This window comes from Ornithodoros turicata, chromosome 4 (assembly GCF_037126465.1).
Source record: "Ornithodoros turicata isolate Travis chromosome 4, ASM3712646v1, whole genome shotgun sequence".
Taxonomy (NCBI): Eukaryota; Metazoa; Arthropoda; class Arachnida; order Ixodida; family Argasidae; genus Ornithodoros; species Ornithodoros turicata.
The window spans coordinates 78,759,601-79,042,059 of record NC_088204.1 but is presented as its reverse complement, the minus strand read 5'-3'; the positions used below and the strand labels follow the sequence as shown (position 1 = coordinate 79,042,059).

Sequence of the window (282,459 nt, the reverse complement as noted above, 5' to 3'; positions counted from 1 at the left end):
AGAAAACGTGATAAAAAAAAAACAAAAAAGAAGAATAAATAAAAAAACAGATGTTCGGGCATACGAAGCTATATCTTTCGTACCCTGAGAGAGTCCATGATCAGACGGTTCCACCATGTAGAACGTGTGTCCACAGCAGCGACTTGGCTCTTCGACCAAAAGCTTGCTGTGATACGAGAAGTGTTTGAATAATCAACGTGTTTGAAACAGCAGCCAGCCCAACCAACGTGAGTGTATGTAGCCCACGCTAACTGTAGAAATAATCTCTAACACGAAGCGCTGTAAAAAGAAAAAAAGAAAGATAGCACTCCTATAAATCCTGTGTTACAAACAGGTTGATCCTACAATCCAACCACCTGTTTTTAACACAAATGACATAAGAGAACTGTCGGCTCTTCTATTTTCGGTATTCTATTTATACCGCACGTAAACCGAGTCCCTCGTATTTCGAGTAATTTCTGCTTAGCAATGTTAGAGTTAACGACGTAACACAAAGGGGTCGAAAGATCCAAGCCTGGCGAACCCTCAGACGAGTCAAGAGATCTAACGGGGTCAAGAGATCCAACGGGTCAAGGGATCCTCCGAGTCAAGAGATCCATCTGTGGATCTCTTGACTCGATGGATCTCTTGACCCGTTGGATCTCTTGACGTGGAATCGTGCCAAACTAGCCCAGTAACGGGGTGAAGCATAGAGTCACTAAGGTCGAGGATACATAGAACACAGGGGACAAGTTTGTGTAGTATCCTCCTTTTGGGCCATTCACACGTCCAGCGACTCCGAAGAAGGCTACCACTTCTGACCTTTTCTTTTTTTTTTAGTTCTGAACCAGTATGAAGTCGAAGACTAGGGCGTTGGAAAAAATCGGAGTTTATCCGATAAATCCGATGGTTTGCAAGAAGAAGAAGAAAGAAAAAGAGACAAAAAAAAAAGACCCGTCGGAGGGAGTTTATCGGAGTCTATCGGATAAATCCGAAAAGTCGGAAGCCTAGGGATAGCGTACCCTTCTACCGGTTCGTTGGATTCCTACCCATCTAGGGATAGCATTGGTTGTTGTGTGAACGCGCAAAACATAAGGAGAGCTTCGCGCAGAGCGCAGAACCACCAACACTATCCCTTACGTACGCTAAAACGAATGCGCAAAAACTCACCCTTACCGAACTTCAGAGGAAGTAGGGGGAAGTTAGCACAGGGGTGGCATCCAATGTATTGCTTCGTAGACGAAAGCGTGCTTGGCGAACGCAATGCATCCTGGACAGGTCCTGGTCGCACGTCACAGCAAACGTCAAGGCACACGTGACCTTAAAGATGGCGGCGCCCGTGATCGGTGGCCAAACCGTTTGTAAACAATGCGGTTGTTGTTTCTGGACGACGTTTTGGATGTTTTTCGATCACGGTAATTATTTTTACCCGATAATCTCGCAATAAAACGCGCAGTTTTACACATAAAGCCTCGTATTGTTGACAACTTCCAAAGATGTGATGACGACCGCGCGTTAAGACTTACCGAGCCAATGCGATGTACTTAAACTAAGCTGAAACGGGCTACCATGTTGCGGAAGAAGCACCGCATAGTTTACGCTGGCAAAATACGGTCATCTTTTGGTGTTATGACGGCGAAAATATGTCGGTAAGCGGCAAAACGACATGTAAACAAAGTCACATGACCTCAAAATGACGTTTTCTATGACGTACGACCAGGACAAGATGGCAGTTTTGCCAAAAGCACCCGCTTGAGGGTAGTTACAACAATGGCGGGTTTGTGTCACCCCTGTGGAAGTTAGGACAGGGATAGGGGTACAGCGTATCGCATTCCTTTTCCGCGCCGCGGAGCCGCCGTTCGGTGTCCTTGATTGGGCCGACCGTGTCACGTGGCTTCTCCTTCCAAGAACGCGCCGTCCATGTTGAGTCCCCTCCATCCAAAACCAGTTTCCTCGGTTGCGAGCTGGCTCGGCTGTGCGCAGTTTTCGGGCGGAGAAGGTGGGGTTGCAGTACCATTTCTAGGCGACGCAGCCGCGAAGGACCGAAGATGGCGGTCTCGCTCGCCGGCGTGGCTCAGTGTCGCTGCTCTGCTCCGTATTTAGTGACTCTAGATGTATCTTGCGCGTGGGGCCCAGGTGATCCGTGAATCGCCGTTATATGCATCTCATTTTCAAACGGAACTACGCAATACTACGGGAAACTTTTCCTGTCTATGCAGCGTAGCCCCTATGCCGTTTGCCACTGTTCATGAAGCAAACACATTTGAGAGCAAAACTATTTGCACTGGAAACCTCTTTACGTTGTCGAACTCAACAATACAGCCATCTGCAGCGCTTTGTATACGTACAAAAGAGATATGCCTTCAGAGATAAGCTTGGAATCACAAGTGAAGCCTCTCGTGGGGTGGCATGTGTGGGAACCTGTTTTTCCGCTCTTTTTTTGTTTGTTCTATTGTTTTAGTTGTACGTACCGCATGTGCATATCGAGTTATTGATTTTACGTGCCGCATAAGAATTTCTTGAGTTGCCCCCGAATAGCGTTTTACCGTGTCTGTATAGTTCTTCAGTCCTCGTTTCTGCGCGCTGTTATCTCGCCTTTTTCTTCTTTGCGTTCCTTGTCTTCCATATCATCAAAAATAGTGGCAACCATAGCCCCTCGTATCCCGCCTTCCAAGCTCACGATCACCATCGTCTGATAAGGCGTCAGTTCGGGCCCTGCAGTACAAATTCACGTGAAAGTCGACATGACGTATCGGTGAGCTCGGTCATGCCGCATATTAGTGCACTTGGAGCCCACCACCGGCCGACTTTTCTGGGACCGACCCGGGACCGGACCTTGATATTTTTATGCGGCCCGGCGTCTAAGCGAATAGAGCCCGTCCGGACCTGTGTCTCGACCAGTAGATCCCGGCCTAGTATTTCTCGCCGTGACGTACGCGTTTCTGGCGCGTATCGAGCACATTTATAAGTAAACTTCAAGGAAGAAGAAGACAAGGCCACAAACATACAAGTGCTGGGGGTTTAACACTGTAACAGCACGAGACCAAATTAAATCCGGAACGCACGTTGGCATGGGCGTTATCGTTACACTGTCAAGTTTTTGCGGAGGTAGAGGTAGCTGTCGACGAACTTTATCTCCCAGTCCCTATCCCTCTCACCAAGCTTGCCGACGTGATTGTGAAATACGTGAGGAGTGAGGAGCAATGTGAAGTGGCTTTGAGAAGGTTCTAGAGGTTTCGAATCGTACACATAATGCAGTGTCCTTTGCTTGTCTTTGCATATATATGCACAGGGATGACGCAAGCACGTGATGATATGAACCAGTATAGTCCTTCATTGTGTAAAATTAGCTGCGTGATCCAGCCGAACCTGACTCTCGGAAACGTGCTTGTCAGCCCGGGCCCGCGGTGGTGGCATATTTTGACAGCCCCGGGCTCGGCCCAGCCCGGAGCCCACAGCAAGCGCGGCCCGGCCCACGGGCCGGGTCGGGGGCCCTTGCGTGTGCAGGTCTTTTAAGCGCACTCACCGGAGAACATCACACTTGTAAACAGAGCAGGCGTGATGTTATCTGGTGGGTGCGCCAACATCCGGTACGGTCAAACTCACCGAGACGCCATATCGACTTTCACGTGAGTGCGTACCGCCAGGCCCGAACTCACGCCTTATCAGATGATTGTGATCATTGCCGGAAACGCTGAGCTATGCGGCGGCAGCCAGGGTCTGCAGCCGGAACCGTACCAACAACCGACCGCTCGGAACAGAGTTCTATTTTTTTTTTTTTTTTTTTTTTTCGGGAACCGTAACTGATGCATAACCGGAAATTCTTATAACCCATTACCCGAAACCGTAATCGGAATCGAAAAATAAAATTCCGTCTGCCGGTTCGTAACACACGATTCACGTGTAGTATTGGCAAGCGAAAGTAATACGCCTGCAACTTCAACGTTAGGAGCACGCACGCCGACATCCGCAGACATCATTTGGTTTTCGTAAAAACCATTCCGCAAAGACAGCTCTGCTTTCCCCAAAGGAACTAATCATCGGTAACCTGGAAGACAAACTATACACACTAGGAATATATATAGACTTTACAAAGGCCTTTGACATTGTGCAGTGAGTGATTCTCGGCGTCGAACGTCTCCCCCTTCCCTTTCCCCCGTCTTCCTTTATGCTTTATCCTGCTTGGTTGTTTGTTTGTTTGTTTGTCCTATTTTTCGTAGCTGACCTTTTTCTTTCTTTTTGTTTCTTTGTTTCTTTTGTTTACCAACAAACGCGTTTTGGAGTAGCCAGTTCTGACTGGGTCGGGACTAACCTCTCCATATTTTTCTTTCTTTTTCCAATCCAATCCAATCCAAGGCCTTTGACCTCCTTGATCGCTCAATATTGCTTCACAAGCTACAATACTGTGGTATTCGCGGAGTACCTTTCTCACTCTTGGAATCTTACCTATATGTAATAGGTACTAATATGTATGGAATAATAATTTCCGAACAGGTCTACTTCCCACTATTTCCGGTGTACCCCAAGGGAGCATCTTAGGTCCATTACTTTTCAACATTTACATAAAAGACATTGTAAACACAACTCTAGCTAAATTTTTCATCTACGGTGGTGATACTAGTGTATTTGTTTCTGGTAGCAAGATTAGTGACACTGTAACGCCTGCAAACATGGCTCTTTCTGCGATCGGGAGATGGTCAGAGCATAATAGAATATCTATTAACATAAACAAAACTAAGACAGTGCTATATAGGACACGTAATAAACCTGTATTCATTCCCTCTAATGTCGCATGTTAGGTAACCAGTCCATTGAAATTGTAAGATCGATTATAATCCTAGGGGTACTATTTTCAGATAATGTGGCTTGGGATTGTCACTTGACGTATCTTCAAAACAAAATTGCGAAAGCCATTGGCATCCTGTCTATACTTACAGTTACGCACTCCCGAACTTCGTAAAGGTTATTCTTTACATTACATTAATATGGTCTTGATTGATTGATTTTAAAAGAAAAAAATGGAGATGGTAGTCTCGAGCCACTCGGGACTGGCTACTCCAGGACGCGTTATTAATAAAAGAAAGGGAAACTACACTAACCTCGACGCTTTGAAACGCTTTGAAAGAATAAATGAGAACATCATCACCGAGCTTGTCACCAAATATGGTCTTACCTATTGTCACCTCGTATGGGGTAAGACATATAAGACTAACATTACTAAACTTTATCTATTACAAAAAAGGGCAGTAAGATTGATGGTAGGCGTTCCTTTCGATCACCACACAGCAAATCTTTTTGATGGCCTAAAAATTGTGAAGGTACAAAATATTTACGATTTCCTCCTGCTAAAAACATAATAATACGTTAATCTTGTCAATATGCAATCTATACAACGCATGGGCGCCGCTAGGATTTTCTGCAGGGGGGGGGGGGGAGGGGCAAACCAATGCCGGCCGGCCGAGGTGGCTGGGGGGGGGGGTCGTATGGGTGCCGCGAGTGCAGGGCGGGAGCGGAGCTGTTCGGGCTGCTGCTCAAGGTACGGGATATTCATCTAGCTCTGGGTGTCGAATGCACCCGCAACTATACTGTTTTGGATCAGTTTTGGCTCCCTGTGCTTCGGAATTTTTACGTTTTGCCGTTTCTCGGCAACGCAATCCCTTGTCCGTGCCAAGGCTCGCTCCTGATTTTTTTTGTTTCATACTACGTTTGCTGCGCCGCGACCAGCCGCGACAAAAATACGTAAACCGAAACCAATTAATTACTGCAACAAATGATCCGCTTCGGTGGCAGATTTTTCTCTAAAAGGTGTCCATTGAAGGTCTCAAAAGGGGTAGTACCCATTTTAATGCCGACAGCGCCCTGCTTCAAAAGTTACGCTTTGTTACGAAACTCATTTGCATTTTTATTTTAATAATGAGCGCCTCCCACTCATTCACACGGTGTGCAGCTTGTAGGTGGTATCGGACAGATACTTGTAAAAAAGAAAGTTCGTGGATTGGTGCACCCGTTCGCGAATTATTTAGCCCGGGGATTTAACTGAAACACCCGGTATGATAGAAGATACATATCCTTAGTCAGCATAATATACAGCAGGCCATGCCACTCAGCTGTAACTGCTCACATGAAAAGCCAGCCATTTAATTAACGAGGAACAGAAGGTTCGTTACGCACTGCACCAAGCTAAAGACGTAAAAAAAAGAAAGAAATAAAACGTGATTGTGTTCAAACGACCATGTTAGATGGGCCAGGGAGCCTGGAGCCAGGGCGGGGGGGGGGAACAACCGCCCCCTTGCCCCCCCCCCCTTGATGGCGCCCCTGCTACAACATCGAATAGCTAGCAAAACACGTCAGGATCTATATTGGAAGGTCCCAAGGACGCGAACAATATGCGGAGATCAGTCGCTACCCCATAACATCGCAAAGCTGTTGAATTCTTCTTTAAAGGGGGCATTAATCTTGAATCCAGCTGTTGCACTACGGGCCATGTTTATGTTCTAGTGGTTAATGATGTCTCTTATTTTGTCTATGATGATGTCTAATTTTCTGTGATGTATATTTATTCCGTTTCCTTGCTTCACTGTAGTATTTTTCACGATTAAGATTGATGTTCGCAATTAGTATATATATTGCTTGCGGTTGCTGCACTAAATCAGGGGGATTGCGCCCTCGTCAAACAGCATGATGCTGTTGTTTGGCCACCCCTATGTAACTCTGACTTGCATTGCAATAAAGTTGAATTGAATTGAAATTGAAAATTGAAAATTGAATCCGTGTTGGTGATACTGGAACAGTGTATAAAATCGTTGGTTGCACTGGGACGAGCGTGGGCCTTCGCCCATTAAGTGCGTGTCGGCTCAGAAAACCGCAACGATAACTTCGCAGAAGACTGTTGTAATCTCTGTTTTCTTGTACCTTATCGCGCGTGTGTCCAACATCTATACGTACCTCAGCAGTTGCTCCGATCAAAGTCCCCGCCCGTCTCCGACCAAAGTACATTATCGCTTATAGATAATTTATACCTTTTAGGGTATAAATCGCCCGTGCAATAACTCGTACCTTTTAGGGTATAAATTTATACCCTCCGGAAAGGTATATATAGTTCATACCCTAGTGGAGGTATAGAATTTATACCTTTTCTTCACATAAACTGTACCTCTGCAGACGTATATTCTAATCCAGTTTGCGACAAAATTTTGGGAGAGGGAGTTGAAATAAAGAATTAAATCTAAAATTTCTGAAATCTAAAGGACAACAAATACTGACATACGGCTGGCGACTTGGCAAACTGTGGAGCACCCTTTGCCTGGCGGACAACCATACGGGTGAGAACGGAAAGATTTAATTATTTCAGGTACACATATACAGCAGTCATAAGCTCAACCTATAGATTGTAGATGCAACTCTCACGAAGTCTGTGTTTCTTAAACAAGTTAGTGCTTATCCTAAATTACACCGCTTTAACAATAGAAAATTATGTGATTCAACACGTGGTGCAAGTAAGGGTATAAAAACGATGAAGGTGTAAAACAGCCTGCAGTTATACCTTAGGAGGTATAGCCTCGGTTGTATGTTATGCACGAGGTATATAAACACGTGATAATGAGGTATAAATGTGTTTCGTTATCCCTGCTTCATACCTCTTTTATACCCTTGTGCATGGTGGGAGGTATAAATCGGCACTTTGTACCTTTTTTATACCCTCCAAAGGTATATATCTGCAACAGAAGGTATAAAAAAGGTACAATAGCCCATTATTATACCTTCTTTATACCTTTTTTTCTAACAGTGATAGGCAATAAAGAAATGTTGCAACATGGAAGTGATGGAATTACGACCTCTGTAATCAAAGACTTCGATATGCGATGAGACTTCGGTGACAAATACTGGACCTCAATCATGGACATCATAGTGTTAACCATTATCAGCTTTCGCTGTATCGCCGTTCCAGCAGCTTCGTCATCCAAAGACTTCCAGAAGACAGTTCTACAAGAAGTCAATAAGATGATCGGGAACCGCGTTCCTCACAGGTGCTCCACCCTTTACGACCTTCGAAAGCCGACGTGTTCTTGCGACCCGTCTTGCAATCTTATGGCGACTGTTGCATCGATGTGGCTAAACAGTTTCTGAAAACAATGTATCACTAAATCGCTATAAGACGTATGTACGTCATCGTGACGTCGCCTCGCTTCTCTTCTGTTTTGCTGAACTTTTGCTACGATTTATCACGAGGCAAATGTGGAAGCACCCTATAACGTTCAAAGTAATGTGCATATATACAGGGTGTCCCAGAAAACGTGTCATTGAATTATAATAAAAAAAAACTACACCGCCTAGAGTCATGCGGTCAATGGCATTTGTTCTTACTGGGCTTTTGCCACCTCCTCATGTGAATCTCGTGTAACGTAAGTTTAATTATGTAAATTTTTGCGAGCTTAAGTCGGAAATTTGCCTAGTTAAGGTCACTTTTTTACCCCACCAATGTGAAGAGCGTGTTTAATTTAGTCAAATTAATGATAATTGACAGAGATATTCAGGAGCTATCCCATCGGAAAAAATAGCCAAACATCATGCTCTACGGCGGTCGCACAGAATAGCGCGCGATGAATTTTTCAGCGCAATCTTTGTCAGTCCGACGAAAGGAGGTTAGAAACCCGGTAGCACCCCGATTCGTCCAATGTTTATTTCGTCCAAGCATTCACAACGTCCAAGTACTCAGCACGTCCGAAAAAAATTGGACATAGTGCATGGGCATTGGACGAACTGAACCAAAGGGGGGAAAACCTGACCAACCCGTCCAAATAACCGTACCGTCCAAACGCTTGTTTCGTCCGAAAAGGGAGGGGGATCTCCGAATGCGAGTGAACAATTGCTTCGTTTACGATTGAAGATAGGATTTAAACATTCACACCGAAAGATGCCGTGCCATACACCAAGTAAAACGAAAAACAAATGCTCAGCCTGCTCTGTTTATTTATTTTTCTTTCTTTCTTTTTTTTCATTCCAACAACTGACTTATTAGTTGAAGGTAAGATTTAAACATTCCCACTGAAAGATGTTATACACCGAGTAAAACGAGAAACAAATGCTCAGCCAGCTCCGTTTAGTGTTTTTTTTTTTTTTTTCCTTTGAACAACTAACTTATTAGTTAGCATGGCCCAGCAAGTGGGACATGCGCTGCAGGTATGCCTTGATGATATGAGCAAACTGCTCTGTTACGTCTGTGAAGGGTGCTTCGTTTCCCAGCATCATTTCCCCTGAGCTGTATTTTCCGTACGCCCATGAGAAGGAAGAGCGAGCCTCTTGTATCGTCTCCTGCTTGGCGAAGCCCCGCAACAGCAGCCGAATGCGTACCTGCAAATGGCGGTAAGAAGCATGAATACAAAGAGAGCAAGCGAGGAAGCATATATGCTATATTCTATTAATTATCATGATGATGTTCCCTGATTATGCGAATTTGTTGCTTACCTGGTTGTGCTTACATTGTGTATGGTTGACTCAAATTCGACGAGGAACTTCGAAAACGTCATGTGGGGTTGGCTCTTGAATTTCATGCGCAGCGAATTATGCCACACTTCGACGTGATTGTTTGTGCGGAGATCGTCCTCATCCGCAAACTAATTCCAGAGATGAACGTTGGTAAGCCACTGCCGCTCGAAGTATAGTCTACGTAAAGGCAAAGGACCGCAAGTTTCCTTTCAGATCCTTAGATGTTTCCAAGAAAGATCACTGACATTGGGAAACGCGATACTTAGCGAGAACACAGTTATAGAAAACAACACATCGTTAACTGGACGGTCACTGTAGGTCAGCGGTCCTGTGAACGGGTTTGTGTTTTCTGTGATTCCCAGTTTGATCGATAATCCATTTGCTTTCATGAATACAGTCACCTGCCGTTCACCCAGTGTCAAAATGGCCTGTGCTTTCATGAATGCAGCCAGGCAGTCGTCTGCCGAAAGGAGCAGAGCCTTTGGGAATTCCCCCATTTGGACGAAATGGGCTATTGGACGGTACGGGTATTGGACACGCTGGGCGAGTTTCTCCTCGCCTGTTCATTTCGTCAAGTGTTCAGTACGTCCGATTTTTTTTCGGACGAATTAAATATTTGGACGTTGTGAGTACTTGGACGAAATAAACGTTTGGACGATGTTGACCGCATGATTCTAGGTGGCGTAGTTTTTTTATTATAATTCTATGACACGTTTTCTGGGACACCCTGTAGACGCCCTGAAGGTAAAAGGTTTGTTGAAGATGAGGTTTGCTATATATGCCCTTCTGCACCTTCTTGTTGCCAAAACGACATTCCAGTTTCGCAGCAAATACGCTCTGCGCCAACCGCTACGGCGCCTGATACTGTTATCGCTTCTGATTTGAGGAGAGAGATGACCGTATACGCTTTCGTACGGCAATTCAAATTACCACAAAGAGGCGTATACGCCTCCCATTTTCAACAAATCAGGAAAGTGAAAGCTATCATTCTGCATGGTTCCGAGTAGAGCCCTGCACCATCCGCGGATGGAAGCGGATATCCGCAAATATCCGCAAGATACTTGCGGATTCGGATGAAAATTTAGCACTTTCTGCGGTGTGCGGATCGGATGCGGATGGCGCGAGGTCGGATGCGGATCGGATGCGGTACGAAGGCAGCGGATCGGTAGCGGATCGGATGCGGATATACCGCGTGCTGTCATTTTTCCACCAGCAATTTATTTGTATTGCGCGCCGACAGCCGACAGCGAGCGCATGCTCGGGTTCACCTTTGACCATGCACGGCGGCAAGGCGGGAGAGGAGGCATTCTGGCGTGTCGAACCGAGCGAGCACCGACGAGATAGCGTTCCACGCGTTCTAGAAGTCTCTCCATATCGCGTTTGTTGAAAGGTTTACCTTTTCTTGTCGTCATGACTGAGTCCTTCCGTGACAGCATGGAGGCATCCGAAATTAGACCAACATGCTTCCGGCGGTCTTTAGGCGTCTTTCGAAACGTGCGGATTTTGCGGATCGGATGCGGATGGTGCGTTTTGCTCAGCGGATCGGATGCGGATGTAAACTGTTGTGTATGGTGCGGGTGCGGATCGGATGCGGATAACGTGTGCGCGGATGCGGGTCGGATGCGGATGCCAAAAATCTCATCCGCGCAGGGCTCTAAGTTCCGAGCGCTCTTGGTCGCGGAGGGACCGGAAGTACGTCTTCGTGGCACCGAAAGTTGTGATGCGGCCTTGTTTATGTTTACACGAGAATGTCATGTATAAGCTTCCAAGCCTCCGCGCAGATCGCTACAACACCAGAACATGCGGGGATCACGTGATCACGGACAGCTAGATGGGCATGGTATTACCAGGAGCGACCGCTGGAGGAGTCCGACGGCCCTCTTTCGTCTTTGGAGCAATACACCAGGTGCCGCCCCTGTGGGCCGCTAAACCAATAGCTGTACAAGTGCGTCACTACGCGTGGGAGGAGGCAGCGAGACGGAAGAGGGAGGGCGCCGCCGGTAGCCAATGAGGCTTTCCAAGTGGTGTTACAGGGAGAGGAGATACGCGCAGAACGCTCGCTTACTTCTGGGGCGTTATCGCTGTTACAGAATAGCCTCCCTGAGAAACTTCGCAGTCCTTCTTGGCCCTCGTTTGCGACCACACGCGCTTTCATTCGATCTAAGCCATTCATTTTCCAACCTGAAGTTTGATCGGTTTATTTCGACGTACATCCTACCTCAGTGTGCACAAGTTGTCACTCATGATCCCAGCATTGTTCATCCTCGCACTGTGTTTCGCTGTTCCATCCGGCAGTGATCTTCAAGCAGAGGTTCTCGAAGAGGTCTCCAATGTGCTCGGTGAGTCTTCCTTCTACACTTGCAAGCAACCTCAAGATACCTTTCGTGAACCGATTTGCTCTTGTGACCCATCTTGCAATCGATACGGGGACTGTTGCATCGACAATGCTGAGGACGTATCACGTGAACATTGTATGTGTACACGGCTAGGACGTCATGGACGTCACGTCCGGGTGAAAGCGTCATGTGGAGGAAGACCTGTTCCACCGTGGATGAAAGTGAGATGCGAAGGACAATTTACGGGCAATTTTCCTTTTTCGTCATTCCAGTTCCTCAGCGACAATCCTTCCTTCCACAAGCCATCAGGAACCTTGTATCGGAATCCCTACTGTGTAGACTGCAACGGAGGACATCAAAGCGAGACGTACGACTGGGGCAGTAAGATTGAATGGGTCGGAGAGTCGCCAGGGAAACTGAGTGCACCTAGCCAACTGCAGAAGATGCAGTATGACGCCAAACGAGGCGTTTATTGGATGATGCACGCGGGTATTATGTACGACGCTACGGTTCAAAGTCCTGTGTTTGACTGGAATAATTTTACGCGTGCGTTCAACACGATGGAGTGCTCTCCCGCTGTGGATGAATGTCCCGAAGGAAGTGACCCTGTGCTCGCTCAGAAGTGTGGGCTGTACGCTGCCTATTATACACCGAGCGATGCGGCACAAGTGACTTACAAGAACTACCATTGCGCCCTCTGTAATGGAGTGTCCCTCGCAACGGTTGAGGAAGACGGCGAGCGAGCCAAATTTATTCAATCATTGATTACTCCTTCGCTTGACAAACCTGCTTCAGACATCTCCTCGTCCGAGCTCGACCAGCGAACACATCACACTGAATGTGGTGAAGGTCAAATAAGTCTGCCAGGACTGAACTCTTGTCGAGTTTTCGGCTGCAGAGGGGGCACAGTGAAAGGCATCGGCGGTTGTCAACGAAGTGACGGTACCCACAGCTGCGCCTGGATCTTGCTTGAAGAACACGAAGCCACCATCCTCCCGAACCGCATGCTGTATATAAACTTCAGCGACGAAACCGTGAATCCCGATGACTACGAAATAGACAGCTGGACTGGGCATAAACTCGTATGCCTCCAACCTAATGTAACGGTCGTGCCTGATTCAACACAAACGAGCATTCCATTAGCCATTATAGTTCCCGTGGCTGTCCTCGGTTTTCTATTTCTGATTCTGGTTCCGCTCGCTTTCTACTGGCGCTCTTGTTTTACATACATTGCTGCCGGTACATACATTGCTGGTCGATGGAGAAGGCAAACTGAAATGAAAAATAATATTAACGGTGCCCCGGCTACGGAAATGAGAACGTACGAATTTCAGCAAAATATGGGAGGTACGTCTTCTGTTTTCACTGTTGACAGAGGCACCCATCTTGCGGCTACCTGACCTGACGAAGGAGTTTGTGCTGAGGAGAGACGCCTCAGAGAAAAGCATCGGCGCTACACTTCTCCAAGAGCACGAGGGTGTGTTGCACCCTTTTTCATATGGAAGTAGAAAGTTGCTGGCTAGCCCTATGTGCAACGAGTGTGGTGTACGTTGAGCACATACTCCTCCGCTGCCGGACCTACATCAACGAGAGGCGTACACTGCAGTCACAGCTTGCCACCCTTGGCTGCCGCCCCTTCAACTTGTCGACCATCCTCGGTCCTTGTGACACCGCGGCCGACTCCAGGGCGGCCTTACGTCACGTGGTTGACTTCTTTGAGGCGACAGGCCTAAAGGACTCATTATGACCCCAGCAGCGCCCTCGGACATTCCCACCATCACGATCACGTTCAGCATCGCCATCGCCACTTCGATCATTCCCGTGAACTCTCATCGTCATTACTCATCATTGTCATCACTCATATTAGACCCCCTAGCTATGGGGTAGCGTTCCACTCCTAGAGTGGAAAACCTCCCCACTTCATCATCACAATATATATGTTGTTGTTGTTGCTGGCAAGAAAGGCTGCGTACGCTACCACTGAGCGAGAGGGTCTTGCCCTTGTCTGGGGAATACATCGATACCACACCTACACTCTTAAAAATGATGGTGGTGGTGGTGGTGGTGGTGGTGATAGGGCTTGCCGGGCTTAAAAATGAACTTCACCGCATAGCACGCTCCTAGCCAACCATAATCTCGAATGATATCGTTATCTGTCCTGATTTGTTGAAAACGGGAGGCGTACGCCTTTTTTGTAACACTTATGCTATTCGTAATATCGTCACAAAAAAGGCGTACGCCTACCGTTTTCAACAAATCAGGGCAGATAACGATATCACTCGAGATTATGGAATCAGCAAGTTAGTGCAAGTACTGCAAGTGAGGTTGAATTGAGTCAACAAGTGTTGTGTGTGATGAACTGTGACGACTTCAAGGGAAATCGCCGAGGACTCCTTCCGGACGAGGACTGTGACTGGCCACCTCCGAGGACTTCCCGCCGCTGCGAGCTAAGATTCTATTGTTTGAAGGATTTTATTGTTTTGCATTAAGGGTCGTGTTGTGACAGTAGCCCGTGACAGAGTTCAGAGAATATTGTTTTCTTTTTTTTTTTCTCTCTCTCTCTATGGTCGCCGTGCTATATGTTTCGGATATGTTTTAGGTATTGAGAGAAAAGTGTTGCCGCTTGTGATACGTGTAGTTCGTATTGTGCATTCTTTCGCATTGTGTTCTTCTATTGTGCAAAATTCTTGGCTTGCTCGCATATACATGAAAAATCTTTTCTACACATTGTACATAGCGTATTCTTAAGAAAAATCCCTCACTTTAAAATGTATGTCTATAGTGAGATAATGTTATTTCTTAACCTCCAACCACTCTCAACGCGAAGCCGTTTTCATGATATTATGCTGTGTTATAAGATCTTGCACAGTTTTCTCGATACACCATCTTTATTACATCAGCTTCATATCGCCGTACCTGTCAATGTAACCCGACACACGAATATATTATACTTATCCCACCATATGCCTGCGAATCCAATCGTACGTATTCAACAAATGACAAACGCAATTCATCCCCCTGTTGAAATCTTTAACTCCCATTCAAACGTTTTTAAAACTCTGCTCTTGCGCTCACTCAGTAACACGTGAAGTTTTTTTTTTCTTTTTTTTTCCTTTTAGTGGTATGGCCTGTATATCTCGAGGTCTGTACTGTATGTATCAGTGTGAATATCTTCCTGAATATGTTATGTTATGTTTCGCCTAATCTGTATATGTATATATATATATACGTACGTACATCCCCGTTTTTTTCTTTATTCACATCACATCACGTACGTATATATAATACGCAGACAATGCAGTATTTACAAATATACACATACACTCTTAAAAATGAACTTCACCACATAGCACGCTCCTAGCCAACCATCATCCCGAATGACAACGTTCTCGCCCCTGATTTGTTGAAAACGGGAGGAGGAGCCTATTTTGTGTCATTATGCACGGCACAAAATAGGCTCCTCCTCCCGTTTTCAACAAATCAGGGGCGAGAACGTTGTCATTCGGGATGGTGGTTGGCTAGGAGCGTGCTATGTGGTGAAGTTCATTTTTAAGAGTGTACGTGCTGTCAGTGTATCATAAGTGTATTTGCACTCCTTCGGTTTGTGTGTATGTTGCATGTACATGTATAATATCCTGATGACGACTCTGATGCTGTACACTCTAAATCTTTTCACACCTTTAAAGGTGTAATAACGTGCATGGCGCACGCCTTTTTAGGTGTAATTTTGGTAACATCATAATGGAGTGCGGTTTCGCACTAATTTTCTTTACTCGAGTGTTGTCTGTCCTCCAAAAATTCAGTCTTGCAACATCTCAACATTGTTCAACAGTATTGTAGGCACTTGCGCGTGCTCGATTATCGATATATGCATATATGCATTAGCTCGTACCTACGATATCCAAGACCTAATGAAAGCAAGATTTGCACTGACACTTGACCTTTAGTAATGCTTTCCAAATTTTGTAAGATATCATCCTGGAGATGCAATGTTACGCAACCAGGTTGAATGTGCATAGCGCACACCTTTAAAGGTGTGAAAAAGTTTACAGTGTAGGGGACCAGTGACCCAATCAAGCCACAAACAGTGGCTCTATTTTTTTTTCATTGGTCCCTATTACTATGCGTGTAAATAAATGAATAAATAATAATAATAATTTGATTTGTTTTATATATATATATATATATATATATAAATATAGCAAGCTTCTTAGAGTTGACAGTTAAAAGCTGTGATTATGGCAAGTAGATAATGAAGTGAATTATGAAAGACACCCACGTGGGGTGTGAATGGGCGCGACTTTGAGGCAACCCGAGGCAAGAGAGTTGCCAATCCTCCTCTGTCGCATGTGAGACTTCGGGGCTGCCTCGGGTGAGGGCATCACCCAACTCCCTACCTAAGGGATTCCGGGGGGTGTCCTTGGCGAGGGAGTCGCCAATCCTTCATTATCACACACCGACTTTATCCAACTTTAGGTGAGGACGGTGGATGAGGTGACCGTGTCACCTCATCCACCGTGCCAGGTCATCCACCATGCCAACTCATCCACTGGTGGATGAGATGGCACGTTGGATGAAACAACTCGGTGGATGAGATGGCACGGCATGGATGTTCCAGCTCTGTGGATGTCTCAGCCCGATGGATGACCCAGCTCGGTGGATGAGATGGCACGGCATGGATGAGGATACTATCGCGACCCACTTTAGCTCCCGAACTGACCCAGTAAGCGACGATTCCGTGTCACCTCATCCACCGTGCCAGGTCATCCACCATGCCAACTCATCCACTGGTGGATGAGATGGCACGTTGGATGAAACAACTCTGTGGATGAGATGGCACGGCATGGATGTTCCAGCTCCGTGGATGTCTCAGCCTGATGGATGACCCAGCTCGGTGGATGAGATGGCACAGTGGATGAGGATACTATCGCGACCCACTTTAGCTCCCGAACTGGTAGGCGATCGCTCCCAAGGCATTCTGTCGAGTATGATGCACGCACGTCTCCCCACTTTCCACAGTTCGGAGCCAGAACCGGGGCTCCGTTATCGGTGGCCGTTATCGATAGAGCCCGATAAGTAGAGATTTGAAATGTTTTTTTTTTAATTTACAATATATTCCTGTGTCTCGACCACATCACTGTCTCGTCTGTGAAAGGAACTTGATTTACATATGTTTTCGTGTGGGATGGTGTGGGACAAAGCACTAAAAGCATATAACCACCGCGCTTATCTACAACGCGTTCTAGCTCCCCAAGAACAGAGGGCTGTGACACGAACTACGAGACTTTCGTTAAGTATACTCAAATGCGCATGTGTTGTGAGTTTGTGTTGTCCGTGCCTGTTCAACACTACACTGAATTTGTCCAACCAGGCTCTTTTTACAATTGTGTCAGGGAGCTTTTTTTACCAGAGCGAAAATATGTGGCAAATTTTCTTAACTAACAGAACAAACTCAACACTGGAATTGTGATGTTTGCGATAGAAATTGTTAGGCGCGCAACCTGTTGCTGGTGTGTCGGCGACTTCTGTTCTGAAGTGCGCCCTATTCGCCGACATGGGAACCCTGCACCTAGAGACATTATGGGATTAAGGTACCCTTTTGGTCACCGCCGTCGATACATAACATAGGTGCCTCCAAGGACATTGGGAGGGTTATAATCGTGCTAGCGGCAGAGTGACGACGGACCAGGGTGGACAACAGGTATCCAAGGTTAACCCTGCGGGGCCCGTCGCTTTGAAACGTTGCGACGAAAGTCGCCGCTTGTTAGGCGGCACAACTGTAAGTGAACTGATGCAGTGCTCGTGTGGAGGGGTTTCACTTTCACCACACATTTTGTATATTTATACTGACGTCAGTTTCGTGTGTGCTGATTGGTAGAAGAGAGGTAGCCTTTCCTTTAAGAAGGCACCCGCGCATGTTAGCGTGGTTGACTGCTGTTGGTCTCGCTGCCACTTAGGCTAGCAGTTGTAACTAGAAGTTCCCTGTAATAAATGTATATTATTGGTGTTCTACGTCAAGTCCCCGTGGACTCCTCCTTTCGTAACGTGTCGACGTATAGCGTCGGGCCCGCGAACCGTTCCTACGACTCTGCGGACCCACTGCAAGAACTCTACGAACTTATCTGAAATGTTTCAACATGTGGCCGCTGATTGAACAATTGAACATAAAAGCTGCTCTGCCGCGGTATAGGGTCAGGTAAATTTGAACGGAAGACAGCAAAAATTGTATTGTAGCTGAAATGGGTAAATTTAAATTGGGTGAAAAGTAAAATTGTCATCAGTGTTTGGATAGCTTGGACATAATTTTTTTTTTGTTCAGTTCCTGTTCGGTTCAACATGAGAAAAAATATTTTGCTTCAGTTCAGTTCCGGTTCAGCGAAAAATATCGGTTTTTAGGGGTTTTCGGTTCGGGTTCTGCTTCGGCTCCGATCCCTGTTTGAGACCGTGCATATCCAGGAACGAAATATGCAAAAGATGCATATCCGCGATCTGGTCATCGCCTTTTGGAAATACAAAGGAAGAGGCACACGTCCCCCAAGCAGTAACATACACAGAAATTCGGCGTCTCTTGTTGACAACAAAAACCATTTATTGCTCAGTGGAACGCGAAAATCATGAGCTGACACATATGTGCATGAATACGCAAACAGCGAACCAATTTAGGATGAAGGCAGGGCTCCGACCATTTGAACCCTATCGATATCATTTGTGATGTCTCGAAAATTAACAACATTGCACGTATAATGGGCCCTTAACAGCTCCATTTTACGTCCGAGCTCAAAGTTCCGTCGTACCACCTGCTGGTTGGAAGGTCTTGCAACAGCCATGGGGTCGCGTTGGAGTGAGGTTCTATGAGTACCCCGAGCTGTGGATGCCTGTTGGGGAGTTGGTCCCGAAGTTCATTATGCCATCCTTAAAGGAGTACAGAGGGCCATCCAAAAAAATTTCAGATTAAGACATCTGATGAAAGTGTGTGTGTCATTATACCGAATAGCGCGAAAGGTTTTGATGTGTGCAATTTGTTTCCCAGAAAAAAGCTCACATAAACGTAGCTCCGCGCCTTCACCCTTAACTCGCCACTCCAGCTATAACGAGGATGAGGAGGTATGATGGCACGTCACCGATGACGGCATAAGGAGACTCGTTCTGGTTTGCCGATCAGTGGGGGTCAGCGCATTGTTCCTTTGCCGCCGTAAACCGGTTTTGCCAGTTTTCCCGGAGAATTGGGGATACAAGGAGCGCCCGAAGCTTTACCGAGCAAGGAGAAAGGCTTTATCAGAACCCCGAACAGCCGAGTAGCAGACGACAGCGGAGTAGCGGACAACATTTTTCTAGGCCAATCAGCGAGCGAGTCCTTATAGCGTCAGCGCGAGGTTCCAGGCAGATCACAGGCTGGTACTGCTCTTCACCACCGTTGCGCACGGTCGCTTTTTGCGGCATATTTTAAATTCAGTTTCCGCGATAATTATGACTCTGTGGTGTAAATTACTTCGCATGGTGCATCTTACTGGCAAACTTAACAGTTTTATAAGAAGAAAACTGGGTGTTAAAAATGACTCCTGTGCTACTTTAAGCGACATTTGTCATTGGAGGACCAACTTCCACGAACTGACTCCACAATCCATTGATGCTCTCATTAGCTCTACAGAAGTTCTGGAAGTATGCAGAGAAGCATTGGAGCTGACCATCAGCCACGGCCTTCCAGTTCTGTGATGTGCACTGATTAGGTCACGAGCGTAGTGCGGCTTGAATTCATCTGGCACGAACAAAAGGTTCCGTACCCGTGAGAACCACAACAATCATGTCTCCTCTATGCGGTGGTTATTAGATAAAATTTCAGATGGATTAAAAAAATGATGAAGCGCCGTGTTCAATTTCGATGTGGTGCTAAGCGCTATGCTGTTTGTAATGCAAAGTGCTTGTTTATTAAATAAGACGATTTATTGCTCTTTTTTTCCTTACAAACAAACAAACGATATATATTGCCTATACATGTCTTATATCCTCTCACTACAGCGCAAGCCCGGATATTTAAAATTTCGGATGGATTAAAAAATGATGAAGACAGCACAGTGAATAAACACCGGTTTGTGGATGATGGTGAATGACCAAGCCGGATGGATGACACGGCACGGTGGATGATGCATCCCGTTGGATGACATGGCACGATGGATGACCTTGCACGGTGGATGAGGTGGCACGGTGGATGACCTGGCATGTCGTCTAATCAGCTCAGAATGGATGTGGCAGCTCGATGGACAAAACGACACGATGGATGATATGGCACGGTGGATGAGGTGGCACGAAATTGGATGAGGCGGCACGGTGGATGAGATGGCACGTTGGATGAGGTGGGAGAGGACAGTGGACTCAAAAATACACTACACGTGCGGAACACTGTGGCAATTGTCCTCGGGTAAGTAATTGTTGCGGGAAAAGTCCTAAAGATAAGACAGCTGCCTTGCACCGAACTTGCAGAGGGCAGTTGGTTTTGTCTTCTCGCGGCGGTGAATCATCCCATATATGTGTGTGTGCGTCGTCCCGAACAATGTGGATTCTTTAGTTTCCAAGTAATCGATTACTTGGTAATTGATTACTGAAAATTGTAATTAAATTACTCAAAAAATTACTGGGCCCCAAAAGTAATCGATTACGTTACAAATTACTCAAAAAAGTAATTGATTACTAGTAACGCAATTACCCGTTACGTACAAGTCTGGTTAAAAGGCGCAAGAAAGTAGGACACAGATAGTGATAAAGGTGAGGATAAACATGTTCCAACAACCATGCAACAACAAATGCAAGATTTTACTCATGGCTATGTACCAACTACCCCAAATTTCTACCTTGGTGAGCTGTTAAGACCACCAATGTATCATACGGTTCAGTTGTGAAGTGAAAAATTGTGTAGTAGTGCACGAGTGTTAATTCGTGCACTAATTTTAGAAGAAGAAACGAGAATAGGAAAGTCATGCATGCATCATTTCATGAATTGTAATGTATCACTGTTTCATATTCACACGTTTCCATTAAGCGAATGAACTAATGCAACTAAATTCATCTCATAGTTATGCATTGTGTTTACCTGGAAGTCACATTTTTAAGGCTTGTCATTGCTTTGCTTCTTGCAGGTCTACTCATTCCAGAAGCAAGAATTGTACCATTGTAAAGCGAATGGAAATAAACTGACATCGACTGAGATATAGGTGCTCCTTCTTGGAGTGACCGTAGGATGACTCCAAAAACGTCACAACAAAACCGATGTTTATCTAGCTCTCCACAAGTAGCTAACTCCACACAGTAGCCTGCTGCTTCACAGCAACATCAACACTATCTTTGGGGTGTACACATTACACAATATGCTGTATTATGCTGTGGTATGATAACATACTGATTGTCTCACAATATGTTTAGGTATGTGATAAGGGCCCTAAGGGCACACTGCATGTATATCCATACCTGGCTGCAACATTCCATGTCAATGCATGTTACAATACACATTTTGACTTTTGGACGTTATGAGACATCTTCGGCCGTATTGAGACTTTGGCCGTAATGAGACACTTGGGGATGAAAGCATTATCGGCCGTAATGAGACATCGTCCGTAATGAGATACAATCGATTAGCTCATAAACAGAGAGCCGACAGCAGACGACGCTTCACTCTGCCGGCTTCGACGCTTCACTTTGTTTACAAGCAGCAGTTGATGGTCTTGGGCTCACCTTGACATCTTCGGGACGCACTAGTTGACAATACAGTGAACCCTCGTTAATATGACCTCCGATAATCTGACATACACGCTTTATGACCATACTTCTGGGGAACAATGCAGTGAAACCTCTGCAACAACAACAACAACAACATAGATGAATGGATGATGATGATGTGGTATGTTTCCCTGCGTTGAGTGCAGGACCCTACCCCATTCCAAAAAGGTTCACATGAAAGGATGACGAGGGAAGGAAATCCCTACAGTTCGTGAAGGAGGCCGGTGGCCCTCAGAAAGGAAAGAAGAGCGCCAAGTGCACGGCACTGGTGTCCAGGGTTACTCCATGGGCCGAGAACTTTGCAGATGTTGAATGGCCTCTGATCCAGCATTTCAAGTTGCAAATCCCCCCGTTAATATGACAATTCCGCATTATGACCAAAATTTTCGGGAACTACCATGGTCATAATAACGAGGGTTCACTGTACATGGATTATCGCACAATGATCATACACGCTTCCCTATCGCACAGGGAGCATTTTATTAGCCGTCTTTGACCCTCAAATGGGGATGGTACCGGTGTGGTACGTGCGGGAACAAGATGGCGTTCCTGTTCTCCCTTGGAGACATCAGTGTCGATACTCTGAAGCGAAGCTTGTTCAGTGGCTCTAGGCCCGCCATTGCCCACCGGCGCAAAAAGGAAGCCACCTCCACCCCTCCGAGCGCTCCGATTGGCTGAATGAAAAAGAGTTTTTGCGGAACAGCGCTGCGGAGATGCAGGAGGGAGCGGTTCTCGAAAACCGGCGTCTGCTAAGTGCGCAGTACGTCACTCCCGATATTCGTCAGCGTGTGAATGCTCGACATAACACGGGACGGAACTCGGTCTCTGTGAGCAGTGTTTTTGCTTTTTCTTCCACTGGAATCTTCCGTGAGGCGGACGTCGCTCTTGTGAATACCCAGTTTACGGAACACGCGCCCGCGCGTGCCTTCGTCAGAGTGACAACGCTAGCAGCTAATGGGGCCGTATACAGTGAACCCTCGTTAATATGACCCCCGATAATCTGACATACGCGCTTTACGACCATACTCCTGGGGAACAATGCAGTGAAACCTCTGCAAATCCCCCCCGTTAATATGACAATTCCGCATTATGACCAAAATTTTCGGGAACGACCATGGTCATAATAACGGGGGTTCACTGTACGGGCTTACAGACACGTGCCTAGGAAAACTGGGTCCGTACGGTATCATTCGCTGTCGGCTGTCACTCAGACCAAAGTTCGCGGCGGTGAGTGCTCCGTAAACATTCTCCATCATTATACAGTTATCGCTTGTCGCACTTCACAGACATGTAAGTGGGAAGCAACGCTATCTCCGCCATCAGCGTGCTGGCCATGCCACGTCGAGACTGGGAGGTAACCGGGTTCGAATCCCGGTGCCGGCTGTGCTGTCTGGGGTTCTCCCTGGTGTGTTTTCCTCAGACGCTTTCAGACATATGTCGGCACAGTTCCCTTAGAAGCCGGCCCAAGGCGCACATTCCCCCAGGGAATCAGTTGTGACGTTGCCACCTCTGTGAGGCCGACAACGGCAAGCCATTTCACCATCAACCACCACCACTATCTCAGACATCTCAAAATCGCGCAATGCTTTTTTTTTTTTAATCCTGGGGTTCATCGAACCACATTCCGAAGCACATGGCTCAGGTAATGTAGGCACCTGCTGTACAACGTCTGCGCACGGCGCATGAACGTCGTAACATCACAATGTCTCCACGACGTCGACGACGATGAAAGGAGGAAAGCCAGAAGCCGAAAGACACGGTTGCTACTCCTGCCACTGCACGTCCACCACTTTCAGCTTGCCATTTAGCTATTCGCCGCCGGTGTGCAGCCCGTGCCTAAGCATTTAGATCTCAGGCCGTCGCCTACAATAGTCACGTGCAGTCCATCGACCCATCGGTTACCTTTTTCATTGCGTGTCGCTGCAGTCATCAGGAGGAATTATTGCCGCACCGCCTCCGTCTCAACGTTGCCCGCACCCCATTGCTTCTGTACAAAATGGGCCAATCCAGCTCCCCTTTGTGCCCCAGCTGTGGCGAGGTTGCCGACATTCCTCATTGTCTTCTGCACTGCCAGCAGCACATTCCCCAACAGCAAGCCCTCCATCGCCGTTTAATACAGCTGGGCTGCAACACATTGTCCATAGCCGCCCTCCTCGGTCCCGTCCCCAGGGTTGCCACCAGGCCGGTATTATACCGGCACGGCCGGTTATTTGCTCGCTCTGCCGGTTGCCGGTAGGAAGATGATACCGGCAGCCTTTTGCCGGTATTTGTGACTCAACGCCTTTCATAGGGGCTTTTACAGGGTTTTCCTTTCAACATTCCACTACAGCTTGAATAAATCTGGAGCGCAGACCCAACTCCGTAGTCAACAGTCGGTTTCTTAGTTATTCATTATTATCATTGTTGTCTTGAGCGAGTACGCTGGTTCCTTCTTTCTCTCTCTCTGTATACTCTCCACCCCTCACCCACTTTCCCATTCCCGCGAACATGTCCTCCTTTCCCTCTATTCCACCTCCTCTCCCTCAGCCGGTATTTTTCACTACGAAAGGTGGCAACCCTACCCGTCCCTCGGCCTACTAAGTGGGCCATCACCACAGCCGGGCCTTGCGTCTGCCCTCTGACGGACATTCTTGGAACTTTCCTTCGTGCCTGTACTGCACTGCACTGCGTGCCTTTTTTTTTTTTTGTTTCACCTTTTCCTTTCCTTTATTTCTTTTGTTTATTCTCAGTTCCTTTCTTTTTCTTTCCTTTGGCTTATTTTTCAGTTTCTTTTCCGGAACAGCAAGCTGGCAATAGCATGGCTGACATTTCCGTTTTCGCTTTTTCTTTTTTTTTTTTTCACACTATTAAACATATGCCCCCCCCCCTCCTTCGATGATGTCATTTCGTCGTTCGCCTCGAGTTCCACGTGCGTTTCGTCATTGTGCGTTATTAAATCCACATCCGCCGCACTATATTAGCAGAGGCAGATCATGTCATAGAAATGAATCGCGACCTTAAGGCCTGTTCCGACATATAGCGATTCGCTATATAGCGCTCGAAAATAGCGCGATATTTTTCTCCTCGCAGTGCTCCAAACCGCTAAAAATTAGAGCGGGGCGGAGTTGAGCTCTTGTCAACTTTTTCAGCGCTAATATTAGCACTACATTCGTGCGGCCAATGAGAAGGCTCTTCAGAGGTGACGTCGCGGAAGCCGTGGGGTTGTTTTGCTTCCGCATTTCATGGCACGGCGACGGCATTGGAACCGGTGAGTTTGTCATCCAAAATGTATGGCAATTTTCAGTTTTGTCAAGTGATGGAACTTGTTCGTCCGCATGCCGTTGAATACCTGAAGCGTCATGATGGGAGAGACAGGAAACAACCACCCAACTTCCGCTAAATTATAGTGCTACCGCCGGTTTGCAAGTGAGAACCATCCGATCACACCGAGCGCTGTTTTTGTGCGCTGCTTTGTAGCGCTATATTAATGCGCTGCTATATGTCGGGACGGGCCTTGATTCGCCTCGATGTTTGAATACCGCCTTCTTCCCAATATGAGTTGTCAAGCACCTGATATCACTTCGCATTAGGTGCCCCCCCTTACCTTCGTTTTTCCTTGCTCTCGGAAACATCTGATGCCCATGCAACCCACTGGTTTTCGCACTTCTGCTTTATTACCCAAGCAGCACAATGTACTGAAAGTCGAGTGCAATAGGGGTGGACGGATAGGTGTCTTATCAGTGTACTTTAGCTGCCCGAGCCTCTTCAAGGCCTTTCACCTACCCGTCCGCCCCTACTGCCATAGACTTTCAGTACATTGTGCTGCTTGGGTACCAGCTATGACCTCCGTGCCATGCAGGAGAACACGGCATAACGAAACTCTCTCAAAATAGATATTTCATAAAGTTCCCAAGTTCAATTTTTCTTTCCGCCCGTACGCTAGAGAGGGTCAGTATGACAAAAGCAATAGAAAAAAGCAATAGCAACAAGAAAATGGGAAAGCGCTACACTCTAAAAAAAAAAAGAAAGAAAGAAGTAAAACGGGGAGTAGTTGCAGCTTCTACTCCCCTAGTTTGCAATTACTCCCCATTTTAGTCCCCTAATCCGACATTTAGTCCTGACATTTACTCCCCAGGACAGCGAATTGTCACTAAACTTCAGGAATGGTCTCCTGAATGCAAAAGTCTACGTAAATATGTGTCCATGGTCGATTTGAGCGACACAAGGCTGAATAACGCAGACAACGTAGCAATTTTCCTCCCACATAGAGTAAGAAACAGTTAGCAGTTATAAAAGATTTTATATCACTCGATATACCACGGTTGACGGTTTGCTTCAAAGTATTTTCATGCATGCACACCAATTATGTACCTGGGACTCTTACAACAGCGCGTGAAATGCAGTCTCCGCTCTGTGACATTCATTTACTCCTGCAAGGGACTTTTGGCAATGCATTTAGTCCCCATAAGGAATAAAAGTAATCCTTTTTTTTTTCTTAGAGTGTACGGGCCCTCCTCGGACGGAACTGTATTGTTATGGTCGATAAAAGAGATAGGGCGCAGACTAACTGGTGCATGATGATGAAGGAACGAATAACCGAGAGACACGGGACACGAACTCTTGTGCTTGTCTTCGTGTCCCGTGTCTCTCGGTTATTCGTTCCTTCATCATGTATTGTTATGGCCGTGAAGTTGTCCATCTTGGAATGGTGACACATCAGCGCATTCGTCGGCGCCTTCCTGTACGAACACCGCTTTGGCGAGATCTGCTCTTCAAGTTGTTTGCATTGTCCACGTGAAACTAGAGAACTGCTCGCGTGTAAAGAGCTTCCAATTGCGCAGAACGCTCGCACGGGAACGGTGACTGTGTCTGTGTTACTCCAAGATAGATAACCTCATTGGCAATAACTATACGGTTGCGAGTCCGTCGCGCTCTCTTATATTCTTGTTATTTTGATTTCGTCATACTGAACTTTCTCAGCCAATCAAAATCGTCCGTACGCACGGAAAGCAAAATTGGAATCAATACAAAAGCTTAGTAGGTCACCGCTTCTTTCAAGTTCAGCCGCCATTCAGTTGGCAAAAGTGCTTCATGCCGCGATAGCTCATACGCAAAGAGCCGACAGATAATGTTACCGACAAAACGATAGATTAGCTCATAAAGACAGAGCCGACAGCAATGTGCTCTTCAAGTTGTTTGCATTGACCACGTGAAACAAGAGCTGGAATTTTCTGAAATCGTCTACTGACCACGTGTAAGAGCTTCCAACTGCGCAGAATGGTGACTGTGTGCCTGTGTTATTCCAAGATAGATAACCTCATTGGCAATAACTATACCGTTGGGGGTCCGTCGCGCTCTCTTATATTCTTGTTATTTTGGTGGTGATGGTGGTGGTGTGGGGGGGGGGGTGATGGTGAAAGGGCTTTTGATTTCGTCATACTGAACTTTCTCAGCCAATCAAAATCGTCCGTACGCACGGAAAGCAAAATTGGATTCGGGGCTTAAAAACGCGACGTTTATATCTTGACGGCTTCACTCCAAGACACAAAGCGATATCCTCTTTATTTCTGCACAAGACGAAACATGGGGCTTACAGCAAAACAGGGCTGCTGCCAAGAACGAAGGTAGATGACGAAGTGTTCACGCAATGCACCCGCAACAGACGATTTTAAAGAGATGCGCGCGCCACCAAGCGCGCGGAGCAAAGCAGTATGGGAACTTTGAGGGACACTGCTTCGTCGTCTGCTTCGGTTATGGTTTACCTCGGCAGGCGCTGCTGCTGCGCACACCGGGAATGTTGTTGTTCTTCTTCTACCTCCCCCTCTGGCCGTCTTGCAATGCTGCAAGGCGCTCTAGGTTCCCATAATCCCTTGCGTGCCCCAGGTGGCGCTTGTCCCATCCTACAGTTGGCAATACGACTGCTGTGTATGCTGTGTGGTTGATGGTTGTCGTTGTTGGAGGCATTATCATTTTGGCGATACAAGGTCCACTGACCCCACACGCTTGTCCCATCCTACAGTTGGGGATACAAGGTCCACTGACCAGCTCGGCGAAGCGCCAACAAAACAAACACCACAGTTTATTGAGTTACTCCGCACCGTGAACGTTCACCAGCCCTAACTGCCATCCTTTCAATCCTTTTCCTTTCATGTTTTGTTTTCTTCTTTTTTGTATATTTTGTATACGTCTTCGCCTTGATAGCTATAGTTATCTTCTGCCGTAGTGCTTGCAACCAGATTTCGGATTGCAGGCGAACATGCCGAATTCATAGACCGGACAAAATTTATAAACCAAGAAGTGGTGAGACTATGCACGTCCTACATCCTCACCCGCAAAAGGCACACGACATTCTTGTACATTTTTGTGACTCGAGGTGTAAAAAAAAAGAAAAAGATGCGCTACGCGACAACTCTACACTTTGCACTGTTGCCTCGGCTGCTTCGTTTCATTCAGGGTCGCAGTGTGAAGGCGACATTTTCGAGCCCTTTTCAGTACACAGTAAGGGACGATGTGATGTGAACCGCATGGCTGTTTGTATACCCATATGGAGTATGCACTCTAAGAAAAAAAGGAGTACTTCTACTCCTTTTGGGGACTAAATGCAATGCCACAAAAAATAGTCCCTTTCGGGAGTAAATGAATGTCACAGAGTGGAGACTGCATTTCACGCGCTGTTCTAAGAGTCTCAGGTATATAATTCGTGTGCATGTATGAAAATATTTAAGGTGGACAGCCGAAGTGTTCGAGGTGTCACGAACGAGGAATGCCGATCCACCCGTAGTGTACGTGAAAGATTCGTCGGGAAAAGAAATACTGGGATCATTCTACGAGCAGGAGCTGCAGCCCGTCCACCATCTTTCATCGTACAATAAGCGTCTCATATCCACAGTGATTAGAAAGAAGAAAATTAACGTAGTATTGCACTACTTGGTTCGTTGGTTCGGATATGCCAAAGACAGTGTTGTGCGTAGCGGCGCTACTTGTAGCGGCACTACTGTAATCGGGTACTTTTTTCAGTAGCGGAGGTGTAACTCCGCTACATTTGTTATTTGTAGCGGGAAAGTAATTTCCGCTACAATTTTGAGTAGCGGAACCGCCTCCGCTACCGCTACTTTTGATGGAGAAAATAAAATAAATTAGACGCTAGAGTACGTCCACTGAACTCGCTCTCAGATCCCTTACAAAAATGTGAAATGATTTTCTAAAGAAACTCTATTGTATTGACTCTATAGACACGTTAAATACTCTATAGTTTTCACGTGCGTATATCTATTCATGGGATCGCAAAGAAATAGCGTAATCGACAAGTATGGAGTCAGACTAGTCAGACTATGTATAAGCGACGGAACGCATGACCTTTGCATTTCAATTGGAAGTCAATAGATAATCTTTTGATATTCCTCATTAGAAATACAATTAGGAAAATCATATGAAATTCTTTTGACTCTCTATGGAGGAAACTCATTAGGACCTGATTTTCTATTGAGTTTCTATAGACTCAATAAAAATACATTTGGCTCTCTATAGGTACTCATTTGGCATTTTTGTAAGGGTAAGCCCGACTCAAAGAAGTTGAGCGGCGGCCGTCGCTCAGTCCTGAATCTGGCTGGCGTATATATGGCACATATTCATAGGCTATCGGCGAAAAAGTAAGGGAAGGGTAATTGCGCGACATTTTTTTGGTAGCGGTAGCGGTACCGCGCTACATTCGTAAATTTATAGCGCCGCTAGTATCGCGCTACTTTTAAATAGGGTAGCGGGTAGCGGTATTTCGCTACCTAAACTGAGTAGCGGGCACAACACTGGCCAAAGATCACGATTATTGGGCGCCCGCCAGCGATGTCAGAAAAAGAATCTTACGCGTATCTGCTCTCGAACGCCAGCATAAACCTGTACCCATCCAACACGCTGAATGACTTCACTATCGCGTTAGATAAGCCACTACACCTGGATGATTCTTACGTCGTCGGTCTAGTGGAATTTTCCATTCCCAAAAAGCTTCCTGAACGTGAACCAAGCGCCGGATAACCTGATAACGCTATCAACGGAGAAGTGACGACAAACCTGTCACCGATCAGGCGTGGAAACGTTCGTCTGCAACTCAAGTTCCGACGCGCCTTCGCCGAACCGACGACCGTATTGATACTGTCCGAGAGTGTGCGAATCATGTCCATCGATAAGAACAGGAACCGAGGAACGTCACACTAGATTAGCGGTGTTAGAGCAAGATATCGAGATGCTTTTAAAGTACAACGATTGGACTTGGGCACTCTTCCGTGGTGTACGCTCGAGACGATCGTCTGCCCGCGCTGGATGGACCGGGAATAATCCTGGTCAACAGAGATCGGCGACAGCAAGCCGGGAAGCATTAGATTCTCTACACGAAAGTGAAGGATAAACTGATCTACTTTGATTCCTTCGGATTGCCGCCCATCGAACCCTAGCTGAAACGTCTCATCGTAGACGAATATAATGACGTCTGTATTCAAAGCCTGTATTCTCCAATGTCTGGTGTGTATTGCTGGCTAAAGGCGACGTTGTTGGCTAAAGGGAAATCACTGAAGAGTATTCTATCCTTGTTTTCTAATAATCTCGCCGCTAGTGACCTAATAAAACAACAACAACAATTTCATTTCAGGATGATAGGTGGGGAGATTCATCGCCAGGGGGCGATACTCTACACCATTGCTGGAGGTGAAGCGGGGAGTGAAGGAATGGGTCCCGCTACAATGAGGATGACCTAAAATCAATAAAGATGCTATAGAAATGTTGTTTATTGCTTAAAAAGAGTGGTGTCCTTTATTCTCTCTAGTTCCCCACAAACTATACTTGCTTAGTCGATGAATACGCGTTATAACCCTTCTATATAGCCAGGGGTTGAAACCGGAACCGAACCTTAACCGAAAAACACACACACAAAAAAAAACATTTTTTTGCCGAACCGAAGCCGAACTGAACCGTACACATGTTTTCTCTCCCCTTGAACGAACCGGAACTGACCCAAAACACTATGATGCGGTCCCATAGATAGTAAAAACGCCAATACCTTCCCACTCGACTGCAGCGCACCAGCTCCCTATGTCGCTCGCCGAATTCATAGAGCGGACAAATTTTTAAACCAAGGACTGATGAGCCCATGCACCTCCTACAGCCTCACCTCCAAACGATCCACGACATCCCTGTACATTTTGTGACTAGGGGTATAAAAAAAAACGAAAAGAGAAACGGAAAAAAATGTGCTACACGACAGATACATTTTGCATTGCTGCCTGGGCCACTTGTATTCGCTCAGCGTCGCAGTGTGAAAGCGACGTAAGTTTTAATAGATCACAGAGTAATGTCCGCAAACAATTAACGCATAACTCTAGTGACTCCGAGAAAGAGGTTCCCGTGCGGTTCAGAACCAGACCATGGATGAAGGAAACACAGGAGCGTTTCAACGGGGAGCACCGTGACGGCCTGTGTATGGGACTTTTGGACGGGGTGTCGGAGCGAACCAAAAACTGAAAATAACCGCTATTTTGGTGCGAACCGGAACCGAATCGAAACCGTATACGTTTTTGTCGCTCTGGACTAAAACCGATAAAATAATTTAACGGTTTTCGGTTAAAAAAAAAATCGCGGCGAAAAAAAAAAAAAAAAAAAAAAGGCGAATGAGACTGACGTCATCTCGTGTTCTGAAGTCATATCACGGATACTTTACGAGGGATACGGTTATGGTGGAATGTATGTCGATATACGAATGGACATCGTCCTTCCACGTCGTCCTTCCAATGGATGTTCCTCGTCGAGAAAGCCTATTTCAACACACAGATGGGTAGAAATCCAGCGAACCGGTAGAGACGTAGGAAGGAAGTTGCCTCAGGACAGAAGCCGCCGATATTTCGAACAGAGACTGTTCTTCTTCTGGGCACCGTCCTCATCATTGGCATGGTATTTAAAGGGTTAGGTGTGACGTGTTTAAAGGTTCATGCGAATTGTGGGTCAACAGCCCGGAGGGAAGAAAGGATCCCTGCGGGCTTCTACGGCCGGAGTGAATGGCTGCTTTGTTAGGGTGTGGAGGGGATTATGTGAACGTAGTGATCTAGGCTACAGACCGGTTACAGAAAATGGAAGGTTCACGAACACGTGGACGAAACGGAGAACAGGCAAGAATTGGCAAGCATAGCGAAAGATAAGGAGGTTATCTTATCTTTCGCTATGGCTTGCCAATTCTTGCCTGTTGTCCCGGAAACACGCCGTGTTCGATTAGACAGATGCCTAAGAACATGAGTAAGAGGCAGCTTAATCATGATGTAGAACGGCGAATTTACTGGGTACGGTACCATGGTACGATGTACAATACCACGTTTCGAGCTGCCGAGTCTAGGTGGAACAACTTCACGCAGGCTTTCAACACAACACAGTGTTCTCTTGCTCTGGAAACGTGCCCTAAAGGCAGACATGTACAAGATACTCAAAAATGTGTTTAAGATAAGATAATAAATACTGACGTTAGAATGTAATTAAGATAGAGTATAAATACATGAAAATTAAAGTAATTAAGATAGAGTACAAAATACTTCAAAAAGTATTTGAAATACAATTAAGATACTATTTATCCTTGAACGCAAAATGTCACCAGTCACTGGTCAATGCGGCATGTCGCCGCTATGTGACAGGAATCACCTAACCCCCGTGTACTATACTCAAGTCGTCCCTGTGTGATAGGACTCATCTAAACACAAGTCCCCAAAAGATGACAAAGAGACACCACATAACTCCACTAGGTATATGTGACCCAGAACAAAGCAAACTTTAGCAGGTCCCCACAGGGCACACATAATAGAACCCTCACTTACAAAGGATTAGTACACACGTGCCAAGATCTCTAAATGGAGACTTCCAAGAAGGGCCAATGTCCGGGTCCAGTCCGAGGGACACAGGAAATTTCCATTTAACAAGCAAGATAATGAAAAGACGAGACACAGAAAGTTTGAGAGGGAGATCCAAAATATGTAATTAGAGTATTGAGTAGAAAATACCATAAAATGTATCTTAAATAGAGTACAAATACACAAAACAAAAAGTATTGAGTAGAGTACCAAAATACCATAAAATGTATCTTAAATAGAGTACAAATACACAAAACAAAAAGTATTGAGTAGAGTACCAAAATACCGCAAATTGTATTTAAAATACAGTATTTTAAATACAATACTCCAAATACGTACAAGTCTGCCTAGAGGAAGTGATCCTGTGCCTGTTTGAAAATATGAGCTGTACGCTGCTTATTATACGCCGAACGATAGGGCAGACGTGACTTGCATGAATTATCACGCGCGCTCTGCAACGGAGTGCTTGGCACGCAAATGAGAACGACTAACATTCCATTGATAACGACCACTCTTGGAAAAGTCGGGTCCGAAGTACAGGATAAGACTCTTTCTTCCATATAAGGCCTCCAGCGCTGGCGTACCCATTGCATAACTTGACATTCGCACATTCCCCCAGGGCGTGAGTCGTGACGTTGCCCACATACGTGAGGCCGACAACGGCAAGCCCTATCACCACCACCACCAACACCTCCGACCTTCACCAGCGATTTCTTCCGCAAAATAAGAAGACAGAGCAGGAGACGTCTGGCCCGATATCTGGAATGTAACTTAGAAAATGAGCATCGAACTCTACCGAACTACAAAACTGCTTCGACGACGATTTTTCGGAGGCCCCAGAAACATATCGGGCCATGACGACAGAAAAGGTAACCAGAGTGCTGGGAATTACTTGGGACAGAACGGGCCACATGCTCAGCACCCCTTTGAAACAGACTTTGAAAGGAGGTAAACAATTATCTCCTTTCGGGGAGGCTGAAAACAATGCAGATGGCCAAAGAACCATTGTTGAGTTGACGCTCCCTTTTCAAGGAACCCCACTGTGAGTGTCTTTATTCCTTTCATGCTTGCCCGCTTTTTCCCGGTTTCTCCGTAAATAAAGTTAGTTGATAAATCGTTTCTGTACAAGCCAAGCCTGTTCTGCCAAGTACAATATCGATAAGAAAACAAACAGTGCTCTCGTACAGTTACCGCTTATCGGTACTTCAGCAACGATGTCTCTGATGCCCCCGAATCGCACAATTATCGTTTTTTTTTTTCTCTCTCTTCAGGTTGAAGCGAGCACATTTCCGTGGACTCCATGGCGCACGCTGAAGTGCACACGTACGTACGTTGAGCAACAGCCCAAGGGCTGTTCCTCAACGTACATCGCAACAACGCAGCCCCAGCTACATTTCTTTTTTAATCTTTTTGTGATTTTCTGTCTTAGCTTCCTTTGCGTACTGAAATTTCAGTGTTGTTGTTGTTGGTTGTTTAAATGACAAGGGGAGCTTGCAACCCCCCCGAAAGAAAAGAAACGGTACGATCGCACCCGCAACAGTTCACCGCGGCGAGCGTCACGACTGCGACCACGCAGGACGGAGCGCGCCGTTCACCTCAAGGATCATAGTAATGTCCACGCACCGTCTAGTATAGGGTTTCTAGTCCAGATTTCACAATGAAATTGACAAGAGCATTGAAGGCCGCGTCCCTGTGCTTAGCGTCCCATACGCCTAAGACTTTCTCTATGAACGTGAAGAAAAACAATGTGCAAGTTTCCGGCGATGCAGAATCAAAAATAACAAAGACGGTTAAGAGCATCAGCTGTTTACTATATACATTAAAAACAAGACTTTCGTGCAGTAGGCTGCACCTGAAAGTGCAGCCTACTGCCTAGTGCACCTAACCTGAAGAAGTGCAGCCTACTGCACGAAAGTCTTGTTTTTAATGTATATAGTAAACAGCTGATGCTCTTAACCGTCTTTGTTACTTTCTCTATGCTAAGGTCCCTGTTGTCGAGATGGCCAAGGGTCGGCCGCCTCAAGATGCCTCTTTGTGCGGCATGTTTTGGAAAATACACGATGATATGTTCAGTGTTTTCCACTGCCCCGCACAGTAAACAGTTGGGCGAGTCCACCTTGCCGACTTTATGAAAAAAAACTGGCGACCATAGGGCACATTCAGGCGTAGACGATGCAGGAGAGTTTCTATGTGCCTGGGCGTTCTTGAAGGTACGGTAAAATTCAGCTCCGGGTCTAGCGTGCGCAGCAGTGACGGACCATCTGTCGGCTTGGTGCCATTTTGTCCTGCGGGTGTCATCAGTCATAGATTTTAGGAGAGATATTTGATGTCCTGCTTAGAAAACGTGACTAGATGTTCTGTCGATGACAGGTGTGCGATATTCGCCATTTCGTCCGCCTTCTTATTACCACTTATGCCAATATGGCCAGGTATCCACTGAAGAATGACGTCGTGACCGATGTCTGTGCACTTGCGATACACTAACAGGATGTCTCGTACTGTTGACACCGCACGGCCTTTTTTCAAGAACGATGCGATAAGGCCGGCTTTGGAGTCGCACTGAAATATCCATTGCCTGCGCAAGGGAAATTTCAGTGTTTTTCCTACCACATCAACCCAAATTGTAGACTGAGGCGCCTCAATAGTGTGGTGCTCCAGATAACCCGCACGTAAAAAAGAAATAAAAACGAAGTCATAATTGTACTCTACATCACGCTTCGGCAGGTAAATTGCTGTTGGTGTTATGCGGAAGACATACGGGGTTTCCCAGAAAACGTGTAATTGAATTGTAATTTTAAAAAATTACACCACCTAGAATCATGCGATCAACGGCATTTGTTCTAACTAGGTTTTTGTCACCTCCTGATGTGAATGTTGTGTAACGTAAGTTTCATTATGTAAGTTTTTGCGAAGTGAATTCGGAAATTTGCCGAATAAAGGTCACTTTTTTACACCACAAGTATGAGGTGCGTGTGTAATTTTCTCAGATTCATGATAATTGACAGGGATATTCAGGAGCTATCCCATCAGAAAAAATAGCCGTACATCATGCTCTACTGAGCTCAGAGTGGATAGCGCGCTACGAATTTTTCAGGGCAACCGTTCGCAGTCCGACGAAAGGAGGTTGGAAACCCAGCTCAAACGCACATCGCAGAAAGAGATAAAACAGGCATGGCTTATCGCCGTCCGGCTTCCGCTGGGATCATACTTTCCCTCTCCCAATTTCAGGAACTATCACTTTTTGTACTATCACTCTGTGGGCTGGGTTTGGAACCTTCTTTCGTCGGACTGAGAGTGAGATTGCGTTTTTGTTTGTTTGTTTTTTTACTTTCGTGTTAGCGTCGCGAAGCAACTGTGGCTATGAGCGGCGCATAGATGAGGACAGATGGAGAGAGGACAGAGCAGGAAGGAGTGAGGGACAGGGGGGTTATTATGCGTCCCGGGCCGACTTCAGGGGGAACTGTGCCGACATATCGTCTGGAAAGTCTTCGGAAAACCCAGGGAAAACCTCAAACCTAGAAAAACCTGAGACAGCACAGCCGGTGGAAGGATTCGAACCCGCCACCTTCCAGTCAGCATGACACCCACAGAGCGAGACGCCGTGATTGCGTTCAAAAAGTCGTCGCGCGTCATGGTCCGGTGCTCCGGAAAGCATGATATTCGGCTATTTTTTCCGATGGGATAACTCGTGAATATCGATGTAAATTATCATCAGTTTGAGTGAATTTGACACGCCCTTCATATTGGTGGAGTAAAAAAAGCGACCTTTACTTGGCAAATTTCAGAGTTCAATTCGCAAATATTTACATAATTAAACTTACGATACATGACATTCACATCAGGAGGTGGCAAAAACCTAGTAAGAACAAATGCCATTGACCGCATGATTCTAGGTGACGTAGTTTTTTTTTATTATAATCCAATGACACGTTTTCTGGGACACCCTGTATACTTCTGGAGCTGCTTGTTATCGAATCAGCCAACACTCCGGCTGTAAAAAAACATCACTTTATGCTCTTTTTTTTCTTCCCCTTTTGCTGCTTAACCTTTTCGCTATCATTCATTCAATCGCCAATGTTAAGAGTAACCTATTTACCGGAGTTTCAAACAGCGAGCTTTAGTGCAAAGTACGCTATCGCCTTTGCGTACGTAAGTGATAGCATGACCGTTCTGTGCACCGTGCGAAGCTCTGTTTATGAAGCGTTCATGGAGTAGTTGGTACATACTTATTCGATACATAAGATACGCAGCCAGAGACAAAGTTTGGCAGACTTCACGCAACAGTTGCTAGCCAACAACTGATAGAATTAAATGCGACAGAAAATAAGGAAAACACAAGGAGAAGTGACAGGAAAAACTGGCTTGTTAGTCATTATCTTACTGTTCGGTGGTCAATTGACTTATCGCCACAAGAGATTAGCTACCTGTGCGACTCGCGCTGTTAGACCACCGAACAGGAATATATTGACTAACAAGTCAGTTTTTTTTTGCTGTCACTTCCCCTTGTTTTCTGTTGCATTAGATTAATTGAGATAGCAGTATTTGCGTGTCTGTCGTCCCTTGTCTCCGACTGCGTATCTTCTGTAGCTCTCTTTATGTTTTATGCACTACTTGCACTTATGCACTAAAACTCTCTAGTAGTGAGCTTTAGTGCACTGCATACGTTGCGTACGTAAAAGACCTTTTACGAACGCAAAGGAGATAGCGTACGATGGACTAAAGCGTCGTTGGTTCATGGGCTCTGCGCGCGCGCAAAAACATAGAGCTTCGCGCATTGCGCAGGACCACCACGCTATCCCTTACGTACGCAAAGGCGATAGCATATACGATGCCACTCCAACTCTGCATTATCGTGTCTTTTAGTACATCGGAAGAATTCTACGAAAACGATACGATAAAGGAAGTTATCAAATCCAAGCTTAGCAATGTAAAGTCACCCGTTTCAAAGGAGCAGTGCGATCGGCTTATCATGTAATATGTATCTCTGAAGTTCCGGCCGCTCTTCGTTAACATAAACGTTCACAATGCTATTATCACGATGCTGATGCACAGACCGCAGGGGTTGTACAGCAGGTGCTCATATAGATTACATTGTGAGACTCGTGTGCTTCAGCTGTGGTTAGATAAATGTGAAGATAAAAAAAAAAAGAAGATATGTGATTTGGAAGTGTCAGAAGAAGCGTTGCTTTCCTCTTCCGTGTCTCTGGAGTAGCGATAATGTGACTGATAACTGTACGAGGGCGTTATATGTTTTCTCATTGATATTTTACTGGTGAACTAAAGATGACATATCTTTCACATCCATCACAACATGTTGTATACGCACTCCGAGCTTCTTGATCACACACAGCAGGGTGCTGTAAAAGCGCCTGATGTCACTTTTATGCAAATAAATGTTTCAATGAAAATTGCTTGAAACGTGCGCTGCACTAAACTGACCGTATACTCAACAAATGGAGTTGTGCTTGACTTGGACAGCTGGTCTTCCGCTTCTACCAATTGCGCACATACTATGTCTGCAAAAAGCTTTCCTTCTTTCTTTCTTTTTTGTGCAGCAGCATGATGTCAGGCTTGTAGGGATGAGACGGGAGGATGGACAATGGATGACAAATTATACATAAATAAATGTTGGGTAATACCTGTTACCAACCAAACAGAGGAAAAAACGATCCGAAACGCGCGCGTATCAGAGTACACGTATAGCCCAACAAAAGTCATCCACACGCAATGATGGCTGTTTGAAGAGAGATGGCATAAAGAAGATTAAAGGAGCTAGGCGAGGATGATTCTGTACGTTCGGGACTTTGGAAACAGATGTTCGTTGCTGGGATATGTTACCAATACCCTTTGAATATCAACATCTCCTCACCAGATTTTCGTTGTCCTTTTTACAGCCTATTCAGGACTTCGAGTTATAGGAGGAGGTGGACCAGTTCCATATTTCCAATTCATGCAAGGTAGGTATAGATGTTGCCTGCTTTACGAGGCGAAAGGAGTCAACTGAGTGCTCTGATATCGGCCTCTGTGCTAGTTTACCATCGCTTATATAACGATATTCCTTGCCTGGCACGCCACTGGCCTCAGATCCCCTCACAAGCTTCGTGCATCGAAGCAAGAGTCTCGTGACAGCAGTGTTGTACCCGCTACCCGAAAAAGGTAGCGTAATACCGATACGCGCTACCTGAGCAAAAAGTAACGAAATCCCGATATCGTTACACGTTCCTAAAAGTAGCGGAATACCGCTACCGTTACCCGTAAAAAGTAACGCGATACTTCATGCGCTACTTTTTAGGAAAGAACCGAACAGCATCGTTGATGACGTAGTTCAAACGTCTCAAAATCAAAATAATATAATAAAATCATATCTCAAAATAATAAATAAAACAATAAAATAATATCTCAAGATAAGAAATAAAACAATAAAATCATATCTCAAGATAAGAAATAAAACAATAAAATCATATCTCAAAATAATAAATAAAACAATAAAATCATATCTCAAAATAATAAATAAAACAATAAAATCATATCTCAAAATAATAAATAAAACAATAAAATAATATCTCAAGATAAGAAATCACGTAGGTCGCATGAAGGCTATAATTTGCAAAACCGTTCTTACAGATTTACTAAAGCCGGTTTGGTAGATATCCCGCATACCTTTTTCTGTTCCCCTCAAGCAAATAAGGCACAGAGCAAGCCAACTGCTAAAAGGCTCTACAGGTTTGTTACAAAAAGAACTGAGCTTGCCCGGAACGAGAAGTTAGTAAACATACCCTGGTGTGCCTTTTCAAATTGGACTTTGACTTCCTTGACGCACAGATAAGCTTTCCCACCGAGGCGCATAAATGACATCTGAACACCACCGCTACCGTTTCCTTTTTCCTCATTATAGACCACTTTCTGTTTACAAACACGTGGCGTCCCGAGAAGACCGGTTCGAGGTTATATTTTGCTCTGGTTGGCAAGAAGCGGGAAAAACGCGTCTGCTGATAGGCCGAAAAGGCTGATAAGGTTGATAGGTGCCCACCAGCATATGCTTTGCGCGGCGGCGAAACGTAATCGATGACGTAGGAGTGCAAGTGGTCTATACTCAAAGATGCTTGCTGTAGCAGGCCATGGTCCCTCCATTGCAGCGGACAGGAAATGGCAACACTCAAGTACCTATGCGTACGTGGTGCAATGTCATGTGGACGCAACCCTGTGTTAAAAGTAGCAGCTCCATGACTCATAGTTAGCCGGGACGGCTCCACAATGCAGTAGGAGTGACCTCAGTTTGCGGACAACTCCAGCCGTACACGTAATCACTAATCCCAAATAGGGAACACGTTGAGGACACGGCCTCTTTGTAAGATAACGAAGGGCTGGCAGAGTGGAGGCTTGATGATAGGTCGAAGTGGAGCTGTCGCGAACCGGAGATCGGGAAGTAGCGGTAGCGGTAGCGCTCAAAGATTGCGCTACCGCAAATTTGTAACGGGAATACTTCTTACGCTACCTATTTAAAAAAGTAGCGCGATCCCTACTCCGCTACCGAAAAAAGTAACGGATACGGTAGCGCCGCTACTAGTAACGGCGCTATACGTACAACACTGCGTGACAGCGAGGGATTTGTTTTATTTTTGCGTGTGCAACAAATTCTGCGAACTTCGTATCTGTCTTGTAGGGTGTTTGAGACGCCGTACAGAGCATTCAACTCACGCGTTTCTTGCAAAATGCGTGGTGTATTTGCGTTAACTCACCCGGTTGAGCCTCTCCTATGATGGCTAACCTTCCCTTTTAACCCTTATCAAACAAACAAACAACAAAGCTTCAGTGTATCTCGTGAAGCCTCCTTTACAAGTCGGAAATTTTGAACCAAAATGGAACCTCGAAGAACCCAATATTCGTCAATGAAACTTGCACTAAATGTTTCGCTATGACACAGGCAACGTCCCACTAGAGAACGAATGCAAAGCGGCAACAACGAATCGTGCTGCACGCGATTTTCTATTCCTAATGTACATGGCTTCTATGGTAGCAGTATCAGGTGAAGCTTGCTTTACGTTTTGTCCCGAATTGCTGGGCATGCGTATTGTCTGGGCTAGCATACGGGGTTACCTACAAGACAAGTATTCGACCAATATTTCTTTTGCAAAAGAAGGTCTTGCGTATCATGATGGGACTCCCCCCCCATATGAGCCTGTTACATTTTGTTTCTCCTTACTGGGCATTAGAAACATCTATTCCTTAGTAAAATACAAATGTCTGTTACTTTTGTTTAAAATTTTGCACAACATGGTCAATTCATCATTCATTTCAGTTAATTATGCTGCAAGTCAGTATTGCTTCAGATATAGTGAATTTTGTGTAACGCTTCCCCAGCCCCGCACAAATTATGGTGTACAGTTATTCTGTTACTTTGCGGGAAAGCATTGGAATAGTCTTCCGTCACCGGTACGAGAAGTATCTAGTTTCGAGATGTTCAAGCGGCTGTTGTTGAATGTGTTGCGATTAACTTTCTTGTTGTCTTCTTCTATTTATTCTTCCTTTGTAACGTTTATTGCTGTTAACGTTTATGTATCCACGCTGAAACTGTCTCGGCAAAGTTATTTCTGATCATATTTTTTCATATGTTTCCATTGTTTTGCAATATGTGTTGTGTTTTTCTAGGCGTATCAGATTATTAGTCATCACTCTAATTTTTACGGGGACCGCATTACAGGCTTGCCTAGCGGTCCCGCCTTATAATTTGTACACTCTTAAAAATGAACTTCACCGCATAGCACGCTCCTAGCCAACCATGAACTTGCCTGCTCCTGCAACGTTCATCGAAATTGGCCCTGTTCGCCAGTACGGTGGACAATGTCTTATGGTGGTATTATCACCGACATTGTAACCGGAGAGGTGTTAGAAGTCAAACCAAGACTTTTGATTTTCCAAAACAACAGAACATTCTTTTTTTTTAATTCCGCGTCAACGCCTCGAAGCAACTGTGGCTATGAGCTGCGTACAGACGTGGACAGATGAAGAGAGGACAGCAGGAAGGAGTGGGGGGCAGAGGGGTTAGTGCGAGTCTTGGGCCGACTTCAGGGTGAAGTGTACCGACATTCGTCTGGAAAGACTTCGGGAAGACCCAGGAAAAACCTCGGAGAGCACAGCCAGTGACAGGATTCGAACCCGCGTCACCTCCCAGTCTCGGCGTGGAAAGCAATCGTCCTAACCACTACGCCGCGGGAGCTGGTTTCTCCACGGCAAGTCTTGTGCACACAGCCTGTGAATAAAATATAAAAATTTTTGTTTCCATTGGTTGGAATTAAACTAGATTAGAATTCTGAAAGCTTACCGTAGGTAGATTTCAATTTCCGTGGAGAAATGGTTGTCGTGCCCTTTTCTTTGGACCTCGTGTGCATAGCCTCGAAGCAGGGAACACCGTTCTTTTTTGTTGTTGCCTGTGTTGGAGAAAGAAGAACACCGTTTCTTTTTCTTCTCCCGTTATTCTAACGTGCCCGGTACACTTTCCTAACATTGCTTCTTTGTCTACGTATATATTCTTACGGGCTGTTTGTCACGGGGGAGTTGCGCCCATTAACGAAACTGTCCCATTTCTGTGCCTCACCCACACACGGTGTCGGGCTACCACACCTATTGGTGTGCTCAGCCCCTTCCCCTTTTCCCTGAACTTGAAAGTCAGTTGCAATAAAGAAGATACTCTGCGCGGACATTTGTGTGCGTCTGTCCATCTCCTAACGGCATATCCGTGGAAGTCATCTTCTTCCCACCGCTTCCCAGTGCATTTAGCCCTTTAGAGCTACATTTTTCTGCTGCCAAAACCCGGGAAAGGAGGCCCTTTATCGACGAGATATCACCGTAGAGTAATCAACGATGGACAGACTCAAGTGAACGTTCCATCATCCGTGCAGCGGTGACGAAGATCGTGAACGAAATCGCGCAACTCGCTCCACAGACAATCTCGAGGCAAGTTAAAGGCGAGCCGCAACAGGAATTTGTTCTTCTTGCATTGAAAGAGAGCGCCTTCATCGAACTGAACATATCCGTAGAGGAGTTGACAACAGAAGATGAGGACCTCAACGAGCAGTTGATGGGCTCACAGGAATATGAAGACAAAAATTTGTCTCGCAAAATCTGTCGCGAAGCAAGTCCTAAGCAATCCTCACACCTATGCACCTCACTCCAGTGATCCGCGAAATCGAAATTCTACTAATGTGGAGATCTGAGGCGGAGATCTGAGAAATTGGAAATGCTTTTGGGACCGGTTCGACTCTACCATTCACCCTAACGAATCGCTCTCCAAGGCGGACAAGTTCAAATATCTGAAAGGCTACCTGACAGGAAAAGCAATGACGGTTATCAATGGACTTTCGCTCTCCGAGGAAAACTACAGTATCGCCGTTCATCTTCTTAAAGACCAATTCAGAAAGAACACCACATGTCAAGATTGCTAAATTTACCAAAAGTATCAGGTTCTAGTCAAGTGCGAACTGGCATCAGATGCTTGGAGTCCTTAGGCGTGGCCCACAGATCACACGAAGCACCGCTCTTATTGGTCTTAATGCAAACCTGTACCTGCGGATATCGATCTGGAGTACGAGCAAAAGCACAGTGACAAGTGACTCGTACGTGACATCCTCAAACCTTCGGCAGTTACTTTGGCAGTGTGCACGGAATCACAGCGTGGATGATACGTTTCACTGACAACGGCTGACACAACGAGGCAAGAGCTACAGGTCCCCTCATGGCAATCGGGCTACAGAACTCACTGAAATACTGGATCCAGGAAGCACAGAACAAATGCTTTCCAAGAGAACTGGACTTTCATCTAGCAAGGAGACCGTCGGTGGAACAGCTTCACCACGGAACCTTTCCTCGATGGGGATAGCCTATTGAGCCTGCGAGTAGGGATTCAGCAGTGCAACGCCGACATCCTCGCCGGCATTCCTTTTACCTGCACCTCCTGAACTAGTGCACTGCACCTCAGCGTGCCCATTCTTTTTGGGGAAGTGCTGGCCTAGTTGTTCTGCACTAGTTTTTGATTTTTCTTGCACGGTCGTGCAACGGAAGGGTGTAGAAAAGCAGACGACAAGGTGGCGGAGATCGCTCCATTTGTGGCCCGCTGTGGTCGGATAATGGCCAGCGTATAATTCAAGGTGGGGTGGGGGTGAGGGGTATTTACTTGCGACATCGAGCGAGATTTATGTGTGCTTCCTTTTAACTACCTGTCATACTTCCTTTTAATGAAGTAAACTATAAATACATTCCCTCATTTCCATCTGTGTCGCAAAACTGGTGTCGTCTCCAAAAGCTAGAATGACTCAGTCTGGATGAGAAACCTAGGTGCACATAACGGAAACGCGATCACTATACTGCACTAGTAATTCATCAGCTGTCCGTTCAAAGCCAAATCGGACATTATTGTGGGCTGTAGTTTAGTAATGATCCCGGAGCTGACGGATGGATGTAGATTTAGGAGGAGTATGGTAACGTCATTTTTATCGGACGATAAGTGTGAATACAGACGTCAATACACGTCACGAAATGAATATCTGATTTTGAAAGGCGGAACAGCGTTATTAGGAGGCTAGGGCCACCTGTGATGTAAAATGGAAAACTGCGTGACAAGCAAGAACTTTAGCATCAGAAACAGGCGTGTTTTGAGTGTAGGTGCCTGAAGTACAGCATTTAATATTGAAATGCACTGGAATAGTGGAGATTCTTAGCTGAGGGACGAATGACTCACAGGGAAAAGTGGTGTTTTAGATGAGGAGTATTAACGACAAAGGTCATCGGTCATGATTGAAGTTGTAGGTTAGGTCAGGCGAATTTATATTCCACGTGTTGACATGGCCCACGTAAACTGCTGATCTGTCAAGACTGAGGTTAGGTCAGCCGAACACGTATTCCATGTGTCGAGAGGGCTCATGTAGACAGTTCATCCGTCGAGACTGAGGTTAGGTCAGGTTGGGGTAGGTTGTTGTGGAAGTGAAACAAACTAGTGTGGTACTGATAGGCTTTATTGACAGCAACCGTTTCGCCCTAATTGGGGCTCATCAGTACGGTGCAGGGCAGAATACCCAACCGCATACGGTCACCCAAAAGGGGCCTGTCAAATATGTACAAGTATTTACAATATATACAGCGTCATTTCAGGTTTAGTTCTCGTGTCCGGGAGTGTAAAGGCGTTCGATGTCGCTGAGGAGCCCTTCAAAAGGGTTTTCATTTTTGTTTGCACAATCCATTCGCCAAAGGTACTCGGAGAGGTGGTGGGCCGTGGCAACCCTCTGGCAAGTCTGTGGCGAAGTGGCCTCCACTATGACTCAGTATGGTTGGTGGTCACACCGGTGTCAGGGTCAACAAACCGATACTGGTGATTTACAGTCATATGTTGGAAGCCCTCCGCTGACAGTCCGCTGTATGGCCCTTCCAACAATCGGCGTATATGGTTGTGCCCTTATGCACGTTGGCACCTACGAGAGACAGGAGAGTCCCTTTGTCCCTCTTGTTATCTGGGCAGATAGCGAGACGTAGTTCTTTCGTGGTTACATCGATCAGCCCAAGAATCCACGTCCCTTCCACAATGCGACCGCGTTACTTGCGGCGCCCTCTCTTGCATTCGTCGATTTCGACTGTGTTGCCGGTTCCGCCAATTTTTGAAGCTCGGATTGTCGCAAGAGAGTCTGTGCAAACCTCTCTGCAGTAGCTGAACCAGTCTGCAACAGTAGCTCTGGATATAGTGGTGTCCATAGAGTATTGGGCACCAAACCCTGTGAGTGTATCCAAGATACCCTCGTTTGGTTGTCCGTCAGGATGCTGCCCAACTTGAACAAGTTCATGTTCGTGGTTTTCGAATCCAACACTTGCGAAGAGTCGTCTGCTACGCGTGTTTGGGGTGTTTGGCGACATCGATGTTATATCGCAGTTTCTTCCCTATTTTATGCGTTATTTCTAATAAATTTACGTTGTAATTACATAAAAAAACGTTGAAAGTGAAAGAATTCAGTTTCATTGTTTTGAGGTTGTCTCAGAATTTGACCGTTCTGGCTTCGTTGGGATGGTGGCGCTGGAGTAGTGGGATGGGGGTAGGTGATAGGTGACGGTATTTATTCGTTGTGGAAAGAGGTAATTTCGTATCAAAATTCACAAATTTTGCAAATCGGTACCAATTTTTGGTCCGTAAAATAGTAAAATTGCAGTGGAGACTGGATGCATATCGGTTTTCCGTGATTTTGTCTTCGTAGAAGCCGCGGTATCGTTACTAAACTATATTCGTTAGTATGAACAAAGCGCGAAGAAACGGAACAAAACAGAGTACGTCACCGCCATGCAACCACACACAAGAAAACACTCTGTAGCAGACGACAAGGTGTGCACTTCCTCATTCTTTTTAGGAGCTGCCAGTGCAACTGGTTCAAAACTGTTGTCAACACCTCCCGTGCACTTAAAAACAGGTGCTGCGTGAGTGGAGCACTTTTCTTTCGAAAAGAATATACCTCCCGTAATTCTACCCGAGATCATGGCTTCCCGACAAAGCTCATCATGCGAGAACGTCTGCGACTTTTCCACGCTGGAGTGCGAGGTAGTTTGTTGCAGCTTCGCAAACCGTACTGGATTCTTGGCGGAAGACAACCTGTGAAACGAACTCTCCATCAACATCCGATTTGCAGGAAATGGAAGGCTAAGCCCGCTGACGAGCCCATGGTGCCTCTGTCGTGCGACCGAGTGATGAAAGCCGAGCCCTTCATAGACTTCGCCGTGCAGCTGTACTACAAATGGTAGACAGGAAGCGGCAAAGCCTACAATGTCTCGCTTACCTGCGCTGGAACTCTCGTGCTGTGCGTCTGCAACTGGCGACCGATTTGGCACCTGCGACATTTCTATTGGCGTTTCGCGAATTCATTTCGAGAAGAGGAATATCCCGCGCTTCTATACAGGATAATGATCCCACGTTCAAGCGTGCTTCCAGGGACCTCAAACGATTCTGGAGGGACCAACATCCGAAGCGACGGGGTGGCCAACTATTTCTCCGAAAACCCCATATTCGCATTCGAAATTCATCGCTGCAAGAGCTGCGTGGTGGAGTGGGTTCTGGGAGGGAATGGTGAGATCCATTAAAATTAGGGATGTGCCGAATCCAGGGATTCGAGATTCTGGAATCCGGATCCCAGTGCCCGAAACGGCGAATCGAATCTTTCGAATCCACCAACCACGTTTGTTTGTTTGTTTCTTTTTTTAAAATTGGCACCTCCAGAGTCCATCGGAAGCCTCATTGACCGACGACCGACGGGTGTTTTCTTGTTTGTTTGTTTACATTGCTCTGGACTGAAATAGTTCAGGCAGGAACTGTTACATTACGAGTTCAAAAGTAATACGATTTTGCCTTTGATTGTTGCTTTAGCTGTATGGAAATAATTCGGGCTCGAGAATTTATGTATTTCTTGTTGTCCATGAACAACGTGTCAAATAAATCAACTATCTGGGGGAATATTTTCTTCCGAAACTGAACTATTATGTTTGTTTGTTTTTCATTAAACGAATGTATCGTATTCTGCTTCAAAACACCTTTAAGTAGAATTTCTTTTTTTCTTAGCTTTTCAAACCATTTTTAAAGAAGGGATTCGAAAAATTTGTGGACGGGGTGTCTACTAAACTGTAGCCTTCAAATTCCCGGACTTTTCCGGGTCTTCACTGACTATTTCAAGCTAATTCCCTGACCAAAACAACCTCAACTTAGTGCCTGCTGCTACGTTTTGATACAGATCCTTATTAAAACGGATAATTTCAGAAATTAGAAAGACTGCCCTAGTTTTCTGCCTCTGAGCTTGTCGTATTGGCGAACTGCTTCTTGCCAGCAACATCACCACTCATCACCACTCGCAACTCACTGCACATCGTGGCGGCACTTGTCTGTGATTTTCCCTGACTTCAGCTGCCTTCTCGGTAAATTCCCTGACAATCCCCTTGTTGCAGCATTCAGAGTGTTCGCCATCACTGTGCACTTTGGCGGAGCGGACAAGGGGGCATGTCGTGGAACTGTTCCGGGAAGTGTTTCGGTCTGGGGGGGTTTGGTATACGTGCCCCGAGGGCAGGCACAGTGGGACACCCGCGTGTGGGGGACCCCGAAGGCGAGAGATGAGCTCCCTGTCTTTCCGGAAGTTGAAGACTTCCCTCTCTCTTTCACTGTATATGTTACCGTATTTTCACGCGTATTAGCCGCGGCTTATGCGCGATTTTTTTCTTCTCACGGGCGCCCCGCGGCTTATCCACCGGTGCGGCTTATCTGATGACTATTTTTTCCTGGCATTTTCCCCATACGCCGATTTTAACGAAAGGGACGACAGTGTCTCTGGAACAGCACTACCCTGCCGATGCACGAACAGTGCGTAACAGGGACGGGTCCACATTCGAGTAGATTGATCTTCCTGGTGCATTCCCCCAAGCAGCTTTAAGGAAAGTGGTGACAGTGATTCACGTCTTCTGGAAGATCACTGACCCATCAGTCCACAAAAAACACCCGACAAGGGCACAATCCGATCTTGGTAGAACCCCAGAACTGACCTCCTCTGTTGTACACTGTGCCGATCCCGGAGTATGGACCACAGGGTTTATGGCCTTCTCTATGGTCTCCTTTGTCGCACAAATCAGTCGTCTCGTATTGTCCGCGGCTTATCTGCGGGTGCGGCTTATCTGCCAGAAAATTTTCAAAACGTCCCAAAAAACGCGTCCTGCGGCTTATCTGCGGTGCGGCTTATACGCGTGAAATTACGGTAGTTTTCACTTGTTTTTAGAATAAAGTTGTGTGTGTATATGTCCACTGTGGACAGCGGGTGTGTATCTGTTTCCTCCGCATGAGAAACGCGGTGGCGATTACAGAGCAGCGTAGCTTCAGTCAGATATTTTCTCTACAGAGCGGATATTTTATGAGTTTCCGCAACACCCTGACTTTTCCCACTTGCTTAAAAATTCCCCGATAATTCCCTCTTTTCCAGGTTTTCCAGGTTGGAAGACACCCTGGTGGCTTCGCGGAACCTTCCTCGGATTCAGATTCGTCCCATCTCTAATTAAAATGGCACCATGCAAGGTCCTTGGAAAGGACAGCCTAACCAGCTAACAACACTGCTAACAGAGGTGGAGGCCATGGCAAATGCAACACCCGTCTCTTTAACCTGCCTGGATTCCAACGAACCCTAACCATTGCCGCCATCACACTTCCTGGTCGGCAAACGGATAACCAGACTGCCTGACCAGCCCACAGTCACCCCCGAGCTCGGACAACCACTCTTTGCCAGAATACTATGTTACCGAGAAGCGTTGCTGAGACATATCCGGATGCGGTGGGTCCACGAATATCTCTTCGGGCTGCGGACAGCACGTCACCGACACCCTGTTGCCTCCACCCATAGAAATCATAAGTAGGAAGGCTAGAGAAAGAGTGATGGGGGAGAGCACAGGAGTTGTACGAGGGCAAGACCCTCTCCCAATGTCCAAGTCTGGGAGGCGCCATGATCGGTATGGACTGTAGTGGAGAACGTCCTACAAGAGGGACCCACAAAAACATTTTCTCTGTGAAGTGGTCAGAATGCCAAACTAATGGCAACCGCCTCTTACGACCTGTTAGAAGGGGGCTAAAAGCCCAGCCGTTTGGTAGTACATGACAAAAATATACCTTGAATGCATTGCAGCAGGTCTGAAAGCCACAGGCTTCGGAGCAAGCCGAATAAGGAGACCGTGCAAGGATTCAAGTGCCGAGGCCTGCCTCTCTTGTACGAGCTGCTCCATGTCTCTCCACCAGGCATTTTACGGAAACAATGGCTTTCAGCTTGTCCTGTGCTGGAGATCCTAGAAAGCAGAATTCAGGCATGGGCAGTATTTAAATACATTGTATTTAAAATACAAATAGGTGTACTTAAAACACGTATTTAAATACAGACAAGAAAAATTTATTAAAAAATATATTTAAATACTGTTTTAGGTATATTTATATTTAGAGCCTGAAGTTTTAGGGTTTTACCCGATTCTTCCCCGAATTTGCACCCCGAATTGAAGGTTCACCCTTTAGAGGGTGAAACCCGACTTTTAGCCGGTGAATTCCCCTCACCGGAATGTCTGTAGGATTGCATTAACTTGCTTTTTTTGGTAGCAAATGAAGTTACATCACCATTTGTACCAAACCACTACTAGTAACTGAGTACATGAGTAACTCAGCCCGATTTCTCCCAGAATTTAGCATACCGGCAGTTTTTTTCACCCGAATTCGCGTGAATTTAGTACGGACGTTTATTTACCCGATTTTTACTCCCCGAATTTAGAAAAACATATTTCCCGAAAACTTCAGGCTCTATTTATATTTAAAATACGCACATCCCATATTTGTGGGCTTCTCTCGAGTTCCACACCGTTAGCCTTCTGCAAGGAAGGGTATCTTGGTTAGAGGCTGCAGGTCGCTCATCCCGCATGTTCGGGGATTTCCGTTCTTCTAGAAAACACCACAATGTGCGTGTTCGTCTTCAGTGGGCTTTTGGGTGGCAGACTCAGCATGTCACTCAAGCACTGTCTTTTGCTTTTTTTTTTTCTTTTCACATACCAAGTAATACACAATGTTCACTGCTATCGTAGTGATAACTGATTCCCGTTTCTGCTACCCAATAGCCCAATGATTATGCTTTGTGACGCTTTGTCATGGTGTGACATTTCCTCATGCTTGTTGTGTTTGTCTGGAGATATCGGGTTAAACCCAGGTCCCCGTACACTTGCAGATACGGTGAACGGCAAAAGGCAATACTGCAATCGAGTTCCTCAGATCGAAATTGGAGTTAGATGGTAATGGCATCAAACGTGGCCATAGATTGGGTACCAGCGTCACTCATTGTGCAGGACCGGTGCTACTGAGACTTGTCGACTTCAGAGACACACTTCAAATCATGAAAAGCTGCCATAAGCTCAAGGGGCGGAATGTATACGTGCATGAAGATTTTTCCTCCCGTCTGCGCAATGTCCCTAAAAAGCTGCGGGAAAGCGCCCGGGAAAACAGGAATAACGGTGACAGAGATGTCCTGAAGTTCAATCGCGTGCACGTAAACGATGAAATGTGCATTTGGGACGATGGTGAAAATAAGGCAAGGAAGGTCGCCAAATCTGTTTCAGAGTTAAGTCGACGTTAACTGGAACAACATGGTAGTTTATCGCTTCTCAACATCAATGTTAAACGTCTCAAATGTTCTGTCTCAAAGTAAAATTGAATTCCACAGCTTTCTCTGCTCATATAACCCTCATGATATGGTAGTTTCCGAAACGTGGCTACAGAAAGCTATATCGCTATAAGCTATATTGTCACGCACTGCAAGCATTTATATTATAAGGGGGACCTTACTATGCATTACATATACCTTTGTGTTCTGATACGTTCAGCCAGTATCACCTACCTGCCGGTAGGGTTGCCATCTTTCGTAGTGAAAAACACCGGCTGAGGGAGAGGAGGTGGGATAGAGAGAGAGGAGGAGATGTTTGCGGGAAAGGAAAAGTGGGTGAGGGGTGGAGAGTATACAGAGAGAGAAAGAAGGAAACAGTGTACCGGCAAAAGGCTGCTGGTATCATCTTCCTACCGGCAACCGGCAGAGCGAGCAAATAACCACCCGTGCCGGTATAATACCGGCCTGGTGGCAACCCTACCTGCCGGAGCAAACGAAGTACAGTTGCGGGGCTACATTCCAGCAAAGAAAATGGTGGCACACAGGAACAGGTTGCCCAGTGACTTGCCCTAAACTGTTGGCTGGGAGGTCCCATGTTTCTGAGTGGCCCTTGCCGCAGAGTGTCTGAGTGACGAGTTACGTGCCGAGAACCTTTGTTGCAGTGGTCTTGAACTTTCTGTGACACTTCCTGACAAGCCCTTGGAAGGGAGAATAGGCATATTTCTTCTCGTATGCCAGGTCTTCACAGGCTGCCAGGTAGGGAGCACTGCGTAAAATGAACCCAAGAGGAGATTAGAATCTGGTAAACGAGATGGAAGAGCAACTCCACAGATGTGAAGAATTTGACAATGGAGCAGGAAGCGATTACAAATACACCATGCGTACTTCTCAAATGATTCATTGAAAGATGAGTAATATCTGCTTTTGCTTGCATCCAGTGCATTGGAATCTCTGGCGTCTGACAGTGGAATTCTAGGTCTAACGGGTGATGGCAATGACAACACTGATGTGTATGCAGTTTGATAACTATATATAACCGTATCAGTTTGATAACTGCATACGGCTACGACCTACTGGATTATAACGACCACGTGATAATCAGAAACCCCTATGAGGAGCCCGTCCGCACGATCTGCTAGGGGCGCTACTCATCGGCACGCGAGATCTGCACCACGATTGGACGATGGAAATTTTAATTCTGAATGTGCGGAAGCGTATGCACGACTACCGCAGCAGACGACAGCGACAGCTCCTATGAAAACGCGTAGAATGATGATGATAATCAACCTCAGAATGAAACATCCGTGGAATATCCACCGCCTGTACAGAAATACTGAGGTAAGCTGAAGTACAAAGTATTGTAGAAGTTGAGGAAGCAATAACTGGGACGATGAGTAGCGCCACCGCTAGCTTCCAAAAATGCGGCGCCGGGGAGGGGTGCCTACGACATGGTCGTTATAATCTACAGGTTTTCCCGGCGATTTTAATCCAAGTGCCAGCTAAATTAATCCGTGCCCCATAAAGTTTGCATGGCACGTGGATTAATTTAGCTGGCACTCGGATTAAAATCGCCGGGAAAACCTGCAGTAGGTCGTGCATGCAGCAGGATCAGGAGTGCTGCACCTTTCAAGCACTTCAGGGCACTCCTGCACGTTCTGGAGCTTGGACACCACTGATGTCTCCACGTTGCGGTTGCCTTTAAGGGTTACTGTATTCCTTGTGGCTGTTTGGGGAGCTGCAGGGCCTTCGGAAGGTGCTGTTGTGATGCTCAACGTCAGATACCCCATGCCATGTGTCCGCACGCCCCTGTCCTCTCGGGTGCCATGGTTTACCTGCATGCCTGTGGAAAACGAGAAATATTACTAGCGGCAACTTGGTGGAAGTGTTCTCAGACATGCCCTCTTCCGCGAGGGACACGTAAACGTGATGTGACATGTGTCGAGCTTCCGGCACACGTCAAAGAGCCCTCGGGTGGGGAAAATTAATCCTAGGACCCGACTACGTGCTGTGGCGTCGATTACAGTTGTGTCGCGTTGTAAAGCCCCAAATTATTAAATATTAGGGATGTGCCAACGGAGTCCGCGAATCCACGAATCCTAGGCAGGGATTCGAGATTCGAGAATCCGAATCCGAGTGCCCAAAACGGCGAATCGGATCTTTCGAGTCCACCAACCAAGTTTGTTTCTTTTCCAAATTGACGCCTCCGCAGTTCACCGAAAGCCTCATTGGCCGGACAGGTGATTTCTTCTTTGTTTGTTTATATTGCTCTGGAATTGTTATTCTGAAATTGTTCGGACAGGAACTGTCACATTACAAGTTTAAAAGTAACCTGGGTTTCCTTTTGATTGTTGCTTGGTTTTATAGAAATAATATAGACTCAAGAATTTTTCTATTTCTTGTAGTACATGAACGACATGTTAAATAAATTACGATTAAGAAGAACTACATGGGTATATTTTCTCCTGAAATTAGTTTGTTATTATTAGTTATTTTGTTAGTTATTATTAGTTAGTTTATTATTTAGTATTATCAGTTATTTATTTATTATTATTAGTTTGTTTTTCATTAAACAAAGGCATCACCAATGCTTCAAAATACTTTTCACTAGAAGTGTTTTCTTGTGTGTGTGTTTTTTTTCGTGGGTTTTTAAACTCTTCAGATTCCGATTCGAAAAATTACAGAAGAAAATTCCACTTTGCTTCTCACAAGGGTGTAATACGGACAAAGAAGTGAATGCATATCCCCGAATCCCTTAGAGGTGTGTGAAATAAACCCCAGAGGTCTCGTTCCAGCAGAGCAGGGATGGGCATAAATACATTTTTTTTAGTATTTAAATATAAATACAAAATACTTTGTTGAAAGGGGTATTTAAATACCCTTCATATATACCTTTAAACATGAGTATTTAAATGTAAATACAGTATTTAAATACCGTAACAACTACCTTAAATACATTGAGGAGAATGTGGAATTACAGGAATAACAATGATCATAACAAATCTTCGTACGACAAGGTATAGTTGCAAGGTCGCGACTGCTGTCCGCAACAACAGTGAAAAACTTGCCATCTAAAATGGTTTTTCGCATGCGCATATGCTAGTGCACCCTTTCTGAGTACGGCGTTCACTGTTTTAGGCGGCCGTAGTTACAGACTGCGAATACTGCATTGCAATCGCAGGACGACGTGAGCTTCGATGCAAAATCTCGTCACATCATGTCGTCAGCTCAGCAACTCGTTGGGCCTTCCAGAACGATCATTCCGTACGACCTCTGTTCAATGCTTATCTCAGTGCTTGGATCATGCGTAGGAGAAGGAAATGGGAAACAGACAGGGGCACGTACCTGGAACTCTGTATGAGATGTGAAGTCCTCGTCACTGTTCTGTTCTCCGAAGTGATTCCTACCTGCAAGCAGAGAACAATGTGTACGTGAGACACACATTTGTTTGGAAACATCAGCGTACGAAGGTTAGTGGTTTGTGCTAGTCTTTAATAGTTTGTGCTAGCCTTTATGTAATGTTGCGTGACGCTTTCAGTGTCATTTGGATACTCTCACTTGAGGAAAAGTTTGGCCGATGGACGTCTGGGTTTGTTCAAGTGTCCTTAGCAGTTGGCACCCATCAAGTACATTGCTGGTGTGAATGCCATCGCGCAACTGTGATAAGTAATTACTGTAGGATATGTCACATGCGATGCGCGCAACCATATATACTGTACGCAGCTCTAGTTTCCTGTACCAAGCACTTTTGTCCAATTCGTGTACGGACGGTACCGGTAGAGCGAACGAACTTCTGGAAAACGCAATGTACCGGCGGCGGTTAATCGTGTGAACGATGTGCATGCGGTTGCAACTAGCGTGCAATTATCTACACAAGTAACTAAAAATCACGTCAGTTATCTTTGGAATATGTTCGCCACTTGGAATTCAACCTCATCTAACGACGTTCACAATGATTACCTCGTGTAGAATCAGGGCCGTGATCGTGCGCTTGCATAGGCCCCGCGCACGAAACCTTCAATCAGGGATTTTTTTTAAACATCAAGTATGCACTTAATCGTCGTGTGACACAAGCCCCGCGGCTTTGCCTCAGGCCCCGCACACCCCTAGCACCGGCCCCGTGTAGAATTTACTAATTGTCATACTCATCCTGGCAATCTCCTTCCAAGGAGTCTAATTGATGCTCCTTTTTCTTTTCCGACGCGATGTACTGCATCATTTCGGCAATGTTGATGGCATCTGACAAGATTAGTCACTAAATAAGGCAAGATCACCGGCTGTTGTTACTAGTTCGTAGCGATTCAGTGTTACGCCTTCCCCAGATGGTTTCGCGATAAAACTGTATCCCACATATTTGTCTTTGAAGCCGGACAACCACGGCAACGCAACGATCAAGCAGCGTTCCGTTATACATACATTTTCTACAGTTGTTCTGCTCCTACAGTTCCTACCACCTTTCTTCTCTGTGCCACATTCCTTATTCACAAAGGCATTCTTAACTGAGTCTGTATTTTTTTCTCAACTCAGACACCTTTTGTTCATAGAAACGTAAATTTCCGATGATGCATTCTTCACTTTCTGTAATTGGGTGACACGAGTTCGTTTAGATATTAGTTCCTCGACAAATGGAAAATAGCTGATCTCAGCGGGCTCCCCCATTGTTCGTGGCGCAGCCGGCTAGTGTAAGCGCGCTGCACCAGGCGGCGCCAAATCCCCCCGATCCTCCATCCATCCATCCTCGGACCTCGGTACGGATGTGGGGAGAGGGAGAGAGGGGAGAGAGCCGGGAGCCGGTTCGCGAAATCGAAATCGAAATCCCACTGCAATTGCTGCTGCCAAGCTGACCGAACTACCGGAGCCCCTAACTACCGCGCTAATCGGAGCTACTGTGAACGCGGACTCGAAGTTGATCAACTGTGGCTGACAACTCTACAAAGAAGAAGAAGAAAGGTGTTGGTTTGAGTTGGTTTGAGTTGCTTCGAGCTGCAGGGAAAAGTTGCCCCGCGTGGACGCCGGCTGAAAAACGACATTGGCCTTGTGGCGAAGGTAAGGGGGTTTTGTTTTGCACCCTTTGGGTCAGCCATGGGCGGTGACTACGAGATTATATGGCGAAAAATAGAAGGCGGCCGTGTCGGAACAGCAAAATGATCCACCTAGGGAACATGCAAGTTAGCTTGACGAAATGATGCAAGAGAAAAGGTTAGAATTAAGAGTCCTTAAAGTTGCAGATCGAGCTAGAAAAGCTCGAACTAGCGCAGGTAAGGCAAGCTGAGAACGATGTAACGTCGAGAACACGAGGGCAGCGTGATGAGTGCTGCGTGGGAGTGCTGATTGGGGTCAGAACGTCAGGACTGGGATTCAAGACGTTACGCCGCACCTGTATATGTGGAACGGCTCATAAAACAGTGTTGCGTGCGTCACAATGACGGAGTCGAAAGTCTAGCCTTTTTATATATCACGACAATCACTGTCCCGCTGAAGAAATTTGCATACTTGAGTTCCTGCTGCTAACGCACAAAATACGTTCACAGACGTTGCTGTGTTAGTGTGCTTCAATGGAGTGACTGAATGCTGTTTTGATGTCATATGCTTCACTGAAACATGGTTGTGGCCAGGTATACCCAGTTCCTCTTTTTTTTTTTTCTTCGTCTTATACTGTGCATAGGTCCGATCGTTTCCGAACTCAAAATGAGAGGGGGGTTCACTTATTGCTGTTCGGTCTCATTTCAGCGTATCTCGTCGCTCTGATCTGGAACTTGTACCGAAATGTGTTTGGGTTGAATAGAGAGTTTTAGTACATTGTACGCTATCGCCTTTGCGTACGTAAGGGATAGCGTGCGGTACACTAAAACTCTCTAATGTTGCTTGCGTGATAACGGCAGTATCTTAGTAGGTGTGCATTATTTTCCTCCAGGTTCTAACGTAGCTGTTATTGAAAACTATTTGCTTGCAATAGGGCAGGAGCTTATGGATGTTAGTTCCAAAGTTTTAATTCTTGGTAGCGTTAATACTCCTGGTACTGACTTTATAAATGACAGAGTATCGCGTAATTGTTCTGCGTTTCATCTGGGCAATGTTCTTCTTGATTCCGCCCGCTTTCACCATGTCTCTGGTTGATGGTATTCTGATGCAATGCGCGATCCGCCTATCGTGGCGAATAGCTTTGCGTCGCACTTTTCGTCTGTGTTTGATGACTCGGCCAGCACATATTCTGTCTTTTCTTTTTTTTTTTTTTTTATTTGGTCATACGTTAAAGACCCAAAGGGTACAACATAACGGAGGAGGGAACGGCACCACAGGTGCACAAATAAAGAAAAGGAGCAAGCAGAACGTGACATGAATAGTAATTCGTTCTGTTGCTCTGCGTATGCTTGGTTTGCTCACCTTAGAGCTGTTAAATGTTTTCTTCATTCTTCTCACACGGCATTGCTTACTCTCTATAAAGCTCGCGTCCTTCCCCGACTCGAATATGCGTCAGTGGTATGGAATGCTTTATATGCCACCGATATCAAACGTCTTGAAGCTGTGCAAAAGAGGGCCGTCTCTTGCGGAATGTGCCAGCATTTTTTATCTTGCGACTATGACAAGCTTTCAAATTACCCGCACTTGCTTCCTCTTGTTAAAGGAGATACATTTTTAGATACATTGTGATACGTTGCCGACGGTCAACGTTTTCAAAAAAAATATTGTCGCAAAAAAGTAAATAATGGCTCCAAACAGACAGAATATTCGCTGCACTCTTTCGCCCTCGTGCCCCGCCCTGCGATGCCCTGGCGACAATAGCGGCACAACCTGAACCTGAACCTAAACGTCACACGGAGAAGAACCTGGATCGCGAGAAAGGCCGAAGCTAAAAGCCGGTGGGACGTGACGACTACAGTGACCACTTAGCAATGAATATAGTCATATTCTATGCTCTAACATGAATGCAGTTCTTATTGAAGGGCAAAAAAAAAAAAAAAAAAAAACGCGCTCGGCTGAATTAATAAAAAGTGTAAACCTGTTAAAGAAGCGAAGCTACAATGAAGCTTGTTTGTATGTACGTTTTTTTTATTTGTAGGACAGTATTTTATATTTTATGTTCTTTGTGGTAGTGTCCAATACAGCGTACATTGTAGAAAACTAATGCTGTGACCCACGAAAGGGAGGACAGAAGCGAAAGAAATTAGATGAGGACCGCGAGATAGCAGGGAAAAAAAAAAAGACGTTTATTAGCGTTAACCACAGAAGAGGGGACGACGTCTAAGCAGTCAGCGCTGCCAAAATGTTGCTGTTTGTTGCCCGCTGCAGTCTTTAATCTTGTATATGGGTCCTGTTTATGTGCGGGTGTATGTGTGTAGCGCGCAGTAAATTCCGTCGTCTTGGTTTGTCATTGGGCTGAAGTATGTTAGTGAATAGCCATTGTACGACGAAGATGTATCTGCCAGTGATGGCCACTAACTACTTCTACAGTAGTTTAACTATAACTACTAACTACTTCGCGATGGGGTAGTTTAACTAGTAGTTCAACTACTTTTCAGGGGAGGGAGTTAAAACTACTTCTTTAACTACTGCACTGTATTTTAACTACATTTATAACTACTTAACGTTGCCCATCAACACCAATCCCATTCTATAGTGTTCTTGGACACCTAAATATGAATCACGAGCAGCGATAAAAGTGAAGATTTAGTACGCATGCACGGCACAATTGCTCTGCACCTCCGTTCTCGTCAAACAAGTAGCTCGAGGTAAAAGTCGGAAGCATAATTGTGCCGTTAAGCTTGCGGCAAAATCGGAAGTAGTTGGCGCCTGCAGTAACCTAACTACTGTAGTTAACTACTCAAAATAGTAGTTTAACTAGTAGTTGCCACTACATTTCTGCAAATAGTTGATAACTACTTTTTAACTACAATCAGGTAGTTTAACTACATGTAGTTAACTACTGGCCATCACTGGTATCTGCATGTATATCTATATTTGTTACGACAGCACCGCGTCTGAAATCGCTATCCTCTGTTCACGATCTCCCGCGTGCTGTTCCGAACTAAGAACCCTCACCCCGTAAACTGGAACCAAAAAGAGAATACAGTATATAGAGGACTCCCAGAAAAAGAATTCTTCACTGCACATCTCATTCATGATTACAAGTGAAAGGGATAAAAAAGAAAATAAAAGCAGAATTCGTGTCAGGGTGAAGGCTGCGTGTTTACTTTGTCATAACCCTTTCATGAAAGTATGATGCGGTCGTTCCTGCAAACAATCACTCGTGCATGCGCTGCGCTGCAGCCTTTTTTCCATTGCATCTTCACGAGAGGTTAGCATACCTATAGGGAGCCTCCATGTGCGTCCCCTTTCCAGGGAGGCGACAACTCCGTCGTCTGCTACGCAGGGATCGGAACCGGTATTTTTTTCGGTCCGGTTCGGGTTCGGGTTCAGGCATATTGGTTCGGTTCGGGTTTAAGCTCCGCTGAACCGAAATTATCAGCTTGAACCGGTTCAGGTATATCGGTTCGGTTCGGGTTCGGCTCAGGGAGAACCCCCCACCCCCACCCCACCCCCGCACATACACAGACAAAAAAAAAAATCTGTCAACGGTCGGGGCATTTACAGGGATTGGAACAGTTACTTTTTTCGGCCTCGGTTTAAACGGTCCACGGGCAGTAATTTTGCTACATGCAAGCAAGCTTACGCTCACCGTACACGATTGTAAGAGAAAGGCGTGAGATAACCGTACAGGAGAGCAAAAAAAAAGGTCGGTCAGTAGTACAATTAATTCACCTCTGAACCGATTCCCGAACCGGTAACCGTATCAATTTTTTTCGGTTCAGTTCCGGTTCGGCTCAGGACAAGCAAAAAAAATCGTTCGGGTTCGGTTCGGTTCGGGTTGGTCAGAAAATAACGGTTTTTTCCGGTTTTCGGTTCGGGTTCAGTTTCGGTTCCGATCCCTGCTGCTACGAGCGCCGGCATCCTGACTCCCACATCGCATTGGGCGTCAGCGGCGGGGTTGCGTTTGTCTCGATTTTTCGCGGCAGGAAGGGGGTAAAAGCAGAATGAAGGATACTAGCGTAGCAAAACTGTCGTATATGCTAGTAGAGCTGGTCATTGGTTGTTGTTGGATGTTGTTAATGCTTTGTAACGTTTGCCTAAACTCGTCACTGCACCTGGACACGCGGTCGCGTCTCGACGAGCGAATTACAATAGTAAACATGGGAATGTGTATAGACAACAGAAATATGTTAACTGCACGCAGATTTTATTATAACATCTTATTCAAGTGCAACGCCAGCTGCCGTTGTGCATCACAAACAACATAATGGAGCACGGTTTCGCACAAATTTTCTTTACTCGAGTGTTGTCTGTCCTCCAAAAATTCAGTCCTGCCACAAATCAACATTGTTCAACAGTATTGTAGACACTCGCGCTTGCTCGATTATCGATAGCGATGCATATATGCATTAGCTCGTACCTACGATATCCAAGACATAATGAAAGCAAGATTTGCACTGACACTTGATCTCTAGTAATGCTTTCCAAATTTTGTAAAATATCATCCTGGAGATGCAATGTTACGCAACCAGGTTTAATGCTCATAGCGCACACCTTTAAAGGTGTGAAAAAGTTTACAGTGTACATGCTCCCAGTCACGACGGTAACGACGCGAGTACTTGCCCATTTTACGCGTTGTTTAAGCGCAGGAAAGAAGCTGACGGTGAGTCTGTGACCAAATTCCAGGTTGCCAATAACCACTTTCGAGCAGAAGACATCGATCGAACGCGTTCCAATATATCGGCGCAGGAGAAGCCGTCTGAGTGAACAGCTACGTAGACCAGTCTTGGGTAAGTTACTTCTAAAAAGTAACTGATCTTACAGTTTATCTGCCAAAAACGGTAACTAAGTTACAGTTGTAGTTACTTTCTTGGTCGAGTAACTACAGCTTTTTCCGCCGTTATTAATCCTCTTGTACATTTTAATCCTTTTACCACCCAAAATAATCTTTATATCACAGTTTTTAATCCTTTTTCTCACAATTTAATCTTCATTCCATCTGATTTAATCCTCGTTTTATGGAAGTTAATCCTTTTGCTACGGTTTGTAATCCTTTTTCCACTCAGTTTAATCTTTCTGTTATGCAATTTAATCCATTTTCATCCAATTTATCTCACCATAAGACTGACAATTAGGGACACCCTTTGCAGTAAAGAAGGGCATGACAATATGCGAGAATCATGAGATTTCATGACATTTTTGTATTTCTGACTATCAATGGTCTGGCTCGGACTACTCGAACTATTTGCAATAGAACATGATACTACATAACTATATGCGAGATTCATGACATATGACAATTTTTATTTTTCTGACTATCATTGGTCTGTTTGGGACTACTCCAAGTATTTGCAATGTGACATGATACTGCATGACAGTATGCGAGGTTCATGACATTTCATGACAATTTTTAATATTTCTGACTATCAATGGTCTGTTTGTGACTACTCGAACTATTTACAGTATGACATGATACTGCATGACAGGATGCGAGATTCATGACATTTCATGACAATTTTTAATATTTCTGACTATCAATGGTCTGTTTGTGACTACTCGAACTATTTCCAATATGACATGATACTGCATGATCATATGCGAGATTCATGACATTTCATGACAATTTTTAATATTTCTGACTATCAATGGTCTGTCTGAGACTACTCGAACTATTTCCAATATGACATGATACTGCATGACCATATGCGAGATTCATGACATTTCATGACAATTTTTATTTTTCTGACTATCATTGGTCTGTTTGGGACTACTCGAACTATTTCCAATATGAAATGATACTGCATGATCATATGCGAGATTCATGACATTTCATGACAATTTTTAATATCTCTGACTATCAATGGTCTGTTTGTGACTACTCGAACTATTTCCAATATGACATGATACTGCATGATCATATGCGAGATTCATGACATTTCATGACAATTTTTAATATTTCTGACTATCAATGGTCTGTCTGAGACTACTCGAACTATTTCCAATATGACATGATACTGCATGACCATATGCGAGATTCATGACATTTCATGACAATTTTTATTTTTCTGACTATCATTGGTCTGTTTGGGACTACTCGAACTATTTCCAATATGAAATGATACTGCATGATCATATGCGAGATTCATGACATTTCATGACAATTTTTAATATCTCTGACTATCAATGGTCTGTTTGTGACTACTCGAACTATTTCCAATATGACATGATACTGCATGATCATATGCGAGATTCATGACATTTCATGACAATTTTTAATATTTCTGACTATCAATGGTCTGTTTGTGACTACTCGAACTATTTGCAATATGACATGATACTGCATGACCATATGCGAGGTTCATGACATTTCATGACAATTTTTAATATTTCTGACTATCAATGGTCTGTCTGAGACTACTCGAACTATTTGCAATATGACATGATACTGCATGATCATATGCGAGATTCATGACATTTCATGACAATTTTTATTTTTCTGGCTATCATTGGTCTGTTTGTGACTACTCGAACTATTTGCAATGTGACATGATACTGCATGACAGTATGCGAGGTTCATGACATTTCATGACAATTTTTGTGTCCCTGACTATCAGTTGTCCGTCTGCGACTACCCGAATTATTTGCGGTATGACAGCATATTACATGATTATACGCCATCACATTTTATGTCAATTTTTGATGTTCTGACTCACAGCGAATACCAGAATTATTTAAGGAGTAAACGCATGGAGCAGTTTTCCGACGTTTTCGGGACGAGCGCGTGCTCGGCGTACGTGTAACCTCGGAAAAAACAGTTTTTCAACGAGCGCGGATGGTGTACGCCGGAATCTGTCGACTACAGATATTCGGGCTCGTCTCGACACGTTTTTCCGAGAAGTAGACAGAACGATGGCCGCCGTGCGGGAGACAAGGTTGCGTGTCAGCAGCTTGCATACATTTTTTTAACGTTATCTACCACACTAAATTTATTTGTTCATTTTAATGATATCTGGAATGAATGAACGCAGAAACCACAGGAAATAAGAGAATCGGCACGTCCTAACATACATTTGTGGTCGACGAATATAGCAACAGTGCAACTTTTTATAGCAACTTCACTCGCTCCATACGCGTCCCATACGTTTCGGGTGATCGCCTCGCGGGGGCTCATTTGCCGCGTCGGCAAGCCCAAGCCGTGCGCACGACGTTTTGACGCTAGGAAAACGTCCCATGCGTTTCGCGCTTTGCAGTTTGGCGTAATAGCGCTGACTATATGCGAGAATAACTATATAGATAATATTTCCCCAAATGCAGTTAGCTGCGCGTTCTTGTAACGGGAGACAGCGGTAACATGACAATCATGAAGAAATTTTCGCAACAATGCTGCACGGTAGCCTACGGAGACGACGCAGCATCATGCTATATGTAACCATTGACGTAACCAGCTATGCTTGGAAGCGCTTAGACCTACGGTCGCTCATACTGCGTAGCGTGTCAGCTGTGGAACAGGAAAAATTTCGAGACTGTATGCACACATAGGCTACCTGTCAAATAAGTCGTGAAAACATTCGGCTACTCTGGAAAGCTGGAATCCTTAATGAAAATACTAATGCGTGCACGACGACGCGATTTATAAAAAAGCTTGGGCTAGTAAAAACACCATCGCACTGATTGATTTCAGAGAAAGCAACGAAGCGACAGGATGTGAATGGCTGTTGATGATGATGCAGAGCGTTTCCGAATAGTAGTTGCCACACAAGTGCGCGGACAATTGCACATTCCGTTTGCACAAAATGTTTATTGCCGTAAATGCATGAAACATCACTGCACTCAAAACACACACAAATACACGTCACGACACATGTCACATGCGCCAGTGTCATATGTTAAATAGAAACCGCGAAGTATATTGCCGTTTACAATGGGTATGACAGAATCGTTCTAATGCATGTCACATATCAAGTCCATTTAGCGCGTCCTGAACATACTTGAAATGGTTTCTGTCATATGCAGCGCAATCCGAGCGCGTTATCTTGATCATGCCCGCATCCGCAACAGCGAGCAAAACCGAGCGCCTATGCTCTTTCAGGGCCATGCCTTGCGGGCGTTGTAATATTTCCGCGAGCCTCTCGCTGAGCAGCGCTTTAACGCCGAACTTAAACTTAGAGAAGAATTCTTCAATGGGATTTAGAAAGGGACTATGTGGCGGCAGGTACCTGATGGAATGCCGATCACATATTGCTGCTTCGTTAACGCCACGCTTTTGAGCATCTTCCCTATCTGTTTTCGCAATAGAGCGCGCTGTCTTGATATTGACGTCAAGCGTTTTGGCAAGCTGGACCAAGTTTCCGCCGCGTCTTCCACAGTCGATAATTCTCGACCTGTCTTGCGGAGATATAACTTTATTCCTCCTCTTCGGAGCGTCCTGTTGTTTCCGGCGAGGCGCACGAGCTTGAGACGTTCCGTCTTCCATGCTACACATTTACAAGCGCCCTTTTTTGACGAGCTCCTCAGTGCAGAACTGTGTCGTATGTTCAGATTATTGTCGTCTTCTTTTCAATGTGGTTTGCGGTGTCGTCTGCTCGATAGCCTCCTACCGTGGGCCTCTGTGACTCACGGACATGTAACCTCCTTAACAGAAACTCGTGTGAGGCTAGCTTTTTGTGCCTCCTGTCGTAGAGTAGAGCTAGTTAACAAGGCTGCTCACTGCATCGGTTGGTTGCCATCAGTACAACGCAACGAACCGAAAATTTCTCCTGCCTGTCGACGAACATGAAAAAGCTAGAAACAGTTGGCATTTCTTTGAATGAATCTCTAAAGATCCTACAACGTGTCCACCCTGCGCTCCAAAACCTGGAAGAGAAAGGCTCCAGAGCCACCACGAAGATGGAGGCACTCATTCAAAAGAATCGGATCCTTTCCACACTGCTGAAGATTGGAGAGATCCTAAAGATGTCATGTTTCAAGTTTGCACCTGTGACGTCATGTGACGTGGAAAGAAGCTTCTAGGCCCTATTTAGAGCAAACAGATCAGGTTTAAAGTTTGCAAACTTGAGAACGACTTTCATTGTGCCATGCTACGAGAATAGTGAAGAAATGAGGCAATAGAATCTTACAATGTTATTGTGCCTATATTTGCCTATTTCGCTGTTTTTAGGGCCTAAATGCCTGCCTATCTCGCACTTTTTTAGTGCCTAAAAATCCTGGCCCTACACTGTAAACTGGAAAACACCCTTATGGGTGTAAATGGCTTGTCCTATAACTGACACCTCTTTTTACACCGTACGTGGTCTGGAACACCCTTTTTAGAGGGTGTATTCCGTGTAAAACACCCCTGGAAAGGGCGCTTTTCTTTGAAAATGCCCTTTTTTGCACCCTTTAAACACCCTTTTAGGAGGATGTAAGCTCGTTAAACACCCTTCTGGAAAGGTGTAAAAGACGGCATTTTCAAGGAAAAGCGCCCTTTCAAAGGGCGTTTTACACGGGATTCACCCTCTAAAAAGGGTGTCCCAGACCACGTACGGTGTAAAAAGAGGTGTCAGTTATAGGACAAGCCATTTACACCCATAAGGGTGTTTTCCAGTTTACAGTGTACTCATAAGTCATAGTCATAGTCATAGTCTCATAACCGCCTATAGCGCGCTCCTATAGCCAACCACCATCTCGAATGATGTCGTTAGCTGCCCTGATTTCTTGAAAACGGGAGGCGTACGCCTTTTTTTTGTGACACTTATGCTGTTCATAATTGTTACAAGAAAAGGCGTAAGCTTCCATTATGAACAAACCAGTGCGGAGAACGGTATCATTCGAGATTATGGCTGGTTAGGTGCGTGCTAGGCGAAATGTAACGCAAGCTTTTCTTTTTACATTTTTTACCCTTCCCTTCCGCTCTAAAAATGTATCTGCAACAACAATCTCAACGAAAAGAACACAATAAGGTGTTTCTTCTAACCACCCTTCAATGACATGGACAAGGAAGTCGACGTTGGACGAGCATCATTTAGTGCACCGTATAATTACTATATGCGCTTAAGAGAAACAGTCTGAAAAAAAAAAAAAAAAGCAGGCTCTTGAATTGACATTCAACGCCCTCAATGAAGCAAACATTGAGCACCAGAATTCCGAAACGCATACGTTTGTTGTCTATGCTGCTCTTTAAGAGTTGTGATATGGCAAGTTCTGCCCATGAGCAAAAGAGAACAATCAGTCATTTCTCTCCAAATAACCAAAAAGGGACATTCGTCGTTCCTCAATACATTCGAAAGGAACAAGAGAGCAATATGTGTTCAACGCTGGACATGTTTAGAAACTTTTGTTTCAATGCGTTCCTACTTTGCGATTGAGTAGTTTAACTAGTAGTTCAACTACTTTCAACGACTAGGGGGGTAGTTAACACTACTACTTAAACTACTGCAATGTAGTTCAACTACATCTATAACTACTTAACGTTGTCCATCAACACCAATCCCCTGTAGTGTTCCTGGACACCTAAATATGGATCACAAGCAATGATAAACTTTGGCTGAAGCCGTTGCTACGATCGTCAAATACAAAGCTTGCGGCGAAATTCTTTCTGTGCTTACGCGATAAACTAAGTTGCAGAATATTTTTCACAGGAAATGAGGTCTCGCTAGACAAGCATTAAAAGTGAAGATTTAGTACACATGCACGACACAATTGCTCTGCACCTCCGTTCTCGTCAAACAGGTACTATAGACGTATTTTTATTCCCGGTGTATTAATTTTCGCGCCCTGTTATTCGCGCCGATTCGCGTTATTCGCGCCGAACAGGGCGCTCTGTTCGGCCTGATGTCCCCGTCGTTTGGTCATGCCATGCGCGTCTGCAAGGAGCGCCTGTCCCGTCTTGTCTATTCGCGCTTTATTTTTTCCTCATGTCTAGTCACCAACGTGCCCAACAGCGAGTCCTCTTGTACAGGCTTTCGGCCACCCACTAGCCCAATCCTCAACCCTTCTCGATAGTCGAGCTCTTGCTCCTGCGAGCTTCGTTTTTAAGTACTGTAGTAACTTTCGCGAGCACCTATTTTTCGCGACATTCGCGAACCCCCCCCCCCCCGTTTTTTTTTCGCGCATTTGAAGTCCCGCGAAATATTCGAAGCAATATTTGTGTAGCGGACGCTAAAATTCTGTTCTCATTCCCCTCTTCCACTGTATACTATTCCTTCAAATTCTTGGTGCAAGTGAGTAGAAATAAAAAGAAAATAAAAATTTCGCGTAGCTCACACTCTTAAAAATGCATTTGAATAAACGTGTTCCAGCCTAAGAACATCAGTTCTCTCTTGTAACAAAAAACGGTGCCCCCTTCCCAAACAATACTCCCATCTCCTTAAATAGCTACCCGTTGTGTAATCTCTCATTCCGTTACCGATGATGTCCGTCGCATGACGGACGAAACGTCTTAGTAATCCTTGTTATTTTGTTATGTTTCGGAGTCGCAGTTTCTCTGCTTTTTTTTTCGTCCAGTTATGTCGTCTCCCGGCTTTTGAAATATTCATCATATAAGTCATGGACGGCGAGTTCTTGGAAGGAGAAACCACGTGATGCAATCGGCCCAATCGCAGACACCGGACGGCGCGGAAAAGGAATACAATACCAATAACAACTCTATAACCTACCTAACTCTATAACACTGCAAATGTCAACTATCTATTTAACATCGTCCGTTTAACAGAGGGGACGACGCACACCACAGACGCCCAAAGCCGCAACAAACAGCCGAAATCTACGAACAGAAGAGAGCTCACAAAAATGCGAAGAGAATGAGGTACCACAATCACCATCTCACACCTTCCCCCGTCACGGTTTCCTCCACCTCCAGTCTGGAACGGGGCTATGGGACGCACACCGTGGAACTACTTTCCAACGCGGAAGATGTTCAACAAGTACCAACCCAGGTTCCCGAAACGAATTCGGGACCAAACTTTTTTCGGAGAAGAGAATTTCGGGCCAAGTTCGGCCCGACCTCACCAGGCCAGATTTCTCCTCCGAAATGGGGAGTGACGCCAACCGAAAAAGTAGAAGCATCCAATGGCTATCCAGCCGGAAGGAGAACCATAGCAACGATGACGTATAAAATGGGGTTGACTGTTGCCGTCCGTGTATGCGACCTCTGCCCCTATGAATACAGGGATTATCGCATTGACCTGGATGGTTGAAAGGCGATGTTCCCCAAGGCCAGAAGTCTTGGGCCGAAATTCGGGGTGCATTTCGGTACAGAACGAAGTTCGGTCTCGATTTCGGTTCGGCCAGTTTTTCGTGCCATGCTGTTCACCCTTTACTCCCAATCATGACCTTATCCGCCGGCCGCGATCAATGTGACAACAAACTGGAATAAAGACAAACAAGTATGGGAACAGGGGAAACAGAAGAGAACGAGAACAAGAAACCAGCTACACCACAAGAGCATTCACCAGGGGTGAAATGAAGCTGAAATGGAAAGAACTCCAAACAAATGCGGACGAAGATGACAGATATACGAAACACACGTCAGAAATCCAGAAACGCCGCGCCTCCAAGATAAATGGCAATGTATAGGTACACAAACAGAAAGACAGGCGAGCAAAAAAAAAAAAAAAAAGGCGGAGGGATTGGAGAAACGTACAATGAAGAAAATGGGGAGCTCTAGCAGATCCGATACGAGTGCAGAGAACACCTCTGGGCCGAAATAAAAATAGGTAGGCACACATTCCACCTGTGCGTGGTACACTTGGCAACAAACTGGACAAACTGGAGGACACAAACTGGAACCAGACAATCTATGACTGCATAAACAGCGACCTTGCGAATCAAGACACAAGATGTCCCATGATCATTGCAGGAGATCTCAACCGACAGAGCTCGATGGGAGAGAAAATGGAGTAAACTTCATAAAAAAAAAAAAAAAAAAGCTATGCACCAAAAATAGCCTACATACATGGTGTTCAAAATTAAGCTTTCACTAGCACTTTATAAGTATGCGAACAAAAGGAAAACTGTTGCTATTTTTCTGTTCCTTGAGTTAGAAACGGGTGCTACATAATTAGCAGCACCTGTTTCTTTCACAAGTAGCGTAAAGTTATCATCCGGTTTCCTAACATCGCTGTGTTAGCGTAGCGCTCGTGAAAGCTTAATTTTGAACACCCTGTATAGTAAACCTAATGCATAACACATGAAGTGGTGGGAGGGGGGCATCGAGGGGCGATTACGGGATTTAACACCTACATATCAACGAGTCAAAAGAATACAGCTGCACAAGCGACCGTAAGAGAGCCACACGCTTTGTAATTGAATGCTAAGCTTTTACCGGCTCATGAAATATTCATCAGTTCTCTTATGGAGTGCGAGTTCTTGGAATGCGAGTTCTTGAATGCGTTTTCTTGCCGCCCCGGCAAGGAAAAGGAGTACAGCACTACAGTGGCGCGATGGATGTGTGTGGGGGATGTGAGTTACTATATTATCTCTACTACTATATTATCTACTACTATCTCTACTATATTATCTCTATGGATGTGAGTGAATGAAAAGATGAGATCGGATTCCGCGACGAGTGACTTCGGGGGCGAAGACTGTTTTTGAGAGAGTGACGTGCGTGGAAACAGTTCTGTGCCCGGTGAGTCTCTCTCTCCCTGTGTTATTATCAGGGATGGGCATAAATACACTTTTTGGGTATTTAAATATAAATACAAAATACTACATGTTTTCATGTATTTAAATACTGCCTATAAATACTTTACGATGAAAGTAATTAAATACAAAATATAAATACATTAAGACAGTATTTAAATACTGTAACTACTTCCGTAAATACTTTGAGGCGTCTAGGCACATTATTCTTTTAAATTAGTGTAACATCTAACCAAGATACCTTTCATTGCTGGAGTCTAACAATGTGGAACTCGAGAGAAGCACACAAATACGGGAGGATGAGATATGTGTATTTAAGTGTATTTTAAATATAAATACGCCTAAAACGGTATTTAAATATAAATATAAGTACATTTTTCTTGCCTATATTTAAATACATATTTTAAATACATGTATTTATATTTTAAATATTATTTTTAATACAATGTATTTAAATACTGCCCATCCCTGGTTATTATTTCCTACAAATAGCCGTCGACACGCAGAGTCTTTTTACCATTTCTTATTTTAAAAAGAAAAGATACGACGTGCAGCAGATGATTAGAGAGTTTTAGTACGTCGTACGCTATCGCCTTTGCGTACGTAAGTGATAGCGTTGATGGTTCTGCGCATAACAGAAAGAGAGCTTCGCGCAGTGCGCAGCACCACCAACGCTATCTGTTACGTACGCTATCGCCTTTGCGTACGATCTACTAAAACTATCTAATATCTTTGCGATTAATCAGCGCCCGTCCTGTCTGTTTCACCGTACTTTGTCCGATCGTCCCGGCTACCCTTTTGTGACAGTTGACGGGGTGTTTTGCATCTTGGCTATTTGGCAGGGATGGGCATAAATACATTTTTTTGAGTATTTAAATATAAATACAAAATACTTTGTTGAAAGGGGTATTTAAATGCTCTCCATAAATACTTTTCAACGTGAGTATTTAAACACAAAATATAAATACAGTATTTCAATACCGTAACTACTACCATAAATACTGTGAGGAAAATGCCATCTGGAATAACAGAAATAACGATGATCACAACAAATCAGCAACGAACACTAGCATTTATTTGTTAGATTATTGTGTCGATTTTGATATTACAAATTTCTCGAAGACTGCAAGTTTTAGGCATCTTCTGTTCGGCCATACAATCAGATTCGCAAACGAGAATAGGTTCTCCACAGGTGCCGATGAACAAATGCTTGTATTAAATTTGACGAGGACGCTTCGTACAACAAGGTAATTGGGTGGTCGCGACCGTTGCCCGCAACAACAGTGAGAAGCCTGCCTCTAAAATGGTTTGTCGCATGCGCATGCTAGCGCAAACACGGCATAACTGCGCCCCAAACTCACCCTTCTTCCCGAAAGGTCAAATGCGAGGCAACTTTAAGATACGAGTCAGTATACAACTGTATTTAGGAGTATTTATGAAGTATTTAAAAGAATAAATACCCGAAAATTTGTATTTCAATATAATTATAAATACATTTTTCGAGTCTGTATTTAAATATAAATACAGGTATTTATATTTTAAATAGTATTTTAATTCAGTGTATTTAAATACTGCCCCATCCCTGCTATTTGGCTACTTTTGGGCTATTCCAGCGTTTCACGCCACATGCGCTCGGACGACAGCACGCTCGTTTCTGCATTCGTGTCCCGGCACGTCATAGTGCGTTGCCGTCTGTCGAGAGTGAATAACGTATTATGATCGTTCGCGCTCCCAGGTCCGGGACGTGTTAGTGGGCAGATTGGTAGACACATATGTCGGAATCCTTTTTCGGAATTCGGTAATCCTGTGGCGGACACAGGCGGTGATACTGAAACGCAGTTCTTGTTCGTGTACAATCCGAATTTCCAAGTTCACAGGAATCAATTCCCGTGCGACTTTATTCTTCTTTCGAACATGCCGAGCTTGAATAAGTTTCGCGAACTGGAGAGAGTACGTAGTGCCTTGGCCTCGCTCGTGTTCCATTATTAAAAGCCCCAAAACTAATGCTGTTGGAATAAGACTAACTCAGAGAACAAGGAGCAGTCAAAAACAGGGACAACGACACAAGAAGACACACAAACAGAGGCTCCACTATCAACAAGTTTTTACTGAACTACACAAGCATATGCAACTAGGTTCCACCACCACCAGAGGCGGTCTGTAGATGACGTCAGAACTCTAGAGCTGACCTCCTTTGCTGTACACTATACCGACCCTGTAGTATGGACCACAAGGTTTATGGCCTTCTCTATGGTCTCCTTTGTCTCACAAATCAGTCGTCTCGTATTGCCCGCGGCTTATCTGCGAGTGCGGCTTATCTGCGGTACGGCTTATACACGTGAAATTACGGTATATGTTACCTCTCACCCCGGTGCCAGACGAGACAAGACAAAAATACAAAACATACAATACCACAAATATAGGTTTAGCCAGCCACAACATGCCCGGAATCCCCAAATTTATTGCTGCCACAGTTTGTCTCAGACGTCTGGGAAAAACAACCCGAGTCGAGTAACCCGACCCCTCGGACGCGTCTGTGTATGTCTTCCAGGTCGCCTTCGACCACCATGGGTGTGATTCTCCGGTCGTTTTCCCCATCCACGGTTACTCAGTTTATTTGTTTCTTTGCTTTGGCCGCGGGGTCTGGGAAAAAAAAAAAAAAATCTTCGCACCTCAGACATTTGCAGAAACCAAGTAAATTATCGCCCTTTACGTAAAGCGACTGGCCGTGTTTTGTGATACTTCCCAAGCAAGCAAGCAAGCAAGCAAGCAAGCAAAGCATACAAGGCGACCGGCGGCCGCCCGCACACCGACACAGGCCCGGCAGAGAAACAGAGCCGCTCCGTTAGCGTCTACCTCCTCACTCTCCACTAATCAGCAGCGCCCTTTTCGTCTCTGCGCTTCCTGGTACGCTTCCAGTTTGATGTTTCATGTTTCATCGTCGGGCTACCTTTGCGATTGCTGATGTTCTGGGTGTGTGCGTGTGTGTTAATATCGTTACTGTTATGGTTTTCCACTTGGCTTATTCCAATTTCCGCCACCGTTCCCGCTGACGTATGTTCTGTTTGTTGCCGTGTTTGCGATTTTCCATCTCGTAGTATTTGTTGCTATTTCCTGTAGTATGTTCGTGAGGGAATCTTCGAGGTCACCTTTCGCGTGTAACTCGGTGCCGTCCTCGGTGCGGGTCTTGTACGTCGGTTCTGTGTTCTCTTGACCAGTAATCCCGCGTATGAATCTCCAAAGTTTTGCCCCAGCTTTTTTTGCCCACTTCAAGTACCTCTGCTTCAACCTTCATGTGAAATGATCGAATTTTTTTGCGCTATCAACTCTTTTACTTTCTGTCTCTGTCCTTGGTACGGGGCCTCCTCTTCTGTAGGATATTCCTTCGTTTTCATCGCCGTTCGTCGTTCTCTGTTGAGCTTTTGCCTCTCCTGGATTGCGATTTTTACCTCCGTATCGAACCATGGTTTATCCAGTCTTATTTTGTGTCTGCCGGTAATTTTCGGTACTGCCTCGGCCGCCCTGGTTTCCAGTAGTGACACGAAAGCCTCATATGTGATGTCTGACGTCTTCTTCTAAGACATCCGAAAATTTTTCCAAGGCCTGTTCGTCGCGTGTTTTCTCGTCGTTCCACTGTGTTTCGTTAGCGGTTGCCATGTGTACTACGGCTACTGAGAAAGCGTTTCCCGTTGTTACCGCTTGTCTGCGGTCTGCGGTACATAAATCCCACTCCTCCTCCTCCTTTCTTTTCTCCTTGTTTTCTGTTGTCACCAGAGGCGGTCTGTAGATGGCGCTAGTGGCGTCACGATGACGACACCGCCATCCTTTTCTTCACTCTCTCCTCGAGATTTTTATTTCTTCTCTTTCTCTCTTCGGAAGCATTATTGAGAACGTGTCCGTTTTTTTTCTGTTCCGTGTCTCCGGTTCGCTCCGGCACAATGGAGGAAAGCATAATAAAAGTAACAGTGCTTTAACGTGTTCATCGTGCGAGAGCACGGTGCACTCGGTGGATCATGTTGCTAAATGTGTGTTAACTGTAATTGTGAAATGAGATATACAGGAACGAGACCAAGTTTTGACCACTGCGGTTGTGACGTCACGTGACACCGTCACGTATTATGTCGCACCCCCCCCCCCCCCTCCCCAGAAGAAAATCCTGGGAAAATCACTGCTTGTGAGGTTCCGAAAACGTAACCATATTTTACAAATGAGGCAACTTTGCGATTTTTTATCTCCTCAAAGGCAAACCATAGGATCTTGAGAATTTGGGATGCAATGCTACCCAACCCAGACAATGCGTGAAAAAAAAAAAAAAGCTGAATATGTTGTTGCGAGGGTCCTCCGTGGTAGCGTGGTTTGGACCCGAAGGGATAATCGGCGAGCCGGAACAGGGTTAAAACAAAACGTATAACTATTTAAAGGGGCGGACTCGTACAGATCGAGCGATTCCGAAACTTAGCTGAAAATTTATTCAAGAGTGCTACAGAAACACAGTCGCGAAGTTTCAACCAGGACAACGAAGTGGTTTTCGAGAAATTTGAAGCAATATGCGACGGAAATTACAGCTGGATTCAACTCCCTCTCATGCATGATTTATGGTGGCAGGTCGCCGGCGACCGAAGCACATCGCACAGTAGGTGCACAAGGTACGGAGGTGTATGAGCTTTTCGCTTTTCGCGAAGTTGTCACGCATGACGACGTAATATCTGATAGCAAATTTAGCGACAGTGTCGGGTCCCTGTCACTAAGCGGTGAAGATGAGCTCATCGGCGCCGACCGATTGAATAACGGGCACGTCGATGAATCTTGAGCTGCTGACCCTTTGCCTGATCGTGACACCATTCTAAATTGTACAAACATTGCAGGTGTGTGTGTATAGCCACTGCTCGCCAATACCAGGATGTGTTGTGCGCACAATCCGGAACCTGTTTCAATCCGTCACGTACACATGGTGTTGTATTCTCCTGAAAGGTGTTCTTTGTTTGCATATAAAAATGTGTGTTTTATGGTACGTTACGCAAAATTTCAGGCTTGGGCATTTTCTCACGTATCACAACTTGGATAGTCTTCTGAAGGAAGTTGTTCTCTCTATCCATTCCCGCAAGCGGCAGGAGGTTGTCAACGTGATAAGAGAAGGCTTTCCGGTAGCAGATCATATCCTCCAAACGCCCATTTCCACCAACGTCCCAATTCAACCAAAAGCTCATTTCCCCCAATAAAATATTCGGAGGTTCTGGGCTTTCGGTTGATCTGGGCATGCGGGTGGCAGTGACCCATATCCCCCAAATGATCTTTTCATCCAAGCGCCCAGAACCACCGAAAGTGGGACTCTACTTGAAAGGACACGCGCCCACCGTTTAACAGGGAGAGGAGGAAGGGTGAGCGGTTCCCAACTATGCGTGAATCCGATGTACATCTCGAGGCAGAGTTAACTGGAACGCCACTTCGACTGGCGGAGCTAAACTCGGGGAGAGAGCAACCCTAGCGGCTCTTACGGGAAATAAAGGCAAATAGTGTTCCGACTGTCCCACTGTGACTGTGTTGCTGTGGAGGTGTAAGCCTTGCCATGAGCTATTGACTCGGCATTACCCTTAGCTGTGGTTATCGTCGCGATGTTTATTTATGTTTGCGGCGATTATGTGAAGGTGTATGCCGGCTGATATCGCACGGATACGATGCCTTTATCTCATTGATACACGCGAAAGTGGTCGCGTTCGCTCAGTGGGGCATTTTCAGATTTGTGATAAAACAAATGAGGATGCACGCCCAAGCAGCACAATGTACCGAAAGTCGAGTGCAATAGGGGTGGACGGTATGTGTCTTATCAATGTTCTTTAGTTTCACCAGTTCGTTCAAGGTCTTCCACCTACCCGTCCACCCCTATTGCACTCGACTTTCAGTACATTGTGCTGCTTGGGCGGGGTCTAGTGGAATTTATTGGAGTTGCTGTCCACCTTTGCGCGTATCAATGAGATAACAGCATCGTACCCGCGTGATATCGGCCAGCATACACCTTTACATAATCGTCTCAAACCCAAACAAACATCGCGATGATAACCACCGTTGAGAGTAATGCCGAGTCAGCAACTCATGCCGAGGCGGACACCCTCGCAGCATCATGGCGAGTGGTGATCATTTGGTGGCAACTTTTCCTTTTTCCTTTCTTTTTTTTTTCTTTCTTTTTTTGCCAGATCCCGAGCAGTGAAGCAATCTTGCATGTTCGCGTGGCACTTTCCGTGCGCCCGGAATTTCCCAGCTATTACTTTCTTCGTCCGGTCTCGAAACGATGGAGCAGCGGGTTGCCCAACTATATCCGGTGTCGTCAAATCCGCACTGCAACGGAGGCGAGTGCTCTCATTGGACCGCACGTCGAAGTTCACGTGATTTAGCGGACGACGGAACCCTGACGGAACCCGAAGACGGGCGACCGCGATGGCCCTAGCGTGATCCAAGTGTACGAACTCTGCCCTGATTCAAAAGGGACGAGGCGAGCCTGATCCTGGTCCTAAAACCGCCAGATCCCTGGCACTCATGTTCGGGTGGACACTGTCACATGATCCAGCTCCGGAGCCGACCTAGCAATTTCCGAGCGCCAGGCAGTGTTGTAATTAAATGACCACCACAATTCGCCATAAGTAGGACAGTGGAAACATTATTTCTCTTTATTTCTCCTAAGCGCCGCTAGGGTGATTCTCTTCCTGATTCAGCGGTCGAAGTGGCGTTCCAGTTAACTCTGCTTAGAGCTGTACTTCCTTCAACTAGCAAGAGAGGGTCACGTGGGTTCCTGGCTGCTGCTCATCTGGTGCTCGAAATGTTCTGTAGCATGAGGTATGCGGTCCGTCGATTTGCACAGCTTCCTTTGTTCCCCTGCTTACTAATAATTCTCCTTAGAGATGTAACATATGTGACTAATATAAATATAAAGCTTTTCCTAGGGGTTGTTTAAGCTGGTTAATAGCGTGTTTTCTGAACGTCTGAACTGTATTAACAGAACGCATAAAAGAAAAGTAAAGGAGGAGGTCCTTTTTGTAACCTTCTTCGAGACCTGTGAAGTGGGCGTTTGTTACTATATTTGCTTTCCACTATGATGACCTACACTGTGCTTGGAGCTCTGTCACTCACATGGAAAATATGTCTCTGTTCGGATCGGATGATTTCTTGTACGCGATCGACATCAATAATACCTTTCCTTTGCAAACTTCACTTCTGACTCAGTTGCAGGATTGGATTCCCGCACACCCAAAAACCGCTCAACCTTCCTCCTCTCCCTGACAAACAGAGGAATCGTTTCCTTTCAAGTATCCCGCTTTCGGTGGTTCTGGGCGCTCGGATGAAAAGAGCTTTTGGGGGATATGGGTTCACTGCCACCCGCGTGCCCAGATCAACCGAAAGCCCAGAACCTCCGAACATTTTTTCGGATGAAATGAGCTTTTGGTTGATTTGGGACGTCGGTGGAAATGGGCATTTGGAGGATATGAGGCCTAACCAGGCTTTCCATTCACGTCATTACCTATGAATGGCATATAAAAAAAAAAAGCCCTTTTCGGGACTATCCCACATATCTGCATCAGAGACCATGCTTCTGCCTCGAATAAGCCCTTATCATCATTGATGATTATACTATTTCATATCAAAAATACCTAGACGTGCATTACGAATGTGCAAGATGGAACAGCCTTATTTTTGCTAATGTTATGGCGGTGTGTTCATGAGCCCATGCATACTGGCTCAGATTTTGATTGTGTCAGGGGTTGCACACTCGAAAGCCCAGCTCGAAAAATATGAAAAAATACCTAGACGTGCACGACAAATTTGTAAGATGGAACAATGGTTTGCAACTTGTTGACATGTCGTCAGTCTTATTTTTGCTCATGTTAAACCGGTGTGTTCATGAGCCTATGCTGACTCAAATTTTGATTCGCTGTCAGCAGTTGATATTGCAGCACGAACTGCATGCGATCGATCATCGCCCCTTTACCATAGGCAAGGTGCTGGGCCCATGGTCCAGTTCAGCTCATACACGCCAAGGTCTGCGTCACCTCTGGGACTTCTTGTCATCAACAGGCCTCTCCACCCTGCTTTGATTACCGGACCCCTTATCATATTCATCATCATCTCTCATCACGTACAAGTGGCACTGGGGCAGCGCCCAGCCTGCTGGCCGGCATCAGCCCCATCTCATCATCGTATCTCTATTTGTGTGTGTGTGTCAAGCGAGGACGCGCACGAGGTTTCTCGCGTCCGGTTTTATCTACTAAAGTGGCTTATTTAACTCGCTTTTGGGGATACTATGACGACTCAGACGTTGATGTTAGTGGAACATCTCGACGAATCTGTGCGTATGACCTATGCTAGTGCCTGTCATATATAAGGTCACACCGTTCACATCCGTGTGCACGGCATTATGGTGCATCATGTATGGGCATCCTTCCGTGAAGCACGGACGTGTCGGTAAGTTCTTTGGGGTTTGTTTTCTTTTCGGAACGACGAATGGGCAATGAAGTCATGTGAATACAGGGAGGCTGGAAGATAAATTGGAGGACAGTGCCGCATTGTGTCCTCTGCCCCTCTGTCTTACGCGAGCACACTTTCGGAAGCCACCTTGCTTTCCCTAAAGCATTAGGAAATACTTGACTTTATGCATGTGAAATTGTTACCAAGCAGACAATCACATCCGCTCGTGTACACCACGGGCACGACGCGTATTTGCGTAATGGTCGTCCTTCACCAGTGCATCTGTGCGCCATAATTCTTTGACATCCGAAATCGCAAGTTACAACGATGGAGAGAAATTCAAAGGTTTTTGAGTAGCTCCAGAGATTGGAGGCTTTGCGGCCTGTTTTTCTTCATACTTCATTGCTCCGTTTCTTCCGATTACGTTCTGCATTTCGTTTGTCTTCACTTATCTTTTTTTAATGTGTCGTGATCTAAACAGACCACTTATGTTTAGGACCTGCAGAACCCCTATTAGGAAATTTCAGAATAGCGTGTAAGTTGCCAACGCAAGCGGAAATGAAGCCCTTTCGCTAATTATTCAGTTACCATGCTTCCCTTCAGGACGCCCCTGTATTTCGAGATGCAGTTCGAGGTAGCAGCTCCTATCCTCCAAACGCCCATTTCCACCGACGTCCCAAATCAACCAAAAGCTCATTTCCTCCGAATAAATATTCGGAGTAAACAAGGAGATTTGGCCGAGGCAGACCAACAATTAGGGACGACACAGACAAGTAAGCCTCAAACGCCCAGAAATTAACGAAATGCAAACAACTCAGGGAAAAGAGGTGCTGACGCCAGGAATCGAACCTGGGTCTTCTGATTTCCGGTCAGATATGCTAACCGCTACACCACACCAGCACGCCGTTTCCCTTCGAGCACCTCTCAAGAGTGAGAAAGATGTAAGAGAGAATGGGAATAGCGTGGTTGGTTGTCCGTCCCCCCCCGTACTTGAGAGGCGCTCGAAGGGAAACGGCGTGCTGGTGTGGTGTAGCGGTTAGCATATCTGACCGGAAATCAGAAGACCCAGGTTCGATTCCTGGCGTCAGCACCTCTTTTCCCTGAGTTGTTTGCATTTCGTAAATATTCGGAGCTTCTGGGCTTTCGGTTGATCTGGGCACGCGGGTGGCAGTGACCCATATCCCCCAAATGCTCTTTTCATCCGAACACCCAGAACCACCGAAAGCGTGATACTTGAAAGGACACGCTTCCCCCGTTTGAACAGGGAAAGGAGGAAAGGCGAGCGGATCCTAAGTGTGGGGTATCCGATGTACAGCCCGAAGCAGAGTTAACTGGAACGCCACTTCGACTGGCGGAGGTAATGTCGGGGAGAGAGCAACCCTAGCGGCTCATACGAGAAATAAAGGCAAACAGTGTTTCGACTGTCCCACTGTTGCTGCTGCAGCGTCCGCCTTGCCATGAGCTGATGACTCAGCATTACCCTCAGCTGCGGTTATCATCGCGATGTTTGTTTGTGTTTGCGGCGATTATGTGAAGTTGTATGTTGGCTGATATCGCACGGATGCGCTGACTTTCTCATTTACATACACGAAGGTGGTCGCGTTCGCTCAGTTGAGCATTTTCAGATTTGTGATGAGACAAATGAGGATGCACGGAATCTAGTGGCAAATTCAATGCGGGAACGAGGGAATTTGAATTTGGTGTCCACCTTTGTGTTAATGAGATAACAGCGTCGCATCCGTGTGATATCGGTCAGCATGCACCTTTACATAATCGCCTCAAACCGAAACAAACGTCGCGATGATAACCACAGTTGAGGGTAATCACACCTCATGCCAAGCCGGACACCCTCGGAGCATAATGGCGAATTCGGGTGATCATTTCATGGCAACTTTTTTTCCAGATCCCGAACAGTCGTGTTCGTTTGGTCGAAGCAAAGCAATCTCGCTTGTTCGCGTGGCGCTTTCCGAGCGCCGAGAATTTGCCAGCTAGCACGTTTTTCGCACGATCTCGAAACTGTCGAGCAGTGGGTTGCCCAACTATTTCCAGTGTCGTCGAATCCGCACTGCAACGGTGACGAGTGCCCTCATTGGCCCGCAAGTCGAAGTTCACGTAATTTAGCAGACGACGGAACCCGAAGACGGCGACCGCGATGCCCCTAACTTGATCCAAGTGTACGAACTCTGCCCTGCTTCAAAAGGGATGACGCGAGCCTGATCCTGATCCTAAAACCGCTAGATCCCTCGCACTCATGTTCGGGTGGCAACTGTCACGTGATCCAGCTCGAGAGCCGACCTAGCAATTTCCGAGTGCTAGGCCATGTTGCCATAAAATGACCACCCGAATTTGCCAAAGTAGGACAGTCGAAACATTATTTCCCTGTATTTCTCCTAAGCGCCGCTAGGGTGGCGGTCTTCCCGATTCGGCAGTCCAAGTCGCGTTCCAGTTAAGTCTGCCTCGAGCTGTGCTTTCTGCAGCTCACCAGAGAGGGTGACGTGACTCTAGCCATCACGTGGGTCCCTGGGTGCTGCTCATCCGGTGCCTGAAGTGTTCTGTAACGTGATGTACGCGGTCCGCTGACTTCTACAGCTTCTTTTGTTTCTGTGCTTTATAATTATACTTAGAGGTCTAGCATCTAGATCTCCGCGAGATGTAATAAATATGACTGATATAAAAATGAGAGCTGATGCACGGAATCTGTATCAAAGAAGCCTGAGCTTAGGTGGGTAGAAATAACACGACACTCGTTGTGTACAAATGAGATCGCGTTCAAGAAGTGATCTGAACGGAGAGATATTTCGAAAATGAATTTTATTCGTATGCACGTTGCTCACGGGAGAATCTCTATCTTCGGAAGCTCATGGAGGTCCGCGTCATGAGGCACGGAAAAATAACACGATGGGAATGGTATGTCCTGGGGCTGGAACATATAGCGGGACGGCGGAAAACACACAAACCTCAAGCGCCTTCTGAGGAGATTTACAGTACAGACGATATGTTGGTTTCATTCATTCGTACTGCTTGCAAGCTTTTTCTTGGGATTGTTTCAGCCGGTTAATAGAGTGTTTTCTGAACGTCTGAACTGTATTAACAGAAAGCATTAAATAAAACTAAAGGAGGAGGTCCTTTTTGTATCCTTTTTCGGGACCTGTGCCGTGGGCGCTTTGTTACTATTTGTTTTCCACTATCGTGACCTACACAGTGCCTGGACTCCAGTCACTCATATGGAAAGTACGTCTGTTGGGATCGGATCACTGCTTGAACGCGATCGACATCGATAATACCTTTCCTTGGCAAACTTCACTTCTGAGTCAGTTGCAAGAAGTACATTGGATTCTCGCACACCCAAGAACCGCTCACCCTTCCTCCTCTCCCTGACAAACGGTGGAAGGTGTTATTTCAAGTATACCGCTTTCGGTGGTTCTGGGCGCTCGGATGAAAGGAGCATTTGGGGGATATGGGTCACTGCCACCCCTGTGCCCAGATCAACCGAGAGCCCGGAACCTCCAAACATTTCTTCGGATGAAATGAGCTTTTGGTTGATTTGGGACGTCGGTGGAAATGGGCATTTGGAGGATATGAGGCCTAACCGCAGTTCGAGCGCTTGGATGAAAAGATCATTTGGGGGATATGGGTCACTGCCACCCGCATGCCCAGATTAACCGAAAGCCCAGAACCTCCGAATATTTTATTGGAGGAAATGAGCTTTTGGTTGAATTGGGACGTCGGTGGAAATGGGCGTTTGGAGGATATGATCTGCTACCTTCCCCAACGACGATGAACAATGTCCATCTGGGGTCAGCTCGTATTGGGCGCAGCACACTTTTACACGACTGTTTCACCGTATGTTCTCGTTTTTGCGAAATCAACAGAAATGAGATAATCGCTGACGGAAAGGGCAGCAGGAGTGGCGACGGCAAACGTAGTATGAAACAGAAAATCAGGAGCGAGCCTTTGCACGGACAAGGGATTGCGTTGCCAAGAAACGGCAAAACGTAAAAATTCCGAAGCATAGGGTTACTGAGCCAAAACAATATAGTTGCGGGCATAGGCGCCGACTGCGGGGGGCGCGGGGGCCCTTGCCCCCCCCCCCCCCGGAACATGAACTAGGGGGGGCGCCGCCTCCCCCGGGAAGTCCCGCTAAGAGACTGACACCAACCTTTGGGGCTCGGCGCGCCCGGGTCAAAAGAGCGAAGAGGCACCAACCCAAAAAATGCATCTTGCAATTTGTAAAATATGTATTCGCCCACCATACTCATTATCACAGTAGAAGATGAGGCGAAGAAACACAGAGGATGACACAGCACATAGCCTGAATTTCGCCCAAAGCAATCAGATCAATGAAACGAAGCAGTCGAAAACGTACCAGCAGCTGCCAGTGAGGTGTAACGGTAGGATCTTCAGAACGCATATTCGTTGGGAGCGGGTTCAACTTCCGCCCTGCTCCATTTCATTTACTATATTCATTATACTGCGCGCATGTCGGGTCAAACACCGAGGATTCAATACATTTTGTTCTTTTTGCCCTCAGTTTTCAAAGGCGTAATGCCTTCAGTTGTGCACATGTTCACTGTTTACGTTTGTCACACGCACGGCAGGGTCTGAGGAGCTCGTGCAACTCACTGGATGGAATCACGTTCCTCACTGAGACCGTACCAAGCGCGCAAAAAGAAGATTGAGGTTTGGACGGTCGACTGGGATGTTCCTGGACAACGGACGGCGATAGGAACTGGAGGCCGGACACATCGTTCAACTTTTTCAATAACAAGTTTACCAGTTTATAACAAACATAACAATTATTGCACAACAATGATCACAATTGACAGAGCTTACATATATATGGTTTCAAGTTACAAGCCGAACGAGGTAGATGTTACAAATCAAATCAACGACTGTCGCGAAAGCTATGGCCAGTTCGATAGAGAAGGGGTGAAAATTCCTTAGCTCTGATGGTGTGGCGTCCCCGAGTCCGATGAAAGGGGTCCGGAGTTGAGCCGGCGCCGAAGTTGGTGCACGTTGTCGGGGATCTCTCGCGTAGCGGTGACCACTCACGCAACACACGGCACACCTCTTGGCGGCTGTCCTCGATCCACGCACACAACCGACCACAAGTCCTGCTGATGTCCGACTGCCCCGCGTTTTGCGTCGTTTTCCCGCGCTTCCCTTTTTTCCCTCCTTGTTATTTTGCTTTATACACTTGTTCAAACGCTTCCGAAGTATTTGACACTGTAGTTTGAGACAAAAGGAGGGCCACTCTCCGAGAACAAGGGGAGCCGCCCGACGGGGTCGAAATGAGTTTTTACATCTGTGAGTAGGAACTTCAAAGGCGAGCGTCGCCTAACCCCGCTTCTGAGACGGAGCAGGGTCGCTGCCGAAGGTATAGGTATTGCGAACAACTGGAGGCATGGACAGACATGAAATGGAATCGTAAATATTCAAGAAAGAATTCCGCGTAAATGCTACTGATTACATTTCACATATGTGCTACAGTAAACGAGCTACGAACTTCCAAAAGCGAGAGACCGAACTTATAAATTTTTTGCAGCTTTCGTAAGGTTTTTAAAAACTTCTGCAAAAAAAAATTGCAAATGTGTCCAATGCGAATTGTTTGAAATTCGAAAATCTATCGAACAAGGCCATTTTGGTCCAAATCGGTTCAGTATTAGCTGCAAAAGATCGCATTGTTTCGCCCATTGAGAATACATGGGGCCGCCGGAGATCGTATCCCCTCTTAAAGTGTTCTCGGAAACACGTGTCTCCAACGTTCGCTCTGTTTTTTCTTTTCTGCCTTTTTTTACTTCCCCCTTTCACTTTTTTGTTTGGAATAACAAGCCGACGTCCGTCAGAGTGGGCGTGAAGGGCGTCATGCGACGTCACGCTCCCTCTCCGTGCTCTATCGTTGTCCCGTCGTCAACCGGCTTCAACGAGCGACTTGAGTTAGTGCTCCGCAAGGATCTCTCCGGAACGGTTGTGGATGTGGTGCTGTCCTCGCGACGGATACGGCGACGCGCAACTTCAGGTGCGAACACTGTTTTTTGATTGAGTGATGTGTGTCTGTGCCGGTGAGTCTCTCTCCCTTTGTTGTTATTACTTCCTACAAGTAGCGGTTAACACGTCGAGAGCGAGTCCTTTTTACCATTTCTTATTTAAAAAGCTACGGCGTGCAGCAGATGATTACTATCTTTGAGATCTCGCACGTCCTGTCCTGTTTCTGCGAAGTGTGGAATATAATCCCTGTAGTAATTAAACAAACCGAACATCCTGCGTAGCTCTGATTTAGTCTTTGGTGGCTTTAAAGCAAGCATCGTCTGAATTCTCGTCGTCCTGTGCATGACTACCCGATCCAACGATGTGTCCTAGGTATTTCACCTTATTGTGCGCAAACTCACATTTCTTTAAAAATTTCCTTCAAGCCCACCTGCCGAATTGTTTCGAGAATCTTTTGTAAGTGACTTAAATGGCTATATCATGTATGTATGCCGCGGCCAGAAGTGAGGAGTAATGCATTACAAAGTAATGCATTACCGGTAATGCATTACTTTTGAGTAATGAGTAATGGTAATGAATTACATTTTGCCAGCAAGTAATGAGTAATGGTAATGCATTACATTTCGACTGAGTAATGCAGGGTGGCATTACTCATTACTTTTGTCGAATGTTCATTGCGCCACGTGAAGATTGGGAACATCCAGGTTTTTTTCAACCCACCTTTAACAATGAGCGCAGGGCAACAAGGAAAGAGAAAGGCGCAGCCTGGGGAATTCTGCAAGAGTTTGCAGCAGTCTGCAACAGTCGGCGGTGTGTGTCACAAATGTCTACATGATGATATCACCGATTTTGGAGTAAAGGATAATCAATGAAAGAGAAACATAGCCTCTATGAGGGTAACACGTAACAATTGCTGTGGTGATTCGCTGTTTGGTATGGTACCGTGTTAGTTTCTCTTGTGCTGTCAGAGGTAGTTTTCCTGCCAGGACAGAACTGTACACTGGGCTTCATCCGCCGGCTCCATAATGCTAGAAAAGGCATCATCTGCAATAAATGTTATCTATAGTTTTTGCCTATCGGACTCGCTTCTGCGGGGATTTAGTGGCACGGATTTGGGGATACTCGGGTGGCTATTGCCTATAGCAAAAAAAGCAAGGAAAAAATTTATGCATAGCATCTTTGAGGCTTATGCCCTGAAACGTAAATGTAATGCCAAAGTAATGACATTACTTCGTTAAAGTAATGGCATTACTAATGCATTACTAACATCCAAAAAGTAATGAGTAATGTAATGCATTAGTTTTTTATACAAGTAATGAGTAATGGTAAAGCATTACAAAATAAAAGTAATTTCCCCACCTCTGGCCCGCGGCATACCCTTTGTGTTCTCGCTGAACTTCGTTGATGAGATAACTGCCGGTAACCGGCGCCCTCTATGTCACATGCTTTTGTATCGCTCTGACGAGCCTTCGTTTGCTCTCTTCGATGTCGCACGCCGAGCCGATCGGGTGTGCATCTCATGTGTTGCAGTATATGTTACCCAAATAAAGCCGTCTTCCTAACGTTCCTACCTCGGCCCGTCCCTAACCCCCGCGGGCGCGCTGAAATGTGGCGGCTGCATTGCGTAACCCAAACGGCATGCGGGGTAGAGGACGGATGTCCTCCCATTCGAAGTACTTGGCAAACACTGATTCTCCAGGGGGATAAAAAAAGACGTCGGCAATGCGAGCTATGCATGGTCACTGTCGATGGCCCGAGATCGCGAGGATGCGGCTGCATCATATGTTCTATATGCACGCGACGATGCCCGCACATAGCGAATAACTATTGTGCATTTGTCAAACGAGGAGATTAGAGGAATGTCCTCAAAAAATTTGGTCAAAACTGCGAGGGTGTTCACAAGACAAGAACTAGCAATCGCTCCAACGGCCGTTATACACTTGCTCAAATTTTGTTCGCGCCACTCGGTTTGTTCAAAATTGCAGCGAAATTTCACGTGCGAGCGCCACCATACTGTCAGCAGCTTCGTAATGCAATGCGCTCACCGTACACATATTTTCTTCTCTTTAGCTCTTACAAGTCCGAGAAAATTGTCTCGTCGCAATTAAGTTGCATATTGCTTAACTCTTACGCATTCCCACAAATCTTTCCTTCGCATTGTGCTCTTCCGTTTCCGGAATGCAAGGGCGGTCTCGTGAGGCGGTAGCCCAGTGCAACGACGCAACTGCATGCTCTCACCTTTGCCAAGATAATGGGCAATTGGAATACAAGCTCAGATCGAAAAATTGCACTCGGTGTGCTGTGTGACTTCCTCAAAGAAACGCAAATCGTGCAGAAATATTAGGACAGGTCCACTGAAGAAGAAACTCCGCATGTTGACAATCAGCAGATAGATCCAAAGTGCAAAGGATGATCCTCCTGCGATCTATAAATGTAATAATCAACAAGCTACCTAATCCAGCTAACCCCCTCACACCAGCCGACATACAAGCGAAGCAGAGGAACATACTCCTCAACTAAAAGAAATGGAGCAGCAGACCCCAAACTCGGGCGTCACCAAGCTCCAAAACGCAGCTACTTCTACTTCTACTTCAACGCAGCTACTTCTACTCTACTCTACTCTAACTGCATGCTTAATTGCTTTAGCATTGGTTGCGTGCGCGTGAGGTATCTTCACGCCTTCTTCGCTCGGCGACCAATGATAGCTTGTAAACGAAGTAATGCACGCGTTACTTCAGCAAGACAGGAGCTATTCTCGATTAAACTAATGCGTGCATTACTTGCACGTAATTGCAAGCAAAGCTTGGCAGGTTGCTTTGGCTATAGCTTTCAAAGGCATCGCTTCCGCCCATCGTGTGCACAAATCTACGAGACATAGCGCGTAGCGGTGTCCCCTCGCTGACGGAGGATCAAAAGGGCCTATACAGTCTGAAACGGGAACTCTGGTCGAGTCAGAGGGGTAATAGGAACACGATCCGTGGTACGAGATCGCGCGAACGTTTGACATTGACTACAACTCTGGCAATACTTTTTAACACCGGTAACCAATGTGGGCCAATAGAAAGAACTCTTTATCCTCGTCTTAGTCTTCTTCCCTGACAAATGCCCTCCAGTGGGTCGGTCGTGCGCCAACTGTAATACCTCGTCTCTGCGTGACTGAGGCAGCACCAACTGTCTCTGCTGTTTCCCGTATTAACTACCCGTATTTACGCGATTCTAAGGACCCCTTTTTTTTTTTTTTTTTCAAAATGTGGCAGCTCAAAGTAGGGGAGGGTCCTTACATTCGAGTACAATGACTTCGGGACGTACAAATGCCTTTAAAAAAGCGAAAAATCCTGGCCTTTATTGCGCTAAGACGTGTCGTCACCAGGGATTTCCCTACACCCCCCTCAGGGGGGGTGTACACCCTCCCTGCATTTTGGCAACACCCTCCCTGAAATTTCTCAGGTAACCCCACCCAGCTCGGCCACCAACACGTTCTGGTAGTGAGTCCGGCGCAGCGAATTACATCCTGTACGGCCAAACATGGGCTGTAGGACCACAGTCATGCAGATGATCGTACCATGCATTTCTCCAAGATCATTTGAAAGTGACTGTTCAATGCGTATATTCCGCGCATATACGAGCAAAAATGCGTGCGGGCACGCAAACTCAACGTGGATCATCAAGAACCATTTGCGCCCAACTCAATCAAGCGAAGTATTCTGCCTTTTTTGTCTAAGGTTTTCATCGGTTGGTTGCTAGGTGTTCATTGAGCTTCGTGAGACAATGTGCTAGGCTTTTTTCTTTGCCGGTCGTGTGATTATGCATCTTAATGTTGAAATGCCGTTCGTAATGAATCTGTATTCTACTGTACTGTGTTTTAATGTAATAACACGTACAAATAAAACGGGAAAGCTGCGCAGATATGTCACCATTGTGCCACGATGCTTTCCGTGTCTATGAAAAATTCCGTAAGTGGAACCTTCACCAAGCACACCACCACCCCCCCTTGAAAGCTCGGCACCCCCCCAGCAGTGAATTTCTGGGGAAATCACTGGTCGTCACCGCCGTCGGTTGAAACAACGGAATCAGAGTCGGAGTTCCCGGCGAGGTTATTCTCCCACAAAATGTCATCTTCCGTGCCGTCCAAGGCGTTGCTTATCGAGCACTTTTTGAAGGACTTTTCGACAATCTCTGGGCGAATGCGTTTCCACGCATCGGAAACCCACTGCGCGATGGTTGCCGGAGACGCGCTCCGTATCTTGCCAGCTGGCGTCCGCACCATCCCGAATCCACGCTTCGTATTCCGCGCGGACATTCGCCTTAAACGGCTTGTTTATGGAGACGTCGAGGGGTTGTAGAACGGATGTCAGCCCGCCAGGTATAACAACGAGGTCGCTGTCGTGTTTCCGACACTGCTCCTTCACTTCCTCCGTAATGCGGCCCCGGAAAGAATCGAGCTCCAACATTGACGGGAGATGAAAAAGTGTTTCCGGACTCCTCAGGCCACACGGTCTTCAACCAGTCCACCATAAGTTCGGATGTCATCCAACCCTGCGCTTGGCAGCGGACAACAACGTCCTTTGGGAATGACTCCTGTTTCGGTAGGGTCACCGAAAATCCGTTTCTTCTCTGACGCACTCAGCAACTTCAGCTTCGAGCTCCGGTTGCTGCCCGCGTTGGGGGCCCGTGAACTTCTTCCTCGTGGGGGCACAGCCGAAAATCTTGTCCCGCTGCCGCTGCCATCGTATCACGCATGCCCTGCCAACACCGTATTCTTCTGCAGCGTAGTGGTTACTGCTCGATTGGGCGCACAAGATAACTTTCCGCTTAAACTGTGCGGAGTACTATTCACGCCTTGAAGTCATCGCTATGGCAAGACAAGCGAGCGTCCAGCGAAGCCGTGCAACCAAAACCTCTGTGGAGTGCAGGGTCGCACGTGGCTGGCGGACTCCGCATGGTCAGCGAGGAGAAACGAAGCGAGGGCGAAGGATGACTCGATGTCACGGGAGGCATTGGCGTGAAGTTATGGCGGAGGGCCCAACGCGAATGCACTTGCCACGCGGGGCTCTGCGCAAGGGTCCTTACATTCGCGTGCAAACTGTTTTCTAAAATTGCAGGGGCCAAACTTAGGGGGGGGGGGGGGGTCCTTAGATTCCTTACTTCTTCGTGGAATAACGAGCTATGTTCGATAATCATCCCGTGTGTGTGATTTTCCCCTTGCCTCCAGGCGTCTAAAAGTGATAAGTCATCTCGCTGCTCTCTAGCAAAACTGAGCTCCGTCGTTCGAACTGAGGCATCCGATTCATCAGTGCCTTCTGCCGGATCCTTCTCTAGCCGGACTTGCTGTACCAATACCTGAGCCCCAACACTTGTGTCAACCTGTCTTTCAATAGCCAGGACCTCATCGGCTTCCTGCCTAGCCTCCGTTGCTATTCGTCTTGTGGCGTAATCAACGCTCCCCCATCATACGCTAACTCCTCCGTGATAGCGCATAATGAACGTCCCGGCTGGCTGGTCTCTCCGCGATTCCCCGTAAGACCAATCCCCACATAGCCCAACTCAGCTTCAATGGGCGCCCCGAAAGCTCCAGTTAACTGCACCTTCTCACCTTTTTCCAGCAAACACTCCGACGGGATATCCTCAGGACGAAGCACTGTGACGTCAGCTCCTGAATCGACCCTAGCAGCTATTACTTTGCCCCTTACCACAATGTCTACCCAGCTGGCTACCCTTAAACATAGTTTATTTAATGTGTTGTTCATCGGGCTGCAAGAAAAGCGTAAATTATCGAGTCGGAATTATTTCCATAAAGCTAAACAACAATCACAAGCAAAACCAGGTAACTGTTACATTGCAAGTTTTCAACTCGTAATGTAGCTGCTCCTGCCTGACGTATTTCAATCCAGAGCAATACAAACAGACAAACAAGAAAACACCCGTCGGCCAATGAGGCTTTTGGCGGACTCCGGGGGCGCCAATTTCAAAAAGAACCAGTAAACAAACGTGGTTGGTGGATTCGAAAGATTCGATTCGCCAATCTCGAATCTGTGTCTGGGATTCGAGGATTCGCTTGACACGTCCCTAGTTTAGAGCTACAGCGTGTAGTAGCGCATGCTAAAATTCTGTTCTCATTTCCCTCTTCCACTGTATGGTATTCCTTCAAATTCTTTTTGTGCGAGTGAATAGAAGTAAAAAGAAAGAATCAAAATATCGTGTAGCCCATCTGTATTATCGTGTTGATGTTGCATATAAGCATGGCACCGTTTCTTTCTCCTTTTTTTTTTTTTTTTTCCTGTACGCACAGCCATAGCCAACGCGCATTCCCGGCCTGTCTCTACTCTTTTTATATTGAATTCCTTTTTTTCTCTCTCTCTCTCTCGTTCGCGTCGACGGGGTTGCCAGATTGGCTTCTTTTTGTGACAGTTGGCGGGGTGTTTTGGGCTATTCCAGCGTTTCACGCAATGCGCTCGGATGACAGTACGCGACCAGACGACGGAGTGTCACCCCTCGTTTCTGCATTTGTGGTCTGTCGTCGAATATAACTATCCTTTGCGCTCCCAGGTCGGGGACGTGTTAGTGGGCAGATACGAAGACAGATATGTCGGAATCCTTTTTCGGAATTCGGTAATCCTGTGGCGGACACAGGTGGTGATACTGCAAAGCAGCTTTTGTTCGTCTACAATCACAATTTCCAAGTTCACAGCAACCGATTTCCGTGCGACTTTATTCTCCTTTCGAACTTGCCCAGTTTGAATAAGTTGCGCGAACCGGAGAGATTACGCAGTGCCTTGGGCTCGTCTCGTGTTCCATTATTAAAAGCCCCAAAACTAATGCTGTTGGAATAAGACTAACCTTGTACAGGTCTGTACACTACGGCGCGCATATAAATTAACGGCTGCTGCCGCGGCAACCCCAGCGTCGAGGTCACGTTCCCGCCTCCCCGCCCAGCAACTCACAATGTGGCGAGCAAGCATGAGATCACCTTTGTGCAAAGCTGCTTGATATCGTGCTGCCTTCGGCTTGGAGTTGTTGAAGGTGACATTTATTTTTAGGTAAGCAATAAAGTTATATGTGGTGCAATCGTATCTGATTCAACACATCCTGTGGTTCTTATAGATGGGTTGCACCGGCCCTAATGGAAGAGGGAAAAGAAGCACGCGTATAGGCGGAGTGCGCCGGCCCTAAAGAAAGAGGGAAAAAGCACTGGGAAAGCTATGGTGTGACGTCACGTGCAAGCCATGTATACACGCCGTTTGTTCCACTTTAGAACGCCGGAAGTAAACATTTACGAGCGACTTACCGCAACATATAATATCAACATATAATATCCACATTTAATATGAGAAGTTTGCAGTGTGCAACGGGGAGTGTAATGGAAGCGCGCGTTGTATATTTTTGGTCGGAGCTGTAATGCAACCGCGCGCGTCCTTGGCCAGCGACTTCAGATTTGTGATTGTGGGTGGGGTTGTCCTGCGACCTTTAACTTGTCTCTTAGGGCTAACACAGTTGTTCTAAACCACTGTGCTTGCCACTTCTTAGAATGTGCGTTCTTCTAATGGGTTCTTCATTACCGAGAGGCGAAATAACAAAAAGAAAAAAATGCGTCTGAACAGCACAAACTGAAATATTTGTTGATAATGTCATTACGTCCAGTAAAACAAATTTATAGAATAGGTAGTATTAGTACATCGGAAGCTGTTTACGGGGGCGATTTCATCTCAGTTCATGCAAGGCTGGCACCTAGGGCTCCCCGATATGCGTCATTATTTTTTATATGAAAGCACACGTATGTGACGAACAAGTTCAACGGTCCCTGAGCCCGAGGAGCAGTTGTCGTGAAAGGAAAGGAAAGAAAAGAAAAGAAGAAAGAAAACGTCCCTGGGTGAACAACAGCGCCTGCCTAAACTGCGCTCTGCTTGCAATTTGAGGCCACCTCAGTCGCCTCGCAAAGAAGCCACACAGTCACTTTTTTCTCTCACATATTCTACGCACAACAGACTGTTATCGCATGCAAAAACGAATAAAAACTTTTGCGTACTTTGTTTTACAAATTACAGTATCGCCAAAAAGCTACCTAGTGCGATAAATAAGGTATACATCTCGAACGTAAAAATTTTGTATCAAAAGGATTGCTTTATTTTTTTTTTCTTGTTCTTTCGGGCGATTGATTTTATTTACTTATTAACCCTACTGGAAAGGTGGAATATGCGTTAGTATAGACCATGCTTCAGCAAGATGCACTGTATTCGCGAACCTGTTCTTCAGAAACACCACATCGGACATTGACTAAAAAGTATCGGGCATGCAGTAACATGCCACCTTTGTAGTGGTATATCACTCTTATGCAGGAAACGATTGCAGAACCGCACATACAAAATGAAAAAAAAAAAAAAAAAAAACGGAAAAGAAGAGTGCGAGAACGGCGGGTAAATCCGTTCGTGATATGCAATGTCACAGAAGAAAAGCGCACCTGTGTTCGCTGAACGACGGCTACGTGAACGTAGCATAAGCGTATACACGCCATTAAACACATGAAACTATATATGAAGCGCATGCGCACAGGGAAACAAGTACAGACACGAGTGGACAAGTGAGGGACATTCAGGTGCAGTTCGGGTGCCCATGGGGAGGAAGTGCCTAAGAAAGTGTTTCGTATTCAGTGTGGTACATGCAAGCGGGACGAACACACTTCAATGTGACGTAGCAATGTCCACAGCAGTTTTTGCCATCAGAACTGTGGGGCCGGCGATAGGGGCAGGCGAGTAGAGCGACCGCCTTAGGCCCCGCGCACGAAGCCCTTATTGTGGGCTTCTCTCGAGTTCCACATTGTTAGCCTCCAGCGATGAAGGGTATCTTGGTTAGAGGCTACAGGTCACTCATCTCGTGTGTTCGGAGATTTCCGTAATTTTAGAAAACAGCACAATGTGCGAATCGCCGTTGCAGTGGACTGGACAGGACAGACAGACAGACAGACAGGACAAGAACCGACAACGACGACTCAAAACCAGCAAATGACCACTTTATTCAACATAGAGAAAGTGGAAGAAGCGATAACGAGTTCATTAGCTGACTTTGAGTCGTCGTCAGTTCTTGTTCCGTTACCGTCCTGTCTAATACCCCCTCGCTGCTCCTGAGACTCAAGGAGACGTTCCGTTCAATGAAAAGTCAGTCCACGCAAGATGTTGAAATCATCACACTGCATCACGGAAAAATAAGGAGATATGTGGGCACTGTGTGCAGCAGAGATGCATCCACAGGTGGCTCTATTTGTTATATAAGTTAAAAGAATAATGTGCCTGAACGGCTCAAAGTATTTACAGAAGTAGTTACAGTATTTAAATACTGTCGTAATGTATTTATATTTTGGATTTAATTACTTTCATCATAAAGTATTTATGGGCAGTATTTAAATACATGAAAACGTGTAGTATTTGGTATTTATATTTAAATACCCGAAAAGTGTATTTATGCCCATCCCTGGCTCTACCTCGGATACCCACAAAAATCCTTCCGCAAGGCGAGCTTCAGCGCATCCATGCAAACAATCGCACGCGGTCGAGTGCCAGGGCCGCGGCCAAGGGCGCCCATAGCATAAGATGACATCACGGAGGCCGTGACATCTATAAATAGAGGACGACAAGGGGGGTGCAAGCCACCGCGCGCACAATTCCACTACAGATTCCGTAGTACCAGTGAACCCGCCTTTGAGACCTGCCCAAATGGCCCCTCACTCGGCAGCCAGCCGCTGAAGTCACTAGGGCACTGTACTAGGGGGGTTGCCTATTTGCCGGGAGTTAGCGTCGAGAGAGGGTCACGTGAGCCTCTCCCCTTCCTCCGTGGTCTCGCCTCTCTCTCTCTCTCTTGGCGCTCTCTCCGGCTTCCTCGTGCTGTACTGTCAAGGGGATAAAACTCGCGAGTTCACTTGCGGACTAAAGTGAGGCGCTGCGAGCTTTTCGCGTCATCAAACGTCATGAAACGTCAGAATTTTTACGTCGAAGCGCGAGTTCTCAACCGTCACGAGCCCATTGGCTCCTGAGGCCGCTCCCCCGGTATGCGAGCGCTCATTGGTTGGTTTGAAATTATGAACTTTCCTTGGCGCGCTCAAGCCGGCGACCGTGCCGGCGGTGCCGGAGCAACTCCAGCAACTCGCCGCAAAGTTTCGAAATGTGTTGGGTGCAGCAGGGACGCAAGCAAAGCATCTACGCCAGTACCGCTTTGGATGGTTTTTAGTGTCCTTCCCTAACATGTTGTCGATACCGACTCTGAAAAACTCGGTGCCTCATGGATACTTGTGCAAGTCAATTGAGTGGTAGATAAGTGGAAGGCAGGTGTGCTTCGCTTGCTTGGTGCGACAACGATTCAAGGAGGACGAATACTGTGTTTTTCCGCTACTCATTCGATGACAGGTAAGTCAGTTCCTATTCTATTTTGCCGCTTAGCATAACATAGCGCCGCACCTGTGGCAGGTAGAATTTTTGGTTTTCACACTTCTGATCCCTATCTTTCTTGTTCAGGTATAAGCACTCAACTCATATCTGCTTCAGAATAGCATCTGCATGGATACAGTAGAATGGATATGACACGATGACACTCAGAGTGGTTGGATCATCATCTTTCGGCATAGCAGCTTCACAATTTCCTTTGTGACGGATCAACCAGGCGCCTACACAAGCAGCAATATGGACACGTTCTCTGTCATGCCGGACCTCTGAATGTGTGTGCCTGTGCAGCCAATATACTGTTCTACTGTGAAATCTTCCACGTGAGACATCAGCTATCAGTAAATGCAAAGTTGCTTCGGCATTTCATTCGAACTTCAGAAACAATGTTCATATCATGTTCGTGTTGTGCACAGCTACAGCAGACTTCATATTTGTGCTTTGGAAATACCTATCCCGGAAAATAAAGCACTTTGTGTAACAGAGACAGCCAACGCTTCCACATTTTGTTATTTATTTCACTCGACGCGAACGGAGATCCACAACCACCCAGAACTGCCCCGAACCGCCAAAGCGGGGGAGAGGGAGAGAAAGAATGGGAAAGGGAAAGCCTCGAGACAAAAAAAAAAAAAAAAGCAAAGCAAAAAGCTACTCAACCGACGTCCAACGATTGGCCCAACGCTTGAGGTCACGTGAGTTTTTCCCAACAATAGAATTATACTACACGTTCATTCCCCTGGTACTGTACAGTGCACCTGCATGCCGCACGCACCGACGGCACCGTGCATACGGAGTTCGCACTAAGAAAGACTCTGAATGTTGGCCCCTCAATACAAAGGAATAGAGAGGCGGCACAGCTTCGAAGTACGTAGTAAGCTAAGAGAGGCCGTTGCTTGTGGCTTTGTGGCTGTTTGCTGGCTGCTTGATGATTTAGTGTACAATTATACATAAATGCTTATGTCATGTACATAGAAATGCTCACGTTTTGCAGTTAAACACTAAATTCCTTACATATATGTACTGTCTTTTGTGTATTCATTTCATCATTTCATTTTATTATCCTCAATCGCAATCGCATTACAGAGGGGAGTGAGGCAAAAGAATACACAAAGCTAAAAATAGTATGAAAATAACAATACAATAACAAAGAACAATGCTTTAACAACAGGAGCTGAGAGACTGCTTTGTGGAATGAATCTGGGTTAGTTATCTCAACTATGTTACGTGGAAGGTGGTTCCACTCAGTTGCTGCACGCGGGAAAAAAGAATGAAAGTAAGAATTAGTGATCAGTGCAGGACGAGGGGTAAACGGGGCGAGTGATAAATTGTGTACTCAATTCGGTGTGCGGATAAATTTTATGAAAGAGACAAAGCAGAGATATTTTCCTGCGTATCTGAAATGGCGGCAAACCCAGAGCTTCTTTCATTGATGTGATGCTGCTACTGCGATGGTTGTTTGATAGTATAAAACGCGTAGAATGGTTTTGTATCATTTCAATGGCAGTAGTTAGTGTGGAAGAACTAGGATCTCAAATGGCAGATGCGTATTCCAGTTTCGGACGAATTAAAGTCTTGTACATTGTTAGCTTGATGTTGGCAGGGGCCTTTGAAGAATTATGCCGCAAGTAACCTAATGAACGGTAAGAATTATTAGTGACGTAGTCCACATGGCTCTTCCAACTGAGGTCACAGGTTATATGCACACCAAGGTACTTCTAAGATTGAACAGTTGATAAGGTTGCGTTGTTCAGTATATAATTAGGCGAAGTTGAATTAGTACGTGAGATTCGCATGACTTTGTATTTATTAGTGTTCAGAACCATTAGCCATTTGCTGCACCAATCGGCAACGCTGTTATAAGGTCGGACTGTAAGTCCGGCCGGTATTGTGGGGGACATCAAAATTTTCAAAATTGGGATTGACAGTCAGTTTTACCATGCTCTCCTGTGCCGTTCGACGAAAACACGATGGACACCTTTGCATTTGGTGTATAATTCTCATTTTCCGGACTTTCTTTTTCTATGAGAATAACTGATTAATAACTGAATAACTGAGTCTCTGCACCTGCAAGACACAAAAATGAACAAGAAAGAAAAAAAAATACTTCGAGGTCCATAATATACGATATTCAACACCGCTTTGAAGAACCACGAAGCTTGCGAGTTGTTTTAGCGGTTGCACTATTTGCCCGTACACTTACGCTCGACGCACGAGAACCGGGTGGGCCAGAGATGTAGAGAGAGCGCGGACGACGAGAGAGAGGAAGGGAAGAATCCCTCGTGACCCTCCGCCGATGCTAACTCCCGGCAGATAGGCAGCCCCGTGAGCGAGTGGTTGCTGTTTACGACGTGTTCATATATCGATTTGTAGTGCTGTAATGTGCAAATTAGCGGACTTTATAGCGGCTCTCTATTTTCCGTCGTTGTCTTTCAAGCAGCGCCTGTTGTTCCGGTAAAAATCGAGTTGAATGAATCCCCACAACCCCAATGTATATCGCGCAGTGTTGACCAAGACCAAGTCCAGCAGGAATTCTGGTGAGTAATGCTTTCGAAGATTGTCTGGATTAGTAGTGTGCTGTCCACACATAGTTGGATTCTCATACGAGTAATTTAAATGAATCAAAACAGCCGAAGTGCCTGTAATAGATGTAACTCGGTATCTGTTCGTAGGTTTGCGTTGTTTCTAGTTGGTTGCGCGTTTAGGAACAACAAATTTATTCGAAGACGATAAGATACCGACAATGCATCACCGTACAGCAGCATTTACTCGTATCGTTGTGAGCCATATTTAATTTGTTAAAATTTGTCGTCGTATTTCTCCAAAAATAAAAGCGCAAGTCGGCGTACTTGAATTGATCTCCTTGAACTGCTTACGTCGAACGTCTGCAAATATTGTACTTATGTGCCTTCGCGCACCATACCAGGCACAAAAGCGTATCTGATTAGAATAAATACTTCAAGAGGAAGTCATTCAAATACATTGTTATTTATAGCTGGTTTTCCATTCCAGGCATGGTATGTGGCTGCACGGAGGATTCCAAAAAAGAAAAACAACAACATGGCTAATAGGATGTTGCTGCCCAGGGAGTCCTGGCCGAAGAGGTGAGCTGTTAAGATCATCATAAGGTTCTGTTGTGAAGTGAGAAATTTTGTAGTAGTGCACGAATGTTAATTAGTGCACTACCTTTATAAAAAAGAAACCAGAAATGGAAAGTTATGCATGCATCATTTCATGAATTGTAATGTATCACTATTTGATATTCACATGTTTCCATTAAAGGAATGAACTACTGAACCTATATTCATATCATGGTCATGCTCTGTGTTTACCTGTCACATTTTTAAGGCTTGTCGTTCTTTTGTCTAGGTGAAGATTTATGTTAACCTTGTATGAAATAACAGACACGTATCAACACATGTGCAGCTTGTGCACATTAAAACCAGCCATGTAGAGACAAATGCTTGTGTTTTTTTTTTTTTTTTATATTCTAGCCTATTCATGGTTGCTCTTCCCTTCTTGCAGGTTTACTCATTCCAGAAGCAAGAATTGTACAATTGTAAGGCGAATGGAAATAAACTGACATCGACTGAGATAGGTGTTCCGTCTTGGCCAGTGACTGTAGGATGGCTCCAAAAGCGTCACAACAAAGCCAATATTCATCTAGCTCTCTACAAGTAGCTAACTCCACATAGTAGCCTGCTTCACAGCAACATCAACACTACCTTGTGGGAGTATGTGTACACAATATGTTGCATTGTGCTGTGGTATGATAACATACTGTTTGTCTCGCAATATGTGTATATAAATATGATAAGGGCCCTAAGGGCACAGTGCATGCCTTATACCCTGCTGAATATATATCCATACCTGGCTGCGACATTGCATATCAATGCAGGTTACAATACACATTTTCACATTTGGCCGTTATGAGACATCTTCGGCCGTATTGAGACTTTGGCCGTAATGAGACACTTGGGGATTAAAGGATTATTGGCCGTATTGAGACTTTCGGCCGTATTGAGACATCGGCCGTAATGAGACTTCGGCCGTAATGAGATACAATCGTCCAGTTCCTCCCGCTGCAACGGGGGCGGCGATGCCCTCATTCGCGCATTGTGGTGTTTTCTAGAAGGACGGAAATCCCTGAACACACGGGATGAGTGACCTGTAGCCTCTAACCAAGCTATCCTTCATCGCTGGAGGCTAACGATGTGGAACTCGAGAGAAGCCCACAAATACAGGAGGATGAGATATGTGTATTTAAGTGTATTTTAAATATAAATACGCCGAAAACGGTATTTAAATATAAATACATTTTTCTTGCCTGTATTTAAATATGTATTTTAAATACATGTATTTATATTTTAAATACAATGTATTTAAATACTGCCCATCGCTGTCACATGTTCAACTCCAGCCCAAATGATCGTATTCGGACATTCCAACCTGATACTTTTTCTGCGCGAAGATACAAAAGGGAAAGAAAACATGTATACGATGTGTATGTGTGTGCTTTTTTTTTTCTTATTCAGTACCGAGCGAGAATAAATACACAAGTCATACTCTTGTGTAAAATTTGTACACAAAAGGAGGTGTTCAGTCAAAAGTGGCGTTCAGTCAAACGTCTTGAACAAAACCGCATTCAACTGAGCAGCATTCGGTCAAATTGGCGGACCACGTGCTAGCCACTAGGTGCCGATTTCCGGAATTGTCGCAAAAATGAAGTTGCTGAAGGTGCACCTTCATGGGGTAGACGGTTGGACACTCTTAGAAATGAACTTCACCACATAGCACGCTCCTAGCCAACCATCATCCCGAATGACAACGTTCTCGCCCCTGATTTGCTGAAAATGGGAGGAGGAGCCTATTTTGTGCCATTATGCACGGCACAAAATAGGCTCCTCCTCCCGTTTTCAACAAATCTAAGGCGAGAACGTTGTCATTCGGGGTGATGGTTGGCTAGGAGCGTGCTATGTGGTGAAGTTCATTTTTAAGAGTGTACCATCACATGCGAAATTCACAAGTTAGTATTTTTTGTTTAATTGGTGAGGGTATTACAAACGAACATTGCATAGCATAAGTACAGCCCCACTGATGCCAACACAAAATAAATTATTTCGCCATCGTGAACCGTTTTCTACTCTTCCAGCCGGGAGATTTTGGTGAAGCAGCAAAACGATACACAAGTCGAACAGAGTGCAAACCAAGGAAGCAGCCGACAGACACATGAATAGATGCGTTTGTTCCTCAAAGCTGCGTTCTCCTCAAGAACCCCTCCTTTCTTAGGAGATTAACCGCGCATCCCGAGCGAAGTCGGGGCGAACAAAAACAACAGGGTCACGCATGCTGTGGGGACTACATGCCACCGCGCTGTATCGCGCGCTTCTTGAACAACGGCGCTGGTTACAGCACTCGGCGGCCCTAGCGCCACCTCGTGGCTGGGTAGATCCCGCCCTGATTCCAAAGGGTTTAGGCAACCTGAACCTGAACCTGAACCCGGCGCCATCTCGTGCCCAGAAACGACGAAATGCCGCGGGTGATATCCCCTCTTAACTCAGGCTGACTTCGGCCGACCGTGGGATTGTTTAAGGGAAAAGCACGTTGTGCCTGTGTGTATCGTATCTTCCCGAGGTGTGTAACGGGAAACGTATCTTCGCGCACTATGTCTTCCTCCCCCGAGGAACGTAATAATAGGCCTGTAGACGCTAAGGCGCCACACATAGAACAAGTGTCAAAAACGAAGAGGGAGAAAGAAAAGAAAAAAAAAAACATCTGGGAGCGTAGGGGGGATTAAAGGGGTTGAGAAACCACACGGATAGACCTTTGTCTCTGGCAGAGTCTTTTCGCCTTACTCCACGCACTCCGTACTCAAAGTCCCACATCCCACCTCTTACTATTTTTTATGCTACAGGGTTTTAAAAATCTCCCATTTTTGAGGCCCCCGCCGACCGTGGCGCCAAACGGTGCCGGGCAGCTCCATGAAGTCGGCGGGAAGTGACGCCTTGACCGGTTGCTCTATGGCTCTACGTCATAGCCCTTCCGCTCATTTCCCTTCGCCACGTCGCGTCCCAGCGCTCGCCGCGGCCCTGTTTACAGGCGTCGTCATGAGAACGGGAACTCCGCACTTCCGTGGCGCGCTCGGTATACATCATACCGAGATCGGGCGATGAGGAGGCGAGCCAAGAATGAAGCGATCTCCTCATATTCAAAGCGCCATTACTCCGTGGCGCGGAAGCGCAGCGTGAAAGGGTTTCGACGGAGATGTTTGGCACCAATAGATCTACATTTCAAACATCATTTTGTGTAATATTTTGATTTTGATTCACAACCCCTTTAACGAAAATAGCAAGAAGGACGAACCTTATACGTAGGATTTTGCATTATATAATTGAATTTTATTTATGCATACATCTTTGCTCCTTTTTGATTCAACGTACTCACATTACGTGATATAAAACTTCATACCGGCTGTCGCCTGCTACGAAGATGCGGTTGTAACGCCATCCTGGCCAATCACTTCTGCCAGCAATCATTTCTGCAATTCTGAGCCTTCCCAACATGATACCAGGAGAATAGCAAGAACGACGACACTTACACGTAGGATTTTGCATTATATAATCGCATTTTACTGCAGCTGGGCACACCCAGCGGTAGGGAGCAAGTACAGTCACTATCACACCGTCACTATATATAGGCCACGCGCCAAGGCCGTTCTCTGACTGTAGGGTCTTCCTATGTTATTTTTATAAACAGCGCCTTAAAATGTGTCCAATCATCACTGTCTGCATCCACTTCCTCTGTGCCGGAATCGATGATTGATTCGGCGCCCACGCCGCTCCTTTTCTTTCGCATAATCGTTTTTAATCAGGGGAGGATAACGGACGTATTTTGATTGCCGTTTCTATTTTCGTTACTGCTATATTATCGTTTCCGTTATCTGTTTCTGATACCGGCCCTTAAATATCGTTTCCGTTACGTGTTTCCGGTAATGGAACGGTTGTTACGGAGTTGCGAAAGGACAGCCCTTCCGGCTCTGTCAGCACCCTGTTGTGCCCAAGTGCCTTCGGTGAAACGCCCACTACACAAGTAATTTTTCGTCGTTGGGATGCGCACATTTTGCAACATTTAAAAGAAAAATGTAGGAACATGTCTTCAGTCACTCGGAGTCCAGATGGAAGTGTAACCTTCATTCAATGTCGCATTCATAAGCAGACGCTTTAAGTAGTAAATAATACTGTCATGGCCACGGTGAAATTTAAAAAAAAAAGAACAAAGTACAGAATAAGTAACTCAATAGTAGGCTGTCATCCTCGTGCTATGGTGGAGTATAGTCATGTGTTGATGCCATGGAGAGGACTGGGACGAGGTAAGCGACTGACGCACCCTCGAGATCAGATACTGCACTTTCCTTACATGCTTTCGTGTAGTATTTAGAGCATTACAGAAAATGTAGTCATAAAAAAAAAAAAAAAAGAACAAAGTACAGAATAAGTAACTCAATAGTAGGCTGTCATCCTCGTGCTATGGTGGAGTATAGTCATGTGTTGATGTCATGGAGAGGACTGGGACGAGGTAAGCGACTGACGCACCCTCGAGATCAGATACTGCACTTTCCTTACATGCTTTCATGTAGTATTTAGAGCATTACAAAAAATGTAGTCATAAAAAAAAAAAAAAAAAAGAACAAAGTACAGAATAAGTAACTCAATAGTAGGCTGTCATCCTCGTGCTATGGTGGAGTATAGTCATGTGTTGATGTCATGAAGAGGACTGGGACGAGGTAAACGACTGATGCACCCTCGGGATCAGATACTGCACTTTCCTTACATGCTTTCGTGTAGTATTTAGAGCATTACAGAAAATGTAGTCATAAAAAAAAAAGAACAAAGTACAGAATAAGTAACTCAATAGTAGGCTGTCATCCTCGTGCTATGGTGGAGTATAGTCATGTGTTGATGTCGTGGAGAGGACTGGGACGAGGTAAGCGACTGATGCACCCTCGAGATCAGATACTGCACTTTCCTTACATGCTTTCGTGTAGTATTTAGAGCATTACAGAAAATGTAGTCATAAAAAAAAAAAAAAAAAAGAACAAAGTACAGAATAAGTAACTCAATAGTAGGCTGTCATCCTCGTGCTATGGTGGAGTATAGTCATGTGTTGATGTCATGGAGAGGACTGGGACGAGGTAAGCGACTGACGCACCCTCGAGGTCAGATACTGCACTTTCCTTACATGCTTTCGTGTAGTATTTAGAGCATTACAGAAAATGTAGTCATAAAAAAAAAGAACAAAGTACAGAATAAGTAACTCAATAGTAGGCTGTCATCCTCGTGCTATGCTGGAGTATAGTCATGTGTTGATGTCATGGAGAGGACTGGGACGAGGTAAGCGATGGACGCACCCTCGAGATCAGATACTGCACTTTCCTTACATGCTTTCGTGTAGTATTTAGAGCATTACAGAAAATGTAGTCATAAAAAAAAAAAAAAAAAGAACAAAGTACAGAATAAGTAACTCAATAGTAGGCTGTCATCCTCGTGCTATGGTGGAGTATAGTCATGTGTTGATGTCATGGAGAGGACTGGGACGAGGTAAGCGACTGATGCACCCTCGAGATCAGATACTGCACTTTCCTTACATGCTTTCGTGTAGTATTTAGAGCATTACAGAAAATGTAGTCATAAAAAAAAAAAAGAAGAAAAAAGTACAGAATAAGTAACTCAATAGTAGGCTGTCATCCTCGTGCTATGGTGGAGTATAGTCATGTGTTGATGTCATGGAGAGGACTGGGACGAGGTAAGCGACTGATGCACCCTCGAGATCAGATACTGCACTTTCCTTACATGCTTTCGTGTAGTATTTAGAGCATTACAGAAAATGTAGTCATAAAAAAGAAAAAAAAGAACAAAGTACAGAATAAGTAACTCAATAGTAGGCTGTCATCCTCGTGCTATGGTGGAGTATAGTCATGTGTTGATGTCGTGGAGAGGACTGGGACGAGGTAAGCGACTGATGCACCCTCGAGATCAGATACTGCACTTTCCTTACATGCTTTCGTGTAGTATTTAGAGCATTACAGAAAATGTAGTCATAAAAAAAAAAGAAAAAAAGAACAAAGTACAGAATAAGTAACTCAATAGTAGGCTGTCATCCTCGTGCTATGGTGGAGTATAGTCATGTGTTGATGTCATGGAGAGGACTGGGACGAGGTAAGCGACTGACGCACCCTCGAGGTCAGATACTGCACTTTCCTTACATGCTTTCGTGTAGTATTTAGAGCATTACAGAACATGTAGTCATAAAGAAAAAAAAAAAAAAAACAAGGTACAGAATAAGTAACTCAATAGTAGGCTGTCATCCTCGTGCTATGGTGGAGTATAGTCATGTGTTGATGTCATGGAGAGGACTGGGACGAGGTAAGCGATGGACGCACCCTCGAGATCAGATACTGCACTTTCCTTACATGCTTTCGTGTAGTATTTAGAGCATTACAGAAAATGTAGTCATAAAAAAAAAAAAAAAGAACAAAGTACAGAATAAGTAACTCAATAGTAGGCTGTCATCCTCGTGCTATGGTGGAGTATAGTCATGTGTTGATGTCATGGAGAGGACTGGGACGAGGTAAGCGACTGATGCACCCTCGAGATCAGATACTGCACTTTCCTTACATGCTTTCGTGTACTATTTAGAGCATTACAGAAAATGTAGTCATAAAAAAAAAAAAAAGAACAAAGTACAGAATAAGTAACTCAATAGTAGGCTGTCATCCTCGTGCTATGGTGGAGTATAGTCATGTGTTGATGTCATGGAGAGGACTGGGACGAGGTAAGCGACTGATGCACCCTCGAGATCAGATACTGCACTTTCCTTACATGCTTTCGTGTAGTATTTAGAGCATTACAGAAAATGTAGTCATAAAAAAAAAAAGAAGAAAAAAGTACAGAATAAGTAACTCAATAGTAGGCTGTCATCCTCGTGCTATGGTGGAGTATAGTCATGTGTTGATGTCATGGAGAGGACTGGGACGAGGTAAGCGACTGATGCACCCTCGAGATCAGATACTGCACTTTCCTTACATGCTTTCGTGTAGTATTTAGAGCATTACAGAAAATGTAGTCATAAAAAAAAAAAAAGAAAAAGTACAGAATAAGTAACTCAATAGTAGGCTGTCATCCTCGTGCTATGGTGGAGTATAGTCATGTGTTGATGTCATGGAGAGGACTGGGACGAGGTAAGCGACTGATGCACCCTCGGGATCAGATACTGCACTTTCCTTACATGCTTTCGTGTAGTATTTAGAGCATTACAGAAAATGTAGTCATAAAAAAAAAGAACAAAGTACAGAATAAGTAACTCAATAGTAGGCTGTCATCCTCGTGCTATGGTGGAGTATAGTCATGTGTTGATGTCGTGGAGAGGACTGGGACGAGGTAAGCGACTGATGCACCCTCGAGATCAGATACTGCACTTTCCTTACATGCTTTCGTGTAGTATTTAGAGCATTACAGAAAATGTAGTCATAAAAAAAAAGAACAAAGTACAGAATAAGTAACTCAATAGTAGGCTGTCATCCTCGTGCTATGGTGGAGTATAGTCATGTGTTGATGTCGTGGAGAGGACTGGGACGAGGTAAGCGACTGATGCACCCTCGAGATCAGATACTGCACTTTCCTTACATGCTTTCGTGTAGTATTTAGAGCATTACAGAAAATGTAGTCATAAAAAAAAAAAAAAAAAAGAACAAAGTACAGAATAAGTAACTCAATAGTAGGCTGTCATCCTCGTGCTATGGTGGAGTATAGTCATGTGTTGATGTCATGGAGAGGACTGGGACGAGGTAAGCGACTGACGCACCCTCGAGGTCAGATACTGCACTTTCCTTACATGCTTTCGTGTAGTATTTAGAGCATTACAGAACATGTAGTCATTAAAAAAAAAAAAAAAAACAAGGTACAGAATAAGTAACTCAATAGTAGGCTGTCATCCTCGTGCTATGGTGGAGTATAGTCATGTGTTGATGTCATGGAGAGGACTGGGACGAGGTAAGCGATGGACGCACCCTCGAGATCAGATACTGCACTTTCCTTACATGCTTTCGTGTAGTATTTAGAGCATTACAAAAAATGTAGTCATAAAAAAAAAAAAAAAAAAAGAACAAAGTACAGAATAAGTAACTCAATAGTAGGCTGTCATCCTCGTGCTATGGTGGAGTATAGTCATGTGTTGATGTCATGGAGAGGACTGGGACGAGGTAAGCGACTGATGCACCCTCGAGATCAGATACTGCACTTTCCTTACATGCTTTCGTGTAGTATTTAGAGCATTACAGAAAATGTAGTCATAAAAAAAAAAAAGAAGAAAAAAGTACAGAATAAGTAACTCAATAGTAGGCTGTCATCCTCGTGCTATGGTGGAGTATAGTCATGTGTTGATGTCATGGAGAGGACTGGGACGAGGTAAGCGACTGATGCACCCTCGAGATCAGATACTGCACTTTCCTTACATGCTTTCGTGTAGTATTTAGAGCATTACAGAAAATGTAGTCATAAAAAAAAAAGAACAAAGTACAGAATAAGTAACTCAATAGTAGGCTGTCATCCTCGTGCTATGGTGGAGTATAGTCATGTGTTGATGTCATGGAGAGGACTGGGACGAGGTAAGCGACTGATGCACCCTCGAGATCAGATACTGCACTTTCCTTACATGCTTTCGTGTAGTATTTAGAGCATTACAGAAAATGTAGTCATAAAAAAAAAGAACAAAGTACAGAATAAGTAACTCAATAGTAGGCTGTCATCCTCGTGCTATGGTGGAGTATAGTCATGTGTTGATGTCATGGAGAGGACTGGGACGAGGTAAGCGACTGATGCACCCTCGAGATCAGATACTGCACTTTCCTTACATGCTTTCGTGTAGTATTTAGAGCATTACAGAAAATGTAGTCATAAAAAAAAAAAAAAAGAACAAAGTACAGAATAAGTAACTCAATAGTAGGCTGTCATCCTCGTGCTATGGTGGAGTATAGTCATGTGTTGATGTCATGGAGAGGACTGGGACGAGGTAAGCGACTGATGCACCCTCGAGATCAGATACTGCACTTTCCTTACATGCTTTCGTGTAGTATTTAGAGCATTACAGAAAATGTAGTCATAAAAAAAAAAAAGAACAAAGTACAGAATAAGTAACTCAATAGTAGGCTGTCATCCTCGTGCTATGGTGGAGTATAGTCATGTGTTGATGTCATGGAGAGGACTGGGACGAGGTAAGCGACTGATGCACCCTCGAGATCAGATACTGCACTTTCCTTACATGCTTTCGTGTACTATTTAGAGCATTACAGAAAATGTAGTCATAAAAAAAAAAAAGAACAAAGTACAGAATAAGTAACTCAATAGTAGGCTGTCATCCTCGTGCTATGGTGGAGTATAGTCATGTGTTGATGTCATGGAGAGGACTGGGACGAGGTAAGCGACTGATGCACCCTCGAGATCAGATACTGCACTTTCCTTACATGCTTTCGTGTAGTATTTAGAGCATTACAGAAAATGTAGTCATAAAAAAAAAAAGAAGAAAAAAGTACAGAATAAGTAACTCAATAGTAGGCTGTCATCCTCGTGCTATGGTGGAGTATAGTCATGTGTTGATGTCATGGAGAGGACTGGGACGAGGTAAGCGACTGATGCACCCTCGAGATCAGATACTGCACTTTCCTTACATGCTTTCGTGTAGTATTTAGAGCATTACAGAAAATGTAGTCATAAAAAAAAAAAAAGAAAAAAGTACAGAATAAGTAACTCAATAGTAGGCTGTCATCCTCGTGCTATGGTGGAGTATAGTCATGTGTTGATGTCATGGAGAGGACTGGGACGAGGTAAGCGACTGATGCACCCTCGGGATCAGATACTGCACTTTCCTTACATGCTTTCGTGTAGTATTTAGAGCATTACAGAAAATGTAGTCATAAAAAAAAAAGAACAAAGTACAGAATAAGTAACTCAATAGTAGGCTGTCATCCTCGTGCTATGGTGGAGTATAGTCATGTGTTGATGTCGTGGAGAGGACTGGGACGAGGTAAGCGACTGATGCACCCTCGAGATCAGATACTGCACTTTCCTTACATGCTTTCGTGTAGTATTTAGAGCATTACAGAAAATGTAGTCATAAAAAAAAAAGAACAAAGTACAGAATAAGTAACTCAATAGTAGGCTGTCATCCTCGTGCTATGGTGGAGTATAGTCATGTGTTGATGTCGTGGAGAGGACTGGGACGAGGTAAGCGACTGATGCACCCTCGGGATCAGATACTGCACTTTCCTTACATGCTTTCGTGTAGTATTTAGAGCATTACAGAAAATGTAGTCATAAAAAAAAAAGAACAAAGTACAGAATAAGTAACTCAATAGTAGGCTGTCATCCTCGTGCTATGGTGGAGTATAGTCATGTGTTGATGTCATGGAGAGGACTGGGACGAGGTAAGCGACTGACGCACCCTCGAGGTCAGATACTGCACTTTCCTTACATGCTTTCGTGTAGTATTTAGAGCATTACAGAACATGTAGTCATAAAAAAAAAAAAAAAACAAGGTACAGAATAAGTAACTCAATAGTAGGCTGTCATCCTCGTGCTATGGTGGAGTATAGTCATGTGTTGATGTCATGGAGAGGACTGGGACGAGGTAAGCGATGGACGCACCCTCGAGATCAGATACTGCACTTTCCTTACATGCTTTCGTGTAGTATTTAGAGCATTACAGAAAATGTAGTCATAAAAAAAAAAAAAAAAAAAAAGAACAAAGTACAGAATAAGTAACTCAATAGTAGGCTGTCATCCTCGTGCTATGGTGGAGTATAGTCATGTGTTGATGTCATGGAGAGGACTGGGACGAGGTAAGCGACTGATGCACCCTCGAGATCAGATACTGCACTTTCCTTACATGCTTTCGTGTAGTATTTAGAGCATTACAGAAAATGTAGTCATAAAAAAAAAAAAGAAGAAAAAAGTACAGAATAAGTAACTCAATAGTAGGCTGTCATCCTCGTGCTATGGTGGAGTATAGTCATGTGTTGATGTCATGGAGAGGACTGGGACGAGGTAAGCGACTGATGCACCCTCGAGATCAGATACTGCACTTTCCTTACATGCTTTCGTGTAGTATTTAGAGCATTACAGAAAATGTAGTCATAAAAAAAAAAAAGAACAAAGTACAGAATAAGTAACTCAATAGTAGGCTGTCATCCTCGTGCTATGGTGGAGTATAGTCATGTGTTGATGTCATGGAGAGGACTGGGACGAGGTAAGCGACTGATGCACCCTCGAGATCAGATACTGCACTTTCCTTACATGCTTTCGTGTAGTATTTAGAGCATTACAGAAAATGTAGTCATAAAAAAAAAGAACAAAGTACAGAATAAGTAACTCAATAGTAGGCTGTCATCCTCGTGCTATGGTGGAGTATAGTCATGTGTTGATGTCATGGAGAGGACTGGGACGAGGTAAGCGACTGATGCACCCTCGAGATCAGATACTGCACTTTCCTTACATGCTTTCGTGTAGTATTTAGAGCATTACAGAAAATGTAGTCATAAAAAAAAAAGAAGAAAAAAGTACAGAATAAGTAACTCAATAGTAGGCTGTCATCCTCGTGCTATGGTGGAGTATAGTCATGTGTTGATGTCATGGAGAGGACTGGGACGAGGTAAGCGACTGATGCACCCTCGAGATCAGATACTGCACTTTCCTTACATGCTTTCGTGTAGTATTTAGAGCATTACAGAAAATGTAGTCATAAAAAAAAAAAAAGAACAAAGTACAGAATAAGTAACTCAATAGTAGGCTGTCATCCTCGTGCTATGGTGGAGTATAGTCATGTGTTGATGTCGTGGAGAGGACTGGGACGAGGTAAGCGACTGATGCACCCTCGAGATCAGATACTGCACTTTCCTTACATGCTTTCGTGTAGTATTTAGAGCATTACAGAAAATGTAGTCATAAAAAAAAAAAAAAAGAACAAAGTACAGAATAAGTAACTCAATAGTAGGCTGTCATCCTCGTGCTATGGTGGAGTATAGTCATGTGTTGATGTCATGGAGAGGACTGGGACGAGGTAAGCGACTGACGCACCCTCGAGATCAGATACTGCACTTTCCTTACATGCTTTCGTGTAGTATTTAGAGCATTACAGAAAATGTAGTCATAAAAAAAAAAAAAAAAACAAGGTACAGAATAAGTAACTCAATAGTAGGCTGTCATCCTCGTGCTATGGTGGAGTATAGTCATGTGTTGATGTCATGGAGAGGACTGGGACGAGGTAAGCGATGGACGCACCCTCGAGATCAGATACTGCACTTTCCTTACATGCTTTCGTGTAGTATTTAGAGCATTACAGAAAATGTAGTCATAAAAAAAAAAAAAAAAAAGAACAAAGTACAGAATAAGTAACTCAAGAGTAGGCTGTCATCCTCGTGCTATGGTGGAGTATAGTCATGTGTTGATGTCATGGAGAGGACTGGGACGAGGTAAGCGACTGATGCACCCTCGAGATCAGATACTGCACTTTCCTTACATGCTTTCGTGTAGTATTTAGAGCATTACAGAAAATGTAGTCATTAAAAAAAAAAAAAAGAAGAAAAAAGTACAGAATAAGTAACTCAATAGTAGGCTGTCATCCTCGTGCTATGGTGGAGTATAGTCATGTGTTGATGTCATGGAGAGGACTGGGACGAGGTAAGCGACTGATGCACCCTCGAGATCAGATACTGCACTTTCCTTACATGCTTTCGTGTAGTATTTAGAGCATTACAGAAAATGTAGTCATAAAAAAAAAAAAAAAGAACAAAGTACAGAATAAGTAACTCAATAGTAGGCTGTCATCCTCGTGCTATGGTGGAGTATAGTCATGTGTTGATGTCATGGAGAGGACTGGGACGAGGTAAGCGACTGATGCACCCTCGAGATCAGATACTGCACTTTCCTTACATGCTTTCGTGTAGTATTTAGAGCATTACAGAAAATGTAGTCATAAAAAAAAAAAAAAAGAACAAAGTACAGAATAAGTAACTCAATAGTAGGCTGTCATCCTCGTGCTATGGTGGAGTATAGTCATGTGTTGATGTCATGGAGAGGACTGGGACGAGGTAAGCGACTGACGCACCCTCGAGATCAGATACTGCACTTTCCTTACATGCTTTCGTGTAGTATTTAGAGCATTACAGAAAATGTAGTCATAAAAAAAAAAAAAAAAAGAACAAAGTACAGAATAAGTAACTCAATAGTAGGCTGTCATCCTCGTGCTATGGTGGAGTATAGTCATGTGTTGATGTCATGGAGAGGACTGGGACGAGGTAAGCGACTGATGCACCCTCGAGATCAGATACTGCACTTTCCTTACATGCTTTCGTGTAGTATTTAGAGCATTACAGAAAATGTAGTCATAAAAAAAAACAAGAAAAAAAAAGTCCCTCAAATGTCATCGCACAACAGGAATAGCCATTACCCGAATTCAATACCGGACGATAAATTCGTTTCCGTTATCGTTACCATCTCCAATTTCGGTAATATACCGTTTCTGTTTCCGTTACCATTACCGTTACCCTTCCCTGGTTTTTATACGTTTTGCAAGTCCGTCGCGCAGAGATTTCCATTTGTTTTTCACTTCACTGAGTGTATGTGACATAAAGAAAAATCAACATTGTTAATTGAACGTCATTGGTTAGCAGCTCTCCACGCCTCACTATAGGTGCACTAACAGAGTTTAGAAGTAAATTACCGTTCCAGTTGAGTGCTTCTGCCACTTGTATCCACGGGAGGTGTTTCGTTTTCGCGTCTTTGTACTGAGGGCACCGCATGTCCCATAAAGGCCTCCGCTTGTGCGCCTCGGAAATCACTTTTTCAGCTAAAAGCGCTCTGGACATTGCTGGTGCTGACATATCAGTTCCTGGAGAACGAATGGACGAACGGATGACGTAGGCACCAGGGTTACTAGACGCCAAACCTGTAGCCCGCCAAGTGAGGGCAAGAAAGCAGCCAAAAAAATAGCCAAGTCAGATAATTTGAATATAGCCAAAATAGCCAAGCACCTTATGGTCAATTTATTGGTGTATTTATATTAGGTGCGGTCGCAGGTCAGTCTTGCATGCCTTGCAGAAAGCAGAGCTCGATGTTGTTAAGGCGGCAAGCCACCCTGCAGGAATATCGAGAGGGACACCCAGCAATTTCCCTTTAAAGTCTGCATCTTCCCTTTCTGTATTGCCGTGGGTACTTTCCGCACTTCCCACAAATTGGCCACTTGTGCCAATGTCCGAAACGTGAGTGCCAAGAAAAAAAGAGGGCAGCTGCGGTATAAGGGAAAAACATTATCAGTCACAAGCGCTATCACTTTTGATACCAGATAAGCAATTTCCATGCATTTCTGTTGTGTATAAAGCTATATGATACATGTACTTGCGTTATTCAAGTCAGGTATAACTGGGTGATTTCACGCTGAATCAGACCGAGTGGTGCGGTCGACCTCCATCTTTCATCGTGGACCTCAATGTTTTTTTTCTTGCAAACCTATATTAAACCCTCGTCCCCAGGAGGCATATTGGTGCTGAGAGAAGTTGAAAATAACTGGTGGTTATCTTTTAATGAATTATCACTCAGATGTGGGCATTTTGACCATTGCACTTCCTACGAAATTTGGCGCCACGTAATACCGGGGAATCAGATCCCGGTCCGATACGCTGGGACATTAATAATATACAGATTAAATAGTTAGATTATGGTATCTATGATATCAATTTTATATCAAGAATCGTTATGAACCAAAGTGTCATCTTGAAGTCTGATGTCATGGGATGGATCATCCCATTTCAAACCTCATTTCATGTTACCTGTTAGAGCATAATGTAAAAACCCCGAGACTAGGGAACACGAAGTCTCAAAGTCTCGTTGCGAAGAAGTTTCAAATCAACACCGTTTTCAAGAACAACTTCCGTCTTGACCGCCTCACGCCTTTCGCCAAACCTGAGGTTTTTTGCAAGAATCACCGGAATAAATTTGTCCCCTGTTCCTCAAACGTTGTTTACCAGATCCCATTAGCTTGTGGTTTGTTATATTGACCAGACAAAACGTTGCTTAAATGATCGTTTGAGAGAGCATTCAGTAAAACTAAAAAATAAAGCTTCAAACTCTGAAATTGCAAAACATTTGGAAGAATGCTCAGATTGCTTCCCTCTATGGGATGAAACAATTGTAAAGGCATCCGAAGTGGACCCTCACCGAAGGCTTTTGAGAGAGACCCTTTTCATAACTTCTTGTGAGAACTGTGTCAGCAAACCTTCAGTAATTCTCGGTCCGGCCTTGAACAGACTGCTCGTTCCCCCGAAATGACCTCCTATTTTGTTCTCAGCTGGTGTTTCCTTACCTTCTGTTTGTATATATTTCTTGTTTGTGAAGTAAAATTTTCAGCTGTGTTTGAGACTTCATGTTGTGTCTGTCCCTTCGTGTTCCCTAGTCTCGGGGGTTTTTTACATTATGCATCATCTTCACCAGCTCGCTTGCTTTCTAGCCATTTTTTCACCTGTTAGAGCTCATGTTACCCGTTTGTTTTTGCGCAGGCAGTGCTGTGAAGACCACCCGTCCTTGGCCGTGCTGTGTCCTGCATCACAAGGGACCTTGGGTGCTGTCTATACTCTATTCTACTCTACTGTGCGTGTCGCACTGTCGGCAGTACCGCTCCATAACATGCGCACCAAGCACGCATCACGAAACATGTTTTTCACCACAGTTGGCTTGATCCTCTGGCTGTATGTCACTGCTGCATCCCAAGCAGCAGCTGATCTCCCAGCAGCAGCTGATCTCCAAGCAGCAGCTGATCTCCAAGCACAGGTTCGCGAAGAAGCCTCCAATGTGCACGGCGAATCTCCCTTCTATACTTGCAAGAAATCTCAAGGTACCTTTATTACACCGATTTGTTCTTGCGACACAAAATGCAATCTACGCGGGGACTGTTGCATCGACGCTGCTAAAGATGTACCACACGAACGATATAGGTGTGCACGGCTACCAAGTGGTGGACATCACGTTTGGGTGAAGGCGTCATGTGCAGGACAATCGGTCTCACCGAAGATGAAAGAGAAATGCGAGGGACAATTCACGGGCAATTTTCCTTATCGATCATTCCAGTTCAGCATTGACATTCCTTCCTTCCACGAGCCGTCGGGGACCTTGTATCGAAATTTTGACTGTGTAAAGTGCAACGGAGGAGATCGAAGCGAGACGTACGATTGGCACAGTAAGATTGAATGGGTCGGAGAGTCGCCAGGGAAACTGAGTGCTGAGAGCCAACTGCAGAAGATGCAGTATGACGCCAAACGAGGCGTTTATTGGATGATGCACGCGGGTATTATGTACGATGCTACGGTTCAAAGTGCCGTGTTCGAGTGGAAGAATTTTACGAAAGCGTTCAACACGATGGAGTGCTCTCCCACTGTGGATGAATGCCCTAAAGGAAGCGATCCTGCACTCACTCGGAAGTGTGCACTGTACGCTGCCTATTATACCCCGAGCGATACGAAACAAGTAACATACAAGAACTTCCACTGTGCCCTCTGTAATGGAGTGCCCCGTACAACGGTTGAGAAAGACGGCGAACGAGCAAAATTTCTTCAATCGATTAGCTGTTCACCAGTTAAACCCACTTCAGACGACTCCTTGTTCGTGCTCGACCCACGGACAGATCACACCGAGTGTGGTGATGGTCAGATATGGCTTCCACGGCTGCACTCCTGTCAAGCTTTCGGCTGCAGAGGGGAAACAGTGAAAGGCACCAACGGTTGTCTACACCCGAACGGTATCCATAGCCGCCTCTGGATCGTGTTTGAACGAGACCAAGCCACCATCCTCCCGAACCGCAAGCTAAAAATCGACCTCAGTTGCAAATCTGCGAGTTCCAATGACTACGAAATAGACAGCTGGACCGGGGATATCCTCGTGCGTGTCCGAGATGTTGTACCTGTCCAGACTAATCGAGCAAAATTTACATCGACTGCCTTGCCAACGAAACCCACACTTAGTTCTAAAACCAACGACCATCGTTATACCTGGATATCTTATGGAGTGCGAGCCATCCTCGTCATAATGTTGTTGGGTTTATACTGCAGCTGGGCTTCGTGTTAAGAGGACATGCCAGCCAAGCCAACCCTTGGCACGAGGTGGCGCTGGGACCAGTCAGCCACCAGATGGTGCTAGAGGCACAGAGTCCCGTAGCCAGAACTGTTTCTCAGGGGGAGTGCAATACACCGCGGGGGCATGTAGTTCCAATAACACGCGTGGCCATGTTGAATTTGTTCGAAATGACATGCACGGCTAATCTCCTAAGAAAGGAAGGGGTCTTACTGGATACAGCTAAGGCTGCCGAACTGCATCCATTCATGTGCGTGTGGTTGCTTGCTTGGTTCGAACTCTGTTAGACTTGTGTACGTCTTGCTGCTTTTCATTTACAGTGCTGTTCATTAAAATGTCCCGGCTGTATAATGTGTCTCTACTGCTACTTACAACATATGTTCATCAGCAGAGTGATTTTGTGCCATGCGTGACTTCATGTATGAGCATTTTCTGGTTATATTTTGAGTGATAGTATGTGTGAACCTCCTATGCTGTGCCAATTCCTGTAACGGCCGGTGAGCACAGGCCGCCAGTATTTGAAAATAAAATAAATAAAATATTACCTTCAAGTCTGAGGTGGTGTCGCTCAAACAGTATTCACGAAGAAATAACGCGGAAATAAAAAAAACTTTCGCCTAAAACCCAATAAATGCTGCGCTGACGTAGTCTGTGATATATCTAGAAAGCTTGGCCTAGAGCTAGCAGCAGATGCCCACTGAAGTAGCTCACAGAGTTCCAACACAGGATCCATCTAAACTCAACATCGTAGATCGATTTCATTCTCTTTCCATTTCTCTCTTTCGTTCTCTCCCATCCAAAAAGTGACGTTTAAACGCAGCTCACTTCGGTTACCACCACAATGAGCCAATCTTTGTAAACAAACATCTCTGCAAGGAGCTAAAACAATTGTTGGGCAAAACGATCCAGAAGTATAATCCTGGAAGGATGGTTTTTCTAATGAAGAGCATCCACTCGAAACGTCAAGTATAGTTTTCCCCCTTGTTATGTACACCAGTCCCGGTTTTTACTCCAAAAAGAACGCCCCCAAATTGCGCTTGTTTGGCTTGGATAGTACCAGTCGTTTTTAGCGTTAATTATTATTTACTGTGTGGTGTTATGTTTGTATGTGTGTACGTATTATTATTTATTGCGTTATGCTATATATTATTATTATTATTACGTATGGGTCAAGGACGGCACGATCTTCATCCGACGTACGAAAAATTCCAGAGCGGTTCATGTTGAACCAGAAGCAAAACTGCTTGAAATTAACTAATGGGAACATGTAACCTTTACGCAAGTATATATATAAACATTAGAAGCATGCGTGACTTTGTATCGGTTGACAAACTTAATGATAGCTGTAAGGTACGGTTCTTATTTCAAACTGTATCATCTCAATATTACAACTGTTGCGAAGATTTTGGATCAATTAACCACCGTATTGTCGTCTTTGGAGTCCAAGTTCGACGTTATCGCATTCACAGGAACTTTGTTACGTGAGAGAGACTGTTATCAATTAAATAATTATATATTTTAGCAAAAAAGGTCAGATTCAGAAGGGCTTTTGCAGCTGGCAGAGAGCCCACAGTCACTGTTAGGGTACCAGAGTTTGCTATTCTTTGGTTGTGCACTGTCTCCTGTGTGTGGCAGAGAGCACCTCTTGAGCTATTTTGTTTGCATTTACAGCTAGGAATCTGTCCTCCTTGTTTACGGGCGTGGGGATGGCCGGGATGCCCTCTTTCCTAGATTTCTTATAAACCACGGTTATAAACGGAATGGTGTCCTATCGTCATGTTCGTTTTCAAACTCCATAGTTTCGTGATTCAACACAGTAGTGGAAACGATGCTTACACTGTCAGAGTTGCAGAGACTCACCTTCTGCGAAGTAGGGAGTCTTCCATAGTCTTCGGCTACTTGAGAATCTAAACCCAGGGCAGTTCACTGCACACAGTTGTTCACAAGGACGATCACAGCAGAACTCAAAAGTGCTGAGTAATTGCAAGTGTTTGCACCCGACGATGCACAGGCACACGTTCAGCTTGTTGACCCCCGACGGTTGATGACGGTGGCATGGCAGTGCTTTCCAGGGCCATACTTAGACCGTGTGTCCGGGGTTTTTTGCTGCGTTTTCAAAAGGCGCTTTCAGACATATGTCGGCACAGTTCCCTTATAGAAGTCGGCCCAGGACCCACACCCAGGGCATCAGTCGTGACGTTCCCCCACCTCTGTGTGGCAGACAACGGTGAGTCCTTTCAGCATCACCACCACCTGGTTTTTAAGAAAAGAAAAGTATTCGTTAAAAGCTGCACAAGTTTGCCCATATGGAAGTAAGACTGCAAAAAGGCGCTAAACACAAAGTGAAACTTAACAGTGTCAACCCTGTGTTCCTTTCTACTGTGTCCTTTGTGAAATTTTTGATTTGGTGTATTGTTACGTACGCAATATCTTCCGAATTTTTGGACTTCTCCCTCCCCAGTCATAAGAAGGGATAGGAGCAAATACTGTTCCGCTAAAAGGACCAAGAATGGCTGCGATAAATTATGCGTTGACACATACAGTTACTGTACGTCAAATGTACGAAGCACGTTGCACGAGAGAGTAATCATTCTAAGAAGCCTACGTGTGGTAACAACTGGTAAAGGTACGTGAGGTAAAAACATTCTGCATGACGCTTGTGAAGCTTTTAGCTACCCAAACAGTGGTATTCCCCCACGAGTGTGCCCCGTTGATCTCATTATCTCAACTGAACTCAAAAATCAGCCAGTAATTGCCTCCTACCGGTACTCCCCTATTCGACACAGTCGCCGGTGCTCGTCAGCAGCTCAAGATATGGCCCCTGCCACTTTCGGTATGGATTCCCATGTCGCTTTTGATGACAATGCTCTTGGTTTTGTTGATTGTCGTTAGAGGACAAGACTTCTGGGAACAAGGCGCTACGTTCTCACCAAATAGTGTGAGTCCACTATAGTGTGAGAATAGTGTGTGTCCACTTACTGCAGTAAACGCTGAATAAACGTATAAAAGCAGACGACGCGTCCACACAATGGTAGTTCATCGTTTCTCCGCAGCGTGCCGACACTGCTCGATCTCGGAGCGAATATACCCAAGGGGCGACGCAGAGGTGGGAGAAGACAAAACGGCGGATTACTAATCACACTGCCAAATAGTGTAGCAGGAGGATAATCACATGGAGTGCCCTTGTTTTGGAAGTAGACATCGGTTACTTTGCGTAGGTGCCCTGGAGCGCGAGTGTTTCAGATTCTTCTCACCTAACGCGACATAAGCACCATTCGCGCACCTGGGAGTGCGAGACTCCGAGCTCGAATGCAATCTTTGAGATTCGATTACTCAAAGCAAAATGGGATTCCAAAAGAAATATTTCTTTTGCCAGAACTGGTCGGAAAGTGGTACACCAGAAACAGTGGACAGGAGAACGTCACTTGATCTCACAGACCAAAACAACAGTGTACATTCCACAGGCACAAAGGGTGAGACATACTACATATGTAAAGGGCCTGAGGAAGGCAAAATGATAACGTGGGTGACTCGGAGACTTGCACGACCAGTTGGTTCCACTTTTCATGTGTTGGGCTAAAGACCACACCAAGAACAAAGCAGTGGTACTGAAACAGCTGCCGCCACAAATGAATGACTACTAGAATTGTGTGGTATTTTACTCATTTTTATTAACCATCATTTCACATTTATTATCTGCTTTTCTAGTCTAATGTGCAATAAACTTACAGGAGTCAAAATTGCAACACCCTAAGGAACTCGTGTTCATCATGAATGCTTAATGAACTAGTTCGGGAGAAACAACAGAGCTGCAAAGGCTTACCAAACAGCAGCGCACAATGGCTATTTTGTCAATTTGTGGCACTTCCCTGCTGCTGTTAGTCACAAGGGCGTCAACTAGCAGTGGGCCTTTGAGTATGGTATACTAGTTTCTCTAACGAAAGAAGGGCGACGGTGAAGGCAAGCTGGTATAGACTCATGGTAAGGGACCGAGACACAGAACAAGAAGGTCGGATGACAAATTCAAAGACTCAGCAAAAGGTTTATTACGGATACCCAACTATTCGCTGCGAGATCGACCTATAGGGGGCGAAACTGTCGCCCTTCTAGTGTGGATAACACGTGGGCCGATGTTCGGAATTGGTAGTTCTTTTTCCGTAGTATATATTCACCGGAAGATCACTGGTACGATACTGTCCGGTTCTCCAATGCTCCACTTACTGCAGTAAACGCTGAATAAACGTATAAAAGCAGACGACGCGTCCACACAATGGTAGTTCATCGTTTCTCCGCAGCGTGCCGACACTGCTCGATCTCGGAGCGAATATACCCAAGGGGCGACGCAGAGGTGGGAGAAGACAAAACGGCGGATTACTAATCACACTGCCATGTGTGGCTGTCTCGGTAGACTCTCGCAGTAACCTCAGTCTTTTATCCCTTTCAACCGCAAGTACAATCGTCTCATGAAGCAACGGGAGACATCCACTGCAATCTTTGAGATGAATGGCCGCTCCGAGAACATATTCTTCTTTTTGACATTACAAGAGTGTTGAAGCAATGTCCACTCTGACCGACATATGAAAATCCGCACAAAAGGGATTTCTCAATCGAGTGCGTGTTCCCTCGAGTGCATTTTCTGGATTATGCTGGTTTTATGGAAAGGATAATCCAAAACCGGTGCTGCATGCTTCCAGTTCTCATTCTAAACTTGTAAACTTTGTGTTGTGTCATCTCTCCTCAAGGCAGCCACGAGAAAGAACTGCATGCATTTCGTTTCAGAGAGAGTAAATTGTCAGTATGTTAGACTTCGTAAAGCAGGCTATCATCACAACGTTGTTTCTTCTCGTGCTTTAAAGGATGTGTTATCTAGTTCAAAGTGTCATTTGCGACAGAATGTTGATAATCCCAGAAGGATTTCGGTCATTCCGTACTTTCACGGCATCTCGCACAATATTTTTGCTGCAGCCAGGGACTATGATATAAAGGTAGTCTTATCAAACGCTTTCTGGTTAAGCAGATTAACACCTTTTTCCCATACTTTTGTCGACTGCCCAGTGAAGCACCAGAATCCTTTTGTGGATTGTAAGGCAAACGTTACCTATGCCATTCCCCTTTTGTGCGGATTTTCATATGTCGGTCAGAGTGGACGTTGCTTGAACGACAGTCTCCGAGAACACTCTTGTAATGTCAAAAAGAAGAATATGCTCTTGGATGAAAGATGTTAACGATGAAAGTCACTGAAAAGGTTAGCCAGCTGTAGGGATCGAACCCACACCTTCTGGATTGCCGGTCCAGGGCTCTACCAATTGGGCTAAGCTAACACGCCTTCTCAGCGACTTCCAGGGTGCGTCACCTGAAGGGACAAACCAGCCACTCTCTCTCACTCATCCTCCTTTCACTCTTACATTTTTGCTCACTCGCACACACATTCATACGACGGGATCGACGCAGGCGGCAACTGATGAGCGTGAAAGGCAAATCGAGAGTTTGGCAAATTGATGCTTTGTATGTATTTGTCCCTTCTGTGTTGTTCCAGCCTCAGGACAGCCTAGGCCATCTCCGCGATGAGAAGCACAAACTGCGCTTTCGCATGGCGGGGAGGAGGCACAAGCGAGAGGAAGCGTACAGAAGGGAACGGGATCCCCCGTAAACAGAACACGTCAGCGGCGCGCCGAAGGCCGAAGGAGGTTAACAGCCTGCGGAGGCATGCTGTAGTGTCTCGTGTCTCCACGCTTCCGCACACCGCGGGCAACGGTGAGTCACGCGACGCAGGTGCGCCTCTGCGCATGAGTGGAGGGAAGACGAGGGAAGTGGAGGGAAGGCGCCGCCGTAGCCAACGGGGCTTCCCGAGTGGAGTAACCGGGAGAGGATGTATGGGCAGAAAGCTCAGTTACTAACGCACAGTGCCATGTGCCAGTCGCCACGTGAACTATGCGCGGCTCGAATCCAAGAACGGGGCCGTTAATACAGGTGTGTGCATTTAGGCACTTCGCTCGTTGTCTACCCAAGTAACGAACTTCCGGTGGCGCAGGATGGCGCATTTATGCGTGCGAAATCTGCAGAACAATCGTGGAAGCCATATACCCAAGCAGCAAAATGTACTGAAAGTCGGGTGCAATAGGGGTGGACGGGTAGGTGGAAGGCCTTGAACAGACTCGTGAAACTAAGAAACATCGATAAGACACATACCGTCCATCCCTATTGCACTCGACTTTCAGTACATTGTGCTGCTTGGGTACTCAGCTTAAAAAATAGACAGAGCAACGAAAACTTCGGCCTCCGCGCATCAGATTAGGGCAACATAGCGGACGTAGGAGAGTTGTTTTCAGGAGCCCGATGTTGAACTGAACATACCGTTCGTTATCGTTATTATTTGAACCTCCCGCGCTTCGCCTCATCAAACTATAGCTAAACCCCGCCCACGCGGCGGGTTAGCGATAGCTTTCGGTATGGGCGTAGCGATCGGTATACTTTATCGCACCGTGAAGTTTGAAACGCGGAGAACCAGAATCATGGCTGACTTGTGCAGCCTGCTAGCTGCTGTTGTTGCTGTGCGTAGTTTGGGGAAGGGTAGGGCTACATTAAGCAGACGACATACAAGGGAAGAGACGAGATTGCAGAGCAGACGAAACTTATTCCCGAAAGATAATTCAATACATCTATTACACCACGCATTGAAATGTATAAAAAAAAAAAAAAGGCGACCCTGCTGTCGTTGTGTTCATGATTGCATTGAAAGTCGAATATTATGTTACACAAAATGCGAGTACCACGCAGACCACACACAGTGCGCATGCACTGTGTGGTTATCGATGTCCATACCTTGCTCCCGGCGGATTTTCATTACGGAATGCGCAGTTATGCATCTGTCAATATCACAGGGCCGTCCGTTGCTTCCTTGTGTCCTATTACTCCACAGTACGCAGTCATTGGAAAGGGAGTTCGTGGGTGCGGGTTCACATTTGAAAGTTTGCGAAGCACACGCAAGTTGCGCCGGTGATGAACCTTCGCCGAAGTCAGTTCGGTTAACCTTGATCATCCTCGAATAATAAATACCTCTACTAAGAGCCACTAGATAACCTTATTTATAGGGTCTCTACTTCTGCTGTATAACACAAAATCACTCACAGCACACGCAACGTAGTCCCAGCTGCACACGTCGGGTGAAATGGAACTTCACGACACACTGAAAGACACCGAATGCAAGTACCGGTACTAGGTAGTATTCATCTTCCTAAATACAGTATAACGGCGAAAACAACCACAAATATGACGCAGTTCTTCTTGCTCTTTTGCTTCAAGCTGTCTTTATCAAAACTGATCAAGCAATACGTCACCGCTGCCCTTAAGCCTTTTCGAAGCCAGAGCTACCGCTGCTGCCATTTTGGTCGGCTAAAGAATTAAACAAGCGCTGTCATTCGCCACGTTTGCTGCTACGCTCTTGGCGATGGGAGGCACTATCGGTATTGAGCAGCGTAACCAACTTTACGTATGTCATCAAAGGAAACAATAACGAACGATATATATGGGCGGAGCATCCATATAACGAAAAGTTCAGCATCGGGAGGATCAGGGTCGCCTTATCCCTTTTGAATCAGGGCAGAGCTCGTGTGGCTCGTGTAAGAGCTTGTAAGCGCATTCTTTTCACTTGCACTGGACTGCACTACCGTGGACTCCACGCAAGACGGGTTTTCTGCGTCTGACGGGGATCTGCACTTTCCAGCTGAAAGGAACTTTATTAGTAATGCCTTTCTTTTCAACAGGAAAGTGCAGCACGCAAATAACCCAGTTCAGATCTGGTGCAGGAGGTGCAAGCGAAAAGAATGCACCTACTGTCGCTCGGGCCCCTGGTGCCGCTAGGGGGAGCTATCGGTGCACAAAAACGATTGTTGGCAAACACGGACGTACCCACCACTTCCTTTTCTTTTTCCGTTTTGTGGCAGTACAGGCACTGAGGCAGTGGCATAAGCAAGAGGGACGGTCATCAAGACTACTACTTTCCTGTCCAATTCAGCGGCGTACGAAGCATCCATCTTTGAAACCAGGATTGGATCGAATATTTGCGAAAAGATGGCTACGAAGTACGATGAGTGCGTTCGAGAATACGCGTGAGAAAGTCCTCCCGAAAAGGAAAACGCTCGGGCAACGCACAACGTGGTCATTATAATCTAGTAGGTCGTGGTTCCAGCGAAGTTTGGCGTTCCTTTGGCGAGATAACTTGTTTCCTTTGTGTATGGGCATCCATGAATGCTTCAAGCATATAAGGTAAGTAAATTTTTCACTCGCATGGTTGAAATAATGTTAGAATTTGAGATTTAGCTGAAGGAGCTAGGCCTACTTAAGATAGGCTGGGCCGCCGCCGAAAGATTCCCGTTCCGCGTCTACACATTGTGTGTGTTTGCTAGAATCAGTGCACTTACCGGCTTAGCGCTTGAGTTCACTCAAAACACGTTCAGCCGAGGGCAGCCCTGAACTATATGCGTTGCACACCCGCGTAAGTCCCAAACCTTGCAAAACAAAGCTCAAGCTAGGTAATTGCAGGGATATTTCTTCGTCTGCAGTGGGGGTCAAGTGCTATTTCTTCTTTTGTTTAGATCACATGACCACTCACCCCATGCTTAGCTTAGCAGACGAGGTCTGTTATGTTTTATCGTGCGGTGATAGCCATCAGGCTGTCATTTCATGTACTGAGTAATAGAAAAAGCAGCGACGCCAACTGCGGGACAATAAATAATAAATGTGCGCAGAGTGTGGTGAACAGACGGGCACTGGGCAGATAACATGGAACAATGGAACCCATAACTCGACCATAGACTACGTTCTCACCAAAACAAACCGTAAGTCCTCTGTGCCTTCGCCGACGACGTCGTCCGCCTCTCTGACTCGCAAAAAAATATGCAGGAGCTCCTAGATATTTGCGGGAAGGTGGCCAGAGGGGACGGCCTTAAGTTTAGCACCGAAAAGTCGGAGTGGATGGGATTCAATGTGCACAATCCTCCCACACTGGTCCTACAACAAAGCTGTCTAACAAGGTGCAGCTCATACAAGTATTTAGGCGTCACTATCAATGCTGATGCACAGTACCTAGGTCTGCACGAGAGGCTCGTCATCACAAAGTCCAACCGGCTGAAGGGGCATAAGTGGAACATTGCGAAGAATTCCTATAATCCATATACAGTAGGCCGTACGCTGTGGAAGACCATGGCGGTGCCAGCAGCTACACATGCAAATGATGCCATCGTATACAACCCTCAAACTCTAAAGATACTGGACAGACACCAGTACGAATTGGGGCGATGGCTGCTCGGGGGCAATTGCGCGACGGCTAACTTGGTAGTGACTGGTGAAATGGGATGGTCCACGTACCTGGAACGGGACGCCCGAGCGAAACTCACCTACCTCGGACGACTTGTACACCTCCCAGACCAATGCTATGCAAGGAGGATCTATCGTTACATAAGGTATCGAGGCTTAAAAACTAACTGGGTCCGAAGAGTTTCAACCCTGGACAGAACATACAGTGAGGGGACCACACGACACGTGGCAAAGTCGGAAAGGGAGTGGGCCCGAACAGTCCGAAGAGAGATAGCAGCTAAGGAGGAACACCGCTGGAAGGAGGCAATGTCAAAAAAGAGACGTACGCGGCCTACAAGCAAACACCAGCACCTGTAGCAGAGTATAGAGGAGACAGCGCCCTTCTATTTCAGGCCAGAACAGGGTGTCTCCTCACTCAAAAAAGAACTCATGAGCTCTTTGAAGACGGAGACCCCTATTGCTTGCTCTGCGGGAAGGAAGATGAAGATCTGGACCACATCCTGTTTAGGTGCGAAGCGCTTAGGGACCTCACCTCCCGAGAGGAACTGGTAAAGCACGAGGAGAATAGGAAGGTGGTCCTGGGCTTCGAGGACTCCCCACCAGAAAGTGCACGCAGACGGACCGGAATCGAGCGGCCATGCGAACGGCGGTCTCTCCCACCCAGCGCAAGCACCAAGCGCCACCTACGAGAATGGGAGCGAAGAACAACCTGCCTGCAGTAGTGTAGTCTGTGTAGTTATGGTGTAGTGTAGTTGACTTTACGGCGACCAGCCAAGTTACTCCTGAGGCGCTTGATACAAGCGCCCACCCTGTCTTAAAAGGGTTCAGGTACTGGAACTAACTAACTAAGAATTTCCGAAGCATGCGGTCACGTGATACTGTCGCCTGTCCGGCGGCGTGACTAAAACACGTGAAAGCACGTGAATTAAACGCTAGAAAAGAAGAAGAAACGCTTACTCGATCATCGTGCTCCTGTCGTCTGCTCAACAGAACCGAGAGGCAAGAGAATGCAATTGTTTTCCGTTGGTTTCGCTAAACAGGAAGCGCTATGTAGTTGACAAGCGCGACCTTTATTGCCAAGACAAACATCGTTCACGTTCATCAGTTTGGCTTCGTCCGTAGAGGCTGCCGTACCGACTCGCGAAAAGCACTGCTTTCCCCATAGCCTGCCATGTAATGCCCCTGTCACACGGGCATTTCGATCCTTCTCGAATCCGATCTGCATTGAACTTCCCGAGCACGCTCGAGTTTTGACGCTGCTACACGGCCACTTTCAATGCGCATTGAATGGTTGACCTGTGCAAATGAATAAACGGAACTTATTAATTTCGCGGTTCCTATATAACAGCGATATTAGTGGTAATTTATCGTATACATATGTAAGCATCATTTGTAGCTTCGCGCGCATGTCCGTCTTAAGTTATGATGACATGCTTTCGGGAACCAATGGGAATAACTGAGGCTTTCGCACCTTTCGAGTGGAGCGGAAGTTTATTCCGAAACAATTCTAACACAGGCTAATTTAGTGCCACATGGGCGTGAAGTGAACTCCCAAGCGAATGTCACGGTTGTTGCTACATGGCTTAAGTGTCACGAGTAGCAGTATGATGGCAATTACGATAGGCAAGATTAAAGTGCCTCAAAATGCTTAGATGCGCGCCACAATACCTTCCTGATAATGTTTTTCTTTTTTTGCTTAGAAACACTTTCTGCAAATCTTCTTCCAAAATAAAACAAATTCGCCTGAAACATGTGCCTCAAACATGTGTTCACAGACTGATAACTGTATACTAAAAGCAAATAAACAAGCTGTCAAAAGTACTTGTTCAAAAATATTCTGGTGTGGGGCCCCCTTTTTTTCTCAACATTTTTAACTGTGCCACAAAGCATGCCGTCGAAGCTACGCACTCGGTTCGCCAAAGAGAAGTGAAGGGAGAACCTTAGTGCGCTTTCTGCCAAGTGTCACACGAATGACACCAAGTGCAAGTGTAACTCGTTGAAAATACACAAATTAGTTGGTGCGACGGTTATATAAATCAGAGACTATACGACATTACAATTCTTTTTTCCTCAATACTGTGATATGTAGTACATCGTGTGCATGTGTAATGAATCATGTCTATCAGAATGTTACAATCCCTTTAAATACGTAGACCATAACAGCAGCAAGTATTAGATCGATTATGTGACAGTGTCAGTGTAGTCATATGTACCACTTATTGGACACAGTAGTTGCGCAGATGCAACTCACACTTCAGGAAAAGACGAAAATTTTGCGCACATCCATTACACTGTAAACTGGAAAACACCCTTATGGGTGTAAATGGCTTGTCCTATAACTGACACCTCTTTTTACACCTTACATGGTCTGGAACACCCTTTTTAGAGGGTGTATTCCGTGTAAATCACCCCTGGAAAGGGCGCTTTTCTTTGAAAATGCCCTCTTTTGCACCCTTTAAACACCCTTTTAGGAGGGTGTAAGATCGTTAAACACCCTCCTAAAAAGGTGTATAAAGGGTGCAAAAGACGGCATTTTCAAGGAAAAGCACCCTTTCAAAAAGCGTTTTACACGGGATACACCCTCTAAAAAGGGTGTTCCAGACCATACGGTGTAAAAAGAGGAGTCAGTTATAGGACAAGCCATTTACACCCATAATGGTGTTTTTCAGTTTACGGTGTACTCCCGTTCCGCGACAGCAGGTGACGCGTGATGGCAGCTCTCACGGTCCGGAAACCCAGGAGGGAAGCTAACGCTTGTCCCATCCTACAGTTGGCGATACAAGGCAATCGAGGGGAAGACTTACTGCTTCACATGTACAGAACTGCTCTGCGTCGTGTGGGTCACGCAACATTTTTAGCAGAAATGAAGATGCTTGCAACTCTAAGCTACCTAGGTGGTATTTTGAGAGCAGCAAAACAATGTTCACCGTAAGAAAGCGTTACCGTTTGAAAATTGAATGTCGCTTTATTTAGCCAGAAACACAGTTGTTAATTTGCGAGTCTTCTAAAGCGCATTTGTACCCTCCATTCCACTCCTTCAAATCCTGATTCCCCCAAAACCGAAATCATGGGAAAATCCACTGGGTCACAATCACATATGTGACACCCTAGGATATGGTCACGTGGTTGTGATGTCATGTGACACCGTCACGTATGATGTCGCACCCCCCCCCCACACACACACAGATTTCCACCCTCCCCCCTAGAAGAAAATCCTGGGAAAATCACTGGTTGTGAGGTTCCGAAAACGTAACCATATTTTTCAAATGAGGCAACTTTGCGATTTTTTTTATCTCCTCAAAGGCAAACCATAGGATCTTGAGAATTTAGGATGCAATGCTACCCGACCCAGACAATGCGTGGGGTAAAAATTCAGCTAAATATGTTGTTGCGAGGGTCCTCCGTGGTAGCGTGGTTTGGACGCGAAGGGATAATCAGCGAGCCGGAACAGTGTTAAAACAAAACGGATAACTATTTAAAGGGGCGGTCTCGTACAGATCGAGCGATTCCGAAACTTAGCTGAAATTATATTCAAGTGCGCTACAGAAACATAGTCGCGAAGTTTCAACCAGGACAACGAAGTGGTTTCCGAGAAAATTGAAGCAATATGCGGCCGTGACAGCAGACTATACGGAAGCTGGATTTAACTCCCTCTCACGCACTATTTCTGGTTGCAGGTCGCCAGCGACCGGATGTCGGTCGGAGATGTATGCGCTTTGCCCTTGGCAGTTGCCAAGCACGATGTCGTAATGTCTGATAGCTGATAGACGAACCTTTAGCTGCTGACCCTTTGCCACAACAACGTGGTTAGCCAGTGGAGTAGATGTAGTGGATGATCCGGAATCGATTGACGGGTAGGACTCATCCATAAAAGTGCACTGTTTTGCGTATATATGTTCCGCCTGATCGTGACACCATCCTAAATTGTACAAACATTGCAGGTGTGTGTGTAGCCACTGCTCGCCAATACCAGGATGTGTTGTGCGCACAATCTGGAACCTGTTTCGATCCGTCACGTACACATGGTGTTGGGTGTTGTAAGGTTTTGTTGTAAGGTTTTTGTAAGGTGTTGTAAGGGTAAGGCAAAATTTCAGACTTGGGCATTTTGTCATGTATCACAACTTGGATAGTCTTCTGAAGGAAGCTGCTCTCTCTATCCATTCCCGCAAGCGGCAGGAGGTTGTCAACGTGATAAGTGAAGGCTTTCCATTCATGTCATTACCTATAAATGGCCTATGAAAAAAAAAAAAAAAGCCCTTTTCGGGACCACCCCACATATCTGCATCAAAGACCATGCTTCTGCATCGAATAAGCCCTTATCATCATTGATGATTATAATATTTCATATCAAAAATACCTAGACGTGCATTACGAATGTGCAAGATGGAACAGCCTTATTTTTGCTAATGTTATGGCGGTGTGTTCATGAGCCCATACTGGCTCAGATTTTGATTGTGTCAGGGGTTGGACACTCGAAAGCCCAGCTCAAAAAATATGAAAAATACCTAGACGTGCACGACAAATTTGTAAGATGGAACAATGGTTTGCAACTTCGGCCATATTTTACAATAGGCGTATTTCGTTTGATTAGACCACATGCAGCAAATGTACTGCCGTCGCCGTGATCCTCGAGCACCTTTTGGAAGTCGTCTGCTCTCACCGCTGCAAAAAGGCGCGAGAGCAGACGATTTGTTCATCCAATAAGCGGTCTGCCACGCTAGCGGATATCGCTGTTGCCAACAGAAATCGCGATGTGCTGGCGCTGTTCGTATGAACAATTCGTTGACTTCATAACTGTGAGGATTCTGGACGAGCGAATCACAGTATTACGTTTTCAGCAATGAGGAATCGAATGGTACGCTTTGTGAATGGGCCAGGGTGTACGAGACGGGACCCGGAGGGATCATCAGCGAGCCGGAACAGGGTTAAAACAAAACGGATAACTATTTAATTGCGAGAATACATGATGGGTGAACGGCCAGAGTCCGGTCAGAGGGAAGGAAGACCCCGTTTTCTCCGATGTCTCCCTCTTTTGTTGACGTCGGACCCGAGCCCAGCATTCTGACGACCTCCGTCTTGGACACGCGTCAGTTCCATTGGTTGTTTCAACACGACAGGTGGGTTCGATCAATGTTTCAAAATATGAACCCGTTTATTCCGCATACATGGTATTTAATAGCAATAGGCACCTGTGAAATAGGTAGCTCATGGTTCCTGTAGGTGACTGTCTGTTCAAATTGGCTTTCTCCTTTCTTGAAACGCATGACACAGACGGACCTGTTTGTCGCGATATCATACGTAACGTGCTTTCTTGCTGGAGTGGTGCAATCGCGCCCCATCCGAATGCCTGTTGCTACTTCCTCGCCAGCTAGCACTACCGCACGAGTACGATGCAAAGCGAGGAACACCTTCACTCACAAACGCGCTCAACGGCTCCGTTTCCTTTTTCTTCTTCGGTGTCCTGTCTACAAAAGAGACGCCACTTCCCACGCGCTTGCCTCGCGGATACGTTAAAGGGACCATGAAATTCCGAGTACTGTGCAGGAAACCGTTCTCACGATCCCTCACGATCATACAAACATCGACTTTTAACCGTATTCAGTACAACGGGGTCGCAGTTATCAGACAAAAATAGCAGGGAGTGACCGCTGGATATATGATTTCGAAGCGGGCTTACGTCGTCGCCATCCAATTCTCTCAGCCAACTGTGAACGACGAGGAGGACCCACCCCGCGGCACCATGTGGGTGCACGGTTTCGGTTTGGACAACAACGACGTCGTATATCTGCCGTCGAAATCACTTGAAATATGGCGAAAGGCCAACTGTCAGCAATGGAGGAAGAGATTATGTGGCGCACACAGCGTATGAATCGTTCGGTACTCACCAGCTCGTAAAATGTCACCGACGGAGGTATGTTTTGACGAAGAAGTTCAAAGAGGAAAACGTGCTCCGGTAACCATGCTGACAGCCAACGGCTATATTACATTTCTCGTAGGATTTTGCGTCAACGGTTAGATACAATCTCGTCTCCAGGTCAAATTAAAACATATTTCATGGCGAAGTATGCAATCTTGTTCTAAAATTTAGTAGTTTGCTCCCAAAAGCTCGTCCACGAATCGGCAACGCGTTCTGTGTATCCTTTGTATCCGCTCCTTTCTTGAAGCACGTGCTACAAACGGACTTGTTTGTCGTGATGTCATACGTAAAGTACTTTCTTGCTGGGTTGGAGCGATCGCGTCCCATCCGAATGTCTGTTGCTACTGTCTAGCCAGCAAGCACCACCCCACGAGTACGACGCAAATCGAGGAACACCTTCACTCACAAACGCGCTCGACGGCTCCGTTTTATTTTCTTTGTGTCCTGTCCACAAAAGAGTTGCCACTGGCTTGCCCTCGCGTATACGTAAATGTATTCAACTTAGCTGCGCTCAAACAAGGGACGCGTTGCAAGACATTACATATAAAGAAGCCGTTATGCAGCCCCCTTGGGTCGCTGTTTAGTTGAGGAGAGTTTGCGGGGATCAAATTAGAACGAACAGTACGGCACATTGCTAGAGAGTCACATGTACCTCTAAGCCTGTGTGCGTGCGCGAACGATAAACCATTACAAAGGGCGCCTAAGGGTCACAGTATACCGACATACATTCCACCGTAACCGTAACCCTCGTATGGTACCCATGACATGACTTCAGAGCACACGACGTCTGTTTCATTCGCCTATCCGTAGTCCAAACCGGCGAAGTTTTATTTTGGACCGAAAACCGTTAAATATATTTTTCGGTTTCCCTCCTGAGCGAAAAAAACGTATACGGTTTCGATTCCGTTCCGGTTCGCACCAAAATAGCGTTTTTTTTTTTTTCGGTTTTCGGTTCGCTCAGACACCCTGGTCGTGAATGCGGCATAACGTCTGGCCTTCTCGCTCATTGGTACCTGCCAGCACCCCCCTTATGAGATCGAGAGTAGAAATTAATTTCGCTCGACTTACTTTATCGACACGTTCTTCAATGTTCGGTATCGGATATATAACTGGCTTTTCGTTACCGCATTCAGTTTCCTGTAGTCGATACAAGGTCTTGGCTCTTTGCCAGGTAAGCCCGCGATCATCATGGGCGAGGGCAGGGGCGTCGGAACTATTTTTTCCACTGGGGGAGCGAAAAAAAAGTGCTACCATAAACATCATCATCACCACTTCTTTTGCTTTGGGGCTCATGCCTGCGTTATGCAGTGTTGCTACGCAAACTGTAAACGTGCTCCAGGCAAATTACGACATGCGCATATTTGTACAGTAGATTTAAAAATAACATTGCAGAAGTATTATAATTAAATTGCGCTTGGTGGTGGGCTAGTTGGTATGAAGTTCAGTGCGTCCGGCTTTTTGTACCTCTACGCAGTGCGTAGACTTCTACGACAAGTAATGTGTAGGGAACTTCGGGGGACTTGTCCCCGAGAATCGTCGTCGCGGCAAGTACGTGTGCCGGACTGGAAGCGAATATCGTCTGATCCCTACAGGTGCCCTCTGACTGGGTGTCACGCTCTCGTTATCACTCCAGGGCGACTGAATAAGAAAAGCCGGGTAAATGACAACAGCGGGTAATTTTGGACATCGGTACGGTGGAAAGTGAGGAGCCAGCAATCAGGTTAACAGCTAGAATATTTTACTATGACAGGTTAACATATAATATGAAGATAACAAAGAAGCTGCGATACACATCTCTTGTCAGAGGTGTGGCCTTCTCCGATGTCAATGGCGCTTGATAATCCTGTAACGCTGCTGCAGGCGACGAGTGGATGGCGCTCCCTCGACGTTGCCGCTGCCGACACATGAACACAACACCGGTGCGACGTTTCGTCTCAGTCCATCGCACTTGTCGTACTACCGGTCTTACACGCCAGCTCGAAGTGGGCACCCTGGCCACAACTGACTGAAATCTGTGGTTGCACTTTGCAAACCGCCCCTATAACAACCATCTGTCTGCAAAAAGGCGGTTTATTTGTATCCTTATTTCCCCCAGATGTCTGGTGTCTTGCGTGCCTTTCGCGATTCCCGTTTGCGCCTCTGTCCCCCCCACCCCACCCCGTGGATTGAGTCTGGTAATGTTCGCGCCCCCTGGTACACACTTTCGGACTGATTTATTGCTCTTCGAAACTTCGACAGTGCACTTTGTACCACAAGCCTTGCCATGGTCAACTCCAGAACCCTGTGAACCTGACGCCATTTGTGTGTAGTTCTTCTCAAATGGTCTCCGCACACAGTGACAGCTCTGTGTTTATTGCTCTCTAAATTTATGGCCGCCGAAAGAACACACGCACAGGCCATTCCGTTAGACCGTAGTAGATTATGATGCCGGGCTTACACTGGGGGAGCCGTTCTCCCCCATTCGTAAATGAGGGGGAGCCGTTGCTCCCCCTGTTCCGGCGCCCCTGGGCGAGGCAAAGTCGCTGTCTCCCTCCACGACTATACCAAGCTCGAGCATCTTTACAACTTCTATTCTCATAATGCCCTCCTGTCGCGGGGAAATGCGGTACGGAGCCGATCGCACAGGACCTTCGGTCGTAAGTTCTATATCGTGAGTGATCAGGTCAGTCTTGCCGGGGATATACGAGAATAGTCCCTCCAAGTCCCGAATAAGTCGTCTGATGTCATTTGTTTCTTCTTCCGACAGCTCCATCTGCCCTACAACCGTCCGAACGATCTCGTCTATACAGTGGGTTGGTTATCTCTAATGTCGCCCCATTCGGGAACGTCCGAGGGTTGTTCTTCCGGGGCATTTAAGGCCACGCTTACCACATGTGTCGCGCTTATATATAGGGCTTCATTAGATTTTTGTGGTAAGTCCGCACTTCTTTCTTTCTCCCCCTAAACTTAATCATGTACGTTGTGTCTGACAACTTGCATAGCACAGTAAAGGGGCCGTCCCAGTGCACCTGGAGTTTGTTAGCCCTCGTAGGGCGTAATACAAGAACTTTGTCCCCCTCTCGGTACGGCCTAGGTCGCAAATTACGGCCGTAATACGACTTCGCTCTTTGTTGCGCTTCTTTCATGTTAGCCTCGGCAACCTCACGCGAATCTTGTAACCTTTGCAGGAGATCAGAGGACGATAGCACTGTATAGTGTCAATCTGGATACTCTCCCATCTCCCTCTAACTAAACGCATAGGCGAACGCAACGGACCATGACTTGAAAACCCGAGACGAGGTAGGGACGAAAACAGACATACACAAACACGGTCTCAAAACGGACGTCCGTAGACAAGTTCTGCTGGACTAAACCCAGTGGCCTCGTGCGGAACCGATCGGAGCGCGAAAATAACGCCTGGCAGCCCGAACTCCCAGTCCGGTCTTTTACTCCTGGGCTAATGCTCTCAAAACACGTTTCAATGCAGCGTGCCATTTTTCGACACTGTTCGACTGGGGTTGGTGCAACGAGCTGTGGATGACGCCAATTCCGCACTTTTCTAGGAATGTCGTGGTTAGCGCGCTGGATTTCTTTAGGAAAACCGATCCGCGCGAAAACGGGAGAGTATAGACCGTCTACGATTTCAGGAGACGTCTGTTCCTTTAGGGGTATCGCCTCGGGAAATTTCGTAGCTGGGCAAATCATGGTCAACACGTACTTGCTCCCGTTCTTGGACGCAGGCAGCGGTCCGACCACGTCTATCACTAAGCGCTAAAACGGTTCAGTAATAATAATAATAATAATAATAATAATTTTTATTAGTGCCCAAGAACGGCTGCTAAGGCCATGGTGTTGGCGCACACATGGTGTCGGGGCACCGCTAATACTAACGCTGTTAAGGGCCTACTGGTTACTCAGAAGAGGGCCACACGTATCATTGCCAACGTCCCCTACGACCATCACGCACAACACTTATTCACAGCTCTCAACTTCATTAAAATAACTCACTTATACAAGTTCTTACTCTTAGGCTGCAGTCACACTGGTTAAACATAAAACACCAAACACGAACATTCCCTCAAACATGTTTGACGAAAATGCCTGACAAACACCCCCCATACATGTATGGCTCAACAGCTGTGGTCACACTGCGAAAACGCCGCCAGAACATGTTCAGAGACACGGGTGTATAACCACCCGTGTAACGGGTGTATAAGTGTGTAACGGGTATATAAGTGTAACGGGTATATAAGTGTAAGTAACGGGTGTATAAGTGTGACCGTGCCGTGATACAAAAGTGCGCTTCGGTTGTGTTTGAAAGCTTGTTTTCAAACACTTGAACGTGTATTTGGACACTGTCGAAAAACAGCTCATGGGATTTTGGAGAAATCAAATAAATTTCTTGATATTCATCAAAGAATATGTTGCTTTTTACGTGTTTGAGTGTCAACAACATTGAGCAGCATTGAAAATGGCGAGTTCTTTCCGTGTGGAGCTTCGCCAACGGCTTCGCAGACCTCCTCCGATCTGTCGACTTCGGTGGGCGATTAGCGTGAAATAAATTTCGCAGAAGGTGGGTACCTGTTCACTATCAGTGCTTCAACTCATCGAGCTAAGTTTTGCGTCGCAAGAACAGCATGACGCCGGTATCGGCGTCACCGTCGTTTGGTTATCGTGAAATCATGATCGGCAGAGTTTTGTGCGTCTTGTTTGTTTGTGCTGTTCTCGCGCCGCAAAACTTGTCTGCAATGTACGAACTGCCCAAATGTTAGTACAATGCAATGTTTGTTTTTCTAGTCAAGTGGATAACGCTTGTGTTTGGCGTTTGCTTTCGAGGAGTGGAATGTCGACGCAAAAGGCCCGGAGACGGCGGCGATCAGTCTACGCTTCGCCCGACGCCCGTTCCATAAACATGGTACGTGTTACTCGCAGCCGGAATCCCGAAAGCCACAAGAAACTCGCACCCGGACACGAATTTCACGCCAACGACAGTGGAATAGGTATGAGGAGAATGTGCACTCCGGGCACGAATTTCACGCCAACGACAGTGGAATAGGTATGAGGAGAATGTGCACTCCGGGCACGAATTTCACGCCAACGACAGTGGAATAGGTATGAGGAGAATGTGCACTCCGGGCACGAATTTCACGCCAACGACAGTGGAATAGGTATGAGGAGAATGTGCACTCCGGGCACGAATTTCACGCCAACGACAGTGGAATAGGTATGAGGAGAATGTGCACTCCGGGCACGAATTTCACGCCAACGACAGTGGAATAGGTATGAGGAGAATGTGCACTCCGGGCACGAATTTCACGCCAACGACAGTGGAATAGGTATGAGGAGAATGTGCACTCCGGGCACGAATTTCACGCCAACGACAGTGGAATAGGTATGAGGAGAATGTGCACTCCGGGCACGAATTTCACGCCAACGACAGTGGAATAGGTATGAGGAGAATGTGCACTCCGGGCACGAATTTCACGCCAACGTCAATTATTTCACGCTAATCGCCCACCGAAGTCGACAGATCGGAGGAGGTCTGCGAAGCCGTTGGCGAAGCTCCACACGGAAAGAACTCGCCATTTTCAATGCTGCTCAATGTTGTTGACACTCAAACACGTAAAAAGCAACATATTCTTTGATGAATATCAAGAAATTTATTTGATTTCTCCAAAATCCCATGAGCTGTTTTTCGACAGTGTCCAAATACACGTTCAAGTGTTTGAAAACAAGCTTTCAAACACAACCGAAGCGCACTTTTGTATCACGGCACGGTCACACTTATACACCCGTTACTTACACTTATATACCCGTTACACTTATATACCCGTTACACACTTATACACCCGTTACACGGGTGGTTATACACCCGTGTCTCTGAACATGTTCTGGCGGCGTTTTCGCAGTGTGACCACAGCTGTTGAGCCATACATGTATGGGGGGTGTTTGTCAGGCATTTTCGTCAAACATGTTTGAGGGAATGTTCGTGTTTGGTGTTTTATGTTTAACCAGTGTGACTGCAGCCTTATACTTGTATTTTGTTTGTTTTCTCCTTCTATATTTTTACACTGTTGCAGCTGCCACAACAGCATCCATACGGGATAATGCCCCAGTCAAGCGGCTACTTTGCCGCTTTTTGGCATATCCCTACATTGTATTTACATTTAAATTGATAATAAAGGAAAAGGAAAGGAAGGACAATGCACAACTCACAGCGGATACATAAACGCACATGTAGAGACATATACATAATACATATACAGTTGGATACTAACAGAGGTACATTACAAACATAACAGGCATACGTACTTGCATATTTACATATTTACAGACAAATATACCACGCAGTACATGCAATGAAACATCAGCAACAAAACTACAATACATAGATTACGCGCAGCACGTAAGTTACGGTACAAAACAAAGGAAAGAATCACGACTGAAAATTCACCGATGAAGGAAAGAAATGACGTCGCGTTTAAGGAATGCGCTGGAGGCGAGGAACCGAAAATATCTCCTGTGGGGAGGAAGCGAGTTCAGAAGCATTTGGCATCGGATAATTGGATCGCTGGGGCAGGAGCGTTTAACGTAGAAGACTGGTAGATGCGCGAGGAATACAAAAGTTTAGGAGGCTCAGCAGGAGTGGCGAATCAACACGGGCATAGACACATTTGTACAGAAATAGGGCGTCGGCGATAGAGCGACGTGTGGCCAGTGGGTGAAGGTGAAAATATTGCAATAGTGTGTCATAGCCATACAATAACTTTTTTCCGTAAAAAGCCATTGTGTATGATATGGAGCGCTCGTTTTTGTACAGCCTCGAGACGCTTTGTACCAGTACCAGAAAGTGCGTTCCAAGCAACAGGGGCATATTCAAACCTGGGAAGAAAATAGGACTTGTAAAGTTTAACGAAGACAGCAGGAGTCTGAAACTCCCTGCATGTATATGACAGGAGGCCCAGCGTGCGAAGAGCGGGAGGACGAACCGCTGTGACATGTTCATGGAATAGCAGCTTGGCATCAAAAATAACTCCTAAATCTCGGATATACTGTCAACACGACATATTTCAATGTCGGAGAAGTATCGGAACACAGAGATATTTGTCTTGCGTGTGAACGAGACAACCTTCGTCTTTGCGCTGTTAATTTTGACACCGTTAGCACTGCACCATGACAGTATATTTGGATACATCTGCCTGTAGCTGCATACTAGCTAGAATATTGCGCTGATCGCACAGTTGAGGGCAGAAATCGAAACCGCTTTTCGACTTCTTGGTGCAGTGGAGTGGCCCATCTGGCCGATTAGGCCGCGGGGTGCTGAGCCTCCAACAGTTCGATTACACCATTAAGTACAAGTCTGGCCGTAAACATCGTGACGCCGATGGGCTCTCGCGCTGCCCCTTACCAAACTCGCCGCCCACCGCACAAGCCGCAGATCAGACTTGTGCCCGTTACCGTAAAAAAGGAACTAAATACCGTTACCCGTTACTTCAGAAAAAAGTAACTAAATACGTTACTCGTTACCAACATACAAAAGTAACGAGTTCTCGTTACTCACAGGTAACGAGTTACTTTTACGTTACCGCAGCATATTTAAAGGAGCCAACAAACACGCCGTCACTTGCCTTCAACTCTTTATTAATGAGGAATTGCACTTCAGGAGGAGCTGATACTCGAAATTTGTCGTCCGTCCTTCGTGTTCCGTGTCTCTCGGCCCGTTACCATGAATCTATATCAGTTTGCCTGGACCTTCTTCCTTGTTTCCGAAGTAGGGGTGATCGGAGATTACGAAAAAACAAGAAAAAAACACTGGTTTTCGTGCCACAGATCACCAACGGTTCCCCAAAACAGACGAGGGGCTGCGTCATAATTTAGAGCGCTCAGAAGCTTAGCAAAGATAAGAAAAGTCGAAACGCGTTTTTTGTAGCCATAGCGCAATTGGTGGCCATTCTTGGGAAGGAGTGATGGTCAGAGATTACGGAAACAAGAGAAAGGACAACAACACATCCAGTGAGGGACTGCAATAATACTTTGAGTCACACGTCACGCAGGTCAAATCTGCAGGCATTGCGCCACACGGAATGCCGAAATGTGCTCCCAGTGCTCAAGAAAAGGAACGAGTAACGTCAGGAACGAGTTACCAATTTTTGTAACTGATTCCGTTACTATTACAATTTTTTAAAAAGTAACTGAATCGTTACTTCGTTACCAAAAAAAGTAACAGTTACCAAGTAACGAGTTACTTGTAACGCGTTAGGCACAACTCTGCCGCAGATACGTCGATCAGTGCTCTCACTTTGCCTCCCGTTAGTCTCCCGTCCCTCCAAGAACTCCAGCTCAGTGACCCCGATTTTTCGGCCATTATTCGTCACCTCAATGGCTCGCTGCCTTCATCAGTCCGGAAATTCCAGTGAAAATGCAAAATTTTCGCTCTGTTAGATGGTGCCCTCTACAAGCGCCACTACGACCCCGAAGGCCAGCGATTCCTCCTCGCCGCACCACGCAAACTCCGCCATGAAGTCCTTAGCAGCCTACATGATGACGTTACTGCCGGCCACTTAGGCTTCTACAAGACTTAAGGCCAGTTCCCACATATAGCGCTTTGCTACATAGCACTAGAAAATTGCGCTATATTTTCGTCCTCGCATTGCTAAAAACCGCTATATAACCGCTCTTGTCGAAGTAGAGCCCCGGTCAACTTTTCTAGCGCTATATTGAGCGGTGAGTCTGCGTTAACCAATCGTGAGCTTCTTTCAGCCGTGACGTCGCGGAAGCTGGGGTTTGTCTTGCTTCCGATCACTCGAAGCAGCAAGACGGGAATGCGACGACGACGACGTGAAAATGGCCACGAGTTTCATTTGCCAATGCATGGTTGTTTGGTTACTATAGTCTGGTATCGCGATCACAGCATCGAAAGTGTCATCCCCCTTGATGCTGCGGATACCCGACGCCGACAGTAAGCAATCACAGCAGCACCGGTGCATCACGTCGTAAAGAGATATCCCGTGACCCCAGCAGGATAGCGCTATGTGCTCGGTTGTATGTGAGAACGGCAAATGGAAAAACAGCTCTAGGTTTCGAGCGCTATTTTCTAGCCCTATAGAGCGAAGCGCTATATGTGGGAACTCGCCTTTACGACCGCATCCGCAAGCGCTACTTCTGGCCAAGGCTATATACTCTTCCGTCTACAAATATGTTTCGTCCTGCCTCTCCTGTCAGCGACGAAAACCATCCCCACAGTAAAAACTCGAACTCGATGTTGTTGTTGTCCGTTCTTCTCGTCCCGAGTGGCGTGGGACGGATGGGCGATGATGATGTGCACGAAGTGTCCAAATCCTTCTCCGCCGCTCTGAGTTCGATGAAGAGATGATTCGGAATCGATGCTCGGTAGGCACTGATTAAAGCCCGACTCAGATGACGGTGATACGGGCTTTATTCACTGGAGACTATGGTACATAGGGATATTTACAAGATTTACACACTGGACTGGATGTTACATGTTCCGAAGTCCGGCTCCCAGTCCTCTCTCCGTCGCTGCGGCCGCTTAAAAGGGTGACAGATAGGGCCACCACCCCCGCTGAAGGCTTCCAATCGGGCGGCCTGGGTTCAAAGGGTTACAACTCGTGGTTGGCCCAGTTTAAATACTTGTCCAGACCAGAACCGCCCGATTGCACACTCTCTCCACGCGATTTACGACCAACGTTTCGAGGTGTCAACCCGTGCACGACCTAACTTCGGTCAGTGCATGCCTCCGGCGCCGAAACCCAGATTTATGGCCGTCGCGACGGATCGAGTTGCCTGGAGGACCCCTGCACCTGCAGCGATGCTATTCCCTTTCTCCACTGACATTACCAGTCGGGTCAACCCTCGTCGAAGGCTCGTTAACAAAAATGAGCAAACATCCCCCAACAACACCAGACGTGGGCGGATGATGCCATTGATTTACCTTGGCCCCTTTCCAGTCTCTCCTACCGGCGACAAATGGGTTGATCACCTTACTCGCTACGTCTAGACGGCACCCGTTCGTTGTTGTTCCTCAGTAGAAGCCGCCGACTTCTATACATAGCTTGTTCCTTCGCCACGGTGCTCCTCGTGTGCTCGTCAGCGATCGCCCGTTCCTCGCCCGGCTTCTTAAAGACGTTCTCCAAGCGTGTGCAGTCGTTCACCGTCCACCCACAAACCAACGGCCTGACAGAGCGCTTTAACCACACTTTGGGTGTCATGTTGTCGCTCTACGTTTCGTCTACGTTTCGTCAAACAGAGGTCTATGTTGAACAGAGTTGATCCCACGCTCGCTTTCCGCATGCCACGAAACACATCTCGTCAGGATGCTGCATTAATCCACCGCATGCGCCTCGATGTGGCCTTTACAGCTCAGTGGCGTTACCGCTTGAGACAAATTGATTCTCCCACCTGCTGCCACTGTGGTGCTCTTGAGGATCTGGAGCACATTCTTCTTCATTGCCCTCACTACGAACCTTCCCGAACCACACTCTCCGAGTCTCTTCGTCAGCTGGACTCTCGCCCTTTCTCCCTACCGAAATTGCTTGGTCCCTGGCCCAATCCAGCCCAGCAACGCTCTGCGCTCAAAGGTCTTCTGACATTTCTGGACACCATCGGACTTCGATCGTTATTGTAAAGGGGCACGTTATTTTATTCCCCCCATTCCACCAAGCACTGGGGTAGAGTATCGCCTGTTGCGATGAAACTCCCCACTCTCCAAGGCCGAAAATAAAGTTGTTGTTGTTGTTTACGTTTCGTCTGACCATACCAATTGGGACAGCCTGTTACCTTAACCTGACATTCGCCTACAACACAGCTGTTTCGGTCGACCACCAACTTTAGCCCATTCCGCTTAGTCTTTGGCCGCGATCCCATCTGCAACATTGATACCGTCTTCCCATACCATTCGTCCACCGAGCACAATATCACGTTGGCCGAGGCTACCTCACGGACAGAGGAATGCCGTCAGCTCGCACGCTGTCGCACCTTCGAGCAGCAATCGGCCGCTAAGCTGCGTTAAGGCGGGGTCCCATAGCCTCGATTTGAGCAGCAGCAGCAGCAGAGCTGCAGCGAGCCAGGGTGTCGGAGCGAACCGAAAACCGGGACCGAAAACCGAAAAAAAAAAAAAAAAACCCGCCATTTTGGTGCGAACCGGAACGGAATCGAAACCGTATACGTTTTTTTCGCTCAGGAGGGAAACCGGAAAATACATTTAACGGTTTTCGGTTGAAGAACTTCGCCGGTTTGGACTATACGGATAGGCGAATGAAACAGACGTCATGTGCTCTGAAGTCATGTCATGGATACTTTACGAGGGTTATGTTTACGGTGGAGTGTATGTCGGTATAGTATGACCCTTAGGCTCCCTTCGTAATGGTTTATAGTTCGCGCACCCACACAGACTTCGAGGTACATGTGACTCTCTAGCAATGTGCCGTAGTGTTCGTTTTAATTTGATCCCCCAAAAATCTCCTCAACTAAACAGCGACCCAAGGGGGCTGCATAACGGCTTCTTTATCGGTAATGTCGCGCTACGCGTCCCTTGTTTGAGAGCAGCTAAGTTGAATACATTTACGCATACGCGAGGGCAAGCCCGTGCAAAGTGGCAACTCTTTTGTGGACAGGACAGGAAGAAAATAAAACGGAGCCGTCGAGCGCGTTTGTGAATGAAGGTGTTCCTCGATTTGCGTCGTACTCGTGCGGTGGTGATTGCTGGCTAGACAGTAGCAACAGACATTCGGATGGGACGCAATCGCTCCAACCCAGCAAGAAATTACTTTACGTATGACATCACGACAAACAAGTCCGTTTGTAGCATGCGCTTCAATAAAGGAGAAAGCCCATTTGAACAGACAGTAACCTACAGGAACCAGGAGCTACCAACAACAACATATACAGGGTGTGTGCAGAAAAACATGACCCGCATTTTTACATGTAACTCGTTGTCTACTTAGCCGAGGAACTTCCGGTGGCGCACGGCGGCGTATTTATGCGTGCGAAAGCTACAAAAAAATCCTGGAAGCCATACTCAATGTAAAAAAATAAACAAAGCGCGAAAACATGGGCTTCCATGCATTAGAATAGGGCGGTCATGACACTGCATGGTAGTGTATTTCGGTCTCATAAGAGTTATGTGCAGGCACCGCTAGGGGCACTGCCGATGAGCATCCATGTGGGACATCGTTTCGATTTATGCACCGATAGCTCCCCTAGCGGTACTTGAACACAACTCTCCTACGTGCACCATGTTGCCCTTTCACATACACCCTGTTGCCCACCATGTTGCCCTATTCTGATGCACGGAAGCCGACGTTTTCGTTGTTCCGTTTATTTTTTAAGCTGGGTATGGCTTCCACAATTTTTCTACAGATTTCGCACGCATAAATGCGCCATCGTGCGCCACCGGAAGTTCGTTAGTTAGGTAGGCAACAAGCTATGTGCCTAAATGCGGGTCATGTTTTTCTGCACACACCCTGTATATTCCGATGATGAAGTGGGGAGGTTTTCCACTCTAGGAGTGGAACGCTACCCCATAGCTAGAGGTCTAGCTCGGGGTCTAGCTAGGAGCTACCAATTTCACAGCTGTCTATTGATATTAAATACCGGAATGTGCGAAATGTCAACAATGACACAGTTGCCAACACGTTTTGTGTTTCCTAAGCCGCTGCTGCCGCTAATTCAAAACGAAGCTATATGGGACGCCTCCAGCAGCAGAGCCGCGGCAGCAGAAAGCTGCCATGTTGATGCTGCCGCACCGCTGCTGCTTTGCTGCTGCTGCTCGCATAAAGCTATGGGACCCGGCCCTAAGTTTTACAGCAACGGACTACTTTTATTTGGGTTTGTTACTGGGGGTTTATGTCGCGAGACAACTGAGATCACGAGCGACGAAACAGCAGTCGGTCTGTGGATTGCTTTTGCCCACCTGAGGGTTCTTTAATGTGCGATGAAAGCTCACTACATGGCACCCCGTATTTAACGGGGTGCCATGTAGTTGTAGGTGCCATGTAGCCATGTAGTTGTGCCATGTAGCCATATAGTCGGCCGGGTTCGAACCCGCGATCTCTGGATCAGAAGGCGAACACGCTACCGACTGAGCCACCGAGGCCGGTCCAGAGGAAGATACTAGAGAACACCAAAGTGATGTCCTGTGCCTATTTTCTCCCTTCTAACACTTTCTGCATGATCGACTGTTGCTGTACTTGTCTAACGAAGCGTCTGCATTAAATTAAATTTAAATTATTATAAATTATATAATATTATTAAATTATAAACTGTTTAAATTATTTGTTTCGTCAAGCCGGTGTGCAACTTCGTTGTTTTCTCATCATGACTTCTCCTGGCTTCTGGAATATTTTTGCGTCATGAGTTATGAGGGCTGGGACGAGGTAAGCGACGGGGGTACCCTAAAGATCCAGTATTGGGCGCTCTCGTGCAGTATTTAGATCATTACATGAAAAGTCATTCAAATGTCATTGCACAACAGGAATAGCCATTGCCCTCTAATTCAATATACCGGACGGTAAGTTCGTTTCCGGTACTGGAGGACCGTCGTGTGCGTTTCCGCTATCGTTACCGTCTCCAATATACCGGTAATATACCGTTTCTCTTTACGTTACCATTACCCTTCCCTGGGAAAAACAAAGAAAACACTTTTCCGACGGTTCCGCCATCCTTTGGCGGGAGCAAACGTACCTCGATCGAGTGAGGATAATTTGCCCAGCGTTCAATGGTACATTTGGTAGCGCAGCCGCCGCAGTAGGTGTTGTCCCAACTAGAGCGACGGCATTCCAAGGTTGCGTGCCGTAGTACAACCTTATTATTATTATTATTAAGAGTTCCGAGAGGTCAGTCAACCCTTGACTTCATCATTCCCCTCTTCGGTAGACTCCTTCCACCTGTAGCTCAGCTGTAGTTCACAGGCTCCGCCTCGTCAGCCTCATGGCGTGCGTCATATGTCACGTGAGGAGCGCGCTGACCACTGGGGATTTTTCTAGGTGCGGAGATATGCGAAATATGTACACGTTGCTTTGCAAGGTAAAGGGGCAGATATAGTCCGACATAGCTGTGCTGCGCGTACGCACACTGCACAGTTGCGCTACATCTACATACTCTAGTGGCTAGCGCGGCCGGCGGAGTTACCAGCTCCGGTGGCGCAGCAGTAACGCGTGCGCTTGGAGACTGGGAGGTCCGCGGTTCGAATCCGCGGGCCGGCTGTGCCGTCCGTCTGGGGTTTTTCCTGGGTTTCCCTCAGATGTGTAATAGGCGTATGCCGGCACAGTTCCCCTGAAGTCGGCCCATGGACGCAGCTATCCTCCCCCCGAGCGGATTCCGCTCGGTCTTCCACTTCACCCTTTCCTCCTCTCCACCATCTTTCCCTTCCCGAGAAACATGCCGCCTAATCAGGCAGGCAGACCTCTCGGGTTCCTCCCAACGACACTCCTCCTCCTCCTCGCCGGCGGAGTTAAAAGCGCAAGGACGTCGCCCGCGCAGAATAGAACATCAGAACATGACTCAGAGAACAAGGAGCAGTCAAAAACAGGGACAACGACACAAGAAGACACACAAACAGAGGCTCCACTATCAACAAGTTTTTTACTGAACTACACAATCACATTTACACCCAATGGTATAGAGGGGGAAAAAAGGGGGCAAAAACGGAACACACGTGGGGGGCCATAAAAACACGAGGAACAACCGGATCTAACTACTCACATCCAGCTTTTAGTCTGCATTCCAAGAACCCAAACTCTTCCCTTGTTAGCGATATCGACGGCTCACTAGCACATTTATCAGACCCATACTTCATTATCAAAAAGGCCCCGAAAATTTCTCTTTCATTCTTGGATTTGAATCGTCCTCTAATCTTTGTTCTCGGAAACTCTGGAACGCAACCGCAGACCCTTACGTGTTCATGCAAGGTACCCCCACCCGTCTTATTTACACAATTCTTATGTTCCATTAAACGTTCATTTAGGCACCGGCCAGATTGGCCGACATAAACCTTATCACACGAAAGTGGGATTTCATAAACAATAGACCTTTTACATTCCACAAGAGGACACCTATGCTTCTTCTCGCACTCTAGTGATACCTGTTCTTGATTCGTTAACCTAACGAGAGAAGATAGCCTAGAAAAAGACTTAAAAACTACAGGTACACCGAACCTTCCTGCCAATGTTTTTAAATGATGCGACGTTTTATGAATATATGGAATCACCCCCGGTCTACCTTCCAATCTTACATGGGAACGCTTTAGACCCTTAACCTCTGTAAGCAACCTACGGAGGATCATCAGCAGTACCTGCCGAGGAAAACCAGCTTCTTCAAGGCGGTTCAACTGTAGCACAACGCTACATTTCAGACATGGTATGCACACAAGATTTCTGGAGGGCCTTCCTAACACAGGTCAATCCTATCCCATTTTTTACTACTTTTGAATGGTTCGACCCAAAGGGTAACACAGGTTTCCTGGACCTTTGTTTGTACTGCCAACAAATATGTTCTGAACCTTCAGAAATACATAGGTCAAGAAACTGGAGCTTGCCACCCACAGGTTTCTCATGTGTAAATTCCAAACCCTGTCCAAAAGAGTAAAACACATTCAGAACTGCATTCTCTTCCAACTCACTATCAAAAAACAGAAGAAAATCATCTACAAATCTAAAAACCTTCTTTACACCTAAATTCTGCAAAGATTCATTAATGCTAACATCAAATTGCCCCCAAAAAAATATCTGACAGAAGCGGAGCAATGCTCGAACCAATACACCCCCCTGATTTCTGAGTATAAATCTGCTCGCCAAAAGAGACCCTTAACGACTTTAAATACAGCATGAGTAACTCTACAAAGTCATCAACACTAACGCCGCACTCATTTTGAAAGCCGACAACACCACTCTGTTCAATGCAAAGCTTTACACAGTGCTTCAAACCTTCAGTAGGAAGGGAGTAATATAAGTCCTTTACATCAACCGACCCCTTCATTTTCCTTCAAAAATTTCACAACTTCCATGGAGTCACGTACTCTCACGGATCCACAATCTGTAAACTACGTAGCCCTTTCTGAATGTAAGCACCTAGCTCCTTCTGCCAGGTCCCTCTTTCAGAGACTATAGGTCTGAACGGAACGAGAGGCTTATGAATCTTAGCAGTGAAAAACACCTCCAAAACACATCCTTCTTTACATTAGCAATTCTTTTTGCTAGAGAAAACAACGTTAGGTCCTTGCATCTTTGTATAACGGTTTTTCTAACCCCTTCTTCCTTAGATACTTTAAAGTTCGCTACTACCCAAGCAGCAAAATGTACTGAAAGTCGAGTGCAATAGGGGTGGACGGGTAGGCGGAAGGCCTTGAACAAACTCGTGAAACTAAAGAGCACTGATAAGACACATACCGTCCACCCCTGTTGCACCCGACTTTCAGTACATTGTGCTGCTTGGGGACGTTCGCCTGGAGTTTGGCAGCGCGACACTAGCGCCGCGTTTCTCCCCTGGTGGTACGGGGAGGCAAAGTTTCAAAGTAGACTCGTCGGGTGACGAATGTGATTACATGCGCTGTGCACGACCGTCCACCTACTTCTGTGCAATGTCTGAGAATGTACAGCCCGTGGAACGGGAAAAATAAAACCCTGGACCACGTTACCGTTATAAATCGTACGGAACTGCACAAAAGAACACCGGAGCGTACCTACATCATATCTGTTTTTCTGTTATTGTTTGCATTCAAACTCAAGCTCTGTGTGATTCTGCAAGCTTATAAACTTGAGCTGTTCGGTCTTTTGTATCTGCTTCGTGCTCCACGCTCAGTTTCTTTTTTTTATATATAATGAATTTTGTCCATCAGCTCGTCTGCGTCTACGCCATTCTGTCGTAGACGTAGACCCATGCGTAGACCTATATCTGGGGCCGCATAGTACTATGTGAAAATCATGAGTAATGTGGATTACGCATTCATTTTTTTTTATTCTGAGTTACATATTCTACAGATATAGGTGGAACAAATTCCTAGGCAGCGAGTATGTGGGAACCATACGAGAAGTATGAGATGTCACAAGTGCATGTAAATCCCAAAATGATCAGACCTGTGCAGGATGCACCGGGAACAGCAACAACAACAACTAAATCATGACTATGGCCTGGGGTGATTCACCGCTTGAGAGCAGTACACTACCCCATTACACGAGAAGCGTGAGATGTGAAATATGAAAATGAAGTTATGTGCAAGTACAACTCTTGAACTCCCGTCCTCTGGTTGCGCAACGCTACGTCACACAAAAGGAAGAAGCACATGAAAGAAGCGCCAATGGTCCTTGAGATGCAGGGGAGGACCCTACCGCGTCTGGAGCAAGCCAGTAGCCAAGAGGAACTCCAAAAACATCAGAAGTCCTCGACGGTGTTGGACATGGCTCTGACATGGATGCACCGGGAGTCATTGCAATTGGTCATTGGATTATGAAAGTTGTATTGCACTCGAGACGTGTCTCTCGTTAAGTTAGTGCCTCAAAGTCAATAATCTCAGCCACAAAGACATTCAAATTTTTGTTCTGATGACTGTTCTGATCTGACTCCCATATTCTAGTCTTTCGAAACAGTCACGGATATATATGTGATAAGTGGTAGCATAGTTTCGTGTAAGCGAAGAGGGAGTGTAACGCTCAAAAGACCCAACTACTGGCTACTGACAAGTATGCATAGTGCTCGCTCCGTTAATTTTATAAATCATTACCCCACCGGCTCTCACACCTTCTTCGTAAACCCGAGTAAAACATTTGAAACCAGAGATATCCAACTGTATGCATTCATGCTTTATTCTTCAGTTAGGTTTCGCTCAGAGCTAGTAGATCTACGGCATCTGGGGAGCACCGGCATTTTACTCGTATTTCGAGCCTGTCCGATAATATTCTGCCATGCGCCAAAAACGCGCTGCTACTGACGGTTTCCCTTCTTCGGACTTGATGGGGAAACAATCCCCTGTCTCTTTTGCCTTATAAAAATCGCAACACAGCTTGGCCATTTTGACACAGCACATACCGTGTGCGTGATCAGAGAACACGCTACTTTGGAAAACTTAGCCCTATCGCCACAAGTGGCGCTGACTGCCGTAATCAGGAACGCCCTCTGGCCCACTGATCTCGATTGTAAAAGGCTGGATCGCGGATAGGGAGCGCGAGCGTGAAGAAACCGGCCGCCATCTTACTGTACCCACAACAGTCGCCGCAGCGATCATGGCAACTTCTTGCAATTACGGTCGTACCAACCGTACTGGCAAGGTTACAGGGCCTAAATTTATACAGGTGAGTCACTCTTTATCGAGGAATAAATAGGCGTCCATTCTGTATATTTAGTTGACCATTATAAAGTGTTTTTTTGTCCAAAACGAGCACTGGATGCAGGTTGCTTGATCGCTCTTCCGACGTTCAATCGAGCACACTTGCATTTTACCCGGCGGCAAATACAGTTTGAGTGCATAATATGCTTGAAAGAACACGTTACACTACACAGGTAGTGTTGTCATCAATATATGTGCGAGCACTCTAGCGCTTTTTTGCATGCATTGCTAGCATGGTACACGGTGTTCTCTGCGGAAGCAAGTGGCCAAGTGCCACATTCATTTCTTTGAATTACCTTCACGCACAAGTTCGGTATTACGTCATAATGAGACCACGATTGTCACCTTTTTTCATGTATTGGTATTGTTTTGTGCCTTGGTTTGATTTGTGACAAAGAATCCTACGTAACGGTGGTGTGGCGCGACTTGAATAACGCCTTTGTGTCTGAGCTGTATCGTCAGCTTGTTACGATAGTAATAATTTGTAGCGTGTCGTGCTATTTGTAGCAGTTTTTAAGGCAAAAGTGGTCTCTCAATACAGGTTTTTTCATGAGGGCTACCCAGTGAAATATGAGGGCTACCCAGTGTGATACGGCTGGGTGTGCAGGTAAGTATCACGTTCCTCATCCACTGGCTTCTACTTTACAGGAAGGAACAACCTCAGTGCACGCACTGTGGTTAGCCTCTCTCAGTTCTGCATATTTTCTTACATGTTCACATCAGAAACACACCTTAGACTTTAGGATCCTTCACCCAGCAATACAATAATTAGAGATTGTACTTCTTTTTAGAATAGTTTTTAATCTTTTTAATTTTTAGAAGATACAGGGATTGTAAACCATGTTTTAAACTGATGTTTTAACATTTGTCCAATGCATTTATTAAACAACATATTCATTTTTAACTGGTTGCACCCAAACCAATGTTCTGATGTATTATTTCTTTTGTTGTTGATGCACCATAAAAATTGAATCATCATCATCAATGCAGGTTACTTCACAGCTGCCTCAACATACTCAAGAAATGGGTGCAGAACCTGCGTAATGCTCACAAACTTTGACTACCACAGCACCTCTAGAAAGTAAAGGCATATGTGTCACATGGGATTTTTAAAGGCATTCACAGTATATAATACCTTGTACGAACTGTTGTTGATCTAAGCAGCCTCTACAGTACACTCTCAGAAATTAAAACTTGTCAGGGAACTGTGATAATTGTTCCAGTTAATAGGCATGCACATGTACGCTATAAGAAGAAAATTATTTATTGAGAATGCACTACTGTTGATCACACTCATGCAGCTGTAGGTTTACCTTCGGCCTCTTGGAACACTTTTTTTTAGTTGCCTTAGGTGCAGGAGGAGTGTCATCCAGCATGTCAACTACTTGCAGAAATATTGACGTATTTAAGATTATGACACAGTTTGAAGGGTTTCAATTGAGGAAATTTGCAGTGGCAGGGCCTGCCAGAGTGAAACCTACTGAATATTTTATGGTGTCGAAGTGGCAGTTCCTCCAGGATAGGAATATCTTAGATGGGAGCAAAAAGCTTGAAATTAACAAAGTGTTGTTTGCATTAAGCAATTTGTAATACACTGAACACATAGGCAGCAAAACAAATTCAGCATGTATGAAAATTGGGTGCAACAAATTTGCATAGTGTACGTGTACATTGTCATTCCTGAGATATATATTGTCATTGCAGGGAGGTCACAAAACAATAAATGTATCTTGAAATGCGTATATGCCAGAATAAATGTTGAACTTGAAAAATGTATATTCTCTTCATTCATAGAGCATAACATCACTTATCTTCTTTACAAAAGCATATCGTGTTACATCTTTGTCATGCAGAACGCACAACCAAGAAAGCCATCTTCCATTAAACATCACGTTTCAGACATGATACAGTTGGTATCATTTCATAGACAGGGTACACCAGGGCTCGAGTTTCAAGCTCCAAATCGTCATGTTGCAGTTTGGAAACCGTACATGTGTAGTGCAAGAGAGCCCTCGCACATTAAAATGTAAGATGGGAGTCACCGTTACTGAAAAGTAACTCCTATGAGAGAGTCTGACGCTGCAGAAAAGTGTGCAAACTGCGGAAAGTGTCATAGAAGACCTTCAGAAATCGTGCCTGGTTTCACGGCAGTGCTACCACACTCCCTTTTAGATGACGATGATAATGATTGGAGTTTCAGATGTGCAGCTGCATTTTTTGCAACGTTCTCCTCCTCCTCCTTCTCTGGCTACTCATGTTGTTTACATCTACTGTTGATCACATTCATTTATCACATATTATATTCTTATATATTATTGTTATATTATCACATATTCGATCACATTAAATTTAAAATTTAGCATATATGAGAAAATATCAGGATGGAAGTTGCTATTCATTGCTCATTCCAACCTAAAATTGAGTGCTACAAATTTAGAGAGCGTACCTGATCATTGTCATTCCTAAAATATATATTGCCATTGTAGCAAGGTCACAAAACAATAAATGTAGCCTTTTGCGACCTCCCTGCACGTTCATTGTATCCTGAAACGCATAAGTGCAAGAAATAAATCCTGAACTTGAATAAACTTGATGTTGTATAAACTTGACATAAGACGTTGAATAATATAATGAATGATATAAAATACTGAATAAACTTGAACTCGTATGTTCTCTTTACTCATCATCAGTGATCTTCATTACGAAAGCATATCGTGTTAGACTTTTTTGTTTGCGTTTCACAGACTGGGTACACGAGGGCCAAAATGACAAAATCACAACTGTTTCAAGCTCCAAATAGTCCTGTTGCAATTTGAAGACCATATGTGGAGCTGCATTTTTTGGAACATGCTCCACATAACAAGCATGACAAACTTTTCTCACGCTGCAGTTGTATCCAACAAAAGCATATGAGCGCTGGAGAAGGACATTCAGTTTGGCACAATCGCGCCTGCAAATAATCAGAACAAATAAAGGAAGAAGCAAACAAACATAGAAGGGCTGTACTTCAAAAAGAGATAAGTCCTGTGTCTCAAGGAGGTGTTACCACTTTCTAAGTAACTTAATTGATTAAGCTTACATCACTATACCTGATTAACTGTCCTAAAGAGTGTGATCTAATTGCGTGAAGTAATTATTTGGGCTGCTTCGGTGTGTCCATATTTGCGAGGCAAAGCACCGCTGTCGTTTACTAAGAGACTCGTGCTAAGGCGATGCTTGATATAAATCATACTAAACGCATACACGGCTAAAACAACGGCTGTGATTCTACAGAACGATCTCTTTCTGCCATGCGAGTATATCTCTTCCCGGACCGTTCTTTATGGAACAATTTTTGTCCAGAACGCAGTACGGGATATTATATACATGGTTGTTGTTAACCTCAAGTCGTTTCTTATTGAAATATTGGCTGGGAAACGTGCTGTAGTACAATCCCCAGCGCTGCACTGCAGTGACGGTCTAGTTTCGGAATGCAAAACATAACGTAATTAAGAATCGAACGGCAGGACACCTGCGAAACACTGTTAGGATACATCAGTATACTGGCACCTTACAAAATTGTGTGATGACAAACAACGACAAATGCTTGCAGCGCAATAAATACTCACAATCTCTGTTGCCTCCCATTGTTTTCTATGGGCGCACACAGCACTTTAGGGCCCACCAACATGGCGGCCCGAAGGCACGCCTCTCCCCCACGAACCCCTCTCCCATGCGCGATCCAGCCTTTATATATAGAGATCAGGGGCCCTATCCTCGTCAAAAGTAATCGACCTCGATTACTTTACGTCACAAGCTGTAGGGCGGGACTGCCACGGAATACTCCGCCCTTAAATCCCGCCCGTTTCAATTGAAATTTATACCTAGTTTTCCTTCGCAGCCTCTCGGCCCTAATCTCGGACCGCGACCCTACGTCATTTTGACGTAACAATGACGTAAAAGATTAGTTTCAAAGCTGAAAAGTAATCTAGCGAAAGAGGGTCGATTACTTTGAGCGGCGATGGGTTTCGCGATAGGTCCGCATGTGCATTTCCGTTTATTGTGTTGTATAAAGTCTGTATGTGCTCGTCACAACAAAAAATTCATGTCTTTCTTCGTTTGTCTTTAATAATGAGAAAAAAGCACCGCGTAACACCGTTTCTCTGTGCCGATCGCGGCATCGTATGCGTGAAAGCGGCGGGCTTTTCGAAGCGTCGTCCGAGCCGTACGTCGTACAATCAGTTGCAACGTAGCGGTGTGCATACAAAAAACTCATCAATCAAAGTTCACTGTTTCTTGAGTAAAACTATCAATGCTCATTTGCGGTATCATTACCACCCCCACAGCTCACGAACAAAAGAAGCATATTGAAATGCGAATTATCATTTCGCATATCGAGCACACGAACACGCAGAAAAATATAAAGAAAAGCTCATAAATAAAGCTCAAGATTTAAAGGACGAACCGATTTCTCATAAACGCGTTTACGGCTAGCGCCACACTGACCGTTCGACCCTTCGCAATGATCCTTCGCGCTTTTATCGTTTTGTCAGTTTTGTTGCGTGCCATCAGCGCCATCTCACGGGTACATACCGAATTATAAATGCCAAGTACAATCACGGTGTCACACATACATTACCGTCTTGCACACCTGTACGTCAAGAAAAATGACAAACAGCAAAAAAGGAAATTACGAGCGTGCTTTTCCACGCATTTTCTACGAAATTCAGTTTTACGCATGTAGAGTTTTCTGTTTCCGACACCTAAGAACCGAAGCAACAAGGCAGGGCAGGCAGATCACAGGTGTGGTCTTCGGATTCTCAGGAGGAAACACCGATAAGGCGGGTCGCTTTCCAAGATAACACGTGGGGCGATTGGTTGATAGAAGGTGTCAACCACTTTTAATATTCACGCCTTTTTCGATTGTGCACCAATGACAGAAGAAATTTCAAGTAATCGAGGTAGATTACTTTGACCAGGATAGGGCCCCAGTGCTCTGGCCCAGCCCAACAACCCTATTTTTAGCCAACAAGCTACTCTAGTCATCAGACCATGTTCTATTTTTCGCCGACGCGCAGTCACGCGCGCGAAGCCACAGCGACTTTCCGCATGCGCAACTTTTTGCAGGCCGCTGCTGACCGGCATCTGACTATAAACGCGTCTGCGTGTTTAGCGGATGACATTGCTTGGCGTGTCTGACTTCGACTGCCGCTGACTGCGACGCCAAAAACGTTGGACTATATCTGCGTCTTAAATGTGTTTTAGGCGTAGTACCGCGTAGCCTTGCTGGATGGACATAAGGTGAGTTTGTGTAAAACCGACAGCGGTTCGCTACAGCCGAGCGAAACTGGGAAGTGTTTGAAGTTTCACCGCTTCCCCGGCCCACAGCCGTAATACACCTGACAATCTGACCTCCCCGTCGTTGCCGTCTCATTCTCTTTCCATCCTCACGCGAAGAAGGTGTATACGCAGGGTCGTTCCTCTGTTTCCTTCACGCTACTATCTCTGTAGTATTGTCTCATTGGGCTGGATGGTGTAACGGCGATCTACGGGTGGTTTTCCCGCTCTTTCGTACCATTTCAACAGCGACACTCCTTTCTTACGCAACGATTTCCAACCTTGCATCGCCAAAACTAGGAAGGTAAGCGCTGTACTGTAAAGGGGTGTAAAGAAAGCCGGCGTTGGATGAGGTGGACACAGTCCAAACACGCGTGCTGCAAAAATGTAAAAGTCACTGCTCCCATTTATGTTATCAATCTAATGGAATACTTTTACTTATAGTAGCACAGTAGTCGATATTTTTTGAATAGTTTCGGGCCGCTAGCATGAAAAAAAAAAAAAAAAAAATTACGTAAGAGACTTCCGGAAAGCAGTCTGGAAACCAGAACAGTCTGGAAACAGAAGAGATTTTATGGATTGTTGTGCGCTGTACGTACACAGTATATTCAAAAACACCCTTTCTGGGTAAAAATGTGTTTTTAAGCAAATACACCTTTTTTTAATTCCGCGAAGATAACCAAAGGCCGCAAAAAGGGTGCTAAAAAAGGTGTATGAGAAAATACACTCTTTATTACACCAAGTGCTGTATCAAAAAGGGTGTTTTTATGCGTTTACACCTGTCTTTACACCCTTCAAGTAACACTGGTGTCGAAAAAGGTGTTGAAAACGGTGTTTTCATTCGTGAGAGAAAAATTACATTGGCTTGAGAGCTCCGCTCATTAGGTAACCACATTATAGACGATAGCTTGAGTTGAAAACACAATATTTGGCAGGGAGGGATTGTCAGGAAGCTCGCTGATATCTTGACTCGTTACAGGCGTACGCGTTAATTGCAAAGACACATGTTCGTCACCGTTACAGACGAGTTTTACCGCAATAAGCTTAGCGAATATAGTCCAACGAACTGCATTTCAGTATATGATCAATCGGGTACGCCAATTTAGGCTACCGAGTGTGCTCGGGCTCATTACAGGCATCGTCTGAAGATGGCAGCATCGTAACGCCGCTCATTTCACGAGCACGGACGGCGTTACGATGTTGCGATCTTCACCTCTTCCCTTACATATGTATAAACTGTTTTGTTTTCGTTTTATTTGAATCGTTCTTTTTTTTTTTTTTTTTTGCTCACTCACAGTGTTGCTAGGACGATGAGGGTTGCCAGTGACGCACTGCGCTCCAGTTTAGGTTCTGCTGTGGAACCACGGCTGGAACTGTGCCGTCGCTAGGGTGGTTGTTGCCATACAAGCAAAAACGTCGGACTGCATCTTACACCCTTTCGAAAGGGTGTAAGAGTGTTTTTTGCACAATACACCTTTTTGTGGAAGAGGTGTTTTTTTGCACAATACACCCTTTTGAAAGGGTGCTACAGTTGATGCGGTGTAAAAAAGGGTGCCAGCCATAGGACGAAAAGGTGTAAGCGGTTTATACCCAAAAGGGTGTTTTTGAATTTACTGTGTACGGTTAACATTAATCAGAGCAGTCGCATACGCTGTCAAACTATCAGTAGGTTAAGTTACTGTCACTCGAATATGTTCCCAGAAATGCCCCACTTAAAAAAGCGCAAATGTGTAAAGTATTCCGATATTTCGTGAACTTCACAATTTGTTTTCCATGATTTGATTGATTTGATTCCAGAATGATGATTTTCTTCTTTTTTCTGAGAGGTAACAACTAATCAAGGGCGAAAATGCCATAGTCGAACTGCATGCGAAAGAACGAGAGTTCAGGAGGTTTTATTTCCTATGGAAATGTATCCAGCTCTTAAACTGTGAGTGACTGAACTATCCATAGTTTGTATGAGCGAAAAACGCAAATTCAGACGGTTTCGTTTTTAAAAGCAAAAAAAAAAAAAGGATCATGAGTAGATTCTTCAATTCGTAGTTAGCAAACTACTGAGAATTGGCTGGAGCAAAAGGTGAATCTAGAAAGTGTCGCTTCAAAAGACATTGAACACATTGAACATGACATATTGAACACATTATCAGTAGTGCCAATCGCACTCTGGGTTACATCAAACGTAATTTTTATCTAGTACCTCTTCATCTAAAGTTAACACTGTACAAAACACTCATTAGACCAAAACTCGAATATGGGGCAGCTATCTGGGACCCTTATCAAGAATGGCTCGTTCACGCTATTGAAGCTGTTCAGAATCGATCAGCACGGTTCATTCTCGGCAATTACAATCGCACCGCTAGTGTATCATCAATGAAAAGTAGCCTCCATATCCCACCTCTGTCTTTGCGCCGTAAATTGAGTCGCCTGAACCTCTTTCATAAAATCATCCTCATTCTCATTCTCATCGCTCATTCTCCCACCTCATTACATATCGCGTCGCGTCGATAATAGCCAGAAAGTGGGTATTCATCGCTGTGCAACTACGTTTTCTGAGTCCTTCATACCTAGAACATCACTTCAGTGGAACCAACTGCCATCATCATTAACATCAATAACTGACATTACACTCTTCAAGAAATCAGTAGCAATTCATTACTCTGCCAGTGATTAGTTTTGCTAGGCCACCTTGTCTGCGTGATTTCTTTTTCTTTTTTTTTTTGCATTTTTATGTTATGATTGAAATTGCCTTGTATGTGCCTGTCGTTTCTTCTTTAGTTTCTTGTCCCACTCCCCTCTGTAAAGCTAATGCCCTGAGGGTACCAAAATAAATAAATAAATAAATAAAAGAAACCTGCTCAAATTTTAAATTTGGTTTGAACAAACTATTGATAGTTTCCAGGAGCGAGACCCAATTCAATAGGTTTCACATTCAAAAGAAACATGCCGAAATTACAAATTTGGAGTGAATAAACCATGCATAGTATGCAGAAGCGAAACGCAAATTCAGAAAGTTTCGGTTTCAAAGGAAACCTGCTCAGATTTTAAATTCGGAGTGAAGAAACTATAGATATTAGCAGGAACGAAACACACAAACTTTGCAGAAAGCTTGGCCTTCAAACGCAAGAAGTGAAAATTTTAAATTGGTGGGAGGGAATAACATACTGAATAGTTTGCAGGAGCAAAAGCTTGGTTCAAGCAGCATGAAGCTAGGTGAAGTGCATGTCCTGATACTATCGATAGTTGTACAATTGAAAGTAAAAAACTATCGACAGTATCGAATGTTTCAATAGTACCGCCCATCACTACCTTAGCCTCCCATAATAATAAGTCACTGGTATTGGGGCACCACCCAGTGAGCACCATCCAAATCACGCTCGATTGCCTCATAAGATGGTATGCAGTGTTTAAAAATCCGACTTCACTATTCACCACAGAAACTGACGAAATTTTGATATCGGTCCAAGTCATTTTAGCGAACGAAGGCTACGCTTCAGCGGCTTGGGCTTAGCACGGTGGACAAGACTGAGCAACATTTTGGTTAGCTTATTATTAGGTTAGTCTAAGTGCGCTCTGGCTGTTTTCCGCACACAACTGTGCATTTTATGGCCAGATAGCATTTATTTACAGTACGGTATGTTCATTTTGCGATGGGGATTTCGAACACTTCATTTTGAGGTACACCCAATGGACCTCTACGTCGTCATCATGACGTTGGTGGGGAGACTGATACCGAAACAAATCGGGAGGGGAGGGCTGGGTTCCACTTATGGACCATGGAGGACTGTTTCGAACAGAGTTCCGTGGGACCCCTCTGGTGGTCGCTCGTGTAAAGACTGCCATCACTTCCTGTCCACCACGTGGTCCTTTAGCAAAGCTTCGTTGCTCACACTAGCGACTCAACGATGAACGACAGGTGTGGTGTAATGTGAAATACCCTGTGAAAACCAAGGGGTGTTCAAAAACTATGTTACTGAAGTTTTCAGGCAATAATCGGTGCATTATGAGACCGAATTTGTGCTCCGAGACTCTCTCACGCGTCAAGTTCCTTTCATTTTCATTTTATCTTGTTTGTTTATACATAATGACCGAGTTCAATGAGTTTTAGGAGCGTCCTTCTCCTTTTCTTTTTTGACAGCTGTTGCTAAATGCAGTGCATATATTTAGGCAGACTGAGTGTAAGTACATATTGAGCCTATCAAAAAGCCGAACTGACAAATGGCTGAAAATGGAAAGGCCAAAGAGCCACAGGGTGAACACCCCAATGAATGGCCACTGAATGGGATGGTGTAGATTATGAAAAAGTTTTGTGTCTCTTGCGTTAGAAATCGAATAACTGGAACGCACAGCATTTGGTGTTCGGGAACAGACTAGCCAGAGAAAGAATGAGGCAATAATCTGCAACGACTGACTTGACTCAAGTTACTGACTACTACATTGACTCAAGTTAATCTGACTTGAACAAGTAACCACTTGACGAGATAAGTGATGTTCTGAGGCTGGAACAACATAGAAGGGACAATTACATACAAGGCCTGAAGATGCCTAAGAAATTAACTATGAAAGATGAAAGTCACTGACAAGGTTAGCCAGCTGTAGGACTCGAACCCACGTCTTCTAGATTACCGGTCCAGGGCTCTACTAATTGAGCTAAGCTAACACGCCTTCTCAGCGACTTCCAGGGTGCATCATCTGCACAAAGACAAACCAACCGTAATAAACAACAATGTTAACCGTCTGAGGCGCTTGCTCTACAAAAAAATCAACCTGCATGGGATCGCTGACACGATTTATTTGTTTACCTCAAATGCCCGAGGGCTTTCCATGAGGGGTGGGAAAATAAACAGACACATAATTACATAAAAGAAGCACCACATTACACAAATATTAAGAATCGCACCGAAGAAAAAGCCGACACAACTGCTTCCGGAGCTGACCGTTCTCTGACAGTTTCACAATGTGATCTGGAAGGGTGTTCCAATCTCAGATTGCATTGGGAATGCACGAATGGAAATGAGGACCAAAGCGTGAGGCTACCTGCCCGATTTTCCTCGCGTTGTCTTTGCGTTCGGACAACAGAGTATAGTTTGTAGCGAAGCGTTGGATGGTAGTATATTTCATAGATTGAGAAGTTACCCGTCAAAAAGAACTCGTTACAAGTTAAGTTACCATGTGCAAAATGTAACTAAGTTAATAACGAAGTTCTTCAGCCTGCAAAATGTAACTCGCAGTTACTGAGTTACGTCAAAAAAAGAGAACGACTTACTTCCAAGTTACCTCGGACACAAAATAGCATTATGCAGGTGCAGCGCGCGTGGGCAGTTGAGTTAAACCTTGAGGTGCCTGGAGAGGGTGGGGGGGATTTATTGGCAGAAAAAAAAAAAAAAAAAAAAATGAAAGGGAGGGGTGCAACACGCTTAGATCGTTTTCGTTTATGTCCAACAATAGACCTCTCCCTGTTTGTAAACAAATGATGTCGTAGCGTTCGACAGCGCCAAAATTTCGTAGAATTGAACTACGCTCGAAGCTAGAGGTGAACAGAGTCGCGCCCGAAAGCCACGGTCTTCAGGGGATTAGGATATGGTCCCTTAAAGGGACGCGACCCTCGGTTCTACTTTTCTTTCAATGGGAGGCAGCGAACAAGATCCCATTCGTGGAACCCAGCCCTCTCCTTCCGATTTGTTTCAGTTTCAGTCAATGTCATGATGACGTCTCTCTGGTAGAGGTCTATTCGAATGCTTTGCCTCTTACTCCCTGTGGGCGCACAATGGTTCTGCTTCATTTCAATGGCAGCGCTTCTTACTTCCTGAATAAAATACTGTCGTTGATTCAATATCACATTTTATGGCAAAAAAATGCTATGAAGGAACTGGAGAGAAAGCAAGAAAATATATGTGAACGTGAGTGAAAAGCGAGTTAAAAGTAACTTGGAACTTCACTTAAGTTACTTTAGCAAAGTTACCTAAAAAAGGAACGAGTTCCTCTGAAAGTTACCACGGCGCAAAAGTACCGAGTTAAGTTACAAGCTACCAAAAAAGGAACTTAGTTACAGTAACGAGTTACCTTGAACTCTGGTATATTTTATGAAGTAAACATAACCAAGATATATTACACATCTTATGAAGAGAAGAGGAACGTTAAAGTCTGCCTTTAGGTCGGCCTAAGGTCCGTAGGTTTCCTGTTTGTTTTCTTTTTTACTTCGCCTGTAACTTTCTCTGCCGTTCTGTTTCAAGAAGTGTATAATGACCCAGCTTGTCCCCTGACACAGGAGCACGTACAGTCAAAGTCCCCTGCAACGAACTCCAAGGGTCAGCGGAAAATATTCGTTGTAAAGTTGACGTCGTTAAAAAACACCGTGCAGCTGTATTGCAGTCCGAAGTGACCATAATAGTGCCGCGATGCAATAATACGATGGTAGGCACAGGAAGAAACCTATCACGCACGTGTGAAAATGTCTGCCGCTCCAGCAGCGACCAAAGTCCGAGTGCGGAGTCGTCGGCAATGTTAAGCTTCACATCGGTTTCCGCTTTGACAACACATTTCCAGAAGCGAGTTCGAATACGAACCACGTGGAGGTTTGTTTGTGGTTACGCTTCGGGGAGCCGATGACCGGTGTCGTATTAGTTTAGACTCGAAACCTATCACACATCGTGTGGAAATGACCAAACTCAAGTCCGACCACAGTGTCGTAGGTCCCATTAAGTTTCGCATAGGTTTCCACTATGGCAACATATTTCTGGGAACCATACCAATGTTTGTTTACGGTACGCTTTGTGGTGCCAATGACCGGCATCGCCACTATCGCAGACAATGCGGTCCTTGTTTCTGAATGCGCGGCCGTATATTAAAAGGGGCTCAGCCATTGGGAGAAGTCACACAAAGAGGTTCAACCTGTCAGTCACAGTTTCGGTCCTCTGAATTGTTGGCTTTTTACCAAGGGTGTCGCCATGACATCTTACTGCCACCTAAAATGGCGGAGAAAACAAACACAATGAAGCGGGGATTTCGTGACAAAAAATTTTCAGACTACTCTAATTTTACATACATGCTCATAATGTACATCCTCATACATGTTTCTCTGAAATCAGTTTCAACTTAAGCTCATCCATCGATACCTAAATGAAAATAATACGTTCTGTCGCTGATGCTAGGTCTAGTGAACACGGCTATTGCAACGAAATCATAAGAAAAACAGCGCTGTGCTGTACAATCTTATATTTAATTGCTGGATTTCATGGATAAACATTCCTGCATATATTCCAACTATTCCTGTAAATTTGTTTCGAATTCATACAGACAACAGAATGTGTCCCAGCAGGTGGTTCTGAAGGGAGCGGTACGACGACTGAAGCAGACGACAATTCCTGACGTGCCTTAAAGGGACCATAAAACGATATTTGACAAGACCACGATCATTTTTAATTAGTTCCTCTGTACTAAAGCATCCACTCTGTGAAATATGAAGTTGAAAATCGTACAAATAGCGAAAATATTCTATATTTACCACAGACGTGAACGGCAGCTGCTACGGCCTGCCTCCGAGGCGAACTGGCCGTGACATCATACACAGAACATGTTGCCAATTCATGGACGGGCTTTTGCGAGCAAAGTTCAAAATTTTCAAACAATCTTGTATACTTCATCATGAAACATGTTTTAATTTGACTTTTACACAGAATCATACGAGAAATGTAATATAGCCGTTGACTGTCAGCATGGTTACCGGAGCACCTTTTCCCCTTTGAACTTCTTCTTCGTCAGAACATAACTTCGTGCGTGACATTTTATGAGCTGCTGCGTACCGGACGATCCATAGACGCTGTGTGTGTCGCATAACCTCTTCGTCCATTGCTGATAGTTTGCCTTTCGCCATATTTCAAATGATTTCGACGGGAGATCACCGAAACCATGGACCCACGTGGTCCGGAGGGGTGTGTCCTCCCCGTCGTTCACAGTTGGCTGAGTGGATTGGATGGCAATGACATAAGCCCACCTAGGCGGGCACAGGTGGTGCGACGCGGCTTTTGTTCGTGTACAATCACAATTTCCAAGTTCAGAGGAACCCATTCCCATGCGACTTCATTCTTCTGAACGTGTTGACTTTGAGAACTGGAGAGGGTGCATAATGCCCTAAGGTTCGCTGGTGTTCCATTATTAAAAGGTCCAATAGCTGGTCGGTTTCACATCAGTTCAGCCAGGGAGGCCCCATCGACCTCCTGGATTTTCATCATTTTTTTTTTAATATTTAGAAGCTCGTCCTACATGATGACCAACAGCGGTAGAATGAATAATTTCTATGGAATAGCTTTTGTGCAAAAACAGATCGAGAAAATCCGGCCCTGAATTCGAGTGTTTACAGTCTTGTCGTGCTTGCACGCGTATATCGCCTGAGTTTTAAAAGATACTGTAGTGAAATTTGTTAATGCTTTAGCATGTCTACAGGCCAAGAGTCCGAGCGCAATTTGTTTTATTTGCTCATGAAAACCCATGTCGCATTAAGAGGGCATTGCAGCCCACGTAAGGCACAGAGCATGTTAAAAAGCATCTTATTCGATAGGGGAGAGTTCATTTTGCTGTATGTAAGCAATTTTCACCCTCACACTCTATGGGCTAGATCCTTGTGGCGTGCATGAAATTTGCACAGTTTGTGCAAGTTCACAATTTTTTTTTTAGTCAGACTTTCAGTTTATGCGGCTTACAGTACACCGGCAAAGTTGGAAAGTTGTGAAAATTCGACAAAATCCACTTTCTTGACCGAAAAATTCAGTGCGAGGTGGTCAGGATAGAAGCGTGATCAAGGCGTCATTTGATGCTCCGTCTTCCTAGCAATTTAAGGGGTACTTTTTGTTAAACTAAAAAAAAAATATTTTTTAACTGAAGATAACTTAGTAAATGTGTGTGCACGCTGCGGCGCATTGTACCGAATGAACAATTGAGAGGCGGGTTACTCATGACACACTATATGGAAAGAAAACACTGGGCAGTCATGTTATCGAAGAGCCAATAATGACTGCAAACACGTGTCTGCCTCCTTAGAGACCGGCTCACGCTCTAAGGAAACTTTTAGCCAGCTCGGGGTGCTGGTAAGCGATAGATAGGGAAAGACATGGAGACAGGGGTCCATTCAGGCTTTACGGTACCATACAGTTGATTTTTGACCATGTGGCATCCATCAGTAGAGTCGCTGACATGAGTAGAGAAATCACGGTATGAACAATGATCAAGTACTGCCTGAGTGAACACAAGCGGAGAATGCTTTCATCAGCAAGTTCCTCGGTGATTGGCATTGTTTGTTTAATTTTTCTTTTTTTTTTTTTTTTTTTTGCACGTGTGTGCTAATTCCTTCCAGTATGGGGAAGAACCTTTTAGTTAGAATTACTTAGTAGCTGTGATGTACGATCTTTCCACTTTGTGAGCGAATAGTTGAGATGTACGTATAAGGGAAAAATATTGTCAGTCACGAGTGCTATCACTTTCGATACCAGATAAGAAATTTCCATGCATTTCTGTTGTGTATAAAGCTATATGATACATGTACTGCGTTATTCGGGTCAGATGTAATTGGGTGATTTCACGCCGAATCAGACTGAGTGGTCCAGTCTACTTCTCCAATGTTTTTTTCTTGCAAACCTATATTAAACCCTCACCCCCAGGAGGCATATCGGCGCTGAGAGTAGTTCAAACTAACTGGTGGTTATCTTTTAATGAATTACCACTCAGATGTGGGCATTTTGACCATTGCACTTCCTACGAAGTTTGGCACCACGCACTACCGGGGGACCAGACCTGGGTCCGATACGCTGGGACATTAATAATATGCAGATTAAATAGTTAGATTAGAGCATAGCTTAGCTTAGAGCATCTATGATATCAATTTTAGAATCGTTATGAACCAGAGTTGATCAAAGTGTCATCTTGGAGTCTGTGATGTCATGGGATGGATCATATTAGAAAGCACCTCATTCCATGTTACCTGCTAGAGCTCATGTTACCCGTTTGTTTTTGTGCAGGCAGTGCTGTGAAGACTACCCGTGCTTGGCCATGTTGTGTCCTGCATCACAAGGGACCTTGGGTGCTGTCTATACTCTATTCTACTCTACTGTGCGTGCCGCACTGTCGGCAGTACCGCTCCGTAACATGCGCACCAAGCACGCATCACGAAACGCAACATGTTTCATCGCACTTTGCTTCATCCTCTGGCTGTCTATCGCTGCTGCATCCCCAGTAGCAGCTGATCTCCCAGAAGAGGTTCGCGAAGAAGCCTCCAATGTGCACAGCGAATCTCCCTTCTATACTTGCAGGCAATCTCAAGATACCTTTATTACACCGATTTGTTCTTGCGACCCATCTTGCAATCGGTACGGGGTCTGTTGCATCGACGTTGCTAAAGATGTACCACATGTACGTTACATGTGTAATCCGCTACCAAGTGGTGGACGTCAGTTTTGGGTGATAGTGTCATGTGCAGAACGACGCATTCGACAGGGGATGAAAGAGAGATGCCAGGGACAATTTAGGGGCGATTTTCCTTATGGATCGTTCCAGTACAGCATTGACATTCCTTCCTTTCACGAGCCGTCAAGGGTCCTGTATCGAAACCGTTACTGTCTAGACTGCAACGGGGGACGACGAGACGAGGCTTACAGCTGGCACAGTAAACTTGATTGGGTCGGACCGTCACCAGGGAACATGAGTGCTGATAGCCAACAGCAGATGATGATGTATAACGCCGAACGAAACGTTTATTGGATGATGCACGCGGGTATCATGTACAATGCTACAGTTCGAAGCGCTGCGTTTGAGTGGAAGAATTTTACGAAAGCGTTCAACACGATGGAGTGCTCTCCCACCGTGGATGAATGTCCCAAAGGAAGCGACCCTGCACTCGCTCGGAAGTGTGCACTGTACGCTGCCTATTATACCCCGAGCGGTACAAAACAAGTAACATACAAGAACTTCCACTGTGCCCTCTGTAACGGAGTGTCCCGTACAACGGTTGAGAAAGACGGCGAACGAGCAAAATTTATTCAATCGTTGATTAGCCTTCAAACCATCAAACCCACTTCAGACGACTCCTTGTTTGAGCTCGACCCACAGACAGATCACACCAAGTGTGGTGATGGTCACATAAGGCTGCCAGGGCTAAACTGCTGTCAAGCTTTCGGCTGCAGAGGGGGCACAGAGAAAGGCACCAACGGTTGTCTACACCCCAACGGTACCCTTAGCCACACCTGGCTCGTGTTTGAACGAGACCAAGTCACCATCCTCCCTAACCACACACTGTACTTAAACTTCAATGGCAAAATTGTGAGTTCCGATGACTATGAAATAGACAGCTGGACGGGGCGTATCCTTGTGCGTGTCCAATATAAATATATCGGAGCAAAATTTACATCGAATGCCTTGCCAACGGAACCCACACAGTGTTCTAAAACCAATGACCATCCTTATACCTGGATGTCTTATGGAGCCAATTTCGTCATGCTTGTTGTGATTATACTGTGTGCTGGGTTTCATGTTAAGAGGAGATGCAAGCCAAGCCAACCCTTGGCACGAGACGGTGCTGGGACCATTCAGCCACCAGATGGTGCTAAAGGCGCCGAGTGCCGTAACCAGAACGGTTACTCAGGAGCGCGATACACTGCGGGGGCATGTAGTTCCAACAACACGCGTGGCCATGTTGAATTTGTTTCGAACGACACTCACGGCTAATCTCCTAAGAAAAGGAGTCTTACTGGATACAGCTTCGTCCCACAACTGCATCAATTCATGCGCCTAGTCTTGCTGCGTTTCATTTACGGTGCTCTTCACTGAACTGTCCCGGCTGTATGACTCGAAAACGGTTCACGCTGGCCAAATAATTCTTTTTGGGTTGGCATTAGTGGTGGTGGTGTTCACTTGCATACTCTCACCAATTAAATAAATTGCGCGCTTTATCTAATCGCAGCAAAGCGAAATGATTCTCGTTTCTCTTACTCAGCGGCAAATTGGAACTCGAAAGTGATATATATATCAACAAAAGTGATATATATATCAACAAAAGTGATACGCACCCTTCCAGACATAAGCACTCCAAGCACTTGTGGCCATACCGCTCCAAAATCAATTCTTTTAATCAATTAATCAATGCTTTCATTTTTCCCCGGGACTATCCATGATTGGAATCAGTTACCCGAGGAATGTGTCTCCACTGCTACTTAAGACGAGTTTTATACTTTTAGACGAGACATATGTTCGTCAGCAGAATGATTTTGTGCCAAGCGTGACCTCGTGTATGAGCATTTTCTGGTTATATTTTGAGTGATAGTATGTGTGAACCTCTTATGCTGTGCCAATTCCTGTAACAGTCGGTGAGCAGGGGCCAACAGTATTTGAAAATAAAACAAATAAATAAAATATTAACTTACGAATGACCCTCAAGTATGAGGTGGTGTCGCTCAAAGGGTATTCACGAAGAAATAACGCGGAAATAAACTTTTCGCTAAAACCCAATGAATGCTGCGCTGACATAGTCTGCGATATATCTAGAAAGCTTGGCTTAGAGCTAGCAGCGAATGCCACTGAAGTAGCTCACAGAGTCCCAACACAGGATCCATCTAAACTCAACATTGTAGTACGCTTTTCTCTAGGCATCCATTTCACTGTCTTTCCATTTCTCTCTTTCGTTCTCTCCCACCCAAAAAGTGACGTTTAAATGCAGCTCACTTCGGTTACCACCACAATGAGCCAATTTTTGTGAACAAACATCTCTGCAAGGAGCTAAAACAATTGTTGGGCAAAACGATCCACAAGGATAATCCTGGAAGGATGGTTTTTCTAATGAAGAGCATCCACTCGAAACGTCAAGTATAGTTTTCCCCCTTTTTATGTACACCAGTCCCTGTTTTTACTCCAAAATAAATGCCCCAATTTTAATTATTTCGCTGGGGAGATATGTATGGGCCAAGGACGGCACGATCTTTGTCCGACGTACAGAAAATTCCGGAGCGATTCATGTTGAACCAGAAGCAAAACTGCTTGAAATTAACAAATGGGAACATGTAACATTTACGCGAGTGTATAAACATTAGAAGCATGTGTGACTTTATATTGGTTGACGAACTTAATGACAGCTGTAGGGTACAGTTCTCATTTCAAATTGTATCATCTCAATATTACAGTGTTGCGAAGATTTTGGATCAATTAAGCACCGTATTGTCGTCTTTGGAGTCTAAGTTCAATGTTATTGCATTCACAGAAACTTGGTTACGTGAGAGAGAATGTTATCAATGAAATAATTATATATTTTAGTCTTGTCCAAGAAAAAACCCCAATGAGATCGAAAGGTGCATTCAAACTGCATATCTTGTTATACCTTTTGTTGTCAGCTTTTTTCTGGTTCTATATTGCGTGATGGCACACAGATAAGATGTCAGATTGATTTGCCCTGCCCCAGGCACAAACTCTCCTGACTACGGCTCTGAATTTTTTTAATAGATTCGGTGCGCTTGGGTTGATGGTCCTGTTGATGATACGCCATGTTTGTGCACTGTCACCTTTTGCTTGTATAATGGCATTATAGTAATACAGTTGGAGAGCATGCTACGATGTTTTTGTACATATTAAGAGCTTATGGTTGTCTGTTTGAGCGCGATTTTGCTTACGCTTCAGAGATTGCAGCAATCCTTTGCGATCCACGGCTTTTGTGTGGACAATGCTAATAAAGGCCATATTTTTGATCTGTGGTGGTGTTACCAAGCACAGCAGTCCATGATTCACACGTCACATATCATGAATTACCTTGGTCGTATTGGAATTATGAGAGCTGAGTCAGAAAGAAGTAAATATGGGGAAGTGGAGACTCATGTCCGAGCAGGTGGTTCTAGTGCCAAAACAGTCGTCATTGATTGTATCGGTGGTCGTGCATTGTTGCGTTCCATGTAGTGCAAGGTCTCATGGAGATACAATGCAACTCCACTGTAACTGGATGAGCTCCCGTGAAAAGATTTAACAGCATAATTTGGCATATCATAACATCCAGGACTTTCATTACTAAGAAATGTTCCACAGAGTGTGATCTGTGAGAAGTTATGTTCAATTCTTGATAACAGATTGTTAAATTGTTCAAAGTGGGCTCTCAGACTTTCAATATTTAAGTGCAGGACAGAGAGTAAAGGACTGTTGTTTTTTAAGCGATTAGTGTTCAGTTGAAAATACATTGAGCTGAAGGACTGACACTGGTACATGTGTAAAATGTAACCAATAGCATTTTTGTGGAATCCTTTCTTCAATAGTTTTAGTCCACTGTCATGTCTGTCCATGCCTCCAGTTCACAGTGTTAAAAAAAACTCAAGGTGTGTATGGCCATGGGAACCACAACTTTTTGCCACTGGCTGGTTTATTGGCCCACACTTGAGTGGCTTTTAGTCACAGCATTCTCTTGACAGCGGCAATAGTGGCTACCCGATGAAGGCAGTGGGCGTAAGTGGCAGGGTGCAACCCCCCCACCCAACAGTTCCTGCATTTTGCTTCACTGGACAAGTGACACTCCTCGTACGAGTGTGGACTGGCACAGACTCTGGAACGAGCTGTCCCGTGTCAGTGTTTCACCAGATGTCCGAACCTCTGGCCCTTGAAACACCGCGTGGGAGTGAAAAACTCTTGACTGGGTACCCATTGAACACCAAAGTCACTTCTTCTGGCTCGGGGATGTCAGATTTAAAAGATCACAGCGACTCCGCTGTATCCCTCTGGTAGGTATTTGTCTCGTTGCCTAGCGTACTTCTACGGCGCCGTCTAAAAAACTCTAGCAACTGCTCGCCACTATATGGAGCGCGGATGCCCGAGATTTTACAGACGTTCCACGTGTACGACTCAGGCATACGCGCCGCGATTGCTACGTTAGCAAAGCTACGTTAGCAGACTCAGAAGGGCTTTTGCAGCTGACAGAGAGCCCACAGTCACTGTTAAGGTACCAGAGTTTGCTATTCTTTGGTTGAGCACTGTCTCCTGTGTGTGGCAGAGAGCACCTCTTGAGCTATTTTGTTTGCATTTACAGCTAGGAATCTGTCCTCTTCGTTTATTGGCGAGGATGACTAGGACGCCTGCTTTCCTCAATTTCTTATGAACCACGGTTATAAACGGAATGGTGTCCTATCGTCATGTTCGTTTTCAAACTCCATAGTTTCGTGATTCAACACCGTAGTGGAAACGATGCTTACACTGTCAGAGTTGCAGAGACTCACCTTCTGCGAAGTAGGTAGTCTTCCATAGTCTTCGGCTACTTGAGATCCTAAACCCAGGGCACTTCACTGCACACAGTTGTTCACAAGGATGATCACAGCAGCACTCAAAAGTGCTGAATAATTCCAAGTGTTTGCACCTGACGATGCACAGGCGCACGTTCAGCTTGTTGACCGCTGTTTCACAGTATGCACAACCTCTTCACAGCTTTTCCCGACGGTTGATCACGGTGGCATGGCAGTGCTTTCCAGGGCCATACTTAGACCGTGTGTCCGGGGTTTTTGCTGCGTTTTCAAAAGGCGCTTTCAGACATATGTCGGCACAGTTCCCTTATAGAAGTCGCCCCAGGACCCACACCCAGGGCATCAGTCGTGACGTTCCCCACCTCTGTGTGGCAGACAGAGTTGTACACGTTACTCGAAAACAGTAATTGATTACAGTTACTGTTACTGCTGGCCGAATAGTAATTATTTACCGTTACAAATTACTTCATCAAAAATGTAATACGTTACCGATTAACAATGTAACACGTTACTTTTCCCGTTACTTTTACATTGTGGGCCATAGCAAAGCCAACAAGCCTGCAGTGAATGCAACCATGCAGCTCTTGTTGCAAACTCTAATATGAGGTACCACCATACATGATAAGTGAAATTCACAAATACATTTGAAAGCAACATACAAAACACATACACTCGCCTATTACAGATTTATACATACGTTTAAAAAAACATCGAAACTTCGGCTTCGTTTTGTTACTGTTGTTATGTTCAGCCCCCACAATTTATCAATACAGTCACCTATTTTACTGTTGCTCTGGTAGGTCGCGGTTGTATCATATTACCGTGGTAATAACGCGTGTGTATAACACGTGTGAACTAGAGACTGCCGTCACAGTGACCTCTGCGTCATTGCTTCAGTCGAACTGGTGGTGGAACAGAAGAACAGATTGGCTTGCTGAAAAGGGTTGCCATTGTTGACAGAAGGTTAAAGAAGTAATCAATTACTCAGTAATTGATTACCGTAAATTGCAATCGGATTACTTGGAAAATTACTTGCTCACAAAATTAATTGATTACGAGTAACGCAATTACTAGTAACGCGTTACGTACAACTCTGGTGGCAGACAACGGTGAGTCCTTTCAGCATCACCACCACCTGGTTTTTAAGAAAAGAAAAGAAAAGTATTCGTTAAAAGCTGCACATGTTTGCCCATATGGAAGTAAGACTGCAAAAAGGCACCAAACACAAAGTGAAACTTAGCAGTGTCAACCCTGTGTTCCTTTCTACTGTGTCCTTTGTGAAATTTTTGATTTGGTGTATCGTTAGGTACGCAATATCTTCCGAATTTTTGGAGTTCTTCTCCCTCCCCAGTCATAAGAAGGGATAGGTGCAAATATTGTTCCGCTAAAAGCACCAAGAATGGCTGCGATAAATTATGTGTTGACACATACAGTTACTGTATGTCAGATGTACGAAGCATGTCGCACGAGAGAGTAATCATTCTAAGAAGCCTACGTGTGGTAACAACTTGTTGTGCAGGAGCCGTAAGACGGTAGAAGCAAACAGGGACGCAGACTCGGAGTCGAGGGGATCAGGCTCGTTTAATGAGACAGGCCAAGAACGAAAGTGAGCCGAGGATAGAAAAACGAGATGGCATGTCTCGAGATCCGCGAGCACAAAACTAAAACTGCAAATGCTGCCCCATGGCAACGACACATTGCAATAAAAAATGACCAACACTCCCCCTCAATGAGTCGTCACTACCTTCAGCCCACATGCAAGAGTTCATGTAGTCCAAGACGTTCACAATGATGATGAGTTTTCTTGCCAGTTAGAGCCTTTGTCATGATGTCCGCGCAATTCTCAGATGAGCTGACATACTCTAGGCGTATCTTCCCTTCATCAATCTTTTCTCGCAGGAAAAAGTGCCGGAGCTCAATATGTTTGTTCCGCTCTGATGTTATTTGGTTTGTCGCAACGGAAATAGCTCCCTGGTTGTCGACGAGCAATGGCTGCGGCTCTTCGACGCACTCGCGGGCGCCCAGTTCTTCCGTGAAGTGCTGGAGCCACAGGAGTTCTTTGGCTGCATGACACATGGCGATATATTCAGCTTCGACCGTCGATAAAGCAGTTGATCTCTGCTTTTTGCTGCTCCACGTCATTGCTGCTCCAGCGAGCGTGAACACATATCCGCTGAAGGATCGCCGGTCAACTTTGTCAGCAGCCCAGTCAGCATCGCAAAAAGATTTCACGCGACTGCCGGTTTTCGTGAAGGTTAAGGCATATCCCTTGGTTTGCTTAACATAGCGCATAACGTGCTTCAAGCCATTCCAGTGTTCCTCTGTGGGATTTTCGTTGAACTGGCTCATGTACGCAGCGGCGAATGCGAGGTCAGGTCTTGTACCTCCAACCAGGTAGAGCAATCCTCCTACTGCTTGGCGGTACTTATGAGTAACTGTGTTGCTATCTCGCCCTTCCTTCATGGGCTTCTGGAATCGCATTCCAGCATCCAAGGGCGACGAAGCACCTTTAGCATCTTTCAATCCACAGTTGTCCACCATCTCTTCAGCGTATGCCTTCTGATCTAGGGTTAGCATTCCGTCTGTGCGTCGCTGTATCCTCATGGATAGAATGTAGTTCGCCTCACCGAGGTCCTTTACTTGGAACTCGGTTGCCAGGCTTCGTTTGAAGTCAATTACCGTTTGCTCATCCTTCGCCAAGATTAGTATATCGTCCACGTACACTCCGATGATGACGTCTCTTGTAATGTTCACGTAGACACAAGGGTCCGCTTTTGATCTGATCATTCCCATGTCCTTTAAGTAATTGTCCAGTCGTCTGTTCCATTCTCTGCCAGACTGACGTAAACCGTATAGGCTCTTCTTTAGGAGGCATACGTCTTCCTTGCGCCCTTCGTAGAACAGGGCTGGTTGCTCCATGTAGATCGTTTCTTCCAAGTTCCCGTTCAGATAGGCCGCAGTTATGTCGACTTGGTGTACGACCCATTCCCTTTCGACTGCTAGGGCCAGCAGAAAACGGATAGACTTCAACTTTACAACCGGAGAAAAAGTTTCTTTGAAGTCTACTCCTTCTACTTGGGAATAGCCGCAGGCAACAAGTCGCGCCTTATGCCTCTCCAAGTCGCCATTCTTGTCATATTTCTTACGAAATATCCATTTACATTTTACGACTCGTCTGTCGCTTGGTCTTGGTACAACCTCCCAGGTCCCATTGCGTTTTAGATTGCCCAGCTCTTCCTCAATTGCCGTCCGCCACTCCGAACTATCCGGCATAGACAGTGCTTCCTCAACGGTAGTTGGATCGGGGATGGAGTCGCTTCGCTTTACAACGCCACAATAGTTTGGGCGTGGCTTCGACGCTAGTCTCTCGGAGCGCCTCGGCATCTGAAGATCATTGGGTTGTTCTCGCACTTCGGGTACTCCTGGTACTCCTGAGGTTGACGGCTCGTCTTGTTGCAGCACGGGAGTTATTGCCTCATTCGTCTCCCCCTCGTCTTGTGCTTCAAATGTAAATGTCACCTCTGGGATCTCTTGCAGTTCGTCATGCAGATTGCTGAGGATCTCCGTGCCATCGACCATGGTGGGCGCCTCTTCATTGTCGTCTGGTGCCGGAAATTCTTCTCCACATGGTCTACCCTTGACGCCCTCCGTGTAGCCGAGGAAAATGCACTCAATTGCCCTTGGGTCCAGCTTTGCTCTCTGCTGTCGCCGACTCTGTGCGCTCCAGGCCTTACATCCGAATACCCTCAGGTGATCGATGTTGACCTCCTTTCCCAGCCACAACACTTCTGGCACAAGACCCCCTACAGCCTTTGATGGACACTTGTTGCGTAGGTATGTTGCCGTGTCCGCCCATAGTGTTTTGGTGAGGCCTGATTCGATCAGCAGGCAACGAGTCATGTCCAAGAGCGTCTGATTAAACAGCCCACCAACCAGTTGACTAACACAACTGGTAAAGGTACGTGAGGTAAAAACATTCTGCATGATGCTTGTGAAGCTTTTAGCTACCCAAACAGTGGTATTCCCCCACGAGTGTGCCGCGTTGATCTAATTATCTCAACTGAACTCAAATATCTGCCAGTAATTGCCTCCTACCGATACTCCCCTATCGACACAGTCGCTGGCGCTCGACAGCGGCTCGGAATATGGCCCCTGCCACTTTCGGTATTCCCATGTCGCTTTTGACGACAATGCGCTTGGTTTTGTTGATTGTTGTTAGAGGACAAGACATCTGGTAACAAGGCACCACGTTCACACCAAATAGTGTAGCGGGAGGATAATCGCATGGAGAGCCCTTGTTTTGGAAGCAGACATCGGTTGCTTTGCGTAGGAGCCCTGGAGCGCAAGTGTTTTAGATTCTTCTCACTTAAAGGGACGGTCTCGTACAGATCGAGCAATTTCCAAACTTAGCTGAAATTATATTGAAGAGTGCTACAGAAACACAGTCGCGAAGTTTCAACCAGAACAACGAAGTGGTTTTCGAGAAATTTGAAGAAATATGCCGTGACAGCAGATGACAGAAGTTGCAGCTGGATTCAACTCCCTCTCATGCAACGTCACATGTGACGTGGTTATGAGATTTATGGTGGCAGGTCGCCCATTGGGCGGCACAATGCACAGTACGGTTGGAGGTGTATGTGCTTTTTGCTTGGAAGTTATAACGCGCGATGTCGTGATGTCTGACAGCAAATTTAGCGATAGTGATGGGTCCCTGTCGCAAAGCGGTGAAGATGAGCTAATCGGCACCGACCGATTGCATAATGGGGACGTCGATGAACCTTTAGCTGCTGACCCTTTGCCACAACAACGTGGTTAGCCAGTGGAGTAGTGGATGACCCGGAATCGATTGACGGTAAGACTCATCCATAAAAGCGCACTTTTTTTGCGTATATAGGTTCCGCCTGATCGTGACACCATTCTAAATTGTACAAACATTGCAGTTGTGTGTGTAGCCACTGCTCGCCAATACCAGTGGCGCAGATGTGTACATGTCTTGTGCGCACAATCCGGAACCAGTTTCGATCCGTCACGTACACGTGGTGTTGTATTCTCCTGAAAGGTGTTGTAAAGGTGTTGATTTTTGTTTCTATCCTCTTTTCTTTTGAAAAAGCTAGTGGTCCCGATACAGAACTACATCCTATCCCCTTTCACTAATTTTTGAAAACGAGTGGTCCCAATACCGAATGATACACCCATCTCTGCTAAGCTGTCCCTTTGTGATAGATGCAGCGTGAATGAATTGTGTGAATGCCGTGCTCCTCGGAGTATATGAGCAGTAACAAAGATTATAGCCAAGTTCCTAGTTTAGTTTGTGCGTGATTGAGTGGTACGAAACCAGTGGTTGAGTGCTCTGAACTGATCAAGGCAACTGTCGTTTGTGCTCGAAGCATTTTGCATCAGAATGTCACGAGGTCGTTCACCTGACGGCCGATTTGGACTGTAAAAGTCGCTGAAACGGGATGCGGCACCTGCCTCGTTCGGCGACAACAAAGAGAATCGAACCAAAGGACCGAAGTTGCGGATAAGTGTCCGCACGAACTTGCACACATGAATGTGAACTACAAATATGGGGCTGCTAAGCCCTATACTCCGCAGTTGTATGTAAATGTACGCAGTTTCTCAGAGAAGCTAGTTGAGAAATTACATGAGTTTGGAGAAGTCTGAGCTTGAGAAAAGGGTAGGCAAAACTGTCACAGCAGCTGAAATCAGCAACAACTTAGGAGTTTCTGTTTTGAGACACTCTGTCTGTCTGTACTTCTGTGTGATCACACTCAGCCTTTTCCCAACCATGGAACTACCCCAGATTCTGCATATATGGTAGCATATTGTTGTTCCTCTTTAGAAGCCAGGCAGTGTCTGTGAGTGCTGTGTATTCAAGTTGCCAAAAATTCCATTGAGTCCCTCTATACTAATGAAGTTGACTCCAGCAACCGAGTACAGCAAGGCATGACGGGCAGCATGCTCATCACGGATTGGCAGAAATAGGTGAAGTCATGAGAAAGACTCATCTATCTGTGAATCATCGTTTTGACACATGGCACGTTGCAAGAGCGGCACATTTGCTTTGTAGCACACCGTCATAACACATATGTATGCTGTCCAGTGGTTGACAACATATTTCTTATTAGAAAGGGTACAGCTGGGGGCAAGCTATGCTGTTAACATTGTTGGTTTACATTTTGTAGCAAAAATATGTAGATGCTTTTTGCAGATTTCCTAACAATATTGGTATAATTATAATTTCTGCTTCATCAAATCCGCCAGCTCTCCGGTGGATTTAAATCCAGATTTAAATCAAATCCGTGGATTCAAATCCGCAACGCCCCCCCTGGGGGGCGTTCACACGGGCCCATTTTCAGCACCAACTCAGACCAACTCGAAGCAACGTCTTTGGACCAACTTCAAGACGGTACCGTCTCCACGTTCACACGTACCAACTCGTTAGCTCCGCCCACAACCAACCTCACGGCAATCGGGGTGTATGGGTTCAAGTCCAACCGCTGGTGACTTTTTTTTAACTGTCATTAATCAGAACGAAGTCATTTTATTTCGCCAGAAGGTCACCAGTACCTCAAAAAATGCCTATTGATATGTTTATATGGCGCTAGCAACAAAAAAAAAATAAATAAAAAATTATCATGTACCCCCGTAGGATTTGAACCCATGCCAGGCAGTACGACAGGAACGAAATCGCTTGACGCCCTGGAGGGTCACGTGGCAATGCTCCTCGCGTTGATTGGTTAGACCACCACCAACTCTCCGAAGTTATCGCTCGGCGACCGATTCTCACCAACTCGAGTTGGTCATGGTCGGTGATGTCGGCCGACTGCCACCAACTCCAAAGTTGGTCGGAGTTGGTGCAGAAAGTTGGCCCGCGGGAACCGCCGCGGGGGGAGACCGCCGATGCGGTTCCCTAGACACAGCCCTTTTTTTTTTTTTCCCTTTCTTTCTTAGGCAGCGCATGATAACGGCAATTGTTTCGTACAAATCAAATTATTTACTGTGTGGTGGCAGAAGTCTGCCTCTGAAGTAAATATAGCGTCAGACGCTAAAATGTGACTGACCTTTGGCAGCACCCACCCTAGTAGCACTCACCTTTAATGGCAATTCTCCGACCTAAGCCTAGTTGTGGCGTCGTCCGTTGCGGTTTAAGTCTTGCACCACACTTCGATACAAGACGCCTGCCGACTTCCGAAAAGTAGGAATGTCGCTGTTGAAATGGTACGAAAGAGCAGGAAAATCACCCGTAAATCGCCTTTACACCATATCCAGCCCAATGAGACAATCCCAGTAGTCCCAGGGAGGGTAAAGGAGTGCCAACACTGCGATGATGATGATCCTGTTGGCTATTCCAGCCACGACCTACTCTATACTAGAGATAGAGGTGTGCGCCGTGGGCATTTTTTTCGGCGGCGGCGGCGTAGAGCACGTTGAAGGCCCGGCGGCGTCACGCCGATGCTGTCATATCGGCGTGCGCCCCGTGGGCTGTCAATATATGTTCTCTTCTCCAACGGGGACGCACGAACACCTCAGAGCGGGGGTATTTTCTCCATCATAGTCAACGCGACGGTGGTAGTATTTGCTGTACCTTGCACCAAACAAGTGCGTCAGCACTGGATAGTATTATGAAAGAAAACCGAACACACAAAGGAACATTAGGAAAAGTAAAGCACTTCAAGAAGGTCGTCGCACAAGAACTTCGACTGGGCGCTTTAAGTGCGCGTTAAGCGCTGGAGAAAACAACATAGCTAGATAATCAGAACGACGAGCCATCCCTTTAATGGCAATTACACGTAACAGTTATAGCGAGTGCTGATCGAATGTTCACAGGACGGCGACGCGTGAAAGCTCTGTCCATTGATCCAGTGGCTCTTTTTCGGAAACCATATAAATATGCGAACGTTAGCAAACGATATGACATAAGGCGCACCCACCACGTCATTGAACAGTATTTTTGCAGAGGCTGTAGTTATCATGAATAAATACTGTAAAATCATTTAATTTCGCAGCCCTAAATTTTCGCGAATCGAGTAGGGATATATTCGCAACAACTAAATTTCGCGCACTCCACGAGTTCCTCGAGTTTTCTCGATTCGCAAAATTCGCGAAAATTAAGGTCTCGCGAAATTAAAGGGTTTTACAGTATAAACTTGTCCAGAACGAGTGGGTTGAGTCTGCCATGCTTCGCGCGCATTATAAGCCCCGCAATTCCGCGACTGAAAACCCCCTCTCTGACTGTGTGCTTTTCGCCGGCACACACAAAATGCACTATTTGCTACGCACTTTTCGAGCGCAGAAAGAGCGACGGGCAATCCACGTGAGAGGACCAAGTGCTTTGGAGCGATCGAGCTGATTGGTGTAGGCGCTAATCTGTTGGTCAGATAGACCGCTTTCCAACCCAGATAAGGCGAAAGTCGCGTCATTTCTGCGCTCGGAAATGGCGTACTTCTTGTTTCGGCTCATTTGCATAGCGACATTCAGCGTCGGATATTTCAACACATGTGCGCGTTTAAGAATTTCTTAAACGTGGAATGGCTTTCAACGATGAGTATCTTCCGTTCTGCTATCCCGTTTTTACGCGAAATCCCTTGATTAAAGAATTAATGAATTTGAGGTAATTAATGATGTTATAGTTACATACTTTCTTCGAGATAATATTCGCATGACCAACTCAAAAGCGGCATGTATTTCGTCCCACTATTTTTTAAACAAAAATTCCGTGACGAATGAAAAACAAAACACCCTGTATATGGATAATGACCAGTGCTATGGTGTTGGTGGATGACCAGCAAACAACCTGCAAGAATTAATGACAAGTTTTCCTGGAGTTGTGTGCCTCCAGGGTCGACTATGAAACGAAACTCTAAAGCATAAACAGCATATCAGGAAATGAAGTTGTCACTGCTAAAAACACCACAAATGAAGCCTGGGACCTAAGATGAAAGAAAAACAAACAAAATATTAGGTATGGGAGATATTCGTTTATAGAAAGTGGATAAAAATGGGCACATTACGCAGCCGCGCCGATTTTTCAACATCGGCGGCGGCGGCACGCCGACAGTTTTGGTACGGCGGCGACGGCGAAGCCGCGACCTCCAGCGGCGGCGGCGCACACCTCTAACTAGAGACCTGGACAGCTGGCGCTCCCCTATGGGAGAGACGGAGACGGGTCATGGGTTAGTTACGTTAGTGACCGCTGCAAGCGCCACATAACATTATTGGGGAGAGGGAATCACCCTTGCCACCGTCTTTAGTCTGCTAGGGATTCACACATACACAGGCTGTTGCTAAGCCCGTTGCTAAGCACGCGCTATTCTCTCTCTCTTATGCTGCTTCGTCGTTGTCAACACAGCCTACCATACGTCGCCGCGGTTTCGACAAGTCACGTGGTAACAAATAGTGCGAGCTAGCGCTAAATCCCATAGCCAAGCGGCGATTGCCAGAACTACTACCCCGGTGCTGGGAGCATTGCGGACGTCCAGGTCTCTAGTATAGTAGTAGGTCGTGATTCCAGCTACTCCCCCCATAAGGGTGACACAAATCCGCCATCGTTGTGACTACCCTCAAGCGTGTGCTTCGGCAAATCAGCCATCTTGTCCCGATCGCACGTCATAGAAAACGTCATTTTGGGGTCATGTGTCATGTTACTTTGTTTACATGGTTTTTGCCGCTTACCGACATATTTTCGTCGTCATAACACCCAAGAGATAAAAGCAGTTTGCCAGCGTGAACTATGCGGTGCTTCTTCCGTTGGAAGGCGTTGTTGATGATGATGCCTCTGCCCTTTGTATCGGGCAGACAACGCTAAGGTTAAGCGCGTTCTAGCCGAAAATAATAATAAGTCACAGAGTTTGTCGGCTTATGTCCCACCAGAGTCCCAGTCTCTTCTTCGTAGTATTCGTCTCATTCTCGGAAGGCAACCTTTATACAGCTCGTTCCTGGTGCGGGCAACAATTTCGTGCATCGTTAAATATCCAGGTCCAGTATCAAGGCAGTGCCGCCATCTGTTGCACGACGACACAGAATTTGCCAAGCGTGCGGTCACGTGATACTGTCCCTTGTCTGGCGGCGTGCTTAAAACACGCTCGAAAAGAAGATTGAATATCACTATTAAAGCTGCCTTACTTCTAGAAATAGCCCAATTCAAAATAGCCCAAAAATATCATTCGGTTCAATTGGGCATTGCATTCATAATTCTCATTGAAAGTGAACAAAATTTCCCATTCCCAACCGACGATCTTGGACAAATACCTATTGAAAGAAACAGGAATTTAGTGCGTTTCGATGAGAAATTATTGAAATGTCAACGGGAACGAAATGGAGCAGAATGCATGTTCTAGCTGTAAAGAGAAATCACATTTTATGCCGTTTCTGTGTGAACATTTATTCTTACACATATGACAATACAGTACATGTGAAAATACTACAAGTGGCAGATGTAAAGGTGAAAAAGCTATTTCAAATGATTTTACATGTCTCAAGTTTTATATGTGGGAATACTCAACAAGGGCCCTATCCTCGTCAAAACTAATGGACCTCGATTACTGTCATAAGCTGTAGGGCGGGGCTGCCACGAAATACTCCGCCTTTAAATCCCGCCCGTTTCAATTGAAATTTATACCTAGTCTAGTCTTCCTTCGCAGCCTCTCAGCCCTAACCTCGGACCGTGACGGTGATGGGTGACGGGGATAATCTCTCGTGAGCCGTCGTACAATCAATGTTAATGCAACATAGCGGTGTGCACACAAAAAACTCAGCGATCAAAGTTCACTGTTTGTTGAGTAAAATTATCAACGCTCATTTGCGATATCATTACCACCCCCACAGCTCACGAGCAAAAGAAGCATATTGAAATGAGAATTATCATTTCGCATATCGAGCACACGAACACACACAAAAATATAAAGAAAAGCTCATAAATAAAGCTCAAGATTTAAAGCACGAACCGATTTCTCATAAACGCGTTTAATGCTCGCGACACACTGTCCGTTCGACCCTTTGCAATCATATAGCCAGGCTTCCCATAGAGCTCATAGTTTGAGATAATTCAGGCAACACTGGGCATGCAACCAATGAAAATGAACTATGATGCCTACCAATTGGGCCAATCGAGAGTCTCTCAGTTTGGTTCGCTTTTCGGCCCGGTACTGGCTACCATCGGCTTTTACTTTTACTGGTTTTCATGCCCGACGCTCGTTATTCCGTATTCCAGAACTACTAGGCAAAGTTTGGACAAAATACACATTTATTTCAAACATGGTTGACTTAATAGCCTGACACAAATATTCACCGTGCGTACAGAGTCCAAATCGTTGCGTTCGCCCACCAAGTTCGAACTCGCAAAACACACGTACACTCTACTCCCAGAAGCAAGCGACGCTCATACGAGTGCATGCGACTTCTCTTTGAACAATGCGGTCATACGGTGCTGTCAACTGACATCGTCGAGACGTGAGACGCCGCTGCCACATCTCTCCCTTCTCTTCTCGTAACTCCGGTAACTCTTCGCCAGCCAGGCAACAGGCAGCCCGCGAAAGAATGCTCTTTTGAAACTTTGCCAACCAATAGCGGAGCGCGCAATGTCCTTCGGACAATGGGTATCAACTATGATGCCTGACGAATTAATACCAGGCCCCCATAGGCCCATAGCGCCCCTCTTCCCGGCTCTAAAAAAATGTTTTCACGTCATAAACACGTGGTATGACAATGAAAAAAAATGCTGTAAAAAAAAAAAAGCTGTGTTTGAGACTTCGTGTTCCCTAGTTGCCCAAGTCTCGGGGTTTTTACATTATGCACGTGGTATTAATCTGTCAGGCATCATAGTTGATCGATAAAAGAGATAGGGCGCAGACTAACTGGTGCATGATGATGAAGGAACGAATAACCGAGAGACACGGGACACGAAGACAAGCACAAAAGTTCTCAGACACAGTAATGATTTAATAACACACAAACCTCCTAAATACCTAACAACTCCCGGAGGGGAGGGAGAGGGATAAAGGATGGCCTATTTACACTGTTCCCACGTTGCGTTATCGCCACCGTCTCTTTCAAAAGTCTTTTCCACTTATCCCTTTCCCTAGACACACGTCAACGAGCTCAACACTACACTAGCTCAACGAGCTAGCTGAGCATCTTCGGCAATGCAGCAACTGTGAGCCCATTTTCAGCGAAACCGTGGTTGTGTCTACGGAAAGGGATATATAGGGAAAGGGAAATATCATAGTTGATACCCATTGGCCGAAGGACATTGCGCTCTCCGCTATTGGTTGGCAAAGTTTCAAAAGAGCATTCTTTCGCGGGCTGCGTGTCCTGTCTGGCGAGGAGTTACGAGAAGAGAAGGGAGAGAAGTGGCAGCGGCGTCAGTCCTCCTCTGCCAGCCCCTGGGGTGCGTCCGAATAGTGATGCGTCGCATATGCCGTCATAGTGTGCGTCACATGTGCGCCTTCCAGCCAAAGTATTCGGACCACGGTGACGGTGATACGGACGAGCACACCTGAGCACAGCTACGCTCGCCATCTGGTGCCGATCGTCCGCAACGTATATTTAATAGAAAAGACTCCAGACGGCGCATTGCATGAGGTGCTGCAAAATCGGACGTAGTAGCAGACGACAATAATTTCTCGGAATTCAGCGCGGACACCGAGGCAGTTATGGCGTTTTCATTTGTCTTGCAGTTTACCTACATGCGCAGAGAGAGTGAGGTAGACATTCCAGACAATGTGTGTAGAAGTCGTACACGACAACTGACGGAAGGACGAAAAGTAAGCAGAGCGTAGTAACGTTCCCAGAAGGAGCACTCCGGAAGAGAAGCTAGTGTAACTAGGGTATTATACCCTAGTTACACTAGCTTTCTCAACCACGGTTGAGTCGACTGCAGTCGAATGGCTCAACCACGGTTAGATCGGCTTGCTGCACGTTTATCCTGCCCAAGGCACCCTGCAATCGTGCACGACACCCATCATGCAGCCTCGTGAGCAACGGTTGTGTTCTGACAACTTATCCAAGGCTGAAAGCGACAATCCCGCACGGGGAGCATTTGTGTGTAGTTTTATTAATCTATTCGCAAATAAATCATAAAACCGTTAAACAAGTTCCGTCTGCTCCGTAAAACGTCGTGTTTTGTCGAACATTCCTACTTCAATACTTGTTGGGGACAGGCAGCGACGGCGTCTCCCGGGTTGCTTATCACTGATCACCTCATCTTATGTGTCTTCATCCCGATTTTCCAGACCTTCCAGCCTATCTTCCTGCGTTTCTCATTCCCGTGGAGAGGTGCGAAAACTCGTGTCGCTTTAAAATTAACTAAAGAGCGAAGGATCAAATGTTTAGTGCTAACACGTATCCCATATGAGAGACTAAACTCACAAGCGTAATTGTTCCGCTCTGTTTCGCCTTCGCGGTATGCCCATTTATCGTGGTATGCCGTCATTTCCTGCTCTAACTTCAGGTAAGTACCATTCGTCAGAACTGGTAATTTTTGCAAACGAAAGAGCCACCAGCCGCCGAAAACTGTCGTCTGCTAAGCTGTTCGACGAACGCGCCCTCCCCCGAAACACGGCAGAAGCGGGAAACGCGAAACACACTCCGCGAAGTCTGCATCGGAGGAGACTTCCCAAAGTGCGCCTTCTGTGACGCACAATTTCTGGGCGTTTGAGGCTTACTTGTCTGTGTCGTCCCTAATTGTTGGTCTGCCTCGGCCAAATCTCGTTGTTTACGGCGCCTATGGAGAATTCGGATGGCGCACCATTATGGCGGCACTTCCGGTGTGCGGTATGCGGTGACGCATCTCACACTATTCGGACCACGGAGGAGAAGTAAGGAGACCGAACTCCGCTGAAAAACGACGTCCCAATTTATCGAGTCAATTGTTCGCCGCGGCGCTCGCGTTCCCTCCGGTATACGGCTCTGCTCCGGTACTAGCTCCGCGAAATTGCCTGCACGGCAAGGCGCCGTTTGTGCTCGAATACTCTACTAAAAAGCGTTCAAAACGAATGTTTCTTGATAAGCATAAACAACGGCGAAAGATGAAAGTCACTGAAAAGGTTAGCCAGCTGTAGGGATCGAACATCAGTTTATCTCTTGATAAACAACGGTGTCTCCAGTAACGAGTTAATATTTTCTGGTCAGCTACAATTAATTTTTTTTTTCCGGTTTCTGCTTTTTGTCTCATAGATGGAAGCTACCTGTCCGATAAAAATGGAATCGGAAATAAGAAGAAAAAACAAACAAACGAAACTTTAATACGTAAGACAAACGTCTTACATTGCCAAAGGTGTAGTGTCGAACGACTCCGACAGAATCCTCTGTCGCTTCTCCCCGGCCGTCTCGGGTATCGTGCCCTTCTCTCTGTGGTGCGCGCGTACTTTGACCGCTGCGCTAACACACTAACATACCCCAAAGGAAGCAAACGTTGTTCCGAAGAGCCACATTTGAGTGGTATGGAGGAAAGAAAGTTAGAAGCTGTGTAATCGAAAGTCGCCGGATGCGATCTTTCCGGAATCGCGCGTTATGTGGGTCGTTGCATAAGCTGGGACTGAGAAAGTTTTATCTCCGTACGTGTCAAGCAGTTAAGAGACCTTTGTGTGTGTGAGTGCAAGGAGGGGCGGGACGCTCTGATGATGGGACACGGCGCGGTTCCGAAGGTTCTGGCACTTAGTTTCTTATATCTTGTCATGCATGCCAATCACTAGCTTTTGGGAACTGCAAAGTAAAGTCGGGATCTAGTCTCTAGTTTATGTTGACGAACACTGAAATCTTGAACAATACATTACTTCTACATTATACACTATCGCTTTGGTGTTCAGTTTCAAGTTACTTCTGTACAAGCATGCTGCTCAAAGCGTTGCACCGGGTATTTTATTTTCAGCTAGATATCGATGGATGAGCATAAGTTGAAACTGATTTCCGAGAAACTTATATTAGGATGTATATTTGCAGCATAAAATCAGGTTAGTCTGTGAATTTTGTTTGTCACGAAATCCCCGCTTCACTGCGTTTGTCTTCGTCGCCATTTTGGGTGGCAGTATGGTGTCATGGCGACTCCCTTGGTAAAAAGCAAACCAATCAGAGGAGCGAAATTGTGATTGACAGGTCGAGCCTCTTTTTGTGACTCCTCCCAATGGCCAGACTCCCTTTTAATACAAGGCTCTGTACCTGACGGAGCGCGAGCGCCGCGGCCACAATTAGACTCGAGGAATCGAGACCACGCTTTCTCAACGGCGGCTCGGCAGAGTTCGTTCTCCTTACTTCTCCTCCGTGATTCGGACGCACCCTGTAACCGAGGATGCGGCTGTAGAGTATGTACCACTGCGCCAATCTACAACGTTGCAAGCTCATTGGCCCAGACTGTGCGCACGCTCCGATTGGTCTACAACGTTTTGAAATCGCATTTTGTACGCGCGCATGTGTGTGAAGCGTCCCGGCGGCCGTTTCAGCATAGTTTTGAAATAGCTCGCATCGGTCGGTACGGCATCCGTCCTCTTGTGCGCTCTTGTGTTCCAGGTTCCGGTGATGTCAATCGGCAGAACAGTTTGTGATTCTACGCGTGTTGTGCTGTTCCTGGACACGACTATTATCCCACGTACAGTCTATCATCTACGGAACTGGAATGCTTCGTGGGCTGGAGCGGTTGGAGCGTGAAGAACGCGTTCGGGCGCCGTCGGATTTTGAGGCCTGACAACAAAGACAGAATTACGATTACGTGCCACACAAGCGCCTTTTCCGCTCTGCAAGCAACGAAAGAAGATGCTCATCATAAAATCGGCCGGCAAGGCGTCCTCTTGTGTTCCGTGTTTTGGTGATGTCAATCGGCAGAACAGTTTATAAGTGTTCGCTTGTTAATTCATGCGTCGATGTGGTTCAACGTGTGTTGTGCTGTTCCTGGACACGACTATTATCCCACGAACAGTCTATCAACTCCGGAACTGGAATGCTTCGTGAGTTGGAGCGGTTGGAGAGTGAAGAACACGCGCGGGCCTCGTCGGATTTCGAGAGCTGTATTCGTTTTGCTTCAAGTTCGAACTTAGTTACAGTGCGTCAGCAACGCAGTAGACTTTGTATTCACAGTGCACCCATGTATCAGATCTTTGATTCAGTGCTTTGTGTCAAATAAATATTTATTTTAGCCAAAAGAAGCTTCAGTTATTTTGAATATCTGGTAACGGCGGTAGGCGTGAAATCCGGAAGTCGATGGTAGCCAGAACCGGTCGAAAGGTCAGCCAAAGTTAAGGCTCCTGATTGGCCGACTGGCATTGCATAATTTCTACAACGTTGCACTCTGATTGGTCGTGTGCCCAGTGTTGTGTGAATTATCTCAAACTATGCGGAGCTGTTGGAGCCTTGCGGCGTCTCGCGTCTCGACGATGTCAGTTGACAGCAACGTATGACCGCATTGTTCAAAGAGAAGTCACACATTTGTTAGTGTGTCGAAGTGACTCAGCGCGTGTTGTGATGTTTCCCGACAGAAGTATCCTACGTACGAACAGTCTCTCGAGTTCAGAACTGGAATGCAGTGGTGAGCTGACGCCTGAGGAACACTTGTGAGCAAATGCAGTCACAACGGAGACAGGATTCGGTGTCCGTGCGACTAGCGGTTCCCGCTTCGTTGAAGCCTTCGCACTGCGATCAACGAAAGGAGATGCTAACCGTGAAATCGCATGCACTCGTGTGCGCGTCGCTCGCTTCTGGGAGTATGCGTTTTGCGAGTTCGGACTTGGTCAACGAGTGCAACGATTTGGACTCTACGCACGGCGAATATTTGTGTCAGACTATTGAGTCAACGATGTTTCAAATAAATGTGTATTTTGTCCAACCTTTGCCTAGTAGTTCTAGAATACGGAATAACGAGTGTCGGGCATGAAAACCAGTAAAAGTAAAAGCCGATGGTAGCCAGTACCTGGCCGAAAAGCGAGCCAAACTGAGAGACTCCTGATTGGCCGAATGGTAGGCATCATAGTTCATTTTCATTGGTTGCACGCCCAGTGTTGCGTGAATTATCTCGAACTATGGGCTCTATGGGGAGCTGTGAGAGCCTGGCAATGATCCTTCGCGCTTTTATCGTTTTGTTGCCAGAGCCGTATATATATACGGCTCTGTTTATATGTTTATATACAGCTTATGTACGGTGTTTATATACGGGTCTGCTTGTTGCCTGCCATCAGCGCCATCTCACGGGCACGTATCGAATTATAAATGCCAAGTACACGATCTACTAGATAACCATTATATCGACCATGTCGTGGGCACCCCTTCTCATCACCGCATTTTTGGAAGTTAGCGGTGGCGCTTCTCATCGCCCCAGTTATTACTTCCTCAACTTCTACACTACTTAGTACTTCAGCTTACCTTAAGATTTCTGTACAAGCGGTGGACGGGGCCCCAAGCAGTTGAAAATTGCTAGCAAGACATAGAAACAACAAGAGGAGAAATCTGACTCACCACTTACATGTTCTGAAGGCCTACTGTCCACCAACACACACACACACACACACACAAACACACAACGTCGATCAACGATGAGTAGATTTATAGGGATGTGTCCCCAATGTCTGAAAAGTCCTCGAGGAAGCACTGAGTTCTGTCATGCTCTTGTGTTTCGTAGGTGATTCACGATAGCCCATATCCAACTTCCGTTTCTTGCGTGAAAGATAGCGCCATCCAACTTCAGTGAGGTTTCGTTTCGACCACATGCTGACAAATACCGATGCACTTATGCCAGCTGCGTCGCACAAGCGTAACCTTCAAGAAATAGAATTTCAAAAGATGTCAGCACAGCAGCATGTCAGTGTAAGTGGGCGTCAAAATACATTATACCGTTGCTCACAGTGAGGGCAGAAACACTCTGATAGCACATCTCACTCTCCTCCCATCAGCGGTCGTACTGCCTACGAGCAGCGGTAAAAACACGAGAAATGAGGTAGAAACAACGGGAACATATGTGGGGAAGTTACTTCTATTTTGTAGTGCACTACCGTTACTCGCTACTTTATTTCAAAACGTAACGCTTTTCGTTATTTGTTACTGTTGCGGCAGTAGGTAACACGTTACTAACGCTGTTACTTCTAGTAAGTTAATGCCAGAGTCCGACAAGAGGCATCGTTACCGTTTTGAGACTGCGGGCAGAATGACTGTGTGTCATCTCGTGCCCTGTGACAATCAGCTGTTTTTCTTTTTTTTAGTCACTAGAGAAGAAGTCGAAGACAGCCCTATGTTATCGGACATCAGCAGAACGGACAAAAACTCCCCACAAGCCAGCTGGTGATAAGCATGTGTTGACGCCAGAGGTGGCCGTTTGTCCTCACTAGCCTCGCCCTCACCTCAATTTTCTGGGAAAATTTTCCTCACCTCAAAAAGTTTTTGAAAAATTTTCCTCACCTCACCTCAATTTTGTATTAAAAAATTTTCCTCACCTCAAAAATATTTTTCGAAATTTTCCTCACCTCACTTCAAAAATTTTGTGAAAAATTTTCCTCACCTCACCTCAAAGGAATTTTTGATACTTTTCCTCACCTCACCTCAATTTTTTTTCGAAAATTCTTCACATCACCTCACCTCAACAGTTTAAAGCTATGAAAGATGAAAGTCGCTGAAAAGGTTAGCCAGCTGTAGGACTATGTTGTTCCAGCCTCAGAACATCATTTGATGTGAAGACAGTGTATTCGATGCGCGTTTGCTTTGAGTGACTGCCAATGTAAATGCATATACCTCAAGCGTGAATGCATACGGGATGCGGCACGAAACGTGTCAATTGACAATTATAAGAAAACGGCTTAACGGAAAAATATGGGGTAAACAACTTTCTTCTGGACATTTAGTTTGTCACCAAATACAAATAGTTTCATCAATTTGCCATTGAAATACATTTTCGAAATTGAACTCATGAAACTGCTTAGTCAATGCAACGTTCTTCTTCTTTTCTTTTTTCTTGCTGGAGGATTTGGCCTAGTCAATCGGAAATTGAGGTTCAGTTGCGGGTATGCGAATGACGCGCAAAGTCGGGTGTTAGATCAGCGGCGAGTGAGGGCAGTCGCCGCCCAGATGACAGACAGAAGCTGCGGAAAGAAGGAAAGATTACGCATGTGGAAAGCTTTCATAAAGTGTACGTTCATAAATTTTTCCTCGCCTCACCTCAAAAAATGTTTTTGAAATTTTTCCTCACCTCACCTAAAAATTGAAAATTTCCTCGCCTCACCTCAATTTTTTGAAGATTTTCCTCACCTCACCTCATCTCAAATATTGTGAGGTGAGGGTGTGGGTTTCCTCACGTCCCCGTGAGGGTGCCCACCTCTGGTTGACGCTAAGTAACGCCAAGGCCGAAGCCTCTTGCGCAGAAGGAGTTCTTGTCCTTGGGAACAGGTTTGGTCAAGGAGTTCGCTATCATGTGTGCAGTTGGCATGTAAGACACCTTGAACTCTTTGTTCTCGACTTCGTTTCTCGCGTACAGGTAGCGCAGTTGGATATGTTTAGACCGTTGATGATGGATGGGATTATCACTTAGCTTAACCGCCGATTGATTATCGCAGTAGAGTTGCACCTCCCCAGTGCAATACTGTCAGAAACTGAGTTCATCCATGAAGGATTTCAGTCATTTGCCCTCCTTCATCGCTTCTGTCAGGGCAACATATTCTGATTCGCATGTTGAGAGGGCCATTGGATGTTGCCTGGTTGATTTCCAGGAGACGGCGCCTTCTGACATTTTGTACACCTAGGCGCTCCTAGATTCCAGTTTGCATTGTGATTTGAGAACCAGAAGCACGATACGTGATTCCGGTGCTTCTCATTCCACCGCACTCATTTAGCCAATGTGATTCGGTGAAGTTGTTAAATTGGCTGAGATAACTAGTAGCAAAAGCGATGCCAGGTCCCGTTGCTTGGTCTAGATACCCTTGAAACCCTTGACCTTCCTTACCTTGTACGGCCGTGGCTCATACGGAGACTCGTGAGCAAACGGTGACGATCGCCTCAGAAGTACAGTGTCCCCTGGTCGAAGGCTGTGGGCTACTGCCTTGCGTTTTTCGTCAGCATAGCTTTTCACCTTGTGTTTCCGTCGTCAGTCGACGGACTCAACTTCTCGTCTGGAGCGTTTTTCTCGTAACTGGGGGACCTTCACTCGGATCTTCCTGCCGAATAGTAGTTCGGATGGTGTGACACATGTCGTGGAGTGTGGAGTTGCTCTATAATTTAGAAGATACTCGTTCAGCTCTACCTTCCAATCGTTCCCTCCAACACACGCAGCCTTGACGGTCTTCTTTACGTTCCGTATGAATCTCTCCACCTCGCCGTTTGCTTGCGGCCACAAGGCTGTTGTGCGGTGGTGTCCTATGCCATTCAGGTGCAGAAATTCAGCAAACTCCTTCCCAAAGAAAGAGGGACCATTGTCGGTCTTCAAATCATACGGCATTCCATGCACAGCGAATATGTCGCTCAGTTTAGCCGTGACGGTTTTCGCGTTTAGAGACGAGAGCGTGGAAACAACTGGAAACCACGAGCATTCCTCCACGATGACCAGCAGGTATTCTTGTCTGGCAGAGGCCCTGCAAAGTCCGCTGCAAGTGATTGCCACGGTCCGTCTGGGAGCGGTGTCATCACAAGCGGCGATGTCTTCTCCTGAACTGTTCTTTGGCACGCTTTGCAATGTCTGATTGCTGCCTCTACATTCTTGTCGATTCCTGGGAACCAAATCTTTTCCCTGATGAGTTGTTTTGTCTTCACGATGCCTTGGTGCGCTAAGTGGGCAGCCTGGTCTTGTACATTTTCAGGAATCACCAGTCGTGTTCCTCTTAAGACGACATTGTCCTCGCTCACTGTCAGCTCGTCCCGAATCTGGAGGAAGGGCTTCAGCCTTTCGTCCTTCCAGAGGTGCTCATGTGACCTTCCCGTAGTGCCCTGACAAGTAGGCTTATCTGCGGGTCCTCTTTGTATGCTTTTTCCACATCTTGCACCGTTAATGCCTTGGGTGTAGCTGCTCTCAGAACGAAGGAGACGTATTCTTGGACTGCGACCGTCATCTCGATTTGGTACTGGGTGCCTGGATAAGTAGTCAGCAGGATTTTCCTTTCCGGGGATGTGCTGAACGTCGAAAAGGTAGTGCTGTAATCTAAGGCTCAGCCGCTCCAATCTCGCTGACAGCTTGGTGCTTGGGTTCTTGAGAATTGACACCAGTGGCAGATGATCCGTTCTTATAGTGAACTTGGCTCCTGCCAAGTAGCACGGAAACGTTCCGCCGTCGACACGGTCGCCAACATCTCTTTGTCAATCTGGGGATACCGTTTTTCTGTTGACGTCAGTGCTCTGCTGTAGTACGCGAGGATGCTGAGACTTTTCTTGTCCTTAGACTCTTGGGCCAAAGCTCCAGCTACTCCATCTGGCCCTGCGTCCGTTACTATGTAGGCCTCCTTGCTGTCATCGAAATACGCTAATGTGCGCACTTGGGACATTTCTTGCTTTATCCTCTCGAAGAGTTTCTGATGCCGCTCCGTCCAAATGAGTTCAGCATCGTTGTGTGTGAGGCCTCTCAGAGGCTCCACCATTTCTGCTAGGCGTGGAATGAACCGAGTGCAGTAGGTAAGCATGCCTAATAGGCTTCTGACTTCTGTTGCGTCTCTAGGCGGTGACATTTCCACTACTGCTTCTACCTTCTCAGGATCGACACTGACCCCTCCGGCTGCAAAGACATGACTGAAGAACTTCACACTTCGGACATCTACGACGCATTTCTTCTCGTTTAGTGTGATCCCTGCCTCTTCGAGATGCTTTAATACCAAACGTAACCTCCGGTCGTGTTCTTCGACTGTGCATCCTGACACCAAAATGTCATCGCTCACGTTGATGATGCCATCTTCGTCTTGCAAGATCTGTTGTATGGCATCTTGGAAGATCTCAGCTGCCGCATTCACCCCGAACAGCAGTCTCTTGTATCTCCTCAGGGCGCAGTGCGTGGAGAATGTCGTTATAGCTCAGTACTCTTCACTCAGCTCCAGCTGGTGGCAACCCTCGTTGAGGTCTAGCTTAGAGAAGTACGCTGCGCCATTTAACATGCTAAGAATGTCCTCGACAGTCGGCATGACATGCCGTGTTCTCGCAATGGCCACGTTTGCTTCCCTCATGTCTATGCACATCCTCACGGCGCCTTCCGTGTGGCTTGGGAACCACGACAATAGGAGAGACACACGGGGTTGGGCCGGTTACATGCTCGATGATGTCGAGGTTCTCTAGTCTGGTCAACTCAGCTTCCAATGCCTTCCGCATCCGGAAGGGAATGCGGCGATGCTGACGAGCAACTGGTCTCACTTCTTTCGAGATTTCCAAGCTCACTTGGAAGTTCTTGAGTCGATCGAGGCCTCCAAACAACTTTGGAAATTCCTTTCGTATGCTTACAGATGTCTCCTGGGCTATCGTCTGCACAATATTGACGAGTCTCAGCTCCATGGCTGTCCTGTAGCTCAACAGCGATGCCTGGGGTCCCCTCACGACATATACCGGTGCCTCCATGTTGCTGTCTTTGAAGGTGAACAAAGCCGTGAATGCTCCGAGACAGATGCGTCAGTTGCGATGATGAGGTGATCGGAGAACCGAGAGAAATGGGAATTCAACACTGTCTGGAGATGATTCAAGGAGGTGTGCTTCGCGCCGGGACGAAATATATCGAGAACCTGGACGGAAATTGGCACTGAGGGGGGCATAGATGGGGCAATGTCTACAAGCGAGACGTCCAACGGAGTCAGCAGGAGCTGAGCAAAGAGGAGTTGAGGGATGTTTGATTTCCGCCATCGTCTACATATCCAGGATCGCATATACAGGGTGTTACCCTATAAAATTCTACCAACGCCAGCATGCCGTGCTCACCAATTACTCAATGCAGGTGGTGCCATGTGTTGCCTACGTATAAAACTCATAAGGACATTTCATCGTAGTAAATATCGACGTGATTGAGCACCGCAACTCAAAGTCATAGCGCAAAACGTGAGGTGCCCGTAGTCAAAATAGCTAAGATGGCGGTGTTGTGAATCGCAGTTGTGACACAGTTTCCCAGACGGCGACGTGTCGCTCTGGCAATCCATCCGTACAGTCAGCAGTCAGAGACGTCCCCGCGTTATGTTGTTTCACTGTTTTCAGTAAGCAGACGACATCCCTTCTGGGTGTATGCCTCAGCTATGTCCAATGTTACAAGGGCCAAGAACTCACGCATCTCCTGGGCACGGTGAAGCTGGCTCTCAATGTTGAGGTGGGCCATCCAGACGGAGCACCGCGACCAGAAACCTATTTGGCTGCAGTTGTAGACGCCTGCAGAGTCCACAAAGTCTGATAGTCTGCGATGTATGACCCTCTCTACAGTTTTGCACAGGACAGACGTCAGTGCTATAGGCCGTATGTTGTAGAGAGCCAGACCCTTCGAGGCCACCTTTTTAAGCAGAACAAATCTGGCCGCCTTCCATGCAGGAGGGATCCACGAGGGCTCTAACGAGGTATTAATGATGTCGAGCAGGGCACGTGGGTGGGAAGACCACAAGGACTTAATCACGCCAGCTGATACACCGTCCGGACCAGGAGCCGATGCAGTCCAACTCGGCCGATGTAACCGCGACGAAGTCAGAGTGCGAAGACCTAGGTGAAGGCGGGGTAGGAGGGAGAGGTGCTGTGTTTTGAAATCGTGCGGCTAAACCCATGGCCACGTCTTCATGCCGTTGATGCGCATCCGCGTCGGACAAAAAAACAAGATCGCTGGGAGAGTAGGAGCGTTGGCTGCGAATAAACGCGGTATGGCGATGGAGGGCCTTCCGGTGCCTCGGGTGCGACAGAAAGGAGTTGTGATCGTTATGAAATGCTTGTTTTGCAGCAGAAATCGTTCGTTTCAATGAGGCCTTAACGATCTCGTACTTCTTCCAGTTAGCGTAGCAGGTGTTGGATAGCAACTGCTTCCAAGCGGCTTTGCGCCGCCGATGATCCCTTCTGCATGCGTCGTTCCACCATGGTGCGCAACTGGATGGCGACCGCTTCGTAATTTGAAAGGAGGACTGCTCGATCGCCTGGGATATTGCCGACACCGGAGCCACAGCTCGATCAACCGCACAGAGGCTGGTAGCCGCCTGCAGCGACGTAGCCAGTTTCTTCTCACGGAGAACACGGTTGCTACGGGGCACAAGCGAAAGGTGCGTGGTCATTGATGCCACTTCAAAATAAATGGGGAGGTGATCACTAGACGTACCAGAAGTCACCGTCATCCACGATGACGGGCGTACATGTGACGAACACAACGTGAGGTTGTTGTATAAAACTCGCTTACGCTGAGGGTCGTATAACCTGTATCCCTTGGTGTCTCCGCAGTACCCGAGAAATATGCATGGAGAACTTCGAACATCCAACTTGTTTCTAGAAGGCGCTGGAATCCAGGCGTAACCAGTACAGCCGAAAACCTTGAAGTAACAAACTGACTGTTTTCGTCCTGTGTAAATTTCCTCGGGAAAACTTCCCCCAAAGGAATCATCGTACGTGTGCAGGAAAAAGGTTGGATGAGCGACCAACTGGTTCTTGATCGGATCAAAACAGTCTGGGAAAACCGAACCGGGGGTCTTTTACGACGGAAGGCCCTTCTAGTGCTCGACAGCTTTCACGGTCATCTCACCGATCGCGTGAAGGCCCGGCTCGCCGACGGACGGACTTGGCTGTCATTCTCGGTGGTATGACGAGCGTACTTCAGCCGCTTGACGTGTCGGTCAACCGACCTTACAAAGCGGAATTTAGGCGTTGCTACTCTGAATGGATGGCATCGGGCGTTCACGAGATGACCACCACGGGACACTTGAAGAGGGCATCGCTTCAACAGGTGTGCTCCTGGATTTTGAACGCATGGCGTTCTGTGTCGTTTGATATCGTCACAAAGAGCTTCAAGGTGACTGGGATATCCAACAACATGGACGGTACTGAAGACGACCACCTTTGGGCTGGCCGTGACGACGAGAGCGAGGAAGAAGACGACAACTGAATAAACGTTTTGTTTGATACAGTATCCGAGTTATGATTCGCTGCATTACTCTTGGTAACAGTTGCGGAAAAGTTGCGGCTGTAGCACGTGACCGCGACCGTGTTTCGTGTAAGAGCCGCACCCCGCCTGGATAACGAAAAAAAAAAGTGCGGGCCTTACACGAGAATATACGGTATTTAGCGAATGACCTGGCTGTTGGAAATGGCGAGAGACCGGGAGGTTTGGCTTTTTTGAAACGTCAGATCGGTGGTTGTCGAACCTCATCCGAAATGATGTTTTAGTCTGACCTACGTATTGTGCTTGGCACGTGCCGCACTGAATGACATAAATGACGGATGAATTACAGTCGAAGTCACCATCAATTTTGACGGAATAATAGGAATTAGAACTTTTGAGTACTTGGGTGCTTTGCATTAATTTGCATATTTGACACCTGCGAGGTGACGGCCGTTTCCTGGATGCGCTGCTTGGCTAACCTTAGAGCTAACTAGATTATCGTGCAGGTTGCGTGCGTGCCTGTATAGGTTACCCGCAGTGGCTGAGGGAAAATTTGTCCCATGCGCTCCGATTGGAGAAGGATGCTATGGTGACGGTTTAGTATACTGTTAACGCTTAGAATATTGCTGCTAAATGTTAAGATGAGGTTTACGGAACCATTATCTAACTTGCGTTTGTGGTTTTGGAACAGGGCTTTGCAACCTGCTTTGAGGGCTTTGTTTGCTGCGTCGTCAACTAAGCTAGGTGGAAATTGACGACCGATGAATGTTTCCCAAAGTTCAGCTAGATTTCTGTCCAAGTCCCCGTCACTGGAACAGATGCGCCTGTATCGAAGTGCTTGGCTGTAAGGGATGGCAAGTTTAGTATGACGCGGGTGACAACCGTTAAATGCTAGATACTGTTGACAGTCCGTAGGTTTACGGAACAGGTTTGTGGACAAGACCCTGTTGGTCAACTTTACTTGGATATCGAGAAAGTCAACAGTTAAAGGGGAATAAGAATGGGTGAAACTGATGGCCGGATGCGCTTGGTTAAAGTCGCTGAGAAATGTGATTAGGTCATCTTCTGAGTGTGGCCACACCATGAAGATGTCGTCGAAGAACCACTCGTAAAGTGTGGGCTTCTTTACGCGCTTAGACAAAAATTCCTCCTCTAGAGCTCCCATAAAAATATTTGCATAGTTAGGTGCCATTTTTGTACCCATAGCCGCGCCATGAACTTGCAAGTAGTGCTTACCGTCAAATTCAAAGTTGTTATTTTTCAAAATAAGGTTGAGAAATGTGGATAGGATACGCGGATCGTAAGGGGTATCAGAATATTTTGAAAACGCCCTTTCAGCTGCAGCAATGCCATCTTCGTGGGGGATGTTAGTATACAGAGAGGAAACGTCTAGCGTGACTAGCATACTGGAAAAAGGACATTCACTTAAAACTTGAAGTGATTGGTATCCTGAATGTAGGATGGTAGTTTAGGAGGTATATCTTTAAGAAGGTGGTCAACAAAGCTTCAAATGTTCTCAGTAGCTGTACTGTTGCATTAAACTATTGGGCGCCCTGGATTTCCAGGTTTATAGATTCCAGGGTGTATATAAAACCTGCCCGCTGCAGGGTCTTTGGGGGTAGATAATCGTATAGCGTGTAATCTATCTTTTTACTTGCTTTTAGATCTTTTAGGCTGCGGATAATATGAGCTGTAATTTCCTCTGTAGGGTCAGCCTCGAGGAGTTTGTAGAACGATGCGCAAGATAATTGCCGGATGCCTTCGTTAATGTAATTTTCTTTGTCCATTACTACGATTGCACCACCTTTACCAGCTTTTTTAATGACCGTGTCACTGCGGTCCCGAAGGTCAGAAAGGCTGCGCTGCTCAGCTGGCGTTAGGTTTGGCTTCGATTTGCGGTTGCATGATTTATTGTAAGCATTAATGACATCTTTTTTGAACTGCACGGATGTATGTGTCCAAAGCCTTTTCACGGTTAGCCTCTGGCATAAAGTTGGATAGTGGTTTGAATGGGTTGGAATCTGACTTAGGTTTGTCATGAAAGTATACCTTCAGACGTAGAATGCAGGCGAAATTATCTAAGTCCAGATAAAGTTGGTGTTCTTCTAGCTCGTTGTTACTGGGGCAGAATGAGAGGCCACGGCTGAGTAGTGAGATTTCCGAATCGGTAAGTTTGTAACGACGATAAATTAACGACGTTATGGGACTCTTGGGGTAGCCTCTCCGCAGATGAGGCTGCTGGGGTGGGATCTGTTTTTCTAGCAAGCAGAGGATGATTTTGCGATGGCGTATTAGTTGTACCTGCATTACTTATATGATCACAGTCCTGAGCTGACACACTGGGTTCAAGCGTAGCTGGAGCATTAACATTGTCCCTGACTAACTTCCTCCCACTTAGCATTGCGAATTCCCTCTTCCCTTTCTTTTGCGTATTGTGCTACTTCTAACTGGTGGTTGTCTGTTAAGACAGATTTACAATCGATAGTTTTTGCCTGCTGGGATGATTCGTCTATGGCGTCCTCACAATGGGATAGAAACATGTTGATTAACGCGGCCGAAGCATTGTTGAGGATCTCATTCCACTTATCCTGATGTGCAGATTTTAGGGGAAACGTGGGTTTAAGGTTATTGGTGAGACCCTTGGGAATTTTGTCCTGATCTTTGTAGAGTTGTAAAGTGGTGCGATGGGAATTATAGCGCGCTGATTTATCTGCTAGCTTACGAAGTTTAAAGTAAGCTTGCGTACTTGGGGGAGGTTCACTCTCAGAAGAAGAAGAGGTACGCTTACCGGCAGCTGGTCAGTCCAGCGTCGATGGTCTTGTAGTCTGCCATCGTCGTTCCAGGGCAGTTGCCTCCTGAGGGGTAGGCCATATACTGGATCCGGAACAGTCAGTGTCGGCTGATCATCCGAACTGCCTCGAAGTTTGGACAGAGGCCGTCAGCTGCAAGGACCTGGGTTGGTCGACGTCGGGGGAATCCGTGGTCCAGGTAGCGGAGGTCGGTGGAGTTCCGGCAAAGGTGGACCAGTCGGCGGTTGAAGTTGAAGGCCCGCGGATTGCACAGGAACTCCCTTCGCCTGTCAATGAAATGGCAGCACCTGTTATGAGAGCGAGGGAGCACAAACGTACAAACAGTCATTTGTACAACAGTCAGTCTGGAATATTCCAGAAGGTCAAATCCGGGTGTGATGTCATTCGCCGTAGGTCACTGTCCGCTTTGGGGAAAATACGCCTTATGCATAAGTGCCCGCCATCTATGTGCGGAGACGGAGACTACGTTTACGCGCCATGTTTGAGCATAGCTGCCTGTGGTTTCGGTTTTCGCCACATCGGCTATCGCCAGCAACGTGGCATCCCGGGAGGTTGACCGGCAACTCCCCATTACTTCTCGTGCCACTGTGCACCTAAAAGGGCAATATTGGCCCGAATACCGAGAAGGTACATCCTCAGTTCACTATCATTACCGCTATAATAATTAAAAAGACACGTTCACGGTCAGAACATGCTTAGATGGAGGTTGTTCGGCGTGTCACAGGACGGCAGCTTCTTTCAAAAGTAGGTCTATACTAAACGCGAGCTACAGAGGACTTCATTTATGTGCAGGAGTGTTGAATTTCCAGTGGAAGGGTGCTGCCAGACCAGCATTTACATGATGATTGGGAAAATGAGCTTTGTGCACTGGCTCTCTTAGTGATACATGTCAGTTTGGGACATTGTTGCTATAACTGCTTTTAAAAAGGAGCTGTGTACCAAGCAGATAACAAAGTACGACACATCAGATTTCAGAGCAAAGGCAATGTGCTCCTTCTGGAGTGCCGTTGCCTTTGCATCGCAAAGAAAACGGCATGACATGCGAAAAAAATCGTCAAATCACCGCAGAAAGTCTGGTTTGCTGTGTCTCCAAGGAAGGGGTTCTCTTTCTCTTTCTTTGTGTGAACCAGGTCCCCCAAGGTCGCCATTTTCCCGTGTATTTCTTCGTATCCCGATGCGTGCAATGCCGGAGGCCGCCCTTAGATACCCCATTGTTACCAGACGTTGGCTTGCGTGGATTGTAGCGCGCTAAAGATCCAGTTGAAGCACAGTCCAAGCCAGGCCAAGTCACCGAAGGAGAAATGGACGACTGCAGCGCCTGCGGCGCCTGGTACGACAGGTACGCTATGTGATGCACGCAGCCGTGCACTAGATCCTTCCGATCGCTCAACACGTTTAAAAACGGGACCAAAAAGTGAAACACGACAGCGAAAGTTGTTATACGCGTTTTATTTGGACGTATAAAGACTAGATTCAGTCGCAGAAACAACAAAAACACTTTGTCGCTAAACTTAGCGCGCTGAAGTGATCCGGAACGGCAACAGTGGGGTATCTAGTGGCGGCCTTCTTCGTTGCACGCTTTTCCGAGGTGAGTTTGGGGGACCTGGTGTGAACAGTCAGCCCCACATCGCTTCCATCTCAAAAAGTATGTATCCATTCACGTTTTGTTGGGTTTCTGGTACGAAACAGCTACATGTGCGAGTATGAAAGTAGGCTACATCTGATATTTTACTGAAGGTACAGAAAATGTGTCAAGTCACAGGTGCTCAAATGCTTTTTTATTCAGTTACTGAACAGGACCAGCAACTGAGCAAAAAGTCCTGTAGTGAGATCATTTATCGCTACTCCATGCTGCACAAACGCGCATATAGGGACCCGCTACGTAACTGCGTAACACACCGCATCAGACCACGCTGCTGTAAACTTCGTGCAAGTATTTGAGTATTCATATGTACAAAAGCGACAGAGTCCTAAAAGTGGGCAATTCGACGTGAAATTCAGTCACGGAGTTGCAGGTACGCCGAGCGTGCTTATGCGATGCTGTTTGCTCGTTGTAGAAGACGACAACTAAGTTGTCCGAAAGAAACATTAGTATAACGTTAGCTTGATGAGCTCGACTGTGCATTCTTCCTGCTCGCCTGCCATCCTAAAAAGCTCAAATCGCAAGTTTTCCAGCTCGTCAGCTGGTCCCGTTCCAGGAAATCGCACAGAGCACGACCACCTGAATACTCAAATATGGCGCCGCCACGAGATGGCAGCACTTATGCATAAGGCGTATTCTGGGGCAGGGTGAGCGTTGCTTCAAACTTTGCCGGAAAAAAAAAAAAAAAAAAAAAAAAAACGAAAAGGAAGAAAGTGTAGCTCATCTAGGTGGCCAGATTTCTTACCGTCAAAAGTGCTCACATATCTTCGTTAACAGTTGACTGGAATTTGTAAATAGATAAGATTCGCGTTGTTCCCTGCACCGATCTGAGCTCAAATTTGACTGGAGAATAAAAAGTGACACATTATTTAGTGAATGACCTGGCTGTTTGAAATGGCGAGAGACCGGGAGGTTTGGCTTTTTTGTAACGTCAGATCGGTGGTTGTTGAACCTGATTCGAAATGATGTTTTAGTCTGACCTACGTATTGTGCTTGGCACATGCCACACTGAATGACATAAATGACATTAGGTGAATTACAGTCGAAGTCACCATTAATTTTGACGGAAAAACTGGAATTAGTACTTTTAAGCAGAACAGGGATTGTCGCACACTTGAATTGTAAACATATGCCTCACGTGCAGCCATGGAGCATTTGCTCATTTTTATATTTGTATCTCTACCTACTGGCTTTGCACTGCAGCTTCCAGAGGTGTTGCCAACACCCTGGAACATTGATGTCTTGCTGAGACACAGTGTTTGTGCCGACCCAAGAGAGCGTCACATCCCTACGCTGTGCTGATGAGAGCCAAGAAACTGGAGACGGCCGTCCACAACGCAACAGCTCAAGGGCTGTGGTCACACTGATGCTATGGAAGAATGCATGTCGAGGGTCAGAGTGCATTTACATGTGTGTATGAAGAGGTTGTAATTAATTTCAAGTTCTGAATCAGATTAATTTTCTTTCAGATTATGTTCTACTCGTATTGATCCTTTTGTCCATAGTCATCTCCCATAGTGCGTCCGCAGTGTTGTCCCAGAATATCTCTGTCACCGTGTATTCACACTAGCGACATTCCCCAGAAGCAGAAGTTGCAAAAAACATCACAGCTTCTTGTTGTCACGTGAGCGCGAGCATTCAACGTCGTGTCTTCGCCTGCACAACTAACCATGGGAATACCCTGCGACACAACCACAGGATATTCCGTAGCAGACGACTGGAAGAGACACCGAGGGTGTCGTCTGCCAATTCTGACATTCGTCGTCACGTCGTCTGACATTCCGCGGCGTGTGAGCGCTCAACATAACGCGGGAAGGAATTTCGGCTCTGTGAGACAGTGTTTCTGCATTTTCTTCCACTAGAATATTCCGTGAGGATATCGGTCGTGTGAATACACGGTAAGAGTGAGTTAATTCTACCCATAATGGTTACACTAATCCTAATGTTACCCCACTGCAGGAGGGCAAACATTGCCTGAGCAACATAATCATAATGTTTCTCAAATGCATCATCTCAAAATGCTGCACCAACATTGACCTAGTGGCATTGTGCTAACTTTCCATTGGTGCATGAAACGTTGCCACAACATTTGAACACATCGTCCAAAAATTTTTTAAAAATAAATGACGGGTGAACGTCACGGGAAGTTCCGGGCCCGCTTGCACGAAACCCTCCTAAGTGTAGCACTTCACAAGTGTTGCACTAGGTTGAGGATTGCACTTAAACTACCAAGCGGCTTGCACAAACACTTTGAAGAATGTCCTAAATCATGTACAAAAGGAACTGCCCCAAGATGACAGCCGCTGATATTTCGAACAGAGACTGTTCTTCTTCTGGGCACTGTCCTCATCATTGGCGTGGCATTTAAAGGTTGGCTGGTATGACATGTTAAAGGTTCATGCGAATTGTGTGTCGGTTGTATCTCATTACGGCCGATAATCCTTTAATCCCCAAGTGTCTCATTACGGCCAAATGTCAAAATGTGTATTGTAACCCGCACTGATGTGCAATGTTGCAGTCAGGTATGGATATACATTCAGCAGGGTGTAAGACATGCAGTGTGCCCTTATCATATACTATATACAGTAAAACCCGCGGACAGCGATATCGCGTATAACGATATCCCTCGTAAAACGATGGTTCATGATTTTGCAGTCAAAATATACATTGTTTCTATGGGGAAACGACCAGCGTGTAGCGATGGAGACCGCAACTCCGAGTACTCGTGTAACGATGTTGCACGCTGGCTCGTGCGCGTAACGTCAATACAGTAGAATCTTGATGATACGAAACTCACGGGGTAGTGGAAAAAATTCGTATCACCCGAAATTCACATCAAAGGAATTAAACCAAAATAAAAATTGGGGCAAGCAAATAGACAGCGACTGTTCATTTTCCAATACTGTCAGTGAACGAGGTGGGGGTAACGCTTTTGTGCCTCCGTACTGCCCGTACTGCCTGTAGGAAAGTATCCAGTCTCTGTCTCTTTCATAAGGTCTACCACAACACAATCTTAAGCACAAACTTTTTAAGAAATGCGGCGTTTATCTCTGCACGACTGGATCATGACTACAAGGTTTAACTAACACATTGCCACCATGATTTCTTCCTTAACTCATTTGGTTGTTACATAGCGAAATGTTGGAATGATTTACCTCGTAACATTGCAGTGCTTCATGATCCTTTAGAATTAAAAAAAACAGTCACCGCACTCATCATAGGGGACAATGAAAGAACAATGTGTAGCTGAAGTCTGTACCTTTTGTGTCTTTGTAAAAATTTATTTATATAACCCATGTTAACCCATATAGTATGTACCTAGTGTGTTCTTATATGTGCTGTGTCCGCCGTCCGTTATGTAGTGCCCAATGGCCTTTAACGTACCACGAAATAAAAAAAATAAATAAATAAATACTTAGCCAATGCTTCTCAAATTCGCGAGATTATTCGAAAGGCCTAGCCCGTGCTTTCCACCTGCGAGTCGTGCGACAGTGTTCTAGAGCGAGCTTCTCCTAAAGCACGCAGGAGTTAGGTGAAGCCGACTTGCGGAATGGTGACGTGTAGTAGAGCCCTGCACGGGCCCCCCAACCCCACCCGGCTGAGCTGGGCTTGTTATTGGCTGTGTGCTCCGGGCCGGGCCGTGCCTGGGACGACAAAATACGCTAGCACCACGGGCCGGGCCGTTAAAATACGCCACCACCGCGGGTCGGGCCCGGGCCGACAAATATGTTTCCGAGAGTCAGGCCCGGACGGGCCACGCAGCTAATTCCACACAATAGAGATGCATTAGTTCATAGTATCATCATGCGCTTGCATCATTCCTGTGCATATTTTGCAAAAATAAGCAAGGGATACTGCATTAGGAATATGATTCGACCCCCTAGAACATTCTGAAAGCCACTTTACACTGCTCCTCACATATTTCACAATCACTTGGCAAAGCTTGGTCAGAGCGGTATGGACTGGGAGGAGGAGTTTGTCGACAGCACCCTCTACCTCCGCAAAATCTTGACAGTGTAACGATAACGCCCATGCCCGCGTACGTTCTGGATTTAATTTGGTTTCGTGCGGTTACGGTGTTAAACCACCATCACTTATATGTTTGTCTTCTCTCCTTCTAAATTTACTGATAAATTTGTTTGATAATCGCCAGAAACGCGTATGTCGCGGCTGGAAATACTAGGCCGGGATCTACTCGTCGGGTCACCGGGCCGGGCCCGGCTCTAGTCACTGGGTCGGACCATTTTTTCGATGCACCCGGGCCGGGCCCGGAAAAGTTGGCCAGTGTAGTGTTGCCAGAAGTTGTCCTGCTATGTTCCCTGGGTCCCTCCACGAGTTCTGATCGCTCTTCTTAAGCCAGTGCGATGTCACGCAGCTTCGCGTGTTTTAAGCATCTGTTTCTTTTTCTTTTGCTACACTCGGGGTGCCGCGCGACTTTTTGGGGACGCGCTATTTAGGTCAGCCCTCGTTTAACGATGTATCCCGTATAACGATGGAATTCGCGATTACTGTCAATGTCGTTATACGCGCGTTTCACTGAATACGAGGGGTGTTCAAGTCAAACCGTGACTTTTAATTTTTCGCAAAAGTAAAATGAACTTACAGGAGAGAAATTAGTTTTATTTTTCGGTGCAATCTCCAGCTGAACTAATGCAATTGTCGCAGCATTTCACGAGGGCTTGGATGCCAGCAGCGTATAAATCCTTACCAGCCATGATCGGACAGCATTCTTGACCTCGTTGTCGCAGCTGAGGTGGCGGCCCCCAAGGAACGGCTTCAGTGGCCCAAAGAGACAGAAATCGCTGGGGGTGAGGTCTGGACCGTAAGGGGGATGTGGCAGCAGCTCCCAGCCAAGTTCCTGCAAGGTGTGTGTCGTGAGATGCGCAGTATGCGGGCATGCATTGTCCTGTACGAGGAAGACTCTTTTGGTGATGAGGTCCGGCCGCTCTTGCTTCGACGCTATGTACTATTGATGGCAGTGCCATTGGGCAGAAAATCAACATGAACAACGCCAGCCCGGTCTCAGAAAACCGTGGCCATGACCTTGTTTTGCAGAAACCTAGGACCACCATGTGGGGAACACGGAGGCCTGTCGCGTGTGAAAATGATGAAAAAGAAGTAGCGCGAGCCATTTGTACACTCACGAGCCAAAAAGTCCCGGTTTGACTTGAACACCCGTCGTACATATATACACATATTGCAAGACACTTACCATACCACAGCGAAACGCACCATATTGTGTAATGTGTACACCCACAAGGTAGTGCTGACGTTGCTGTGAAGCAGCAGGCTACTATGTGGAGTTAGCTACTTGTGGAGAGGTAGATGAATATTGGCTTTGTCATGACGTATTTGGAGCAATCCTACAGTCACTGACCAAGAAGGAACACCTATCTCGGTCAACGTCCATTTCTTTCCATTCTCCTTACAATGGTACAACTCTTACTTCTGGAATGAGTTAACCTGCAAAAAGCAAAGAGCAACCATGAATAGGATAGAATATTAAAAAACAAAACAAAAATAAACAAGCATTTGACTTTACATTGCTGGTTTTAATGTGCACAAGCTGCATACGTGTTGATATGTCTGTTATTTCATACAACGCTAACATAAATCTTCATTGATACAAAAAAAAATGACAAGCCTTAAAAATGTGACTTTCAGGTAAACACAGAGCTGGACCATGAGATGAATTTCATTTATTTAGTTCATTCACTTAAACGGACTATCGCATCCGGGAACGTATGTGTGATACCGATAGGGTAATGTTCCTCACCGCCTCAGAGTCAACTTTGCCAAATTTCTCCCACGAAAGCAGCTTACATATTAAGTAAACAATTTTTAAAGGTCCGCATTCCATCTGCAGCCAACAGGATGATGATGTAAGCCAGGCGCACGAATCGGAGCGCAGCGCTGGCGATTGTCTCCGAGATCGTCTGCTTGGCGTTCACATCGCACTATACTAAGTGAAAAGTTCTCTGTAAATACGCTGACTTTCGCTTACCAGTGTGAGTGCAGACGTAACCATGTTACGTGAAACACGGCGTTACGCTCCTGGCTGTACGAACACGTTCAACGTTAACCAGAAACAACATTCCACAAGCTGGTAACAGAGAAGACGCCGTCCCCTAGCATTCCGCCTCGCCCGCCCACCTGTCGGTTGCCAAGGCTACCAAGGCCCCTCCGGCCGCTCCGTGATTGGTATTCTCCATGTCAAAGGCCGCGCAGTGATTGGCCTCGTCCGTGTGACGTTTCCAGAGAGGGGATCCAGGAATGCGTAGTCTGCGGTTTCCAAGTTTTACATCAAACTACACAGGAACGACGCTGCAAAATTCTCGTCGGGGGTTCGGCGTTATTATCAGTGATGAACGCGGAGTAAAAAAGCACTGCAGTTTCAGAATCGACCGGGACGGATGCGATAGTCCCTTTAATGCAAACGTGTGAATATCAGGTAGTGATACATTACAATTCATGAAGCGATGCGTGCATAGCTCTCCTATTTGTTTCTTTTTTTAAGAATAGTGCACGAATTAACATTTGTGCACTGCTACAAAACTTCTCACTTCCCAACAGAACCCTATGATGACCCCAACAGCTCACCTCTTATATCCTATATATCCTAGTCAGATACACTTTTGTGCTTAGTATGGTGCACATACATAGTCTCCACTGCATGGTCTTCACTTCAAATAAATTTGTTGTTCCTACACGTGCAACCAGCTAGAAACGGCGCAAATCTACGAACACATATCGAGCTACATCTATTGCAGGCACCTCAGCTGTTTTGATTCAGAGAAATTACTCGTACGAGAATGCAGCTATGTGTGGACAGCACACTGCTACGCCAGGCAGTCTACGAAAGCATAACTCACCAGGATCCCTGCTTGACTTGGCCATGGTCAACACTGCGCTTGGGACTGCGACGATTCATTCAACTCGATTTTCACCTGAACAGCACGGGGGTGTCGGAGAAGTTTGTCAAAGAAAGAGAGAACTTGACATCTGGACACGTGGAGCATGTAAAGTTACACCAGACGGATGTGACAGCGTCATTTGTGACTATTGTCTACAGTGGCACCATTTCCATTGCTCTGGGATGGACAGTGCAGCGAAGAGGAAGAAGTGGATGTCCGCTACCTGCAGTTCATGGAAATAGAAAACAGGCGAAATAAACAATGTGTTGAATGTTATGTCAACATTCTATTGCCAACAAAGAAGATGATCAGTCACTGTCTGTGACACTCGCGTGACAGACATCGCGTTCATTCTACAGGTTTTCCCGGCGATTTTAATCCAAGTGCCAGCGAAATTAATCCGTACCCCATAAAGTTTGCATGGCACGTGGATTAATTTAGCTGGCACTTGGATTAAAATCGCAGGGAAAACCTGTAGTTCCTTTCAACGGAATAAACACATCGTCATCCCTCTCTGTCCTGTCTCATCTTGGTGCCGTGACCAGGACCCTTCCATTAACATTATTTTTAACTTGCCATTATCTACAGGTGTTTTACCTGGTGATTGGCTTAAGGCACGTGTAGTCCCTATTCACAAAAAAGGTGATCAGTTACTTGTCAGCAATTACCGGCCGGTGTCAATTACTAGTACTAGTTGCAAATTACTTGAAACACGTTCTTGTTGTCTACATACAGAAGTTCTTAAGTGACCACAATGTTTTGTCCGAATATCAGCATGGCTTTAGAAAAAATACGTCAACTGTCACTCAGCTTGTGGATGTTGTACATGAATTTTCCAGTGTACTACACAAATGTGGTCAATTAGATGTGTTGTTCTTGGATTTTTGCAAAGCCTTCGACAAAGTCCCACGTGGAAAGTTGTTATATCATTCGGAAAGCTTAGGGCTCCCTGCATTTGTTGTGAGATGGATCCAAACATACCTCGATGACAGGCAACAGTTTGTAGAAATTAGTAATCGTCCTTCAGGCACGTGTGCTGTTAGTTCCGGTGTCCCTCAGGGAAGCGTATTGGGACCGTTGTTGTTCTTAGTTTATATCAATGATATTGTTACTGTGATTCCAGAAGGTGTTTCAATAAGGCTATTTGCAGATGATTGTGTGATTTTTAAGGAGGTCACGAGCCATGCTGATAATTTATTATTACAGAATTCTATGGTAGCAGTTTCAGAATGGTGTAGCCAATGGGGAATGAAGATTAATTTGGATAAGACAGTACTGATGCAACTTACAAGAAAAAAGTTACTGAGTGTGTTCCCATATTTGCTTGGGAGTCAAGAAATATCCCAAGTACAGAAGTATAAATACTTGGGGGTGACAATCAATAGTAGACTAACGTGGTCTGATCACATTTCTGACATCTGTGCATTAGCCCTGAAGAAATTAGGATTTATACAAAGGAAACTTAAATATGCACCGGCACAAACAAAGCTACTCGCATATAACACATTTTTTAGATCAAAACTTGAATATGCAGCAGTAGTTTGGGACCCGTATCAGAAAAGGGATATTTCACTACTGGAGAGGGTACAGAGAAGAGCCATAAGATTCATTTTTGGGAAATACAGAAGAACTGACTAACTAGTAAGCTGATGCAGGTAAACAACATTCAGACACTTGAACTGCGCCGAAAAATTAGTCGGATATTATTTCTTCGTAAGGGTCTTATGGGAAATGTCGCATTAAATTTACCAAATTCTCTGAAACCGTCCTTGTTGAGAAGAACACGACACAGTCAGCGGGAACAAATGCTAGCACCAATTTTTGCAAGAACTAATGCATTTAAATATAGTTTCTTTCCTCGAACGATAGAAGATTGGAATTCATTGCCCGGAAGAGTTTTCGAGTCAGGTAATTTTATAAGTAACGTGGAGCAATTTTATTTTTGTTCTCAATAGAATGCCTTGTGGTGTTGATAAAAAGTTGATTTAATAGATATAGTGCATGATCGTGTTTTGATGGGTCAATTTACTGAGCTCTGTTTAGTTGTCCATTGTTGAGTATGTGCCAAACATGTATGCCATTCCTGTTTGGGCCACATATTGGCTTACAGTATTAATAAATAAATTAAACGTTGTTACCTCTGTTCCCTCGTTGTACTGTCTTCTACACCATGCACTTGTGTACCGGTCTCATGCAGGGGAAGTCAACAAGCAATTCTCGTAATAATTTCGTATGCCGAGACGCGTTTGTGTGCCACACACTATGACGACAAAAATACACATGAAGGATGAAAGTCACTGAAAAGGTTAGCCAGCTGTAGTTGGCCAGTAGGTTAGCCAGGTTAGCCAGGTTAGCCAAGGTTAGCCAGCTGTAGTTGGCCAGTAGTAGTAGCCAGAACATCAGTTTATCTCTTGTTCAAAAATACACATGTTCAGTAGGCAGTCAGAAACTGCACGTAAATGTTACACTCGGACTACTGTTGAGTGGAATATCACACCATACCTGCAATCTTGGCACTTTCGTTGAATGACAGCTGAAAACAAATGCTGTATCGTGTGTGCTGACCCCGCATCATCACTGGCGCAACAGCATTTCCACCCATCGAAGCGAATCAATGACTCCCAATCCTGCATGACTTTTGCGACTTGAGTATCCTTTTCTCAGTTTCTACGCTCGAAAAATTTGACACAATCCTGAAATTATGTGATTCACACAACCAAGCGGGACGTCCACAGCACGGGCAGGTAAAGACTGAAGACTGCTGCGCTGCGCCTGCGCGCTGCCGGCGATGTTCTTATGCAACACGGCATGACGTCATACACAATGTCCAACAGGTGAGGGTGCATTCCCTCCCGGGTCGCGGCTAGAATGTTCTAGAACGTTCTAGGTTCTAGCCACTGATCTCTTTGTATAAAGGCTGGATCGCGCATAGGAGAGAGGCGCTTGGGAGAGAGGTGCCCGCCATGTTGGAGGGCCCACTGGCGCCGGTTGCTCCCATAGTACAGTGCCCTAGGGCACTGTACCCATAGGAAACCATGGGAAGCGATTTGATTTGGAGTATTTATTGCGCTTTAAACGCTCCTCATTGCTGATTAGCACGCATCTTTCTTAGGAATCAGTGTGCTGATGTATTCCAAACGTGCTTTAGCCGTGTTCCTGTAGTTTTTAATGGTAATTGCCTTCTTTTTCTTCTTCGCTGCCTGTATTCCGAATAGGGGGTCGTAACTGTCGTGCACAGGGCACATAACTCATGAAGGTGAATTTGGTGAATGTCAACCTATAAAATAATTTATTTTTGCTCAGAAAGGTTTCACACTGTTTGTTATTGTAAGGTACCTCCGTTTTTATATTTTTTGTTTGTTCGGTTTTCGTGTGGTGTTCCGCGGTTCTCGTTCGTTATTATGTGGTTTGGTATTGTACGGTTCTCGTTTGACTTTTTCCATTATCGTATTATGTTCTACGAGTGTCTCTGTGTGTGTTCTGCAATAAGACCTCGATCCTTATTCTGAAGGGGCTATTTTATTCACCACATCACCACCAGCAATGGGGTGGAGTATAGACCCTGGCGATGAAACTCCCCATTCCTCATCTTAAAATAACCTTATTGTGAGGAGTGCTTTGCAGATGTTCAGCTGTCAGCGCAATTCATTACAGAAATTCAAGCGCTGTGCACGAAGAGCATGCACATGCACGACTTTTATCACGCACGCTGTAGGAGCGACTGCACATACGAGGTTAACACAGCAGTTTATTTACTTCCACCGTACCTCACAAATTAGAAGAACAGTGGAACAAATTGGCATATTGGCGCAGGTTCTACATCCGCTTGTTGGGCACAGTTGAGCGACTGTGAAGGGAACCTGTATAGCAGCATTGTTTACAGAAAAAAAAACATGGTTTTCAGATTTATAGGAGCAGCCACACATAGTTTCTTAGTACGTAATGGCACCAGCGAAGTAGCAATGCAAGCAAGTACGAGTTCCCGAGCAGCACAGAGAGCCGGGTCGGAGTCGGGGCCCCATCGGGGCGACCAGCACCCAGCTGGGGAATATCGGCTACCGGAAGCCGCCACGACCCCATCTCGTTCCCGGCACATGTGGGAAAGGGGGTGTAGAGGGTAATACCTTCCGCCGATATAATCCCAGCAGGTATCCGGTGCTGCGCACGTCGACTGGGAGCCCACCGGCGGCCGATGCTCTCCCTGTTGCTCCTCGTCCCCTCCCTGTCCTTCTGCGCATGCGCGACTTTTGTTTTCATCTCCTCTTGAATCAGACGCGTTGGCGGCGTTTCTGAACTGCGAAACTCGAAGAATCCAAAGGTTTGTTCATGATCTTGAGTTTTCTAACACCACAGTACGATGTGCGGTGCTTGACTTATTGAAGGGAAGTGCTATATGATTGCTAATAAGCGTCAGAAGTGAGGTAATACGAAGCGTCATATCAGAACGTTAAACTGGCGTGACAGATGGCAATCAACGGTTGCTGACCGCTACTTAGTCGCTTGTTTCCAGTGTCCAGACGACCTGTTAATGACCCCGAATTGGCCACGCATCACTCGAGTCTTGCCCCTCGTGCAGAGAGCCTTTCGTTATGTTAGGTAAATGTCTGTACCATCAGGAAGGGGTTCTGCAGTCCAGGCTGTTAGGTAGCTACCGTGAGCGTGGTTGTCTTGTGGTGTAGTCGTTGTGTTGCCAAAGGGGTGTCGTCTCCCCCGAAGGCTGTGGAAATTATAGTATTTCGTAGGCAGTGTTGGTATAAAGTTGGAGACGTGCCCCCCCCCCCCCCCCGGGGGTCGAAAACATCCTGGCGGCGTCCGTGACTGCGCATACTTTGTCTTTTACCCCTGCCGGACCGCAGCCCCGTTGAAATCTTTGTTTATCAGTGGTGCTGCATTCCCACGCAGTAGGTGGACCTGCCTGCGTCCTTAGTGGTGTACTCAATACTGCTCTCCCAGCAGGATGTCAAGATGGGCACGATACCGTTCTGTTCGCAAGGAGATGGAGCTAATTCTCCGACAAGTGGAGCGCGAAGAAGCTATACGGCCAATGATGTGAATGTTCCGGAAGGAACTGAACATGCTGCTAACATCTCCACATTTGAGGAATCAACTGTAACAGCTCAAGGTGACTGCACGGAGCTGGAAAGCAGCAGGCCAAGTAGCCCTGCCAGTGCAGCGGATATTCAAGGCGAGTTATCAGATTACGTCCACGATGATTTCAGCGAAGTGTCCTCCGTGGATGGTGCTACCATAGGAGGGGGAAGAACGCAAGAAAGCGGAGATATCGCGACACGGCATTTTATTTTCCCAAGTATCTGTGAGTCTTTTGCCCATCAAGGCATGGAACACTCTCGGACTTTGAAATCTTTGTTTCCGGTCGTGGTGTTCAAATATTTGTACGTCGACCCATGTATTTTCTTCCAGGTCGAACTTTTGTCACGCATGGGTGGAAACTCTGTGCAAGAAACTGTACGTCTGATCATGAACCGGGTGATGAGGAACACGGTAGCACTGGAGTACAGCCTGAAAGGAGCGCAGCAAAAAAAAAAAAAAAAAAGAAAAAACTTTTCGTCTTTGCGACTCTACTCTTGCGTTGTTGGTAAATATCATACAAGCTTGTTCTTCTTGTTTCCAGAAACTTTTTTTTTTGATTGCGTGTTAGCGCCGCGAAGCAGCTGTGGCTATGAGCGGCGTACAGATGTGGACAGACGGAGAAAGGACAGCAGGAAGGAGTGGGGGACAGGGGGATTTGTATGCGTCCTGGGCCGACTTCAGGGGGAACTGTGCCGACATTCGTCTGGAAAGTCTTCGGAAAACCCAGGGAAAACCTCAGACAGCACAGCCGGTGGTAGGATTCGAACCCACCACCTCCCAGTCTACAGCACGACCTTGGTTACCACCAACGAGCGGACGCCTTAGCCCACTCGGCCATGCCGCTGGTAGTTTCCAGAAACTGCATCTGCCTACCATTCCGTTCCATACTTCTTTCCTTCCAGATGTGTTGCTCAAGAGGTACCAGGCAGCCACCGAGCAACAAATTGATGGGAGAATTGGACGCTACTTGGCTGGAGCTCCTGACCGGGATGGTGGACGTGAAGCTCGCAAAAGAAAATCGGGGACGTCCGCCGAAGAAGAACATTGAATGGTTTCAGTAGCGTTGGGTCACGCAATAAATCAGAACACGCCTATATCTACCTTTTACACGGTTTGTCGTGAGCATTATTATTGGATAGCTATGGATAGTGCATCACTATCCAATGCCAATTTGCCAGCAGCATAGCGCGGCATGCCTTGCCACTGAAGGGGAACGAACCATGCACAGGAGTCCACCTGCCAAGGTCTGAGCAAACAAATACGTAAAACATTAATATAAAAATATAAATACAATAAATGTCCCCCCAGAACCACGACGGAACCAATACCGAAATCGTAATGGGGACGCGTCGGGCGTCGGTATACCGGGAGCCAATATTGGGCCGGCGCGGGTGTGATGTTGCACTCCCGGAGCGCTCCCGGTACTGAACCCCGGGGAAACCCCGTTTGGGAACCAGTGCTCCGCCGACGTCGGACCGGTGGGTTGTGCTGCTCGGGTTGTAAGATGGATGCGATACGAATAAACAGATGCTTTCTCAAAATAAAGAGGGTACCTGCGGAAAATTGGCCCTCTTTCTCTGTCCGTGTGGAGTGTACTCAAAGTCGCAACAAACTGGCAGGACATGCCCTTTAATTCAAAAAAAAAATTTAAAATATACGGGCAGCCCCGCTTGAACTAAACGCAGACGACAGGACGCGTTGGGCCAACCAATATGGCGGCCGGTGACCACGCTGTCGAGCACACTATATGCGAGTTCTTTTTCTTATATATATATATTTTTTTTTGGGGGGGGGAAGCAAATTGCACACATCAAGAACTTTGACGCCATTCGGTAAAATGACACACACACATTTTCTTCAGACGTCTTAACCTGAATTTTTGCTTTGATGGCCATCTGTATGCTTCGCCTGCATTACACCCATAGACGCAATGCATAAGAAACGGATAACTTCATTTTTGGCGCAGAACGCCGACACTTTTCACCGGTTCGCCACTGGATGCTGCGAGATCTCTATACAAGAAATTATGCCGAAAAGGAATTATCCGTATATCTATAAAGAAAAATTTCCCCCGGCGTTACAAATCTTACACATTGTGCTCAATGGGACAGAAGCGTACACGAAGAGGGGAGTCAAGTCCTGTAGATCACATGAACAAAATACAGAAATCGGTGTCGGTTTCTGTATTTTGTTTCAATGGGACAGAAGTAGAATTCGCGTTCCATCGTGATTTCACAGTCTTATACATCAAAATATATCCGCTTTAGGTAATTTTCCACTGCAGTTTCACAATAACGGGGGGACAATGTTTGGTACCTAAAGTGAACGTCCTGGTTTTGTAGCGAGCCAATTTTGTTCTCGGGGGCATCGAAGTGCGACTAAAATGCTACAGAAACGGAAACGGAAATTATCATCGGTATTGAACACGTGTAGTGGCTATTACTGTTGTACGATGACATTTCAGTGACTTTTCATTTCCTCTTTGTATTTTAATGACTCCATTCGCCGTAATACTCTAAACACTACACGAGAGCGTGGAAACAAAGCGCAGTATTGGATATCGAGGGTGCATCACTCGTTTGCCTACTCGTGACATCACCTACCTACACAATATCAAGACATGAGACTTACACAACATAGACTCCACGCACTCTTATACTCCACCATAGCACGAGGATGACAGCCATATGATTTTTTATTTTTATTTTTTTACTCTCTTCATTTTACCGTCACTATGGCAATATTGTGTACTACTGAGAGCGTCCGCCTATGAATGCGACATTGGATGAAGGACGGATTGGATGGATATTTTTCTATACGCTATATAATTTATTTATTGCGCAAGAAACCTGGAACGGAAACGATTTAGCGGTAAATACGAGAGAAGTGCGTTAGGACTAAGGTGTCTTGTCCGGTCAATACACTCTTAAAAATGAACTTCACCACATAGCACGCTCCTAGCCAACCATCACCCCGAATGACAACGTTCTCGCCCCAGATTTGTTGAAAACGGGAGGAGGAGCCTATTTTGTGCCGTGCATAATGGGCACAAAATAGGCTCCTCCTCCCGTTTTCAACAAATCAGGGGCGAGAACGCTGTCATTCTGGATGACGGTTGGCTAGGAGTGTGCTATGTGGTGAAGTTCATTTTTAAGAGTGTACTTGACTTCCGGACGTCCACTGCGGGCGCAAACCGGTGCCGTGAAACGACATTTAGCGACACCGTTCACCTCACCGGTGGTTTCCCTTCCAGTTCTTTTCCTCTGTAAAGCCTGAAACGCATGGGACGTTTTCTCAGCGTCAAAAATGACGCGCGCGCGCGCGCGCCATGGCCTTGCACACGCGGCGAAGAAACGCCCGCGAGGCGACCACCCGAAACGCATGGGACGCGCACGCAGCGAGTGACGCGCGCTGCTGTTGCTATAGGTATGTTCGATTAGGCCTGCACTGCCTGAACCAGTTCCGGTGGTGCTGCACTCGACCGTTCGTTTCGCCAGTGCAGCTGAGCGCCCCCTGCACCGTCTCGTTCGTTTCAAACCAGTGCACGCCAAGTGTAGCCCTACACTCTTAAAAATGAACTTCACCGCATAGCACGCTCTTAGTCAACCATTATCTCGAATGATATCGTTAGCTGCCCCGATTTGTTGAAAACGGGGGGCGTACGCCTTTCCTGTGACAATTATGAACAGCATAAGTGTCACAGAAATGGCGTACGCCTCAGGTTTTCAACAAATCAGGGCAGATAACGATATCATTCGAGATAATGGTTGGCTAGGAGCGTGCTATGTGGTGAAGTTCATTTTTAAGAGTGTACACTCTTAAAAATGAACTTCACCGCATAGCACGCTCCTAGCCAACCATTGTACAGAGTGATGCCTGTATCACTCTTGATTTGTGGAAAGCGCGGGGCGTACGCCTTTTTGTGACAGTTAACATTCCCGCATAAGTATCACAAAAGGCGTACGCCTCCCATTTTTCAACAAACCAGGGGAGAGAACGTTGTCATTCGGGATCATGGTTGGGTAGGGGCGTGCTATGCGGTGAAGTTCATTTCTAAGAGTGTACGCTCTTAAAAATGAACTTCATCACACAGCACGCTCCTAGCCAACCGTCATACAAAATGACAACGTTCTCGCCCCTGGTTTGTTGAGAACGGGAGGCGGAGCCTATTCTGTGCCGTGCATAATGAGCACAAAATGGGCTCTGCCTCCCGTTTTCAACAAATCAGGGGCGAGAACGCTGTCATTCTGGATGACGGTTGGCTAGGAGCGTGCTATGTGGTGAAGTTCATTTTTAAGATGCCGATCCGAGCCCTGCCCGGATGAGATTTTTGGCACCCGCACCCGACACACATCCGCGCACTGGTTATCCGCATCCGACCGCGTCCGCAGCATACGAAACACTTTACGTCCGCATCCGAGCCGCTGAGCAAAACATGCCATCCGCATCCGATGCGCAAAATTCACACGTTTCGAATGACGCGTAAAGACCGCCGGAAGGATGTTGGTACACTGACTCTAAGAAAAAAGGTATGATTTCCTACCCATTTCGGTAGAGCTGCGTTGCCCAACTACATTTCTACTCCAACCAATTTTACCTTTTGGTTATAACTGCAGAGTAGAAACAAACTACAGAGTAGAATCTGTCGTTCTACCAGCTTGGGTAGGAAATTCTACCATTTTCTTTTAGAGCAAACGTGAGAGAGAGGAGAAACGGGAAAGGGACGCCGCCGCTTATACCCGCGGGGGAGAAGTCTCGTGTGGATTGGCACAAAATGGTAGATGTTGTCCTGCTGCAACTTTGGGTAGGAAATTCTACCTTTTTCTTTTTTCGTAGAGTGTATAATTTCGGATACCTCCATGCTGTCGCGGAAGAACTCACGACGACAAGCAAAGGTAAACCTTTCAACAAACGCGATATGGAGAGACTTCGGGAACGCTACCTCGCCGGTGCTCGCGGGGTTCGAGGCGCCAGAATGCCTCCTCTCCCGTCTTGGCCGTACATGGTCAAAGGTGAACCCGAGCATGCGCTCGCTGTCGGCGCGCAATACAAATAAATTGCTGGTGGAAGAATTACAGCACGCGGTATATTCGCATCCGAGCCACCGCATCCGATTCGCACACCGCGGAAAGCGCTAAATTTTCATCCGAATCCGCAAGTATCTTGCGGATATCCGCGGATGCATGGTGCAGGGCTTTAGTCTGGGTTGCTCCCTGGAGCGATCGTAGTTCCGAATTTGCCAGTGAAATGTGACCATGTCTATTGTATTCGAGCGGAGTTTTCCTGATCAGAAAAAGCACTGAGGGACCCTGATATAAGGAAGAAGCAACACATCGCGAAATCTCATAAAAGCGCAAAGTCCAGAAGAGAAGCAACAAAACGGAACACATTGCAAGAAATATGGTGACATAATGTACTGATGAACGATGAAAGTCATTGAGAAGATTAGCCAGCTGTAGGACTCGAACCCACATCTTCTGGATTAACGGTTCAGGGCTCTACCAATTGAGCTAAGCTAAAACTTTTTTTTTTTACAAAGCTTTTTATTGAGCCATGTAGACACAAACACAAAACACAATTCAATACAGAATACAGATATAAGAATGAGTGTTGATGGCGTCCATTTCATGGGTGAAGACGAATTATCTACAACTTTATACAAGTCCCTTTATAGAGGCTTAAATGTAGAGATGAAATATATACACAAACATAGAAGCTCAACAGAAGACAAATCATAAGTTCGAGCGTGCATATGAGCCGTAACCTAACCAACAACTTAGACAGCCGTACACAGAGGCTTTCAACCCATGTTACAGTTGAAATAAAACTACATTACAATTCTTGCCATTTGCTGTCAAGAACTGTACTGACCGCATTCAATAGCCAGTTGGACTAACAGTTCAAGAGCACGATACGAAGGAGATTCTACGTCGCATCCCGTGCTTGAGAGGATGAACTTACAGAATTATTACTATCCCAGACTTTTTGGACTATTTAGGTTTGCCTATGTTGAGCAGGAGGCGTCTGAAGTGACATAGGTGTCCGTGACACCTATGAAGAACAAAATAAGTTACAGGTAATACACATTACGTTTCCCTCCATTACAGTACATTAAGCTTTACATTCAAACACACCTTCAATATTGCTCAACTTTTGTGCCATAATTTCATCTTGTAGTAAACAAGACGCCGTTAGAAGTCACAGATCTCTCATTCATCCTTTGCACCCAAATAGAATCTCTTGTACAAGGCAAGTAATAGCTAATAAAGCTAAATAGGATACAGGTAATCAAATAAGAATAATTCATTATCATTGTTTATCCTCACAAGCCGTTGTAACGAGACCGTTAATGCATACCAGATACGCCAGGGCCACGACCTAGATTATAACGACCACGTCATAGGCACGCCTTCTTTGCGCTGCATTTAGAAACTAGGAGGGGGGCTACTCGTCGGCCCAGTCATCAGCCTACACAATTTCTGCAATACTTCGTATTTCAGCTTACCTTAGTATTTTTGCACAAGCTGTGAATGTCCCACCGGAGATGCTCCTTTCAAAAATTCAAATTTCAAAATTGAAATTTCCATTGTCCAATCATGATGCAGATGTCGCGGGCCGGTGAGTAGCGACCCTAGCGGATCCTGCGGACGAGCTCCTCATAGGGGTTGCCGATTATGACGTGGTCGTCTAGTAGGTCGTGGCCGGGGCGATAGTTCCACGTGCAGAGAAGCAAATAAATGCCGTTCATCTCCGCTGCTCTGCCAAACGAAATGCTGAGATGACGACGACCACGACGCTGAAAGAGAAACTAGACACACCCTGAACCGCGGGTCGTCTGTTGCAAAACTCGCAGCCTCGTTAATTGGCGCGAAGCACAGAAGCGTCTTTACCAGTTGGGGTCTGGGTTAGAACTGTCTTTATTTACAAAGAGCAAAGACTGTACAAAGAGGGAGAGAACTGAAACTCGATACACGTAGGTACAATACACGGCGTTACAGTGAGGAGCGAGCGGGGGGGATCGTCCCGAAACGGTTGGCCATAAATTGTCTACGGTCACTGTCCGCTCCTCCGTTCGCGTTGAGTTCGTGTTCTGTTACATCGTCGCAGCTTGGACTAAGTCTTGCTTCCGGTGAGCAGGCATTCAATATACATTGTGTTTGTACAGGAACAACCGTTACATTATATGGGTACGTCCCAGATATAGCGCCTAACAAAAGCACATATAAGCCGTACGAGGAGCTCGAAGATGACGAGGGTCAGCGCTACACAAACTATCACTGGAGATGCAGTGATCCGATGGGTGCCGTCGTTAGGACTAAGTGTTGGTTCCGTTGACAGGGTATTCGGTGTAAATTTTGTTTGATCAGGCAGCACAGGTACAATATATCGGATACACACGAGGATATCCCTCGTCCAGCTGTCTATTTCGTAGTCATCGGAACTCACAGCTTCCAATTTGAAGTTGAAATACAGGGTGCGATTCGGGAGGATGGTAACTTCGTGTCCTTCAAACAGGAGCCAGGGGCAGCTATGGGTACCGTCAGTTCGTCGACAACCGTCGATGCCTTTCACAGTTCCTCGTCTGCAGCCGAAAACTCGACAAGTGTTCAGTCCTGGCAGCCTTATTTGACCTTGACCACACCCCGTGTGATGTGTCCGTGGGTCGAGCTGGGACGAGGAGATGTCTGAAGCGGGTTTTCCAAGAGAAGGAGTAACCAACGCGTGGATATATCTCGCTCGCTCGCCGTCTTCCTCAACCGTTGCGAGGGACACTCCATTACAGAGGGCGCAATGGTAGTTCTTGTAAGTCACTCGTACCGTATTGTTTGGGGTATAATAGGCAGCGTACAGTGCACACTTCTGAGCGAGCACACGGTGGCTTTCTTTGGGGCATGTATCCACCACAGCGGGAGAGCACTCCGTCGTGTTGAACACCTGAGTAAAATTCTTCCACCCAAATACAGCACTTTGAAACGTAGCGTTATAGATAATACCCGCGTGCTTCATCCAATAAACGCGTCGTTTGGCGTTATACATAAACTTTTCCAGTTGGCTACTGGCACTTACGTTTCGTGGCGACAGTCCGAGCCAATCAAAGTTACCGGCCCACCCGTACGTCTCCTCATAGCGCCCCCCGTTACACTCAACACAATGAATATTTCGATATAGGACCCTTGACGGCTTGTGAAAGGAAGGAATGTCGATTGTGAACTGGTAGGAGGACTTAGGGAAATCGCCTGTAGGTTGTTCCTCGCACATCTTTTTCGCCCTCCGTGAAACCCGTCCTACTGTACACGATGCCTTCACCCAAACGTACCGTCCATGACCTGGTAGCTCCGCACAGACATAACGTTCACGTGGTACATCTTTAGCAATGTCGATGCAACAGTCACCGTAGCGATTGCAAGATGGGTCGCAAGAACAGATCGGTTTACGAGAGGTACCTTGAGGTTGCTTGCAGGTGAAGAAGGGAGATTCGCCGAGCATATTGGACGCTTCTTCACGAACCGCTGCTTGGAAATCAGAGCCGAGTGAAGCAGTGACACACACCAGGAAGATGACGAAAGCTTCGATGATCCTTGCTCGCTTGGTGTACATGTTATTGAGCGGACGTCTCACCACCCTTGCAGCGACACTGTTGCCGATAAGTTCGTCAAGGACCATGTTGTGGTAGGAATATGGCTGTTCGGCAATCACATCTCCATGTAGAGCTTGTCTCCGCAACACTGCCGGCGCAAGTGAAGGCTATAAGTAGAGTTAGAGTTAGGGTTGCACTGTTCGGAACACGGATGTCAAAAACCTAAACCTCCAGCCGGTGGTTTGAGAAGTCCCCTATCGGCGATGGGACCCCTATGATGAGTCCCCTATCGGCGATGCGGCGCACGAAGGGACTATACCATTATAGTCTCCAATGTAAGGCCACGCAGCGCCACCTGTCCCTAGAGAGTACCATCGCATCACCGTCATCTGCTAGGGAGAGCAGTTGAGCGATGCCTCCCCTCGGGGAGGGTATTGGTATAGTTCCTTCGTGCGCGACGTGCCAGCGTGACGATCGCAAAAGTTCTTATAGTTACCGGCGTCTATCTGAATACTCTTGAAACTATGTGAGTCTTTCGAGCCTCTTCAAAACTCGTGAGACAGCCTTAGTGCTCATGACACCCCATATGTAAACGCATTATTAAACGTCCAAATATTCTGTAATTTCATTTCTCACCTCGCTGTTTGCACAAGGATGAGTAGTGTGTAGGCGTACCCAGTATCAGCGGCGTGGGAGGGGGGGGGGGGTTGTATCGAGCTGTCCCTACTGTGGAGGTCTGACTACGCCCCTGGCGGGAACACTTGCCCAGCAGAGGGAAGAACCTGCAGGGCGTGCTGCGAGTACGGGCACTTTGCAGTGTGCTGCCCCTACAAGGAACAAAAAGAGGCCGTTGAAGAGAGTGAAAGGGATGACTTGAACATCCTGGCAGTAACCTACAGCCCAACAGCAACCAACAGAAAGCTGAGCGTTAGAGAGCAAGCACACAGCGCGTCCGAGAAGGAATGTGCCTGCTTGGTCTGGGCGGCGCAGAAGCTGATTTGCTATCTCTACGGCACCAAATTCACTTTCGAGACAGATCATTGCCCATTACAGTGGTTGCAACGAACGTGTGACAAAAATGGCCGTCTTCTACGTTGGAGTCTTACCCTCCCACAGAACCAAGGCACGTCCTAAGGACGTCTATATGACGCCATCAACGGGACAATCAGATGTCCATAAGATATCCTGGATTGTCCGAATGACATACTATGGGACATCATTCGTACCGCCATTGAGTAGTTTCATTTAAAATCAAATGATGCCCGCCGGTCACATTTTTTATTTCTCTCGAAAAAAATATATGTTATCCCAACCACAAAGAGATGCTAAAGGTGCCTGACCGCAGGTCTTCGCGATATTTTCCTCTCCGTCCACGGCTCTTCGAAGCGACCGCGCAATTTCGCGGCTTAAATTTTTCCAACTTTGTGACCTTGTATCTCTTGAACGAGATGTCCCATTTGAACGAAATGTTTTTTGCTGGTAGAGTGGACGGTGCACGTTCCATCGTGGGCTATTAAATTTATATGGTCAGAAGAAAAGTATAAAAAAAATATCCCGAAAACGCAACAGAGACCCTTTTTACCGCACATTTGGAAGGTCATGGTCGAGACCCTGGATCTCCGACTGTGATGTTCTTCGCATGAGCAGAAAGATAATTCTTTGCTCTTTTTGTTTGACGTTAAATACATTGCTTTATCTTCAACCATTATCCCGTAACAACACCGTGAACACGGAAAGGTAGGGGAAAATTCTCATTTTCGCGACAGTTTTTACCCAAAAAGCACATCTTCAAATTTTCCGATATTTTGTACTAACATAGCTTAGACATAGTTCTTTCAGGATATGCAATAGAATGTTTGCTTATTTTGGTCCTAAATGGGTGCGCAATTTTTTTCCGCACCCCTATTGGGCAGCGCACGCAGGGGTCAAACACACTTACAAAGAGTGAACTTCCACCCCAACCCCGTCTTTTTTTGTTTGTTTTTGCTTTCGTTGAGGGTGCCGTCATGCCGAAGACCGACTATAGTAATATGCACAGATCACTGTGGTGTCCCCAGACAAGCAAAAGTTCGTTGCTTAGGCTTTCCCACCCGGTTAATCAATCCTTCAAGGTTACGAGCTTGAAGGAAGTCGGACGTGGGAACATGGTATTTGTAAATACTGCGGCTTTGCCGAACCAAAGGGCGAGACGTCTGTTCTGTTGTAATTTTGTTTTGTTATTTGTTGGTTTCTTCTACTTTGTCTACTACGGGTGCCTCAGTGGGCTCACACCAATATCTCGCTCTGATAGGCTCCTGTTCACAGTCTGCAAAATTTCAGTGGGGTCACTGAAGTCAGCGTCGTCAGGGCTTGAAGCCGGAGGACCTTGTTCACCTGAAGGCCCTGCCTCAGCAACCTGCAGTCGAAACGTGTTGTAGCAGTTCACACATATTTCGTCGGTGTCGTGGACATGGACTGCCTCCGAGGTGCTCAAGATGGTCTTCAAAAGCCCTGATCCTATCAACGATACCGGCATGAAGTTCTTGTTCCAGGGTATTTTTTTCTTGTGTCGTTGAGTGTAGTCCGGGCAGTATAGTCGACATCTGGTGTGGCTACGGCTGGCCATGGGGAGTGCAGAAGTACACGCTACGCCGACGACAAATTGAAATCCATACGTAACATCGAGAAAAGCAAGGCCCTTGTCTTAAAATGTGGACAGCGGCGGGAACCCCGGAGACCCCTAAAGACCGTGTTTTCCCACGCAGCGCCCCGACTTTGTCACCCATTGGAAGTATAACTCCTTCAAATAATATTTCTAAAAGGAGTTCACCTTGAAGAAATAAGGGACCGGACATGTCCTATGATTCCCAGGAAGACCAGGCGACCAGTCCCTGGGCGATCTGTGGGCATCGTGCCACATCACCTGAGTGTCTCAAATTCCGTCTTTGTTCACAAGTAGAAGAAACCAGCAAATAACAAAACAAAATTACGAGAGAATAGACATCTCGCGCTTCGGTTCGTCAAAGCCGGAGTATTTACAAATGCCATGTTCCCACGTCAGATTTCCTTCAAGCACGTAACATTGAGGGATTAACCGGGTCGGAAAGAGCCTAAGCAACGAACTTTTGCTTGTCTGCGGACTTCGCAGTGATATGTGCATATTACTATAGTCGGCCTCCGGCGTGACGGCACCCTCACTGAAAGCAAAAAAAAAAAAAAAAAAAAAAAGAAGACGACAGGGGGTGGGGTAGAAGTCCATTCTTTTTTTTTTTTAATTCCGGGTTAGCGCCGCGAAGCAACTGTGGCTATGAGCGGCGTACAGACGTGGACAGATGGCGAGAGGACAGCAGGAAGGAGTGGGGGACAGGGGGATTAGTATGCGTCCTGGGCCGACTTCAGGGGGAACTGTGCCGACATTCGTCTGGAAAGTCTTCGGAAAACCCAGGGAAAACCTCAGACAGCACAGCCGGTGACAGGATTCGAACCCGTGTCACCTCCCAGTCTCGGCGTGGAAAGCGATCATCCTAACCACTATGCCACGGGAGCTGGTGAGAAGTCCACTCTTTGTAGGTGTGTTTGACCCCTGCGAGCGCTGCCCAATCAGGGTGCGAAAAAAAATTTCGCGCCCTGTGGGACCAAAATAAGCAAACATTTTATTGCATTTCCTGAAAGAGCTATGTCTAAGCTATGTTAGTACAAAATATCGGAAAATTTGAAGGTGTCGTTTTTGGGTAAAAACTGCCGCGAAATTGAGAATTACGCTTCCGTGTTCACGGCATTCTTACGAGATAATGGCTGAAGATAAAACAATGTATTTGACGTCAAACGAAAGAGCAAAGAATGATCTTTCTGCTCATGCGAAGAACATCACAGTCGGAGTTCCAGACCATGACCTTCCAAACGTGCGGTAAAAATGCTGTCTGTTGCGCTTTCGGAATTTTGTTTTTCGTATACTTTTTTCTTGAACATATCGATTTAATAGCCCGCCATGGAACGTGCTCCGTCCACTCTGTCAGCAAAAAACAATTTCGTTCAAATCGGTCATCTCGTTCAAGATGTACAAGGTCACAATTTTGGAAAAAAATTAAGCCGCGAAATAGCTCCGGTTCCTTCGAAGCACCGTGGACGGAGAAGAAAATATCGAAGAGACCTGCGGTCAGGCACCTTTTGCATCTTTTTGTGGGCGAGATAACATATATTTTTTTTAGAGAAATAAAAAAAATGTGACCGGCGGCCATCATTCGATTATAAATGAAACAACCCGACTTCGACAGCCTGGGACTTGACTTGGGCAATCCTGGCGGTCTCCTTTGTGACATTTTTGGGATGTTTTCCTGCGCATTCCAGGACGTTAATGTAACCTGTAACCTGTATAGCATACGCATGGAGGAGGCATACTAATGCCTCCTCCATGCGTATGCTATACAGGTGGCCCAGAAAACGTGTAATTGAATTCTAATAAACAAAACTACGCCACCCAGAATCATGCGGTCAACGGCATTTGTTCTTACTAGGTTTCTGCCACTTCCTGATGTGCATGTCATGTAACCTAAGCTTAATTATGTAAATTTTTGCGAATCGAACTCGTAAATTTGCCAAGTAATGGTCACTTTTTTACCCCACCAACATGAAGAGCGTGCCAAATTCACTCAAGTTCATGATAATTGACAACCTTCTATCTTCAGATCTTCAGTATCTATCATGTCGGGAAGAATAGCCGAACACCGTGCTTCTCGGGCACTGGAGTATAACCAGTGTTGTACCCGCTACCCGAAAACGTAGCGCAATACCGATACGCGCTACCTGAGCATAAAGTAACGAAATCACGATATCGTTACACGTTCCTAAAAGTAGCGGAATACCGCTACCGTTACTCGTAAAAAGTAAGGCGATACTTCATGCGCTACCTTTTAGGAGATAGACGAACAACATCGTTGATGTCGTACTTGAAACGTCTCAAAATAATAAAATAATGTATCAAAATAATAAATAAAACAAAAATAATAAAATCATATCTCAAAATAATAAATTACGTAGGTAGCCTGAAGGCTGTAATTTGCGAGACAATTCTTAGATTTACTGAAGCCGCTCCGGTAGATATGCTGTATATCTTTTTCTGTTCCCCTAAAGCAAATAAAGCACAAAACAAGCCTACCGCTAAAAAGCTCTACAGCGTTGTTACAAAAAGAACTAGACTTGCCCGGAACGAGTAGCAAACATACCTTGGTGTGCTTTTTCAAGTTGGACTTGGACTTCCTTGACGCGCAGATAAGCTTTTTCCACCAAGGCGCGTAAAAGATATCTAAACACCACGCTACCGTTTTCTTTCTCCTCCGTATACGCTTCGTGCAAAGCGTCCGCCGCGCCACGGAAAATCCTGGCGGCAGCCATAGGAACTTGTTGTGTGAGTCCGCTCCGTTTTCGAGGGCTATTCGTACGCTTTCAATCGTCACCTTGCTTTGGTGACGCCGCGCCTGAATTGATAGCTGCTAAAGGCAATGCCGTACCGCACAAACTGTTGCGTCGTTGGGTGCACAAAAACGTATGATAATGCGGGCTATGAAAAAAAAAAAAAAGAAATCTGGTTGTGTAGGCAGAAAAATGGTCCCCCAGGCTCCTGCGCGCCCAAAAATACAGGGGTGCGGATGGGGTAACTGACGAAACACGTCACAGCCGACCGAGTGTTACCATTCGCTCTCCCCATTTGTTGAAAAATGAGGCATAGACCATTTTCATCTGTTAGTAGATAATAAAATCTGCACGACATTCAATGAGTAACATAAAAGCGACATCATACGCTGCACTAGATCGCTAGCGATATCGTTCGCTAGATGCCAGTATTTTTTTACTGGTGGTCAGACACGCGTGCTTGAATGTAAAAAGAAAAAGGAGACACGAGCTTTACAGTTGTCCCCTGCATCTTTTCCGTGGTGATATTTATGGACAATAAAAGCTGTCGTCTTCTCATTCGTTGTTTCATTGGCTTTACAACTCCGCTTCTGCTAGAGATACGGTTCATCGACATAGAAAGTATGACAGAACAACTGTAAAACCTGTGTGACCAACAATAGGAAAACACTAGCATCCAGGTTGAATTGGGAACTGCACCCCCCGTACAGAGAGTGTGAGGTCGCGGAGCCAGGCTAGTGAGCTCACGGTGTAAAGCGTCTATGTGTGCTTCATTTTATTGTTACGAATACAGAAGGTAACGTGCCTCTTTGCTTACTCCTCTGTAATCCGTCCTGTTATAAAAGAATGCGGGTACCATTTTCCCCACATATCTGCAAGACATCGCTTTGTCTGTACCAGACTTGTACGTAACGGGTAACGGGTAATTGCGTTACTAGTAATCAATTACTTTTTTGAGTAATTTGTAACGTAATCGATTACTTTTGGGGCCCAGTAATTTTTTGAGTAATTCAATTACAATTTTCAGTAACCAGTTACCAAGTAATCGATTACTTGGAAACTAAAGAATCCACATTGTTCGGGACGACGCACACACACACATATATGGGATGATTCACCGCCGCGAGAAGACAAAACCAACTGCCCTCTGCAAGTTCGGTGCAAGGCAGCTGCCTTATCTCTAGGACTTTTCCCGCAACAATTACTTACCCGAGGACCCCGAGGTCAATTGCCACAGTGTTCCGCACGTGTAGTGTATTTTTGAGTCCACTGTCCTCTCCCCATTCATGTGTACTAAAGTTGAACACTGCTCTTAGGAAATAAATTCTGCTTCATTGCTGACTTCGTTTTTGCTTCGTTTTTGCTCAGTTTCCTTTTTTTTTCATATATTTTTCTTATATATTTTTCTCTATCTCTTTTTATATCGTTTTCTCAGATATCGAAAGTAATTGGCAAAGTAACGCGTTACTTTTCAAGGCGTTACTTCATTACTTTTTCCGGCAAGTAATTTGTAACGGTAAAAAATTACTTTTTCGTACAAGGTAACGGTAACGGTAATCAATTACTTTTTTTTAGTAACGTGTACAAGTCTGGTCTGTACTGCACAAGAGAGAGAGAGAGAGGAACAGGAGGAAGGGGATGGTAAGTCTGGTGGCAAGCCGTTACTTCCCGTAAACAGCTCACATTCCAAACTCATAAAGTCGGGCATCGTGGCCTCGCTCGTCCGTTCCGCGTTAAATAAGTCTTGCTGCCACTTTGTTTCTGACAGTCTTCGCCATCAGGTTTGCCGCTTAACAAAAGCGGGGTTTGGTCCTGCTTTGTTGCAGTCAAAGTTACTAGAGTGTTTTCTTTGCATAGGTGATGTAAAACCTTGTCGTTCTGAGCAGCCTTCTGCACGAGTTTGCATTCCATATTTTCATGCCGTGTCTCATAACATCCTATCCGCTGCTAAGAGGTTCAATGTTCAAGTTGTTTTTTTCAAATGTTGCACGTTTAAGTTCTCTAACGCCCTTTCATTCAGATAAGCCAGTTTGCCGTATTTCTCACAAGACCCGCTTTGTGGAGTGCGCCGTAGGTGTTGTGTATTATATTCCTTTTGCATGTGGTTTTTGCTACGTAGGACAGTCTGGTAGATGCCTAAACATTAGGCTCTTAGAGCATAAAAGGAATGCAGACAGCCTTTCAGGAAATTCAGAACTTGTTGAACACTTGAAAGAATGTCACAATTGTTTCCCGCTTTTCCAAGAGACAAGTGTATTGAAAAAGGTGCGTGACCCGTTTGGGCGACTCTTAGCTGAGTACAAAGAGATTAAGTCACGAGGCAATTGCGTTAGTGTTCCCTCTGTTTCCCCCTTTCCACCCATCCGGAGGTTATTGGGAGTGTAGGTCTGTTCATTAAATGGGTTGCTGTGTTTGAGAACGTGTCGTGTTGTCTTTTTTCTGTTCCGTGTCTCTGGTTTATCGTCGTTTTTACAATGTACCAGCTCGCCTGCACCCTTGCACTTCTACCATTGCGCAGCTTGTTCGAAGGCAGGCAGAGTGGAGGCTTCATGATAGATCGAAGTCGAGCTGTCGCGAACCTGCGATTGGGAAGTAGCGGTAGCGGTAGCGCACAAAGATTGCGCTACCTCAAATTTGTAACGGAAATGCTTCTTACGCTACCTATTTAAAAAAGTAGCGCGATATCTACTCCGCTACCGAAAAAGTAACGGATACGGTAGCGCCGCTACTAGTAACGGCGCTACGTACAACACTGAGTATAACGCGCAAGGACTTTTTGAGCGCAATCGCTGTCAGTCCGACGAAAGGAGGTTAGAAACCCAACCCACAGACTGATACTATAGTAGAAAAAGTGACAGTTCATGAAATTCGGAGAGGGAAGGTATGGTCACAGACACAGCTGAGGCCGGACTCGACGAGCTATGTCCGTGTTATCCCTTTCTACAATGCCGATGGGGGCTGGGTTTCCAGACTCTTTTCGTCGGACTGGCAATGATTCCGCTGAAAGACTCGTGGCACGCTATCCTCCGTGAGCTCCATAGAGCATGATTTTCGGCTATTTTTTCTGATACGAGAGATCCTCAATATTCCTGTTGATTATCATAATTTTGAGTAAATTCCGCGCTCTCTTTGCATTGGCGGGGTAAAAAAGTGACCTTTACTTGGCAAATTTCCGAGTTCAGTTCGCAAAAATGTATATAATTAAACTTAGGTTACATGTCATGCACATCAGGAGGTGGCAAAAACCCAGTAAGAACAAATGCCGTTGACCGCATGATTCTAAGTGGAGTAGTTTTTTTAAATTAAAATTTCTGGGACACCCTGTAGTATACACATCTTATAATGCAAACTACTCCATCACACAAGCCTGTTCACAGTGAATAGTAATTCTATTGATTATTCTACATTCCAACACAAAAACCTCATCTGTATATCACCTGGCAACGAGCTAGCTATGTACCATGTCAACATCAGTTCGTTGAATGAGCAGCTAGATCCTCGAAACAAATGGGTGAGTAGCCTGAGAAACGCAGGGGGTTAATTAAGTTAGAAGCACCAAAACGTTAATGTAGATGCAAGCGAGCCCAGGCACTTCGGTACGCCAAAAAATATGAAAATTACTCCCACCCTAATATGAAGATAATACAGTGTAGAGCTGACGTGTAGTATAAACAGCAACTGCCACCAAGGAATGTTGGCGGCACAGTTTAAGTAGCAGTTGGACTGAAACAAATCTGGACACAAACTGCCGCTTGCCCTTGCAGAAAGGCAGTCCGCCAGAAGGTATGAAAGTATTTTTCGTGCAGGTTGCTTTACTTCACTTCGCCCAAGCCGAGCGAGCTGTTGAACGTGAAAGTTGGAAACGTCCCAAGAGCTCGTCGCACTAACGAAAAAAGATTGCCACTCGGACCTTGCGCAACACAGCAATTGAGACTTTTCCTGTTCAACGCGGAAGACTGATGGTGTCTTTTCGGTCTGCATATAGAGTATTCGGCATCACGACCTGATGTAATTTAATGACACCAATAGTTTTAACCCCTAATTTGAAAGGGATGAAAAAATCAGAAAAATTTTGACTTGAGCTCGTGTAATTGTATGACACCTATAGTTTGAGCAGTTTCTGCATAGCAAAAATGTCTGAATAGAAATAAGTGACCAGTACCACACTGTTAATTTAATATATTGCATTCATACCATGTCTAAATTTTCTTATTATTATCCACTGACTTCGCGCAGATGTGGCAATCCTGTTTCACACCGTTCCCTTTAAACATGTCGCCAGCAATAAGAAGGGTGCCCAGAAGAAGGATAGACTATCGGCTGCTCCCAACCTGGGGCAGCTCTCTTCAATATGTGTCCTACTGGATCGTAAGTGACAAACTTCTGCAACTAACCAGTGGTCACAGGATGTACGAGGTGATTCGCGTCGTCGTCGTCCTTCCTTTTGTCGCCTCGCTCTAGGAACCAGTGGTCTCCCCTCTTCCGATGCAAAAAGCAAAAAAATAAAAAAATAAAATAAAAAATAAAAAATAAAAAAAAGAAGCAAAAATAAGGATCATCAAAAATCAAAAAGCAAAGAACACTGATTGCCTGCTCCGTATGCTCGAGTAAAAAGTTACAGAAAAGGAGGTGCGGAGGACACACTGCATGCAGCTTTGAACTCCCTTCGAAAAAACGTCTTTCGAACAAACGGGGTCGATCAACCGCGGCTTTCGACCAAGAGGCGTTCGACGAAACGCCTTCGTTCAAACGGCGTTCGACCAAATGGGCGGACACCCAGATTGGTATGTGCCCGGCGGCGAAACTGTTTGCAAGTAATGGAAATTATGCGATTCCTTCGGGGGTTGTAACTTGAAAAAAAAATGTATTAAGAGTGGTTATATGTGTACGCAGCCCGTCAGATTGAGAACAGGATAAACACTCCGTTTAAATGTTCCGTTGAAACAGTCAGTACTTCCAGCACTTTATGAAAGATTATTTGTGCCGTTCCCTGTGTACAGATTGCTTGATTTTTGTCTGTGTGTGTGTGCGTGCGTGCGGGGGGCCTCCCTGAGCCGAACCCGAACCGAACCAATATGCCTGAACCGGAATCGAACCGAAAGAAATACCGGTTCCGACCCTTGGAGCGACCTTCTTGGGTTTCTCAGAACAAGCAGGAACGCACGCGAGCCTGCATTGAAATGGGCGTCATCCAACATTTCCGCTCAATGGCTTTCCGGATGAAAGATGACGAGTGTAGAATCGTACTACCTCTTGAGATTGTGGCCAGCATTCCAGGATGTATCGGGAAATGCTGCTGTTTTCATAAGAACCACTGAATATTGTGTTTGAAGTAAAATTGCACGTTGGGATTGGTCAAAGGCTAAGCTAATTGGTTAGTTATGATTGTCAACAGAGCTGACAGCGAAAGATCGTTGGAACAAAAAAAAAAAAAAAAGAAAAAAGCGCACACTCTGTGTTGCACGGACCCTCTCTCTATCGTTTTTTCTTTTGTTTTTTAATGGCCAAAGAAATCAAGGTTAAATGCTACATTTTTTTCTTGACTGTGTGCGATCGTGTACATCGCAGGTTCCCCATGTGCCATGGAACTACGTAAAACCTGCTGATGCTATCGTGTCATCACATCTTTCTCATGTGACATCAAGCAACAGGGTCTTCCCCTGATCAAAGCATATGATGTTAGAAGTGCAAGGGTGCAGGCGAGCTGGTACATTGTATCTGATGTACCTGATGCTAACAGTAAGAGCACGAAGAAACCTTGATGTGACCAGAGTTCGAGGTAACTCGTTAGAAGTAACTCGTTACTGTAACTAAGTTCCTTTTTTTGGTAACTTGCGCCGTGGCAACTTTCAGGGAAACTCGCTCCTTTTTCGGGTAACTTTGCCAAAATTAAGTTAAGTTCCAAGTTACTTCTAACTCGCTTTTCACTGACGTCCACATATTTTCTTGCTTTCTCTCGGTTCCTTGGTGGCAGTTTTTGCCATAAAACGTGATATTTAATCAATTACAGTATTTTATTCAAAAAGTAAGAAGTAACGAGTTCTTTTTGCCGGGTAACTTCTCAATCTATGGATGTGACATCACGAAACATGATAATTTTCAGATGTTCGTTTTCAATAGGGTATTTCTAGCTGGCTCGACACAACCACCAATAGCTTTGCACAACCACTGATCTTGTCCCCTCCGCACGCAACACTTAATGAATAACAACGATAATAATATTAACGAATAATTAAGAAAATGACTGGTGACCGTGCAGTTTGGTCTGTGCTCCAGCTCTATTCAAGCTGTAGTGGAATGTTGAAGCGAAAACCTCGCAACAGCCCCCGCGAAAGGTCTCGAACCACAAACACCGGCAAAAGGCTGCCGGTATCACTTTCCTACCGGCAACTGACAGAGCGAATAAATAACAGGTATTGCCGGTATAATACGGGCCTGGTGGCAACCCTACCGCCAGTCCCAGAATACCATATAGTGGGCACACTATATACTAGCAGCGCAACACTCAAATCAATGCGACATACAAGGGTTTACTCACTTTCAAGACCTCCGTCAACGGGAGCACCTCTGACAATACAGCTTGGGCTGCAGGTCTGCGCTTTTATAAGCTACACGGCTTTGCGAGAGAATTTTCTACTCTTTCCGAGCAGTTTCTACGTCACGCGGGGCTCGTGTCTCTCTCCCGCGACTGCCGTTCTCCGACTGTCTTTTGTAAATTTTATTGCGCAGTGACCATACGCCGCAGATCGGAAATATTTTGCATGGTGACTCCTTGTGGAGAGCTGCACAAATGAAGCAGGATCTCGAGTCATGTTAATTGTCACTTCCATGCTCCTTTAAGATCTCCGCCAACGAGAGCACCTCTGACAATTGGGCTGTCGGTCTGCGCTTTTATAAGCTACGCGGCTCACAGCTACACGGCTTTGCGAGAGAATGACATCATCGTTTCCGCTTCTGCTTCATTGTCAGCCTCATAGCTCGTGAGTATCACTGTGAATTATCATGAATTTGAGTGAATTCGGCACGCTCTTCATGTTGGTAGGGTAAAAAAGTGACCTTTACTTGGCAAATTTCCGAGTTCAGTTCGCAAATATTTACATAATTAAACTTGGAGTACATGACATTCACATTAGGAGGTGGCAAAAACCTAATAAGAACAAATGCTGTTGACCGCATGATTCTAGGTGGCGTAGTTTTTTATTATAATTCAATGACACGTTTTCTGGGACACCCTGTATACTAGCCGCGCAACGCTTAAATCAATGCGACATACAAGGGTTTACTCACTTTCAAGATCTCCGCCAACGGGAGCAGCTCTGACAATACAGCTTGGGCTGCCGGTCTGCGCTTTTATAAGCTACACGGCGTTGCGAGACAATGACATCATCGTTTCCGCTTCTGTTGCCTTGTGTGCCTCTCAAACGTAAGGTGCACTTTAACATAAAGAACGTGCAATTTTCCCGCGATAAAGAATCAAATATAACGCAAAGACGGTTTACCATATACAAATTAAAAACGAGACTTTCGTTCAGTAGGCTGCACTTCTTCAGGTTTGAGAACTTGTTACGAGTGAAACAAACTCACCTGCTTGACTTTACTATTTGCGTAATCTACCTGTATATTTAATTTACCTCGTGCTCCATTCTAGTGACTCTAAAATATACCTGCCTCTCTAATATATCGCAATTTTCATTTTATTATTATGTCAGCTGCCTTCGTGTATATTTAATTTATCGTATGCTTCGTTCCTACTTCTTGCAATTCAGTTTAACCCCCCCCCCCCCCCCCCCCCCCCCCCGCCATCATGTTGAACTCACTCACGGGCCTGGGACGTAGGAGCGATAAACTTTGGTGTGTGCTTTCATATCACGAAGAAAAAGAAGCAAGACACAAAAATTGGTAGCTTCAGTCGTAAATGTCTTTATCCTTTCTTATGCTTTTCGTTTTCTTTCCTTTTTCTACGTTTTCTTTCTTTCTCTTCGTTTTCTTTTTATGAAAGGAATAGCAAGGCGGTCTATGCATGACTAACCTTTACTGGCGTTTTTTTTTCAATAAACATACTCCCCCCGTTCACTATTATGCTTCTTAATTATCGTTATCATTATTTACGGTGTAGTTTACCAAAATGCACGCGCAGGACAGGTCGCTATAACTACGGAGGTTCACGAGTCACAAGAACTGCTCAAATGTGGTTATACATCCTAACATCGGTAGCTTGAGCGCTACACCGAGCAAGGCTAAAAACAATGCCGGAAAACCTGGTTTCATTCTTCATTATTGGTAGGTGTGTGTGTGTGTGGGGGGGGGGAGGTCAGCTTTATTCTATTTAGTGGTCAAGGGCCCTCGGAGGACAGACTTTGCTGACCGCGAGCAATGCACATGCGGTCCGCGTGCGTGAGGTCCATGATTACCTTGATCTAAGTATTGCTTCATCTTCACTTAGCAATTAAAAATGTACTCAGAGCGCGGAGCACTTGTGTAGCGTTATCTCCAAATCTACTGAAAACCAAGTTGAGTTTTCATGTTCGGTGTCTAATCGCCACCGTCGATGTTCTGCCCTGTTCCATTATCTACTACTATCTAGAAACCGGTGTCGGTTTCTGTATTTTGTTTCAATGGGACAGAAGTAGAATTCGCGTTCCATCGTGATTTCACAGTCTTATACATCAAAATATATCCGCTTTAGGTAATTTTCCACTGCAGTTTCACAATTACGGGGGGACAATGTTTGGTACCTAAAGTGAACGTCTTGGTTTTGTAGCGAGCCAATTTTGTTCCTGAGAGCATCGAAGTGCGACTAAAATGCTCCAGAAACGGGAACGAAAATTATCATCGGTATTGAATACGTGTAGTGGCTATTACTGTTGTACGATGACACTTCAGTGACTTTTCATTTCCTCTTTGTATTTTAATGACTCCATTCGCTGTAATACTCTAAATACAACACGCGAGCATGGAAACAAAGCGCAGTATTGGATATCGAGGGTGCATCACTCGCTTGCCTACTCGTGACATTACCTATCTACACAATATCAAGACATGAGACCTACATAACATAGACTCCACGCACTCTTATACTCCACCATAGCACGAGGATGACAGCCGTATGATTTTTTATTTTTATTTTTTTACTCTCTTCATTTTACCGTCACTGTGGCAATATTGTGTACTACTGAGAGCGTCCGCCTATGAATGCGACATTGGATGAAGGATGGATTGGATGGATATTTTTCTATACGCTATACAATTTATTTATTGCGCAAGAAACCTGGAAAGGAAACGATTTAGCGGTAAATACGAGAGAAGTGCGTTAGGACTAAGGGCCTTGTCCGGTCAATACACTCTTAAAAATGAACTTCACCACATAGCAAGCTCCTAGCCAACCATCACCCCGAATGACAACGTTCTCGCCCCAGATTTGTTGAAAACGGGAGGAGGAGCCTATTTTGTGCCGTGCATAATGGCCACAAAATAGGCTCCTCCTCCCGTTTTCAACAAATCAGGGGCGAGAACGTTGTCATTCGGGGTGATGGTTGGCTAGGAGCGTGCTATGTGGTGAAGTTTATTTTTAAGTTGCCGATCCGAGCCCTGCCCTGATGAGGTTTTTGGCACCCGCATCCGACACACATCCGCGCACTGGTTATCCGCATCCGACCGCGTCCGCACTTATACAAAACACTTTACGTCCGCATCCGAGCCGCTGAGCAAAACATGCCATCCGCATCCCATGCGCAAAATTCACACGTTTCGAATGACGCGTAAACACCGCCGGAAGGATGTTGGTACACTCTAAGAAAAAAAGATATGATTTTCTACCCATTTCGGTAGAGCTACCACATTTCTACTCCAACCAGTTTTACCTTTTGGGTATAACTCCAGAGTAGAATCTGTCGTTCTACCAGCATGAGTAGGAAATTCTACCATTTTCTTTTAGAGCAAACGTGAGAGAGAGGAGCAAGGGAAAGGGACGCCGCCGCTTATACCCGCGGGGGAGATGTCTCGTGTGGATTGGCAAGAAATGGTAGAAGTGTTGTCCTGCTGCAACTCTGGGTAGGAAATTCTACCGTTTCTTTTTTTTCGTAGAGTGTATAATTTCGGATACCTCGATGCTGTCGCGGAAGGACAAAACGGAACACATTGCAAGAAATATGGTGACATAATGTACTGACGAACGATGAAAGATGGAAGTCACTGAGAAGGTTAGCCAGCTGTAGGACTCGAACCCACATCTTCTGGATTAACGGTTCAGGGCTCTACCAACTGAGGGCTCTACCAACTGAGGTAAGCTAACACTTTTTTTTTCACAAAGCTTTTTATTGAGCCATGTAGACACAAACACAAAACACAATTCAATACAGAATACAGATATAAGAATGAGTGTTGATGGCGTCCATTTCATGGGTGAAGACGAATTATCTACAACTTTATACAAGTCCCTTTATAGAGGCTTAAATGTAGAGATGAAATATATACACACAAACATAGAAGCTCAGCAGAAGACAAATCATAAGTTCGAGCGTGCATATGAGCCGTAACCTAACCAACAACTTAGACAGCCGTACACAGAGGCTTTCAACCCATGTTACAGTTGAAATAAAACTACATTACAATTCTTGCCATTTGCTGCCAACAGCTGTACTGACCGCATTCAATAGTCAGTTGGACTAATAATTAACACGATACCAAGGAGATTGTACGTCGCATCCCGTGCTTGAGAGGATGAACTTACAGGATGAGGTAGCGTACCGCCTGAAGAAGCGCCAAGGTCCAACAGGAGGGTCGTTACGACCATAAATGCGACGGGCAACCCACATAGCGTACAGACCCAGTAAGACAACAACGTCCCACGGTATAGCTCACTGTCTCCGCTGTCTGGCGCTACTCAACGGCCCAGTTATTAGCCTACACAACTTCTGCAATACTTTGTATTTCAGCTTACCTTAGTATTTTTGCACAAGCGGTGGATGTCCCACAGGAGATGCTTCTTTCTAAAGTTGATTATCAACATCATTCTATACGCTTTTTCATGGGAGCTGTTGCTGTCGTCTGCTAAGACAGTCGTACGTCCTCGTCTGCGCCTTCAAAATTCAAATTTCCATTGTCCAATCATGATGCAGATGTCGCGGGCCGATGAGTAGCGAACCTAGCGGATCATGCGGACGGGCTCCTCACAGGGGTTGCCGATTATGACGTGGTCGTTATAATCTAGTAGGTCGTCGCAGGGGCGATAGTTCCACGTGCAGAAGCAAACAAATACCGTTCATCTCCGCTGCTCTGCCAAACGAAATGCGAAGATGACGATGACAACGACGCTGACTAGACTAGACGCACCCTGAACCGCGGGTCGTCGCAGTTTGGACTAAGTCTTGCTTCCGGTGAGCAGGTATTCAATATAGATTGTGTTTGTACAGGAACAACCGTTACATTATATGGATACATTTCAGATATAGCCCCTAACAAAAACCCGGAAACGCCGCACGAGAAGTTGTATGATGACGAGGGTCAGCGCTACACAAGCTATCACTAGAGTCGCAGTGATCCGATGGTCGCAGTAGTTAGGACTAAGTGTTGGTTCCGTTGACAAGGTATTCGGTGTAAATTTTGTTTGATCAGGCAGCACAGGTACAATATATCGGACACACACGAGGATATGCCCCGTCCAGCTGTCTATTTCGTACTCATTGGAACTCACAGTTTCGCATTGGAAGTTGAAATACAGGGTGCGATTCGGGAGGATGGTGACCTGATGTTCTTCAAACAGGAGCCAGGGGCAGCTATGGGTACCGTCAGTACGTCGACAACCGTCGATGCCTTTCACTGTTCCCCGTCTACAGCCGAAAGCTCGACAAGAGTTCAGTCCTGGCAGCCTTATTTGACCTTGACCACACCCCGTATGATGTGTCCGCGGGTCGAGCTGGGACGAGGAGATGTCTGAAGCGGGTTTTCCAAGAGAAGGAGTAACCAACGCGTGGATATATCTCGCTCGCTCGCCGTCTTCCTCAACCGTTGTACGGGACACTCCATTACAGAGGGCGCAATGGTAGTTCTTGTAAGTCACTCGTACCGTATTGTTTGGGGTATAATAGGCAGCGTACAGTGCACACTTCCGAGCGAGCACACGGTCGCTTTCTTCGGGACATATATCCAAAGCGGGAGAGCACTCCGTCGTGTTGAACACCTGAGTAAAATTCTTCCACCCAAATACAGCACTTTGAAACGTAGCATTATAGATAATACCCGCGTGCTTCATCCAATAAACGCGTCGTTTGGCGTTATACACAAACTTTTCCAGTTGGCTACTGGCACTTACGTTTCGTGGCGACAGTCCGAGCCAATCAAAGTTACCGGCCCACCCGTAAGTCTCCTGATAGCGCCCGCCGTTACACTCAACACAATGAATATTTCGATATAGGACCCTTGACGGCTTGTGAAAGGAAGGAATGTCGATTGTGAACTGGTACGAGGACTTAGGGAAATCGCCTGTAGGTTGTTCCTCGCACATCTTTTTCGCCCTCCGTGAAACCCGTCCTACTGTACACGATGCTTTCACCCAAACGGACCGTCCATGACCTGGTAGCTCCGCACAGACATAACGTTCACGTGGTACATCTTTAGCAATGTCGATGCAACAGTCACCGTAGCGATTGCAAGATGGGTCGCAAGAACAGATCGGTTTACGAGAGGTACCTTCAGGTTGCTCGCAGGTGAAGAAGGGAGATTCGCCGAGCATATTGGACGCTTCTTCACGAACCGCTGCCTGGAGATCAGAGCCGAATGAAGCAGTGACACACACCAGGAAGATGACGAAAGCTTCGATGGTCCTTGCTCGCTTGGTGTGCATGTTACTGAGCGGACGTCTCACCACCCTTGCAGCGACACTGTTGCCGATAAGTTCGTCAAGGAGCATGTTGTGGTAGGAATATGGCTGTTCGGCAATCACATCTCCATGTAGAGCTAGTCTCCGCAACAATGCCTGCGCAAGTGAAGGCTATAAGTAGAGTTAGAGTTAGGGTTGCACTGTTCGGAACACGGATGTCAAAAACCTAAACCTCCAGCCGGTGGTTTGAGAAGTCCCCTATCAGCGATGGGACCCCTATGATGAGTCCCCTATCGGATGGATCGCACGAAGGGACTATGCCATAGAGTCTCCAATGTAAGGCCACGCTGCGCCACCTGTTCCGAGAGAGTACCATCGCATCACCGTTATCTGCTAGGGAGAGCAGTTGAGCGATGCCTCCCCTCGGGGAGGGTATTGGCATAGTTCCTTCGTGCGCGACGTGCCAGCGTGACGATCGCAAAAGTTCTTCGAGTTACCGGCGTCTATCTGAGTACTCTTGAAACTATGTGAGTCTTTCGAGCCTCTTCAAAACTCGTGAGGTAGCCTTAGTGCTCATGACACCCCATATGTAAACGCATTATTAAACGTCCAAATATTCTGCAATTTTTAAACGTTCAAATATTCTGTAATTTCATTTCTCACCTCGCCGTTTGCACAAGGACAAGTAGTGTGTATGCGTACCCAGTATCAGCGGCGTGGGAGGGGGGGTTGTATCGAGCCCCCCCTACCGTGGAGGTCTGACTGCGCCCCTGGCGGGAACACTTGCCCAGCAGAGGGAAGAACCTGCAGGGCGTGCTGCGAGTACGGGCACTTCGCAGTGTGCTGCCCCTGCAAGAAACAAGTAGAGGCCGTTGAAGAGAGTGAAAGGGATGACTTGAACATCCTGGCAGTAACCTACAGCTCAACAGCAACCAAGAGAAAGCTGAGCGTTAGAGAGCAAGCACACAGCGCGTTCGAGAAGGAATGTGCCTGCTTGGTCTGGGCGGCGCAGAAGCTGATTTGCTATCTCTACGGCACCAAATTCACTTTCGAGACAGATCATTGCCCGTTACAGTTGTTGCAACGAACGTGTGACAAAAATGGCCGTCTTCTACGTTGGAGTCTTACCCTCCCAGAGAACCAAGGCACGTCCTAAGGACGTCTATATGACGCCACTAACGGGACAGTCAGATGTCCATAAGATATCCTGGATTGTCCGAATGACATACTATGGGACATCATTCGTACCGCCATTGAGTAGTTTCATTTAAAATCGAATGATGCCCGCCGGTCACATTTTTTATTTCCCTCGAAAAAAAAATATATGTTATCACACCCACAAAGAGATGCAAAAGGTGCCTGACCGCAGGGCTCCGCGATGTTTTCTTCTCCGTCCACGGCTCTTCGAAGCAACCGGCGCAATTTCGCGGCTTAAATTTTTTCAACTTTGTGACCTTGCATCTCTTGAACGAGATGTCCCATTTGAACGAAATGTTTTTTGCTGACAGAGTGGGCGGTGTGTTGGTTGCACGTTGTCAACCATGTACATAGTTTTGGTTTTTTCTCTTCTTCGTAAGCTGACTAAATAAAAGCGAACTGCAGGAGCCGTTTTTTTCAGTTCCTGCGAGCCGACGAAGTTGTTGGGTTGTCAGCTTCTTGCGCGCGTCTTAGGTCACCTGCGACAATTCCATGTTCCTGGATCAACACGGTGCACGTTCCATCGTGGGCTATTAAATTTATCTGGGCAAAAGAAAAGTATACAAAAAAAAATATCCCGAAAACGCAACAGAGACCCTTTTTACCGCACACTTGGAAGGTCATGGTCGAGACCCTGGACCTCCGACTGTGATGTTCTTCGCATGAGCAGAAAGATAATTCTTTGCTCTTTTTGTTTGACGTTAAATACATTGCTTTATCTTCAGCCATTATCCCGTAACAATACCGTCAACACGGAAAGGTAGGGGAAAATTCTCATTTTCGCGGCAGTTTTTACCCAAAAAGCACGTCTTCAAATTTTCCGGTATTTTGTACTAGCATAGCTTAGACATAGCTCTTTCAGGATATGCAATAGAATGTTTGCTTATTTTGGTCCTACAGGTTGCGCAATTTTTTTCCGCACCCCTATTGGGCAGCGCACGCAGGGGTCAAACACACGTACAAAGAGTGAACTTTTACCCCAACCCCATGTCTTTTTTTTGTTTGTTTTTGCTTTCGTTGAGGGTGCCGTCATGCCGAAGACCGACTATAGTAATATGCACAGATCACTGTGCTGTCCCCAGACAAGCAAAAGTTCCTTGCTTAGGCTTTCCCACCCGGTTAATCAATCCTTCAAGGTGACGAGCTTGAAGGAAATCGGACGTTAAGTAGCAGTTGTACTGAAACAAATCTGGACACAAATTTCCGCTTGCCCTTTTGCCCAACATAGCTGAACTATGCAGCAACGCAGTCCGTCAGAAGGCACTAAAGCCATTTTTCGTGCAGATTTCTTTACTTCACTTCGCCCAAGCCGAGCGAGCGCTTGAACGTGAAAGTTGGAAATGTTCCAAGAGCTCGTCGCGCTAACGAAAAAAGATTGCCGCTGACTTCGCGCTACACAAAAATTGAGACTTTTCCTGTTCTATGCGGAAGACTGATGGTGTCTTTGCGGTCTGCATATACAGTGAACCCTCGTTAATATGACCCCCAATAATCTGACATACGCTCTTTACGACCATACTCCTGGGAGCAATGCAGTGAAACCGCTGCAAATCCCCCCCCCCCCGTTAATATGACAATTCCGCATTATGACAAAAATTTTTGGGAACGGCAATGGTCATAATAACGAGGGTTTACGGTAGTGTATTCGACATCACGACCTCATGTAATTTAATGGCACCAATAGTTTTAACCCATAATTTGAAAAGGATGAAAAAGACAGAAAACTTTTGACTTAAGCTCGTGTAATTATATGACACCTATAGTTTGAGCAGTTTCTGCATAGGAAAAATGTCTGAATAGCTGACCAGTACCACAATGCTCCGGTTCCAGAGATTACGAGTTGGACTAAAACTATGCGATGCAAATCTGTATTTCCTGAGTGTGTACACGGAACATAGGCGTTTTATGCAAATTGCATCAGGTAAACATGGCAAGATAATGTTGGAAGTTTTAAGAGCTCCGAGCGGTGCACGACTACATCATGAATGCGGTTCATACAACTATACAGGGTGTCCCAGCCATATCTTTTTAAAAATATATCTATCACTTTTTCCGATATGAAATCAATTGCGATATAGCACGTGCTTAAGGACACTCCCTAGGAGGGCATTTGCAGACTTCTAAGGCAATGTCTTAATGAACATTCAATAATTAACTTTTTAATTATAGAAGCTACGAAGTTGTTCCAATGAGAACATCTGACTTCTTTGGTCACCAGATACCAAATCCGTTTCCAGAAAAAAAAAAAAAACTCCGTTCGATAGATCGTTCGCGAAAAATTCGTGAAGGAACACCATTTTTTCTTTATTTTATTCATTGCGTATCTTCGAAGAAGCGTCTTCCCTTCAACCCCCAGTGTGAGAAAGTGAAAGAGCACAGCGCCACCTCATGTGTCGAAGATTACCTTTAACTTGCGGAAACAAAACAAAAACAAATGTATCGGGTAAGTCTATATCGCAACTGCCCTTATCTTGGGCTGCATTTTCTGTTTTCTTTTAATCTTTTTGCAGGACACAAGAGGCGATAGTGTGCTCTTTCCACGTTTCACATTGGGGACAATTGAAAGCGTTAGAGAGCAAGCACACAGCGCGTCCGACAAGGAATGTGCCTGCTTGGTCTGGGCGGCGCAGAAGCTGATTTGCTATCTCTACGGCACCAAATTCACTTCCGAGACAGATCATTGCCCATTACAGTGGTTGCAACGAACGTGTGACAAAAATGGCCGTCTTCTTACGTTGGAGTCTTACCCTCCCACAGAACCAAGGCACGTCCTAAGGACGTCTATATGACGCCACCAACGGGACAATCAGATGTCCATAAGATATCCTGGATTGTCCGAATGACATACTATGGGACATCGTTCGTACCGCCATTGAGTAGTTTCATTTAAAATCGAATGATGCCCGCCGGTCACATTTTTTATTTCTCTCAAAAAAAAATATATGTTATCCCACCCACAAAGAGATGCAAAAGGTGCCTGACCGCAGGTCTCCGCGATGTTTTCTTCTCCGTCCACGGCTCTTCGAAGCAACCGGCGCAATTTCGCGGCTTAAATTTTTCCAACTTTGTGACCTTGCATCTCTTGAACGAGATGTCCCATTTGAATGAAAGGTTTTTTGCTGACAGAGTGGACGGTGCACGTTCTATCGTGGGCTATTAAAAAATATCCCGAAAACGCAACAGAGACCCTTTCTACCGCACATTTGGAAGGTCATGGTCGAGACCCTCGATCTCCGACTGTGATGTTTTTCGCATGAGCAGAAAGATAATTCTTTGTTCTTTTTGTTTGACGTTAAATACATTGCTTTATCTTCAGCCATTATCCCGCAACAATACCGTGAACACGGAAAGGTAGGGGAAAATTCTCATTTTCGCGGCAGTTTTTACCCAAAAAGCACGTCTTCAAATTTTCCGATATTTTGTACTAGCATAGCTTAGACATAGCTCTTTCAGGATATACAATAGAATGTTTGCTTATTTTGGTCCTACAGGGTGCGCAACTTTTTTCCGCACCCCTATTGGGCAGCGCACGCAGGGGTCAAACACACGTACAAAGAGTGAACTTCTGCCCCAACCCCATGTCTTTTTTTTGTTTGTTTTTGCTTTCGTTAAGGGTGCCGTCATGCCGAAGACCGACTATAGTAATATGCACAGATTACTGTGGTGTCCCCAGACAAGCAAAAGTTCGTTGTTTAGGCTTTCCCACCCGGTTAATTTAATCCTTCAAGGTTACGAGCTTGAAGGAAATCGGACGTTAAGTAGCAGTTGTACTGAAACAAATCTGGACACAAATTTCCGCTTGCCCTTTTGCCCAACATAGCTGAACTATGCAGCAACGCAGTCCGTCAGAAGGCACTAAAGCATTTTTCGTGCAGATTTCTTTACTTCACTTCGCCCAAGCCGAGCAAGCGCTTGAACGTGAAAGTTGGAAATGCTCCAAGGCTCCAAGAGCTCGTTGCGCTAACGAAAAAAGATTGCCACTGACTTCGCGCTACACAAAAATTGAGACTTTTCCTGTTCTATGCGGAAGACTGATGGTGTCTTTGCGGTCTGCATATATAGTGTATTCGACATCACGACCTCATGTAATTTAATGGCACCAATAGTTTTAACCCATAATTTGAAAAGGATGAAAAAGACAGAAAACTTTTGACTTGAGCTCGTGTAATTATATGACACCTATAGTTTGAGCAGTTTCTGCATAGCAAAAATGTCTGAATAGCTGACCAGTACCACAATGCTCCGGTTCCAGAGATTACGAGTTGGACTAAAACTATGCGATGCAAATCTGTATTCCCTGAGTGTGTACACGGAACATAGGCGTTTTATGCAAATTGCAGCAGGTAAACATGGCAAGATAGTGTTGGAAGTTTTAAGAGCTCCGAGCGGTGCAGGACTACATCATGAATGCGGTTCATATAACTCTACAGGATGTCCCAGCCATATCTTTTTTAAAAATATATCTATCACTTTTTCCGATATGAAATCAATTGCGATACAGCACATGCTTAAGGGCACTCCCTAGGAGGGCATTTGCAGACTTCTAAGGCAATGTCTTAATGAACATTCAATAATTAACTTTTTAATTATAGAAGCTACGAAGTTGTTCCAATGAGAACATCTGACTTCTTTGGTCACCAGATACCAAATCCGTTTCCAGAAAAAAAAAACTCCGTTCGATAGATCGTTCGCGAAAAATTCGTGAAGGAACACCATTTTTTTCTTTATTTTATTCATTGCGTATCTTCGAAGAAGCGTCTTCCCTTCAACCCCCAGTGTGAGAAAGTGAAAGAGCACAGCGCCACCTCATGTGTCGAAGATTACCTTTAACTTGCGGAAACAAAACAAAAACAAATGTATCGGGTAAGTCTATATCGCAACTGCCCTTATCTTGGGCTGCATTTTCTGTTTTCTTTTAATCTTTTTGCAGGACACAAGAGGCGATAGTGTGCTCTTTCCACGTTTCACATTGGGGACAATTGAAAGCGTTAGAGAGCAAGCACACAGCGCGTCCGACAAGGAATGTGCCTGCTTGGTCTGGGCGGCGCAGAAGCTGATTTGCTATCTCTACGGCACCAAATTCACTTCCGAGACAGATCATTGCCCATTACAGTGGTTGCAACGAACGTGTGACAAAAATGGCCGTCTTCTTACGTTGGAGTCTTACCCTCCCACAGAACCAAGGCACGTCCTAAGGACGTCTATATGACGCCACCAACGGGACAATCAGATGTCCATAAGATATCCTGGATTGTCCGAATGACATACTATGGGACATCGTTCGTACCGCCATTGAGTAGTTTCATTTAAAATCGAATGATGCCCGCCGGTCACATTTTTTATTTCTCTCGAAAAAAAATATATGTTATCCCACCCACAAAGAGATGCAAAAGGTGCCTGACCGCAGGTCTCCGCGATGTTTTCTTCTCCGTCCACGGCTCTTCGAAGCAACCGGCGCAATTTCGCGGCTTAAATTTTTCCAACTTTGTGACCTTGCATCTCTTGAACGAGATGTCCCATTTGAATGAAAGGTTTTTTGCTGACAGAGTGGACGGTGCACGTTCTATCGTGGGCTATTAAAAAATATCCCGAAAACGCAACAGAGACCCTTTCTACCGCACATTTGGAAGGTCATGGTCGAGACCCTCGATCTCCGACTGTGATGTTTTTCGCATGAGCAGAAAGATAATTCTTTGTTCTTTTTGTTTGACGTTAAATACATTGCTTTATCTTCAGCCATTATCCCGCAACAATACCGTGAACACGGAAAGGTAGGGGAAAATTCTCATTTTCGCGGCAGTTTTTACCCAAAAAGCACGTCTTCAAATTTTCCGATATTTTGTACTAGCATAGCTTAGACATAGCTCTTTCAGGATATACAATAGAATGTTTGCTTATTTTGGTCCTACAGGGTGCGCAACTTTTTTCCGCACCCCTATTGGGCAGCGCACGCAGGGGTCAAACACACGTACAAAGAGTGAACTTCTGCCCCAACCCCATGTCTTTTTTTTGTTTGTTTTTGCTTTCGTTAAGGGTGCCGTCATGCCGAAGACCGACTATAGTAATATGCACAGATTACTGTGGTGTTCCCAGACAAGCAAAAGTTCGTTGTTTAGGCTTTCCCACCCGGTTAATTTAATCCTTCAAGGTTACGAGCTTGAAGGAAATCGGACGTTAAGTAGCAGTTGTACTGAAACAAATCTGGACACAAATTTCCGCTTGCCCTTTTGCCCAACATAGCTGAACTATGCAGCAACGCAGTCCGTCAGAAGGCACTAAAGCATTTTTCGTGCAGATTTCTTTACTTCACTTCGCCCAAGCCGAGCAAGCGCTTGAACGTGAAAGTTGGAAATGCTCCAAGGCTCCAAGAGCTCGTTGCGCTAACGAAAAAAGATTGCCACTGACTTCGCGCTACACAAAAATTGAGACTTTTCCTGTTCTATGCGGAAGACTGATGGTGTCTTTGCGGTCTGCATATATAGTGTATTCGACATCACGACCTCATGTAATTTAATGGCACCAATAGTTTTAACCCATAATTTGAAAAGGATGAAAAAGACAGAAAACTTTTGACTTGAGCTCGTGTAATTATATGACACCTATAGTTTGAGCAGTTTCTGCATAGCAAAAATGTCTGAATAGCTGACCAGTACCACAATGCTCCGGTTCCAGAGATTACGAGTTGGACTAAAACTATGCGATGCAAATCTGTATTCCCTGAGTGTGTACACGGAACATAGGCGTTTTATGCAAATTGCAGCAGGTAAACATGGCAAGATAGTGTTGGAAGTTTTAAGAGCTCCGAGCGGTGCAGGACTACATCATGAATGCGGTTCATATAACTCTACAGGATGTCCCAGCCATATCTTTTTTAAAAATATATCTATCACTTTTTCCGATATGAAATCAATTGCGATACAGCACATGCTTAAGGGCACTCCCTAGGAGGGCATTTGCAGACTTCTAAGGCAATGTCTTAATGAACATTCAATAATTAACTTTTTAATTATAGAAGCTACGAAGTTGTTCCAATGAGAACATCTGACTTCTTTGGTCACCAGATACCAAATCCGTTTCCAGAAAAAAAAAACTCCGTTCGATAGATCGTTCGCGAAAAATTCGTGAAGGAACATCATTTTTTTCTTTATTTTATTCATTGCGTATCTTCGAAGAAGCGTCTTCCCTTCAACCCCCAGTGTGAGAAAGTGAAAGAGCACAGCGCCACCTCATGTGTCGAAGATTACCTTTAACTTGCGGAAACAAAACAAAAACAAATGTATCGGGTAAGTCTATATCGCAACTGCCCTTATCTTGGGCTGCATTTTCTGTTTTCTTTTAATCTTTTTGCAGGACACAAGAGGCGATAGTGTGCTCTTTCCACGTTTCACATTGGGGACAATTGAAAGCGTTAGAGAGCAAGCACACAGCGCGTCCGACAAGGAATGTGCCTGCTTGGTCTGGGCGGCGCAGAAGCTGATTTGCTATCTCTACGGCACCAAATTCACTTCCGAGACAGATCATTGCCCATTACAGTGGTTGCAACGAACGTGTGACAAAAATGGCCGTCTTCTTACGTTGGAGTCTTACCCTCCCACAGAACCAAGGCACGTCCTAAGGACGTCTATATGACGCCACCAACGGGACAATCAGATGTCCATAAGATATCCTGGATTGTCCGAATGACATACTATGGGACATCGTTCGTACCGCCATTGAGTAGTTTCATTTAAAATCGAATGATGCCCGCCGGTCACATTTTTTATTTCTCTCGAAAAAAAATATATGTTATCCCACCCACAAAGAGATGCAAAAGGTGCCTGACCGCAGGTCTCCGCGATGTTTTCTTCTCCGTCCACGGCTCTTCGAAGCAACCGGCGCAATTTCGCGGCTTAAATTTTTCCAACTTTGTGACCTTGCATCTCTTGAACGAGATGTCCCATTTGAATGAAAGGTTTTTTGCTGACAGAGTGGACGGTGCACGTTCTATCGTGGGCTATTAAAAAATATCCCGAAAACGCAACAGAGACCCTTTCTACCGCACATTTGGAAGGTCATGGTCGAGACCCTCGATCTCCGACTGTGATGTTTTTCGCATGAGCAGAAAGATAATTCTTTGTTCTTTTTGTTTGACGTTAAATACATTGCTTTATCTTCAGCCATTATCCCGCAACAATACCGTGAACACGGAAAGGTAGGGGAAAATTCTCATTTTCGCGGCAGTTTTTACCCAAAAAGCACGTCTTCAAATTTTCCGATATTTTGTACTAGCATAGCTTAGACATAGCTCTTTCAGGATATACAATAGAATGTTTGCTTATTTTGGTCCTACAGGGTGCGCAACTTTTTTCCGCACCCCTATTGGGCAGCGCACGCAGGGGTCAAACACACGTACAAAGAGTGAACTTCTGCCCCAACCCCATGTCTTTTTTTTGTTTGTTTTTGCTTTCGTTAAGGGTGCCGTCATGCCGAAGACCGACTATAGTAATATGCACAGATTACTGTGGTGTCCCCAGACAAGCAAAAGTTCGTTGTTTAGGCTTTCCCACCCGGTTAATTTAATCCTTCAAGGTTACGAGCTTGAAGGAAATCGGACGTTAAGTAGCAGTTGTACTGAAACAAATCTGGACACAAATTTCCGCTTGCCCTTTTGCCCAACATAGCTGAACTATGCAGCAACGCAGTCCGTCAGAAGGCACTAAAGCATTTTTCGTGCAGATTTCTTTACTTCACTTCGCCCAAGCCGAGCAAGCGCTTGAACGTGAAAGTTGGAAATGCTCCAAGGCTCCAAGAGCTCGTTGCGCTAACGAAAAAAGATTGCCACTGACTTCGCGCTACACAAAAATTGAGACTTTTCCTGTTCTATGCGGAAGACTGATGGTGTCTTTGCGGTCTGCATATATAGTGTATTCGACATCACGACCTCATGTAATTTAATGGCACCAATAGTTTTAACCCATAATTTGAAAAGGATGAAAAAGACAGAAAACTTTTGACTTGAGCTCGTGTAATTATATGACACCTATAGTTTGAGCAGTTTCTGCATAGCAAAAATGTCTGAATAGCTGACCAGTACCACAATGCTCCGGTTCCAGAGATTACGAGTTGGACTAAAACTATGCGATGCAAATCTGTATTCCCTGAGTGTGTACACGGAACATAGGCGTTTTATGCAAATTGCAGCAGGTAAACATGGCAAGATAGTGTTGGAAGTTTTAAGAGCTCCGAGCGGTGCAGGACTACATCATGAATGCGGTTCATATAACTCTACAGGATGTCCCAGCCATATCTTTTTTAAAAATATATCTATCACTTTTTCCGATATGAAATCAATTGCGATACAGCACATGCTTAAGGGCACTCCCTAGGAGGGCATTTGCAGACTTCTAAGGCAATGTCTTAATGAACATTCAATAATTAACTTTTTAATTATAGAAGCTACGAAGTTGTTCCAATGAGAACATCTGACTTCTTTGGTCACCAGATACCAAATCCGTTTCCAGAAAAAAAAAAAAAACTCCGTTCGATAGATCGTTCGCGAAAAATTCGTGAAGGAACACCATTTTTTCTTTATTTTATTCATTGCGTATCTTCGAAGAAGCGTCTTCCCTTCAACCCCCAGTGTGAGAAAGTGAAAGAGCACAGCGCCACCTCATGTGTCGAAGATTACCTTTAACTTGCGGAAACAAAACAAAAACAAATGTATCGGGTAAGTCTATATCGCAACTGCCCTTATCTTGGGCTGCATTTTCTGTTTTCTTTTAATCTTTTTGCAGGACACAAGAGGCGATAGTGTGCTCTTTCCACGTTTCACATTGGGGACAATTGAAAGCGTTAGAGAGCAAGCACACAGCGCGTCCGACAAGGAATGTGCCTGCTTGGTCTGGGCGGCGCAGAAGCTGATTTGCTATCTCTACGGCACCAAATTCACTTCCGAGACAGATCATTGCCCATTACAGTGGTTGCAACGAACGTGTGACAAAAATGGCCGTCTTCTACGTTGGAGTCTTACCCTCCCACAGAACCAAGGCACGTCCTAAGGACGTCTATATGACGCCACCAACGGGACAATCAGATGTCCATAAGATATCCTGGATTGTCCGAATGACATACTATGGGACATCATTCCTACCGCCATTGAGTAGTTTCATTTAAAATCGAATGATGCCCGCCGGTCACATTTTTTATTTCTCTCGAAAAAAATATATGTTATCCCACCCACAAAGAGATGCTAAAGGTGCCTGACCGCAGGTCTCCGCGATGTTTTCTTCTCCGTCCACGGCTCTTCGAAGCACCGGCGCAATTTCGCGGCTTAAATTTTTTCAACGTTGTGACCTTGTATCTCTTGAACGAGATGTCCCATTTGAACGAAATGTTTTTTGCTGACAGAGTGGACGGTGCACGTTCCATCGTGGGCTATTAAATTTATATGGGCAAAAGAAAAGTATACAAAAAAAAATATCCCGAAAACGCAACAGAGACCCTTTTTACCGCACATTTGGAAGGTCATGGTCGAGACCCTGGATCTCCGACTGTGATGTTCTTCGCATGAGCAGAAAGATAATTCTTTGCTCTTTTTGTTTGACGTTAAATACATTGCTTTATCTTCAGCCATTATCCCGCAACAATACCGTGAACACGGAAAGGTAGGGGAAAATTCTCATTTTCGCGGCAGTTTTTACCCAAAAAGCACATCTTCAAATTTTCCGATATTTTGTGCTAACATAGCTTAGACATAGTTCTTTCAGGATATGCAATAGAATGTTTGCTTATTTTGGTCCTAAATGGGTGCGCAATTTTTTCCGCACCCCTATTGGGCAGCGCACGCAGGGCTCAAACACACGTACAAGGAGTGAACTTCTACCCCAACCCCATGTCTTTTTTTTGTTTGTTTTTGCTTTCGCTGAGGGTGCCGTCATGCCGAAGACCGACTATAGTAATATGCACAGATCACTGTGGTGTCCCCAGACAAGCAAAAGTTCGTTGCTTAGGCTTTCCCACCCGGTTAATCAATCCTTCAAGGTTACGAGCTTGAAGGAAATCGGACGTTAAGTAGCAGTTGTACTGAAACAAATCTGGACACAAATTTCCGCTTGCCCTTTTGCCCAACATAGCTGAACTATGCAGCAACGCAGTCCGTCAGAAGGCACTAAAGCATTTTTCGTGCAGATTGCTTTACGTCACTTCGCCCAAGCCGAGCAAGCTCTTGAACGAGAAAGTTGGAAATGTTCCAAGAGCTCGTCGTACTAACGAAAAAAGATTGCCACTGACTTCGCGCAACACAAAAATTGAGACTTTTCCTGTTCTATGCGGAAGACGGATGGTGTCTTTGCGGTCTGCATATACAGTGAACCCTCGTTAATATGACCCCCAATAATCTGACATATACGCTCTTTACGACCATACTCCTGGGAGCAATGCAGTGAAACCGCTGCAAATCCCCCCCGTTAATATGACAATTCCGCATTATGACAAAAATTTTCGGGAACGGAAATGGTCATAATAACGAGGGTTTACGGTAGTGTATTCGACATCACGACCTCATGTAATTTAATGACACCAATAGTTTTAACCCATAATTTGAAAAGGATGAAAAAGACAGAAAACTTTTGGCTTGAGCTCGTGTAATTATATGACACCTATAGTTTGAGCAGTTTCTGCATAGCAAAAATGTCTGAATAGAAATAGCTGACCAGTACCACAATGCTCCGGTTCCAGAGATTACGAGTTGGACTAAAACTATGCGATGCAAATCTATATTTCCTGAGTGTGTACACGGAACATAGGCGTTCTATGCAAATTGCATCAGGTAAACATGGCAAGATAATGTTGGAAGTTTTAAGAGCTCCGAGCGGTGCACGACTACATCATGAATGCGGTTCATACAACTCTACAGGGTGTCCCAGCCATATCTTTTTAAAAATATATCTATCACTTTTTCCGATATGAAATCAATTGCAATATAGCACATGCTTAAGGGCACTATGAGGGCATTTGCAGACTTCTAAGGCAATGTCTTAATGAACATTCAATAGTTAACTTTTTAATTATAGAAGCTACGAAGTTGTTCCAATGAGAATCTGACTTCTTTGGTCACCAGATACCAAATCCGTTTCCAGAAAAAAAAAAAACTCCGTTCGATAGATCGTTCGCGAAAAATTGTTGAAGGAACACCATTTTTTTCTTTTATTCATTGCGCAATGCGCACCTTCGAAGAAGCGTCTTTCCTTCAACCCCCAGTGTGAGAAAGTGAAAGAGCCCAGTTTTCGTCCTGTACCTTGTCTCGGGTTTTCAAGTCATACATTTGCTTGTTTGTGAGAGAGTGAAAGAGCACAGCGCCACCTCATGCGTCGAAGATTACCTTTAACTTGCGGGAACAAAACAAAAACAACCCAAGCAGCACAATGTACTGAAAGTCGAGTGCAATAAGGGTGGACGGGTAGGTGGAAGGCCTTAAACAGACTTGTGAAACGAAATAACATTGATAAGACACATGCCGGCCACCCCTTTGCACTCGACTTTCAGTACATTGTGCTGCTTGGGAAATGTATCGGGTGAGTCTATATCGCAACTGCCCTTATCTTGGGCTGCATTTTCTGTTTTCTTTTAATCTCTTTGCAGGACGCAAGAGGCTATAGTGTGCTCTTTCACGGTTTCACATTGGGGATAAAGGAAATACGCGTCTTAGAGATGTGCAGTGAACAGAATAAAGAAAAAATTGTGTTGGTTCCGGGACATTTGATCGAACGCCGTTTGGTCGAAAGCCGTTTGATCGAACGCGGACATTTGGTTGAAAGCCATTTGATCGAATGCCGTTTGATCGAAACGGCAGCAGTCGTTTGATCGATTTTTTTAAAAAATTGCTTCACTCGGAGTGTCGAAAATGACACACACACACACAAAAAAAAAAAATAAATAAAAGAAAGATAAACAAAGCTGCAGTTCTAAATGCCATTATCCTAAGGAACATTTAACTGTGTGTAATACGCTTGGCCGTAAGCACATTCCTCGTGCTAATCCACTTTTTCGTGTCAAAAAGCAGTCCAAGGGCCTGAGTTGTTCACCCTTTAACCCGTTCGACAACCTGGTAAGTTTTTCAGCTCTGACACTAAACATGCCGCATTTGTTAATCCCCGTTTGATCCCTTTGTTAGTCCCTTTGTCAAATAATAATCGCTGTCAAGTACTAAACATTTTGGCCTATGAATTAAAAGAAAATAAATGAATTTTTTGGATGATTTGTTTCCATCGAATGTGGACAAATTTTAATAGTGTATTACAGTTTGTAATCAACTGACCATTGTATAGGAGAAAGAACAGTTTTAGTTTATTTACTTTTCGCCTATGTGAGAGTGAACCTACATTTCCTTACAACAGACATGTAACCGAAGAAGTCATTCGGAACCCAACAAGATAAGCAGGGCAACAGATGTTTGTACTTTACTTTTTTTTCGGATAGCGTGCATGTGTACCCGCAAGCAGCACAATTTACTGAAAGTCGAGTGCAATAGGGGTGGCCGGTATGTGTTTTATCAATGTTCTTTAGTTTCACAAGTCTGTTCAAGGCCTTCCACCTACCCATCCACCCCTATTGCACTCGACTTTCAGTACATTGTGCTGCTTGTGTAGTGGTTCCAGCTAGCTACAGATGTATACTCTAAACAAGTTTGTTAGAGATGCATATACTCTAAACAAGGTTGAACTAAGGTTTTATATGCTTTTAATTTAATATATTGCATTCATACCATGTCTAAATTTTCTTATTATTATCCACTAACTTTGCGCAGATTTCGCTATCCAGTTTCACACCGTTCCCTTTAAATATGTCGCCAGCAATAAGGAGGGTGCAAAGAAGAAGCCGAGACTATCGGCTGCTCCCAACCTGGGCAGCTCTCTTCAATATGTGTCCTACTGGTTCGTAAATGACAAACTTCTGCAACTAACCAGTGGTCACAGGATGTATGGGGTGATTCGCGTCGTCGTCGTCCTTCCTTTTGTCGCCTCGCTCTAGGAACCAGTGTTCTCCCCTCTTCCGATGCAAAAAGCAAAAAAGAATAACAATCATCATAAATCAGAAAGCAAAGAACACTGATTGCCTGCTCCGTATGCTCGAGTCAAAAGTTACAGAAAAAGAGGTGCGGACGACACAGTGCATGCAGCTTTGAACACCCTTGGAACAAACGTCTTTCGAACTAGAGTCCTGCGCGGATGAGATTTTTGGCATCCGCATCCAACCCGCATCCGCGCACACGTTATCCGCATCCGATCCGCATCCGCTGCATACACGACCGTTTACATCCGCATCCGACCCGCTGAGCAAAACGCAATATCCGCATCCGATCGGCAAAATCCGCAAGTTTCGAAGGACGCGTAAATACAGCCGGAAGAATGTTGGTATAATTTCGAATGCCTCCATGTTGTCACGGAAGGACTCATGACGATAAGCAAAGGTAAACCTTTCAACAAACGCGATATGGAGAGACTTCTGGAACGCGTGGAACGCTACCTCGTCGGTGCTCGCGTGGACGCCGGAATGCCTCCTCTCCCGTCTTGGCCGTGCATGGTCAAAGGCGAACCCGAGCATGCGCTCGCTGTCGGCTCGCAATACAAATAAATTGCTAGTGGAAAAATTACAGCATGCGGTATATCCGCATCCGATCCGCTAGTGATCCGCTGCCTTCGCATCCGACCTCGAGCCATCCGCATCCGATCCGCACACCGCAGAAAGTGATAAATTTTCATCCGAAACCGCAAGTATCTTGCGGATATCCGCGGATATCCGCTTCCATCCGCGGATGGTGCAGGGCTCTATTTCGAACAAACGGCGTCGATCAAACGGCGTTCGACCAAATGGGCGGACACCCAGATTGGTATGTGCCCGGCGGCGAAACTGTTTGCAAGTAACGGAAATTATGCGATTCCTTCGGGGGTTGTAACTTGAAAAAAATGTATTAAGAGTGGTTATATGTGTACGCAGCCCGTCAGATTGAGAACAGGATAAGCATTCCGTTTAAACGTTCCGTTGAAACAGTCAGTACTTCCAGCACTTTATGAAATATGATTTGCGCCGTTGCCCGTGTACTGCTGTCCGAGGCGTGTTACCCATTACAGCTTCTCGAATTCAGCCTTATGTAGTCGATGCGCGGCGAATTTCACATTTACTTTACTTCACAAAAAAAGTATAGATTATCATAGCTATGTGTAACTTTTGTGCGAGTTTCCTCTCTCATACTAACTTCTGTGAAGGTCCTGTACCTACCAGGGGTAAACATGATCCCGTGTCATCATAACTTCCCTATCGTTTATTGTTGTAGAACGTGCTTCCATTAACATGGAATACATTAATCGTATGTATCTGCCTCTCAGTCTATTCTTTTGCTTTTTTTCTTTGGTCTAGTATACATATACCGGGTGTTTCAGTTAAATCCCCGGGCTAAATAATTCGCGAACGGGTGCACCAATCCACGAACTTTCTTTTTTACAAGTATCTGTCCGATACCACCTACAAGCTGCACACCGTGTGAATGAGTGGGAGGCGCTCATTATTAAAATAAAAATGCAAATGAGTTTCGTCAAAAAGCGTATCTTCTAAAGCAGGGCGCTGTCGGCATTAAAATGGGTACTACCCCTTTTGGGACCTTCAGTGGACACCTTTTAGAGAAAAATCTGCCACCGAAGCGGGTCATTTGTTGCAGTAATTAATTGGTTTCGGTTTACGTATTTTTGTCGCGGCTGGTCGCGGCGAAGCGCAAAAGGGCGTATTTCATTGGTGTAATTCATTGGTGTAATTCATTAATGTAAGGACGTAATTTATTGATGGATAAGGGAGTGAAAGAGCGTCCTTTTGGCGCTGCGCCGCGACCAGCCGCGACAAAAATACGTAAACCGAAACCAATTAATTACTGCAACAAATGACCCGCTTCGGTGGCAGACTTTTCTCTAAAAGGTGTCCACTGAAGGTCCCAAAAGGGGTAGTACCCATTTTAATGCCGACAGCGCCCTGCTTCAGAAGTTACGCTTTTTTACGAAACTCATTTGCATTTTTATTTTAATAATGAGCGCCTCCCACTCATTCACACGGTGTGCAGCTTGTAGGTGGTATCGGACAGATAGTTGTAAAAAAGAAAGTTCATGGATTGGTGCACCCGTTCGCGAATTATTTAGCCCGGGGATTTAACTGAAACACCCGGTATATATCCCCCCATCATGCCTGCGAATAAAGGACTAGTGAACGAGTTACTCTTCAGCTTGCAATCTGGAGTCATAAGCTTGGTTTAACGAACGAACAAAAGCTTTCCGTGCCGTAAGAATTATTTTGAGTGTAAGCTGCCTAGCGCTGTCGCCGATCGACTTTCCTATTTTGGTCGGGGCAGTGCCAGTGCCGGGTATTACCGCTCTGGCCCGAGGAAGCGGTGAAAATTCAAGCACTTCCCAGTTTCGCTCGAGAAGGAAGAACCACCAAAATGCACCCAGTGTAGCGAACCTCTGTCGGTTTTACACAAACTCATCTCGTGTCCATCCAACGAAGCCATGCAGTACTACGCGTAAAACGCATTTACCTTATAAAACTACGAGCACATGTTCACGTTCAAAATCTCTCAGCACCTAGAAGAATCCCCAGCGGCCAGCGCGCGGGCAGAAGCGACCTTTTTCAGGTCTCCCAGAACCAGCAGAAACGCGCAGGAGCCGGCGAGGCTGCGTTGAAATGGGCATGCAGCCGGTATCACTTTGCTACACTGTAAACTTTTTCACATCTTTAAAGGTGTGCGCTATGAACATTCAACCTGGTTGCGTAACATTGCATCTCCAGTATGATATTTTACAAAATTTGGAAAGCATTACTAAAGATCAAGTGTCAGTGCAAATCTTGCTTTCATTATGTCTTGGATTTCGTAGGTACGAGCTAATGCATATATGCATCGCTGTCGATAATCGAGCACGCGCAAGTGTCTACAATACTGTTGAACAATGTTGAGGTGTTGCAAGACTGAATTTTTGGAGGACAGACAACACTCGAGTAAAGAAAATTTGTGCGAAACCGTGCTCCATTATGGTGTTACGAAAATTACACCTAAAAAGGCGTGCGCCATGCACGCTATTACACCTTTAAAGGTGTGAAAAGATTTAGAGTGTACCGGCAACTGACAGAGCTAGTAAATAACCGGCCGTGTCGGTATAATATCGGCGTGTTGGCAACCCTACCGCCAGCCCCAGAATACCATATACTATACTTGCAGCGCAAACGTCAAATCAATGCAACATACGGGGGTTTACTCACTTTTAAGACCTCCGCCAACGGGAGCAGCTCTGAGAATACAACGTCCGCTGTCGCTTCCGTGCTTTTATAAGCTACGCGGCTCAAACGCCCCTCCCCCTTAATCTGCCCCAATAGTGATTGTGAAATTCACCTAATAGATGAATGAGACTGCGGCCGTAATGAGATGCAATCCACCTACGTTCTTTCTCAGGCTCTTTGCCAGAGAATGACGTCGTCGTTTCCTTTTCCGCTCCCTCGTATGTCCTTTGACACATAATCGTTTGAGAGGCTGATAAGGCAGACAAGGGAGGATTATATGTCAAAGGGTCCAACGTGCTGGAGGGTCCAACGAGCAACGTTGGATCCTTCCGCTCGTTGTATACGTTAACACGTTGAACCTTCCAGCATGTTTGGACCCTCCTGCTCGTTGTATATACTCCAACCACGATGGGTCTTTCAGCACGTTTGGATCCTTTAGGTCTTTGGAAACTTCTTCACGCGTTCCCCTATACTCTGCGGGAAAGATTAATACCGCAATTAACAGATGGCCGAAAAACATGGCGCGCGTGCGGTTGGGGACTGTACTGTGCATCCGCTGTATGCACGTCACTGTGAACGGAAAGTGCGGATACGAACGGAAAGTGCGGATACGAACGGAAAGTGCGGATACGCACGGTGCCGTAAACCAAAATGCGTTCGTGTGTGTTATTCATACCTGGCCGAATGTCATTAAATCGCAAGGAATGTAACTGAGGATTGCCATTGCACAGTCATTACTGCCATCCAGCCTCATGGCCACGATATGTTTATATTCGTCTTAATGGAACTACTTTTAACTGCTCCACCACGTCGTAGTTGTTTTGTGCATTATGTTCTTTGTTGTGGGCTCCCCCCCCCCCCCTCCCTTGGCGCAGTATATTACAGTCGACCCCCGTTTATCCGGACGGTGCCGTTCCCGGCGAAATCGTCCGGATACCGGGGCGTCCGGATAAACGAAACGACCGAATAGAAACGTCCTACAAAGCAAGGTTTAATTAAAACACAGAAATCTCGTGAATGACAGCTGTTAGATAATAGTGTAGGCACTGGTTTCCTGCAAAATTTTGCTAATTGCATAGAGTTGAGCCACGCTTTTGCGCTGCTCGAAGAATGTCAATGTCGGAGCCTTGTTTCTCCCTGGCGTCATCGGCAGCGTCTTGCTGCACATCATCGGAGGCAACAGCAGCAATCACACCGTCATCACTCATAGCTGCACACGTGTCATCGTCCTTATCAACGTCAACGTAGTCAGAAACCGCAGCATCATCTACGGCAGTCACAGTGAGCCTCTGCATCAGGGATCGCAGCTCAGCTAGGGGAATGTCTTCATCGGCCAACGGACCGTAAGCTGCAAGCCCTCGGGTTGGAGTTTTCCCCTCTAGAACCGGACAGTTGATCGAGATATTTCCAAATGACTCGACTGGTCAACGTGACACAACGGACACAAACAGAAAAGGGGGTCATCGTGCACGGTTGTCCCTGACGTGTGACGAGATTAACCCCAACACAGCAAAAAGGGTGACGAAGCGGGGTCAGCGTCTCCTCTTACTCACGGTAGTCCGGATAACTGAAGCTGGATTACAAGAATTTTCGACTTTCGTTCCCTGGAATTCTTGTCCGAGTCCGGAAGCTGAAGTCCGGATAAACGAGAACAAAATACATGGAGGAAAATCCGTTCCCGTGCCTTTTGTCCGGATACCGCGGGATCCGGATAAATGAAGTCCGGATAAACGGGGGTCGACTGTATTTGTTTTGCGGTCATGTTGTACTCACTCACGGGGCCTGAGACGTAGGAGCGATAAACTTCGTAGTGTGCTTTCATATCACGAAGAAAAAGAAGCAAGCAACAAGAATTAGTAGCTTCAGTCGCAAGTGCCGTTATCCTTCCTTATGCTTTTCGTTTTCTTTCCTTTTTCTTCATTTTCTTTCTCTTTTTTTTTCGTTTTCTTTTTATGAAAGGAATAGCAAGTCGGTCTATGCCTGACTAACCTTTGCTCGCCTTTTTTTTTTTGTCGATAAACATATCACCCCCCCCCCCCTCATCCCGTTATCCGAAGCAATGTTTAACTCCGTATAATTATAATCCGCTCGCCAATAAACACGTTCCTTCATCCTAACCCCCACTTTTTCGCATCCGGAAAGCGGTTCCAAGGTCCTGGGTTGTTCACTCTAATTTCGGTTCGAGAAAACTTTCAACGAGCATTCGTCTTCCATCGTAGCTCGAGATACGTCGCCACCTGTTTATTTTTTCCCCCCCGGTTTCGTCCTGCTCGATACACTGGCGAGGGCGCGTTTCGTGATTCAACCTTGGCAACCCCGAGTGACTGCAAGCGGGCGAAGAGTAGCCAGAGTAACAACCTTTCTCGGCTCCTGCTCCAAAGGAGGGTAAGCGGGGGTTGTGACGTCACACAAATGCGCGTGTGGCCTTGCCGTCTGCCACCACACTCTTTTGCTTGGTCAATCGAAAGCTTTTCGTCTCGAGTTAGTTCAGAAAAATTTTGCTGCGTTATCTCCGTGACGTACGGGAGGATAAAAGATACTAACCAGATAAAAGGTTGAACTAGAATTGCGAGCACTTTCAAAGCGTGCACAGCGTACCTGCATCTGCATGAAACAGGACGTTCTTGTTTTTCAACTGGAATAGCGAGTATTTTGCAATACTGTATAGGCAAGGTTATATATAGTACGTGGTTCTTATTAATGTGGTATTCCTTAATATTTTTCACGCACTGTTGAGCCGTCTTACCAGTCACCTCCATACACTGCTAAAACATCAAATGAAAGCTGGTCTTATCTCTCCTGCTTAGTTCTCCCTGTTCACGATTTTAGCACTGCACAGGTTTTGATCGACTGATTTTTAAAAGAAAAAAAAAATCTGGAGATGTTAGTCTCTAGCCACTCGGGACTGGCTACAACAGGACGCGTGATTAAGAAAAGAAAAGGACACTGCACAAAACTCTACTGTACAGCCGTCGCCACACTTAACCGTAACGCGCGATCGCGTAGCACGTGTGGCTACCAGAGTCACCAAGCGGCCAACCTTCGACGATGTGTTCGAGACATGTGAATCATTGCACAGAGGCGCCGCCTCTCGACTCGGCAATGGCTCGATATGCTCTCACCTTCTGATGTTGTGTTTGTGCGCCCTCACCCAACGGGTGCTTCGGCCACGAACGATTGCGAATGTGAAAATGCGCGCTTATCTGATGCACTCTACCTTGCCGCGATAAAAGGAATAAATAATAAAATAAATAAGTGTTGTGAGTGGGCTATAGGTTTGATATAATTCTATGAACATTCTTTTGAGACGAACGAAGCTTCAGCTCTTGTCCGTTATCACCGCTCCTGAATCTTTGACTCCTTCCTTGGTGCTGAAGGCATATCTAGTGACGTCTTTCGAGGCTCATTTTTAGTTTTTAATTTATTCTCCGCATGGGGCAAGCGCGCATTCCCTTCCCAATGTCCCTTCTCAGTCGCAGCCGGCGCGCGCGCCCTGAACGAGCGTTAGCCCAGAGTAGATAAGGGCAGTAGGTGAAACATGCGGGAATCCGAAGTCACCGTAGAGAGGGGGCGCTTGTGTGGAACTATCCAGTGTCTCGAACCCAGTGTCGACGCCTGGCGGCGCTGACGCCTGTGGGGCCACGCGATCGCGCGTTACGGTTAAGTGTGGCGACGGCTGTACAGCTTTTCTTCCTCATAGTTTCACGTGTTCATTATATGTAATGTTCTTCGCTGTCTCTTTTTATTTACCACTGTTATTCATTGTATGTTATTAACTGGTTTCTCTGTATACATATACCACTGTTATTCACTGCTTAGACTGTTCATATTTTACATATATATTTACATTTATATATTCAGCATTCAGACGCTTTCACTAATGTTTCAAACCCAGTGGTCCCGATAACGAACTACACTTTCGAACTACGGTTTCGTCCACGTGTTCGTGAACCTCCCATTTTTTTCTGCAACCGGTCTGGAGCCTAGATCACTACGTTAACATAATCCCCTCCACACTCTAACAAAGCGGCCATTCACTCCGGGCCGTAGAAGCCCGTGCGGACCCTTCCTTCCCTCCCGCCTGTTGACCCACAATTCGCATGAACCTTTTAAACACGTTGCACCTAACCCTTTAAATACCCTGCCAATGATGAGGACGGTGCCCAGAAGAAGAACAGTCTCTGTTCGAAATATCGGCGGCTTCTGTCCTGAGGCAGCTCCCTTCGTACATCTATACCGGTTTGCTGGATTTCTACCCATCTACACTTTCGAGGAATTCTCGAGGAATGCAGGCTCGACCACCAGGTACTATACATGCAAGTTTTACTGAGGATTGCTTGCCGCGCAGCAAGTAACAACACCTAAGTTCTGATAGCACCCGATTTCCAGAAAAAAGAGAAAAACATCGACGTCCTCATTCCTCTTTCTGAATACAGTCAAACTCCTTTACAACGAAACTCAGGGGACAGCAAAAAAAATTCGCAGTAAAGGTATTTTCGTTAAAAAGGATGTCCATTATTGGACCTACAGGGCTCCAGCGGGAGCGCAAAAAAAATTGCTGTAGTGGTATTTTCGTTAAAAAGGTGTTCGCTATAAAGGAGTTCGACTGTACGCATAAAAAATTGGGCGCAAATCGAAACCTCAAAGACCGGCATCTTGAGCGTAGAATGACTCCGACCATTCGATAATTCCCGGCGAAGAGTGGATATTCCAGGGTGACGTGAGTTGCATAAATACATTTTTTTGAGTATTTATAAATATAAATAAAAAATACTTTGTTGAAAGGAGTATGTATTTAAATACGCTTCGTAAATACTTTTGAACATCAGTATTTAAATAGAAAATATAAATACAGTATTTAGATAGCGTAGCTACTACCATAAATATTGCGAGGAAAATGTCATCTGGAATTACGGAAATAACCAAGATCATAAGAACAAATCAGCGAGGAACAATAGCATTTATTTGTTCGATTATCGTGGCGATTTTAACATTAGAAGTTTCTCGAAAACCGAATTTTTTGGCCTCTTCTGTTCGGGCTTAAGTTTCTCGACGACGCTTCATGCGACAAGGTAACTGGGTAGCCGCGACAATTTTCCGCAACAACAGTGAAAATCTTTACATTTAAAATGGTCTGTCGCATGCATATGCTATAGCGCAAACACGACATAACTGCAACCAAAACTCGTTCTTCTTTCCGAAAGGTCAAATATTTAGGAGTATTTATAAAGTATTTACGAGAGTAAACACTGGAAAATTGGTATTTAAATATAATTATAAGTACATTTTCCGAGTGTGTCTTTAAATAAAAATATAAATACACGTAAGTAATACTATTTTAATTATACAATGTATTTAAATGCTGCCCATCCCTGCCCCAGCCAGGGTCACGCGATGCTACGTCATAGCAAACTCGCTAGCTATGACGTTAGCTATACTCATAGCAAGCGGGTTACCCGGGTTGAATACAAAAAGAAAAAAAGAAGAAAAAAAAAAGAACGCGCCTTCGGTGTGATAAAATAGCATGCCGACCGCGGCCCTTATCATGACTTTCTACATGGGCCTAAAGAAACTGAAGTAGCTGGATCCTCATTCTACAACTAAGGCTACGTTCTTACGATATGTCCCTCGAAATGTCAATTAAATTTGTTGTATAGTTTCGTCGCGTGAAGCCGGTGTGTGTGTGTTTTTATTTGATGTTTTGATTGATATCTTTTTGTGCCAATGCACAGCTGTTGCCTATGTGATGGTGGTGCCAAATTGGAACACAATTAATCGACAACGTAATAGAAGCAATAGGGCGCATCCGGGACAGAGGAGAAACAAAAGTACAGAAATAGAGAGCATGAAATAGTGGTAAGTGAGCAGTGACAGCGTAATAAAGTCGAGAGAAAATCATACTAGAGTTACAATTGTAGATACGTTCGCAAAAATGTCCAAGCCGCACTCACGAGAGATGATATTAAAATTAGCCATATCACACACTGTAAACTGGAAAACACCCTTATGGGTGTAAATGGCTTGTCCTATAACTGACACCTCTTTTTACACCGTAGATGGTCTGGAACACCCTTTTTAGAGGGTGTATTCCGTGTAAATCACCCCTGGAAAGGGCGCTTTTCTTTGAAAATGCCCTCTTTTGCACCCTTTAAACACCCTTCTAGGAGGGTGTAAGATCGTTAAACACCCTCCTAAAAAGGTGTATAAAGGGTGCAAAAGACGGCATTTTCAAGGAAAAGCACCCTTTCAAAGGGCGTTTTACACGGTATACACCCTCTAAAAAGGGTGTTCCAGACCATACGGTGTAAAAAGAGGAGTCAATTATAGGACAAGCGATTTACACCCATAAGGGTGTTTTTCAGTTTACAGTGCATGATAAGGTACAGCTACCACAGTGCCTATATCGACATGAAATGCGTGTGAAAATCTAAGCATCTTAAACGCTACTGGGCCCTCTGCAAAGCCCCATTCAGTGGCGCGTCGGAAGGGAACTCGTACGCTTCCATACTGACACAGGGCTCGCGCTGAGCCTGCACTGTAAACTGAAAAACACCCTTATGGGTGTAAATGGCTTGTCCTATAACTGACTCCTCTTTTTACACCGTATGGACTGGAACACCCTTTTTAGAGGGTGTATCCCGTGTAAAACGCCCTTTGAAAGGGTGCTTTTCCTTGAAAATGCCGTCTTTTGCACCCTTTATACCCCTTTTTAGGAGGGTGTTTAACGATCTTACACCCTCCTAAAAGGGTGTTTAAAGGGTGCAAAAGAGGGCATTTTCAAAGAAAAGCGCCCTTTCCAGGGGTGATTTACACGGAATACACCCCCTAAAAAGGGTGTTCCAGACCATGTACGGTGTAAAAAGAGGTGTCAGTTATAGGACAAGCCATTTACACCCATAAGGGTGTTTTCCAGTTTACAGTGATGTGACTGCGCCTCTTCTTTCGCTATTTTCGTTTTGGCTTTCTTTTTTCTTCTTTCTTTTTATTTTTCCTTTTTGTAAGCGGGAATAGCAAGTCGGCTGCTGGAGCAAGGCTAACCTTTCCCCTCTTTCGTGTTTTTTTTTCTGTTTTGTTTTGCAATAAACCTATATTCTCCCCCCCCCCCCCCACCTAAGCATCTTAGCTGGGGCGTTAAAAAGGGACGAAGCAAAGAAGTGCTGGGTGTTGATCCCGGGACATGGAATTGTCGCAGGTGACCGAAGACGCGCCCAAGGAGCTGACCAGGGCTGTGGAATGGGGCCACCAATTCCGAGGAATGGAGATTTGCGGTAATTCCTTTCAATTCCTAGGAACGAAAAGATATGGCCAATTCCCATTCCTGGAATGGGCTTGGCGACTCCATTCCATCCCGTTAATTCCATCAATAAAAGATAAGGGACCGATAACCGTACTGGCTATAGCCCAGCGGCCACCGGGGCACCCAGACCATTCCGCATTCCAATTCCGTTCCTGGGGAGAACTGCCTAGTGCCTACTTCCATTCCCATTCCATTCCTAGGACAGTTTCCTCTATTCCGTTCCAATTCCATTGCGGGCTCTCATAAACCTGGAATGATTCCGGAATCATTCCAACTCCGCAGTGACGACTCTGCAATCCTGGAGCTGAAAGCACAACAACTTCGTCGGCTCCCAGGAAAAAAAAAAAAAAAAAAAAAAACGGCACCCGCAGTTCGCATTTATTTAGGCAGCATATAAAGAAGAAGGAAAAAAAAAAAAAAACACGAAACCATGTACATGGTTGCCAACGTGCAACCAACATACCCCCGCTTCACGTTGAACAACCTTCGAAGTCTCGTAGACTGAGTCTATAGGTTGGTGAGAGTTGAAGTCCGCATCCAGTTACACATATGACGTTCTTGATATTGCCTACAAGCTTCGTCTGGTTGTCGGCTTTCATATCTTCTGTACGTATACACTCTTAAAAATGAACTTCACCGCATAGCACGCTTTTAGCCAACCATCATCTCGAATGATATCGTTATCTGCCCCAATTTGTTGAAAACGGGAGGCGTACGCCATTTTTGTGACAATTATGAACCGCATAAGTGTCACAGAAAAGGCGTACGCCTACTGCTTTGAACAAATCAGGGCACATAGCGATATCATTAGAGATAATGGTTGGCTAAGAGCGTGCTATGCGGTGAAGTTCATTTTTAAGAGTGTAGGTAGGAAAAAAAAAAAAAAAATCACCGCTTTCCATTTCGTGTCTATAGCGAAGCGATATTTGAGGGCGATGTGCACTCTAAAAACTGAACTTCACCTCATTGCACGCTTTGCGCCAACCATTGCCACGAATGATAGGGTTATCGCTTTTGATTCGAGGAGAGAGAGAGGCGTACGCCTTTTTGTGTCAATTATCATGTATCCAAATTGACACAAAAGGGCGTACGCCCCCCTCTCTCTTCGAATCAGAAGCGATAACCCTATCGTTCGTGGCAATGGTTGGCGCAGAGCGTGCTATGCGGTGAAGTTCAGTTTTTAGAGTGTGTTTGGACCTTTGATGCTGTACCAGACTTTCGATCAATCTTACACTCTTAAAAATGAACTTCACCTCATAGCACGCTCCTAGCCAACCATTATCTCGAATGATATCGTTATCTGCCCTGATTTGTTGAAAACGGGGGGCGTACGCCATTTCTGTGACACTTATGCTGTTCATAATTGTCACAGAAAAGGCGTACGCCCTGTGATTTCAACAAATCAGGGCACATAACGATATCATTCGAGATAATGGTTGGCTAGGAACGTGCTATGCGGTGAAGTTCATTTTTAAGAGTGTATATGGCCGCTCGATTGTCACTCTTTATTTCCAAGTTCTCGGCACCCTATTTGCAGAATCCAAGTTCTTTAAATAATGTCTTCACCCATTTGCCTTCTTTTATGACTTCAGTGATAGCGACGTGTTCCGCTTCACACGTTGACAGACAGCGGGACGAGTTGCTGCTTCGTCGATTACCAATTGATGGCTCCCTTGGACATTAATGAATGCGTAGCCAGCTACGTGACTTCCCTTCGCGACTGGTTCCAGCTTGCACCGCAATATACCCCACAACGGGTTCTGCACAAGCTATGTACGCAATACCCACGACACGTGCAAATAGCGTAGCACGCTTTTTGGGCATTTGCCAATGAGTGGACGTGAAACAGTTACTAAATTCGCTCAAGTAAGCGAGTTGCAAATGCGATGTCTGGGTGTGTTCCTCGCACCAGGCACGTGAGGTTTCCGATCAAGTTCTGACAAGGGAGCGTTGATTCATCTTTACCGTCCGTTCTATCTGACCAACGTTGGTATTTGGACCAGTTCCCGTTGGAGTCCCGATCGGTCTACAATTTTCCATGCTGTAAAAGCTTCAGGATGTCACTTATGTACTTCTTCTGGCTAAGCGTGAGCTTCCTATATTGACTTTGTCCCATGTGATCTAAATTCTCAGGATGTGCTTTGGTTCGCCTAGGTCCTTTAAGTCCAGCTTTTCACCCACGTTTTTAATTGCGCACTTTCCAGGGCTTTTATTTGGTTGTGGCTAGAAGCAGAATACAGTCGGACCTCGTTTTATGAACCCTCGATATACGAATTCCCTCAACTTACGAACGGCTCCACAGGGAACCAAACCTTTTCCGTGTATTTTGACCTCGTTTTACGAACCTCGATATCCGAACTATGAACGGATTATTAGGGAACGGACCCAAAGTAGCCAAGCCATTCTGACCTCGATATACGAACGGGTGTAATGAACGTACAGAGGACAGGCCAATGGACCGGAGAATAATGAAAGTTCCTCAGTACATGCTGCCAAGGTCAAACATACAATGTCCCAACTCCACGGTGTTCCACAAACATGATTCACCATTTCCTGAAAGAATAATTCGGGGGTTTACAGCCGAACGGTTGTGAGTTTGGACCAGGTCTCCGAGATGGAAAAATCTTGCCATTCTAAGAGAAGGCGTTCAGTCCTAACAGCCTGTGACTAGCGTGATATTTGCCGTTGGAAACAGTCTCATCCGCGCGCGATACGGTACTTTTAGGACAAGGTGGACGAGTCAAGTGTCAGAGTTTTGTCATCTCTTCTAAACAGGATAGACCCTGCAGAAAGTATGGTGCAAAGCACAATTTCGCAGTATTTTCAAATCAATTTCCCGTGGTTTTGTGAGGTATTTGTGCACTGCACACCTCGGACCTCGATTTACGAATACCTCGAATTACGAACGATTTTCTGAGAAACGAAGGGTTTTCGTAAAGCGAGGTTTGACTGTATATCGTCAACATAGAAACCCAAAATAACCTCGGTAGCTTTGTTCTCCAAAACGAACACACGCAGTTGTCTGCTTCTAACCGTCTATGGCACTGCTCTCTCAGGATTTTATCCGGATTTTATCCGGCTAGCCCATATATTGCCTTTTTCAGCATACAAACCTGTAACATGGTGCCTGGGCTTCCTGCTCCATATACAGTTCTTACTCGAGAATTCCATGCAGATACGCAGTTTTGACATCCCCAGCTGTCTCACGATCATTCCTTCTTCCTTCGCTAATGCAAGCAGTGTTCGAAGGCTCCTGAATTTTACAACTGGGGGAAAAGTTTCGTAGTAGTCGAGTCAATAGACCTGAGAACAGCCAACAGCTACGACCCTTAATTGCCTTGAACTTGTCAATTTTTCCGTTAGATCCCCGTTTGATAATGTACCAACACTTTGACTTTACAACTTTCATCTCTGGTTTCCTCGGCATAAAAGACTCCATATGTTTCCATTTCACGATCCGATTGAAGTTCCTCCTCCATAGCCTTGGTTCATTCCAACTTTTGGGCGGTGAGCTTGTAGCTTCGTCGTAGCTGTGTGGCTCCTTCAGTTCCACTTCTGCAGCGATGGGCAAGACACGTAAACAAACACAAAACACGAAGGCTCAGGGCTCGTTTTGAGTCTTCGTGTTTTGTGTTTGTTTACGTGTCTTGCCCATCGCCCAGGCTTGCCCATCATGGAACTTATCCACCAGCTGGCCTGCATTTACGCCATTCTGTCAATGACACTGCCGCCGTATACGACAGTAACTTCGTTTGGCTGGATCGACCTGGACGCGTTGAGGAGCGCGAGAGATCCGCGCGTTGACCACCGAGGTATGGGATGCTCACGAATTTCTTGTTTCGTTTCTGTTGCCTTCCCCTTCGTCGCTTCGTCCCCTTCCGCTTTCTTCAGAGGTTGGCTCGTGTTCGAGAGCCGCTTCGTGCACGTGAAATTCTTCCGGGTCTGTCTGGTTCTCGCTAGTGCTTGTGCCCCGTAAAACGATGTATTGAACCTCATCGTGTCGTGGCGTCTGAACGAGAGCCTCTTGTAGTAGGTATCATTACGCGTTTCCCCTTGAGGGTCATGGAAACGGTACCCCTTCCTCTCGATGCAGTAGCCGAGGAATATGACAGGCTTGCTTCGATGGTCCAGCTTCGTCCTGTACCTGGCGGGAATGGATATGTAGGCGAGACCGTCCGACGGTTTTCAAGTACTTCATCGTTTGAGGTCTCTTTGTATAAACACCACTTCGGGGACTTTTCCATTTAGTACGGTTTTGCCGCATCTATTCTGGAAATACGCAGCAGTGTTCATGGCCTCATCCCAAAATTCGGGCGGGAGCTTTGACTCGGTCAACAGTGATCTTGCAGATTCTACCTACCACCTCATCCTCGTTATATCGTTATAGCTGGAGTGGCGAGTTACGGGTGTATGCGCGGAGCCACGTTTATGTGAGTTTTTTTTTCTTTTCTGGTAAACAAATTTCACACATCAAAAATCGCGCCATTCGGTAAAATGACACACACACTCTCGTCAGACGTCTTAACCTGATTTTTTTTTTTGACGGCCCCCTGTATTCCTTTAAAGCGTGCTTTGCCTGCATTACACCAACAGACGTAATGCATAAGAAACGTATAATTTCATTTTGGCGGAGAACGCCGACACTTTTCACTGGTTCGCCACTGGGATCCTGTGAGATCTACATTCAAGAAATTATGCCGAAAAGGAATTATCCGTTTATCAATAAAGGACATGAAAGAACTGATGTTCTGAGGCTGGAACAACATAGAAGGGACAAATACATACAAGGCCTTGTATGTATTTGTCCCTTCTATGTTGTTCCAGCCTCAGAACATCAGTTCTTTCATGTTCATCAGTTGCCGCCTGCGTCGATCCCGTCGTATGAATGTGTGTGTGAGTGAGCAAAAATGTAAGAGTGAAAGGAGGATGAGTGAGAAAGGGTGGCTGGTTTGTCCCTTCACATGACGCACCCTGGAAGTCGCTGAGAAGGCGTGTTAGCTTAGCTCAATTGATAGAGCCCTGGACCGGCAATCCAGAAGATGTGGGTTCGAGTCCTACAGCTGGCTAACCTTTTCAGTGACTTTCATCCTTTATCAATAAAGGCTTTTGTTCCCCCGGCGTTAGAAATCTGACACATTGTACTCAATGGGACAGAAGTAGAATTCGCGCTCCATCGTGATTTCAAAGTCTTCTACGTCAAAATATATCCGCTTTAGGTAATTTTCCACTGCAGTTTCACAATTAGGGGGGAAATTTTTGGAACCTAAAGCGAATGTCTTAGTTTTGTAGCGAGCCAATTTTGTTCCCGAGGGCATCAAAGTGCGACTAAACTGTGAGACATCACACTTAAAGGGGGCAAAGCCTATCGACACTTCTGCATGAGCCGACTGTACATTTGAGCACGTGTAAATGGGAGGAGGAATGAAACTCGAAAGGGAGGGGAATTATCAGAATTCAGCGCGCATTCTCTTCTGATAACCGACAGCGCGAGGTGGGTTTGATAAAAACGTCTACAAAATAAAGGTGTGCTTTTACGGCCAAAGAGGCTGAAGAACATTTCTGGTGACTTCTGCTTTAACAACAGAAAAGACAAGGCCCCAGACGGGGAAGGGTAACGGTAACGAAAACAGAAACGGTATATTACCGAAATTGGAGATGGTAACGATAACGGAAACGGAAACGCATACCACTATCCTCCATTACCAAAAAGTAGAAAAATGCGGCCGGTATAGGCGTAGTAATAAATGAAGCTCAAATGTGCCATTTGCAATTCAAAACACAGTGTCGTTTTCACTTATGGACGTCGCCGGTGGAAATATCTGACGGCGTAATTTGAATTCGAACGCCTAGATGGCGCTAGCGTCGGTTCCTCTGCTCCTTCCCCGGGCTTTGTGCTACTATGTTCTGTGTGTGGCGCATGGTGTGCCGCGTCTGCGTGTGTTTGAAGAGTTCATTCTTGTCGTAACTACAAGGCATGACAAGAAGGGAACGTCAACTACTGGAACGTAAAATTTAGGCATTGTGGGGCGAGGTACGTAGTACTAGAGCCCTGCGCGGATGAGGTCTTTGGCAGCCGCATCCGACCCGCATCCGCGCACACGTTATCCGCATCCGACCCGCATCCGCAGAATACACAACAGTTTACATCCGCATCCGATCCGCTGAGCAAAACGCACCATCCGCATCCGACCCGCAAAATCCGCACGTTTTGAAAGACGCGTAAATGCTGCCGGAAGCACGTTGGTATACAGGGTGTGTGCAGAAAAACATGACCCGCATTTAGGCACATAACTTGTTGCCTACCTAACTAACGAACTTCCGGTGGCGCACGATGGCGCATTTATGCGTGCGAAATCTGCAGAAATGTTGTGGAAGCCATACTCAGCTTAAAAAATAAACGGCGAACACCGAAAACGTCGGCTTCCGTGCATCAGAATAGGGCAACATGGTGGACAACAGGGTGTATGTGAAAGGGCAACACGGTGGACGTAGGAGAGTTGTGTACCGCTAGGGGAGCTATCGGTGCATAAATCGAAACGATGTCCCACATGGATGCTCATCGGCTGTACCCCTAGCGGTGCCTGCACATAACTCTCCTGAGACCGAAATGCACTATCATGCACTGTCATGACCGCCCTATTCTAATGCATGGAAGCCCATGTTTTCGCGCTCTGTTTATTTTTTTACACTGAGTATGGCTTCCAGGATTTTTTTGTAGCTTTCGCACGCATAAATACGCCGTCGTGCGCCACCGGAAGTTCCTCGGCGAAGTAGACAACGAGTTACATGTAAAAATGCGGGTCATGTTTTTCTGCACACACCCTGTATTTTCGGACGCCTCCATCCCGTCACGGAAGGACTCAGTCATAACGACAAGCGAAGGTACACCTTTCAACAAACGCGATATGGAAAGATTTCTGGAACGCGTGCAACGCTGCCTCGTCGGTGCTCGCGCGGTTCGAGACGCCAGAATGCCTCCTTCCCGTCTTGGCGCCATGCGTGGTCAAAGGTGAACCCGAGCACGCGCTCGCTGCCAGCGCGCAATACAAATAAATTGCTGGTGGAAAAATGACAGCACGTGCTATATCCTCCTGATCCAATCCGCAACCGATCCGCTGCCTTCGCATCCGCATCCGACCTCGCGCCATCCGCATCCGATCCGCACACCGCAGCAAGTGCTAAATTTTCATCCGAACCCGCAACTATCTTGCGGATATCTGCGGATATCCGCTTCCATCCGCGGATGCTGCAGGGCTCTACCTAGTACACTGCGGCGACGCGAAAGTGGTACGCAGACAGGTGGACGCGCTACTTTCAAGTGAACGTCGGTTGACTATGACTGTCTTCGAGGTCTCGATGGTCTATATATGAAGGTCTATATATGAAGGTCTATATGAGGTCTTCGTTTTTAACCAAAAGCTGCAACGAAAGGTTCGTCACACTTTGTCAAACGTGCGCGAGGAAGCTTTCCAGTTGTTGTTCGCGCGTTGTTTCGACGGCTTTTTCCACACCTGTTGGCACGAGACTTGAAGCTACAGAGAACGAGCAACTGGAGGAAACAACCAATTTCTACACAGTGCATCTTTTTGCATGATAAAACAATGGCACCAACGCAAAAGTCTGGAGTCTTTCTGGAGAATATAGAAGCGAGTAAATTATGTCAACATTAAGTTATATGGAACAAAACCGACGGAAAAAGCCAATATACGTCCCCTCCACTGCCCACTTTGATCCGGTAATGTCCGCACGGGACATCCCTGGGCGCTACAACGGCGGCTTTATCTGTTTTTCTGTCTATCATTCAGCCTTTCTCTCACACATAGACCTAAAACGGATGGGACGTCCAAATGTCCGTTCTCGGATATTCCACGGACATCCATAGTAGTGCAATGTGTTGTTGGGGCAACGACGTAAAATTACTGGCGTAGTGTGTACGCGTGACAATAAAGCAGCACTTGGGCAAAACAGGGTGCCGACAGAGCCGAACGGGCTGTCTTCCCGCAGCTCTGTAACAGCCGTTCCATTACCGGAAACAGTAGCGGAAATGTAACTGAAGCGAAATTAAAAGCTGGCATCGGAAACGGAAACGAAAAAAATATGTCCGTTATCCTTCCCTGGCTGCAGATACTGCGTTCCCCTGAAGTTGGCGTTTTGGGAAATCGAACGCTCTCTCCTTCTTAGTATCAGTTACTTAAACTCTTTCTGACATTGTACTCATGGCGTTAAAAAGATGTAAGGGATGTCGTGTGGAACACTCATACCTGCTTGCTGTACTACGAGCGTATCAGTTCCCTGAGTGGATTCGAGACATCATCGCTCGGCTGTATAGCAACCACCGTAGCTGCCAGTACATGCTGCGTCACTTTTCTGGGGAGTTCCGGGTCTCCAGGGGAGTCCGGCAAGGCAGCTAGTCAGGCGGCATACAAACATTATGTGCCCAATACCCCTTGATCGGAGATGTGCCAGCCAGCGGTACAGTGTGCTTGTGACGGCTTGTGGGGCCCAGGTCTTGTGGGGTGCCAGATGTAAGGCTGTGGCGCAGCGTAGGCGCGACGTCCCGATCTTCCTGCTTGTGAGATCTTTCCGGGTTCGCGTCGTCAGCGTCCTCCAGAGGGAACTGTTTGCGCTAGGGGAGGATGGTTTTGTGCGCTGTTGGGGCCATCACCCTTCGGTTCGCGCTGTCGGCGGTCTCGTCACCATCGCCGGCGTCCCGTCATAAGCGAATTCATATTTTGTACACATTTTTTTCACCATCCATATTTTTTCCCATCCATGATCATTTATCATTCATTGCCTCTCATTTGTTAATATCCGCAATTTGCATCACCCTGTATCGTTGATCTTGTGTTGTGTATGTTGTGTATGTTATGTGTGTGTTGTGCTTGTTGTATAGTACCATGTGAAATCTGTCTAGTAAATCTCTCCCACACACAAAAAGATGTACAAGAATTCTTATGGATGTTGCGTACCGTTATTGCATTGTGATCTGCCCGCCGGTGATTTCCTTTTCACCTTTACTTTATCTGTAACCGTCATATTTTTTGTATGTATACAATGTACGCTTACTTTCCGTACCGGAAGCTTGGTTGCCACCGGTATGAAATTTGACAATGATTCCGCCGAAAAAAACTCGTCGCGCGCTATCCTCTGGGTGTTCCGTAGAGCATGTTTTTCGGCAATTTATTTCTATTTACGACAGCTGCTCAATATTCCTGTTCAATTATCGTTAATTTTAGTGAATTCGGCACGCTCTTCACATTGGTGGGGTAACAAAGTGACCTTTACTTGGCAAATTTCCGAGTTCAGTTCGCAAAAATTTACATAATTACGCTTAGCTTACATGACATTCACATCAGGAGGTGGCGAAACCCTAGTAAGAACAAATGCCGCATGATTCTATGTGACATAGTTTATTATTATTACTAAAGTTCAATGGCACGTTTTCTGGGACACCCTGTATAGGTGGTCGAATTCACTCGGGAGATCACCGGCCAAGCCTACCGGTTCGCGTCTAGTATCTTTGAAGGCACTAATATTACAAATCGACCTTGCAGGGTGTGCTCAGAAGTTTGGTAGGAGTGTAATCGAGTAAAAATCAGACGCAGAGGCAGGTTTAGAGAGTCATTAGCCAAGACGTTGAAAGCATCACAGAGGCAGACAGGAAATGTCGAACTTTCAACTTTTTATCATATCCATCATCATCTCTCATCAAGTGGCAAGTGGCACTGGGGCAGCGCCCAGCCTGCTGGCCGGAATCAGCCCCATCTCATCATCGTATCTCTATTTGTGTGTGTGTCATATGACTAGAGATTTAAATAACTTTTCATAAGTTTCTGCGCAACGCAGAACGAAGAAATCGTTTAATTGGCGTAGATTTGATCAGGTAAACGGAAAGATTCCCCATCATCGCATTTGTGAGATTCCCTTACGATACCTGTGTCAACGACGCTAACATGAACCGGCGCATCGTACCAAATCAGCGCTCTGTTTCCAGAAACGCCCCGATCATAGAGCTCGCCTAAGGTGAAGTAATAAACCTCTACCCGAGAAACATCATCATGACGTTGGCAGGCAAACTGAAACCGAAACAAATAGGAAGGGGAAGGCTGGGTTCCACGAATGGGCACTTATTCGCTGCCTCCTATTGAACGAAAAGTAGGGCCGAAAGTCGCGTCCCTTTCAGGGACCATCGACATCCCCTCAAGACCGTGGCTTTCGGGCGCGACCTTCTTCACCTACACTCTTAAAAATGAACTTCACCTCATAGCACGCTCCTAGCCAACCATTATCTCGAATGATATCGTTATCTGCCCTAATTTGTTGAAAACGGGGGGCGTACGCCATTTCTGTGACACTTATGCTGTTCATAATTGTCACAGAAAAGGCGTACGCCCCGTGTTTTCAACAAATCAGGGTAGATAACGATATCATTCGAGATAATGGTTGGCTAGGAGCGTGCTATGAGGTGAAGTTCATTTTTAAGAGTGTAGCTTTGAGCATACACTCTTAAAAATGAACTTCACCGCATAGCATGCTCCTGGCCAACAATGATCCCGAGTGACATCGTTCACTGTCCTGATTTGTCGAAAACGGGAGGCGTACGCCTTTTTGTGACACTTATGCAGAAATGTTAATTGTCACAAAAAGGCGTACGCCCCGCGCTTTCCACAAATCAAGAGTCATAGAGGTATCATTCTCTGCAATGGTTGGCCTTCGGCGTGCTATGTGGTGAAGTTCATTTTTAAGAGTGTAGTTCAACTCTACCAAATTTGTGGCGCTGTCGAACACTATGACGCCATTTGTTTACAAGCAGAGGGAGGTCTATTGCGTGCTTCCAGTGGCTCGTACGCTTTCACATTATCAGCTGTGAACCGGCTCGGCGAAAATATTAGATAAACTACAGCGTGATTGTGATCGGCGGCATGTTTTGTGGCTGGGCTGTCCAGTTGTCGATGTGTAGCGCAAGGAGATCGTCACATTGTATACCGTTCATAAACAACTCGTTCTTGTAGCGACACTTGTCTGATTCCTTCATAGCTCCAAGTTATCCTGGTATTGTGCAAAGAGACGGTCGAGAGTGGTATGAGCAGTGCAACACAGCCGATGTCGCACCTATACCGAAAGCATTTGCGCGGCTGTGTTCATTGTATTTTTTCATCCCTACGTAGATAGCGTCAGACCTGCGCCCTTGCGTCACCACACGGAGGCCTTGCCTGGCTTTGCAACCTGCTCCAAGTTTTCTTCTCGTTCGCACTTTCATCCACATCATAGAATCATACACAGAAGGCCTTCCTGTGTGACGTCGTGTCACGTGTTAGCAGGCCTGATGCTCCCTATGCGGTGTTGGTTTTTCCCACACCAACTCCGCGCATGCGTTGATGGCGCCCCTTATTTGAACGAACAGATCCCTTCTTTTCGTGTGAGTTTGTGCTCCTGTCGGTTGATATTTCGAAACTTTAGGGACACGCTTCTTTTTTTTTTTTGAAACCGGGGAAGAGAAGAAAAAAGAAAGAAAACTGAGAGGAGGTACATAATCGAGGGAAAGGGAATCGATGAACCCCTTACCCGTCTACAACTCCGCCATTGACAGTTTTGCTACACTCCTTGCAGTTAAAAGGATCACCAAATAATTTTAATTAAAGAGCGGGCTTCCCGTCTGAGCGGGCTAAACATTAAGAGCGGGCTTCCCGTGATGGGCACAGAAACGAAAAAGAAAAAAAGAAGAGAAAAGAAATAATAGCCATATAAACGTGCCCAAGAAGAGCCGAAGCCTTGGTATTGGCGCACGTAGACAATGCAGTACTTACAAGTATATACACACATATATACAAACCTATACAGATTACGCAAAACATAACATATTCGAGACATATTCACGAACGAGAACATAACAGGAAGATATTCACATTGATACGTACAGTACAAACGTACAGATACATACAACAACAACAACAATAATAATAATAATAATTGGCGGGTTTATTATGATTAATATTAATAATAGTAATAGGGGTTCCCGTCGCGAGACAGCTGATATAATGAGCGGCGCCACCGCGGTATGTCTGAAGATTGCTTTTGTCCACCCGAGAGTCACCCGCGATGAAGGCTCACCACACGGCACCCCGTATGTATAACGTCCCTCGCGGCGTTTCTAAGCAACTTGTACCCTACTAGAAAGTTCCTCGTCCGGATTCGAACCCGCGATCTTGTGATCACAAGGCGAACACGCTACACCGATGTGCCGCTGAGGCCGGTAACGACCAAAACGAGTGCGAGGTAGAACAGCGATTCATGTAGCAAAGTACAAAGACATTAGAGAGTTGAGTTTGAGTTTGATTATAGAAAAAAACCCGGAAGATATTGAATTCGTCACTGACGAATTCTGCTACTCCCACAAGGAGAAAGAAAAGGAGAAAAGGAGAAAGGGAGAAAGAAAAGAAAAGAAAAGGTGAAAAGCTAAAAAGAGAAACACATCACCCCTCCCAATCACCGAACTGTACGTGCATATGCGTAGCTACATCCCCTACAAGTGAGCTGAAGTGCAAGAAACAAAACTGCAACGGGGAACTCGACAACACATGCCTAGCCATGCGGTCCTAAAATACAGATTCCATCTCACTGCTCACTATGAATTTGACAAGCGCTGACAATGCCGCATCTCTCTTCCCGGGTTCCCATACACCCAGCACCTTGACTATATCGAAGGACATTAGAGAGTTTTCGTGCATCATGCGCTATATCGCCCTTGCGTATGTAAGGGATAGCGTTGGCGGTTTTTGTGCACGCAAAGTACGTAAAGAGAGCTCCGCGCAATTCACAGAACCATCACGCTGTCCCTTTTGTGCGCAAAGGCGATAGCGTACTATCTCCTATTGTGCGACGGCTTTGTCGCCGGCTCCGGAAATACTGGGCTTCAAACGTTTAATAGTGATTTGTAATCCGCAAGTGACATGCAGGGGGGTTTGTGTACACGCAAACTAGTGTTCTGGAAACGGGACCAATTGTGATTTACTCGAAGACCCGGTGGAAGACGTTATAAAGACGTGCAGAGGCTACGTGTGGACCTAACGAAAAACCAATTGTCCCCGCAGTACGACAAATGTCACTGTTTGTCGTCGTAGCGTGGTGTAATCTGCGATAACCAGTGACCGTCGGCTGAGTGAGTACAGTATGGCACCGGCGCTGCAAATACCTTTCCTGTTACGAAATGACAGACGCCATATAGCAATCACCGCTGATTACGCGTCCGGCTGAAATGGACGCAATTGTGATCGTGAGTTTCGTGAGTCAAAATGAGCAAACATTCGCAATACCCGCGTTATCTTCTTAGTGAACAACCTCGACAGGTATCCGGTCACGCGTTTTTCCGAGGTTCCAGAGAAGCCCTTACGTCATCGATTACCAAGTGAGTAGTATAGGAGTTGGGTGCAGGAAGGTATAGTGGATGAGGGATAGGGCGTGCTGGGGTTGTAAAAAATGTGCACCTTTTTCTATGAGCAAATTCAGCTGGTCATTTTCGTGCACAAAAAAGTTGCACTGGCTGAACCCGCACTGGTGGACTACACCACGCTGCACGAAAATCACCAGCTCAATTCGTATATGACTCACCGCACTGCACACGACTGGGCATCGTCAGGCCTATAGAAAAAAAGAAAAGAAAAACCAAAAAAAGAAGAAGAAGAAGACAAAAAAAACAAAAAAAAAAACTGCAAGTTCCCCGCATCACATGCCGTGCGCCTACACTCTAAAAACAGAACTTCACCGCATAGCACGCTGTGCGCTAACCATTGCCACGAATGATAGGGTTATCGCTTCTGATTCGAAGAAAAAGGGGGCGTACGCATTTTTGTGACAATTTTCATATATTCAAATTGCCGCAAAAAGGCGTACGCCCCCTCTCTCTTGGAATCAGAAGCGATAACCCTATCATTCTTTGCAGTGGTTGGGGGACAGCGTGCTATGCGGTGAAGTTCTGTTTTTAGAGTGTACCAGTTTCACGGATAATAGGTTTGCCGCTTCTGATTCGAAGAGTGCGAGAGAGAGAGAAAGGGAGGGGGTACGCAGTTTTGTGGCAATTGACACAAAGGGGCGTATGTTTTCCTTCTCTCTCCGAATCAGAAGCAGTGACCCTATCATTTGTGGTAACAGTTGGCATAGAACGTGCTATACGGTTGTGTTCTGTTTTTTTTTTTTTTTTGGACTCTGGTAGTGCGAGAATCTATGTCCAGATAGGGTTACACTCCTAGTGTGGAAAACCTCCCCACTTCATCGTCAGAATATAACTGTTGTTGTTGTTGTTGTTTTATGTACTGGTTTCAGTTTCGTTGCCTACGCTACTTATGCAGTGTACGCAATTGGTACAGGGTGGTGGTGGTAACTGCTGAAAGAGCTCGCCGTCGTCGGCCTCACACAGGTGGGCATAATTGGTACAAAAAAGGCGTACGCCCCCCGTCTTTCAACGAATCAGGGGTGAGCGCGATGTCCTTCGGGGCGATGGTCGGCTATGAACTTGCTATGCGACGACGTCCATTTGTAAGAGCGAGCCTGTTTAGTTTTAAGAGTCGACACCCACTCCTGTGTGGCCAGCGATGGCCAGCCGGTCCTGCCATTACCCCCCCCACACTCATATTTAAGAGCGTAGACTACACTCTTAAAAAATGAACTCCACCACATAGGACGCTCCTACACTCTTAAAAATGAACTTCACCGCATAGCACGCTCTTAGCCAACCATCATCTCGAATTATATCGTTATATGCCCTGATTTGTTGAAAACGGGGGGCGTACGCCTTTTTTGTGACAATTATGAACAGCATAAGTGTCACAAAAAAGGCGTACGCCTCCAGTTTTCAACAAATCGGGGCAGATAACGATACCATTCCAAATGATGATTGGCTAGGAGCGTGCTATGCGGTGAAGGTCATTTCTAAGAGTGTAGCCAACCGTCAGCACGAGTGACAGTGTTCTCTTCTTTTTGTGACACTCATGCGGAAATGTTAATTGTCACAAAAAGGCGTACGCCCCACGCTTTCCACAAATCGGCACTCTGTACAATGGTTGGCCTTCAGCGTGCTATGTCGTGAAGCTTTGTTTTAAGAGTGATAGAGAAGAGTCGTTATAAGGGGGTGAACATTGACTATTTTTTTTTGCCGCAGAGTTATGATAGCATTTCCGCTACACTCTATTTTTCGTCCGGTGAACATAACTCCGAGGGCGCTTATGTTTATTCGCTCGGAGGCGCTCGGACTCATAGCTATTCATGGCTGGGAGCCCCTCCGAGCGAATACATGTAAACACCCCGAGTTGCCATAGAAAAAGAGCAATACATGCCTTTCTGCACCGCTCCCGCTTTGTTGCCAAAACGACATATCTGTATCCCAGCTGTTTTCTTCTGTTTGCTTGAAAGCATTAGGGAATAGCAAGCCCACACCGTGGCTAACCTTTCCCTTTCCTTCTTCTTACCTTGCATTAAACATATTCCCCCCCCCCCCCCCCCAAAAAAAACGACATCCGGTTTCGCAAGAAACAGGGTCTGCGCCAACCGCTTGGTTACTGATACTGTTTCTTGCGAAACCGGATGTCGTTTTGCTTACTGTTTCGCTGTCGTTTTGGATACTGTTATCGCTTCTGAGTTGAGGACAGATAGAGAACCGTATACTGCACACGTGTTTTTATTCGCGATGTATTAATTCTCGCGAATTTCGCGACCACTGAAAAATCGCGAAAAATTGTGCTCGCGAGCGCAGTTTGACGTTCATCCCACGAAAGCAAACAGGCCCTGGAATCGCGAAATTAAGTACTCGCGAATACCTTCTCAAATGACTGAACGCGCGATTCGCGAAAATTAATACATCGGGAATAAAAATACGTTTACAGTATGCCTTTTCCTCGCAATTCAACTTGCCACAAAGGGGCGCACGCCTCCCATTTTCAACAAATGAGGAAAGTGAAAGCTATCATTCTGCGCGGTGGCTGGCTCCGAGCGACCTTATAGTCGCGGGAGGACCGGAAATCTTCGTGGCACCGAAAGTTCCGATGCGGCCTTGTCTATGTTTACTCGAGAATGTCATGTATAGAAAGAAAGAAATCGGTCATCCCACAGAAGGACTATGTAATCACCGCATGCCGCTCTCAAAGAAGACGAAAAAAAAAAAAGTCCTGGTTATCTTGCTGTCCCATTTGTGCCCCTGAAATATTCCGATTATCTGAAACACATGTATACGTATAGTCGTTCTCCTGGGCTGCGCTTCTAGGAGGGAGTGCTCACAGACTGACCACTGGACTTTCCGATTAGATAACGCTGAACGCATTTCCATTGGCTACTCGGTGTCGTGGAGACTACAGCAAGGTGTGCTTCTCAGAAATCCATTCGTACCCCTATAGGGCTCCCCCGATCGTCACCATGTCATCCGTTCCCAACGCGCAGTGTATCACCTCAACGGCGGTGAATCGCTCGCCTCAACATCATCCAATGTATTTGCGTGTGTGGCGTGTTGCTGCATTTTTTGCGCTCCTCAACCATTCCGCATAAAGAGAAAGAGAGAGGCTTCTGAGATCGAGTGCTTTCGTTGACGGCGTCACACAAGTTTCGATGGCGTAACGCTGTCATTATCAGTAGCCAATGCCCAGGGAGGAAGCGTATGCTCTATAGGTTTTTCTTGCACAGGCAGCGCTGTGGAGACCTGCTCTAGGGAAGGTGAGTCTTTCAGACAACCATTCGTACCACGGCATTCTTCTTCACGACCTTATCGGAATCTGTATCGCTGCAGGGTAAGACATGGCTTAAAAATGCTGCTCCGTAACATGCACATCAAGCGAATGACCGTCGACGCTTGCGTCGTCCTCGCCCTGTGTTTCGCTCTGGCATCCGGCAGTGATCTTCAAGCAGAGGTTCTCGAAGAAGTCTCCCATGTGCTCGGCGAGTCTTCCTTCTACACTTGCAAGCAACCTCAAGGTACTCTCGGTAAATCGATTTGTTCTTGTGACACATCTTGCAATCGATACGGGGACTGTTGCATCGACAATGCTGAGGATGTACCACTTGAACGTCATATGTGTACACGGCTAGCAAGTCATGGACCTCACGTCCGGGTGAAAGCGTCATGTGGAGGAAGACGTGTTCCATCGTGGATGAAAGAGAGATGCGAGGGAGAATTTACTGGCGACTTCCCTGATACGTCGTACCAGTTCAACAGCGATATTCCTTCTTTCCACAAGCCGTCAGGGGTCCTGTATCGAAATACTTACTGTGTAGAATGCAACGGGGGACGACGAGACGAGGCTTACAACTGGCGCAGTAAACTTGATTGGGTCGGACCGTCACCGGGGAACGTGAGTGCTAGTAGCCAACGGCACAAGATGATGTATAACGCCGAACGAGGCGTTTATTGGATGAAGCACGAGGGTATTACGTACAATGCTACAGTTCAAAGTGCAGTGTTTGGGTGGAAGAATTTTACGCAGACATTCAACACGACGGAGTGCTCTCCCGTTGTGAATACATGTCCCAAAGGAAGCGACCCTGTGCTCGCTCAGAAATGTGCACTGTACGCTGCCTATTATACCCCGAACGATACGGTAGAAGTGACTTACAAGAACTACCATTGTGCCCTCTGTAATGGAGTGTCCCGTACAACGGTTGAGCAAGACGGCGAGCTGGCAAAATTCATTCACTCGGTGATAATCCCTTCGCGTAGAAAACCTGCTTCCTTTACCTCCTCAGCACAGCTTGGAGGGAAATCGTACTTTCAGCTCCTACTTGATCTACCGACGCCTCACACTGGATGCGGAGAAGGTCAAATAAGGGTGCCAGGACTCAACTGTTGTCAAGCGTTCGGCTGCGAACCGGGTGCTGTGAAATACCATGACGGTTGTCGAGGAAATTCCGGTACCTATGCCGACACCTACGTCGTGCTTACAGAACAGCAAGTCACCATTCTCCCAAATTATTCGCTGTACTCAAACTTGAGCGGCATAAGTGTGAAGGTCAATGAATACGAAAGAGACAGCTTCACAGGGCTTATCGTCGCGCGCGTCCCACATCACGCACAGGTTGTGCCTGATCCAATACTAGAAAAGGTCGCAGAGGTCTCCTTAGGTTTTAGCATCATATTCTTGCTTGCACTCATTGTACTTTACGTAGTCTCGCCGGATCGTCGAGCTTCGAGAGCTGGGAGGGCCGTTCTCCCTCTCTTGGTGTCCACTGAATTTGCGCAAGTTTTGCTTCTTGCCAGCAAACACATACAGCCGTACACAATAGGTTGTTCCGTTGTGGCAGTCTTCTTACATTATAGTTATCTCGCTTCTTCTTTCTGGATGACAGTACTGGTATATCGTACTTGTCACTCGATATTAACAGGCTGCAAAGCTGTCGACGCAGTAGACGGCAAGCATCCGTCAGTGTGGAAGTCGGTTGGGACTTTGTGGATGTGGCCGGTGTTGGTAGTGGAAGTGGGCTATGTATTGGAGGTATTCTTACCAGAAGCCACGCTTAGTCCTAACTACGGCGGTCACCTGTGTTGGATCAGTAGCCAAGGAGGCTTAATTGCTTTCTTTGGGTTTCCCATAGGGGTTCTGATGGTATTCAATCTAGCCCTGATCACCTTAACAGTAGAAGCTCTAAAATCTTCCGGGCAGCGCGGCCGAGATGACCGTAGGATTGCATCGGTTATTGCGCTAGCTCCGGTGTGTGGTTTACCTTGGCTGTTTGGGGTTGTGGCTGCTCTGACCTCGGAATGGTGGCTCTGGTATACATTCACTGTCTTGCAGGGGATACAAGGGGTTCTATTGTTTGTTGTATTTGTGCGCAAGAAAAGTGTGATTTCAGACCGTAGGCGACAGTATCTCTCGGCGGAGATGGAATCGGGGCAGGAAACATCGGGCCCAGCTTCTGAACAGCCCGAGAGTTCTCCCATGCTCGGGGACGAAGTGCTCCCTACAGCTGCCTCGAATGAACCTGCGCAGTCGCTGTTACCAAGACTGGGGGTTCCTGTTGATGAGGAGGACACGAAAGCGAAGGCCTCAACGGAGAGTCAGTGCTAACTGGACTCTGGACTGTGTTGTGAGCCCTTCATGTCATCGCATTTCTCAATGGCGTTTCCAGTGTACATACTATTATCTTGTTGTTCTGGGCTTTCCACTTTTGTGAGATTTCGCCATGTGTTATCGCATAGTTGCATTTTTGTTGGTTCAAGATCCAAAGCGCGTCTGTGTATGAATGATATGTGGCTTTCATGATGCGTAGGTATCCCTGCGTAGGTATTGCAGATAATTTACCTGTATAGTTTTATTTTTGTCTTTAATTTATGCCACGTTTAATTCATTGTTTGTAAAATCTACTTGTATCTTAAGTTTATCTTATGTTTTTCATTTTATTATCTCTGTTGCCTTCCTGTATCTTTAATTTACCGTATGTTCCATTTTATTATCTGTATATAATCTACCTGTATGTCTTGTAATTCAGTTTCAAATGCTCCCCCCCCCCCCCCTCATGTTGTACTCACTGACGGGGCCTGAAACATATGTGAGCAATAAATAAACTTTGGAGTGTGCTTTCGTATCACGTGATCTCGTACCTTAAAGGGGGCTGGGACACTTTCATACATGTAGTTTAAGGTGATCCGACGCCGCGCCTCCTCCACGCGGTCGGGCGGTTCAAGGTCGGTCCGCGCTTCTCTTACATGCCGACAGATCGCGACACTTGTATTGGGGCCATCTTATCTTTGCTTCCGCGTTTGCCGTGCACTGGCTCCAAATTGAAGAGCGCGCTATTTTGATTCTGAGACTTGCCTCCGGTTACAAATTTATGTATTTGATGACAAAAGCTCTGATGACAACAGATCCGACATGGGGAAGAAGTGCTTCGTTCCGCGATGTAACTCCGGTATAAAACGTGTACAGAGAAGGTGTCCCTGGTTTCCGCTCCTATAGAAGAGGGTAATCCTGTCACCGGCTGTGCTGGCTGAGGTTTTCGCTGGGTTTTCCGAAGACTTTCCAGACGAATGTCGGCGCAGTTCCCCCTGAAGTCGGCCCCGGGTCGCATACTAACCCCCACTCCTTCCTGCTGTACTCTCTCC

At 45.8% G+C, this 282,459-nt stretch overlaps 7 protein-coding genes, 2 long non-coding RNA genes and 2 other non-coding genes across 28 annotated transcripts; 6 read left to right on the top strand and 5 right to left on the bottom strand.

The window, feature by feature from the left end:
• Positions 1–41,308: 41,308 nt before the first annotated feature.
• On the bottom strand, positions 41,309–175,819 carry LOC135392025 (uncharacterized). 11 transcript variants are annotated; one of them, XR_010422153.1, is made up of 10 exons: positions 175,476–175,812; positions 168,360–168,641; positions 116,138–116,530; positions 53,944–54,005; positions 52,225–52,441; positions 51,083–51,367; positions 49,775–49,819; positions 49,080–49,252; positions 41,745–41,850; positions 41,309–41,672 (listed from the first exon to the last, which is right to left on the bottom strand). XR_010422153.1 is itself a non-coding variant. In XM_064622643.1 (10 exons), exons 7-10 carry the CDS (start codon positions 49,867–49,869, stop codon positions 41,618–41,620), a joined length of 429 nt encoding a protein of 142 aa, XP_064478713.1. In that variant the 5' UTR covers positions 49,870–49,889; positions 51,083–51,367; positions 52,225–52,441; positions 53,944–54,005; positions 116,138–116,530; positions 168,360–168,641; positions 175,476–175,806; the 3' UTR covers positions 41,310–41,617. The 11 variants fall into 11 exon arrangements, 4 of the variants coding, with proteins under 4 accessions (XP_064478713.1, XP_064478712.1, XP_064478714.1 ...); XR_010422156.1 differs by having other exon boundaries at positions 51,170–51,367; positions 175,476–175,811; XM_064622643.1 differs by having other exon boundaries at positions 41,310–41,672; positions 49,775–49,889; positions 175,476–175,806.
• Positions 78,529–78,600, bottom strand: Trnas-gga (transfer RNA serine (anticodon GGA)). The gene has a single exon. It is a non-coding gene; the product is annotated as a tRNA-Ser (tRNA).
• On the top strand, positions 78,719–78,790 carry Trnas-gga (transfer RNA serine (anticodon GGA)). The gene has a single exon. It is a non-coding gene; the product is annotated as a tRNA-Ser (tRNA).
• LOC135392024 (uncharacterized) lies at positions 83,675–114,804 on the top strand. Its single transcript, XM_064622641.1, has 2 exons — positions 83,675–83,719; positions 112,711–114,804. The coding sequence occupies exon 2, from the start codon at positions 112,838–112,840 to the stop codon at positions 114,269–114,271; it is 1,434 nt and encodes a 477-aa protein (XP_064478711.1). The 5' UTR covers positions 83,675–83,719; positions 112,711–112,837; the 3' UTR covers positions 114,272–114,804.
• Positions 96,600–97,706, top strand: LOC135393531 (uncharacterized). Its single transcript, XR_010422669.1, has 3 exons — positions 96,600–96,646; positions 97,122–97,213; positions 97,635–97,706. It is a non-coding gene; the product is annotated as an uncharacterized LOC135393531 (long non-coding RNA).
• On the top strand, positions 122,472–166,853 carry LOC135392023 (uncharacterized). 3 transcript variants are annotated; one of them, XM_064622638.1, is made up of 2 exons: positions 122,472–122,542; positions 163,146–166,853. In XM_064622638.1, the coding sequence occupies exons 1-2, from the start codon at positions 122,511–122,513 to the stop codon at positions 164,845–164,847; spliced, it is 1,734 nt and encodes a 577-aa protein (XP_064478708.1). In that variant the 5' UTR covers positions 122,472–122,510; the 3' UTR covers positions 164,848–166,853. The 3 variants fall into 3 exon arrangements, with proteins under 3 accessions (XP_064478708.1, XP_064478709.1, XP_064478710.1); XM_064622639.1 differs by lacking the exon at positions 122,472–122,542 and adding an exon at positions 152,833–153,102; XM_064622640.1 differs by lacking the exon at positions 122,472–122,542 and adding an exon at positions 152,834–153,102 and having other exon boundaries at positions 163,150–166,853.
• Positions 175,820–179,525: 3,706 nt separating the features above from the next.
• On the bottom strand, positions 179,526–207,499 carry LOC135392022 (uncharacterized). 5 transcript variants are annotated; one of them, XR_010422150.1, is made up of 7 exons: positions 206,864–207,499; positions 204,684–204,948; positions 203,816–204,093; positions 202,520–203,274; positions 198,999–199,180; positions 196,148–196,435; positions 179,526–186,119 (listed from the first exon to the last, which is right to left on the bottom strand). XR_010422150.1 is itself a non-coding variant. In XM_064622637.1 (7 exons), exons 4-6 carry the CDS (start codon positions 202,537–202,539, stop codon positions 196,263–196,265), a joined length of 375 nt encoding a protein of 124 aa, XP_064478707.1. In that variant the 5' UTR covers positions 202,540–202,669; positions 203,024–203,274; positions 203,816–204,093; positions 204,684–207,499; the 3' UTR covers positions 179,526–186,119; positions 196,148–196,262. The 5 variants fall into 5 exon arrangements, 2 of the variants coding, with proteins under 2 accessions (XP_064478707.1, XP_064478706.1); XR_010422149.1 differs by having other exon boundaries at positions 207,228–207,499; XM_064622637.1 differs by having other exon boundaries at positions 202,520–202,669; positions 203,024–203,274; positions 204,684–207,499.
• Positions 207,500–210,255: 2,756 nt separating this feature from the next.
• On the top strand, positions 210,256–210,923 carry LOC135393530 (uncharacterized). Its single transcript, XR_010422668.1, has 3 exons — positions 210,256–210,321; positions 210,385–210,661; positions 210,719–210,923. It is a non-coding gene; the product is annotated as an uncharacterized LOC135393530 (long non-coding RNA).
• A 4,614-nt stretch (positions 210,924–215,537) lies between these two features.
• On the bottom strand, positions 215,538–230,361 carry LOC135393529 (uncharacterized). Of its 2 annotated transcripts, XM_064623939.1 has the most exons (4): positions 230,321–230,361; positions 228,177–228,261; positions 219,031–219,221; positions 215,538–218,561 (listed from the first exon to the last, which is right to left on the bottom strand). In XM_064623939.1, exon 4 carries the CDS (start codon positions 218,478–218,480, stop codon positions 216,996–216,998), a length of 1,485 nt encoding a protein of 494 aa, XP_064480009.1. In that variant the 5' UTR covers positions 218,481–218,561; positions 219,031–219,221; positions 228,177–228,261; positions 230,321–230,361; the 3' UTR covers positions 215,538–216,995. The 2 variants fall into 2 exon arrangements, with proteins under 2 accessions (XP_064480009.1, XP_064480010.1); XM_064623940.1 differs by lacking the exon at positions 230,321–230,361 and having other exon boundaries at positions 228,177–228,348.
• A 3,925-nt stretch (positions 230,362–234,286) lies between these two features.
• On the bottom strand, positions 234,287–237,449 carry LOC135393528 (uncharacterized). Its single transcript, XM_064623938.1, has 2 exons — positions 237,302–237,449; positions 234,287–236,755 (listed from the first exon to the last, which is right to left on the bottom strand). Exon 2 carries the CDS (start codon positions 236,687–236,689, stop codon positions 235,223–235,225), a length of 1,467 nt encoding a protein of 488 aa, XP_064480008.1. The 5' UTR covers positions 236,690–236,755; positions 237,302–237,449; the 3' UTR covers positions 234,287–235,222.
• Positions 237,450–278,713: 41,264 nt separating this feature from the next.
• On the top strand, positions 278,714–281,934 carry LOC135393527 (uncharacterized). Its single transcript, XM_064623937.1, has 2 exons — positions 278,714–279,080; positions 279,154–281,934. Exon 2 carries the CDS (start codon positions 279,173–279,175, stop codon positions 281,423–281,425), a length of 2,253 nt encoding a protein of 750 aa, XP_064480007.1. The 5' UTR covers positions 278,714–279,080; positions 279,154–279,172; the 3' UTR covers positions 281,426–281,934.
• Positions 281,935–282,459: the final 525 nt, after the last annotated feature.

Coding starts and splice junctions, on each gene's coding strand:
- LOC135392023 (XM_064622638.1), top strand. CDS start 122,511: ATGGGCATCCATGAATGCTTCAAGCATATAAG. Junction 122,543..163,145: donor GAATGCTTCAAGCATATAAG/GTAAGTAAATTT, acceptor GTTTTTGTGCAG/GCAGTGCTGTGAAGACTACC.
- LOC135392025 (XM_064622643.1), bottom strand. CDS start 49,869: ATGCGGGATGAGCGACCTGCAGCCTCTAACCAAGATACCCTTCCTTGC. Junction 41,851..49,079: donor CCTGCTGCAATGCATTCAAG/GTATATTTTTGT, acceptor TCTCCAACACAG/GCAACAACAAAAAAGAACGG. Junction 41,673..41,744: donor GAAATTGAAATCTACCTACG/GTAAGCTTTCAG, acceptor TTTTATTCACAG/GCTGTGTGCACAAGACTTGC.
- LOC135393527 (XM_064623937.1), top strand. CDS start 279,173: ATGCTGCTCCGTAACATGCACATCAAGCGAATGACCGTCGACGCTTGC.
- LOC135392024 (XM_064622641.1), top strand. CDS start 112,838: ATGCGCACCAAGCACGCATCACGAAACATGTTTTTCACCACAGTTGGC.
- LOC135393528 (XM_064623938.1), bottom strand. CDS start 236,689: ATGCTCCTTGACGAACTTATCGGCAACAGTGTCGCTGCAAGGGTGGTG.
- LOC135392022 (XM_064622636.1), bottom strand. CDS start 202,539: ATGCTGTCCGATCATGGCTG. Junction 199,181..202,519: donor ATGCTGTCCGATCATGGCTG/GTAAGGATTTAT, acceptor ATTCTTCCATAG/CATCAGTGTGACCACAGCCC. Junction 196,436..198,998: donor GAAGCTGCAGTGCAAAGCCA/GTAGGTAGAGAT, acceptor TTTCATTGACAG/GCGAAGGGAGTTCCTGTGCA.
- LOC135393529 (XM_064623939.1), bottom strand. CDS start 218,480: ATGGTCCTTGACGAACTTATCGGCAACAGTGTCGCTGCAAGGGTGGTG.